This window comes from Patagioenas fasciata, chromosome 1, assembly GCF_037038585.1.
Source record: "Patagioenas fasciata isolate bPatFas1 chromosome 1, bPatFas1.hap1, whole genome shotgun sequence".
NCBI lineage: Eukaryota > Metazoa > Chordata > Aves > Columbiformes > Columbidae > Patagioenas > Patagioenas fasciata.
The window spans coordinates 166,172,058-166,460,415 of record NC_092520.1 but is presented as its reverse complement, the minus strand read 5'-3'; the positions used below and the strand labels follow the sequence as shown (position 1 = coordinate 166,460,415).

At 35.9% G+C, this 288,358-nt stretch overlaps 1 protein-coding gene and 1 long non-coding RNA gene across 3 annotated transcripts in view; both read left to right on the top strand.

Annotated features, from left to right (window-relative positions):
* Positions 1-48,166, top strand: part of LOC139827063 (uncharacterized) — a 184,418-nt gene extending 136,252 nt beyond the window's left edge. Inside the window, exon 3 of the long non-coding RNA XR_011737248.1 lies at positions 47,787-48,166. This is a non-coding gene — a long non-coding RNA (uncharacterized lncRNA). The remainder of the gene's footprint in view (positions 1-47,786) is intronic.
* Positions 48,167-102,468: 54,302 nt separating this feature from the next.
* MGAT4C (MGAT4 family member C) lies at positions 102,469-262,050 on the top strand. 2 transcript variants are annotated; one of them, XM_071799729.1, is made up of 5 exons: positions 102,469-102,620; positions 249,993-250,190; positions 253,494-253,649; positions 258,249-258,396; positions 260,265-262,050. In XM_071799729.1, the coding sequence occupies exons 3-5, from the start codon at positions 253,521-253,523 to the stop codon at positions 261,419-261,421; spliced, it is 1,434 nt and encodes a 477-aa protein (XP_071655830.1). In that variant the 5' UTR covers positions 102,469-102,620; positions 249,993-250,190; positions 253,494-253,520; the 3' UTR covers positions 261,422-262,050. The 2 variants fall into 2 exon arrangements, with proteins under 2 accessions (XP_071655830.1, XP_071655834.1); XM_071799733.1 differs by lacking the exon at positions 102,469-102,620 and adding an exon at positions 220,597-220,621.
* Positions 262,051-288,358: the final 26,308 nt, after the last annotated feature.

Here is a 288,358-nt window from a genome sequence, read left to right as displayed (position 1 = left end):
ATTGTCTCTGCATTAGAAGACTCAATTATGGTTGTGTATACATACAAGGAATTTTTTAATTAAGCATGGAGTGGATTTTAAAAGCTTTAATTGTAGTCAGGCCTGCAAATTTCACATCTTTGCTTGATGAATTTTTCTCTGGAGTTCAGAGTACCTAATTGTCTGCAAATAGTCTTACTCCTAATAATATATGGTAACTCCTTTAAAATTGTATATTCTCAAGCTGCTAATCTGTTTCAACTTCAAAGTACTTTTATTATGTAAGCATTTAAAGGGCATTGGACATGAGATTACATGTCTAAAACTATATTCCCTCTGATGGTCTGGTTTATAAAAATGTATGTCACTGGGTTGTTCAAGGAACATGTTAAGTAAATTTGCATGTTCATTTCCTGAGAATCCAGTTCTGGTGCAGGTTAAATAACTATGATAAAATGGTTATTCAGTAATTTATCGATGACACCAAATATTTGTGATTTTATTGTTGCTGAGAAACAACCCTTCATATTCCTCTTTTACAGCAGAACCTATCCTGTACTTTGGTTGCATATTTGTCTTTCTGCTAAAACTCATTAGTACATTTCCTTCCCATATTTCTTCAGCTTCTATGTGCAAATATGGCTGTCCCAGCTGACATTCTCTGAATGTAACCAATAATGTTGTATAAAACAGGTTGAACTGTGTCTAATTAGTAGGTATTAACATAACTAAACCCAAAATTTACTGTGCCACAAAACAAGTAGCCTTGTGAATTTTTTTTAGTTAGAAGAATCATAAAAAAATAAATTAAGAAATGAAAAATAGATTGGAAAGATTCTGAAAACTTTATAATGTAGAAATAATGTTAGGATAGAAAAGGCTACATGGGATAATTCTTCACTTAGCCAAAATCAGTACCTTGATTGAAAAATGACTGAATTCTATTAGACTTTTTGTAGACAAAGGTATGATTTCACAAAATGACAAAAGCAGTGTTCTCAGTGTCCTCCCTTAAGGAGTTATAACAGGATCAACACTCTATTAAATCCTGAAATCTAAGTAAAATCTCACTGAAACTAACAGTTCTGTATTTGATATTTTATCAGTAAAAATACCTAATAATATATTGCAAATACAGGGAAGATCATTTGTACTGTTTTCAGTTGCAAACACTCTTCAACACTTAATGAGATCAACAAGAACTGAGAAATTTATATAAGACCAAATTTGATTGTGATAACTTCATATAAGATTCAAATCTGCCTTATTTATTATGTATAAAATTCACATATCTCAATTTCTGAATAACATGTAATTTTTTTTAATGATTAAAAAATCTGTTAGTCTTTCTTTGTAGCAAGAACTTTCCCTTCCCTTCTCTTTTCTACTTCTATTTTTTTGCAAGTTGCCAATACACATTGTTGTATAAAGTTTTTATTGATCTCTGTTTCCATTTTAATTCAGTACTTCTCTTCCTCTCTTCCTTTCTCTGAGACCAGGCTGTTCAGAAGTAGTGTTTGGTGTGTTATGTTCTATTTCTCTATGTTCTATTTCTCTTTCCATACTTATACTGAGTACATTCTTTCAGTAAGGGTACAGCAGCAGAAATTGTTTTACAAAACATATATGGACTGCAATTATAAATTCAGTCATACTTTAGTAAATTGGAATGTGGCCTACATCTTCTGAAAGTCATAGTTCCTTAGTTTTTGCGATAACATTCGTAAATCTGGGCTGTTGGTTTTTTTGTTCCATTGTTTTAGAAGAGATAAACCTCTAATAGCAGCTTAACTGCAAATAAAGTATTGTATTTTCTTCTTTGATGTTATGATGCACCTAGGTATCCCGTATTTTTCCATCAGGTTGTTTTAGTTTTTTTTTTTTTGCTACAAAATATGCAGCTTGTGTGGACCAGCAAAGTATACTTCATATACAAAGCCAAAGATGTAGCATTAGTCTAACTGATATCTTAAAAAAAAAAAAATAAAAAAATACACACTTCCTACAAGTCTACAGCTTTTTCTGGTGTTACACATTTGTTGCCCTTCTTGTTCCAAAGGTAAATAACTTGCTTGTGAAGTTAGACAACACTTCTGCGGAGAGTTTTTGGATGTGTGCCGTGAACAAGCCAGAGCTTGAAGTGGCTGTGGTGCAGGCTAGGATCTGCACAGAAGATTTTTCCTGAAGACATCAAAGACAAAACAGAAGTAAACAGAGCGTGGTCTGCCCTCGACCCAGGCTGCAGGAGGGGCGCCGACATCGCTGTGCATGAACAGTTTGTGGACAGTACCCTGCAGCTAATCACCATAGTGGAGGGGAAGAGTGACTGCAAGTGTAACCAATCGTAGCCTGCGCTTGCCGCATGGCCTTTGGGCAAAGAGTATATAAGGGTGGTAAAAACGTGGTCTGGTGGACATTGATATTCAGTGTTGTTAAGAGTTCATTAAAGGGTATTGATGTTAAACTCACATGGAGCCAGATTCTTTACCCTTGCCGGTCCGCACGTCTGTACTCAAAGAGGCCTACAAAATTCTTCATTCTCCCCCACAGCTCATTTAAAATGAGATGTAAGAATTAGGGTACTGATTCTTTTTTGATTCTTTTTGTTTCACAGTTCTCTGCCCTGGAAAATGGGAGTGATACCTTGTATTGCAAAATCTTTAAATTACCTGAGTTAATCTGATGTCTTCACTTGATTCTGAAGTTTTTAAGCAAGAACAGTTAAGATGATAATATTTTTGCTGGTCCATAATTGTCTTTTACAAAATCTTTGTGTCTTTTATAAAGAATAAGGGATTATTTTTAATTCAAGTTTATCATTTTTAAGACAGTGAATACCAAATATTCGATACTGAAATGGTATATGAAGAGAATTGTTGCAATTTTATGATTCCATAAAGGAAAGAAAGATTAAATCTAGTTCTGATCTCAAATGAGCTTTTATGTGTCCTTTTGTCTCCCAATAGTAATTAGTGAAGCATTTCTATGTCTTATCATTCTCTTTCATTTTGAGTCATTTGAATATTTATTCAAATAATTCAGAGGAATTATTTTTCTCTTCCTTTCCCTATATTGTCCTTTGCCTTTCCCAGTTCTTCACTTTTTATTATTAAATTTGATGATAAAGCAAAACAAAACAAAACAAAACATGAAACAGTATTTATAATAGTTTGTTGTGTGTCTTAAATAGTAGTTTGATGCTGGGGTTAATTACAACTTTCTTTAAGATATGGAGCTGGGAAAAAAATATACAGCCTGTTATGATGTATGGCAGAATAAAAGAAGATCCACAGTTGTGTACGCACAATTTACTTCTTCCAGGACAGTGTACCCATTTATTTTCTCTTATAATGAGATTGTAAATTTCAACAGGGAAGGTTCTTTGTCGTAAATCTATCTAATACCTAGCAGCATATAGTCAAATTCTTAGAATATCTACCATAAAAGTAATAAGTATTGAAGACTTATTTAGAAATATTGCATTCTATTTGTCTCTCAGCATTTTCTTAACACAAACTAGCAAGAAACATTATAATACACAATATTTTCTTCCTTGTTATTACTCCCTGAATGATATAAATTCTCAAATGATGCATGTATACACCTTCCTGTACATGACACAGAAAGGACACACTGGAATACACGTTTTCATACTCAGGATTAAGGATAGGATTTACCATGTTAGTATGAAGACTCCCCTGAACATGGGAACACGGTCCTCTGAAGTACCTTTACTGTCATGATAAAATTTATGCATATACATTTTTCCTAGCAGTTCTTATCTACGTAACAACTGGACTTCAGACATGAGCAAATGTGAGCAATTGCAGTATTCATTCTCTGTACCAAGACAGAGAGCTTTTGTCTTTCATGTGACTTGGAAATCAATTTAAATCTCCCCAGATAAATGTCTGTATATGTATAACTTGGGTACTTAATTACTTCTAACCAAGAGGGAAATGCCTTTATCTCTCTGTCCTGTTCTGTTTACCAAAGAAGCATATCTAATTATTTTGGTCTGCCCTGAAGTGAACTAGTACGTGTTAGTGGTTGGCAGGGGTTTTATGAGTTCTTCAGCCAAAAGCATAATAGAAAAATGGAAGAAATAATCACCTTATTTACAACCTTAAGAAACAAAAATGTATTCTCCTTCCCACAGTGATTCTGTAAATTTTCCACAAGAAGTTAACGTTTATGTTTTTCAGAGTTTCCTATCTCAGAAGTACTCACCACTTCAAATTCAAAATGCTGGAGCATGGGTTCTTTGCGTATTTCAAACATGTCTTTCTTTAACTTGACTTTTGTTCACTCACTTTCTGAAAAACTGTGAAAATGAGAGTGTGTTTAATTTTGCAGTTTCTGTGAGATAACATGAAGCATTCTGTAATCTTCATTAATTTCACACAGCATTAGTATATATTAAATTTAAACGAAGTTAAAAAGTATTTTTAAATATGCTTCATATTTAGGACAAAAGTTTATAGTTACTGATTCATTAAGAGGTAGATTCAGGTCTTACTAGTAGATCCTGTTATTTCATCTTTATACCACAACTGTGTGGTGTTTCTTATATTGGGCTAGTTACCTTGTCCTACTGAGGCCATTTAGCTTTTCACTGTCCTTTTGCCACTCATTTGCTTGCAATTTACTTAGTACTTTGATTCTGTAGAGTTTTCTGTTGCATTACAACACACTTCCCATAGCATTCTGAAGTTCTGATTTCTGATTATTGTTTCAGTGCTAAAATAATGTTTTTTCAAATGAAAATACAGTTGTATTCACTGCCTTAACCTCTTATTTCTTTTTTTCTTAGTTCTATCTTTTCTTGCTGTGTTCTACTAGTTTGTTTTTGTCCTTTTTGTTGATCTGCTCCTATTTTTTTAATGACCGCCTGGAGAAAACAGTCAATGGATATTTGTGGCAGTTGCACATCCCCCTGAGATCCAGAGCCTTCAATAGGACAGTTGATGACTCCTTAGCACCTTTCGTGCTCTGTTGTGCTTGTCCCAATTTGCACATCTAGGATGATACCAAAGTGCTGACAATCACATCCTCCCCTACCCCAGGGCAGGGTGACTTCACCTCCGTCTGGCTGGTGGGGGTGGGGCAGGAGGGGTGGAACCCTCGGTCAATTGACAGGGTCCTCAACAAAAGAGGTCCTCAGAGAAGCTGAGAAGCTTCTGGGCCATGTTGTAGTGCCCACAGCCAGATCTGACCAGGCTATAAAGTGGGGTCCCCACCGAAGCCCCCCTTTTAGTGATCTTCTCGGAGAAGCGGGTCTATGAATTGGAACCCTCCCCTCAGACTGAGACGCCATCTGAGGAGAATTCCTAGGATTAAGAGCACCTCACCTTCTCCTGTGGTGAGTGGTTATTTACTGGATATATCCTTGAATGAGTCCTTGCCTAAATCAAGCAAGTATAAGCGCTCTCCTAAGCCAGGTGAGTGATTATTTCTTGTGGGTACCCTAGAGTGAGAGGCCTCTGGTTTTGTTTCTTGTGAGTATATGAGTCCACGTTGTGGATCCTCATTATTCTTACGGTGTTGTACCCCAACAATCTCCTCAACTGATATCTGAACCTGTGTTTTATGTTGCTGGAGTGCTAGATAATTGTATAAACCCTGTTTCTATTTGGTTTATTAGCTACACTTTTCCAGCTAGAATAAAGTCCGTTTTGGAACTTGTCGTCCACCTAAAATTGACTTTTGAGGTGCCTCCGTGACAAGATTATAGTCTTGTGTTATTTTTTACTATCTATGATAGTTGATTACAGACATAAACTGGGCTTTTGACTATCATTCCAGTAACAAACAATGAATATTTTTTGCTCCAAGTGTTTTCATCAATGAAAAAAAGTGACACAGTTTGAGAAAAAAGTGAACCATGGGAAGAACCAATTCTTACCCAAATTCTCAAGATAATTTTATAATTACTATTTTTGGGGTCTACAAGGTTGCGGGTTTTTTTTACTCTGGATAAGAATTGCAGCCTCAATTTAATATTAAATGTCACTTATTTTACTATTAATCCAAATAGGAAGTGTAAGGAATGGAATAGGATGTTTGGGAAATTTCAAGAAAGAACAGAGTTTGCTGGAATCATAAGGGACATAAATGCAGGGTACAAATAGAACCCAGGAAATCTGTGTAAAAAGCCAGCTATGATGGATTTTGCAGTATTACTTTTTGCTTTGAAATAATTTTGTTATTTCAAACTTATATGTAATCCAAATCTGAACAAAAATGTTCTTTTCACAGAGGTTGTGCAATCTTCTGTATATAAATTATGTTCTATCATGTTAGTAATTTTGCAAAATTGATCTGAAGTGTAAGAATTCAAAAAAACAGATGTATTTTTCTGTTTTAAATATAATATGCTTTCTCTTACTGCAGACTGCTGAACATCAGTCACAGGGTGAGGAAGACAAAAGATTCAGTATAGACCCCAAAAGTAAAGTAGAAATATCACAAGTTAGTTACTCAGTGATCTCAACTTCTACACAGTGAGGAAAACATTTTGGGAATTAAACAGGCTTTTAAAAACCGTATTTTCAATCATCAATGGTGTTTATTTTTTTCCAAAAATTAGATAGCTCTTTCAGATCTTAATTTAAGCTCAAACGTAAAGACATTAAAGAGTTTTTCAGTGCAGCACACCTCAACAAAAAGCCTAGCCTTCCCACTTCAAGGGAAGTACCAGTGACAAATGGTGCTTATGTCCAGATGATGAAATATGGTTAGTATGAATGTCATTCCCTGAGTGAAATTTAGAAGAGATTTTGTATTTTTTATTCCAAGTAGCTCGTGATGTAGCTATATCTCTATCCTACCTTTGAAAATATAGACAAAGTATTTCACTATAAAGAGTTGTTTACTCTAATTGAATAAATCATATATGTCATTGTCATCTTTGCATGTTTGAGGTAGAAGCTTGTTTTGTGTTAGTTTTATTATTATTTTTCCTCCCTTGATTATTTTTTTTTTTAGATATAATTTTAAAGTGGAAAAAACTCTATGTTTCACGATTTTACCTTGACTGAACTGGAGTATCTCAATGCAGGCATAAGAGTGCTGTTCAGAGGTTGAAAATATTTCTGTGCGCCCAGGTATCTATATAATTTGTATGGTACAGCTAAATGACTTACACTTCACTTTGAAAGCACAGCTGGATGTTGAGCTGCTGTGCACAACAATCCTGTTTTTTCTTTAAGACTGTGGTTAGACAAATTGACCAAGAGTTGAAAAATCTGTAAGTGCTCTTTAATCCAAGGGATTGAAATTTATATCTACTATTTCCAAAATGATCACCTCAACAATCAAGCCAGAAACTACTGATGTATTTTTTTATCAGATGAGGAGCTCAATGGGCAGGTGCAGCAGATTTTATATTTCAGTGCAAGCTTCTTGTTTCAGAGTGTTGCGGCAGGTTTGGTGCCAGTATCTGTTTTATCTATGCTTAGTAGTAGTAAAAAAAAAAAGAAAAAAAAGGTTTATGTTTTAAGTTCTAAGGGGGAGGAACCCCGTTATTCTCCAATTAAAAGCCACAACTCCCAGAAATTATTATTTTGTTAAAGTCACTCTGAATCTAATGCTACAAGATCCATTCATCCATAGACCTATTTTTTGGTTCCTATTTTTATGCCGTTGGTTGCATAATACAAAACGCAGAAGTATTATTGGGATTTCCCTTAAAAAGGGACACAAAACCTTATATCTCCTACATCCCCACTTGAATCCCTTCTCTATTGTATAAGCATAAATACGGATAGTCAAGTCCTATTTTTTTGTTTCCTTTCAGCCTTCTTACTCGCTTTTCTGGCTATAAAGCGTTGTTGAGAGGTAGATACCAAGCAGCCTTGTGTGAGAAGTCAACTAAAATTGCTGTATCTGTGAACATGTACTATTACAAAAAATATAGACACCTGGATAAGAATACTTGGGATTTACTTTGTTGGGTTTGTGACTTTTTTTTCTTTTATCCTTTTTTTTTTTTTTTCCCTTCCCTAGAGAAACATGCTAGTTTCTTCTATGAGGTGCCAAGTTTGTATGTTGGTTTGTTTTTCTTAGCGAGTTCACAACTGAATTCCATAAAAAATAGACAGGAAAAAAATGTGGGGGCAGTGTGCTTCTCAGACAGGGAGCAGAAGCTTGCAATAGGGACCAAGAGAGGAGCAAGAACACATTAAGGAGGAACTTTGTCCCAGCATTTCATAATGTGAAGCCATGCCTCAAGCAATAGAATACATTAGTGACTTCTTCTGAATCACTTTCTAATTTGGATACCTAAAATCCTCATAATTTTCACATAAGGGGAAAAAAAAAAGCTACTGAAGATCTGAAGATACTAAAGAGAATTTCCTGATACAGAAATATATTGCTCAAGTAGCTCAGGTATGTGTACCTAGCAATTAATTTCAATGCATCAGAAATTCTTTTTCTAGTAAAATTAGATTAAGCTTTTCACTCTCTGCTCTAAATACTTAGTCTGAATGCAAAAGAACATCATCACCTAATAGACTTAAGGAGTAAGCTGTAAATTACTTAAATATAACTATATGTCAGACTATCTTGGAATACAACTGAAGGTCTCTCCTGTTACATCAATTAGTCACAGGAAAATGTGTTTACACCCAAAGAAAGGACTGATTGAAAGACAACTTGATGTGGTCATAAAAGACTTAGTCACTTCACTGATCTTTTGATAAGAAATAAAAGTAGCTCTCCATCTCAATAATTTTCATCTTAACACGAAAGTATTTGAAAATTTAGCTTAAAACTACAATTACAGTATTTCTTGCGGGTTGGTTTGTTTGTTTGTTTATTTGTTTGGCTGATAACCACTTAACCGTATTCTTGATTCCTTTGTGAATCACCAGTGTTCCATCATCAGTCTCAGACTTCCCGTCAACAGTTTTCCCATGGGCCAACAAGAGGGCTTAAGACTGTAGAATCCTGGCAATCCTCTGTGATAACTTTATCATATCTGAAATTAAGTTAATATCACAGAATTTGCTGTGTCTTTTCTGCATAGAAAGGTGTTAGTTAATTAATTCAAGTTATTAACTAATCGGCCATTTTTCACAAAGCATATAATTTGAGACAGTAACATTGATGTGAAAGTGAAGATGGCAAAGTAATAAATGCACTCAACCTGAAAAAGGTTACACACAAGTCCCTAATTTGGTCAGTCTCAGGTCTTTCAGTTTTTTGTTCATTTGCTATTGCAAGAATGTTTTTTCTTAAAGTTAGGACTGTGTCTTTTCTTTATTAGACCTCTTGAGAATGACCAAAATAACATATACTGTCATAGCTCTCTAATTGTACATAAAAATCCTTCCTGTTTCCATGCATATGTTGGAGTGAAATTTCCAAAGACTTACAGTTTATGCTACTGATTTGCAGTAACTATAATCCAGGAAGTTCATTTTCACCAGGAAATATACCCTATGGTCCCAGACCACAACTATACTTGTAATATGTTGAGTATTCTGTGTATTCATAGTATCCATATTTTATGAAGTCTCTGAAATTTCTGTCCTTCCACATGACCACGTCTGTGATAAAATCTGCAAACCTGAGATTTTACTTTATTAGCTTTTATAACTCTTCTAATTTACATGTATGGATTTTTACTGAAAACACTAGATGGAATTTGAATGCCATCCTAGAGAATTATTTTTTTATAACCTTGCTATTTCCAGAAGATCAACAATAGCAATAGTATGTAGACAGTAGCTTTAAGGTTTTTTGATAGTCTTCCAGATGTATTACATAAATCTGTAACCAGTTCAGAGTACACTGAAGACAGCCTAATTGTGACACCCATAAATCACAGCCACAAGCATTCAGACTGAAAACAGCTGAGGTCAAGTGTATACAGTTTTTAATTCAAAGTGATTCCTGTGATTTTTTTAACATTTTTGATAACTTTGACAAATCCATATGATTTATACTTTAGGTAACGTCATTTAATTTTAACTTTGTAATTTAAGTTAGCGTTTTTATGACAAGTACCTAACAAGGCTATTTAAGATTTACAAACTTTCTACGTATACTTATATATTTATGTTTGATTGTAGAGTTTTGGTTTTCTCTGGTGTATTGGAAAAGATGGACACAGTATTTGTAGTTATAGGAAATATTAACAACTGGTTTAGGGACAGCGGAGCATAAAAGAAAGTGAATAAGAATCAGCAGGGGGAAAAAAGGGTAGAAAAACGTTTGCATTGTTGCATACTTGCACAGTTTAGGTGCATATATCCTAGTATGACTAATATTGACAAGCTTTTACTGCATGAGAAAGGTACCAGCAAAACCACGATATTGTATCTTAAATATTGAATGAATTGTATTTTCTAAACAGTGAGAGCAGTTGTGTGATGAGTGCTAAACTCACATTTACAACCAGTGAATCAGTACTTGGTTTTGGGTGCAACTTCATCTTATCAACCTTTTTTTTCCACAAAGCTGGAGGTGTTGATTTGGTTTTTGTTGCTGGTTTTGTTTTGTTTATTTTTGGGGGTTTTTAGTTTGTTGTGGTCTTTTGCTGTTATTGCTGTATTGGTTTAGTTTTATTTGTTTGATTTGGGTTTGTGGATTTTTTTTTTGATTGGTTTGGTTAGGTTTGTTATGGTTTGTTTATTTTTTCCTCTTTTACCAGTGTTATAATAGAGTTATGCTGCTTGCCAGATTTTCCAAATGAAAGGAAACCTAAGAAATATTTCTGGTATTGAGTTAATTCTGTGGTTATACATTCAGAGTCAGTCAGCTGCTTGAAAAAGCATATCATAGATGAAAAGCAACCACTCTTGGCTTTTTTACTGTATTTTTAAAGAACTTAGAGACTGTGATTGGCAGACCTACTTTGCTATTTCTAACTTTTCAAAGCTGGGTTTTTTTCAATATCCAATTTGGACTTTCTTTCAATTATTTTGGGACCTAATAAATATTCAAATAAATAATTGCATACATCTTCAGAAAGAATGACAAGGTGGAAATGAAAAAAAACACCAAACCTTTCTGCTTCCTTAGCAAAGTTTATACAGTGCAAATATATTTTGACTTTATCAGAGACATCATCATTCCTTTAGGGGTGGAGAAACTAGCAATTTTTTGACAGTTTCAACACAAGCAAGAGCCTCTAGAGTCTGAAATCTCTGTCCAGTATATCTGTGATAGAATAAATTAACATACAATTTTCTTTCTCTTTGAAGTTGTGGCAATATTTTAGCTAAATATGATTGAAAAGAACTTAAGTGTTACAAAGTGAGAAGCTGTTTATATTCTCTAGAGCATGACATAAAACTGTAAGTGCAGCAATTAGCCATGAAGATTTTTCTCCTTCTGTCAAGGTCACTTTCACATTCCATTAATAAAAACAGTAGATAAGTAACATAAAACTTTTTCTAAACAGCATTTTAGTCAAAGCAACTATGGCATTCAATGATCTCTTATTGCTGAAGCTGTTTGCAGGGGAAATCAGCCCCATTTTTTTGGTAGCACAATTATCTTTGTGGAAGAGTAATAAAAGCATTCAACACTGTACTTTGATGTTACCTAGTTCCATGTTAGTCCACGACATTTATGAATTAAACTGGAGATCTGTGCTAGTTGAAACTTTTCTGTATTGGGTGAACATGTGTAGAATTCCCTTCTTTCAGAGAAATATCTCACTTCCGAAATTCAATGGCAGCTGATTCCCATTTTGGAACTGGAACTTTTGTTGCAGAAAATTGTTGCCTGAAGATTTTATCTATGTCCTCAGCTTCAGAGCTTAGGACAGTCCATCCTTGGTTAGTAGATACATCTTCATGAATGTACAGCACACTTCAAATATTAGTTTCCCCTACAAACAATGGAGAATGGGGGTGCTTGGAGTTTATGGAGAGTGAAAATCACCTGTTTCCAGAGAAGAACATGATGTAACCCAGTGGTGACCTAAATTTATGACAACTTGAAACTCTTAGTGGGAATTTTTATATTAGAAAATTGCTTACTTTACATCCAAATTCAGCCTTCATCTTGTTGTAATTCAGCTTTAATATCACTTCTAAATTCAGCTCATAATCTAATTTTGCGTATTTTGATTTTTATTTCATTTGAGACGTTAAATCTTTGCAGGAAAAAACACTTAAATTTAACCCTCAAAAACCAAACTGTATTTCAAAATGAATTCCATGTATATTAAAAGTATTTTACAGGTAATATTCCTTTTCCTGTTCCTCTCCTTTCTTACTTTAAAAAAGATTGATTTAAAAAGGACCCTATTCTCAGAGCAATTACAGACAAGCCGTGCTTGACTTTCTCAAATAGCGGAAATTCATAAAGCTGAATTCAGTCCCCTGGGACTGACTTTTGTGTTTTGAAGGGTGGTATTAGTTATTCAAAAATTATTTAGAAAGACATTTTAAGAAGTATCTAGGAGCTTCAATACTGAAGATATTATTTTGAATATCCATAAAATTTATGGCTTTTATCTTTCCTTCTCATTTAAGCCCAGTTTCATTAGGAAAGGTTTATGCAATCACTTCTTCTATCTGTCATTCCCTTTTCCCTAATAATCCTTTACCTGCTGGCCAATTTAAACCACATTTGAAGTACAGAGCTCAAAACCAGTATATTGCGATTTTATAAAATTCACAAGTGGATGGAAAGAAAAGTATATACTATCGTGAGAGAAAAGCTACATTGGGAGCTCAAGAGTTACTAGTTCCTTCTGAACTGTCCCATTGTAGGATGTCTTGGGTTGGCTAGGACCTTGGTGACTTCTTGTCATTCCTGCCTGGGGGACAGGTGGGGAAAAGTACATAAAAGGAACCAGAAATAATCCTAAGGTAAACAAGGAGCAAATTGGTAAACTGAATATTTCACAAGCACAGGTGCCATAGGCAGAGGTGATGCACTGCTGTGGGGAAATCAACATAAAGCTCTGGGAAATTAGTTAGTTGAATTGTTCATTAAAAAAAAAATGTGACAAATCAAAGTTGTTTTTTAACTTTCCACTCTTGTAAGTAGTTTTGTGGAAACACTGAAAAAGGTATGATCCTTAGGAGCTGCTTAGAACTTGGTAAATGCTGGTAAATTCAGGAGTGACATGATTATATAAGTGTTCTGGTACAATAAACTGTTACACAAAGCCATTATCAAACTTTTATGCTTGTAAGTGAGAGGTCACTTGCTAGCTGAAATTAACATCTATTTCAGCACTGCATCTAGAACTTCAATCACACTAGATTTTTTAATTTTAAGAGTTGCCATAAATATTTACATGAACACAGATTTCCTACTTGAAAGACATTTTAAAATTTTGTACCACCCCTTGCATATCTGAGAATGTGTGGTTCTGAAGGCAGAAATGGATGAATGATGAATGCAGATATTAGGGTTCTAATTTTTACAATAAATGTCTAATGAAGTATACCTTTTGCATCCTTTACGGACATGTCTTTCTGTCTATCTGTCTTTCTCCAGCACATGCTGCGCTGTTGGAACCTTTGAAAAAAAATCCTAGAACTGCAAGTTGCTAATGAAGTATTTTTGTACATACCAAGTGCAGGGGACCTAGAGGTCAAAGTATGCTTGACATGCACCAGCACATAGCTATGATTTGATGCATATATTAGTATTAGTAAATACATTTAGGCAGAATCTAGTGTACAATCAAAGTCAAATCCATATGGGTTTAACATTTTTGAATTTCATAAAATCTCTTTTTGAGTTCATAAAATCTTGATAAGCATTTTTCCCCTTTTGACCATGTGGTGTTTTCATTGTGCTTGTTTGTTTTTCTGAACCCCCTTTTGTGTTCCCATAAGCAGCATTCCTAAATCATTTAAACAGGCTAAAACCCTTGCCAGTCTGTCTGACAACCACATGAGTTTTAAGATTCTTTCTAGGTTAACTGTCATTTGATGAAAATCAGGTTTTCTGAAGTAGCTTTAAATTGGGAACGAAAATCTTACAAAGATAGGATTTGTTTCAGGACTTTAGATCTAGCACCATAAAAAGACAATGGCTGGCAGAGGCATCTAGCTATTGTATTCAAGATGTCACATAGGCCAACCTTCTGCTTGAAGTAGTGCTAACTGAAATGGAAACACCTCAGGTGTTTCCCTGATGGTAGTTGAAATATAGGTTAGTATTAGATAAATAACTCTTTCTAGTTGCACAGCTTTAATTTAAGCTGAACACTAATGCTTCACTGTGATCCACAGTCATTTCCACCTTTATACCTTTTTACATCTTTATGGCTTTTATACTTCAATCATCAACATCGTTGTCAGGCAACAGATGTGATTTCCGAATTCTTTAAGGCATGTCCGTATTTACGTCCTAAATATCTCAGATCCACACAGTCATCTTCCATTTCTTTTTTCAATCTGCCATTTTCTCATCTTTGTAGTATACTGACAAAGATGAGGCTAAAATATGGTATTGGAAAGCATCTTCAAAATCATGGTGGTTATCAAGTGACATAAGATTTTCTTTGTCACAGTAAACTGATTGGTCTCTCAACACATATTGTGTTCCGAGGAAACACCAGCAACTCTTATCCACTTTATTTATCCAATTTCACTTGAAATTGTAGTTATTTCTTGAAAGAGATCTCTGTACCACCATAGATACATAGAAAAGTCTATCTCTGCTGATAGCCTCTGTAAAGATGTTTTATGGTCACGTATGTAATACTTACCCCTACTTTTGGGAAAGGGAATTATAATGGAAATTTTTTCTAGTAAAAGGCATAGGACATGGAACATATTTTTTAAGTGCACTAGCAATACATTTTATGTATCTCAAAAAGGTATTTTCTTAGTAAATAACTTACTCGATGTAAAGATATTTCAAAGGTGAGAAACCAGAGTTTACAGTTTCATAGAGTTTACAGATGGAGATGTGAAACTGCTGATACCTGTTTCTTTTCTGAATATGAATTAATGATAGGGTGAAAGTATCTATATGTACTCATATGATAAGATTGTATTACATGTAAGAGTGGTATTAATTTGTGTTTAGTGAATATAAGAGGTATATGTCAGCATTTAATTTTAGTTAAAGTTTTGATATTTCTAAGTTGGTTTTCATTTTTCTACTGACTGAGTTTACCTAAAAGAAAACAAAAATACCCCAACCAAACAAAAAAACCCAAAACAAAAAATAAGTTTTTTTTAGTTTAAAAGACTAAAATAATTATCTCTGTTTGCTTATATTTTCCCTATCCTCCTGTAGGTTCACTAGAAAAAATAAAACACTGTAAGAAACGAAAAATAAAAAAAGGCTAGAAAAACAGTCATTGCTGATGAAGCCTTTGCCATTCTTATATCTTGGTTATCTAGCATGAGGAGAACCTGGCTTCAGTTTTCCATTCTGTCAGAGAAAATATGAGTCTTTCACATGTTAAACATACAGTCTCTTCTCTGATCTCACATTTTCCTCCTGATCTCCCAGTTCAATAACAGTTACTTCTGTAGACCCTTGGAACAAATGAAATTAATTAAAAAAAAAATCTAGAGAAAATTATTGAAAGTTGCTAAGTTACCTAAGCTGCAGTGTTACAGAGTTCAATTTTCTTCAAAACTTATTTTACAGGTAATACCTTGGAGTCTTTGAGAGACAGTCAAGTTAAAAAATCCTAGCTATGCAGCAAAGTTCAGGGAATTTAGAAGTGATGATGTTTCCAGATTCTACTGTCAGTATGTTACTCTATTCCAGAATCTTGCCTATACATTGCCTTCAGATTTGGTAACTGATAGATGCAGCAGGGAAAGAACTACATTAAGTATCCAATTTTGACTGTGGCCGTGTACAAATGTTCTCAATTTTTTTTTTTTTCTGTATGCTTGCTTTCAGTTTTGTTTAAAATATAATATAGATGGAAAGAAGTGTTAACAATGCATAAAATAAATTAATACAGACTAGAGTATCAGACTAAAGAAGCAGTTAATTCTATTAAATTAATTGAGGATGATAGTGATTTTTTAATCCAATATAACTGTGTGGATGACATTTTATAGTTACCAAGAAAAAGTTAACAGAAATATCCTGTGAATTCTTTGTAACACTTCAGCTGTAACTGAAACATTCCTGGAAAAGCTTCTAAGCAATTGAATTAGTCCTTATTTTACAGGGCTGTGATTGAGTTTAATATTTTATTCAACATTCAAGTGTAAACTCCTATATAAAACCACTGCAAACTAGAATGACTTATTTACTGATAAAATTTAAAAATAATGAAATAAACACAAAAATGTTTAATTCAAATTTAGCTGAACTCTAATTCTATGATTATGTGAAAGGCAATTCTTAGAATCTACACCAAACAAACTCTTTTAAATGCATGCACAAAAAATCAGCTTTTAGTATTCAGTTGCTTCATTAATTTTGTGCGCTAGACAAGTTCAAATAATGTGGAGTTGTGTTGCTCTCTTGCTACTTTGGTGGGAGAGGTTTTTTTAAAAAATAATTAAGATAATTCTAAAATACACTGTTATCAATGATCAATGTTTTAAATATAGATTTTGAAACTACTTAAATTCATTAGCAGTTAGGCGCACAAATACTTTCTTTAGTACAGGATGAGCTTTAGTTTGCATAAGCAACTAAAACTTGAAAAGAATTGGTTGTTCAGGTATTATAAAATACTGAGACACTGCAACTGGACTCTTAGCAGTTGTCATTATTACCTTAAATGTTAACAGTCACAGATTATTAGTATCTTTCCTTTGAAGAAAATAAATAGGAAAATATCAGAAATAGCAATATATGCAACTGTGTACTTTTGGCCTAAAGGTCAATAAGGACATTCTTTCAACACGTTAACCAAATTAAATGTTCCTTATGCATAATATGAGCATGGTCTTATAATGTATGTTGCTCAGTATTTATGAGGCAAATAACACCTTGACATCGAGGATGGGTACAGAGCAAGAGTTTCAAAGTTTTTTAATCAAAGATTGTAGTATATATTATTCTCTAGGAAAACAAACCAGCTAGATGGGTCTCAGAATGAAAATGTTGTTGATAAATTAAAAAAAACAAACAAACAAGCAAAAAACAAACCACAAAAATAACCAGAAAAAAGCCTGGGTTAGTAGCATCTAGTTTCCATAAGCCAGGGCTGTCATTATGAACATTTACATTAAAGTTTTGAAAGCCTATTATATTCATATTGTGTGGGTCATGGTGATCAACTACATAAGCAACGTGTTAAAATATGTTTGGATCTTTCTGATTTCATGAAGACCTGTGCAAAATATTACAGCAATGATGAAATCTGCTTTTCCATTCTTATCGAGGGTTCTCTTCTCGTACGGTGATGGGAATTGCTTTCTCCCATCACGTTGAATGCTGTTTGCTATAGGACTACAGCAAATAACTCATCTGTTGTTTTAATTTATTTTATTAAATAGGGCACTTTGTTTACCTTGTTGAATACACGTGGAACATTATTTCTTTTTCTTCTACTGCTCTCTTCAGTTCTTAAAAGACCAAAATTCGTGTGTGACAATGAGGCTTACGTATATTAGTGAGGTGTACACAAGAGACAAACTGTCAAATTCTCTTACCCTTTTCACCTCTCCCTAGTAACTATATAACAATTTTAATCTCTATTGCTGTTAAGTGACTTAAGCTTACAATAAGAAATGCAGATAAGCAGATAAGGTATGCCATTGACTCTCCTTTCACTCTACTATCTTGTTTTGTGAAGACAACAAGTATGGAAATGCAAATGGTAATTTTTGGAAATACTTGTGGCAATTTAAAAGAAGGTCGCCTAACAAATTTTAGTAGTACTTACCCACTTTAGGTTATCAGTCTCACACCTCTGCAATGTATTTATCCCATGTATGCCATTTGTTGTTATTGCTGTGGTGGTGGGTCTTCACTATTAAAATATTTGTGAGAGTTGCATTTATTCTTTCTCAAAATCACCTTTGCTTTCATACTATTTTCCACCTCTTGTATGCAAACAAGTCTTTCATAATTAAAATTATCTTGATTCCATGGAAACTAATATTATCTAGTTGTGAAAATTATTGCATATATATGTAACCCACTAACCCTACTTTACAAAGTTTGTTGTATGTTTTGGCTTATATAGATGCTCTTCAATCCATTTTTCTGAAAATTTTTCTCCTGTAGACTAGCTCCTTTTCCTTCATATTTGTGAAGATATAGCAATTTGGAATAAATTCTGCAATGAAATGAAATTTAGAATGCTATATAAAAGCAGACATAAAAAATTATGATTTATAAACCAGGCTGAATTTTACAGCATTCATCAAGTGAAATTTTTAACAGTAAATTTAAGGCCTTTTCAGACCTTTTTTTTTGAGACCCATTTAATTAGTTACTGATGTCACACCTTTTTCTTTCTCTTTCACATTAGCTTCACAACAGAGAATAGGTCTTTGCAGCTCTTGCAAAATCATCAGTTGAGCATATATTATACCAGTGAGCCACGGAGTAGTTTTTTGAATTGCTAATGTGTTATTAAGTGTCAATATGATGAATTGTCTTTTGAAAGATGTGGCAATGTCATCTTTAGACAGATGCAAGGTTGTAGAGTGTATTGCACAACAGTATTTGCATAATGTTCTGCTATAAAATAGTACTTTAAATTCAAGCATTAAAAACATGGAGCATGAAAAGTTTTAAGGTTTAATAACGCTGGAATACATTCTGTGTGAGCATCTTAAATATTGTAATTATTGTATCTAATTGTTAAACTATATGTTTCAGATTATTCTTGACTCTGCAATATCTCCTGTGGCTGAGAAGTCTCAGTATTAATTACCAGCCAATCTGTTAATTGTATACATAGGATTTCTCAGTGGCAGGCAAAATTCATTCTCATTACTCGTTAACTAGGACGGTAACAAATGAGGTTGCAGTGCAGAAGGTTAGAGTATCATCAGCAGAAGGTGTTCCAAGTCTAGCCAACTGCATTAGGAAAACATCATATGTTCAGTGGCAACAATTGAGGCAAAGAAAACTATTTTTTTTCTGTGCTCAAGGATCTGTGACTACTGAGAAGGTGGGAATGTTCTAGTGTGTCTAAGCCTGCTCACTGGCAATCTGTCTGACAACACAGATTTCCACATCCTCATCAAAGTAGGAAGTCTTAATCTTGACAGAAGTTTGAAAGAAAATATGGGCAATAATATGGTGGGATTCAACAGCAGATAGTAAAGACATTATTTTAAAATATCCAGATATAAACTGTAGAGTACATAAGCTGTACAGCGTGCATAAGTGAAGGATGTCTGCCGCATAATCCTCCTAGATGAGGGGAAAACAAATTACATTAATACAACCAGGGAAAACATTGAATAAACTAAAAGGACATTAAGCTTACTGCAGACCTTAGTTCATGATCATCAAGTTCCAGCATCTTCCTAGGCAATGCAGATTTTCCCACAAAGAATCCAGCTGAAAGTCCTCCAGTTTTTTTATTCTCCAGTAATTGTTGAAGACTGGGTCTTGTACTCTAAGGGACACCTTTGAATATTTCCACTAGGCAGTCCATATAATATCAAGGATATATACTTTTCATTAGGAAACAGCAAACCAGTCATTTTCTAATGTCCTGTAAAGAAGAAAGAGTGCATTTTTTCAAGTAAAAATTTTGTAAATAATCTGGGATTAAGCGTTATCTTCCAGTCAAAACCAACAATCAGGCAAACAAAACCTGATAAAGTGAAGTAATTTCAAATAAATGAACTGAGGATATGTATAGTCAGACCAGTACTTTCTGTTCAGCCTCAAGACCATCAGATGTAAGAATACTCTCCTTCAAACCTTGTTGGATGATCTAGGAGACAGCTTTGTGGTGCAGCACTGATGCAGACGTGGGCATCTACATGTAGCTGGTTGTAACTGAATAGCAAGTATGTTCTTATTTACTGATCTCAATTATCTTTTTTGGTAAAATCCATGGAATAGCTTATTTGCTTTTATGTCCTAACTGGTTCATGTGTTTGTCTCTAAAATTAATTTTTCATGAATAATAAGACAATTGCAATTGTCATTATAGAGCTGTATTCCAGAGCTCTTGTTTGTTTGTTTTTTGGTGTTTCTTGTTTGTGTTTTTGTTTGGTTTTTTATTGTTGTTGCGGCTGGTGGTGGTAGTTTTTCTTTGTAGCTCCACTTGGGCTGTTTTCGAGGATTATAGAGGCATTTTTAGGAGGCATCAGTTACTGTGTCAGAAATTATGATCCTTTTTAGAGTATAGTCCAAGAGATTTTTTCACTTTGATTTTTACTACTTGAGATACTTCTTGGAAGACATAAAGAAACAGAGTGTAGTTTAATTGCACATGGTGGGGGGATGCGGGGGGAGGACAAGGCAGATGGAAGGTACAAAAAGGAGAAATAGAAAAGGGCATAAAATAAACTTTTCATTTCAGCTTTCATTATGAAAAATAATACTTAAATCTCCTACAGGAATGGCAAATAATATTATAAGTTTCAGTGGCTAAACGTCAGTTAAGACCATACAGCTGTATCAAAAAGTGTTTTAAGAAAAATTATGAAAAACCATTTGTATGAATAGTAGTTTAAGCCTCTTTATGATACAAGCAAGACACTAGTACTTTCTTGACAGTCCCTGATAAAGACTTGATATTTTAAATCAGCTTTTTATGCCACAGGTCCATCAATTTCCAAATGAAGTGTGAAATCTACATACTGTCTGTCTTTTACAGTATGAGTGTTTCACAGAAATAGTCATTTTTGGAGACTGCCACAAAATTGAAAAGACCAGTCTGGAAAACAATTAGTAATGTATGTGGACAGGTGATTAATTTTTTCTTGAAGTTAATTTATAGAGTACTTTCCCTATCCAAAAAAACTGTGAACAAGGTTCTGGATGGAGACCTTGCAGTAAGCATTTTACACTGGATCCTTTTAGCAAAAGCTTAATATATATGATTTGTGAAAGTCAACACCTCTGATAATTTTTCCATACAATGTCAAAACCCATAACACAAACATCTCTTACTCAGTGAAGTAAAGGGAAAAACGTGCACTACAAGAAGAGTAATCTGCAAGGTAGATTGTTTTTTCTGGGCACATCTACAAAATAAAAAAGAGGAAGATATTAAATTTCTTTTTCAACCAAGGTTTTTAAAAATTATTTTTAAATCAATCTGCACAATGTCATGACATTTGAATACTCTTCCAATTTAATAGAACACATATAGAAAGAACTGTAGTAAACATTCCTATGGACTATAATATTCATATGAAATATTTGGTTTTAGAATAGTAGATGTCTTATTATCCAATTTAAACTGTCTTTAAGAGAATTAAATTCAGAAGTCTGAATAAGAGTAAGATTAACTTTCATTTGCAATTAAAACAATACATTTGAGTCATCAGACGTTTTATGCCTCCCAGTGATTTACTCATTAGTGTACCTGGGAGCCATACATAGAAATGTGTCAATGTACAAGATGGCCTAATATAACTAAAAATCAGTGCTTTCTGATAAGGGCAAAGTATAGTATTAGGAGTTTATTTCTAGCTAAACTACCCATTATGCACAAACAAATTAGAATGAGAAAAAGAACAGTAATTTGACACTAAGAACAAGACAATGCAGTTGACATTGGGATGAGGTTTCTTTAATACTGTACTTGTTCACTGGGAAGTAACCTGGAACCTGTGATTACCAATACTACTGTAATTCTAGTGGCAATTGAATTGGACTTCTAGAATTTTTTGCAAGGAAGCTACTTCTGTTACTGACTGAAATACTTTGGTTTTGTAGATTGTGGTAACTATTGGTTGAACATTTTCTTGAAACACACATTTTCTCTGCATTGACAATAACAACAACAAAGACACTAATTAATAGTTAAATTATTTGCTCTTAATTTATTTACATCTGTTACTGTTTTAAGTCCATTCCACATGCGTGGGGGTTGGTTGGTTGGTTGGTTTTCAAATATATCTTATGAAAGAAATCCAGAGCTAAAATTGTCACATTTTGTAACACTCTGGATATTGGTCGAGCTATAAATGGGACTAACTGAAATTTGTATTCATGACTAATACAGTGGTTTCTTAGGAAATATGTGAAAAGACTTGAAGAAAACATAAAACTACAGTCTACTGTACAGTATCTCCTTTTTTACTTCAAAAAGCTCAATACACAAACCACGTCCTTATCAATAATCAGAATCAACCAAAAAAACTGAAAATGTCTGTGTATACACATACACATATACATGTGTACTTATGCACATATATAGAGGATTCTAATTAATCTGCTTAGGCTATGGTCTTTCATCTTTTGTCAATATAAAAATGTGAATGTTTGTTGCTTTTTCTTTTCATCCCATGAAGTTTGCTTTCACAATGAAAAACACATGTTAAACTTAGTTTCTTAAGTAAGGGAAATCCTAGGGAATAAAATATTGACATGAAAAGAAATATAAATACAGGAAATATTTTAATGTTAATTAAATTCTCACTTTCTAGCAGCAAAATAAAGATGTTTTGTCACGTAGTCTATTCCCCATATTGGTTGAGATAATACATAGCTGGAATAAAGATGTGAATAAGGAGTGAGTTTGTATACCTTTATTCTGAATAATGTATTGTTATTGGATTTTTTTCTGTGCAGAGCTGGACAGAATTAATTTGCTACTGGTCATATTTATCCATAGGATTCTGCAACAAATGAATTAATCATTATAATTATACAGTATTCTAGCCAGATATTTATTTAATCTGTATAGACCAGTATGTTTGGCAATCAAATAGACTGTTTTATCTCTTTTCCTTTTGATTATTCATGGTCTGTTGTTACTGAGAGTTTGTTTGCTGCATTTATGAAGCCAAACCTCTTCTGCAAAGAAAATTGTTTTATTTGTACACATCAGGTATTGTAGAGATATACTTTTTTTATTAGTTTAAACTGGGTGATGTTTCACATTTACATTAAGAAAATAATTTTGAATTCGTGTTTGGAATGTGAATGTAATGTAGGATTCAGTTAAGACCGATACTTAAATTCAGATATATACAACCACATATCCACACACAAGCTTCCCTGATAGCTAACATTACCAGTGGAGCCCAGAGAGCCCTGATGCCTGAGGCATAGTTCAGCTATCTAAACATGGTTTTCGTCAACCTAAAATGTGTCACACAGTCTCAGGCCGCCATGCCAGCACATCACGGTTTCTCCCATAAGCTCCATGTCACATCCACCAGCCTTGTGTGAGAAACCACTCAGTGCTGCAAGTGGTAATTGACATTTCTGTTTAGGTAATGGCATTCCATGTGTAATATCTAGACAGGTAAATCATTATCCTGCCTCTGCTAACTGCATTTTCTGGCTCTTCATTGACTATAATAGGAGATTAGACAGCAAGTTCATGTATGTATACCTAATATTAGTTTTCTTCATTTTGTAATGAATCACATTCAACCACCTGTCACATAACCTCTGGATGTAATCCCCATCCTTTATCAGCCCGGTCTCAGGTTATGTTTTATTATTAAATATTCTTCTTATCACTCTAAATCTCTTTAATTCCTTTCACTCCTACAGCTATAAAAAGTAAATTTTTATACAATAAGCAGGATGTTAAGAATAACTGGTGAACCAACTACACAGAATCAGAAAATTAACAAAACATATAATTCCAAATTATATATATGGACAATAATTATAACTGTTATCAGACAAGAATTTCAAATGTCAGTCAATAAATAATTAGAACACACATTTATTCGTTTTTGATGTTGATAATAATAAAAAAATAAGTACATTAGCAGTGCAATGGTTATGATGAAATTAAGATACTGATGATAGATCTTGTATTTTGGAATATTTCTAGATATTATAATAATATAACTTTTAACAAATTATACATTATGTAGAAGGAAGAAAAACACATTAAAAATATACACAAATATGAATTACATTGCTCCACTACCAGTACCCATACAATAGATTAAACGCAGTGTTTGAGAAAATATTTTATATGGGAAATATCTTCTTAAAGGTGCTAATTTTTGTCTGTCTGTCTGCCTTGTTATGAATTTGTATGTGTCAAATCTCTTGTTGCCCTCAAGGTTGTAGTCTCTAGACGGCTGTTACAGTACCTAATAACTGAAATGAAGCAGTTCTTTCACACATTTTTTTCTCTGCAACATGTTGAATTGCTGAACATATCTGTGTCACCTGCTTGCCTCAGCAGTATAAATGTTAAAAATGCTTTACTTGTGTACAATTCCCACTGCTATTTCTTATTACAGAAGTTAAAACTGAAATCAGTCTAAAAACACAAAACCTGATTCTAATTTTAAAGATACAGAAATACCAGATTTTCTGCAGTCTTTGTTCCATGCCACTGTTCAGTGCTTAAAAACCAGTGACATTATGTGCTATAGTTCATATTAATATTGAAAGAACAAATATATGTAAACATTCCCCATTAACATATGCTAAAACCTGTCTGTAATATCAGAACTGTATTGAAATATTTATGTAGATGTGAAAACTTTATTTGAATGACTCTCTAATCACTTGACTTCTAAGTATCTCTTCCTAATTACTGTTTTAAATTAACTGGCAGAAGAAAAAAGGTTCTGAAGAAAAACAGTTTTAAACTGAATCCTGAACTTTCACAAAATATGCACCTTATTCAGCTGTATACCTTTATTCTGAATAATGTATTGTTATTGGATTTTTTTCTGTGCAGATTCCCAATAAGAATCAGTCATCTAGTCTTTTTTTTTTTTTTTTTATATTGCCTGTTTTTAGCTTAAATATAAGTGTATCCATAAAAAGTTCATCCTCAAGACGACTCCAGTGTTACTGTAACTATTCCACAAGGAAGAATTTTATTTATTTTGGGTAGTCCCTCAAGTCTTTGAATTGAGTGAATGCTGTACTTGTGGATCTAAGAGCAGATTTTATAAATGCACATCCTATGGAAGACTTCTATTAGTTAAGACAGCTTTTTCCATCTGTATTGTCTCATTTACCTACAATTCTCATGACCATTCTCATCTCCTGGATTCTTCAGCATTATTTTTGTTTTGAAGATGAGCTTAGTTTCTCATTTCAGCTACTCAAGTGTCTCTCTAGGATTTGTCTCCTCCAGTCTCTCTAAAAGAAGAGAAATAAAAGCCTTCCTGAGCTCAAACAAGCTGTAACTATCATTGAATGTTTTGACAGATTTTGAAATGATTCCTAATAAAATGTAATTCAAACATCCTGTCCTTTCATCTCTTTGGTGCCCAGTTAGGTTCGAGCAATAATAATGTAATTTTTAACATTTACTATCTCATTGATGATCAAAGTATATTAGAAATAAAATATTATCATATGATGAAGCGCACACCCTACTGTGTGAAATTTCCAACATAAATTTCACCAGCATACTTTATAAGGATAAAATCAAAAGGCTAGGGAAAGTTTGAACAAATGAATATCACTGTGTCTGAGAAAAATGTGTTTATATTTTGTTTATATTTTATTCAGTGACTACTTAATACAAAATTCATACTAAGTTCAAGGAGACAGGACTTCTGTTTTTTTTTTATTTCCAATTCAAAATGCTCTTCATTTGCCACAGGTATATTATTCTCTTTTTTGCTCCCCAGCCTTGCTCATCTACAAAAATGACCCCATCTCACAAAAGCAGAGTGTCACAAATTTCCTACATTCTCTGGCATGAGGGGAACCAACACCACCTCATTTGTCTTACACTTAGTCACTTAGTAAGCAAAAGACTGTCCACCTGATTTTTTTTTTTTTTTTTTTTTTTTTTTTTTTTTGTTATGTAACGTATACCTGGTATAGATATATAGGCATTCTGGGTTTGGTCTCCAAAACATATATTTTCTACAGAAAGACAGATGGAGCAATCAACTATAAAAAGGGAGCACTTCCAGTTTGAACCCTGGGAAACTCCTAGGTAGAGCAGTAAGAATTCCATTAAATAGTGATGGAGGAAGAAAAGAAGTAAATACAACTTGCTACTTAGTGGAGTACATGCCATGTTTTCCTGATCTTCTCCTTTAGTTATGATGCTGAATCCAAGTCTTCAGCAGATGAAGAACTTTCCATGGAGTTTCAATGCATTATACATCTTATTTAACTAGACTAGACTAGACTAGACTAGACAGGAGAAGGAAAGGAGAACAATTAGAAGGGACCAACAATGGTCATCTAGTCCAATTGCCTGACCACTACAGGGCTGACTGAAAGTTAGAACGTGTTAAGGGTGTTTTCTAGTATCACTTTAGAGTAAAATGTACCCAAGGAAGTTTTGGTTATATTACTAAACCTTGCTTCAAGTCAGATACAAAAAGAAAAATGGAAGTAATAGAAAAACTTAGTGAAGGCTCCCTTTTTGATATTAGAAATGGAAAACAGTTATCTTCAGCTTGTTTAGAGCACCATGTCACAATGTATAACCCTGAGACATAAGTTACAGGAAATTTCACGAATTCTCCTATCCAGTGTTGAATGCAATGAAAATGAAATGAAAACTTTGTGTAGTGGTTTCTTTTTAAAGTAGTGATAATTTTATTAGTTGTTCAATAGCCCAAATGATGTCAAGCAATGAATTTAATAATGAGTCAAAAATATAATAATTCTTTGAGTACTCGATCTCAATTTTGGCTTTAAGGTTCTTGAAAATATAACTGCAAATGGTATCATTGCTTGATCTGGAGACTACTGTATTAGGATCTTCCAAAGTATCTATCTCAGCAATAGCTATGAGGAAAACCGAAAGACTGTGTCTGGGTTGCACAAAATTCAGGAAACTCCCCCTGGCATCTTAAGCATGGTGAATATTTATTATGGTTGTCATGTAGAAGACAGACAGGATCAGTATCAAAGAGCTTGCATTTTTCTATTAAGTACACTGCTGAACAAATTTTAAATTCACTCTATTTGTTACACTACAGAAAGTGTAGTGATGACTTTCTATAGCTTTAGTCTTCTCATCAAATAGCTATGTGAGAATGCAGGAATGAAGTATGTTAAAGTAGTTTATGGAACAAAGAATCAAACTGTGGAATGAAATACAAAATGACATCTGCTTTTACGGTAAACACTCTTCACACTTGGAGTGTGTATTAATCAGGGATGTTGTAGCACAACCAAGAAAACATAAAAGAGCAGATTTTTAGAGAAATTATTGTTACAGGATAGGTTTTTGAGCTTTATTGGAATGCCATTAAGCTCTATACACTTCTCTTAATGGTAATTCTATTTTGCTTTGTTAGAAATAACTCTTATTTATGAAGCGTATGTGGTACTTGTATAACACTAAGGAAATCCCTGTGTAAAAAGAACAATCACAGACCTGTTCTATAATAAGACAAAGAGAATGAAAACACAAGACAAAACTCTGTCATAAATTGGCTGTATACAGAATAAATGGTGATAGACCTAAATCCTTTATTCTTTACTGTTTGAACTGAAAGAAGCAAAATGCAATTTCATCCTCTTACATATAATGACTGGCGTTGTACCAAGAAAATTATCCATCTACCAATATAAATCGCTGAAGAAAGCATCATTTTTCAATCAAAATGTACAATTTAACTTTTTAAAATCCACCAGAAGTAAGTGACTGTGATTTCTTACCTTGGTTTATATGCAAGATCCATTACACAAACAAACAAACAAACAAAAAGACAGAACACCCCCCAAAAAAAAACAAAAAGAAAAAAGGGATCTTATGTTTAAGAACAACATAAAATCATATTAGCAAATACAGATTATTTTTTTTTCTGATACATTACTATGCAGCAATAGTTTAGTGAAAGAGAATACCAGTGACTGCCAGCCACTCCCCCTTCTTTTTCTGGATACATATACAGCAAAATCACAGGAAACTCATGTTTTACATGAGGAGATAAGTTGCCCAGAGACAACATCAGTGCCAATTTCTCTTCAGTATGTAGTATGTTTCCATAACTAGAATGCTATTTATCTTCATTAGACCTAAGTAATTTAGGTTGTCAAGTCTCTGGTGACCATTAGGTATCTGATAACCATGTATTTCTTGCTCAAACAGATGTATTTACAAGCAAAATAAAAATAGCATAAACTCTTTATTCCGTATTTCTGGATTATGGCATCATTAATACTGCAGTATTTCCTCCCTCTTCTTTGTTCCTTGTTCTGACTGGTATCCATTAAGTAAACTTTGCTAACAGAAAGTGAAGACCAAGACTTAATTATCAGCCTTCCTGTTAACAGTGGCATTGTTCTAACTGTGACTGTTTCAGCATAATCATGTCTCTTGCCTTTCAGTTAAAAATCCTTAAGATGCTTTTAGATGCTTTTTTTCCAGTATATCATCCAATAAGACTGACAAACTCATTAAAATCACTAAAGGCAGAACTGGAGCACTATGCACACAATTTTGCTCTATTTCACAGAATCACAGAATGTCAGGGATTGGAAGGGACCTTGAAAGATCATCTAGTCCAATCCCCCTGCTGGAGCAGGAACACCTAGATGAGGTTACACAGAAAGGCGTCCAGGCGGGTTTTGAATGTCTCCAGAGCAGAAGACTCCACAACCTCCCTGGGCAGCCTGTTCCAGTGCTTTGTCACCCTTACGGAGAAGAAGATTCTCCTCAAATTTAAGTGGAACCTTTTGTGTTCCAGTTTAAATCCATTACCCCTTGTCCTATCAATGGAGAAGAGCCTGGCTCCATCCTCGTGACACTCACCATTAATATATCTGTAAACATTAATAAGGTCACCCCTCAGTCTCCTCCAATCTAAAGAGACTCAGCTTCCTCAGCCTTTCCACATAAGGGAGATGCTCCACTCGCTTCATCATCTTTGTTGCCCTGTGCTGGACTCTCTCCAGCAGTTCCCTGTCCTTCATGAACTGAGGGGCCCAGAACTGGACACAATATTCCAGGTGTGGTCTCACCAGGGCAGAGCAGAGGGGAAGGAGAACCTCTCTCAACCTACTAACCACCTCCCTTCTAATACACCCCAGGATACCATTGGTCTTCCTGGCCACAAGGGCACAGTGCTGGCTCATGGTCATCCTGCTGTCCACCAGGACCCCCAGGTCCCTTTCCCCTACACTGCTCTCTAATAGGTCATTCCCCAACTTATACTGGAACCTGGGGTTGTTCCTACCCAGATGCAAGACTCTACACCTTCCCTTGTTATATTTCATTAAATTTTTCCCTGCCCAACTCTTCAGCCTCTCCAGGTCTCGCTGGATGGCAGCACAGCTTTCTGGCATGTCAACCACTCCTCCCAGCTTCATGTCATCAGCAAACTTGCTGATAGCACACTCTGTTCCCTCATCCGAATCATTGATGAATACATTGGATAATATAGGCCCCACTACTGACCCCTGAGGCACTCCACTAGATACAGGCCTCCAACTAGACTCTGCCCCATTGACCATGACTCTCTGGCTTCTACACTTCAGCCAGTTTGCAGTCCACCTCACTACTCGATCGTCCAGATCGCACTCCCTCAGTTCAGCTATAAAGATGTGTCAAATGCCTCACTCAAGTCAAGGTAGATCACGTCCACCGCTCTGCCATCATCCCTCTATCTTGTTATGTCCTCATAAAAGTCAATGAGGTTGGTCAAACACGACTTCCCCTTGGTGAAGCCATGTTGACTGCCCCTAATGACCCTCTTATCCTTGATATGCCTTGAGATGGCGCCAAGGGTAAGTTGTTCCATCAGATTCCCAGGGATGGAGGTGAGGCTGACCAGTCCATAGTTCCCCAGGTCCTCCTTCCTGCCCTTTTTGAAGACTGGAGTGACATTTGCTTTCCTCCAGTCCTCAGGCACCTTTCCCGTTTCCCAAGACTTGGCAAAGATGATGGAGAGAGGTCCAGCAATGACCTCAGCCAGCTCCCTCAGCAGCTGTGGGCGCATCCCATCTGGACCCATGGATTTATGGATGTCCAGATTGCCTAATTGCTCCCTAACCCAGTCCTCATCAACCGAGGCAAACTCCTCCATTGTCCTGACTTCCTCTGCGGCCTCAGGGGTACAAGGCTCCTCAGGACAGCCTCTGGTAGAGTAGACAGAGACAAAGAAGGCATTCAGTAACTCTGCCTTCTCAGTATCTTCTGTCACCAGGGCACCCACCTCATTCATCAGTGGGCCTACATTGCCTCTGGTGTTAATTTTATCTGCCATGTATTTGAAAAAGCTCTTTCTGTTGTCCTTGACCCCTCTCGCCAGGTTTAATTCTAAGGAGGTCTTAGCTTTCCTAGTTGCCTCCCTACACCCTCTGACCACAACCTTATATTCTCCCCAAGTGGCCAGCCCCTCCTTCAATGGTCTATAAACTCTCCTCTTCCACTTGAGCATACCCATCAGTTCCTTGTTTAATCATGCAGGTATCCTGGCTCTCTTCCTTGACTTCCTACGTGTCAGGATGCTCTGATCTTGTGCCCGGTAGAAACAGTCCCTGAACACTAACCAACTACCTTGGGCCCCTTTACCTTCAAGCAGCCTTGCCCATGGGATTTCCCCTAGCAATTGCCTGAAAAGGTCAAAGTTTGCCTTGCTGAAATCTAGGTTTGCAATTCTGCTTGCTATCCTGCTCCTGCCACATGAGATCCTGAACTCCACCATCTCATGGTCACTGCAACCAAGGCAGCCCTCAACCTTTACCACTTCAACCAGACCCTCCTTGTCAGTGAGTATGAGATCCAGCAGTGCACCTCTTCTAGTCGGCTCCTCCACCCTTTACATCAGAAAGCTATTGTCAATGCACTGGAGGAACCTCCTAGACTGTGGCTGGCTGGCTGGTTGAGGAGTCCTTCCAACAAACATCAGGGAAGTTAAAATCCCCCACCACAACCAGAACCTGTGGTTGTGAGGCTGCTCTCAGCTGTCTGTAGAAGGCCTCATCAACTTCCTCACCCTGATCTGGTGGCCTGTAATAGATGCCCACAACAGTATCACCCTTGCCAGCCTGCCTGTTAATTCTCACCCACAGACTCTCAACCCGCTCCTCATCCGTGCCTGGACAATACTCAATACATCGTAGTTGCTTTCTCACATAAAGAACAACTCCACCACCATGCCTGGCTGCTCTGTCTTCTGAAAAGGACATAGCCATCCATGACCACATTCCAGTCATGTGTGCTGTCCCCTTTTGCCCCTGTGAGATAAACCTTTCCCACGTATCACTGCTTGGACTGGTGTCTTGTAAAACCAGCCGTTATCAAAGAACCCAAAGCCCTGCCTGTAGCACCAGTCCTGTAGCCAGTTGTTTACAGGCTGAATTTTTCTATTCCCTCCCATATTATCACCCAAAACTGGAAGGAGGGAAGAGAAAATCACTTGAGCCCCAGACTCTTTTACCATTCGTCCCAAGGCCTTGAAATCTTTTTTCATTCCCCTCAGACTGTGGGATGCAGCTTCCTCTACATCTGTCTGGAAGATCAGCAGTGGGTAGTAGTCTGTTGGGTGCAACAGGTTGGGGAGTGTCATGGGGATGTCCCTGATCTGGGCTCCAGGTACTGCACACTTCCCTACAATGAGGGTCGACTCTGCAGATTGGGCCCTCCTACTACAATCACCTTTCTTTCTTTCTTTCTTTCTTTCTTTCGTTCTTTCGTTCTTTCGTTCTTTCGTTCTTTCTTTCGTTCTTGAGGTGTGGGGTCAACTGCCTCTTTCTATGTGACCTCGTAGGTGGGCCTTGCACCACATCCTCACCTACCTCCTCTTCAAGATCCAGGGCCTCAAACCTAGTACGGAGGGGTACCTGGGGAAGCAAAGCAGGCAGGGAGGGTGATTGATCACTGCCCCGAACTGGACCTAGCTTCCAACCCTCGTCATCTTTTCTGTCCCCTACCTCTGCCCAATAGTGACAGGGCAGAGGCTGTCTCAGGTCTTCTCCCTCTGCCCGACAGGGCAAGGGGTTCATCATCTTTTGGGGGTATCCCCATGGAGCCTCTCTGAGTGGGACGCCAGGGAGTTACTCCACCAGTCTATTTCCTTTTCACACTCCCTGATGGTCCTCAGCATCTCAATCTCCTCCTTAAGCTTTGCAACCATATAGAGCAGATCTTGCACCTGGTCACACCTCACACAGGTGGGATGCTGGCCATTGTCATCTGGTAGTAGCAGTCTCTGGTACTCCCTGCAGCTGGAGACCTGAATAGCCATGGTTCGGGGCAGACCGTCTGTCTGAGTTGCTACAGTCTTCTTCAGACAAGCTCTCTTTCTGGTTAATACCATGGTCGGCAACAGTATGAGACAGTGGCAATAGGTGAGAAAGTCTAACTAGCAAAAGGTGACAACCTCTACACCCTAGTGCACGAGTCACCACAACTGCTGCTGTAGCATAGTGTGGGTGCTACTCACCCGTGTCATAAGCCGATTGCCCCTTCCAGCTCCTGGTGGGCAGCGATGTGTCCCTGGCCTCCTGGAGGCTTTTTCAAGACCAGGGGCGGGGATGTGATCGCCCTTGCCACAGTAACGCTCACTCCACATCACACAAGGGCTGCCGGGAGCTTCTGGGTCTCTCAAGAACGAAAGTGCTGATTGAGAGAAAAAAAAAAAAGACTTCTCTGTACCTCAAAGATTTCACTTAATTGGGACCTGCCGAGCTGCCTCCGATCAGCTGATCTCAGGAACTGAGAAAAACAAAACCCAAACAGCAACAAAACCTCTGTAGATCTCTACAGGCCTATATATGACTATATAAAGATATGTCTATATATACACATATATCTATAAATATGTATGTATGTACATATGTATTTGTATAGATATACAAAACCCCTTGACATTTCTACCCAAACCTGTGCTACAGTTGCAGTATAGAAATCACCAACTATGTCACAGTCATCTTGTAATTATTTATTTATCTTCAAAAGAAAAAAGATATGTTCCTGTTCATAAGGTTTCTCAGGTGACACAGAGAATTGCATCTCTCATAAGATTTCAAAACATCCTTACATAAATATTTACATTTGAAGGTGTTTCTTATGGTGTTACTAATTATATCTAGCTTACCAAAGGTTAACACTATGCATTCTTAAGAGACAGTGTTTCTAACTACAACATATGCCAGAGGATATAGAGGTACTTGAATGGAAAGAGAAAAAACAGTTTATTCTTATTTAACCTGACTCTCTCACTCTTGTTGAATATGCTTGTGACAAAGAGAGACTTTGTATAAAAATGTCAATGCTAGGCGTTAAATGCTGTCAACATATGTCTGGAAATTAGGGGGTTTTTCTTCATCTTTTCCAGTGTGTAATATGAAGTATCAGAACAGATGAAACAGAAACAAATTGGAAGTTCTTTTCCTTTAAATAGCCTCATCAAAAAGCATATGCTATGCTTTTTGAACAGAACAGCATGGTTTGGGACTGTTGGAAACAAAAACGGGGGATTTGTGGACTCTATTTAGATTAAGTATATGTATTCTTTCTTTTTTTTTTTTTAAAGTTAGTCTACTATTATTATTTAATTTGTATATCTGATGTGACAGACAGTAGCTTATCTTCAACTGTATTTTTAAATTATAATACTATTCTACATTCTATAATTGTTAAAGAATGTTTAAGTATATGGAAATGTAATATATAAATTCAATTGGTTTTGAAGGGGAGCAGCAATTACAAAAAAAATATGACAAGGAGTCCAGAAAGAAGGAGAAAAAAAGAAGACTCAGTTTAGGGCACTGTGAGTTCATATCAGCTCCATGTTAAGACATATTAGCGTAGGTGTCTGCATGTGACATGAAATAATGGAGTTCAACATCCTGAAGGGAGTGACGAAAGCAAGTAGCAGGTGTAGCACCCTGAACTTCATCAGATTTGAGGTTATTCAGGGAACCGGTAGGTGAGAACTCATGAGGGACAGTTCTGAATGACAAAGGAGAGCAGCAAAGCTGTGAGGTCCTTAAGAACAGCATCCTTCAAGCACAAGAGAAGTTTATCGAGACACCTAGGAAAACAAGTCGGTAGATCAGGAAGCTGAACTGGCTAAGCAGTTCATATCAGAGGGTGAGCTGAATCCTGATGCTGTGATCCTGTGTGAGACATATATTTAAACCTCTGATAGATGGTAGAAATACATAGCACAATTCATTTATTTAAAACTAGACATCCTGGGTCATTTGAGTTTGCCAATATATCAAGTATATCTACACAGAACTAGCAGAACTTGTGCTTTCTGGAGTGGCAGCTGGTGGCCAGACAGGATACCACATGAATGCTACAGTCTATTTTGGGCAAGGGAATCAAGCACTTATTCAATGCAGTAAACAGAGACTGAAGAGTAGCTCAGTTTGTCTTGTAGCACATGCTCAGAATGGCATTCCATGTCCAAGTATAGATGGTCAATGTTCTTCGAAATGTCCTAATATTACACTTGGTGTCCAGTGTGTATATACGTTTTTGTAATACTACACTCGGTGTCCTGAAGGGTGCAGGAATCTTACTGAACCTCTGTCAGATGTATCAAATACCCTTATTATTATATCATCACGAGATGTCTGTTATGAGTCAATTCACTTGCAGCTTGTCACGGGAATCACTACATTAGTTCTGCTGACTAGATGTGTTAAGTATATATGGAACTTAGACACTACTTATATGTAGATTTCTACATGTAAATGTCTCAGTTTTGAACTGAAACACTGAATCCAGTCCAAGGATAAATATGTATTTTAATAACAAAGATAATTCTGACTTTGGAAATGAAATGCTATGCTTCTAATTAGCACGGTAACAAAGAGTCATCTGCAATAATGCAGTAATGGAAAGGCTGGATTTTTCTGTAAAGTAGATGGTGATATATTCATATTACACAATTGAAAGGTAATTTTGTGATAAATCAGGAAGAGACTGTTGGCATCTAACTAATGATTTTAAACATTATTGGTGATGTAAAGTTACCATAATTGCTGAGGTAAAGTTACTGTAAGATGGTTAATTAGGAAATGACTTGGAATTTCATAGTGAATTGTATTAACATACATTGTCCAAATGCCCCATTTTATATGGAGATGAATATTTTTTCAAAACTCATTTATGTTTAAAACTTTCAGGTAACTTAAATAATGAATTTGCTAAAATGCCAGTAAGAGTTGAAAACAATACATTTTCAAATCTAACATTTTGTTAGTGTAATGTTGCATGAAGAAATATTTTCAGGGTTCTCATTTTTTAACACTTTTTAATCCTGTCTTTGTTTTCTCCATACAACTTCACTTATAACAGCAATGCTACATTATTTATGGTTTATAGACATTTATAAGCATTTTATTTCAAAAGCAAACAATTCTAAACCAATTTTCTCTTACATTAAAGTATACAGACTTTAAGTAAGCTTGTTTTCATCTTTTCAGTGTTACAATAAATAAAGAGAAGAAGGATGTTGTTTTCTAGAATGAGTATCACCTAGAGCATACATGTATTTCATTAAAGGGAGATGTACAAATAAGAAAAATTGAAATATTAATTAAAGTTGTAAGTACTATGAATATATTTGGTTAAAAACTGTTCAGTAGATACAAGAACTGGGATTGATTTTTCCATTTATTTTAAAAAAAGGTGAGTTTCTACATACTTAGTGTTGTGAGCTCAGTGTTTTTCCAGTCAGTACTCAGTCTGTGTACAGTCACTCCAGCTTTGGGATGGATGTTTGTAGTACTTGATGAAGTAGAATGGTAGGATTAACTCTATTAATCTTTATGTAATGGATAGGTGTCCTTTATTCTAGTGATTAATCCTTTCTTTCATGACTGGAGAGAATCATTATGCTGATCTGGCAACTGTTAGCACATGCTGAACTTTTTATTGTTGTTAGTCAATTCTTATCTTAGATAAGCAGTTGATGGTTTCTATTACAAAGTCAGAATTGGAGGAGGATTAACTAAATGGATTTTCACTGCATCTCTCATTACTGTGGTTTTTTGTTCATGCATTATTTATAGAGATCAGAATATCCTTCCAAATTCTTAAATTGTAAATTAAAAACAAACAAACAAACAAAAAAAACCCAAACAGTAGTTAATCAGATTACAGAGTAATTACTGTTCCTAGGAAGACTATGATTCTAATTCCTGATTAAGTATGTGAATAGAAGAAATAGAATTTTTGTTCTAGTAACTTTGTATTGGCATGAGTAATAAGAGGCCACTGTTTGACATTAAAATTGGTAGTCTTTAGAAATTCCTTCATATTTACATGATTCATCTGTGAAAAGGTCAATAACAGGTTTTCACAAACATACAGTTTTTGTAGTATGAAAATCAGTAACCTTAGTCTGAGTTTTTCATTACTATGACTTCTGGTTGATTTAAAAACATTCAAGATACGAAGGGATCAATAAAGAGAGAGATTTACAATTTTCATTTGGAAATGGGATAATAGAAAGTCAGAGAGATATATAAACGATCTATAACATTTATATTAACCAGTGTGTAAGATTTAAAGCAACATACTTTAAATAAGACAACTACAGTAGCTAACATTCATGTAATTGCTGGCATCATTTTAAAGGCAAATAAGTAATATTAACAAAATCACATAGAATTTTTTTTCTTGATGCCTTTTCTGTTCATAATTTTGTCAAAATATAGGTGATATTCATGAACCAGGGAGTTTATATGCTTATTGACTGTAACACTGCTGAATGTAATATACTCATGGACTTGAGAAAAATTGTATATACTAAATAATATTTTTGCACATTATAATTAGAATTACAATATGGAATACAATAATATATGTGACCAGAATAGTCCCTTATTAGAGTTATTTATTTTACTCCTACATCTTAAAAATAATAAATGTAAGTAATTTTTTAAACTCAATTTCTACAGAAACAGTTATATTCTTACTTCCCACTGTGAATATGACCTTTAATCCATGAGACACTGGGTTCAATTTCCATGACCACATGTAGATATCTAGCAATGTCTTAAATCCTTTGACTGGTCTGATCTCAATTAGTTATTACAGAAGAACAAAAATCTTCCATGAATGTCATATGTACCAGCCTAACGTTAATGTGTTTGATAATTTAAGGTCCTTAAAACAGCATCTAAAATAATATGTGTTCAACTCTCTTGATTTCTTTTAAAAAAACTTTATGTATTAACTTAAAAATTCACATTAAGGCGGAAAATACCATTCATGACATTTTTCATCTTAGGAATTAAAGAAGAAAAGAATCTAAAACTAAAAAGAAAGCTAAGATAATTTGTGAGAGTATTGGAAAAAAATACTGCCAACAAATAGTGAAGAATGTTTCAAGGAGAAGTGTTGGATGCAGGAAAGGGATACAAAGTCCTGGTGAGATCAGGTAGAGAAGGGGTTCATTACATGAGCATATGGTTGGCACATCTGAAGGGGAAAACCCACAAAGGAATGGTGGGCATAAACTGGCTTACTTAAAACCTTTCCAGTAAAAACAATAGTCTTCAATATGAAATTGGTAAGTGTGACCCTTTTGCAGCCTGTAGATGTTATCTAGTTAATGGGACATGAGAAAATTCCTGTAGAAATAGAGAACAATGGTGCTGCATTTGGTTTTTCAAAACCAATGATGAATATCAATGTTTGTATTATAAACTGAAACATAAACTGTATTACTGTATGCTATGAGAACACAGAAAGCAATAATGAAATGTGGAGAAACTATAAAACAGGAACAATAATGGGAAAAAAAAAGCACTACCTAGTTGTTCAAAAACAGACAGGTGCAGCTGACTCTTCAGTTGAAAAAACAGAAGTTTCCTTGTTTCCTTTTTTGGATCCTTGTTGAGCATCATTGTCAGAGATGGAAGACAAAATGGCAGATGGGTAACCTGGAATTCAGTAAATAAGGCTGTAAAGTTATATGTTAAAGGTGAAAGCATCTGCTTCATCAAGGTCTTTCAACAATCAAGGACCAAAAGGGTATATTAAGTAAATGGGGCAGTGATAAATAAGAATACAAGGACACAACAAGCTATTAGACAACAGCAGGTAACAGAGACAATAGCAAAGACCAAAAGCCTCCAATTACTAATTGACAGATTATTACAAGGCCATTTGGACATCAGGTGGGTAGAGGGTCCATGCTAATATTTGAGCTCACCCACAAATGAGGGGTGCCAGTGAGATGAGTCTGTGTGTGCATGCGTTTATCTGCTAGTGAGCAGCAAGTTGGGATATCTGAAGTGTGGGGTACTCATGACCATGAAATCAGGATCTGGGTGAGAGTGTTAGACAGACAGGGCATCTGTGCTAGTACTGGAGGGATCCACAAACGTGTGTGTGTGCTTGTGAACCCAGGGAGTGGTGCATGCTTGTGTGCTTTCACTAGTGAGCTTCTGCTTCTGCCAGCTGAAGAGAAGAAGGGGATCTAGTTGCCTACACTTCCGTTTAGGTGGGTCCTGGTAGTGTTATAAGTTGCTGCTCTTTGAAGGCAGTGCTGTATCTGTATGTGGAGGCAGACGGGAGGGACAGAGAGAGTGAAAGAGTGCACGTGTGGTTGTGTGTGTAAACCAAAAAGTCACAACTAAAGGTATGTTAGAAAGGCGAACTTCAACTGAATGGAAAAGTTTCCTTACAACTGTGTTAACTCAGTCAAAGCATTTTGTCTCATTGCTATGTGTGCTTTCATCATAATATCCAAAGTTTATATTTGCAAAATTTTGTGTATGTTTGGGTTGACAGTCTTATCATATGCCATAGAAGGCCTATTGTTTTTTCCTCCACATTACACTGAAGGAACAACTATATTTTCACTTGTAGTATCTTGGTATCTCACTATATTTAATGCATGTTTCACTATGGCATTGCCATTCTGAAGCATTTTTCAAGTATTTTTTTATTTAAATTCTTCATCTTTTTCTATCACTGGTCATCTTTCTCTCTTGAAAACGGTTTTCCATAATTTGAAGATTTTCCAAAGTTGTCGTGCATTATTTTTGCAAGCTATATGTAATAATTCAATACCATATTGTAATAATAATCTACACTAAAGTCATTTATTAATAAATGTCTCAGGATGTTTGAAGTATGCAAAATTTGGCCTTGTGTTTGACAGTATATTTGATGTAGATTGGATGTCCAGAAATCTTTTTCTGTATCCACTACGTTCGCAAAATGAATTGGTTTGTGTGCAAAGATATTTTTAATGTTTTTGAAAAGTACAGCTGATTCAACATGAAAATGTTATTTTTCTTTCAATTTTGAAGATTACGAAGAGAGTTATATTCTATTTTAGGCTCAAAAATTCAGACATTTTGGAACTATATACTCTGTTAGCAAGCAGTTGTTCATTGTAGGCAGGCAACAACCTCTCTCTGTTGAAGAGAAGTAGCTCCTTGGCAAAACAGGTTGAAGACCAAATACTCTACCTCTCTCTGTTGACTAATGAGAGTCTAGGTACCTCATATTCCCATTCATATCTGCCTGGAGTTAATTAATGAGAGGCATTAAGCATAAGAGTTTGTCTGAAGAGGTGGTTTATCCCAGACTACAAAGTAAGGGTTTCCTGACTTAGAAAGCAGAAGCAGTTCTCAAAAACACTGACCAATATATCTTTTCAAATTACTTCAGAGCACAAGCACAGAAAGATTTAAGAAACTGCCCACTTCTTAAATTACTGTGGGTTCAAATGCACACTTCCTAGTTACTATAAACGTGTCCCAAGTTAATCTGGCGATTTTCTGGGGCAATTCCTGGAAAGGGAGTTAAGTATTCCTCAGGTTGAAGAGGGTTGGGAAGCTTAGCCCCTATTTCTTGGGGTATTGCAAAAGCAGAAAAAATACAGAAAGCAAACAAATGCCTACCCCAAATACTAGAAATCCTTCATCCATTCTTGTCTTAATGCCCTGTTTTGACCAAAATTTAAAAAAAAGTTTGCGTTGAGTTCCATACCTTCCAAGTCCATTAAATAGCAACTTTGAGGCCTGTATCTGAGTTTAGATACTTCCCCACCATTCTCAGAATCACATTAAGATTTAGGTGTTTCCTGGGTGTTTTTCGCTGTTAAGATCACTTCAGTTTTTGATTGTTTCATGCCTAAAAGTGAAAATAAGTTTGAGAACATTCTTTTAAATGGTATTTTGCCCAATTCATCTACTTATGACTCATCTGCTTGATAAAGCTGTACAAGTAGCTGTTTTTCTTGAATTTTTGAAGCTAGTTCTGCTGAAATCCATTAAATATTAGTTTGCTGACAGTTCTGGGGAAGAAGAGAAAAATACTGTATGTTTGTTTTATTTATTTGTGGTCTAAATATAAACTAACACATTGTAATTATTAGAAAATAAAAATGAAAAGCTATTCCAAATTTAAGAATAGGACAGATGCTTAGTTTTATTAATGGACAAAGCAAAATACTTGTGGTGCCTCTAAAAATATAAATATATTTTTAAGCTGAATATTTAAGTTAAACTTGTAAGATTTCTTTGTATCTATAAATACACAATTATTGACATTTTTCACTCTTACCTCTCCATATAGCTGGCGGAAATAATTTTCTCAGTAGTATTTCTAAAACTACATGCTGTTTTGGTGGTTGGAAATCTAAACAGAAAAGAGAGTACTGTACATGCACAGATAGTATATATATATAACCACACATAAGCCCCGTATTATAAAAATTTTCTTGCATTTTAGAGGTAAGCAACAAACAAACTATTTTTGAGATTCAGAAAAATGAAGTTTTGTTTCAAGTTTTATCATGATAGGGACAATTCCTTTCCTAATGTGTAAACTAGAAACAATGTTATTACCTATTTTGACAGAATTCAGTAAGAATTAATTAACTGGATTTTTGTGGAGAATTTGTTGCAAGGATAAGGCCTCCTAAAAGTCCTCACAGATGCAGCAGAAAGCACAAAGCATGACTATTTTCCCTTCAGGATACCAAGACTTATTGTAAGGATTGTGTTCAATGCAAAAATAGATCTTTAAATGTATTGGTGATGATGTAATGAAAGACACTTGTGGATCAGTTTTCACTCAACAACATTACAATTTTAAATTATGTTAAGATTTGTTAAACTTCATGAGTAATAAGTGAGGAGATCATTAGAGATAATAGTGGATAACGGATGCAGTGACACAAAATCTTTTTTTTTTTCTGTTTCTGATTAGGAAATACATAACAACCTTATTGATTCTTTTAATTTCTTTTGTATTTCAAAACCTATTTCAGAAAGACACCTGTGTATTATTTCACATGTTCAACGCACCTTTCATAGCAAAAATACATAAATGTACATAAAGTGGAATGTTGGTTATTGTTTAATCCACTTCTGAGATGTAGCCATCTTTGGAACAAAATGCAAAATATACTTAACTGTTCTACAGAGGAACGTAACAGAAGGTTTATAGGCAGGAACTGAAGTAAAGTAACCTTAAGAATTTAAATAGGATATGTTTTTTCAAGATATAATTTCTCTAAAAGAACTATAGGAATGACATATTCAAAAAGCATACGCTATCTTCATTATTTATGAGATTGCTCCTAATTTGTTACCAGAATGTCAATATTATGTGTTTTCTTGTTTTGCTGAGGTCAGAAACTTAAATTTAGTGAGAGGGAGTAATGTGTATCCACTTTCTTACAGAACTGCAGTTTTTTTCAGGAAAAAATAACTGTCTCACATTCAGCTAACTGCATATTTTTCTGAACTGATATAAAATACACATAGGTTTTTTCTTCTTACTGAATCACTACAGGAAGAAAATAGCTTGAGTTCAATAATCACTAGGTTTAGAGCTTTGTGGTTTTGGCTTTACCAACCAACAGTTTTTTAAAGTTACTGTCCTTATAAAACTCTTTGTCAATTAACAGGGAGTTAAAAGAAAAAAATACAAAGTCAAATAGAAAACTAATTTTTCTTCATTTTTTTAGTATCTGGCAATAAAACTTTGTATACTGCTCATCATGACACATTTCTTCATAAATAATGCACTGCTGACATTAAACTGAGTAATAGCAATGGTGGAGAGTAGGAGATACATCTCACTATTTGGATAAGTAAGTTTATTTTCAAGTTACTGCATTTAGTGTGTGGATTTTGGAGTTTTCCTATCTGATTGATTCATTATTTCTTTAATGTATCTGAGATAATTTATGTCCCTTTGTATTCACCTCATTCTAACCTTAAATGATCTATTTTTTCTGATGAGACAATGTTTAGTACATTGCTTTAAGGTCTTATGTTTTTGAGTATGCTTTGCCTATTCTCTCCAAATTTCATGATTTTGAGTCAGTATGTGTTGCCAGTATTTGAATATAGTTTTGAACTTCCATGCTGTTAGAAAATGAACAGAGTTGATAGCTTCTCTAGGGACTGACCTGCAGAGAAAAGTAGAGAAAAGTCATCTTGAGCGCATGTTCCTGGTAGTTTTCGCCATGCTTATATTTGACAGATGAATCTTCATTAGCATTTTAGTTTGGAGCAATAATGTACTCCTGAGACAATCCTCCTGATCCTTCTCATTTATTGTGATTGGTTTTGACTGCAATATGTATACGAACAAGATTCCTTTCAGATGAAAGCAAACTGGAAAATCCACTCCAGCTGAGCACCATGTGCTTTCTTATAGTGCAGACACAAGACTCCAAAATATAAAGTGGGGTTGTGCTACCAAGCACTTGTACTAAAAGAAGGTTTTAAAACACTGAGAACTCCCATTGTACTTGAAATGCTATATAAGAAGAAAAAACTAATTTCTGTTTTAACATATGCTATCAACAACCAGTCCTCAGGTTTTGCAGCTCATTCTTTTGTCTTCCACAGAGATTTTCTCTGGTCTTTATATAATTTCCTGTCCTCCTTGCCTTTTCCTTGGCTGCTGTATTTTGTTACTGAACCTCTTTCATTTTCTTTTTTTGCATTTTTCCTTGTTGCTTCTTTCTGTGCCAACTTCTCTCTGTTGGGCTCGCCAGAGGTTCAGTGGGGTTATATCTGTGGTCATGAGAAAAGAATGTTTCACATCAGTCCACTTCTGGTCTGATGGCCTCATCCTGCCTCAGCCCAGCTCCTTCCCCACAGTCCTCTACAGCCACCCCAGGGTTGTATCAGACACTGGTTCCCCTCATCGGGCCAGATCCTGACCCTCCACCTGTGGACTGGTGTCACAGCCTGACCTTGGTCCACGATGGTCCCTATGGGGCTGGGGCTGCCCCAGTGCCCCTGACTGCCCTGTTCCTGGCTGGGGAGGTGCGTGAGGCTCTGTCTGCCAGAACTTGCCCTGTTGCCAGCCCATGGGATCCCTCCATTTCTCCCAGCCCTCAGCCTGGAGGGAGCTATTGGCCGTTGTTTCACCTTAACCTTGATAGTTTAGTTCAGATGGTCAGCCTAACTCTAGCGCCATATACATCTTCCCATCCACGTGTGCATAATGTAGCTGTAGATCTTCATTGCCTTGACCTGCTAATTCACTTGTGAAAGTAGACTGAGAATCAGAAATGTATCTGAAAACTTCAGAAAGTATCCAATTCCTATTGTGCATAGTATTAAATAAGAGAATCACTGCAAAATCCTGCAAATTCGAGTGGGTACGTGTACACTATCATTTCCTGTGAGGTTACCAAAATGCATTGAGCAGTGGAGAACTCCCACTAACAGAGACTGGGAATTGCTGTAGACTGTCTACATTTTTAATAAATCTCTGTTATTTCAAATAGTCAAGATAAAGTATTTTTGAACAGTTATTTGGTTATTACAGCATTGCATCAAAGAAACTGTTTGGTTTTTTTTTACAGGTAAGCCTAAGGAAGTAATAGTGCTAACGATTATTAGGCTAATCACCCAACTGGTACCTTCAATAAGAAGTGATTTCTCTGTACTTTTCAAGACTATCAAGTTGGTTTTTTTTTTACATAGACTTAGACCGATGAGTCTGATTTATCTTTGAATCTTGATTTTAGAGAAAAAAAATGGCCTTTTTTTCCATTGACATAGTACTTCCTCTTAAATGTCTTTTTTAATCCTCTAATTTCCTTCCTTTCAACCCTATGAATATACATTGGGATTTTTTATCGTTTTGTTTGTTTTGAATTTTTATTTATGTTTTTCAAGTATACAGTCATGTTTTTCTTTTTAAAAGAAAGCTAAGGAAGAACCTAAGAAGAGCTAGGAAGCTAGGAAGAACCTAGGTATGAAATGCAGTTCTGTTAAGCAGAGGATTGCATGACTTCCCATAATACCTTAAATTCATCAAAGTCAGATTTCATCTTGGTTTATATATTGTTGTACATGTTTCATACAACCCTAATCTGAAATTAATTTTGAATAGTTAACAGAAAATGAAAAAACTGTGATAAAAGGTACTACACATTTGCAAAAATACCAGACTGAATCTTTATGATTGATGCTATTGCCACAAAGAGTTAAGGATTTGATAATTATAAAATGTTGCTGTTCCTCTAACCAATTGCTAGAAGGTATATATTTTATTACTCTGTCATCTTTAATTTATTTCACAAATTGTACTAGGGCTTCTGCAAATAAGGTCAATGTTTCACAGCAAAAATTAGTTCTTTAGATAATTCCGAGGGTTATTATATTTTTAATTTCATCCTATGAGACATGTTAAAAATCACCTTTTATGACCTGAAGAATTACCTCACTATATCTTTTTTTTTTGTCATTTTAATGATGATTATTCTTCAAGTCTTAATTTTGATTGAAATAATATTCCCCAAGTGAATTTTGAGTTTGCATTAGTCATTTTCTATTGTATGTATTACAATTAGTCATGCTTTCAGTATTCATCAGAAAAGCATAATATTGTAACCACTACCAACTATGCTTTTTCTTTAAAAAAAATTACTTTCTTTGCTTGCAATGACACTGCTATACAAATTGGAAATGCTTCTCTACTCTGCATAGTGCTCAACTAGAAAATTAAGATGTACATTCCCAGTTCTAGGTGTGTTTTCCATTCACTGGGACCAATGCTGAAGTTTGTGGGGGTTTTATTTGTTATAATTTTTATTTTACTCTTTCTTTGTGTGACTATATTTAAAAAGAAGAATAATTAACTGTAGCACTAATGTAAGATATCAGAAACAGTTGTCTTCAAGATGTGAGGAGTCCGGTTCTCCTTGTAGTTATGCTCAAGTTCATAATGAACAATTCAGTTGAAGTTGATGGAAAACATGTTGGCAATTTGAAAAACTAGGTTGAATATGCAGTTGTGGGTAATATGAAGGGAGAACTCCATGTAAATTCAGTGGAATTTTACCTTTAAAGTCGAATAAATGTTTTTGAAAATGGAATTTTCTTTACAGCAACTTGAACATTTTTATTTGAAAATCTTTCCCTAGTTTGGAAGTAATTGAAAACAAGATACTTCTGGCAGTCTCAGATGAGAGACACCATAGCTGGTATTAATATCTGAGGTAATTTAATGTTTATTACTAGCCGTTAAATCATAGTATACAGAAGATCAGATGTAAAGGAATAGAAGAATTTTGGTATATAAAATGAGAGAGAAATTATAAAAGCAGACAAAAGTTAGTTATGCAGTAAGAAGACAAACAAAGAGTCCATCTTTTTTGATAAAGTTCTTTAGACAGAAAGGGAAAATTACTTATATTTACCTTCTGAAGCATAATAATGCAAGTTTCTTAAATCTGACCTTAATTTCCTCTTCAATGAATAGTTTTGCTCTGTGTAAGAACTGTATGTGGTGATACGATTTAAATAAAAATGCCACACAGAGAGCGGAATGAGAGAAAAAAAGTTGAGAAAAGCAGTTCTTCAAACACCAAGGTGATTGAAGAAGGAAGGGGGAGAGGTGCCCCAGCCAGTTTCCCAGAGCTGAGATTCCCAGGCAGGCTATGAGAAAGGGTCATTGTAGTGCAGATATCCACACTGCAGCCAATGGTCTTTTCTGCCAAGTAGCAAATGATAGGATAAGAGGAAATGGCCTCAAGTTGTGTCAAGGAAGGTTCAGATTGGATATTAAGAAAAATTTATTCACAGAAAGGGTTATGAGACACTGGAATAGGCTGCCGAGGGAAGGGGTTGAGTCACCATCCTTGGAGGTGCTTAAAAGATGTGCAGATTAGGTTCTTAGGGACATGGTTTCGTGCTAGAGTTAGGTTATGGTTGGACTCGATGATACCTCTTCCAACCAAAATGATTCTATGAGGTTCTTAGGGACATGGTTTAGAAGGTGGGCTTGGCAATGCTAGGTTAATGGTTGGAATCAATGGCCTTAAAGGTCTTTTCCAACCAAAACAATTTTATGGTTCTATCATACTCTAGTTTTAATTGTCAATACATCAAATGAATTTTCCCCAAATGGAGTCTGTTTTGCCCATGTTGGTAATGGATGAGTAAGCTCCCTGTCTTTACCTCAACCCATGATCTTTCCATCTTATTTTCTCCTCACGTCCCACTGAGGAAGGGGAGTAAGAGGGCAACTGGGTGGTCATCTGGGAGCGATCTAAGGTCATCCCATCAAATAGCGGACCCAACCACTGAAGCTCAATGGGCCAGGTATATATGCAACTTCTGGTCAAAAGAAAAACTGTCTCACAGCAGGCAGTGCTAGTGGGGAAGGGTGACTTACACCTGTATTATCAGAAATGTAATTCTACCTTTAAAAGGCTGGCTGAATGTGTTATTTTCCTATTACGACCTTCGGCAGTAACTAAATTTTTAACTTTTTTTTGGGGTAAGCTTGAGAATGAGTGGAGCTGAGGAACCTCCTTATATAAATGCTTGAACTGAGATGAGATAACTTAGCTTACTGCAAGATGCATGCAGCAGTGACACTGCTCTGAGAATTCATTCTAATAAAGGTTTTCCTCACTCTAAACTGTGTGTCATAAGCACACTGAATTTAATTGGAAAAGTTCCAGTTCGTGTTTCTAAGTGTTCATTTCATCTTTCCATATCCATGTCTGTAGTGAAGCTGAGACTCTTGATGCTATAAATCAATCGTGCATTGATTCTTGAGCCAGTTAACTGAGAAGCTGATTTTTCAGCCAATGACCACAGTTGCGTATCTCTTTTTTATGTGCTGCAACCCAGGAAAATGTTTGTCCTGAAGTATGAGCTAAAGCTGTGTGTCACCTAGTCAAAGACATTAATTGAGCTACACTGAGCCACAAATAAGCTGAATAATAGTATTAAAAGTGAAAAGTGTCAATTTATCTGCAATTAAAAAATAAAGGTTATACTTGAAATATTTGTAAGCACATTTTATATTCTTTAAGCAATTTTATATCTAGGTTCATATGGCCAGTATAAGTAGATTACATATTTTTATGCATTTTGGGTTTTTAGGTACTTTTATAGTTGATCAACTTGCTGTTAATTGTTTTAAGAAATTCTCTGCCTGAAATTTTTCTGACACAAAATGGAACTTCTCTCCTTCCTTGATTTTTATTAATATATATTGTATTAGTATCTGTATGGGTAAGGACTAGATGGGAAAATAAGTCATATACAAACAAAGTGAGTCCACCACAACTATTCTGTCTTGAATCACAGATGTTAGTATACAAACTGGAAAATGAAAAGTGTTGGCACAGCTTCATATCTTTTTAAAACGATTGGTGTTTGAGCCTAACCATGTTTAATGGGCAACTTTGCTTTAGAATGTATTTTTGTAGAATGTGTTCATCATAATAATAGCCAGATATTGACAACAGACAGCCTTCTGTCTACTGTCAAAATCCTATCTGAATGCATATATACATAGAAACTATCTCACACTTTTAAAATTATTTTATTCATTGCACATACTGAATATGTATGTGTGTAAAGATTAACATTTGACAGACTAGGAAGCTAAGGTACTGTATTTGTCTTCTTTGTTTTAGCAGGAATTTGTACTGTGGATTTTCTAATCAGACACCAAACTCGTTCTTTGACTTGATAAGAGTACTACTGGACATTGGGAAAGGTAATTCAACTTCGCCTTATTGCTACCAGTAACTGTGGAAAATTAAAGTCACGAATTTCCCAGATTAAATTAATGTAAGCAAAAATCTTGTCTTTCCTATTGACATCTGTAGCATTGTAAACCATGTCTGTTAAAGGAAGCAAGAAGACAGCACATTTTCTGTTTATTTTTAATTTAGCATGATAATGATTTAGTCTTTAACAAAACACACATTTGTATATGCATTGAGTCTGATATAAGCTATATATTGTTTTATGGATATTTTAAATGAATGGTTTGTGATTGACAGGGTTGTTTTAAAAGACAGTCTACCTATTAGTATGCACATTTACAGTGGTACCCACCATAAATGAAACTTTCTTATATTTATATTGTAACTGATATTTTAAAATTTCTTAGTTTTATTATGTTTCAGAGAGTATGTAAAAGTTCTAAGTATTTTTTAAGTTTGTGGGTTTTTTGTTTGTTTGTTTGTTATTTTTTCCAAAAGCTGTAACAGTTATGATGATAAATTTGCTGAGATGTGGGCTCTCATCTCATTGTCTAGCACTCGATAAACTTCTCTGTGTTTGGCAGCTTCTCCCCATGAAACAGCCTCATTTTATAGCACTGTGGTTGTGTTCTTGACCTCTGCCATGGCTGCAACCCTGGGGCATTTGAGCTGTCAGATAAAAAAGTAGAAAGAGAAAGAGTGGGGTGAAAGTTGTAGAAGGCAAAAAGCTTTGTAATGTGCTGATGAATTTCCTGCCATCAGATAGTTTTCACTTCACCTCCTTTGCCGTCACATTTCCTTAAATAATAGGGAGACTATTCCCGCTAAGGGACAGTGGAGGCTGTTTGCCTAATGAGAATTTGCAGAAACAGCCTGCCATGTGTCTTTATCTTTTAAAGTGAGGTGAAACAAGCTTGCCTAGCCACAGATAAGTGGCTAAGAAGCAGTCTTATTCAGATATACCTGTCAACAATATATCTGGGGTTTTTTTGTATTCATATATACTGTTCTATGTGCAGTAGAGCATTAAACTGCTTTGCACTAGGAGCAGGTTACATTCAGGGGTTGTCATCACCGTGCTACGGGGTGGAACATGCTTGATTCATAGTTCCTATCACCGTTTTGGCAGCTGAAATCTTCATCTAATTACAGATTTTACACTAGATTTTTTTTTTTTTTTCCCCTGGGAAAGTTGATTATTATTTAATAGAATATAGATAATTACCATTCTGTGGCAAATTTATAGCTTCTAAAAGAGCAAAGGAATGGCTGCTGTTTGTTGTGTCAAGATTCATAATGAGTCTTTTAATTTCTGTTAGTAAAGATTTTTATTGTAATTACTGTATGTTAAAAACATTAAATTTCTTAGTTTGTCACTACATTCTCTTTTGGGAGTCAGAGGACAATGTTGTTGGACAACAGAGATGAATCTCAGGTTTATTTTTGTGGAGGTTTATTCAAGTATAAGACTGTCTCATAATCTTCCCGATTACCTGAACCTATATAAGCATACATTTTTAAAATAATGCATTTTTTCTAAAATTCTATTAACATGTTTGCAATGGATAAAGGACACATTAACTCAAACTATATTTTTGTTGGAACTTGATTTCTTTCTCCTAGTGCAGGAATTAGATAGATGTTTTGGTGTATTTTGCTGCCATTTCCCAACTTGGGATATTAGTGCAAAACAGGATATATAAACTATAACATAGAAGCAATATTTCTAGTATTTTTTTTTTTTTTAATTCACAGTATTTACAGCTGCAAAATATGTCCAGAAATCAATTCATTATTTTCAGTTGAGAAGTGGATGTTCTATACTGGAATGAAGCATAAACCAAATGCAACTACTTTCTTTCCACTTTACAAGAACAGCTTATTTTAGACTAAATGGAAAAAATTACACTGTGTGGATTAAAAATTATTCCTATCTCTCTATCCCCACCACTTCCACTACTAAATGATATTTTTATGATGCTAGTACTTACTAAGGCTTTATGAAAGACAGCGTATTTGGAAATTAAATTATCTTCAGCCTTGTGTTTAATAAGCAGTGGTGACAAATACAGTATATACATTTATAAGCATTTGTAGAGACATAATTCTTAAAATTCTTCTTACACTTAAAAACTCATAATTCTTCTTTTTCAAGAACACAAAACTAAAACTTAAAGTCTAGTTAAACACTATTGCAAGTCAATCATGAGCTTCAAATACCGAACAGGAAAGAACATAAAATGAAAACTCAACATTTTTCTTCCTATAGAAACAAAATATTCTGTGTGAGTTGACTTTTGAGCATGTAATGACAAAGATGTTAAACTTACTGAATACTAAAAAAATCTGTTCCTATTAATTCATAAAATATTTTTCCTCTTTTCATGAAAATATTTTAATAAAACATTCTTATGTACATTTTTAATTTGGGAAGTGTCACGTAAATGCCATAGGTGTTCTTTCAATGCTTCTGTCATTCATTTAATTTTTTTTTAAATTCTTAGTTAAATGTTCGTATCTTGGCTGTGTTCATTTCTAGGTAATGTATGGAAAGCAAAAGAAAATAAAGTGCAAGACAAAGTTAATCTGTTGTAACTATATTACTGCTTAAGGAATAAAAAAGTACATGATTTTCTTAGCTCTTTAGAACATGAGTAGTAGTTTGAGAAATTACAGGTTTGAAAGCTAGTTGTAGAAATTCATGCTTCACTGATAGATTTCCATTCTCTTCTTGTAGTCCATAAGCTGTCAGAAAGAAGATGCATTGTCTGGTAATTCCAGAGCAATACTTTATTTTCTTTATATTTTCTTTTTTTTTTTTTTAATTTTGTTAAGTCTGGTATTTTCATTTTTATTTAAAGTAGAGAAAGGTATAAACCTACTGCTGAATGAAGTAGAATTCCTCCTTTGTAATTTCATGTTTAAAAACAGATTTACTTTTGTCATTTCTGAAGTGCTCCTATTTTGTTGGCCTCTGGTGGCAAGTCCACGTATATCCTGCTGTAAAGCTTCCTCACTATTCTTTAACATACCTGGCTATGCTTTGTAAACATAAAAAAATACTGGTTTGCTTAAATGTGAAACCAAAATAGTCAGCCAATAAACAGTATTGAATATTTAAAGGCAAAAAAAAAAGTGTCACTGCTCTATCATAGCAGAATATAGCTAAAAAATTGTCATGTAATCTGTTGATATTTTGGTAGAAGCCTAAAGTAAATCCCTTGTCATGATAAGAGAAATGAGAGGCAATCTGAATACCCAAATGAGGTTTATTAACACATTTAGACTGAAACTCTCCTCCACGCTGACTGGAAAGAGAGGAACCAGTAGTCAGGATCTGTGATGAAACATTTTCTTCCATTCATACTTAAACATCCTGAGGTTACTTGTGGGGTTGCAATAATATGAAGGTCTTTGTATCTTCTTAGAGAAGTCATGTAGTCACAGGACAAAGATTTGCCATATAAATGTTTTCTACAAGTTGTTTGGTTGGTTGGTTGGTTTTTTTGGTTGGTTGGGTTTTTTTGTAGTTTTTTTTTTTTTTTTGATTGGTTGGTTCCTTCATTGTTTTTTTTTTGTTTGTTTTCTTGTGTTTGTTCTCAGTTGTTTTTTGTTTGGTTTTATAATCCACTTGCCATTGTAAAAATATAACTGAATATTGTAATTTCATTTTAGTAGAACTTGCAAGAATCTGTGGCTTTCTGAGAATCCAGTGGCATTCTTACTCACTGATGTAAACACTATGTCTGATTTACAAATATTCATCATTCTTTTGTAAAACTTTATATAGATTTTGGTTATCTGGAAATCTACAAGAATCTGATGAAAGGTTTTCTGAAAATCAGAAGTTTGTGCTTAATTTAAGATACTAAATTTATCGCACTTCAGTTCTCTCATTAGTTGTTCAGTTTTCTTCCTGTCCTATTTCCCCTCCTTTTTCTGTGCTATAACTGAATCAGATGTTTTTGTTTTTCGAAAAACAAAGAGACAAAAGATAAAGGTCATACTCACTAGCACTCATGGATGTGACAAACCTTTCTGCTATGGTCAGTGTATTGCTGACTTAATTCAGTAGTCTGTCAGAAATGTAGCAGTCTCTCATTAACAGTTTTATTCAGTTTTTGGCTTTTCTAGAACTGTGGCCATTGTTTTCTACTGTAAGAAAATCTTATTTATGGAACAGGACTCTCCTATCCCATATCAATTATATATAGACTAAGTGCTTTATGAGATTTATAGCTTAGCACCCCACAAGACTGATCCTTCAAGTGTAAAAGTACTGTTCCGGTAATACACAGGACATTATAAATATGAGAAAAGCAGAGACATTTCACCAGATCAATTCTTTCTTTAAATGCACAGTGACACTATTACACTGGCTAATTGGTTTGTGCAGCATTATTTCAGCATAAAATAACAGACATTAAACTTCTGTGAACTGTGACTTTTATATTGTCCTGTTAGCTGCAAATAAGATTGATGACCATAAAATACTTTTTCTGTAACAAGTATCACTGCTGTATCCTATAAGATATAATTACAAATTGACTATTTCAGCTCTATACAAAGCCTTGGAGACCAGGGTTTTAGCATGGCAATAAAGGCAACTTAAAAAAAAATTTCTCCCTTCCCTTTGATCTGAATATCAGGATTTGTATAGACAAAAATATGTTGTGCGAGTCAGTTTAACAGTTCTCTGAAGAATTCTGCATGTACCCAGTGGTTGTATATTGCATTGTCAGATGGGCATAAATCATGAGTCCAATAGGTAAAAGCTGGATTTTGTAAGCCATTGTTGGTTTGACATTTTATTCTCTATACCTGCCTAAATAAGGATTACTACATTCAGCATCTAAAAGCACATTGATCATATTTTTTTTATAAGCTTCCTGAAACTTGGGAGAAAATTAGAAAGTCTGAGCCTAAGGTGAAAACTGCAGAAAATGCCTGTGCCCGAATTCATTAATTATTAACTGCTACAGATATTCTTAATGCAAACAGCACAGTACAATGCACATCACTAGCTGACAGACCATGGATTTGTTGTAGACAGATAATAAAAATAAAGCCCAAAAGTTACACTTGCTGACTCTTAGAAGGGAACTTACATGTAGGAAAAAAAAAAAAAAAATCCAAGTCTAATGGACTACTTTGAATACCAGAATTATGTTTAATAATGTACATATATCTCAATGGAGTACTGTCTTCTGTATGACTTATGGCCATGAACTTGTCTTTAAAATACATAATTTAGTGACTACTTATTCTATGACTGCCTCTGAGTTGAGCTAATCTATTTATTTTCTATTGCAGTATGGTTAACAAAATTTCTTTTTATTAGTTTGAAGTTTACATTGTAAAAATAGTTTGAATCATATGTATAACTATAGTATAACATGTGGGTAAATTACTAAATGTGCCACTGTAAAAGCTACTTCATTCTGATACTTCTCTATGCCAATCTAACCTCAGAAATCTTCTTTTAGAAAACTCTTAAGATTTTTATAAAACTCCATCTCTTGTCTGAGACACTGGTTACATCTCAGAGTCCACAAGAGCTGAATTAAAACTGTAGTAAAGTCTATTAAATCAAACTGGAAATGTAACTTTCCTAACAAGTGCCATGTTAAACACGAGCAGGGTTTCACTGCTGTCACGTATTTCTATTGAAGGAAATTTTCACTCTTATTAGAAAGGAAGATGGAAAAAAAAGAGATATTTTGAACATTCACAAGATCTGTTAAAACATATCCTTTGATAAAATTAAACTTAACAGACCTGATACGAGCCCCAGAAATCATATGAAAGTAGTTTGGAATCAGGACAGGGGGGCTGGCTTTTAAGCACAGGAAGTACTTGAAAATTCTCTCTGCAGTTGAGAATGTGCAAATTAATTTCTCATCAGTGAGCATTCATGGTTGTGATGTTTGGAACAAGTATTAATAACTGTGGATCTGTTGGCTTCTTGTTTTAACCTTCTTATTACACCCCTCTCTCCATGTCTGAGAAGTCCAAAAGGGACAAAGTAATAAACACATTCCTTTCTAAACTCATATTATAGAAAGCTGGTTCATAGATGGGATACATAGTCTGATCGGTTTCTTTTTAAGGATGATATTTTCAATAATCTCAACATAAGCAATAGTGGTGGAATTTTTAAAATTTTCCAATGAAGTGTTCTCTATAGGAGACCAGATAGCATCAATTCCCTCGTAAATCGTTAAACATTTGAAAAAAAGCTCTTTTATTATTTCACAGGATAAGCAGAATTTTCAGTCTTTTTTAGTGCTTCTTGAAGTACATTTGCTAGTCATAATGCAAAGTAAGAGGAAAGATTAAGTTTTGTTGAAGTCTGTGGGAAATTTGTTTTTAATGTCATGATGTCTGAATTTCACCGTAAATGTTTACATTCACATTACAACTTAAATAAATAAATAAATAGATAGATAAATAAATAAGGTGAAAGCAAATTTGAGTTTAAGTTCCTTTTCCTTTTGACTCCACACACTCATCCTATGGAAGTATTTAGTAACTGACACTGCCAGTGCAATATGAGCTGAGATTTCTTTCTTTAGTTCAATTAAATTAAATAGTTGTAGATATGACAGAAAAATATCTTTGTGTTTTCACTTTGAATTTGGTACAGGGTATAAGGTTTTTCTTTTTTTTTTTTTTGTTTTAGAAACTGTGTAAATGTTTAGATTGGGCATCAGCCTCTCTAATATGGGAAGATCACCTGTTAAAGCTTATCCTAAAAGGGTAATAGTTCAGAAGCGTATGAAGACATAGTATCAAAGATTCTACTGGAAAGTTTTGTGTTTTAAAATATAGTAAAAATTGCATTTTCATTGCAGCTGTTGGTATTGTTTTCCCCTTTAATAGCAATTTGTACATTCTTGATGAACATGCAAGGAGGGATTTCCAAGAGAAATGTGATTTAAAATCAAGAAAATAATATTGCACATTAGGGTACTGCTTTTAAGATATATTCATTCGAAGCATAAAATAGGGTTTCCTGTAATAAGTAGTTTATAAATGTATTGCTTAGTCTTTTAAAGCAGACTATTCCAATATTTGAAATACTCATCAGGGAACAATTCTGCACTCATGGAATAAATGCCATAACAATCTTTTAGGTCTTTTTCTTCTTTCTTTTCTTAGATAACACGAGTCAATACTAGTTTATCTTTCTCAATTACACAGGCAAAGACATTTCAGGTGCGTAGGAATACTTTGAATGGAATCTCAGGAAACTGTGAAACTGAAGTTTGTCGCTTTTCTGCAAGTTTCAAGGAGAAAAAAAATTCACCCACTTCCCCAAATTTAAATTTCTCTCAGCACATCTGTGTTGAGTTTTGTGGTGTATGAGTTTCAGTGATGATCTTGAGTTGCATACCAGAATATATTTGCCAAGGCAATGTACACATTTATTCAAATTGCAAATAGTAACAAAAACAGGTTTTTGCACTCAGATTGTAACTGCAACACAGTAACTACTAAGGACTGTTAGCCAATTAACAATAGCTATAGCAAGATAAGTCCTTTGCACACATCTGCAGATAGAGCAATCCAAATTTCATGGTTTTCAGTTGATTAATTTTACTCGTACATAGGCCTATATAAAAAATGCAGCAGTTAAATGTTCTCTTTAGTTCAACAAACAATCAGACTGTGAAACATTCAAAAGAGCAATGGGCAAGATAAAAGACTTGACTGCCCCAACATCTTGTGTTAGACAGTGGGCAATTATGGATGCAAGAATAAATTAATACTTTACTCAGTTTAACCTCACAGCTTCTGACATCCTGTAGCTTAGGACTTTCTGAACTGGAGTTTGTCTCCACATCCTTGTGTTTGATACTACTTAATAACTGCAACAGCAGTTATGTTGGCACAGCATGTTGCCAATAAGTTTTACAAATCATTTGCAATTAATTTTACAATTCATAGGGCAAAAGCCCTACTTGCAGTTAAATTCAAGAATTCTTCCTAAATATTTTTTTAATTATTATTCTTAGGTTTTATGTTGTGTGAAATAGTGAACAACACTTTTTCTCACCTTATCTACATTATTCATGTCTCTCTATAATGCAAACATATATTTTCCTGCAATCATTTTTTTTTTCCCAAATGAATTATCCTAGATGATTTAATCTCTCCTCATATGCAAGTCTCTCATACTTCATTTTCACTTGTACTTTTTCCTTTGTGGAAAACTGAAATATGTTCAACATTCAAAATACATATGAATTAACACATTTATGAAGTATCATAGTAATGTTTTATGATTTTGTTTTGTATTTTTTTCCTCTTCTTCAGAACCTTACAATTATGACTACTTCTAAGAACCACTATTTTCATAAAATCAACTAAAATGTATCAAATGTTTTCCTAATGTGTTAGTCTAGAACCCGTTGTTATATGTATACGTATTAATATATACACTTGTCTGACTTTTTTCTATAATTTTTGCTTTATGCTGGTAATACTGACTTTCTCCTTTCATTTTATAGTCCAGTTACTTAGTGTCATAAAACACTTCTACAACTCTTTTCTGTCAACTTTAATTTTGACTATTCTGAATAACTTTAATATCATCCTGTATTATTTCATTGTTTAATGCCTTTTCCAGATATTCCATCTGTAAATTACTTAAAAATAAAGACTCCCTCACATGTCATCAAGGGATTTCTCCAGTAACCTTCCATTGTTAAAGTAACCATTTATTTCTGTTCTTGGTTTGTTGTTGTTTAACCAGCTGCTAACTGGTAGCACATGCTTAGCATGTTAGCTTTATAATATTTCTATTTCAATTAGGCAACTATATTACTTATTAGAAGAGCATCTACATAAATAGGTCTAAAATGTTATTCCAAAAATGTGTTTGTTGACACCTTTAACTTACATATCCACTCACTATATTAATAACTTGTAGACACAGTTACCATCTTTGCTTATCAAAATATATAAATACGTCACTATTTATCTAGATATTCCAGCAATTAAAAAAACTATTTCTGAGATAAATTTTACCTGTCTTGGGTGACAAAACAGTGAGCTAATGAATATGTTGTCAATTCCAAATTTCAAGGTCTTTCAAAGTGAGCCTCTTGTAAAGAGGAGTATGTCCTGGATTGTGTTGAGTGTGAAAGTAGTGTAATCCCCAAATATATTTTCACACCTGAAGTTTGCAAGTGACTAGAAATCAATTTCAAATAGAAATGAACCCATTTATTGTAGCTAGTTTTAAAATTATAAAAATGAAGGATTTTGCTTTCCACCTCCCTGATATAAGAAGCTTACAGTCAGTAAATACACTTGCACATATAACCAATAATTTCAGATTCAACCTTTTCAGTTCTTATTTAAGTAGGTGTTGGGGTTTTGTTTGTTTGTTTGTTTTGTTTTGTACATTGTAAATATTGTTTCCTAATTTATTAAAATCAGCTAAAAGCACATATCAGTGTTGTGCTTGGAGGTAACTTCATTTTTGGTATCATGTTTACACATTGACTTTATGATCCATAATTATAGATCATTAGTACAGTTTGCATATATGTATGTACGGTTCATGCAGGTGACAAAAAACATGATCCATTAAAAAGTTCATATAATGCTGTAGGAACCATAAAAGAAAACTTAGAAAAAATAATTCAAAAACATATATTCATTTGATAGTGTAAGCCCTGCATGAAAACTAAACTAATATTGAAAATCATTAGTATGCAAATTCTATACTATGCCTGTTGCCAAACCAGTGAAATACATAGTTTTGCCCTATCTGTCATCATCACTGATAACATTACCTTCTCCAGGGACTCATTTGCAGTACAGGCACTGCAGATATCTGTGTAGATTACTAAAATTAGCAACAGTATTTCTGACATGGAACATACTGCTTGACAATGCAAAATGCCACAAGGAATAATCCAGACAATACAGGGAGGAAGCATTACATTAATGTATGGATGATGTGAACTACTAACATATTTTAATCTATGTATTTTTAATAGCATGCTATAGGAACATTCTGTTTAAATATATAAATAAGGACAAATAGATTCTTTTGCTATTCCATCTAGTATGAAAATTGCCTGTTGATATAGGGTAATAAGCAAATACACTGAAGAGAGGAATCACACTGCGAGTTAGATGACGCTAGAATTCTGCGTTATTCTAACACATAGAATAACTGGTCTTATGTGCTTAACTGTATGTATCTGGTCTGTAAAAATCAATTTATTGTCCTGCTGCTGTGATTATGGATATAGGCATGGACTTCTATGCATCTTCTTCTCAGGCTGCTGCAAGTGTGGTCTTCTAAAAGTGACTGTGCTTGGCCACTATGTGTGCTCAAAGGAATTGTATTTCAGCATTGAGCCCAATGTGCCTGAAATCTTACTGACTGTGGACTGTGATCAAATGAACAGTGTAACTGAAAACACTCAAGTCTGCTGTGATGATTATGATTTGGTATCAGAGCCCTTCTTACTTAATAATAAACACCTTCCCTGGATAGTTGCTCTTCCCTAATCATTGTCTCTTGAATCCTTTTGCGTTTCCTAATTCTCACTACAGATGCAAATCAAATTTTTGATGTCTAAATTATTTTAGTATTGATATGCCTCCAACATACAGCAGTACTTACTATGGGAGGTACCAACAGTTGGCTTGGGGCTTCCCTTCTCATATTGATGCAGTCACAGAGGAAAGGCTCTCTGCAAGTGCTGGAGACTATTGTGCAGTTTGAAGAAAATCCTGAAGGTAGTTCCAACAGACAAGGTGGCTCTCCTCCTGCCAGTTTCTGCTACATGGGAACATTTGAAAAAAAAAAAAAATTGTGTGTTTTGTTTTGCTTGTTTGGTTTTTTTAATCAATGCGTGTGGTTTATAAGTTTAAACAAACTGTGGGTAGCATGACTAATTTTCTGACAGTTTAAGATAACATCATTCTTAAAAGTTTATTTTTTATTTTTCATTAATTCAAACCTTCATTCAAAACTGCTTTGTATGACTGAGTAGTGAACGATGAGTTCAGTTTCAACACCACCAACAACTAGCATCCCATTCTCTGTAACACCAGTTTTTAGGTGTCCAATCATTACTAATAATGAGTATGTTTCGTTACATGACAATGAATCCCGCATTATTATTGGTTGTATAAATAAAAATGTATTAATTGTGTATATAATTGTATTTTAAGCTAATTCTTCTTTTAAACTAATTCTTTACATGAATGCTTCAAGAGCTTGGCTTCTTACTATAAAGTAAATTACAATAATTCAAGCATCACTTGAAGATGTCTAGATTGTAATAAAAATTTCTGGTTCTGCCTATAACAGCTCACAGAGGTACTCACTAAGCATCAATGTCATTATCAGAGTTCAGTCATTTTAAAAATAAAAGAATAGAAGAATTAACAATTTTTGTGTTGTATGCCCTCATCCATCTATGTTAGATGGCAAGTTGTTACAGAATTTAAAAAACAGATGTTGTAGGTGACTGATGCCAATTCCAAAAATGTATTTTCTATGTCTTTTGCTTAGTATGAGACTTGTAGAAGTTTTACAAAGCCAAGTGAGATTGAAATGAAAAAGGGCAGTTAGTGCTAATGTTACTAAAAGTCATGGATATGTAAGTGGATATTCAGTGGGTATTTAGCATCATACTAAAATCTCCTGTCTGAAATAAGAATGGGTACTATAAATAATGAAGAAATAATCTCTATCTATAACATCTATAATCTCTCTAACCTTTACCTATAACCTCTATAACTTCTATCTATATATTAGCATATAAATATATCAAAACAACCTCCATCTAACCTCTGTATAAATATCCTCTGTCTATATATTTTTATTATAAATAATGAAGAAATAACCACTATCCTTCTAAAGGTTTCTCTCCTGTGTATTCATATTACAATTTTCTTTTCTACTTATTGCTCTAGAAACCATCCCCCTCAATCAAATGCTCACTCTTGATAGTGCACCCATAAAGCAAAGACATCTTAGTCTAAAAAAGTGGCAAAGCTCTGCTTCATTCACATCTTTGATGATACTACCATCCACTTAATTTTTCTCTCTCAAATCTTGCAGCACCATATACATATTGAAGATAAATTCAAAGTAGAATCACAGAGCAGAGGTCTCTGGGTATAGATGAGCGATTGCCTAAATCCACAGTCTGCTGGAGAGGGGAAGATAGAACAATTTAAGCTATGTTTTTGTACCCGACTCACAGGCATCTAGTGAGAAACAGACGGCAAATAGTATAGATGTCTGTCTATATAGCCCTACAATCAGGGCTATTACAGCAAGTTCCATATTTAGACTGGTCATTAGATGAAAGGGATAAAAATAAAAATCTTTGGATTCTTTAGTATTCTCACAAGCAATTTTTCTAAACTTTTGTATTTAGACAGTGAAGAAGGTTGCTGAGACAAGCAACAGTTTATTGAGGAAAGTTCTAGTTGCTATTTGCTTGAGAGGAACAGTGCTTTAGTAGAGAGCAGTCATTTTAGTATTGAGCTGCACATACTGTGTTTTAATGACCCTCCTTGGGTTTTGATTGTACTCAGTGATCACAGCTGAATTTCAGTGGCTGGAAGACACGATGGTGTTGCGAGTATTTGTAGTTTCTTCCTTAAAAGTAACCACATAAACCACTTGATGCTACATTTAGAGTATCTAAAAAATTATTCATTATTGGTTTGGATATCTCTCCTGGAAAAGGGAAAATAGAATGAGAGACAAAGTCTTTATCACAAAAATTTTGAACAAATCCTATCCAGTTCTGCAAATGCTTTTATTCTTGAAGTACTGTGATCTGCAAGATAACCAGAACCACCAGACGACCCAGGGTCTAATTTACGAATGAAAAAGTAAACTTTTCCCATTGTTTACTGTGAAATCTCACTCTTGCATTGAAACTTATAGCATGAATGTAGCTGACAGTACTGCACAGTGAAGCTGATCCAAGTATGAATGTTATTAGATCTGACATTAATTTTGATTCATGGTAATATCTATACATTCATATTTTTACTTTTATAGCCGCATGCAGTTCTATAGGAAGTAGTATCCTTATATCCCCTGAGAGGGAGTAAGGTTCCTCTATGTATGTTGTCCAAAGAAACAAAGGAAAATGATCTGTATGTTAGGGTTACATAATTTGTGGCAAAGGTGACATTTTTGGAAGGAACATGAATTAAAGAGGATGTGTGCACGTTTGCCATTTGGATTTTGTTTCTGCCTATTTTGAATGAATTGATATTTGGGTTCTTTGATAACGACTGGTTTTACAAGACATCAGTCCAAACAGTGATACATGGGAAAGGTTTATCTCACAGGGCTGAAAGGATGCTGGACAGGAATTAGCAGGGCTTTAAACTAGACTCGAAGGGTGATGGTGTTGCAGCTTGGCTTGCATCAGTAGGGCATCACTCTAGAGTTCATGAAGGCTGGGAGGCCTCCCATACCCCTGGGGTGAAATCGGTGTGCTCAGCTCGCTCTCTAAAATGCCTGTACACCAATGCGCGCAGCATGAGGAATAAGCATGAGGAGTTAGAAATCTGTGTTAGGGCAGGAGATTAAGACCTAGTGGCAATTACGGAGACATGGTGGGACAGCACACATGACTGGAATGTGGTCATGGATGGCTATGTCCTTTCCAGGAGACAGACCAGCCAGGCGTAGTGGTGGAGTTGCTCTTTATGTGAGAGAGCAACTACAATGTATTGAGTATTGTCCAGGCGCGGATGAGGAGTGAGTTGAGAGTCTATGGGTGAGAATTAAGGGGCAGGCTGGCAAGGGTGATACTATAGTGGGCATCTATTACAGGCCACCAGATCAGGGTGAGGAAGTTGATGATGCCTTCTACAGACAGCTGAGAGCAGCCTCACAGTCACAGGTTCTGGTTGTGGTGGGGGATTTTAACTTCCCTGATGTTTGCTGAAAGGACTCCTCAACTGGCCAGCCAACCACAGTCTAGGAGCTATGGCCTCCTTAGACTTAAACCTGTTGAGAGGGGGTCAAGGACAACAGAAAAGAGCTTTTTCAAATATGTGGTAGATAAAATTAACACCAGAGGCAATGTAGGCCCACTGATGAACGAGGTGGGTGCCCTGGTGACAGAACATACAGAGAAGGCAGAGTTACTGAATGCCTTCTTTGTCTCTGTCTACTCTACCAGAGGCTGTCCTGAGGAGCCTTGTACCCCTGAGGCCGCAGAGGAAGTCAGGACAACGGAGGAGTTTGCCTCAGTTGATGAGGACTGGGTTAGGGAGCAATTAGGCAATCTGGACATCCATAAATCCATGGGTCCAGATGGGATGCGCCCACAGCTGCTGAGGGAGCTGGCTGAGGTCATTGCTGGACCTCTCTCCATCATCTTTGCCAAGTCTTGGGAAACGGGAGAGGTGCCTGAGGACTGGAGGAAAGCAAATGTCACTCCAGTCTTCAAAAAGGGCAAGGAGGAGGACCTGGGGAACTATGGACTGGTCAGCCTCACCTCCATCCCTGGGAATCTGATGGAATGACTTATCCTTGGTGCCATCTCAAGGCATATCAAGGATAAGAGGGTCATTAGGGGCAGTCAGCATGGCTTCACCAAGGGGAAGTCATGTTTGACCAACCTCATTTACTTTTATGAGGACATAACAAGATGGATGGATGATGGCAAAGCAGTGGACGTGGTCTATCTTGACTTGAGTGAGGCATTTGACACAGTCTCCCACAGCATCCTTACAGGTAAACTGAGGGAAGTGCGGTCTGGATGATCGGGTAGTGAGGTGGACTGCAAACTGGCTGAAGTGTAGAAGCCAGAGAGTCATGGTCAATGGGGCAGAGTCTAGTTGGAGGCCTGTATCTAGTGGAGTGCCTCAAGGGTCAGTACTGGGGCCTATATTATTCAATGTATTCATCAATGATTAGGATGAGGGAACAGAGTGTACTATCAGCAAGTTTGCTGATGATACAAAGCTGGGAGGAGTGGCTGACACGCCAGAAGGCTGTGCTGCCATCCAGTGAGACATGGAGAGACTGGAGAGTTGTGCAGGGAAAAATTTAATGAAATGTATAACAAGGGAAAGTGTAGAGTCTTGCATCTGGGTAGGAACAAACCCAGGTTCCAGTATAAGTTGGGGAATGACCTATTGGACAGCAGTGTAGATGAAAGGGACCTGGGCATCCTGGTGTACAGCAGGATGACCATGAGCCAGCACTGTGCCCTTGTGGCCAAGAAGGCCAATGGCATCCTCAGGTGTATTAGAAGGGAGATGGTTAGTAGGTTGAGAGAGGTTCTCCTGCCCCTCTACTCTGCCCTGGTGAGACCACACCTGGAATATTGTGTCCAGTTCTGGGCCCCTCAGTTCAAGAAGGACCGGGAACTGCTGGAGAGAGTCCAGCACAGGGCAACAAAGATGATGAAGGGAGCAGAGCATCTCCCTTATGTGGAAAGGCTGAGGAAGCTGGGTCTCTTGGAGGAGACTGAGGGGTGACCTCATTAATGTTTACAGATCTATAAAGGGTGAGTATCACGAGGATGGAGCCAGGCTCTTCTTGGTGACAACCAATGGTAGGACAAGGGGTAATGGATTCAAACTGGAACACAAGATGTTCCACTTAAATTTGAGGAGAAACTTCTTCTCAGTGAGGGTGACAGAACACTGGAACAGACTGCCCAGGGGGGTTGTGGAGTCTCCTACTCTGGAGACATTCAAAACCCGCCTGGACGCCTTCCTGTGTAACCTCATCTAGGTGTTCCTGCTCCAGCAGGGGGATTGGACTAGATGATCTTTCGAGGTCCCTTCCAATCCCTAACGTTCTGTGATTCTGTGATCCTGTAGCTGCTTGGTAGTAGATTCTAGATGCAGCTACTATTACTTGTTGAGTAGGTGTTCACGTCTGAAATTACATTTTGCAATACTCTTTATGTCACCCCTACTTGTATTTATTTTCAGGTAACTGAACTGAACACATAGCTTCTTTTCAAATAGTGGTAATTCTAATCCATAGGTCAAAGGTATTTTTGTTGTGTTTTAAATATGTTCATGGCTCTCTCTAATTATTAACAGTAGCCTTCATCTATCTCCTTTACAAAACCAGTCAGCAACAGAAAAACAGAGTACAAGGAAAAAAGTGAGGGAATATTTTATAGTGAGCTATTAGAAAATACAAATGGAAAAAGGGAGCTAAAATTAAAATTACATTGACCATTACATTTAACAAAAATTCTGGGTGTATCAACCGTAAATGCACTAAGAAAACCTGAGAAAAATAAGCAAATCGTCAGCGTGGAAGACCTACTAAATCTGTTGTTTGTTATAATTTCTTAGGTCCTTCTCAGATCTCCTAGGTGTGTGCTATACTCATGTAAGCTTATATATATGTATAAGATCAGTTCATGATTAAGGACTGTGACTTACCTATACCTTGGAAATTATAAGTATTTATGTATATCACCCTGTCTCTCTCAGGCACTCTCTTTCACTTAAAGCCTTTTTCTAACCATGTTAGAATTGTAAAAAAAAAACTGAGAGAATCAGGTTTATCTTTTTCTCTCAGGTTAAGTTCCTTGGCAGACAAGGAGCCAGAGCTTGTCTCCATTAGTTAAATTAAGGATATTGATCATGACCTGAATGTAAATCTCTTAACTTTTCTCTGGGGATAACTTCCAAGTAGAATTAATGTTCTTTGGGCCTAGCTCACAAGAAATGAATAACTCTTCTTTTTGGAAACTCTACCTTTTAAGTGAGATGTTAGATATAATCCGCGGAGAACATACAGAGAGAGACACTGCTTACCAGCATGACTTAATAGAAGAGTTTTTATTACAAATGAAGTTTATAAAAATAATATTCTCAAATTTCATGGCTACACACTAGTTGATGTATTTTTAAAAGTGAAATGAATATTTCACAATATAGTAGCAAACAATCAAAGAGGATTATCAATTTTTGCTACTCTTTTGATATACTTTAAAAGTTGCCTCATTATCAGTACCAGTGCCTGACCTTAATGTCCTAGCCACCTGAATGCATTATACTGTGCCAGCAGATCCATATGTTCATTTAAATGACACCTTCCTTTTCAGTCTGTTAAGTAGTACTGGACATTCAGTTCAGGTTTGTGATACTATGTTGCCAAAACACATTTGCAAATTCTTTACAGATTTGACTGACGGGCCAGTTGCCTATGTCCTTTCAATCCTTGTTACTGGATCTGCTGGTGATCTTCTTGCTCCAGTCTTGGAAGAATAGATTTAAATTTTTCATCAGAAAACACTAACTTCTAAAATTCTTTTTCTACACTTGAAATTATTCTTATTCTATGAGATCCTTCTACTTCACATATTTCAAGTTATATAACTTATAATCTGTGAAGAAAACTTTTTTTTATATTCTCCCTTGTGTGTCATTATAGTTTATCCTGCCATGATCTTGTTTTGCTGTTTTCTACGTGCAGGATCAAAATGGTCAATAGCTTAATCTTCCTTTATCCCCCTAAACTCTGAAACTTTACCCTAAAGTACCTCTCTGTCATCAAGGAACCGGTTAAAGTTCTCCAAGGTCTTTTATCTGTTCTCCATATACAGGTTTATATAATTCTAAATTGAAACAACATATGTGCAGAACTTACACCAAATACCTAAAAATAGAAATAATTATATGCTTTAATGGGGTGCACATTTTAAACTTGGTGGATCCTAATCATAGTAAAATATTGGATTAGGTGACTTCTCCATGCATTTTTCCCATGTTTCCATATACTCTTTGGAATCTTGAAACAATCAGCTATTCTCCTGCATAATGAAGTGTTTGATAAATGACTGAGTATGGCAGAGATGACAGTCCTTACTCTATCAATAACTGGGTTCAGACTGGAACATTTAAATTTGAGAAGAAACTTCTTCTCAGTAAGGGATAACAGAACACTGGAACAGGCTGCCCAGGGCGGTTGTGGAGTCTCCTACTCTGAAGACATTCAAAACCCGCCTGGATGCCTTCCTGTGTAACCTCATCTAGGTGTTCCTGCTCCAGCAGGGGGATTGGACTAGATGATCTTTCGAGGTCCCTTCCAATCCGTAACATGATTCTGTGATTTTGTGATTATTAAAGAATCTTCTTTTCAGTAATAGATCCAACCCTGAAGCAAACTTTACTCTTTTTCAGAGCTTTACTACTCCTAGTCTTCAGATTAGCTACCCTCTTATTAAATAACATACTAACCTGACATTAACCCAGAATCCAGCAGGTTTCAAAGGGCCCATAACATTGGTTCCCATAGTCAAATCTATCTATGTGTAACCAAGATCAGATTCTGGTTATGTCAGTGTCAATACTGAGCACTTCCAATTTATAACATCTGTTTACTGATGTATACATAGCACAAATGTTTTCACCACTAAGAGATCAGGAGGATTAGCTGTTGATAAGCTGTACCAGTGCCAATTTCTGACTCTAAAGTTATATACTTTGTTTGCAAAATCCTCTAACCAGTTTATTGCAACTAATAAATAAGGAAGAATGTGAATGATGCTCCTTTTATAGCTAATAACTGAGTCAATCTTGCATGCTTTAATAAATAGCTCCAAATTTACTGCCTCTGACTGGAATTTTGAGTCAACATCAAGTCTTCATTCTTCCAAAATGACTAGTCCAAGAAGGTAGCTTGTGCTGCCTTTTCCATATAGGAAAAATAAACAATAAACAATTTTAAAAAAACTATCCCAGAACAACATCAAGCAAACCTTCTCTCATCTTCAATATTTGTCTCTCGCAAGAAGTCAGTTCCTTATTTGTTGTTATTGGATGCTGGGATACTACAAATGCTTGATTTCTACATCTATACTCTGTAGAGATGCTGAAAAGTCTTTTTGCCATATACCTGATTTTGTACATTCCTGCCTTTCTCTGTTTCAGATACACTGGTGAGGTTTTACACTCTATATTAGGTGAAGTATTAAATGCACAGTCTTATTAGATTAACAAATATTTGTGAGCACCACATAAAGAACACAATACCACATTATGACAAAATTGAGAAAGCAGTACTTTGCAATTTGCTGACTGCTATGCTCCTTTCCCTTAGTTTGCACTGTTTGTTTTCAAATGGGTTTCTCTGAGACTTCCAAAATAAGCAAGAAATTAAATACTCAGTATTTACCTACATTATTTTATTCTTTACATCACAAAACAATTATTACAATATAAATAATGTTTCATGAATATAATCAGCAAGCAATAAAACGTAATGTAATAATGTCATATTTCTGCATGAACTTATTTAAAATACTATGAAATATAAACTGTTTTAAACAGTTATATTATTTTATTAGAACTCAGTTGCTCTCCATATACTTTTGTGTGTTGTGTCCTTGTGCACATTGCCATGTTTGATTGGGTAGTAGATCTTTAGAGGACTATAGTAGGCATTGATTTTCTAAGGTGCTCATTGGAGTGATGTTTAACTTTCATAGCTCTTGAACATAATATTTAGCAAGTAAATACTGAAACATGTATGTAAGATATGCACTGTTATCAAGAAATAATTGGATATTTTTTTCCATTAGAAAACTGTCTTCTGACTTTTCATAAGAATCCATTTTAATTTCTTTTTACTTGTTTCAAGGCATTTATTGATAGACAATTTTTTTCTATTCTGAGATGTTTGAAAGGGTTAAGTCAACTGTTTGCTTAGAAATGCAAACTATGAAAACTGGTTCCAAGTTTTGAGAATGGAATGAAATTTTGACTCTATAATCCCTGAAGAAAGTAAATTGAAAGCCTTCAGAGATCCATATTCAGTGAGATATAGAGGATATAGATCACCAAGTGTTCTCTTAATACTACTTTTCACTGGAAAACTGATTGTACTGTTGATATGAAAAAACACGAATCTGTGAATTTCAAAAGCGAAGTAAGATACAATTTTTATGCTATTCAATAACATACATGATTATTTTTTACTGTCATAACAGAACAGTCTCTGCCAAGGAGGAATTTCCTTTTTTTTTCATTCACATGTTTTGAATATTCTATCTGTATATACCCTCCAACTGGAAAAAAGTCACGTGAAAAGACACAAAGACTAACAGATATGGCACTGAAGTAGTGATGGTAAAGGGCACATAGGTATCAAGCACACAGCAGTGCAGGTTTAAATGTTTGTAATTGGAGTAATAGTATTTCTTGTAAGTTTCCTTTGCATTAGAAAGAGTTAAATAAATAAATACATCTTATCATACAATACAATGAAATACAATATAATATATATTTGCAAAGTATTTTTTTCTCTCCTCTTTTCCTAGGTAATTCAGGAAATACATCTGCAGGGAAAGCTCAGACCAAGATGTGAACTCAGATGTAACAAAACCTAAACTAACTGTTTGAGAATACATGAACAAGAGATTTCTGAAGTCATTTTTGTTTTTCATAAGAATGAATTAAAATCAGGAAAGGATTAAATTCAAACTATAAGTAGGTTCTGGGTAGAATTATATATTGGCATAGCTAAATCTCTTTGCACACCATACAGACTGTATTCTCTTTCCCTGTGTAATGTAATGACTAGTGAATGAAGCTGTAGGTTTTTGAATCACTTTTTTCTTATTATCATCTGAATTTTTCATGGACATATGGAATTTAAAGTTAATTTTTATATATTCCACCTCAATGAAAGGGGAATCTACAACAGAGCTCAGTGAGAACAGGGTAAAAGTTCTTCAAATTCAATACTTTCAACAGCAGATTGTGTTTAACTTTATAAAACTGCATTATTCATTAACTTGAGGTGAATAATTCTTTTCTTAAAAAACTTTTGAATCTATTAAATATTTTCTTTTGTTTGTTTACTTATTTCTCAGACTACCTTGGAAATGTGGTACTGTCATGGAGAACAAGGGATCGAAATAGTTTCTCTAAGCTCTCCTGACATTAGGTTCTATGCATAAAAGTTATAGGGGAATTCTAATAACATCATTCAAGAGAACTTTGATTCATGCATCCTGAAAATTTTAGTCAGCAACCTGAAAAAAAAACTTTTAAAAAATCCTGTTTATTTCATTATTTGTATATTTATAAATATCTGAACGAGAAAGAGGATAAAAGATATTGCAGAAATCCAATCCAAATGTTTAATTTCTTTTTGTCTAACTTGCAATAACTGTTTCAAGAACATTTAATATTATCTGTTAAACACAATAAAGATACAGAAATAATATAATGGTGTTTAAATAGAATTTTGACAAGTAGTTAAAATTCTGTTAAAATAACTTTTTCCTGGGTTAGCATATTAATTTACTTCATGGTTGGCATTTGATGGTCTGTTACGCAAAATGTTATTCCAGTGATGTGTGAGGTACTGGAACAGTTTTTCCAGTAAGGATTAAAGACATTTTCACTAGGATTTTCAATTAATTGGGCATAAGAGATTGGACTTAATTTTAATTTCAATGGTGTGGTAATTTGTCAGCAAGTACTGTGAAAAAACCACAATAACAATGACAAAACAAAACCTTTGAATATTATGTCTAATATCATTTTCACAATACAAAATTATTGTGCAGACTGTTACATATTTAAAATCAGAATTAGTCCATGAAGCTGTTGCTTCTATTTGTTTAACTGCGTATGGAGAATTTTGCCATAGTAACATTTTTAAACGACAGAAACTTCAAAGGCAGTATAAATAATTGATTCTGTAGTCACTTACATTCTAGTCCAAGAACCAGCTTAAATCTTATCCTTTTGCTGTCCTCTGCATTATATATCTCTGTAAAGATGGCTTATAGCTGGCAGACAAGTTGTAATGTGTGTAATCGCTATTAACTCTAGTGAAACGGGAGAAATCCCAAATTAATTTAAATTTAAAATGAGAACTGGCAGTATAAGATAGATTTTTTCCATAACTTGTGTTCTATCTTAAAGTTTTAAAAACATTATAAAATTTCCTAAATAAGGAAGAGATAAAGGATTTCCATATTTATTAATTTGCTTGTGTATTTATTTGAAGAGAATAGAATCTTAGAATTGTTTTGGTTGGAAAAGACCTTTAAGATCATTGAGGCCAACATGTCCTTAAGAACCCCATCTGCCTCTCTTTTGAATACTTCAAGGGATGACTCAACCACATCCCTGGGCAGCCAGCCCAGCTATGATGGCTGCTGTTGCTACAGTTCACTAGATGTTGATGTTGTCATGAAAACATTGCTTCCAAAGTGTGTAATGAAGTTTAGTAAGAAAATGGTAAAAGTCAAATATGTCAGGACATTTAAATTAACCTAGATAGAAATGTGACAACTTACATAGAGAAATTCTTAGTTCTTAGAGAAATTAATTAATTGCCTGATGTCATATTCTAAGACTTTTCAAGTCTTTGTCAAATCACTTGTTGTAAGACTTTTTTCTCTGTTTCCCACAAGTGCCTTAAGTGTTAGAACTCTAAACATCTGTAAGTTGTTTCACTGTAAATTTTTAATATCATCCAAGAGAAAATGAGAAATTTGACCTCAGCTATTTAGCTTTGTCTATTTAATGTTAGAAATCTTACCTGATTTAAAATGTAATTCTGGTATAAAATTATGATCCACAATTAGGTAACTTATCTTCTGGGTCCCTTTCTTCTAGAGAATGGAAAAATGATCATCCAAAAGCGTAGGCAAATAGCTAGTGGGAAAGTATTTCTTAACGATTTGTCACTGAGTAGATGAACATATTTAGAAATCTTAAATACAGAATGGAGGGTAAACATAAGTTTTATGCCTTGAAGCTCTTCAAAAATAAGGATGAAAAGTTAGAAACGAAGCTCAAAATATTTGATCTTTGTTACTGAGAGTTAATTTTCATTGCTGAATTTAGATAATAGTCAGAAAACTCATGTCTTTGATCAAAGTACATAAGAACTGTAGGTGGAAAGTATCTTCAGAGAAAAAGTAAGTCATTCTAGGCCTCCTCCACTGCTGCAAATCTTGGCAAACGTTTCCTGAACTTTAGCACTTGCACTTACTACAGCAGGGGTAGCTGTCCATTAATACCAATTTTAATCTGTGTACTTTTTTGTATCACACATTCGATAAGTGAATAACTTGTGAAATATGCCTGTTATTTTACTTCCCACACACACAAAGTCAGCTGCATATTTTTGCTCTAGCACAGAATTAAATTCAGGAGATTTCTGTATTTATTTATTGTTATGATGACATATCTCCTGTGAAAACTTATCTGTTGAATTAGTTTAAGAATACATTTAAGAGGCATCGGCATACTACCTTTATTTGTTATTTTACTTTTTTTTTTTTTTAAATTCAGAATTATAAAACCACCTTGACCATGCTGTTGAAGTTGGGAGAATATGCAGTAAAGCACTAAAATAAGATGAAAATTTAAAAATAATTCATTGTTGGCCTTGTAATATTATATGAACTGGTAGGTAAAAAAAAAAAAAAAAAAGGCATTCCACTCTCACTCTTTATGAAGTAAAATCTCAGCATTTCTAATATAAGTGAGGTGGCCAAACCAGAACTACTGTGGGTTAAGGTGTTTCTCAGATGTCTGATTTGTCTTTTTAATTTGTATGAGCATCAATATATAGGGAAGCATACCATGGAAAAAGGCTAGCAAGACATATTGAACATGGGATCCCTGGAAAGAGTTCATTGTGCTAATGACCAGTGATTCTTGATAAAATGTTGTGCAGGGTAGCATATCAATGGCATCTGTTATAAGAAGAGGAGGTTTCTGGGATGGCCCATGAACATGTGTGAAAGGAATGTAGTTAAAAGATCCACTACTTGCAATAAGTTTGTGAAATGTTCAGTCACTTGCAGAATGATCAACTGTCAAATCGGTTTAGGTAACTAGGGGACTAGCCGTTTTCACTCCTAATGAGCAAAGATAATGTAGTATTACAGACTACCAGCTTCCAATGAACTGGGACTTCAGAATGACAGAACCACAGCAGAAGGATACTCTTCTTTAAGTTTGGTTTGCTTCAGTTATGCTTACTTACTTATTTTTACTTACTTATTTTTAAATTCATTTCATAATAGTGTGATTTCCACAGACACATTCCTCTTCACTAGAATAAATAACTCTTGAGAATAAAGCTACATTTTGTGATTTCAGACACAGTATCCCTTTATATGAATGTTTGATGTAGTTCCCATTTTCAAGAAAAAAGGTTCCATTTTGATTTCAAATTTATGAATATGAAAGAATGTTAATGTAAACATTAATATAACCTTAAATGTTAAATGTGAATAGGAGGGTTTTCTACCTTCTCAGTTTAACTCCCTTTCCTTCCCTCAGTGCTTTCCATTACACATTTTTTGCGTAATAAAAGTAATTCTCAGATTTCTAACTTAGATAAATATCAAAGTTTCTTTTCCTATGCTGAAAACTTGCTAAATACACTATTTTCTGTATATGCTACACAGAATGTTGCATCCCATTTTCAGGAAGAAATGAGAAAAACTGAGAGCTGCAGACCCTTGAACTTAAACTACATTGATTCCCTTGACTGAGCAAATAATTTGTGTAGCTGTGTCCTGTCTTGGCTTCATCCACCTGTAAAGTACAATGAACTCAGTACTGGATTGACAGTGCATTTGATAAAGAAATGTGAACATTCATCCCTGTTCAAACAGATTTCCATATCTTCATTTTTTCATACAATTATTAACTTAAAATAACAAATACACTGTATGTGTATGAAGTAGTGAACAAATTTTGCATCAGAGGAATACAACATCACCACAGAACTGAAAATTTACCTGAGGCATAAATATTTTTTCCCCTTTGGCTCTGTTTTGTTTATATGTGATTCAGCTGAGAGCACATAAAAGTCAGATGTATATTTTTATTTTACTATAAACAAAGTCAAATTAATTGCTTGAAGATGGACTAGCAGAATTTATTCCCATTTTAGTTCTAGTTCTGGTAGATATTTTGCTCTCACCCTCTATCCAAAAAGTATATTTTTAAGGGTTTTTTGCACCTTCGGCTTCATAGGATTGTCCTTGCTGTTAACATGATTTAGAAATGCTGCTGTTCTCTTGCCTCCTTTAAGTTAAAAAAGAAAACAAAGAAACAGATCCTAGTTCTGCAGCCATCAAAAGTGCAAACCTGTTGGCAGAGGTTCAGTCTGATTTGATGATTCAATTATTTAACCACTAATTAAAGCCCAGTTGCAGAACTTTCTTCTGCTCTTTTTTTCTCCTGTGTTTTATGTGATGCTGCAGCTGTTCAGGTTTGGACCCAGAATCTTAGAAAGCGGGAGATGCAGTCCTTGTTAGATCATTACTTTACTTAGGCCCATATTAAAAATCATAGGTCTACTCAGTGTATATTCTCTACAAGCAATGGCTACAAAAATATTTTTACTCTGAATTTTGAACATTAGAGAGATGCAGAATATTTATGTCAAAATGTTAGCCTCATCAAACAGATTTGAATTTCCAGTGAGTATTTATGTTTTCCAAAGCATTCCTCCAGTTTCTGGCTGAGAAGTAAAAACTGTGTAATGCAAATACAAAAGACTTACATTTCAGGGAATAATAGTAGTCTTTCTGATTTAGCTTAACTTTTTCTAAAATTTCCAAAGAATTCTTTCTGTAGGAATTGTCATTCCTGCTAAAACTAAAATAAGGTATGAAATTTGTTATTTCTTAATTATTTTCTGTCCATTGATTAAACTAATTCTAGAATCAAATTTTGTCGTTTCCAACAGTGACCTATGCACAATATAATTTAAGAATACTTTCAGCAAGAATTAGTAGAACCGTCAGTTCAGTTACCATTGCTTTCTTAAATGGAATTGAGATTAATACTCTAAAAGATGTGTAGAATATAATTTGTATCACAAGAGAGTTTTTCTGGCTGTTTTAAGAAGTGACAGATTTAGTTCCTGGATAAAATGTTTAGCAAGCTCCCAAGACACTCATAGTCAAAGCAATTCAGTCTGCATTCTTGTTGTGTTGCAAGTGGTCATTTCCCAGTGCTATCAACCAAGTGTCAGCAGTGACAGCTTTACAAACCATGAACTCCAGCGGAAAAGTGCAGTTACTTCATCACTGTACAGTTCAGAAAAGTCCAGAATTTCCGGATTCTCCATGTTTATCTCAAAGTATTGATGGAAACCTTGGCTGTTTTTTCTTTATCTTACCCTCTAAATATTTATTGTACTGCTCATTGCTTTACCAAGCATGTGCTGTGCTGTAACTGCTTGATACAAAGCATCCAGTAATCCTGGCTTAAGGTATTACCACCTTTTTTTCCATTTCCTGCCACTGCCATTTGTCATTCCTGCCTCCATAACCTGCCACATTTTGTTGTCAACAGCTACTGGTGGAGTCACTTGGTGAGTGGGAACAGCAAGCTGATTCAGGTTTTAAAATGAATAATTCCACCTCCTGTCAGCATTGCAAGAAGGGGATGGAATATTTTGAACTGATATTGCCACCAAACTCTTCATATTATAAAATAATCTCTTGACAGTAAAGATCCCAGGTTTTTTTGCCATTAAAAAATTGTATTTATTTGATCAAGGATGGTAGTGAGGAAAGCATGAAGAGACATTTTATTATTATTGTTATTACTATTATTATTAGCAAAGAAGCTGATCAAAGTAAAAGAAGCAATCATTGTACAAAAGTCAGTTGCAAACACCTTCGGCATTGCAAGTATGCCAGTAAAGAAAAAAAGTCAGCTGAAAAGATGCAGAAACAAGGATTCAGTGATACATTTCTGCATCACATATACTAAAGCTGCATGGCATTGAACTGGTACTGTAGTTTATGTAAATTGCTCGATTTGCAGCTAATTATTTGATTGCATACAAAGTGTGAATAATGGGAGATAGTATAAGCACACAAGGTTTTGATTTTCCCTGATAGGAACAGCAGCAGCCAACAATGGAAATCAGCTGTTTGCAAAAATCATATAGGAAAGATGGAAATACATTTGTGAATATGATAGTATCTGTACATTGTAGGATATATAAATCTTTGGTTTTGCTTGCTAATTCCATAATTACTTGGACAAAACAGAAAAGTCCAAATTCCATCACTAGAGGAAATCCTTTTCAAATGGAAAACTAGATAAATTAAATATAGGCATTACCATTATTATGAATGTATCTCATTTAAACCATGACAAAGAAGCTCTAAGAAATTTCTGAGTATAGCAATAACTGTATGATAAGGCAGTAAGCATTTTCCCTAAAGACAAGATATCCACAGACAGCTCTGACAGCACTGTAAATACAAGAGGAATTTATCCGCATGTCACATTAGGTACTGATAATGGGAGCCTCTTTTCAGTATTGTATTTATGTATTTCTCCAAACAGTTAGTTGAACTAATATCCAGTTTTAAGATCTAAAGGTGTTTGTATGTTAAAATGAAAGAATTCTCATTAATATTCACAGAAGAAAAGTAAAGAATGGCACATTTTCTATAAATGGTGAACTAATATTTACTATCACTCTGATTGCTGAATCAGTTTTAATCTCAGATATATTTGCATTCAATTTATTTTTTTTTTTTGTATTCACATGACTAAATTTTTAGAAGACCATCTCAAAGTTGGCTTAAACACAAAATTATGTGATTGAATGTAGATTCCACCAATTGAATGTAGAGCCACTGAATTCAGTAGTTGTTATAGACTATAAAGACATGGTTGGTTTTATGTAATATCTCTGATAGAATGTTACAAGATCGCATGCTGAATTTTTGTACTTTAAAAATAAATTGTCAGTGATATTTTTTTAAGGAACTTTTTTTCTCCTTGCTTGTTTTGTATCTATAAATCACTTCAAAGTTGAACACTCTGTATCTAGAAACCATTGTTATCCTTTAAATTCAAAATCCTGAATTCTTAATTAGAAAGAATTCAGTGCACTGTGACAGAACAAAAAATGTTTTCACCCGGTAGAAAGACTCTTTTTTCTTCCTAGAATGTTTCATAGTAACTGAAAAAGTCATATTAGATATAATCCCTTGCAGCAAATGCTTATCGTGTCTCATCTACAGGTTAGCTTTTTTTTCCTCTTGAGACCTTCAACATGACTTAATAAGAATGAAATCAGTTGATGAATACCAAATGCAATTTTGCTCAGGATTTTAAAACTGGGGAATAAGTCAGCTGACAATTTCTAGATTTTTTTTCATGAAACTGGGAAACATTTATTTTAGAACAGTGAAAGCCTGAGTGCAGTGGGGAGCAGAAGATGTACAAATTAAGATTTTGAAATATGTCTCAGGTTTTGACACATATCAATGTCTAGTCCATCTATGTAGCCCACAATCCATCTTTGACATCCTGTCCTATCACTTCTGGTTTTAATTTCATATCATCTTGGTCTCACTAGCTTTTCTGTTCTACTCTTCTCCTATATGATTTACTTCTGTTTCCTCCTGTTTTACTAAGCTAAGTAGTTACTGAAGGAATTCTGCTGTGATAGACCTCAGGATGACAAAGATACAGATCAAGTTTTTGTAAAGCATAGGAGAAAAAGTTATTCTGTTATTATAAAATGAGAAGAATTTCCTTTCAAATGAAGGAATAAATCTGAATATATAAAAATATATTAAATATACATAATTACATGTATTACATATGATATATAATATATATCCTAGTATAGTCCAGTCTAGTATAGTATATATTAAATATATTACATATTTAATATATTGAATCAGGTATAAAAGAAAAAGGAACTAAATAAGAATGACTGAAAATCTGTGCTGAGGAACTCAGCCTTGGAAATTGTGCAGAAATTGGAAGTGCAACTTGTGAGTAACACCTTTAGCAAAACCATGTGCTTCCTGAAAATGAATGAAAGAGTCATAGTTTTTGCTCCAAGAAATTTATCAAGATCTAATCATACTATAATTGACTTACTGAAATTACAAAGTAATTAATAACATCACTCAGGCTTCTGCTTAATATTTGTTCCCCTGAGGGAGTTGCTAGAGTGCTGAACTCTCATCTGGTTTAATTCTTTTTTTTTTCCCCAGCAATTTCTGAAGACAAAATTGTTCTGTGGAAGTCAGATACTGATATTACATGGACATTGCTTGCCTTGAAAAGCAATGGAAACCTTGTTTTTCATGCTGTTTGGTCATTTAATTTTGTACTACTATTTGCATATAAAATGAAAGTAAATTTCACTTTGGATGTGTCTACAATCTCTACCACTAATTTTAATCATAAACTTAACAGTACTTGAAGATGCCATTCAGGTGTAAGACTCAGTTATTATTTTTTCTCATATGCTTTATAGCAAAAATGCAGCTTGGTGGAAGATTTTAACACAAGTCAATTATGACATTTTATATTAACTAACTAAAGAATAAAGTTCTGAAGAAAGGGGAAACAAAATGAAAAGACCTTACACATTTAAAAGTCAATGTGGATAGAAGCCACTTTGCTGTTTCCCTAATATAGAATATGTTCACAGACTGCATGCCTAATTAGTCTTTGTAGTGACTGAGAATAGTTGTCAATGTAAGAATGTAGGTTGGCATTATTTTTAGGCTATAATGTGGTAAGAAAAGGTAAAGAGATTCACCTGGACTCTTTGGAACATTTTAGTTATTTGTGCTTGCTAAAATAAAGATGAAAATATTCATTGACTACTGGTAGATTTGAGATCTTACAAACATAATGCATCTCTCTGGTTACTCTTTATGCAGAAACTCAGAAAGTTTGGTGGACATGCTACATATAATGTGTTACTATTGGTGTAAAGACAGCAATATGTTATGTCCTCAGTGCTGCCCTGCTCTTCTGCTGATGTACCACTATGTATATGTAGCTATTTCTTTCTAAGTCTGTTAAAAACATGCATGTAAAAGATGCTTTCAAGACATGTAAGATTATTTCCATGTACACTGCAGGTCATTTGAAATCCTTGCATGTCATATTTAAAACGAAATCCTGTCATTGATTGTGGGAGTTCTGGTAGATAACAGTTGACTGTGAGTCAACAATGTGCCCTCATGGCCAAGAAGGCCAATGTTATTTTGGGGTGCATTAAGAAAAGTGTGACCAGCAGGTCGAGGAAGGTTCTCCTTCCCCTCTACTCTACCCTGGTGGGGCTGCATCTGGAGTACTGCATCCAGTTCTGGGCTCTCCAGTTTAAGAAGGACAAGGAATTACTGGAGAAAGCCAAGCAGAGAGCTGCAAAGATGATGAGGGGTCTGGAGCATCGTTCTTATGAGGAGAGATTGAGAGAGCTGGATCTGTTCAGCCTGGAGAAGAGAAGGCTGAGAGGGGATCTTATCAATGTTTATAAATATCTGAAAGGTGGATGTCAAGAGGATGGGACCAGACTCCTTTCAGTGGTGCCCAACAATAGATTGAGGGGCAATGAGCACAGACTGAAGCACAGGAGGTTCCATATGAATATGAGGAAAAACATCTTTACCTTGAGTGTGCCAGAGCACTGGAACAGTCTGCCTAGAGAGGTTGTGGAGTCTCCTCCAGAGACATTCAAAACTTGTCTGAATGCATTCCCGTGTGAGCTGCTTTAGGTGTACCTGCGTGAGTAGGTGGACTGGACTAGACGATCTCCAGAGGTTCCTTCCAGTCCTAAGCATTCTGTGATTAGTAATTGAACATGCATACCAGAATGTTTGCTTGATTATTTATTTAATATATAATCAATAACATAATAGCTAAGTCTTCTGTGATATAACCTCCTCCAAAGCGGGAGAGTGGTTATTCAAAAGAGCAAATATTTCTCTCAACTCTATAGAAACCAAAATTCATTTATGTTTTTTCACCTTTGTAATTCAAAGCTTGAAAGCTTTATATTCTTATTATTCTATGTACTTTATTTTTTACATAGCTTTGTGTTTGGAGGAAAAAAGTGTAACAAAATATACTACTAAGTAGGACAATCTGAAGATGAATTGGAGAAAAGCCTTCTAATGAACTGTGGGATGGAAATGTATGACTTCAAATATGCGCTATTTACTAAAAATATTTATAGTAAAAGTTTCTTATTTTTCACCATCAGTCTATTTCTGTGTTATATGTGTGTTCAGATGCGGTTTTTTTCAGCAAGCTAGGCTAGTGTTGGCAGACTCATCTATCAGTTTTATTTCTTTGCTTGACCACGAGTGCCATCCAGTAGGTGCATTCCATATAGGTACATGATGATCTCTTCATTTTGTTCTCTGTCAGGAGTTAAAATAAAACACCAAAGCTTTAACCTGCCTGTGGAAAACTTCACAGTGTTCAAATCAAAATGTTACTAAAATGTTTATGTGTGAATTTAAGTAAGCAGTTCTATTTTTAATCTTCATAGTTTCTGTCTGTTCATGTCTTCTGAAATATTACTATCTAAAATCGATAGCTATAGAATATTTTCTGAAAGTGTGGCTTATTGATGGTATTGCAAAAATAATACGGGTCATCTTCAGACTGCCTTTGTGCAGCCAAACTGTAAATGCCCACCAACAAACAGTTAATGGTACACATGCAGGTGACAATATTTACCTGCCAAGAAAGATAGGAGTAGAAATAGTTGACAGACTAATTACATCTCATATAGATATGGCTGTTACCTCAGATGCATTCTTACAAATGTATACATACAAACAGAAAAACACATTTCAATATAAGATTTATATCACGGTTGTTCCAGAAGATGAGGGTCAGACTTTTTTTTTAATTGTTTTTGCACTCTTCTGTTAGATTTAAGGGCATTTGGGATATCATTGGTTCTTAAAGCTCATAATCTTACAACTAGAAGACTTAGACTTACCTCTTTGGTTGTTTTTGATTGTTTATTTGGGAGGTGTTGGGTTTTGTTTGTGTTTTGGGTGGTGATGGGTTTTTTGTTCTGTTGTGGTTTTGTTTGTTTGCTTGTTTTTCCAGTACTCAGTTGTAAACACTCCTCTGGAATGTAAGTAGGTTGTTTACCCATGGATTATGTTTAACCAACTGTGCTTAAAATTCTGACCGTGCTTACCTTTGGAAATTTGCAAAAACACCACTGTAACTTTTTGTTGTAATCCTCCTGTAGCTCTCTCTTATATATGAGATTTGATTTATAGTTCTGACCAACATAGTTCAGCACTGTTAACGTTTTATGGTGAATGATTTAATGTAACTAATACATAATAATTTTATTCTCTCAAAATATTACCATGAATTTCCAGCCTAAAATTGCCAGGATGGCCAGTATAGGGGGTGTTGTCCACACAGTTGAAAACCAAAGCAAAACATTTCCTTGGATGTGGCCGCAAGAGTTTCTGCGTGCCCACAGAAGCAACCATAATGGAAAGGAAAATAGCCAGGTTTTCAGAAACTGCTGCTCAGTATACCAGATTTGTCTGTAAGTGACAGAAATATCTGTCAAGGGGTGAAGTCTAACTGAAATCCCCACTCAGGTGAGAATTAGATTACATCTGTCTAGTTGTAACTGACGAAATGTATCTTATGTGCTGAAAAACAAAGATTTAACATGTGAACTTCATAATGTAAGTGACATAAGGCAGCCTTTATTTTTCAGCAGCTCTAAGTGATTAGGTTATTCAGATATGCCCTGGAAAACCACAGGAGAACTGATGAACGCTTAATGACTTTACTTCCTTTTAGCAACTTTAGAGCGGGAGGCTAGAAGGTGATAGTCACTAAGAAGGCAAATGTTAATTGGCTTTATGTGTGGGGAAAGCCAGAGATGGGCCTGGCTATTACAGTGACTTACCAAAGCTTATGCCAGCGGCTTGAAATGCAGGCTGGAGGTAATGCATGCAGTACTGAGGTACAGTTCTCTTCACAGTAGCAAGGACTGGTTGTAATTTATAATTTATAATGTGCTTCTACAGGTACAAAAATCTGTTCCTCACCGTGAAAACAGTTTCTGAAATATCAGTGAAATACAGTAGTGATAACACTGATGTTGCAAAACAGTCCTGTGTTTCTAAAGGTAGATGTTTAGGCATGACAGCAGAAATTCCAGATCTGTGAGCCTTGAAATAGAAAGGCAAGCATGGGTTCATTAGGAAGATTCAGAGGGCCCCAGATCTATTGATATCCCTCAGTTAGATGAGAAATTCTAAGCTAAACTAAGCAGAATGAGGAAGTTTTGTCTTGTGGTTTACAGATCATGTGCAAAAGCCATATTTTTACAGGCACCTAAATGCTGTTTTAAAGAAACCACTCTAACAGTTGTTTAATGTTGTTTCATAGTATGAAATAATCTAATTTACATATAGATTAAAACTCTATTTATGGCATCTGTGATACTACAAACAAGAGTGGGAGGGTCACAATTCTTTATTGTATTTGTTCAGTACTGCTTCATTTGTGCTTACATTATAGTCCTATTAAATGTTGTCACTTTAACATACAGTATATGTCAAACATTTACTACCAAAATGACTTGACTTAATAAAAAAACTTATCAGTAGCCAAGTGTAAGGATTAATTACTTAATCTAAACATACTTCAAAACTTAAACAACTTGGAACGTCAGAGAGTTTATGGCAATTCTACTGCCTACTGGAGAAAAATAAGACATATGTTCTCTATTATAACAGCTTCTAAGTCATAGTGCCACAATACTAAAAACTGATATATAATGGGGTGCATACTTTGTTGATATATAAACAAAGTTATATATGAACTAGGAGTGCATTTAAATTGTATGAATTTTGTCCTAAAAAGGAAAATACAAAGAAGAATTTTGAAAGTTTAAGACTGCTGCATTTTTTTTTGTTTGTCTGTTTATAATAAACACTGAAAACTAAAGTTTTCAGCTGTTAATGTAATTACCTTTATATCCTGAAGACATTATTTTAAGTGAAATATTTCTGGAAACTTCATAAGATTGATGTATATGTGTCACACATTCATGTTGCTAGAAAATGAATGGCAGGAAATTACTAGCATGAATTGTTGGTAATTCTGGTTTGAATTCTTGCTGGAAATTCAACTGTTTAGTCCATTTTTATAGTTTATTATTTATCCATTTTATACATTTTTATTGTTATTTCTATAAAGAACTTTTGTCACATAATTACTTTTATATTTTATTTCTTTATCTCATTGTCCTATGTGTTCTAGACATTGTCTCTTAGAAATTCCATTCTGCATGGTTATTTTTTTTCTTCCATTTTCTCTGAAGTATATGTTTCATACCATTTTCAGGAATGATGCTGGAGAATGGAACTCTTAACCTCTGAATTTGGCTGACTTTGAGTCTTTAACTGGGCATACTTAATATGGAATTAACATAGCTTTTTGTATTTAATATAATATTTATAGTTATTCATCTATCAGTTCTCAAACTCCAATGTGTTAAACATTTTCATATTCCTTACAGATTTTGTAGATCATGTGAAACTCTCCCAAGTTTCCAGCAATCTCATTTAACTTTTGGTGCTTCATAGTATAGAAAAGAGAAAGCTGAAGAAATATCTGGAAAGAGAAGTATCTTATCTATTGTGTGTGAAATGAGAAAAAATAACTTTCGTTGCATGAACAGTACTAGTTAACTGGCCAGGCAGCAGGAGACAACTTTTCTTATGCAAAAGAACTAACATGGTTGTCCCACAGATGACCAAGATTCTGAGCAATGTTAGAGAAAAGAGAATACTGAATAAAGAAGTCTGTGAGAAGGTCGTCCACAGCATCATTTTATGTTTTGAACTTGATGGCCATGGAAGGAAAGGGGTGAGAAATCTGTTTTATCCCACTGTAAATAGATCTGTCTTTTCATTTCTCTTTTTTTTTTGTTTCTGTTTTTCTTCTTATCATTAACAACATTTTAATAAACATCCCACATAATAATAGAGGGGCTGAGCATGAGCAAAATTTAATAAATTTTGTGATGACCTCAAAGAAGTCTAGTAGGCGCATAATCAAGAAAACATTTGTGCTTCCTCCAGTTATCTAACACTTGAATTTGAAAATGATTACTATATTGGGTGAGTACTCACAAGGAAAAAAAATACATAAATACTTTGCTCTGGTCAATTGAAAAAAAGGTGGTTTTTTTTTTTGTCCTGATGTAGGTTCAGTTTCTATTAATACACAGTTTTCATTATCATCCTGATCATCTTTTTTTTCTTCTATTCTTTCAGTAGCAATTTTTTTTCTTCCTTCAGCTGTGAATATGGTAATATTTGTTCTCCTTTTGCATGTTTTTCTATGTCTCTAAATTAAGCGAATAAACTAGTATTTAGGAAGTGAACATAAGTCTATGAAGTTCAGGAGCAAAAGGGAGAATGGGATTGACCTAAATGGTCAACCTAGATAATGGGACGTGGACAAGTATGCAACGCTAGCTAGGACAGAGGCAGGTCCAGAAGTTAAACTGGATGGAAAACTTCAGCTGAGAGGGCTAGAAGTAAGACACCAAGTCTGAAAATGCCAAAGATGTACTGAGACAACTGAAAACAAACATTATGAGAAAAGTAGTATGTAATCATGCAGTCAAGGACCATATGACAATGTACATATAAAAGGCTACTGAAGTAAGGTTATACCAGCAGCTTTGATTTGTTTGAACTTCCAGCAAGTAAAATGTGTGTTTCCATTATGGTTTATTTCTTTAGTTAGTAATCACCATACTTGGCAGCGCTAAACTCAAATTTGGTTTCTTTTTTTTTTTTTTTTTAAGAAATTTTAGCATGTTATAATCTTATCCAGGTTGTTGTTGGTTCGTTGGTTGGTTGGTTGTGTGTTGTGATTTTGTTTTTTGTTTTTTTCCTTAGAAAATGCTGTCTATCTTCTTTCTTCATTTATTAGGAATTGCAGTTGTTTCGTGATGCCTTTTTGCCTATTAGGTCCCAAAAGTAAAATCTGTTCTATGAATTCTATAGTGCACTCTGACTTAACTTACTTTCTACTAACGTCTGGTCAAAAGAAAGCATGGAGGATCTGACAAATGATGCCAACTTTTCAATTCCATGAGGGAGTACCAAGTGGGTTCAGACTAAAGCAAGGTAGGGAAAAGCATCCATCTATCTCTAACAGGTTTAGACAGGGAGATGTAGAGCATGAAGAATATGTAGGTTCCTTAGAGTGATGACTAGCTGTCATCATGGTGATGTAAAAAGAAGCAAAAGAGTGCTTTAGAAGACATATGTTGCAATTTAGTTCAAGCTCTGATAATCTGGATTGAGCAGATTCCATTTCCTGAGAGAAGCTAATAATGGAGAGAAGAAAGAGAGAAAACTAAAAAGAAAATAAAAGAAGAAAAGAAAAAACAAACCAAAACAAAACACATCACACTTGTAAAACCCCTAGCTGGGCTGGGATCATAGAAAGGAAGGCAAAGACACTTTTCATCTTCCAAAGAGATCTAATTTTGATATTTACTAGATGATGTACTACTACCCAGAATAGCTCTTAGCAGTAGTTATGAAAGGCTCTGGAATCAAGGAAGTACCTTGACTGATGCTCCTGCCTATGAAGAACTTCAAAACAAACCTATTTCAATGAACGCCAAACGTAATATCCCACTAGAAATACAAACTGTCCTTTGCACAAACACAAAATGCAGAAATTCTAAGAATTTATGTTTTTCCTTATTAGTAGCTAAATTTGATATTAAGTTCAGTAACTATGAAGATGTTTGAGGAATTGCTTAATATGTTGAATTATTCCTATCCTGTGAGGAAAAATCACTGCCCAGCTAATGATAAAGACAAGCATAAGTTAAGAGAAGCCTGGGAGGTTCACCATCGTCTTTGTTCACGAGGAAAACTAATGTTACCAATGTATGTGCACATCCCCTGTCATCTTCATGAGATGGACTCCCTGGGTCCTTTGCCTTGCCACATCACATTTCTTTCAGAAAAGTATTTACCCATAGAGAGGGGGATGTTTTGTGACTAACTAATAAAATTGGAGGTAATCAGAAATGCCAGTATTAATGGATTGTAACAAAACATGTTCTTTATGAAGGGGAAGACTGATCTGCTATACCAAAGGGTTAAAAGAAACAGCTAATCAAGATGCAGACAGTACTGAGAAATGGACTGTTTCTTATCACTATCAATAAAAATGCAGCAGTTTGGACCTGGCTTAATAATTAACATGAGGAATCCTCAGAGACTGACTTGTCAGAAACAACATCTTTGGAGTAAACCAACAACTTGAAAAGCAGAGAGTCACCACTCAAGATGTATATACCCAAGAGTCTAAAAAAGCTTAACTGTGAAGTCTCCGAGCTAATAACGAAAAGATCCAGTCTCTCATTCTAAGCAGCAAAATGGCTTAGATGTTTGAACAGTAGAAATTTTAACTATGCATTGATAAAACATTTTAACTGTGCACAGAAACAGACAGAGTGGCTGAGGTTGGAAGGGACCTCTGGAGGTCATCTGGTCCAGCCCCACTGCTCAAGCAGGGTCACATAGACCCAGTTGCCCAGGACCATGCCCAGATGGCTTTTGAATATATCCAAGGATGGAGACTCCATAATCTCTCTGGGAAGCCTGTACCTGTGCCACCCTCACAGTAAAAGTATTTATTTTTTTCCATCAGATTCCATCTGAACATCAAATGGAATCTCTTGTGTTTCAGTTTGGGCCCATTGCCTTTTGTCCACTTATAATTAAGAGTTATACTATGTATTTTAGCTATAAATGCTGTAAATGTTACCTGGAAAATTTTAGACCAGTCAAATTTTTATGTCTGTACCTGACAACTGGCTGTTGGGAAATAATTACAAATAGAGTAGTAAAAGACATGGAACATGATGAAGTGATGGAACTTATCCAGTATGGTATCTATTAAGAAAAGCATCTCTCAGTTGTTGAAATGAACTGTAGCAGTCAATAGTGTAATGAATAAAATAAATTTGGAAATGTGATATAATTAGACTTAGAAAAGTTTGTTCACATGGTTTCATATAGAAGAACCTATTAAGAAAGCTAAGTATTCACGAATGGAGATGCACTAAAGCTACAGATATAACTATGTCCATAACAAACAAGGTGAAGAGGTTTTCAACAACAGCGATCCACTATAACTACTTCTGTGGATTATTAAGTTAAAAGAGCATATGTAGAAGCAATGGAAGGATTTTTATAAGTGTTGAATCATTGAGTGGATACAAATCTCTGATTCTGAGCAAATGTGTTGGCTGTAAGGCTGATCATGTATGTACCAGATAAAATAATGGTTTTCTTATTGTTTGAAGGCAATAATTTAATATTTGTCCAAGGACCATAAATTCTCAATTTCTTATTAACAAGTGGCATAAATAATATGATAAAATATCACCTACTGACTCAGAAAAATTCTGGTTCCCACATTCTTTGAATACAATAAATTGTATTTTCCTTTGGCAAAATATGATATTTATTTTTAGATTCTTAGTGTGAAGCAGTTGCAAACTCCTCCTTATCATCAATAACGAAATGAAGGTTGGGACATAAGTAAAGTTAATAATGTCTTACACACTGGATGGAAAAAATGTCATCTCTCTTTTGGGTGATGTGTAAATATAAGAAGCTCTTACAAATCATTTAAGAATTGCTGGAGATGGAGTCAGGCCAGAAAGAAAACAATAAGATGTCCAAACATAGAAAGTTTATTCAGTAAATTGAAATTCAAGCTTGAAAATTGAAAAGTTTGATTTTGATCTATCTCAAAGGGCACCTTTTAACTTTTTTATTTTTTAATAAAAGACAAGTTTTATTAAATGTTTATCTTAGAAACAGATTATTTGCATAATCTGTTTCTTGTTCCCCTTAGTCTTCTGATGCAATTACTACTTAAGGATGGGTTGAAAATACAGCATTATATATTTGAGAGACTTTATCCTAACATATTGCACTCAGGAAAGGCTGAAATATACTTTCAGCTACAGCAACTTAATGTACTCAGCAAGCATCTACTTCATGTGACCTTTCAGGGAAAATATATTCTGTGATTGCTAGTCATCCGAAGGGAAGAAAAAAAAATCAAATTCCTCAAAAATATTTCTTAACATTGCTCAACGACAATTTAAAACCCTGTTCACATTGCTATTTAAGGTGGTAAGTTAGTCCTGGATACCTAGAGCTTGCAAATGAATGGAGCATGATATGCTGTAAAAACAGGGTCAAACACGAACAGGCTGGAAGGATTCAAAGTCAGGTTGTACAGGGCAATCTAATGCAAGGTGTCCCTGCCTATGGCAGAGGGACTGGACTAGATGATCTTTAAAGGTCTTTTCTGACCCAAACCATTCTATGATTCTACGATTTCATCATTCAACAGCTCCTCTGAAGTATTTCTCCTGGTTCACTGCATTGCAGTGCAAAAGAATATCTGTGTGTGTAAAGTTTGATGAAATTCAGCTGACATTGAAACCGGAATTGTACTTTTACTTTGATCTGCTTTCCAAAGAAAATCCACATGGGTGAATTCCTTCTCCTTTTCAGCAGCTGTATCCACTGTCAGGTGAAATGTTTAGATGGCCTTGACAAAAATGTTAGTCATACAGGGATGACTCATAGTTTTGCTTACTGTTTATAAAGATGCTATGATGCTTGGATGAGCTTAGTCAAAACATTGTTTTGTGATGGTAGAAGAAAGTATCCGAGAGTATATAGAATAAGCGATAGGGGAAAAAAATGAGTGCTACATTACTGCCTGCTGTTGTATAACCTATAGTTCACATTTAGGACCTTATAGCACAGAGCCATGGAGCACAATGGTCTTCTGTGATCAAGGGATCAAGATTCCTATAAGAGGTTACAGTGAAATGCAATTGCTGTGGCACAGTCAGGGAGCATTGTTTGCCTTCTGGTCAATGCTGCTGCCAGGTAAAAGGATGATAGACACCAGGATTTCAAACTTTCATGACATCTTTCGGCAGATGTCTTCTGAAAACCGTGCTGTTTAAGTGCCATTGACCCTTGTTCTACCAAATATGGATAGTGTGAGAAAAGGTTATTTTGTCCTCCTTAATCCCTTCACAACTTTATATTCTTCCTCCACATACATAAAACATTTTACTTTGAAAAAGTGCTAATTTTCATCCCTTCATCGAAAAAGAGAACAAATAGCAATTCTGTATGTTCAATAGCATTCCAGAAAAACTACCATTTGAAATTTCTTAACAGAACTTTCCTCCTGGTGTTTGCACTGCACTCGAATTCAGAACTTTGACTCTACTTCAGGATTCATTTCTATGTCTAGTTCTCTAGTTACCTGAATTATTACTTTTAACTAAAAGATAACGTCCTGAGTTGTCATACTGCAGAGTGTTACACAATTTAGGTCTTTCCCTGCTTTAGATACTTGGCTGTACTACATTTCATAAAATAAATAATTACCTTAAGAATTCTTCTCCAACAACAGCTGGAGAAGGCAACGTGGCACAATACAGATGACAGTTTGGCTCTTAAATCTAGTTCAGAGGTAACTCTGGAGAAATATGAAGCTGTAATAACAGTGTAGTTACTGATACCAGGCAATAGTAGTGAGCCACTACTAAAATCAATAAATGAAAATGGAACAGGAATTAGATGGTTTTTGTTTGGATTAATATATAGAGTCAGATGCATTATCATATTGGTCTCATTCTGCAAAAGAAGTCTTTCCCCCAGAGAACATTATTGAAGAGCATAAAATTAAGAAAATTTGAGGAGAGTAATAAAAATGACAATCTTTAAAATATGAGAAATGTCAAACAAGCTATAAAATTAATAGAAATTCTCTTGAGTCTGCTGATAAAACCAGGCATTTGTACTGAAATCTGCCTCTTCAACTTGATCGATCTGAGACAAGTCTTAAAAGTCATGTTTATACAATAACATATCCTATTTTTTATTATAGTATTTAATTTTTTTTTCAGTAAATGTGGATGTGTAAATATTTACAGATGATGATTAGGTATTAGTATAGACATATATTCAAATGTCTGGCATTTCGGATGGTTCTTTGAGCTTTTGTGCCTTTCTGGTTTGTGTTTTCTTGTTGGTTTGGTTTGGTTACATTTTGAAATTAAGGATGCTAATGACATTTCTGAGATTTGCCCAGGAAAGGAATACTTTATTCCTCCCCAGCTGAGGACAAAGTATTAGATCTTGAAGATCAAAACCATGTTTTGGATTAAAAAAAAAAAAAGTTCTACATAACTGTTCACACAGTGCCAAACCGTGGTGCTGCAGTTAGCCTGACATGTTGCTTTCTTCCTTTTTTTTTTTTTAATTGTTTTGGTTTGATTTTTTTGTTTTGTTTATTTTTCTTTTTAAAATAGATCTGTGAGAGACAGTAAAACAAACTTTATTTTCTTGTAAGCCTCAGAATCTCTAAGCGTCATTAAAATGATAGGAGAAACCTTCAAGAAAAACATTACCAACTGCAGCTAATGAACAAATCTACTTGTTTAGGGTTTTTGCTCACAGCTTAGAAACTCCTGTTTATTCTCATTGTGCCCTGGCTTGTTTCAAATCCATTCCAAATAACCGTATCTCCAAACAAATTTTGATTGTTCTGCTGTTTTCACTCTAACCTCGTGACCTGTGGTAGCACTGCGTGCTTTTCCAGGAAACTTTAAAGTACTCTGTATGTCAAAGTCTGAATGCCAAACACACATGCCCACACAAATATTCACGGTTTATATCCTCAAGCTTTGACATTTTTTCTAGCCTATCAATACACTCCTGCAGCAATATGATTTCCTAATGATATCAAATTTCTGACTCACATTGATCATACTTCCTACTGCCCTTCATTACATCCTTGGAGATCAGTGCGCTCCTCTTAGACTACATTAGTCATTCATTACTAACGCCATAAAAGCCCTGAAGTCCTAGAACAGAAGAGTCTCTCCTTTTACCTTTCTGTTCCCTCACTATTAATAGATAACTCCCAGCTGCTATTTCATTTTTCTTCTGTGATGAAAGCTGTAACTACATGATTAAAATGGTGTGCAGTTCTAAAACTACTATCAATTATACTAATTAAGGTCAAATAGAATGGAACAGTACTCTTTGTGGAAAACAAAGTAGTCAATGTAAACCTCTATTAATTATAGGGCCTCATATGTACATATGACAGTTTCTACAGACCTTATTACTAATTTTTTCCAGGTAGTCTTTTATAATCACGTCTCTAAGGCTTAATTTGTTTTTTTTCTTCTGAGAACTAAACACTGATGGACATATTTTTTCTATCTCTCTTTTTATGAGAAAATATATTTTAATGGGTTTTGCTTATGTTCTGAGAAAGTTCAGTATGAATTTTCAACATTTGCCTTCCCTGCAGCTACATGGAAGCTAACAAGTTGAGCAGGACTTCACATAACTACGAGAAGCATGCTCTAGATAGATCTAAAATCAAGTTCTACAAGGGAAACTGAATATCACAGAATATGTTTCCTCTCAGCAACTGTCCCTCAGTGTTGTGTATCTGCAAGACACACTGTATGAAATTACACTTGTGGGAAAATCGCATATATATTCTACAAGAATTTTTGAAGGAAATGAAGATTCTGATTTCTGGTTTTGATCATGCAAACTGTTTGCATTCTGAGTAAGAAAGAAGCAGCTGAAATTCGGCTGGAGGAATTAAAAAACAAACAAACAAAACCCAACAACAACAACAAAACACCAAACAACCAACCCTCAAGTGTTTCAAATGATTTATTAAAAGAAATGGTAACATTTTCATCTCTTCACCGAAAGACCCTGTCTAAGCAATAACATCTTTCTTCATGTGCACTCATTGCTGAGCAAACAGTCATTCTGGTTAACTGGTAGGAAAATATTTTTCACTTTAAAGGATACTTGGAACTGGAACATGTTTCCTGTGTCAGTGTCGACACTGTTCAGTCCTGACCACCACACTGTATTGCTGTTTTTCTGGGTCTCTGGGAGTGATCTTCCTGAAGGCAGCTGACAGAAATTATCTGTCAGGGAGAGTCAGTATGCCCAGAAAATATCATCCTTGAAGATGTAAAATCTTGATGAACATCTTTGAATATGAGCTATGGTCAGTTCCAAGTCCAAACCAGCGTTTCACAACAGAAAGGAAGAAAATACCACATGGGAATCCTTTTTTTTTCTTAAGCTTTTGAAGTGTAATAATTGCCATATTATGAGTCTCTCTAACTAGTGCTTCAAGGTGTTGAATAATACATACAGAAAGGGAATGAGGGTGAGAAGTTTGAAAAAGCTGCTTGAGAGAATAAGGGATAATAGGCAGCACCAGTGACCCATTGCAACACATTGCAGGCAAAATGCTCTGTAGTTAAATTATTCAGACTAGATCAGTGTTGTAATTAAAAGTAGTTATTATTCTTCCCTGATTACTCTGTAAAAGAACTTTTCTTAATGAACAGGATAATTTCATTAAAATATTTTTAATGATCACAATTTTATAAATGTTTTACCTATCTTTAATGTATCTTCTAAATGACCTCAAATTAACCTACAAGGATATTTCACTTGTAAGAGGTGTTTTGGTAAGCAGTAAAAGCTGTAAAGTAAAATTTGACAGAGTCTCATTTGATCTTCAAAGACAGAGCTGAATTTATATAAAAAAGAGCTCCACCAGTTTCAGTGTACTGGAGATTCAGCCTCACATGACTTGAAGATAATAACTGACAGTTTATTATTGATTATGTATTCCCTATCAGCTTGAGGCAAAGCTCAATAAAATAATTGGGATTTTTTCCACTAGTTCGACAGATTTAAGATGAGGCCTTCATTTGGTAGGGTTTCTTTCTTACTTCTTTTTCACAATATCCATTTATCATGTAGAATTTTCTATTCTTTTCTAGTCAGGATTTTCTAGTTATTATTTCAAAAATGCAAATCTTAATCACAGTTTAGATTTCTATCATGTCACCAGTAACATTTTCTAGCTATTTCAGGAGGGTATCTTACAGACAGGGACCGCATGGCAACTTACAAGATGGTTAGCAAAGAGACCTTAGGGCTAGAGATTGGCCAAAGGTCCCAAATGGTATCTCAGAGATCTGAAATATGAATTAAGTGAACACTTCCATCAGCTCACAGAATAGAGACTTAGAATTTATCTGCAGTTTTCAGTGTATCCACAAAAGCTTTTTTATTTCAAGTGCTAAATTTAGTTTGTGTTAATCGTAACTGTGTCAAATGAATAAATGAAAAGGAAAAAAAAATGTATCAGTCTTATCAATAAGGACACTGCCAAGTGTTGTGAAGGTTGTTTATTTATACTTTTTTAAAGCCAATTTATATCAGCTTTGGAAGTTCATGGAAATCAGATGGTTTTGGTCATTTTTTGTTATTTTTTTTTCCCCCAGAGGGCTGTTGTTGGAGTGTACTTATCTAACAGTTGCACACAAACTGGGGAAAGTCTGTCATGACAAAACTCATTTGTATGCACAGTGATAAAATGAAGTCTATTTAAAGGCTTCTGTTGGACTCAGGTGATTCACAGACTTTGTTCTTACCTTTTGCCACAGGGATGAATTACAGACACACGGCAAATTTGATTGTGCATGAAGAGCATGTGGGAGAAAAGCTGTGTAGCTAGAGGCTTAGGGTGGACCTTAGTGAGACAAAACAGAAAAAAATGAAAAAATACAAAAAAATATAAAATTATTAAAAACCACAGAGACATATGGGATGGGAAGGGGACACTGAGGTGGAAGAAACTACTTACTAACAAATTAGACAGCAAATTAATGTTTAAAAGTAATATGTTTTTTAGCAGGTTACTGTTTTAGACCTTCACTGAAACCAAGGAATTATGGCAAGGAAATTGTAATAAAGAATTATCTTATTTAAATGAAAATGAAGATAAGTTGATTCAAAGAAACTGTTAAATTTATTGAAGAGACAAAGCTGGGTTCAGCAACTCAGGAAACAGAGAGCAAAAGCAGATATGAAGATTACTTTTTAAGTCAAAGATAACAAAGGTCATACAGGTTATTAATTTCAGAAAAGAAAAGATAAAATAGGATTGAAACTTAATTAATTTCATCCAAAGCAAACGAAATGGAATATATGGTTCATTAAGTTTGGTAAGGAAAATCAGACTAAATAATATTTATTTAATTTTGTAACTTCAAGTAACGCAGAAAATTTTAGAAGTGACTATTAACTGAAGCAAGGTTAGGTTATATCATAAGGTAGATTTTGGAATCCATTTTGAAATTTATTTAGATTAAAGCAAGCTAAGGAGGAAAACTTAAGTCTATGTTTTGTTTTAGTAGTGTAGGGGAAAAAGCCCAATAAATATGGAGCATGAAGGCATCTATATATGAAGTCAGCACAATCAATGACAATGCAGTGGTCTGTGTCCAGATTATATTTCAAGCATCTCTTCGACTGCGTTGTTTAAATAGGAGCAAAATGTGTGTCACCATTGCTTAACTAGCAAAGGTAAGATATAATTTCCCTAACAAGCAGAAAAGTCAGTAACCCGGCAATATGTAGGGGGCTGTATAAATTTTTTTGTGCCTAGGAAAGGTATGCTTTAAACAAACAAACGAAAAGCTATTTCATAAATCTAATTACAAGCAAGAGGAACACAATAGAGATAATATCGAAATAGTGGATTATATAATTTCATAGAACCAAAGAAAGCATTACAAATTTACAACTGCAGTGAGATATTGTGCTAATAGTTACTAATGTACGAAAATAACTCCTTGATGTGGCTTTTAGAAGTAAGTGACACGAAAGAAAAAACCATGTTGTTGTGTTGGTAATTCTCATGGATTTTCTTCTGAGGACGCTAAACTTCAATTTTATGCAGAAAGAATCAACAAACACTCTTCTCTAGATGTCCCAATGTTTGCATCAGTATGTAAAAATATAGGTTAACATTTGTTTCAAAAAAATCAAATAGAGACATACCACAATCTCAGCCTCAAACACTCACAACTGAAAAGTAAACGTATTATGGAGAAATCCCACCTCAGAAAGCACACATACTCTCACAGTCCTGTTGATGAAAATAACTATATTTTTCTGCCTTGGTGTATCTTAGGTAATCTGGAGACAATAAAACTTTTTATTGATTACCATTCTTCCTGTGTTTCATGTACAACTTCAAGATCTATATGTAATTTATGCTTACACTCTTTGGGATTATTTTAGTTTAGTTTTCAAGTATAAATCAAAAGTGGAAAGAAGCAAAATGTACATTCTTTACAGTGGGTCTTTTTTCAATTGCTATTTAGTTAGGTTGTGTATAGGACAGTAGTGCATGAAGTAACTGATCCTGACAGTATAATAAAGTGTGTTGATGTTCACCTTCTTCATTCCTTATGCCAGTCTACCAAATAAAATGATAAAGTGATACATTCTATTGAATTGACTAACAATATTTTATTTTTAAAAATTAAAAAAAAAAATGCTGAAGCAATACTTTCCTACTGCAAGCCTGTATAGGGACTACAGTTCACAGTTCCACTGTTTGTTAAGAGCTGGCTTCCCTGGACTATTTTCCCAACAGAGTAATGTAGATATTGTTGATGGTCCATGTTTAACTGATGCTTTGGGTAACCTGCTTGACCTGCAGACCTGGGATAAGGAGGATGCAGGTGTCCTGGAACTTCTGTGTTCAACTGTCCTTTCTCAGAAAGGAGACTTCAGTTACATTAACATGTTGATGTTTCAGATATGCTTGGACATCTCAAATAACATTAAACAACTCCTGTATTTAGAGAACTGCATCTCTCCATAGATGGCTAGTTTAAAGTGAGCTAAACTTACTTCTAAACTCCAGTGATTACATTGATTAGCTCTGCCTTGATTATAAAGTGAGATAATATACCTAGTTCACACATAGACACTTGAATTTGTGAGTGTTAATCTAACACTGAGTCCCATATATAGCAAAGCATTACCATTTTAAATCATCCAGGCAGATTTAAACCAAGAGAAATTTAATCTAGTAGGCTAATTGAAAATCCATCCCCCCCTCAAAATTCATCTGATTCTTTATCTTGTGCAGAATGGTTTGACCAGCTTTAATTACTACAACCATTCTAAAACCATTGTAAAACCATTCTAAGATGTTATCATTTTAATAGATTCTGCTAAATAAAGAAATTGTTAGTATTGTATCTCATATATAGTTTTGAACCTATGCGTAACTGTATATGTGCTTTACTGAATATTAATTTTAAAGAAGTTAACCCTTTAAGAGTACAAACAAATTGCACCTCCGTGTTATAACATTCAAAATATTATCTGTGCTGGCAGAAAATTTTGTCATAGTCATAGAATCATACAATGTCTTCTTCAAAGATCATCTAGTCATCCTCCCTGCCATGGGCCGTGACATCTTTCGATAGATCAAATCCCCATCCAACCTGACTTTGAACAGTTCAAATGAGGGGGCATCCACAAGTTCTCTGAGCAATCTGTTCCAGTCTCTCTCCACCCCCATAGTAAAGAATTTCTTCCTTATATCCAATCAAAATTGACTGTTTCTTTGTTTAAAATTATTGATCCTTGTCCTATCACTGTTAATGTCCTCTGGAATTAATTTTATTACGTAGTATTGAATACTTGTATTTTTTTTTGTTATTTTCTTTTAACTACTGCCTTCGGAAAGGGGACTTTTAAATATTCGTAACTGTATTTCATGACATACTATATGTATCATACACCGTACATAACTTTGTCTATTAACATAACAGTAATTCATTGTCACTTTAAAATCCATCTGTCCAACCACTAGCAGAAACACCTGACAGCAAGCTGTCCTTTCCTCTTCTGGTTCTCAAAGCAATGTCAAATGAAGATAGTGTCTTCAAGACTAAGTCACTTAATAGGTGATCCTTCTCCAGGAAGGATCTCTTGTTTTTTTACTCCCCGAGCATTCAATAAACACTGAAGATGACTACCCTGCCTAGTATCTTGTTTTTTTAAATTAATTTTTTTCTCTAGTTTCAGTGTGTACTGGTTTAACAATGTGATGGCTGTGTTAAATACTGCTATAAATGTTTTGGGAAGTGACATGGTTTTGTACACTATCATGCTAGCTGCAGAAACGAGCTCTTCATTTTACACTGGCTCAAAATCTCCTGACAAAACATCGAACACTGACATTATTTATTCTGAATAATTTCCTCTTTGATGAACTTTCAACTGAATGCTGAAAAAGTAATCTTATTAGGATGGCATTCAAGAACAAGTTTAATCCCTGTGTAAGTGAGGAAGGGTTGCACAACTGTGTGGACACTGATAGGTCATGTGATACATTTATCATGTAAAGTACGTCTGTCACAAGTTGGCTTTGATATCTCGTACCTTTAACATCCCCTGTAAATTTGCACCTGGCACACCCAAGAATAGAAATCTTGAGCTAAAGAGAAGGATGTTTGTATCATGTCTTGTAGTAATCATGAGAGGTGTTCTCAAAGGCTAATATTTCAGATTTGAACCTGCAAAAATTCCTCTTTCCCTTCACTGCAGTAGTGTCTGAAAATTCTACTCCAGGATGATCAACTATCTTGCACGTCAAGGTTTTGAAGTGAACACATAGCATTAAAAACCTATTTTCTGGTGGTTCTATTAATTTTTATCCCTGTGATACTTACTTTAGGCAAACTACACAACACAGAACTCACAGCTTCCAGTAATGCTTTTGATCTTTCTGTTTGGGCTAAAGCTTACACACAGAGATAGTGTTATAAAAATAGAAATCAGAAAAAAAAAACTGTGAAGTTTAGATTTTTAAATTTAGGATATGTTCTGACTCCTGTGTGGTAAGTGATTATGAGACTTTTATCTTATGTTTGTACTTACCAAATTATATTTTAACTTTTAAACTTTAAATGGCTTACATAGGTGTAAATAATGAAGTCATACACAACTAATAAATAAAGAATTTCCAAAGCAATTATGAAAACTAGGTGTTAAAGGGATGATTTACAAGAGTATGGAAAGATTATTTGGTCCCTATTTATGCAGAAACTTTGTGTTACTACAATGTTACCATTTTTATCTTAGATTTTTTTTTTCCTGAGATCTAAAAATTAAAGTTCTTTAGAGCTTGTGCATGAATATCATCAAGCTCAGAAATCAAAACCTGTAAAATGATTCTCAAAAGGTTCCAGACATGGAAAAATTGTAGCCATTCAAAAAGGAGATGCTTGCAAGCAGAGCTTTTTAGCCAAAGTACTGCAGAATGTGATCATCAGAGAGGCAGAAGATATTTCCATGTTTTCAAATGTCTTCATCCTCTTTTTAATCTTTCCAGCTGATACCTGCTTAATGCTCAAATGAAGGTCAGTCAGATGACACTTTTCCTGGTTTGTAACATGAGTTCAAACAGGTTCCGTTTTGAACAAACATGGTATTGCTCTTAGCTGAGCATACAGGACAGGCACTCCACTTCCTCTGTGTGGTAGGCCTGAGGCCCAGTGAGAACATCTCTGTGGTTCCACCCTCTTCTGTAATAAGATTCTGGTACACTCACAGCTAGCTCAGCAATCTCTGAATTTAGGCAGTAAGAAAGCTCAGTTTTAGATATGCGCAACTTAGAACTCAAGTCCCTTGTGAAAAAGAGATTTAACCTCCTGAATGATGTAGAAGTTTTTGAAAAGTTTTATCTTAAATTAAAACTTTTCTGGAGATTCTTATGTTCAGTGTTGCAAAAAAAGACTTAACGTTCATATCTCTTTTTTATTGAGAAAGTTGCAGATTCTCAATTCACATGTTTTTGCTGCAGCATTCAAAGGCATACAAAATTTCCTATATAAAACAAAAAATGTATTCATATAGACCCTCAGATGACAGACCAGAATACAAACAACAGTCAACTTAACCACTGTTAGGAAACTGTGATGTAGAACCTCCTCCCAGCACATGTAGGGAAAACTTGAAACTCTTTTTCACAGCTTCATTTATGGAATGGAAATGTAAGTTCATGACATTAATGTATTTTGACATTCTCCGCGGAAAGACCAGCACCTCTGTTAGGACAATTCTCTGACAAGACCAGTGGTGTGCTGTTACAGTGTGGCTATACGAACAAGTCACTATGGGATTGTAATTTGTAGTGAATCATCTGCTCTGAGATGATAACTGAGTTCAGACTCGTGTCATGCATTGGGCAGCTTGCCTTATCTTCACAGAAGCCTAAACTACCTCAAATTACCTTTATTCTTCTCTCATGTCACCTTTTTTCTTTAGACCCTTTTTGTCTCTTTCTCTTCTGCTGCACATCTCAACCAATGCTGATTTGACCTAGGTTACCAACCATGGTCTTGTCCTCTGAAATTTCGCATCCCAGAATTATGCTTTTCATCACGTAAAATGCTTTGAGAGCAGGTATGCACCCCTAAGCCATGAATCACTGCCTTGCTATGTTAACAAGTTACTGCCCGTTAGCTGATCCATGATAACTATTCCCTTATGCACTCCTGCCCCACACTACTTAGAAAAGAGTTTATCTCTTTTTCATGAAGAGTTAAGTCACATCAATCTGTTTTGAATTTTCTGTAGTCTACAAGCTCCTGTCCACAGGTTTATAATAATACATACAAAATTCTTGGTCAGTAGTAAATTTTAAGTAACTCGGAGTTGCTTACGCTTCTCTGAGAGACTGAAGATTCTACTCCAGAAGTGGCATCAAAGAGTACACACAAACAGTTACCCTGGGACAAATAATTTCCCTTGAAATCACCATCCCATGAGCAAATATTTTCCATGTTAAATTATGCATTGTTTTATTGAAGTTTCATTCTCATTTACTGTGTTTCATTGCCAATGTAAATGCTTTCACATTTTATATACCTCTGCCCCAAATGTGAAATTAAGACTCTTGTTAATAATTTCAGCTGTGAATGTTCCCCTTGGAAAAAGCTAGAACCGGTTACTTATATTTCTTTATGGTTTATTAATTTTATAAACAGTTATCCATTATATGTGGTTCATCCCTATATATAGATATCACAGCATTTTTTTAACGTTAGAAATAGAAGTATTTTCTAGATTTTAATAACATAAATAAACATTCTTGATGAGATGGAATGTTAAAGTAAAATATATAATTATCTGTGGAGGAAAACTGTTAACCTAAATTTACCTTTAGACATATAAGCATTTCCTTTACTATCAGGAGAACTTGTTATATATTTTAAACAGAATGTTAAAGGCTATGCTGTTTGATGGCCTAGAAATTGAAACATGAAAACATACAGGTCTGAACAAAGATTTCTTCAAAGGTTTAAAAATAAAGTTTTTGTGCATTTTAAAATGCCAACACTTCAGCAAAACTTCAGCGAATTTTACCTCAACATTGTGGTTAACTGATGCTTAACTATTGGGATTGTTTCGGGATTATATTGTTTTTAATTCTTCATGAGGCAGAAAAGCATATCTGCTATAAAATGAAAAAAAATGACCACGCTATAACTTTGAAGTTGAATATTGCAAAAAGTAGTGACCATGCAAACAGAGCTGCCATCTTGTGGATAAAAACATCCTAAGAGCAGGTGGCTCATGTTGCCAGAATGCAGAAGAAAAAAATGTTTATAATGGTTATCAGGTCTCCTGATGACATTCAGCTCATACACAGGATTATGAGACCTATAATTTTGAGCTTGCACATTCGATCTCTAAAACCTCTTGTCACCCGACTGAGTTCTAATTTCCTCCAAAATCTTTAGACCTAGTCCTTCCAATATTAATAATGTATAGGTTAAGCAACACTGAAGAACTGCTTGCGTTTTTCAATTAGTATCTAATGCCTAGCTATGTTTTGTAATATAAATTATTGGTTTAACCGTTAAATCGATGTGACAGAAATAATTGTCAAGTAATTAAATGCAAAAATTATCTAAGCTCACATGAAATAAATAATAATACACCTGAATTTTGCTTTGTTTGAGAACTAAAATATTCATTCTTATTAGATTCTTCAGCATTATTCATATATCAATTAATATTATGTTATAGAAAGAAATTATACAGTTAGTTACTGAAAAATGATTGGTCACTTTTCTTTCATTCTCTTGTTCATTCCTTCTTTTCTTTCTACAAGATTTGCATTTAAAACTATGATGCCAAAAAATATTACCAGCAACAGTACTCCCATTATCTGTGTCAGGCATGAGTTAACAAGCTTCAGATAAACAACTCATGGCACAATGATAGGAATACATTAATTGTGTTTTCCTGGATTACACACACCTGTCTTCAAGCTCTTATAACCTATTCTATGTTTATTTTATTTAAATGATTTTTCATTTAAAGAAATGACCTTATGACTTTTTTTTTTTTAATCGGCTTGCTACTAGTGCATATGTAAATACATGATTTAAGTCCTGTCATGTTTTTTTCTATTTGTAGTATAAATAATACTAAGTTCAAACTGGTTATAACCCATGTGTGACAGCATGTTGAAGTGTGAAAAACGCTGTGAGACTTGATTAGGATCATGGAACTGCTCTGTTATCTACAGCTGTTACCTTTGCTCACCCTGAATCACCAATGTCTTCCATGTTTTTACAAACACTGGTGATAGATAATATTTGCTCTTAAAACAAGAAGCATGTACAAACTGATAATTTATCACTAATATTCCTGAGTCATCCAATATTAAAACATTCAGTTAGCATATTTTACTGCAGAAAAACATACTTTTTTCTAAAGAAATCATGGGCCATTTACTAAAGAGTACCCTCCACTAAAATTTCAACCTAGCATTTGTACTACCCATTCTAAGTAAGTTTTCAACTAATATAAGTCACTACTTTATTCATAAAGAACAAGGTCTGTATATCACCATAGATAACATACTTTGCGAACTCTGAAGACTTTTAAAGCATACAGCACTGTCTACCAGGTCATCTGTGAGTGATACACTCTGTTAAGGCATAAAGTTTAGTCTATGTAAGAATAAAAAATACATAGAACTTTAATTCATCGTGGTAAAGTTAACTAGGTATGGGAAATCATGTGTTTTTCAGGCCAAATCAACCCACATAATCAAAATTTGTCAACAATGTGCCTGTTTGGTCTAAACCAGTTATAGCACTACATTTTCAGAAGAATGTAACTTCTACATATGATATATCTAAGAATATTTTATCTCCTCAATAATTCTTTTACTCATGACTCATATCTTTTTAGCAATCACTATGTCTTACCTTTATCATTAATCATATGAAAGCAAAGCTAGCATTCTGTTGTCCAAATTCATCTTTTCTGATCTGTAATTCAGTTTTGTCACTTTGCATGGCAATGAATCTTTTTTTATATACATTTCCATCTGAACTCCAATGTTTTCTAAGCAGAAATAAATGAACACAGGCTTTCATTTTGGCCTAAAGTATGTTTTGACTAATAGGTTAGCCTCCAGATCCCCACACGGAACTGCTGTTTATTAAGTCCCCAGAATTTAATCTCCTGAGTCTCTATAACTTTGTGAAAGAACCACAAGGAAATGGCAGAGTTGTTTATCAAGTTTGTTCTAGAAATCTTACGTTTCACGTCTTGTATGTTAAACTAAACTGTGTCTGATTATATTTTGTTTTTCCTGCTTGTTTGGCTTGGTGTGGTTAGCTCTTTGGTTTTGCCTTTTTTTTTCTCCCCCACAAAAACCAAACTAAGACGATTTTTTTTTTTTTCTTACTGTAAATAAATATTGAATCAGGTTCCTATCCCTTGAAAGAAAAAGATTAGTTTCCATGGATGGAAAAAAATGCTGATGTAGAATAAAAGATACAAATGCAACCTGTGCTAGATAAGATTTTTTGCATTTTTCCATAGCACAGTAGGAGTATTTGTCACTTAAAGGTAAGAGATCAAAATACTCATTTATGGAAAAAAGTAATTCTTTAAGCATGGTTTTGGACTCATTTAAAAGTTCACATGATTTATTATATTGCCTGTAATATAGTAAAATACTTAGTACCACTATATTTAGGACATCATACATTTGGCAGTGTGTTTCATGCCTCATTTACTACAGAATGTCTGGGCTGCTACTTAGCATACAAAGAATAAGTGTGCATGTATATTTGCGCATCTCTTTACTTTTGCTGTTAGTTTTAAATACTTGAAAAGACGCGGTAATTAACCTGTCATTGCAATAATGTAATATTCTTGAATTCACACCCTTTTCCAGTGTGCACCTTTATTAATCTCACGTCTTAAGAGAAGGCAAAGCCAAATCTTTTGAAAAGTGAATTCTTCAGGTGCTGCATGCATTAACCTTTCCTTTAATACCTCTTCTGTACAATATTTTGATGATTACTGTCATTTAGCAAACAGATTATGAAAATGCAGTTACCTGAGGGTCTTGTTTAATAATTTAGGCACATTAGTTTTTGATTTTTTTTTGTTTGTTTTTAAATTGCTATATTCAATGGCTAAGCAACAAGCATATGCCACTCCTGGTCCCCAAAGCAAGAGCCTCTTGTACTGTCTAATTTTTCCCAGGAAAACAATCAAGCAAATAAATAAATAGAGAAATAAATAAATAAATAAATGGGGGGGGGGTGGAGGGGGTGGAATACCCCGTGTGTTGCTATAATGATTAGAGAGACACATTTCAATTCGTGGCTGGCAGTTTAGGGTTAAGGTATGATTCCAGGTAAGGGAAGCCAATGAGCGCCGCCCGGTTGATGTGCCTGACATCATCGTGCCCGGGAGCTCCCAGCCCGGCCGGGGCAGCTCCAGCCCGGCCGCGGCAGCCGCGCCCGCCCCGCCGTGATGGATGTTTACGGCTCTTCCTTGAGAGCCAATTATCTCGCTTTTGTGTGAGGCCCAAGGATCGCTCGCTCTCCCTGCTCGCACACAGCGCTGCTGGATCGAGCTGAAGCAATTGTTTTCCCTCTGTCTGGTAAGAGTCTGGTCTGGCTTGCCTTCTCTTGCAGAATAAAGGTGGTGCACCTAACCTGGGAGGGGAATTGCTTGCATAGTTCAGAGGCTTAGACGTCTATAACATGTGAAGAGTAGCCTTTACTGACAAAAAGGAGATCCTTTAGAAATTGAATGTTTTAAAGGAAAAATAAGTCTGCGTCTGGCAAACTCTACTTTACAATATGGCAATAAATAGCCTGCATGTTTATGCCGCTTCTCAGGTGAACTAAAGAGTTATTAGGCTGACAAGACCATTGTACTGAAAAATAATTTAATACCTGTATTTTTCCTTTAACACTTGTATTTTTCTTTTGAAATCAAGCTCTTGTTGATGAACAATGAAATGAGGAGACTTCAGAAGAGGGAATTTAGTATTGTACCAACTTTAAAAAATGTTCTGGAATACTTTTGCAGATGTAAATCAAATACCATGAAGATTAATACCAAGATGTTCAAGTTTCCAGTTCTGGAATTATAGTTACTTTGTTCTACCAATTTCTATAATGTAAAGTGGTGAGAAACTGAGTGAAAGATTACAATTTTTCAATGTACAATATTCTGGTAGCAAACCACCCAACATATTTTTTTGTTGGTTTTTATGTTTTCTGTAACTCATATTAAAAATTGTATCATTCGGTAGCTATATGAGTGTATACAGAGAGGCTGAAGAAATATTTCTTTGACGTTGCTAGAAGCTTTGTAGTTTGCACAGAAGGAGGAGGGAGAGGGGAAGGATAGTGCATGTGTAACTTCCTAATTTTGCAACAGAATAAGTGCTTTGAGAGCTTCTGAAATGATGTGGATTTAAGAGATTAGAAGTGTCACTGGCACTGACAAATCAGATGCAATAAAGGCTTTAATTGACTGAAGGAGTTCAGGGGCTACTGTGTAAAGAATCAAATAACCAGTTTAACTATTCAAGTAGTGTACCTAATAGGAAATAATAATCAGTAGACTCCAGTTAATTTAAAAGCTTGATGACATTTATTTCACAGTGATTAGAATTCACTAAATACCTAGGCCACTTAACAACTTTTTGCATTTATGTCAGTAATCCATGATCGCACAATACAAAGTTTGAAGTAATGACATATGCAGTGAGTATTACAAACGCGTGTAAAATGGAGATCTATTGTCATTCAATCTAGCTATGACTAGGTCTGCTCTAATCACTATCAGAATAATGACACTTATTTTCAGCTCAGACACCACTTAAGACAATAGGGTTTCTCAGCTCTATTACTCTACTTTTTACTAGTCCAGTCTTGTCTATGCAGCTCCTGGTATTTACCATTTTAATTCAGCTCTGGATATTAATGTGCCCACAAAATCGCAAGCTACTGTTAAATACCAAACCTATAATATGGGTGGGGTTAGAACAATGTATTTTTTTGTTAAGCTGAAATGTTCATTATGGTTTGATGCCTTATTGCTAGCACAAGGCAGATGTTCTAGTTCAAAGGTGAGGTCACTATGGCCTGTAAGGGGGAGGAGTATTTGACATTTTCCTTCTTTACCTTTCTTGCTTAGATCATTATCAAACTTAACTAAAAGTTATCTTATGCCAGCCTTGCAGCTATGCATTTATTATTTTTTTTTTTATTGAAAAGTAAAAGTTTTTGAAGCTCTCCCTCATTTTTACACACCTACCCATTGCATAGGTCCTTGTAATTTGTCAATGCTTCATTACTAGTCTTCATGTCAGATCTCACAATATTTCAGTTCCTACTTGGTTTTGCCAAAATTCACATACAAACAAATTATCTGTTATACAGGATGATGGATATATGATAGATTTGATGCTGATTTGCTACACACTCACAATGTGGAGCAAAGCATTCAAGGGCTGTTTTAAATATATGAGTCCTTTTAAGTACTAATGTGCATTGCTTTCTCAGATAGTAATCATGGACCTAGGCAAGCCAAGGAAACTTAATGATATGATAATCCAAACAGATAGCAATCAACTTCTCGTAGGAAATAACGCTTTCTAGTTTAGTTTAATCTTCTGAAACAAATGGAAATAATTTCTGGAAGACCACTTTACAGGAAAAATATGGGTATTTATTTCAATAAAAATGAAGAAAACCATATCTCTTGGATAAAAATACTGTTAAAACCTTGTGTTTTTTCTTTAAAATAATAAAGATAACTATTATAATGCTATCATAGGAATTACATTTCCAGTTGACTATTGGTCTGGGGAAGAGTCCTTCCTGTCCAGAGCACACACTGTTAAGTTCATACTCCATCAGTGGCCCACTGTATTAAAGGAAGAGTTAGCATTAGGTTACTTGATGGTGAGAACAAGCCATTTCATTTTTCTGATTTTCTATGAATGAGTCAAATCATACATTTTCACAATTATATCAGGTAGCGACCCTTACAATGAAGATTTGAGTCATTCCTCCTACACAAGAAACTCACTTCTCTTGTCAGATAATTTGGAATGAAGTGACAATGTATTTAATATATCTTAAAGAAAATAAAACTTTCAGCCAAGTAGAAATATGATAATTACATCAATTGCTGAAAAGGTATCCAGATCACCAGTAAAAGTAATTGTTCTTCCTCTATAACTGGCAAAGGAAAATAAGCCCTAGAAAATACAAATTAAAGTACACTTTCTCCTGTATCTAGCTAATTTCAGTCAGGAAGGCTCCTCATATAATCTGTGGAGAGAGAGAGGCATCTCCAATAAAGAATTCATCTCATCTTTCAGATAATTATTTCAGATAGATGAGCTGAATCACTCTCTGGAGGGGTCAGATTCACTCTGTGTAGACAACCTACCTGAATACTTTTGATTATGTGTCTAACTTCCAGACTTTTAAATATGGTCTAATTAAGATCTTTAAGATTTGAGTTGCAGTGAATCCCACCAGTAACATAAATAACAAAAAAAAAAACCCAAACCGAAATAATTATACCCATTATTTTCTGCACGTTGGAGCCACAGTTATTTATTTCTGAAATAGATGGACTCTGGACTTCATTTCTGCAACAGCAGGACACTTGGCCGAAGACGCTGAGTTTCCACAGGTATCTTCTGGCAGTTGAAAAACATAGAGGCTTGGGAAACAAAGATTTACAGCTGGTAACGCGGTGAACCATGCTCTGTCATTTTCTTTCATTCAAGCATTACCTCCCATGCTTAAAGCTTTTCTTACTCCTATCCCTGACTGTTTATTTACCTGCTCCCAGAATCATTGGAGATTCAGCTATTGCTCATATATGTTGCATATTTTCAAAGTATTACTACTGTGCTAAATTTAATTTTCTTTTAGGGAGAAAAAAACCAGAGATAGTATTGATATTTTGCTTATTAACTATCAGAATCAATCTCTTAATAAACTCTGGATTTTAGGATCTCAAATTTCTTAGAGTGATACCTAACTGAGAAGTGTATGATGATAATGGATAAACAGAAGATGGAAGTGTGCTTTCAACAGAGAAAAATTAGAAAACAATGTGAAAATATTACTTTCCCCCTGTTCCCTGGTTTATAAATTTAACAAATAAATAATATATTGTGGTCAAATTTTCAAAGGGTAAGAAAACTTACTACTTCCTGAATTAAACATTATCTAAATAATCTGCTGCAATCTATCATAGAATAATATTACATTATCACTTGCAAATGGGAAGTATGGCTTTCACAGTTGCCAAGCTGTACTTACGCACATCTGATGGTCCCCATTAATTTTTAACAATCGTCCTGTCACCAGACCAGTGAGCTGTAGAAAATACTGTGGAGATGTCAAATTCCTTGATGATTGCAGTTAATGCTGCTGCCCCTCTGAATCAGCATGAAATGTAGACACTTTTATGACAGAATCTGCAATCTGGGATTTGATCATGCTATTTATAGTATTGCTAATGGTCTGTAGCACTGACAAGGGATGTGTTGAAGTCATTCTCTCAGTTATCCTTGTTTTCACTTGTAAAGGCGGAACAGACATCTGGACCCTACATATCAGTAATGAGACAGAAAATAACAGCACAAAGAGGTCATTACTTTCACTGGTGAAAGATTTTAATAATTTTTTGTTTTGTTTTGTTTAAATCTGGATTTTTGCTATATTCTCTCTGAGAAAAGGGGGTAAATTATTTTGATCTGGTTTCTAGGTGATCAGTTAAATTTACCTGGCAAACCAAAAGGAGGTTTAGTGACATCTCAATAAAATGAAGTTCAACTAAAAAGGAAACAGCTGTACATGATTTTTAAACAGTACAATTCAAGTAACCATAGAATCATAGAATCATTTTGGTTGGAAGACACCCTGAAGATTATCGAGTCCAGCCATTGACTTAACAGTGTCACTAAACCATGTCCCTAATACCTCATCTATGCATCTTTTAAACACTCTCAGGGATGGTGACTCAAACACTTCCCTGGGCCCCTCACTACAAGAAAGGCATTGAGATGCTGAAGGGAGTTCAGAGAAAGGCAATAAAGCTGGTGAGGGGTCTGGAGCACAAGTCTGATGAGAAGCGGCTGAGGGAACTATGGCTGTTTAGCCTGGAGAAAAGGTGGCTGAGGGGAAACCTTATCGCTGTCTACAACTACCTGAAATGAGGGTGTAGCATGAAGGGTGTCAGTCTCTTCTCCCAAGTAGCAAGTGATAGGACAAGAAGAAATGCCCTCAGGTTGTGCCAGGGGAGGTTTAGATTGGATATTAGGAAAACATTCTTCATGGAAAGTCTTGTTGGGCGTTGGAACAGGCTGCCCAGAAAAGTGGTGGAATCATGTGTTACTACATGAGCAAAATGCAATTTTAAATTTTTATTAAAATATTTTAGAATCATTGCCCTACTTCTGAAAAGGCATGGTTTACTTCCAAGTCCTCATTTTGCTTTCAGACCCAGTTGTTTAAATGTGTAGTGTCTGGTTTATTTTAACTGCTGAACCCCCTAAAAGATTATGTACTTAGAAAACCAATATTTGGGAAGAATTCTTCTTCAGTTAATAAAATCAGAATATTTAGAAGATTCCTTGATTTCTCTATCTCCCTGAAAGCGTATCTGAATCTTACCATGCCCAATATCTGCAAAATAATCATGAAGCGTATTTAGTGTGACTGTCCTTGTGACCACTGCTTCAACCAATGTGTAAAGAACAGTAGGAATTATAGCACCTTGCTTCATTGTCTCATCTTATAATTCTCATAGAAATGGGGGGGAACAGCAACAGCTAAGTATGATAATGATCCCTGGAAACAGTACTTGATTTCCTATGGGTTTCTGTCCCTTTATTAATCAACTTTTAAAGTGATTTATACTAAGATTTCTTGTTATCTCTCCACATGCTTGTAAAATTAAGCCGTTCTTCTCCCTGCATGACTAACAAGTACTGACTTGTGCCAACTAGTTAAAATCAAATACCTTCACTAGGATATCAGAGGAGCTGTGTTTTCTCACTGCCTCTCGTTTCACCTTCCTCCAACATAGAGTACAGGGATTAAGAGACGGGTTGCTCTCTTCTGCTCTAATAAGTGTGGATGGGTTTCTGTTAGGTGGAGATTTGTTATTGAACTAACCAGGCCCAAAGGAATTTCAAGGCCACCTAGGAAGGCTGAAAACAGGACCTGCTGTGGGGGTGAAGCAGTTCTACAATAATAGGGCCTCAACATGACGTAAATCAACAGACCTATCAGCAGTGAGACTCCAGCGTGTGGATAGCTCATGAACATAGATGATAGCCAATTAGTGAATGCATGATTGGAGCGTGGACGCATGGTCAGAGAATAGTTACATATATAAGGGGGCTTGTTTCTGTAATAAATGGTTTTGCGTGATTCACATTGGATTGGAATGCAGAGTCCTTTATTCATTCTAACAAATAGGCACTAGAGAATTGTCCCCAAGATACCTAACTTTGATGTCTACTACTACATTCAGAAGTTATTAGGTGGGGATGAAGAGTAAGCCTGTTTTCTCAAGAAAGCGAACAGTGGGATTGTGTTTAACTGTTTGGACACTAAATTTGTACCACTAGACCTCTGAGAACTTTAATCAGCGGAGGATATCACTGGAGAACAGATCTGTCCCCTTCCATGGGGGTGTTGGAAAGGAGCTGGAAATTTTCAGCTTTTAGAAAGGCAATATAGAATGAACCATGGAGGTAACACATTTCATGGACTCTGTGTTAGGAGGACACAGTCTGTAAAATATGTCCAGAAACTTGTTAAATATTTCATGTGCAATTATATCTCTAGTATATCTTATGAATTTTTACAGTTAGTTTTTCCTATACGCTTAGCTTGCATGAATATGATTTAGGAAGATATTGCAGTATCCTCTCTATCAAATAATTTTCTATGGGTGCTCAGAAGTAACAGTAATTCATTTAAACCTTCCCAGAAGAGGTAAAATTTTTGAAGGCAGTAATTCTCTAAAGAGATTAATTTCTTTGTTTGGTTTAACCAAAAATTACTAAAAGATAAATGTTTCCTTCCCAGTTGGGTAATTGTTTCTTCCTGCTGTCTGACAGAGACCTTTAGGTTGTGTCTAAATTGGAAGTAGACAAGAGAAAAAGCAGACCCAAATCCTCAGTGGGCTTGTTAACTTTCTTCCTGTGACAGAGAGAGGGGATATCAGTTTCTTGCACACTTGCAGTGAATTCCCTCCTGGATCTCAAAATGTTTCACACTGGGGCTGCAGGAGTGTCTCTGAGCTCCAGGATAGCTCCACTGAAATAAATGGTTAGACTGACTTTGCTAAGAGTTTTAGAAATAGAAGAGTCACAAAGGACTGTGACAGACAATTGTAATATCATTTATATGAATAACTATACTTAATCATACGGATAATAGGAGATGATTGACTAAGTCTTACCTGCTCTATGCTTCCAGATGCACTCAGAAACTAAAAATCTGTGCATTTTCAAGAAAGGATTGACCTTTTTTTTTTTTTTTAATTGTCACATATGGTATGCTATACAGTATGTTCCATGGACCGTACTACATTTGAGGTAAAAGGTTTTAAGCAGTTCCATTCCTGCAGTAAAAATAATGATGACAAGAATCTTAAACCATACATTCAGCACTTGAGTTCTAGACAATCCTCAGTCTTAAGGATTTGAAAGCTATATTTTGTCTTTACAGGATCATATCACAAACACTGACCAGCAGACGGGGAGATAGGGCTCTTCCCACACAGCCAGTTGAATCTAGGACACTGCAACCACAGGTACATGGGAATGTAGGCATGCTAGCTATGTAGGAAATCAAGTACCATTGTAGGTTTATAGTACTCTGATGAATGGCAAATGCTGTATTATTTTTTAATTTCATCCAGTAACTGTTTAATACAAAATATACAGAGAATTCAGAGAATTGGCTGTAGAGGCAGTTCAATTACGTTCCAAAGAACAAACTGCATAGCACATGCATTCCCTGGTGCACACCATAGGCTTTGTGTGTGCACTGTGACCATGTTCTCTTTTCACATTGAAATGGGAACCCCAGATCTCTGTACCCCCTGTTCCCCTCTGAAAGAAAAAAAGGATAGGTAATTGTTATTGTTAACTACTCACCTGTATTTCATGTGGTCGAATACTTAAACTTATTGCCTAAAATAAGCAGTCTTATGCACTGTGAGAAATATTACTCAGAAACCTCGTCTTTCTTTTAATTCTTTGGTGCCATTTTTAAAGTGTTCGTTTAAACACAAAAGGATGTTTTTAATAGTAAATTTGCATCAAATTCTCCTCCGCTATTCTGTCTTCCTTACCCGTATTTCTACTTCACTACTTACTCCTTAGATCTTAAAATCAATGAATAAATTTATTCTATGAAGGATGGAGAAAATGAAGACAATTTTAAGGTATTTGGTGTGGTGTCTTTCCCTTGGTAAAGATTTGTGATTACACTAATCATCTGCAGACTGGGACAGGGACAGCCTCTGGCACACAAGAAAGACCATTAGTTCTCAGACATTTGCTTAACTGACTGTTTTCAGAGAAAAGCCTGTAAGTCCTAGCTAAATGCAAAGATGTCCTAAAAGTTATTTGTCTCTTCAGAAAGATAAATTGGCTGGGGATATACTAATGGGGATGCTTTCTAAAGTGATCATATTTCTCTGTGGTCAGCTTTTTGAGTAAGAACAAATTGGTGTGTGGTGTATGAGGGAAAAGAGTAACTTTCCTTTTGCTTTACCCAGCCTCACCTTTTTTAAAGTTATAGGCCCTGAAAGGTAACACCCTGTGTCTGCAATACAAAACCACTTTTGCCTTCTGACTCATGGTGCTTTGGCCAATGTCAATGCACATGTTTCCTGAGTATCTGTGGCCCTGCATTCTTGTGGCCAAATTTTATCTGTTTAGAATCTCTGACTCTTCAGAATCATAGAGCTCAAATTTACTATTTTAACTCCTCATTGATCTCCTGTACAAGTTTTGTATTGATTAAAAGTCTATTTCAATCCCAGAAGGCAAATCATATCCCAGGTTGCACATAAAGGAGTGTGGCCAGCAGGTTAGGGGAGGCGATTCTGCCCCTCTACTGCACTCTGGTGAGACCCCACCTGGTATAATACATCATCCAGGTCTGGGGTCCCTGGAACAACAAAGACCTTGCTGTGGCCTTTCAATACTTAAAGAGGACTAATAAGAAAGATGCGGACAAACTTTTTTACCAAGATCTCTGGTGACAGGACATGGGTTACATTTTTAAACTGAAAGAGAAGACATTTAGATTGGACAAAATAATAAATTCTTTAAGGGTAGTGAGACACTAAACAGGTTGTCCAGAGAAGCTGTAGATGACCCATAATCCCTGGAAGTGTCCAAGGCCATTTTGCAGGGGGCTTTGATCAAGCTAATCTATTGGAAGATGTCTCTGCCTGTGGCACGGGTGTTGAATAAGGTGATCTTTAAAGATGCCTTCAACCCAAACCACTCTGTGATTCCATAATTCTGTTGAGTGTTTCTACCTTCATCAAGAAAATCTCAATGGATTAAAGATATAGACTCTGAGATTAATAGTTTTAAAATTGCATCTTTTAATGTGCCATCACGAGGACACACACAAATTAAAAAAAAAAAAAAAGAAAAAAGAAAAAGGCTCTTCTGTTAATTCCACGGTATTAACAAATTCTTGGAAGTATTTCTGCAAGATACTAAATTGGTTACAAAACATGGATTACAATGTTTACCTAGAACATTAACATAGCAGGAAAGACTGTGAAGAGATCCTCAGCACTGATGAGGTCACAGCTGGAGTACTGGCTCCAGTTCCAGGCTCCTCAGTACAAATGACACATGCACACACTGGAGAGAGTCCAATGAGGGGGCTCAAAAATGATTAAAAGAGCATCTCTCCTATGAGGACAAGCTGAGAGAGCTTGGACTGTTCAGCCTGGAGAAGGCTTGCTGGGGGTCTCACCAACATGCATAAATACCTTGGGGGAAGGCCCTTCTTTTCAGTGCTGCCCAGTGACAGGAAAGTGGGAAATGATAACAAAGCGCAACACAGAAGGTTCTGTCTGAATACCAGGAGAGACTTTTTTACTGTGAGGGTGACTGACTACTGGCACAGGCTGCCCAGGGAGATTGTGAACCTCCCTCCTTGGACATATTCTAAAGCCATCTGGACATGGTCCAGGGCAACCAGCTTCACGCAGCGCTGCCTGAGTAGTTGGACCTCTGGGAATCCCTTCCACCTGCAACCCTTCAGAACCACTGCTGCTTTTTGCTTTGGCCAAGGAAATTAAAAAAATAATAAAAACTCTTGAGAGTGAAGAACGCCTCAGAGTGATAGAATTTCCAGTCAGCTACATAGCTTCAAGCTCTGTGGTCTGCCTCTTGCAACTATACAAGATAATTAAATTTGTGAACAAAAAGATTTGGATCTAATAAGAATGGCTAGATGGATCAGTGGCAACATGGGAGAGGGGATCCTCTTTCCTTGATCATTTGGATAAGGGACATAACCAACACACCCAGTGCTTCTTTCATGACCTGGGTTCTCCAGTCTCTAGATTGGAGATTGCCTCGCCAAGGGACACACCTATATGCAGGCTAGAAGTGCTGCTTATTACTTACATTGACTAATTTAGTCAATGCAATTTTGGATTCAATGATACGCAACTGAACATTCTTGTGATCAGCAATTACTTAGAGCCTAGAAATTTGACAGATATCTGCTTCATTAAGAACTTGTGCTCTGATCTGCGCTGTGTAAGCCAAACCTTTGTCTTACGCAATGACAGAAAATCACTCACATTGGCACTTAAATGTACGGTTCACCTATCCTTTTTTCATTTTCTTCACATTTTCTAAAACCTCACTGCTTTGTAATGGAAATCGTCCATTAAAATATAGAAAACAATAAAAAAAAAGAAAATTACAATGTCTGGTAAAATATAATTTATTCTCTTAACAGCAACTCAAATGAAACATTAATGGCAAACTGTTAATACAAGATTGTATTTTTAATAATATAAAGATACTATGAATATAAGACCTGGACAGATCTTGCTTGAAATAACTTGTTGAAACAAAATGTAAAAATGATGCTGTTGTTGTTGCTCATTTTTTTTCATGCTGATCTGATTTGGTAAAGATTAGTGAGGTAATTCAGGCAGCCTTGGAAGAGTTCTGTTGATCTTGCTTTCCAGTGCTAGATCACACATATGACAGCTCTTCAGTGGTCTAATAAGGACCAACTTCAGTAATGTAGATATGTGTTCTTAAAACAGTGCACTGTCTACTTTTTGCAGCAGCAAGATTTGATAGGATTTATGAGATATTAGATGAAATCTTTAATTGACTTCCAATTTCATCACAAGTATCATTACAATATAGCTTCAGGTTTACAAAAATAATTTCTTCATCTGAAAATACCACCTATATAATGTCAATTTTTGTGCTAATGTGGATTTCCAACTGTGTAAAGCAGAAATGTAGATAAATTCAATTTAACATGCCCAGAGGCACAGACTTACATACTCTTTTCTGAAACTAATCAGTTATTCATTCATGAATCTCATTTTCCTCAGTCATCTCTACATACTTCACACTTCAACCTTTACATTGTCTAAGCTTTCAAAAGTCAGTATTCAGTTATGAACAACGAAAAACATTTAATTGGTATCTAAGATACCCCAAACAAACTATTTGTAGTTCATTTTCCCTCTCAAAGAGCACCTCTCTTTTTCATAGAGAATAAGTATTACTTGTCTGTTTTTTTATGACAAACACTCATTCCCTTCACCACCTCCTAATAATTTTTGAACATTTTACCTCTTTTAATAGATAAAACCAACGTTTAGATAAGAACACTTGTGAAAACTAATTGCAGAGACTAATTGCAGAGGCAGAGACTCTGAAAGGCAGGAAAACCGCCATCATTGTGCGTTGTCTGGCAGCAGCCAGCTGCCCAATTAGCACATGCAGGCTGGCTGGTGAGGTGATGTGCCTAAAGCTTCAGTCTCGTGGTTACTAATGATATCACAAGTGTCCACGTGGAGATGACTTAGGAAATAAAAGATACACATCTTTATATGTTCTGTGCAAAGGACATTTTTTCCTGTGGAGTCTTGCGGTGAAAATAGAGCTTTACCTCTGTTCTGACATGTTTCCACCAATCCATGATTAGCCTAAGCATATTTATTTTCACTTGTATTTCTTGACCAATGTTTTAATACTGCTCTTTCCTCAGTTCCTCCTTTCATTTCCTTCTAACTTTGCCCTTTACCACTTTATCTCCTAGTCAGTCATGTTTGTCCCTATTCATTCTCTCCTGTTTGGTGATCACATCTTTAAGTCATTTCAGTATTTCTCAACTTGCAGCATGTGGATCACAGGTGGTTCACAGGTGCCAGGAAGCAGTATATGAGATGCTGACTTGTTCTTTAATCAGACACATTCACATGCACAGATTCAAGTAAAGAAGCAAATCAGAGAAGATTATAAACATAGTTGCCAGTGTGCATTGTGTGTCATTTTTTGATGTTTGTTTTGTCTACGTAGAATTCCTGTTGAGGGTCCCATGTGACCTGCAATTACAGTCACTGTCTCGTTTTGTTTTGGTTTTTTTACCTTATGTGCTAGCACAGTTCTTCAGTACTCTAAATAAACATAGTCTGCACTCATACTGTTACAATCTAGATCATTCAGGGTAAATTTCTAATATTCCGTCTATGTTCCATCTACAAAAAAAAAAAAAAGATGTAATAGAACACAGACTCACTTGTGGATGCTGGTCCTATATTTTAAGCTGCTATGGCTCAAGTTTCGTCCTTGGATCAGAATTTTTCAATGAGATCTGCTCCATCTGATCCTTTTTTGTTTTGAAAAAATATTTAGTACTTTACTGCAGTTGTGTTATGGTCTTTGAAGGCTAAAAGAAATTAGGTATGTCTACGTAGTACTGTTCCTGCTGTGTGACAAGGTAACAAAAGCCATGTGGCTTTCTTAGTGCTGGGTAGTAATTTCAGCTACAGGGTAGTTATAACAGTCAAGACAACCTTCCCAACATGTGCATTTGGCTTTTGGGTTCAGCTGGTTCTCATCCTGCTCTCTTGCAATGCTGCAAGCAGAATGAGATTGTGTTCTCTTGCAGTGCAACCTGCTAGAGAGAATGTTTTGAGTAAGAAGATAACAGAGCAATATCATCTAGAACACGTGTTCTTCAGATTCTTCTATAACCTTTCCTTGTACTCCAAATTAACCTGGTTTGCTTGCAAACCATACGCTGGTTTGAGTGCTTTTCTCTTTTAGTTTGTAAGTATTGAGGTGTTATATATTCATAACATTGATTAAAGCATTCTGTGTAGCTTAAAAATAGAAAAACAAAGTTTTGTCTGTAATACGCTTACAACTGTGCCTTGTCCATGTACACCATGTTTGGTGTACAGATTAATACTTTATTAATGAAAGTTTCTCAAGGAAATAAATGATTGAAGTTTATTCAGAGATATTGCATATGTAATTCATACTTCCTTGGAAGACACACGCTTACATGATCTGTGATAATGTTCTTACAGTGGGAAATTACTGCATTTAGAGAATATACAAAATATAGTAAATAATTCTGAGCTTCTGCTTCTCTTTAAAGTAATCATAGTTATATTTGAAAATAAATAAAATTCAATGTTATAGTTGTGTAGAGACAAGATAACTGAAAAAATATAGCATTTCAGAAAGATGTTTGATCTATAAAGACAATGGTTAGAGTAACCTGAGTCAGTGATGCTGAGGTGTTCTGAGTAAAGCTCTGCCTCATTGACAGACTCCAAAAGAAGAACATAATCCTGTTGAGACAAACATCACATAATCTGGACATGTTTTCAGTCAGTTTTGTTGTTTTGTAGACCTGAAATTTGTTTTTTTCTTTTCTGAGATTAATTTTCTTATTTTAAAATTACATACCTTCAGTCCCATAAGTGCATCAAGACATAGAATTTTGTCAGTTAAAAGCTTCTTATCATGCTCTTTTTGTGACCTGGTTAAAAGTACTGGGACGACAAGGTATCTCTGCTTCTAAACTGATTCTGTTGTTGTGTGTTTTTTTCTCTGCATGTTAATATGTTGTCATGACATGTAATTGTTGATCTCTGTCCAGATAAATGTATCATTTACATTGTCCTTGCCAATAAGTTGTAATTTAAGTATGCAAAAAGGAAGGAGATGAGTACAGTAAATAGACAGACTTAATAGATGTATTTACTTTTTCATCATTATGAGTGGGTGCTCCATTTATGAGCAGGTTGTGTGGTGCAGTGTTATGAAATGCAGTGTAATATGAAAGTGAAACTCATCACAGAAGGGCTGAAATCTTCAATTTGCTAGGAGAAAATGTGTCATGCCAGATCCAACAGCCCGAGAGAGGTGAGGCTGCTGCTGCTCCATGTGCTATCTCTCAGCAACGATTTTCTCTGTAAAAATGAACTAAGGTAGTTCAGCTACACTGCACTAAACTAATCCTTGGATCTCAGGCAGCTGAACAGCTGGGAGGAAAATCACAGCTTTGCTTTGGATACAAGACCAGGTCACCAAAATGATGCTTACAAAATGGGAAATTATGAAGTTAGGAGTGAATTCTTGATTAATAAATTCAGCTTCTTCATATATTAAAAAACTGCAGATAGAATGGCAGATAGTGGAGATGCAGCAGCATCAAAAAATCAGTGCATGAAAGCAGATATCCAGCAAAAAACCCCAAACCCAAGATCCCGACCCAAGCAGTGAACTTAACTCACAGTATGTGGTATGACAGTACTGCTCAAATATGCGATGAATGTGTTCAGCTAAGGATGGGGTTATAATTTTCACTTTCTAAAGAAAAAACAGGTTCATGTGTCTACTTCTCAAGGGATGGTTTTGAACCCACAGAAGTACTCTTAAGTTACTTTTTAGCCACATATGAAATATTTCAGTATATATAGAAGTTTTAGTCCAATAATTATAAATAACCATGAAAGAAGGAGTGCCCTGGGCTGTGGATTTTTTCATGTAATGGTTACAAAGTCTGAAGTTTAGAACTGATTGAGAATACTACCACAAATTGAAAAATAAAAGGTTAATGTAGCATTTGTGGACAGATGAAGCGTATAGTAGATATTGGTAGTTAAATTAGCACATTTTGCCGTTGTTTAGGATAAGAATGTATCAGATGTAGGCGTGACAAAAGAATACTTTGGGTGCTGTGTCTCCTCCATGACCTGGGCTATTTTGGTAAGCATCCCATCAGTAGGTCCAGGGAGGTGAACTTTCCCCTCTCTGCGGCACTTGTGGGATCTTATCTGGAGGACCACGACCAGTACCAGACCAGAGGAAGTCCAGCAGAAAGTCACCTAGAAGATGGGTTGGAGAACCTGGCATACAAAGTTGAGAGATGCATCTGTTTGGCACTAAAAAGGGGAAGTCTCAGGTGAGGCTGTGTTGTTACCTGATCTACGTGATGGAGCCAGGCATCTCCCAGAGGGTTACAATGAAAGGGTGAGAGCCAACAGTGGGGAGAAGATGGAAAATGGGGAATACCAACTAGATGTAAGGAAAAAAAAAATATGAGGGTGATCACATGTTTGAAGAGGTTGTCCAGAGAGGCTGTAGAGTCTCTGTCCTTCTAGATCCTCCAAACACATGGCTGTGAGCAACTTGCTACATTTGACCTTTCTTTTCAGCCAGGTATTGGACCAAAGGACTGCTAGAAGTCGCTTACAACCAACATTATTCTGTGATTCTTTGATTCTAACTTTATAGCCGCTTTATATTAGTATATGTTAATATATACTCACTCACATATAAGAGTCTATAAATCTAGAGTTCTCCTGTTCTTCATTGTCTAAAAAAAATTCTGGCATCTAAGATTAATGCAGGAAACTTGAAAGAGACTTCTGTTATAGTAGTCACTCATTCAAAATTTGTGGGAATGCCAGAATATGACATTGCAGATCCTTTCTCGCTGCTGCTCCAAGCAAGCAGTCATAGAGGCTTCATGGCACAAAGAATTTTGCGCACATTTGACCTAATTGAATGTTGCCCATAATTCATACGTGGTAATACTTGTAACAGGATTGCATGGAACAAAGCACTCCCCTCCACCCCAGTACATATTTTGTTTACCCTCACTTTTGATTGGCAATAAACATCTATTCTGAATGTTAGTGAAATATTCAGTCTCTCTTCAACTTACAGCAAATTACTTGAATTTGAAAAATAAATCTGCCAAATTCTATCTAGGTCCAATAGTCAGAGATACTGATTTCTGTGAATTTCACATTATGGGTGCAAAATGTAATACTGCATTGGCATGTGATAATACTATTGCTGTCTTGAGACAACGATGGTTGTTATTGTAAACGGTCATTCTGTAACTAAAGAAGTTTCTTCATTGATTAGATAAGATTAAAATTTTTGCTTTCCTCAACTTTAACCTCTATATCAAGGCTAGCAGTATACAGCTGCCTTGATTTGATAATGGAATTTTAAACTCATCTCTAATTCATGAGGGTTGAAAAATATTTCAGGTAACCTCAAACCTCTCAAAATTCATTACTATAACATTTCCCAATTGGACTGAACTTTAAGATGTGTGTAACACATTGTAAATAGTGAAAGGAAATCTGATCTCCTGCACTCCACAGTGACTCTTAATGCAGCTGAAAATTTTGTGTGTATGAGCATAATTTGTCCAAGAGTCCCAGTGAATATGAACTGCAAACTTTTTTTTTTTAAGATTTAGGAACTGAGATATGAATAAAATATATTCAAATATAAAGAAATGGAATATACTTACATTTTTTTAAACATAATATAAAACTGAGTTACTCTTTTCTGATTTTTGAATGTTAAATTCATGATGTCAGCCAAATGAAGACAGAGTAGATATTCAATCAATGTAACAATATAACAGACACTATAAACTCTCTTTATTTGAATAACAACATTTCATCTGCTTATCACCACAATATGAAAATAAAACATAGAATTCAGCAGTTGGAGCAAAAGTCTATTTCCATCAAAAATTAACTACAGCACATATTAAAAGATTTTTTCTCTGTGAAAGGCACTTTTTCTATATACCAGAGAAGTTCAAGAACATCTTTCTCTGACCTTTTTCACAGATTAAATGCAGTGAAATAAATTGTGTTCTACAGGGTATTGACCACAAGTTGAAATTCTTGCATCAATGAATTTTCTGTTTAGCAGTATAGACTCTTATTGGAGTTGTAACAAATGCATTTCTGTTATATTTCTAACTTGTAAACTACTTTGAGATTAATAATAAATTCAAAATTTATGGGATGAAAAATATCCTAGTACAAATATACGGTAAAGATTTTCTTCTAAGGAGCTTTCAATTTAGAGTGTTGTTTTGAAATAAATTTAAATTCAGGTATATCAGTTAGAGGTTTTCCCTGAATGTGAACTATAGAAATGATTGCCTATACAGCTCATATAGCTAGTACCTCATTAACTAACATATTTGCATTGACAAACTAAATTTCAGGAGCTGGACTATTCCATTTTTATTATCTATGAAGTTATTTAATACAGAATTGAGCTTCGGGTATAGAAATCCTTTATGAGCTTCTTCCCCTTTGCTGAGTCTGCATCACTGTTGGTTTCCATATATTCTTACTGTCAGAAACAGCATATGAGAAAAAACAATGCCTCGCAAATTATTAAGGAAACTGTATTCTCTTTCACCATCTACACATACATATGGAAGAACCTTTTTTTTTTTTTCTTCTGTCTAACTCAACAATACAAGTAATATTAAGTTTGTTGTTCTGTTGCTAGGTAACAAAAATTGACACTAGGTGTTTTGGAAACATGGACATCATACTCATATCTGATAAACAGCAGAGAATGAATTTCTAGGGTGAAGGTTTGATACTGTGCAGAACTGACATTTCAAATTATAATGACTTTCATAACCACACCTATTTCTGTTAAGACATAAACATATAGCTGGAGAATAAAGATAATATGATAATTAATACTGTAAAAACTGTATAAAATTTAAAAATATCCTTAATATTTTGAAAACCAAAATTAGTAAATTTAATGAATTCAGTAAATCTAAAATGCACATCCAGAAGTCTCACTTGATTTGTCTCAAAACAATCATTCAAGGTAGGAATGTGTGAGTGACCTGTTGTAATAAAAGCACAACTGATACTGTTGGAAGGAGTGAGAATTTAGGTCAGAATATGGTTCACTTTTGTCTTAAAAAAAATCTTCTGTTTTTTTCTAAATCTTATAACAGAAGAAGAGAACTGTTAATTTAATAGATCAGAAGCGTTCTCAGATTCTACATGCTCAGTATCCTGTGTAGGAGCTGCATTAATGAAGAAAATTAATGAGGAAAAATGAAGGAATCTTCCATCTGTTTTTTGAGACAGAAAAACTGCACAGTTATTTGAATTGAGATTTTGGAAACTGTTTTTCAGAGTGTCATGCTTACAGAACCATTTTTGCAATAACTGTATAGGAGTCTATTGTTTTCTTGGAAGTAAAGGAACTATGGGACCCAACATCAACTTCCAGTAGCAACAGCCTTACTCAGGAGAGTTGGAGGTTCCACTCTAGTCTTAATTAGTGAAATAATCAACTATATCATTTGATAGTTAAGTGAACTTGGTGTGTCCTACTGAGGACTGAGTTTCTTTTTGTATAAGCTGTAGACAATTGTTTTATGTGAGTGTTCCAAGGACTAAATAAACACATGAAAAGTGTTCTGAAAGGTGTAGGACGAAAGTTCTATGTAGTAAACATTGATATTACTCTTTGACAGCATTACATACAAATCAACATCACAAAAGTGGGAGGTAGGAGTGAAAGTCTGCCTATGAAATTCTAGCTAAATTACTTTTGATAACTTGCTTTTCCAGAATGTCCAGAATGTTTTAAATTTTCTGCAGGATACACCAAGCCCAGATTTTCAAACCTTGACTTCAGTGTGTGGCATTTGTGAATTTAAGATTTACGTTTACCTAATACCTGTTAGGAAATGGTTTATGAGGTGATTTTTTGTGCTTTATTAAAACAAACAAACAAACAAAAACAAGCAACAAAAACCAAAACCAAACCAAACCAAAAAAAAAAAAAAAAAACAAACTCAAAACCCAGTGGAAATAAAAGAAAGATTTTGATGATAAACTGAAGCAAAAAAACTTTAATAAACCAGGTTTTAAATGAGTACTTTGAAAATAATTAAACATCAGAGATGTTATTTGTTATGAAATTATCTGACTTGTTGTTAGAGCTTGTGTGAGGGAAACACACCAACATAGATGATACCAGAGTGTTCAGGGGTGAGTTCTGGCGAAAGCCTCATGCAGTTAATGTGGAGGTGACGCAGTGGGACTTTCTCTGTATTCTAAATGGATCAGCCAAACGCATCGGAGGGACCACTGATTCTTTACAAACAAGCAGAAACCCACCCTTTCAGTCCTTGTTTTCATCAACACTTCCCTGTCTTTTATGCCTTTGAAGGGTATCTGCAACCTCTCAGTTCTTACCAGAGCCCTCTAGAGACCACAGAGTGAAGAAATATTATTTTCCTCCTGCATTTTCATAATATTAAGACAGCAGAGCTCCACTTTAGTGTGATTGCTGTCTTGACTAGCAGACCGTGTAGCTATTTTATTATTACCAAAAATCCTCACTCATTCAGACTAATGACTGAGAAACCCATTGTGAATTATTGAAATATGCAAGCTGGTCAAGAAACAAGGCTAACCCTCCTTTTCCCAAATACAAAGTGCACTTGATTCATTGATCTGTAACAAATGGTTTTAAACTGACTTTCATAATTTGAGAAAATGGAATGAAATTGCAGCAGACTGATAATGATTTTTCAAAAATCTCAGAAGGGAAAGAAACACTGTAAACAGGATGAGTACACGTGAATAAGACTGTGTGGATATTTGTTATAAACAGTGAAGTAGGCTCATACACCTCATTAAAAATTACAGCACAGGCTTGTAGCTGTAAAATTTACATTGCTCTGCTGTTATAATTTATTTCTTGTGTTGTGATAGCGCCCAGGAGTCCAGTGACAGACTCCAAATGAGCTTCGTTCTCTATAACACAGTACAAAAAGACACTCTCTGTCCCCATTTATTTCATTGTGAATTGATTAACAGGTTTCTACGTATTTATAAAAGTTTTAATGCAAAAGTAATTTTAATTATTTTTTATTATTACAATACGCTGGTAAGTTAAGGATGAAACATTTTGTTAGAATTAATGACAGCTAACTGTCACTCTATTGTGAAACCTCATGGGAACTGGAAAACAGCAGACATTTTTCAATACTAATTAGAAAAGAATCTTTCTCTCCAATTTCAGAATTAACCACTCATTTTCATCACTAGCTCATTTAGAACAGAATTGAAAAGAGAGATTTGTCAGTGCAATCATTATTACATGGCTGTTCATCCTCTACTCCAGTACTTGAAAAAACAAAACAACAAAACCAGGAAAAACTGCAGAGAATGTAATAAACTCACTCCAACATTTTCAGTTAACATACTTTTATTTCTACAGAATTGAACCAGAGAGACTCCAGGTAGACTCCTTCCCTGCTACAAAGAACATCTGAAGTCTCCAAATACCTTGAGTTCCTCCAATCACTCATTTGTTTTGTACATAAACAGCTTGTTACTTATAAACCTTCTTCAAAACAATCTCTTATCCAAAGCTGTGATGTTTTGTTTTGTTTTCTAACCATTTTCCATGTCACACACAGGAAAAGGCTGACTGGGTTAGGAAAATCATCTTCACTTTAGTCTCAGGTGGTTCACAGCTCTGTGTTTGTTGTTTCCTGAGGCTTCGGATTAACCTACAAGAAGTAGAAGTTGTTACTGATGTTGTTGTCTGCCCATCAAATTAAGAAATATGGAGTTCTGTTCTTCACTCCTGTGAGAAAATGGTCTTTTTGAATCTGGAGAGTCCTGAGTGCTAAGATATCTGACTCTTCTAAATATTGTTGCACATTTTCCTACTGACAGTTTTATCTTCATATAAAAGAACTCACAGCTGCATCCCTAAAAACTTGGAGTGCTTTCTACCCTTTAAAAATAATTATTTATTTAGATATGGTGCACACAATCTTTTGTCTGACTAAAACAAAACTGGACAATACAGACAACATTACCTTGAAATATTGTCAAAAATATTTCATGCTGCTATGTGTCACTTAACCATAAAGCCCTGATTCAAGTAAATACATATATAGATGTAAAATATACAGATTTCTTTACATATTTATGCACATAAAATTAGGTCAGATTCTAACTGTACATTAAACATTGAAAAAAAAAATTGAAAACATAGCCTAAATTTACTCAAAAAAATAAATAGAAAAAACCCCACATTTACCAGTGCTGTTTTATTTTATTTAATATGAGGAGAAAAGCAAAGCCAAATATAATTCTGAAGTTGCCCTTAATACTATTTTTTTAATAATTAATATTTTTCTGTTTTTCTGAGAACTACTTTGGTTTAATAAGATCACAAAAAATGTGGCCTTTTTTTGTGGCCCTGTACAATTCCTAGTGAACAAAAGAATAGAAAATCCAGTCATAAATCTCTCATTCTTAAAAAATAAAATTTAGTAGAATCAGGTAACAAATTGTTTGCTGAAAGGAAGAGTTAATGAAAGCAGGTTGCTCACAGCTGAGTTTTGAGTATCTGCAAGGATGGAGACCCCACAATGTCTCTGGGCAACCTCTCCAGGCAACCTCTTCCAGTGTGTGGTCATCTTATTTTTTGCCTTGTATCTACTTGGAATTCCCATCTTCCAGCTTGTGTCTCCATTATGTCCACCTCAGAAATGTCTAGCTTTGTCATCTGATCAGGTGGCAGTAAGGCAATGAGGCTTGCTCTGAAACTTCCCTCCTTTAAGCTGAGCAGATGCAGCTCTCAGCCTTCCATGCGAGATGCTCCAGGAAGGTTCACATCCATGGTCCTGCTGGTGGGGTGCTTGCCAAAAGAGCCCAGGTTGCAGGCAGCCACCTCCTCTGCTCCCTAGTGGCTCACCTTCTGCTTACTGTCCAACACACCTTTTTCTGCAAAGGTGACGTCTGTCAGCTTTCTAGATAGGTAGGTGGTCAAATAATTGCATGTATATATACATATATCTGTGGGTTTGTGTACATATTTACAGAGAGCTAAAGCTTGAAAACATTCTTCCTTTCTGGATGAAATCTGGATCTGCTGTTCTCCAAGTAGAAGTTTTGCTGATTCCAAATGAACTCAACAGCTTGAGCCTCACTGTCTATGTGATTGATTTATTATTTTTTTTAAACGTATAATTCAGCTGCATTATGTTTCCATTGTTTCCCAGCTTGTCCAAAGCACAAGAATCTAATTTATTTAGCCAGGATTATTTTCTACTTCTTCTCTAGATGAATTGAGAAATTAACCTATGTAAAAACTGCACTTAAAAGGGACTAATCATCCAAAATTTCCATACTGAAAATATATGCATTAACCTTGACAAAGTTTTCAGCTCACGGATGTCCGTAAAAAAATAAAATGAACATTTTTTTCCTCTACAAATTCTTTCTTTATTTTATGTACATCTACATACATGCCAAGAAACACACGTGCAATAATAACCCTATAAGTAAGAATCAGTTATTCATATAGCAACTCTCATACTTCAGTAAATATGCATATATACATATATTCAATAAATGCATCTATACATTACATGAGAATTTTATCTTTTTTTCAACAGAAAGCAGTATTTAAGAAAATACTAATTCAGCACAGAGAGTCAGTGAACTTTTATGCACTTTTCTAAGCACATTACCAATGCAGAGAAGTAGGTTATGTATTTTTTTAAATTTGTTTCATCCTTGGTTACTAACCTTTGTATTCAATTTCCTTTGTTGGTTGAAAATTGTCTTATTAATCCATTATGTCAGGAGCATAATTCCTTCCTTGTTCCTGTACAAATTATTCACAAAGAGAATAGATTAAAACGCTTCTGGGGGAAAGATCTGCTTTATAAGCAACCTAGATACCTAATATATTAGACCTAATTAACAAGGCTATCTAAAGCTTTGAAAATTTTAAGTTACATTATTGGATATGCTTTTGTTTCTTTAGAGGCGCTCAGTGTAGCAGAGGTGTTGGTGTCCTTTAACTGCAATGACTGTGTTCACTGAGCAAAAGCATTCAAGAAGGAGAGGAAATAATGTCTTCTGTAGTCAAATATCTTCACTTCACATAAAAAATAAGGAAAAAAAGTTGAAGTAGAAGGGCTGGGGAGGTAAGAATTTGATACAGGTCTATTTTCCAGTGAGGTCTTTTACTACAAATGTAACAAGAGTAATTACCATGTTCCTTTTTTCTTCATCTCTCACAGCTGCTGAGAGTGTGTCTGTTTGATCCAAGCTTTTGTTAGAGAAGATTCTAAGGCTATAATATGTCAAAGAGGGATGGATAAAGTGGCATGTTGATTCATGGTTAGTCCTTCTGTTATGAGTAAAAAAATATATATATTTCTGATCAAGAAAGTGAATTATTTTAGTAAGACACATTTACCTGACACCATCGGGCATTTACTGATTTTGCTTTAAATATTTTAACTTCTGCTTCTGAGAGCATTCTATGACATCTGGATTTATCTATCACTTTAAATGGGATTGATTTTGTCTTTCTGACCTGCTGTTTCCAAAACAGAGACTTCTCCCAAATCTTAAGATAAAAATATTCTACCCACTGGTGCTTTCTGTAATTTTTCCTTAATACATAGCTCTGCTCAGTGGGAGAACCTACAGGAAATTCTGGAGTTCAGGTTAACTTCTGAACCTAAACAATATGACATGGTAGAAATCCTATCTCATAATGAAACTCTAAGAAATAGTAAAATCTAACTTCATCTTGATAAAATTGAAACTAATTATTTTTAAGTTTTCTGTTTGGAATATAAATCAATAAACATAATTTAAGATAATTTAATCAACATATTTTTACTTTATTAGAATATTTTGGTTTGGTAGGTCATATCTTAAAACTATCTTATTATAAAAATATCCAATATTTCAGCTGATGGAAATAAATTATTCAGTCTTGTTCCATTCGACTGGTAAGAAATCAATGCAACCTTAAGAAGAAAAAATGGGTTTAGTTTATCAACATTTCATGAGCAAGAGAAAGAAACAATGATCTGTCAGAATATTTTCAAAAAGCTTTTGTAAAATACAGTTACTGGAAACATTACAAGACCCTTGTTCTGCCACACTCTCAAAAGGTCACTGTACTAAGCTGTCGATTAGCTTGTGATACCCAGGTTTCTGGATTTTACTCGACAAATGACAAAGGAGAGGGCAATTGTTTGCCTTTATGATACCCACAGATCACAGAATTCATTTGTATTTTAATTATTTATGAAAAATGCATTGCTTTGTTCTGAGTGAAAAGTAGTAAACCTTGACTTAGATCAGTGTGTGTAGAAGGAAAACTGTGCTCTACCATTGTGCGCATGCATAATTGCAAAATTATTTTAGGGACAATTCTGGCTTTTGTATGGTTAAAATGAACATTTTTGGTCTTCTGGGAAGAACTGAGAACAATCATGATGTACATGATGGAGTAGTCCACAGTGGTGCTGTTGTTATCCCATCATCCTTTGTAGAACATATAATGTTTTATGGTGCATTAACTGTGGGAAAAATTCTGAGTCCTCTGAAACTTTTGAAAATTATCAGTTTTCTTTGTGTTCTAACACATTCTGTTTGAGTCAGTACTTTCTCTAGAAAATATTTATCTCATATTTTTTGTACAAGTTCATTTAAAAAGGTCTATTGCATTTTGCTTAATATTTCATTAGTTCAGATAAAATTAGCCTCCTCCTCTTAAAAGGCTGAACTGATAGTCAAAGCCGGACTGGCTTTGGAACAGGAAACAGCTTTAATCCTGTCCCTCAACAGACATATAATAATTTTTAAAATAATCTAACAATTTTATTATGTATACTTTCATTTGTTGTTGGGTTTTTGTTTGTTTGTTGGGGGGTCGGAGTTGTTTTTGTTGTTGTTTTTGTTTTTTCTTTTAAATTGCAAACTCTAGGTTTGTGAAAAACAGGTAAGGGCTGGTGAGGTCCTTTCACCTAGGAGGATTGCTAGAGATCCTGAGAAAGTGTTCATAAGGAGAAGACCGATTTGCTCATTTACAGTGCACCTAAGGTGGTCAGACAAGGAAAAGGGGAGAAGTTTGACACCATCTCTGTATATTTGTACTTCTTCCTTTTAGTTGTTCAGTTTTGCTTTGGGATGTGATGGGAAAGAACAGATCGCCCACGTTACTGGTTGTTTAACATCACTGCCTGAACAAAGCTGACACATGCAGTGGCCAGTGGGTGCACAACAATGACATCATGCACATGCTGGATCCCAAGCCGTGGCAAGAATACTTTGCATGCCAAAGCTGCAGAGTAACTCAGGTGTGTGCTCAACCAAAAGGAAAATGATCTGCCCTTCTCCATTTTCCCCAGTGCAGACCTCTGCAAACACAAGTTCTAACCATTTGTGTGCCCACAAAACAGCACTTTATATCCCTCAAAAATAAAGAATAATAGGCTATATGGTTATCTTAGTGTATCAGCTCCCTAATGAGCTGAAGTAAAGGGCAAGTTGGCACAAAAGTGCAAGGACAAAACAGGCCAGGAATTAGAGTAGAAAATTGAAAGTAATATTTGTTTTCTTAAGTATCAAGGAAAAGAAATTCAGAAACAGCTTCTTAATATTAGCCTAGGAAAACAGTTGAACAAACGGATTTTTAAAACAAAGCTTGAAACATTTGTAACAGCAGTTGCACGTTGTAATTTTCTTGGATAATATAGATCTGGGCTTGATGAACTAAAAGGTCTCTTCACATCTTACATCACATAAATCAAATTAATTTCCATCCATTTTCTATTAAATTGACTATTAAATCAATACTGGAATACATAATTCTTCTGAAGCACATTTTAACTGGAAACCTTTGAAAGATTCCCCAGTGCACGTGATTTTGAATGACACACACTAACATTCCATTGCTAAAAGAGCAGGAAGGTCACAGTTAGAGATATTCATTCCTCCATGTTCATGTTTTTCTATGGGCTATTTAATCTTACCTTTTTCTTTTAATTGGAGATCAAATAAACATTTTTCCCACTTATGCTGGAAGAAGGCATGTAAACCTACGACAGACATTCTCACTTCTGATTTCAAATTAAGGAAAAATACCTTTTGTCTGTTGAAAATTAAGATTGTCATAACATTAAATATATGTGCTTTTCTAAAAATTCTTCTGTTAACGATGTAGGAGTCTTTCATTTTACACTACATTGTTAAATTATACTTTTTATAGGTAACAATAGTAGATAGGAAATTTTATTCAAATTTTCCTGAGTAGCACTGTAGCAATGTAACACAATGGATATTTTCTGACCTGTTTAACTTCGTAATCATTAAAATACTAATACTATGGATATATAAGTTTGCATATAAATTTTTCAAATATATTAATCCGTCATTAAAAATAACACACAGTCATTTATTTCTCCCCCATATCCAAACGCATCTCATGATCACTGCAAATGTAAGAAGCCACAGTTCACGTTTCCTTCACAGTGTCTTTGATAATTGCTGACAGCATTTCCATGTTGTCTGGGGACAGTTTCTTGGGGACTTGGTCCACAGAATCTGTTTGCCTAGTTTGACTTTGCTGACCTTAACAAGAATGAATTCCCTTAGCACTGCTGAATGCAAAAATACTGAGGCCTATCTAATCTGATTCAGTATGCAAACATGAACTTAAGATAATGTGACAGAACAATTATGTGACTTAAAAAGAAATAATAATCCATTATATAGGTCTTTTTATGAAGTCTCATGAATAAAATCTCAGTTATTTTCATAATAGCAGTCTAAACATGGAAAAATTTGGGCTTCTTACTCAGCCGCATCTTATAAAACCTGAAGTTGAATTTTGTAGGAATAGAAGTTTCACTAGTGCATTAGAATAGTAAAAGGTTCAGTATAAAAATTTAAAATATTTGTATTCTGTTGCTAAGTGAGTGTGAGTCACATTTACAAAGATATAAGCTTTTGTCTGTCTGGAGGAGGAGATTGTTGCTACAAAAAATTAATTTTAGACACCTTTATGAATATCACAGATCTCTATATGCTGCAAATTCTGATCTGATTATGGGCCAAGGTATTAAAGAAAAAGAACTATCAGAACTGTGCCTTAAGTTGAAAGACTTAAAGCGTTTAGACCTGAAAGTTACTTATAGACCTATCAACATATTTTTTTGTCTCTAGGGCTTGTTTGTATAGCCATGGGACAGCAAATTCTGCTGGTTCTGAAGTACTCAAATACAGATGCAGTGTCAAGATGTAGAGACAAAAGTAACGATAGTAAACATCACTACACAATGGAAAGATATCTTCATTTTAGAAATTACTATGGTACCTTCTTAGAACTGGAGTCAGCAGAATCAAATAGACTGAACATTCAGTACTCCTGTTTCATGGCCAGCAGGATACATAGACAGAGGAGGTAACAGTTTAAATACAAGGGATATAACAATATTTTTAATTTAACTTTTGCTGTTTCATGTAGTCTTTATCATTTGTAAAGTATAGAGTGTATTTTAAAATATTTTATATGCCTGTATTTTTATATGTAGAGTACTCCTCATTGTTTGTTCTCTCCTTCGGATGAAGAAATTTGATCTTCTTGTTTGATGTGATTTGCTTTACCCCCTCTTCTCATTCCAGAGAAAGCCTCTGCAAATTGAAAATCACATTAAGAATTAAGAGGTGTCAATTTGCTCCAGTGAATCTCCAAACATCTTTAATATACAACAAAAATATTAATGTGCACTGGGTTTTAAAATCAGCCAAAGTAACATCCAGAGTAGAATAACAATGTAAGAAAAGCTGGGAGCAGTCTGAACTGGACTATGTGCCAATATTGAAATTAAACTAAAATGCATAATTAATATTTTACCTAGCCCAGAAAGTACTTCCAAATAATTGAGGAAATTATTTAGATTCCAAGATTACTTAGGTTTTTTTTTTGGTTCAGAGAACAAGGTAAAATTTAATCCATATGATTTTACACACAGCATAATAACACCAGCCACTTCCATTTATGATGTCACTTCTAATATCTTTTGATTTGATGTGAAAGCACACGCACAAATACCTTACACCCCCACAGCAGTCTGCACTTCTTCTTTAGTGGGACCATCTGCAATAAATGTTATGCCCAAAAGGCAAGAACTACGGAGCCTTGTGTGCAGGCTCCATCTGGGGCTCCCACCTCAGCGAGGGATGGAACAGGTGACATGGAGGCAGCACAGAGCCCCGACTCACTGCAGGCCAGGGCAACATCAGTGCTTCTGTAACCCAGCTGATCCCTGTCGATTTAGATCAGTAATTCTAGATACCAGAAGGGCAAGACTATCAGAAAATCTCAAGCAGATTAAGAAGTATGTCCCACAGCTGCAGATGTATCTTCCCATTTAGTACAAACAGCTAGTAGTCTGGTGACCTAGCAGCTGAGAGAGAAGACAGATGGCGTATCATCCTGATAGACATTGCTGTCTATAGACAGTCATTTTGAACTCATTCAGAGATTAAACAGAGTCTTTCCCTGTTTTGCCAAAGACATATGCCTCTTCACAAAGGAGGCTGGGTGGGGAATTTTCCTTCTTCTGAGTAACAAACTTCAGCAATATTAACAAATTTTTTCCAAATATCTGAAGATGAAGGGTTGGTCTTTCAACTTAGGCAATTTAGAATCTGTGCAGCATTGACAGACAAAGAGTTTTGGCTTATTTCTTTAAGCCCTTCTGAATATTTTACCAGTGCTGTATAGTTCAAGTTTTATTTCAGTTTTGTATGTTCAATGATTTACTTAACAAAAAAAATCCATTAAGAAATATTTCCAAAGCAATATTTTTAACTGTGTTTTTTTCTCCCCAAAGTAATCTTTTTAAAACTCTTCACTTGAAGATTGAATTCTAATTATTAAATGTCTTTTGTTTTATGTTAAACAGGGAATTCATTAAATGCAGACAAATTCAAAAGTAATTCTGTTTACTTACCATCTTAAATTAGGTGTTTAATTTCATACAGATCTCAAATTAGCAAAGGGAACATATGTTTATTTAACCTTGTCACTACGTTGGGGACACATACTATTTATAAACATATGACAGCTTGGAAAACTTAATAGTTCTGACTCTCACATTACTCTCCAACAGATGTAGTAGCTATTTACTTACCAAACAGAGGTGCAGTAAAGATAAATTAGTTAATGTGGATACAGCACTTTGAAAACTTTGACCTTTATATGAATGTTAAATATTACTTGTTTGGGACTGCTGCCAAGATATTGTGTGCCATTGTTTTACTACTGGTTATATACTATATTCACATAACCAAAAATTTCATAAAACATATCCTTCCCCTTAAGCTCTATTATTTTGTAGCCTTTTTCCTTTTTTCCCAACCCTTCTTTCATTTGAGGATATTGTTGCAGTAATGACTATCCTAGCTTTGGAATGCTTCTGTAATAGAGACAGCTCGTCTAATCTCAATCAATCACTGATAGTTAATTTAGAGAGAAATCCGTATTAGTTCATAAAGAGTGGTAGCTGTTATAATTTAATATGTACCTTGAGATCACTTTCTGGGTAATTCTCTCTGCACTGCTTAAAGCCATTCAGTTTCTCATACTGTTCACACCAATGTCTTTTATGTGGCTGCTATTTTTACTTTCATGTGCTTACCTTATTTTAAAGGAAGTAGATCTCAGTACCTATTCCACTTTAAGTGACATTATTTTACACCTTCTTTCATCTCTTTTTGTTAAATAATGCTAAGTCAGTTCTTCACATTTTGAAAAACATCTGAAAATAGGTGTCAGGAGAGTAGCCAGCGTGAGTGGAAAGGGGTCTCACTTCCACATACTAAAAGAAAAATCTTTCCTTAATGAGGTTAGCAGAAAAAACTTCCAGTGATTTTAATACAGTTGTTTGACACCATCTCTGAACTTAGCATATTAGTTTCTAAGGAAGCTAATTCTCTTATTACCTTAAAAGTCATCTCATGTTTGAAACCATTCTGTTTCTTCCTCTTCAGCTTGGATGTTGTGTTAAAGACACTAAATAAGGAGACTTCTACCTTTCAGAATTTGTTATGAGAGTATCACAACACCCGTAGCGCACAATACTTCTAGTTATTCCTTCCTAAATACTGTTATAAATTATTTTACCTAGTAGAGACCTTCTACCTTGTTACTTCTATTTATATGTAATTGAGATATGTTAAATAGTTTACCTAGTTTCATCTTGGATGAAGTTTGTGTGATGAGATGAAAGTACCGGCTTAAAAATGCTGGGTTTCAGGTGTTACTTACACATGCATCTGAAAAACAACCAAACCTACAAGTTTTACTCATTGCAGCCTTATAAACTTCTGTAGTGTTTATGTAATCATGTTCATGTTTGGATGAATCAGTTCTTGACAGTGTCAGACACACAGGTTGTTCAGGTGCATTTTCATCTGTATTTTTCTGCAAATTAACCCCCAAATTTTTAATATATCCCACACCTCATAATCATTAACAGGAGAATGACTTGAAAGGTATTACTGATAGAAAACCATAAAGTTCAATTACTTCAATTATCTTTCTTTGGAACATTTTAAGAAGAGAACATTGTTGTGTTGGGTTCCTCCTCCCTCTTTAAAAATATAGTTAATATTTAAATTGCCTTTTCATTAAAGCAGCATAATTTCATTTAGGTGTTGAATGCCTGTATTAAGAAGAATTAATATAAAAGTGATCAAATTTGAACAATGGTGTTAATGTAAAAGATGAGCCATGCCAAGAAGATGTTGCAATACATAGCACTAAGTTTTTAACATTTCCTGTAACCATAAGTAGTATCTCAGTGAAAAGTCAGATATCCTAGCTGTGATATGAAATTTCATCATCATTAATCTTTGATTGCTACAATGAAAACAAGGTAAACTGAAGGAAAGGCTGTAAGGAACTTTGGTGTGTTCATGCTTTTTGTCTATAGCAGGTTCAGTTCAGCATCGTGCTTCCTGAGCATGAACTGAAATTTTGCTATGCAGTTGCTGTCTTTGCCTTCATGAGACGGTGTGGGCAAGTTTTCTGCCACTGTGGGTTTCAGACACCACTCCTCCTATTCTTCCTTCTGTTTCTGAGCTGTCTCATCCTTGATTTTCTCTTCAAAGGAGAAGACTGAGAGGAACACTTCTATTTTTCTCACTTGGGATGCAGCAGGAAAATTCTCAAATTTGTGGATGAACCATGGAAAGTTCTTCAGGTCAGGGTTAAATGTAGTGGAAAAGTCATGGTGATTGGGAGAAGAACTGACAACTAGTGGAACACTCTACATGAACAGGAAGTTTTGATAATCAAGAGGACAAGGAGGAACAGGGGTGGAAAACATTGCAGAAAACTAAGGAAAAGAAGAGAGGCCGACATATGACAATTTATTTGCAGGTCAGATTCTGCAATTCTTCACTTGTGTGCTTCCTGGGAACATTTAATGTAGGTAAATGATAGAGAAAGTTTGCATTTTCAACATAGAAATATGACTTCAATAAAGACTTTTGCATATAGGAATAAATTAATTATTCATAAATACATAGAATGTATATATTTAGACATTAATTTCTAAGTAAAAAATGTGAAGCAGTGATTGAGCTATTCAAAACAATTATTTAAGTCCTGATGATTTCAATTAGGTAAAAATTTTCACCTTCCATGATTTATTTTAAATTGCATTTTCATAGAAATCATATAGTCATAATGACAAACAGGTCTACAAAACTCCAAATTAAAAATAGGTACATCTTCTCTTCTTTGAAATATTTTTAAGAGGCAGGAAATATCTGACATTTCAAAAATTTCCAGACATTGGCAATAAATTTTCTCCATATTTATAATTGTAGATGAATGTAATTTGTACTCAGTTATTCCTTCTGTAATTGTGCTGTTTGGCCAGTTGTAGACACTATGAGACACTCTTTTAGGGGTGTGATTAAATGTTCTCAGTGTCATATAGCTAAACTTGTATGAGATGAACTAATACAGTAGTTGAGTGGAGACAGAGGCAATTCATGGATTCCCTAGCCAATGATGTAAAAGTCTTTAAACACTTGTCCATCAAGAAATACTGTTTCAATGGGAGAAAAAGTAGTATAATATAGTTGTTTGGTAGAAACAAAAGCTAAGCTCCTCTGCAAAAAATGGACTTCTGTACAGTAGCTGATGAAACTAAGATTAGATACCATCAACTAAGTAGAAGATTAAATAATGTCACGTCAAAGAAGGCATTTTAGCTGATCTTCAAGAATGTGATGTCAGTAGTTAAGCTAAACAGGATTTTTAGAGAAAATAAGCTTTTCTTCAGGTTAACCTGCTCATACATGCTATAATGTGTATTGATCACTTCACTGTGTATTGAAATACTCAGATATTTGAAACACATTTAGAAACCTCTGTTAAGTAACTGTCAGATTCTGCCTTTCTTGCTTGCAATTCTAAAGCAAAACTGTGTAACTTTATATTTGGATTATGTCAAGTTTACTATTGTTTCTGTACAACTGAGTATTTTTCCATGCTTGGACTGTTATCCTGCCCTACCAGTCCCTGCTATGAACTTATTCATTTTGTTTTCTATCTCAGTAACTCATTCAGAAATAATACAAGCTTAGTATACATAGTGGAATATGCATAAGGATTAGAATTTCCTCTTTTGTATGTTCTTAGGTAACTTATATTTTGCTCTTTTGCTTCTAAGATATGTTATGTAAGATACATAATGCATGAACTCCTTTAGAAACATATTCGCTTTCTTCTTGTGAATACAAAGTTCTGCTTTATGGTCTGTTTTGCCACTAATAATGCATATGAATGGTTATTTAGTATAAAGCTATTTATGGTTCTCATTTTGCATACCTTGCACTGTTAAATACTGGTGGTCATGTTGATTGAATACAATAATATTCATAATTATAATTTAGGTAATATATGACTGCTGCCATAATCAGACAGCTATCCTAATCCTTAAGTGTGAAAATCTATATAATTTTTCCTTCAAATTAAAGCCATTTATATTAAGCAAGGTTATTTTCTGTTCAGAAAATTGAAGACTATTTCATATAGCAAGTAATTCTTCACAGAAAGCTAACAACATTTTTCATAAGTAATTACTATGGTGGACTTTTTGTTTGCACCGTATCTAGCAGTTAACACAATAGGACCTTAATCTTGATGAGGACATAGGCTGTGATAACAATACAAATATTTAATCATGTTAATTAAGTGTAAAACGAGGGAGTCAAGAGTAAACTCGTGTAAGGAGCCTGTTAGATTGACTGAAGCATGACTCAGTTGAAAATATATCAAAGAGCTGTAAAACTGGAAGTTAAGAAATAGAAATATCTATTTGAGGTCAATGTTTTACTTTCAAATACTTAAATTTAAGTAATGTACCTCCAGTATAGTGAGGTATTAAACAGTTACAACTATTTAATATAGTAGGTACCTCATTAAAACAGTCTTAGTTCTGTAATATTTCACAGTAGGGAAGAATGTTGGCAAAATGTGACATCAGAAAGGACTGCTGAGAAACTGAAGGAAAGAGGAAAGAGAATATAATAGGAGTTGAAAAGCAGGCTTTTAACAAGAATATGCAGTCAGTTAATCCACAGAAAAATAAATGTAGTATAAATAAATCTAAAGGTTTCTTAGGAATGTGCAAAGGTTAGAAGTATTAGAGAAAAAGTAATAAATAAAGTAGATCCAATTAATTTTTACCTTCACAGTTCAAAAAATAAGTTTCAATATTTCACAAAGAGGAAAATTTTCACTTTGAGGTTTGCCAAAGGGTGGTAGTGAATGGGAATGTTACAGTTACCCTTGGACAAGGAATACTAAGGCATCTCAAATGGCATATACAGCTATTCTGAGACAAAATAATGAGCCTTTTTTCAATTAAGCTTAGGAAGTTATTTAGCTGAACAGGCACCAGGTGTCTACCGCTGTTTGAGCGGATTCTTTGTGAGGATGCATTGCTTTACTAACGAACAGTACAAATAAGTTGGGTTTCTAAGGGTGCCTGAGATGTTATGGACTATCTCTGTCCAACTGGCCTTTACCTCCCAGTCTAGAGGGACACACAATAGTCATTCATCCTGTCTGACAGCCCTTTGAAGACCTCTCAAATGCCTTAGGATATCTCAAAAGGCTGTCTCCAGGAGCTGTGTGAAGCCATAGATCACCTCTGAATATAAGGGGTGCCTGCGAAAGAACTCACATATACACAGTAAGCCTACACTGAAAGACGATAATTCTGAACTGCATCCCACTTCAGGCACCTAGATACCTACCTTTGAGCTAGATAGTTGTCTCACAGGTCCTTTGCCTAACCATGACAGCACAGCAGCACATGAGATGCCCTAGGCTATCTGGGACAGGCCTGACAGATTGGATGCCAAGTGTGTGGTCTTCTGAAGCGTGATGGAGGGTGATACTTCAATAATCCGTGTGGAGGCCAGGATATCAAACATCTGAACTCCCTTAATAGCTAAGTGAGAAAAATAGGCACTGCTTGAGAGTGATACATCAGATTCTAGTGGAGACATTTGAAATAGTCCAGATGTGCTATCTTCTCCAATAAAACTAAAGCAAGTCAGGAAAACTAAGTCCAACATGAGTATCTACACTGAGAACTTTGGTGAAATGATTCTCAATCCTCTTCGTGGACAATTTATTTTCAGAATGTCCACTTCACTTCCACTCTAGTGGACTAAAAACTGGCTGTGGGACAGCACACAAAGGAAACATTGCAGTGCATCATAATGGCAGAAAGCATTTCATATAGTACAAAACTGAATTACTTGTACGGCTGTTCTTTTAAACCTTCACTGTGGTCTAGAAGAAATGAGTAACACAGGAATAAACTCTGCAAATGTTACTTCATTAGGAGAAACAGCCTATTTCAGGATTTATCTGAAACCTTCTATCTTTGACACTCAAGTGATACGAAATAATTGTCCCTCAGGAGGCAAGCTAGAGGTAAATCATAGCAACTTTTTGCTGTGAAAGCTTGGCTTGTTAAAGCTGCAAAAGAAAAGGTGACAGAAAACCAAATTTTTGACTGGAAAGTTTTTTTTCTCTTTTCATAATAATGTTTCATGCAAATAAGGGTTATCTCTCACAGAGTTTCCAAACCTGCACTGATGAGACTAGTCAGCATTTTAAATTGCATATTGAATCATCTTCCAAGCCAATTATATGTGATGTGGTGATTTTGTTTTCATTTCAGATGACCTGGTCAGAACTAAAGAATAAAATTTCAATCAGTTTTGTTTTCAGACAAATAAATAACTGTGTTAAATTTAAACTACATCAAATATTAATAATTTCAAAAATAATGGTCAGGGCAAAAATATTGAGATTTCTGATTTGAAAAAATGTGTAAACTTGAAGAATACCTACACGAGCATCAGATCTTAGCTTATAGATTGAAACAAATGTTCTAAATATCAGCAAAAAAATCTGAGAAAAGGGCTGTCTTCAGCTAAATGTTAGTAACATTTGGACAGTTTATGTGTACTTACAGATATGTGTGTAAATATATGCGGAAGAAAATATAGTGGAGAATGATATTTTCATTTAAGCAGAAGACTTAAGGTCCTGTATACATTTCTAACAGAAATAATTTCATGTATTGATGTCAGCTTTGTGGCAATAATGGCCTACACAGTGGTGTTTGGGATATTTAAAGCAGTATTTTAATAATATCAGAAGTACTGAAAGATATATCTAATTACTAGTTGATGTTTAGATTGTGAACTTAGGCAAGTCTTATTTTTTTCATTTATATAAGAAATGCTTATTTCATTTCTAAAAATAACCCAAATTTTAAATTAAATTAATTTTAGTCTGATGCTTGATCTCCTAAATCTTTAAATATTTTTTATTTCCTGTTGCCCAGATTAAAAGTATTCCCCAGAAACACAATGTATTGCATAATCCCAGACTATACACATTAGTAATCGTATATAACTGTTTTGTCACTTTTTACAGAAGTAGCACGACTCCACCTATTCTGTGTTCATTCATGCTGAAAAGTATTCATAAACCCCTCCCTATTTCATGAGAGTCAATGTTGCTCATATCCAGGCTCCAAATAAAGATTTCAGATAGTTAATGATTCCATTCAAACAGATAGCAATAAGGCAGATTTAGTGACCTTTACAATTTCCAATTACAAAGCTGCCCATTCTTGCAGTGTTTTCATTTACTTTTCTTATTAATTCTTTGCATCTGTTCATTTGTCAATCAATTAAATCTACAATTGTTTCAGGCAATAAATTAACTGTAATGTCTAATGTCCCCTTGACACATATTTATTTGCTGAGCATAGACTAAACATTTAAACTGGCAGTCAAGATCCCTCATGAGTTTAACTGAAATGCTATTAACAACTCACCTTCTCCATCCTGTTTCCTCTCAATCAAATCCAAACCAGTAGCTACATTTACATTTCTTTAAACTTCTGTTTGAGTTGTAGCCAATGACCAAGACTACTTGAATCAGCACCAAATCTACCCTTAGAAATGTAGCTATCCAGAAATGATCCCAACCTATATAGCTTTTATGTCAGGTTTTTATATATTTAATGTTTGAGACTTATTTTTGTCTGGGAAAGGGAATAAAATGACAACTGAGGATTAATTTTCATCAGTTATGGTACCTGCAATACTAGTCTGATCTTCCTGCTTAGTTGTAGAGTGTTCTCTTTTCTTATGAAACACCAGCTGTGGGTGTGTGTGCATGGATTATTTGCCCTGCGAAATTCTGTGATGGTGTTTAGATCTCACTCCTTGCTAACATTATTTTTTTCTTTTTTTTTATGATTATATCACTGAATTTGGGTTCATTACAGGATCAAAGGTTTGACTAATTATTTGTTGCAATAATCTAAAAGAAATATAATCAAACCTCATATTTCAGAACAGGAGATAACTAACAGCTAAGTTTAGGAAGGAGTATCCCACCTGTTTGTTTAATTGACAAAGGTTATTCTTTGGTTCAGTAATTGAATAACCATGGGGAGTTTAGTAAAAGAGGATAATGGACAACTCTACCTGTATTGCTACATTATTTTGGCATTCAAGAACAGATCTTCAGCTGCTACTTTAATGTCACTCACTTTAGAGAGACTTTGTTACCCTCTAATTCTGAAAGAATATCTGGCCTAAATTTTATGATAATTTGATATCTTAAATTGTTTGTGTTTTTTGATTGTTTCAATAAAGTATAGATAAATATTTCTTATGAAGGGAGATAATAACTTCATTTATAAATATTCTGTGGTTTAAACAAGTTAAGTTTTTTAGTCCATCCAATAGAATTTATGTGACAATGCATTTTCATTTATAATGTTAGTTTTTTGCCTTTTTGTTTACTAGATCATGTAGGTTTTAGATAGATATGAAAATGATGACTTTGATTATCTAAAATGTGGTAATAACTGAGGAAAATCTAAAAAGATAACATTTTTGTTTGTTTGTTTGTTTGTTTGTTTTTATCTCAGTGTTTCTTTCTTAGATATTCTTTTTAATTCTTCTGTGCTTTCTTTGAGTGTTCTTTTACCATGGAACTTTCTTCCACATATGCTATTTTGGCTTTCTTATTTTGACGGTTCTTTTCCAAGTTGTAGCCATTGGAAACATGTTATTTCTGTTGTGTGGATTGGTTTCTGAGTTTCTAAAAGAGAAGTTCAGTGAAAATTGTAGTCTCTCTGACATGTTTGTTTAGTTGTTTGTTTTAAAGTTGTGATGGATTGATAACAAAATGAATTCAGAACAGAATGGGAGTGTGAAAAGGAAATCAACTGGTGGAGTAACTACCTGGCATGCCACTCAGAGAGGCTCCAGGGGGACACCCCCAAAAGGTGATGAACCCCTTGCCCTGTCAGGCAGAGGGAGAAGACCTGAGACAGCCTCTGCCCTGTTGCTGTCAGGCAGAGGTAGGGGACAGAAAAGATGATGAGGGTTGGAAGTTAGTTCCAGTTCGGGGCCATGGGCTACCCCCCTCCCTGCCTGCCTTGCTTCCCCAGGTGCCCCTCCGTAATAGGTTTGAGGCCCTGGATCTTGAAGAGGAGGTAGGTGAGGATGTGGTGCAAGGCCCACCTACATAGAAAGAGGCAGTTGACCACACACCTCAAAACTGCCTCAAATAAGAAAGAAAGAAGGGTAATTGTATTAAGTAATTCCCTTCTGAGTGGGATGGAGGGCCTGATCTGCAGAGTTGACCCTCATTGTAGGGAAGTGTGCAGTCTACCTGGAGCCTGGATCAGGCACATCACCAGGACGCTCCCCAGCCTGGTGCATCCAACGGACTACTACCCACTGCTGATCTTCCAGACAGATGTAGAGGAAGCTGCATCCCTCAGTCTGAGGGGAATGAAAAAAGATTTCAAGGCCTTGGGATGGATAGTAAAAGAGTCTGGGGCTCAAGTGATTTTCTCTTCCCTGCTTCCAGTTTTGGGGGATGATATCAGAGGGAATAGAAAAAATCAGTCTGTATTGGCTACAGGACTGATGCTACAGGCAGGGCTTTGGGTTCTTTGATAACGGCTGGTTTTACAAGACACCAGTCCAAACAGTGATATGTGGGAAAGGTTTATCTCACAGGGGCAAAAGGATGCTGGGACAGGAATTAGCAGGGCTTTAAGCTAGACTCGAAGGGGGATGGGGTTGTAGCTGGGCTTGCATCAGTAGGGCATCAGTCTAGAGTTAATGAAGGCTGGGAGGCCTCCCATACCCCTGGGGTGAAATCAGTGTGCTCAGCTCGCTCTCTGAAATGCCTGTACACCAATGCGCGCAGCATGGGGAATAAGCAGGAGGAGTTAGAAATCTGTGTTAGGGCAGGAGATTATGACCTAGTGGCAATTATGGAGACATGGTGGAACAGCTCACATGACTGGAATGTGGTCATGGATGGCTATGTCCTTTTCAGGAAAGACAGGCCAGCCAGGCATAGTGATGGAGTTGCTCTTTATGTGAGAGAGCAACTACGATGTATTGAGTATTGTCCAGGCATGGATGAGGAGCGGGTTGAGAGTCTGTGGGTGAGAATTAAGGGGGAGGCTGGCAAGGATGATACTATTGTGGGCATCTATTACAGGCCACCAGATCAGGGTGAGGAAGTTGATGAGACAGCTGAGAGCAGCCTCACAATCACAGGCCCTGGTTGTGGTGGGGGATTTTAACTTCCCTGATGTTTGTTGGAAGGACTACTCAGCCAGCCAGCCACAGTCTAGGAGGTTCCTCCAGTGCATTGACAATAACTTTCTGATGTAAAGGGTGGAGGAGCCGACTAGAAGAGGTGCACTGCTGGACCTCATCCTCACTAACAAGAAGGGTCTGCTTGAAGTGATAAAAAGGTCGAGGGCTGCCTTGGTTGCAGTGACCATGAGACGGTGGAGTTCAGCATCTCATGTGGCAGGAGCAGGATAGCAAGCAGAATTGCAACTCTGGATTTCAGCAGGGCAAACTTTGGCCTTTTCAGGCAATTGCTAGGGGAAATCCCATGGGCAAGGCTGCTTGAAGGTAAAGGTGCCCAAGATATTTGGTTAATGTTCAGGGACTGTTTCTACCGGGCACAAGATCAGAGCATCCCAACACGTAGGAAGTCAAGGAAGGGAGCCAAGAGAGCTGCATGATTAAACAAGCAACTGCTGGGTATGCTCAAGTGGAAGAGGAGAGTTTACAGATCATGGAAGGAGGGGCTGGCCACTTGGGGAGAATATAAGGTTGTGGTCAGAGGGTGTAGGGAGGCAACTAGGAAAGCTAAGGCCTCCTTAGAATTAAACCTGGCGAAAGGGGTCAAGGACAACAGGAAGAGCTTTTTCCAATACGTGGCAGATAAAACTACCACCAGAGGCAGTGTAGGCCCACTGATGAGCAAGGTGGATGCCCTGGTGACAGAAGATACAGAGAAGGCAGAGTTACTGAATGCCTTCTTTGTCTACTCTGCTGGAGGCTGTCCTGAGGAGTCCTGTACTGCTGAGGCCCCAGAGGAAGGCAGGAAAATGGAGGAGTTTGCCTCGGTTGATGAGGACTTGGTTAGGGAGCATTTAGGCAATCTGGACATCCATAAATCCATGGGTCCGGATGGGATGCATCCGCAAGTGCTGAGGGAGCTGGCTGAGGTCATTGCTGGACTGCTCTCCATCATCTTTGCCAAGTCTTGGGTAACAGGAGAGGTGCCTGAGGACTGGAGGAAAGCAAATGTCACTCCAGTCTTCTAAAAGGGCAAGGAGGACCTGCGTAACTATGGACCAGTCAGCCTCACTTCCAACCCTACTAAACTGATGGAATGACTTATTCTTGGTGCTATCTCAAGGCATATCAGGGATAACAGGATCATTAGGGTCAGTCAACATGGCTTCACCAGGGGGAAGTCGTGTTTGACCAATCTCATTGACTTTTATGAGGACATAACAAGATGGATGGATGATGGCAGAGCAGTGAATGTGGTCTACCTTGACTTGAGTAAGGCATTTGACACAGTCTCCCACAGCATCCTTACAGCTAAACTGAGGGAGTGCGGTCTGGATGGCCAGGTAGTGAGGCCAATGGTATCCTGAGGTGTATTAGAAGGGGGGTGGTTAGTAGGTCGAGAGAGGTTCTTCTTCCCCTCTACTCTGCCCTGGTGAGGCCATATCTGGAATATTGTGACCAGTTCTGGGCACCTCAGTTCAAGAAGGACAGGGAACTGCTGGAGAGAGTCCAGTGCAGAGCCACAAAGATGATGAAGGGAGTGGAGCATCTCCCGTATGAGGAAAGGTTGAGGGAGCTGGGGCTCTTTAGCTTGGAGAAGAGGAGACTGATGAATGACCTCATTAATGTTTACAGATATATAAAGGGTGAGTGTCACGAGGATGGAGCCAGGCTCTTCTCGGTGACAACCAATGATAGGACAAGGGGTAATGGGTTCAAATTGGAACACAAGAGGTTCCACTTAAATTTGAGAAGAAACTTCTTCTCAGTAACGGTAACAACACTGGGACAGGCTGCCCAAGGGGATTGTGGAGTGTCCTACTCTGGAGACATTCAAAACCTGCCTGGACACCTTCCTATGTAACCTCATGTAGGTGTTCCTGCTCCGGCAGGAGGACTGGACTAGATGATCTTTTGAGATCCCTTCCAATCCCTAACATTCTGTGATTCTGTGATTCTTTCCCCTTCCCTTCTCACCTACACCTCTGCCCCTGCCTATTCTATTCCCTTCCATTCCTGTCCTATTTTTGTGACTCTCAGAATAATTATTTATTCCTAAAATGTGAAGAGAAAGTTAGCATCATGCTGTAGACTCTCTGATATGGTCAAAATAAATCAATACACAGCGTAATTTTACATGAGATACAGATTGTTCTGTACAGGTATTTTCTGTATATAAATCCACATATCCAAATAAAATGTTCTTCAGGTAGTTTACTTTCATTAAGATGATGATGCTTTTCTACATGTTTGTGAATAAACACACTTTTTAAAAGATCAACTATCCCCTAGAGTGATTAGAGTAATTTCCAAATTACCTACATAGCAAGGATTTCGCACATGTTTTGCCTTTCTCTGCAAAGAAAGTGAAGAGTAGTGTTTTCCATTCCTAGGGGTTTTAAAATCTGTGGTTAGCAACTTATTTTGTATTTTACCCTTATGGCGTTGCAACATAGCCAGTTTACACTTCTTTTTTCCCTGTCCAGAGAGTTATTGCTCTGCTTGAGTGAATAGCATATAGTCATATCACTTCATATAATCATTTTACTAAATGGATTTAGTCTGGATGATGTGTGTTTCTCTTCAGGAAGTCCTTCTAGTTCATTTTTTGATGCAACAGAAAGCTGAAATGATGTATCTATTAGGAAATCTATGAATGTTTTAGAAACATATGTATATAAGAGGTTTCAGATCATAAAAGTACAGAAATGTGTAGTCAGGTGTCACAGATGCCTCTTTCTCTGTTATCATAGTGTGCCAGGAAATTATTTCTGAATCACTTTTGATCAAATTTTTACCAGTCAGATTTACTCCGTATCTTATATTAACCAAACTTTACCCCAGCACGGTTGCAATGCTTCAAAATGATATAGCTTCTTTAGCAAGGTTATCCTCCAGTCTTCCACACTTGATAACATTTTTCTGAAACTCAGCTATATTTTCTTCTGTCTTTAATTTACTGATGTGCAGATAACCGAACATTACCTTTGACAGTATCAATATTTAAAACCAAGGAGACAGCTTTATTCCAAGGTTTTGTGGCTACACAAATATTTTAAGCACCCTGAGCAACATGGCTGCTCATAGGATCCCAAACAATTGTGAGAGGCAGCAATCAGAACGTACAGTGACTACAGATGAAGGGTGACATTCTTTTTGCCCAGTATTGTTTTATACTTAATGAGAAAAAAAAACAAACTCTTCATCTTGATTTCGGTGGTCAACTTACCTCATGACAGAGGTCATACTCCATGCCACACACTACTCTTCTGTTACTGAATTTTAGGGACTAGAAAGCTATAAATATGACCCTGTAATAAATCTGTAGCTTTAGTTTCAGCATTGTTATAAAAGGACACTGTCACAGAGCATTCCAGGCACGTTTATTTTTTCCCAGCAGTGTGATTGAAAAGGATCACAATATATGTACCTACTGGGATTAACATTAGTGAAACAGATTTCCTGACATTAAAATTATTCCCTAGCTACTGAGGAATAAGGAAATTAAGGTGACAATCTCTGGAGGAAGGTTTTGAGAAATAAATTGGAAAACAAATTCATTGTTTGCAGCAAACAGGCATCTGTACTTTAGCTGCTAGCATTTTACTTTTTCCTCAACGTGGAAGTGAAATACTTTACAATGACTTTTTTTTTCCCTCTGATTCCTTTTAGGAAGATAATTTTCAGGTTGATAAGGAAAATGGGCTTTGGCAATGTCAATGCTAGACTGATAATAGTACTTTTTAAAAAGAAAAATGATAGAAAATTAAAAGAGAAAAGCTCAGAATACAGAATTTATTCCCTTAAACTCCTGTCGTTGTTTCTTTTTTTCTTGCTTAAGAAACAAAACACATAAGGAAATAGCAAATAAAAATTGTGGCTTCCACAGCATAGAAACAGATGTCTAATATCTGAGGGGTTTTTTGATGACCTCATATTCCTTAATCTGCATGAAAACTCAGTTTCTTAAGAGTTTTCAAAATACACCTCCAGAAGGACTTTCCATTTACTTTTATTTTGAACCATTAAGATAATAATGAAAAAACCTGTTTTTCTATTTAAAACCAAACCAAAACACAGAGCAAAACAACACAAATTATACAACTCAGTCCGGAACACCAAGGATTGCTAGCTCTTATCCATTCTGATATTTTACTCAGACTATGAGTTTCAGGGGACCTATGCATTTTACTTTTGCCCTGTTGCACAGACATATCAAAACATAATCACTGGAGAGAAAAAAAAAAAAAAAAAAAAGGAATACAGATTTGCACATATTGCAACCAGTCAGAAAATTAGTTCAGTGCTCAGATTCTAAATTGAAATCTGCCAATGAGAAGCTTTTTTACCTGCAGACACAACGCCAGGACTAATTTGGTCAAGGATCTTCCTAATTTTCTTTTTGTTTCCGGTCATTTTCGAGCTGGTCTTATCTTTCAGAGTTATAGTTGTGCTCAAAGTTTCATATCAGTTCAAAGTAGAAACAGGAACTATTACTTTTACCAGATAGGGTGATTCAAAATGCCAGTAGATGGTTTAGATAAGAGAACTCATGAGGTCTTCCTAGTGCCTGGGACTGGATTCCTTCTCTAATTACATCCCAGTTATATCCTGAAGAGATATGCAAGCAAGTATAAACTCCCTTCTTTTCTCAGTAGGTATCCTGTATAGAAAATATATGTGAATATCCACCTCAGACAGAAGCTCTACTTTGTTCCAAACAGGGTGAACTTCAGATGGTAGGTATAAATACTTTATTTTTGGCCATTGGTACACTCTGAAAAGAAATCACCTTGCTGGTTCTAACAGATTTTCTGCAGCTGATTCAGAAGATAGCACTGCATCTCATTCACTAAATTGCTTGTCCTATCATTTTTTAGACTTGATTAGTAATTTGCAGTGCTCGGTACTTACTATCTCAGCAGTATTTTCCAATTTGTCATTTTTACAGACAATCTTTGATTTATTATCTAGTATAAAATATCTTCACGTGTCGTGCTCATCATCTACTCTGATATGCACAAGGTGACAGTGAAAGTCAGTACAACTCACTTCCTGAGTATTTACTATGTAATTTCCCCTTCCACCTAATATTTAAGCTTTCTATGCAATATAGTATTCTTGATATTTAATATTTCCGTGCAAAATAATGTAATAATTGGTGCATTTCACAAGTAGCTACATGTCCTGCTGTAAAATATTGGTATTGTGTACATTTTAGTACAGTCAACGTGAAAATAAGTCCATATTTACATCAATGAATATAGAGTAAAACCTTGTCACTGGGTTGAAAATCTTTCTTGTTTTGTAAATAAGTGGTATCAGAATCATTATACATACTCTAGAGTCAAGATTGGCCTTTATATAAATACCTGTATATTTGCATGGAAGATATAGACTGGTTAGGTATGCAGGTTTTGTATGTATGTGTGCCATTAGACAATATGTTTATTTTTGACAAATTTTTCACAAAGATTTCAAAGATTTGCACAATATGAGTATGAGACTAAAAGTGAATTACTGGAAGCTGTGAGCAGAGAACTGTTTCATATCTGCCTTGTGTCCTCTGAGTTTTTCCTGGGCACCCACAGTGGGTCACTGGCACAGGAAAGATACTGGGCTAGACAAATTGAGTGAGATTTTATCATATGAGATAATAATTAAACCATTTATAGAAAACAGCCCAACAACACGTTACTTTTGCCCAAGGCAAGTATAGAAGTTTTCCAGATGAGTTTTCCTGAAACTTTTATTCTGTGTCTCTCCTTTTGTGAAGTCAGAAGAGAAAGCTGCATAAGAACAACAAAACAATTTGGAAATTTGAGGAGGGATGGGTAGACAAAATAAAATTAATACATTTAATATCTGTAAAGTTAAAAAAAAAAATGTCATAGAGTGGAAGGATCACACTACTTAGCTTTGTTTAGTGGAAGAAACAAGGAAATAGTTTTTTTTCAGAAAGAGACAAAAAGCCCTTGTGTACGTTTAATGTCAAGTTCTACATACAAGGCTGAAGAGAAAGTGTGATTTCAATTAAAGCAGAACTCCTGGTGTGCTTCAGCAATCTCTACAAACCTATCTATCATGCATAGTTTTTGTCAAGCTTTCACTTGTCTAGTTTTGATTGAGTTTTGACTGATTTATATACCTCTGCTTAAGGCTACCCTCTCTATCACGTTTCATGAACTGATGTGATGCTTTTATTCAGAGACAGAATAAATACACTCTCTCTCTCTTGTATGTTATTAGCATATTCTGGAAATATAATAAATGACATAACTATAGAACAGCGTGAACCTTTTTCACAAAATGTAAATTATGAATCTCTATCCATTGGACTAATCACAATGCATTAAACATCTTTCCTGATAAGCAGAAAAATTGCAGAGTGATATTCAAATAGATATGATTAACAGAATACCGAAAACTGGGGGGAGAAAAAAATATTTCTAAAGAGGCACTAATCACAGGGTTTTAAAAGAAATAATTTTCAGAGAGGATTAATTGCACCATAAAGTACACTTTCCTGATCATCAAAATAATTGTTTGTTAATGTGTGATCTGTTATTATCCTAAATAACAGGGTGTGAAAGCTATCAGGAAAGAGATGGTATATTTTATGATACTTCTGGATATAAACAGTATATAAACCACATTTTGGAGATGAAATCTTAGTAAATAAAAATGTTTTGCACAATTGTTACTGTATGTAGCTATTAAATTTGCCTTAGAGCCTGATTCTTTGAAAGTTCATTCAGGTAGTTGGAAGATTTTGTTCAGTCTCACTCTTTTAAGGAAGTATCATCCTTTGTATTTGCACTGTTTGAATTATTTTTCAATTAATTTGATGAGAGCACTGTTTAGTTATTTCACTATTAATACAAATTACACTGATACAAATTATAGCATTAAATGTTTATGATTCAGAGGCAGAAGGAACTTTTTTCATGTGTCAGTCTTAGAAAGCAGGAGACAAGTGACCCAGCATCACCCGCACTGACATATCCAGCCCCTCAGAAGCTCATAAAATGAATGTTTATGGCTCTTTCTGCAAGAATGCATCATTTTCCTCTCTAAGCTGTTAGAAGATCTCATGGTGTAGCTCTCATTGAGACTTCCCCCAGCAAAATTTGTCTGCGTATAAGTATGACCCCTGAGAACAATGTAGTATTACTTTCTTGAAGATTGCAATTTCCAATGATATTTGATGCTCAGAGATAGCTGGAAAAGCAGTAGTACAGACTCAGAAACAAGCTTGCTTGAAAGAAAAGGTATAAGTTTTTTAGTTTTTCTTTCAAGTCACATACAAAATTTGAACAGTAGATTAGTGTGAAAATTTACCAAGCAAACAATATGTAAAAATTTTTATCCTCAATGACCTCTAGAAATTACAGAAGAAATATGGGAATGGAATCTGATTATGGTGTTACATTTAGAGCGTAGAAGTTTTTACGTACTTTATTTTGTGTAATCAGTGAATTAAATGCACAAGCAAGTACTGGAATTCAGGAACTTCACTCCAGGATAAGTCTCTAACTTTTTCTTTCCAGCATAATGGACATGTCTATATCAGTATTTTAGTTTAGATTTGGAGTGAGCTTTAGAAGTGAATTCCATTATTTTCTCTGGTTTCTGGAAATCACCTCTGAAAAATCTCAGCCTGTACAGTAAATTATTTTCCCATTGAATTAAAAGCAATAGTGTGCTACCACGGCTTACAGTCTACAGGACCAAAGTAGAATTAGTCAGAAATAACCCTCCCTTCCCCACCACCACATCCTTCCTCAGATATGTGTATAATGGGGAAATTGTGTTCTCAGCCTCAAAGCAGTTGGATCCACAGACTCTTTCTAGGCCACATCAATTGCTAATGGAGCCAGCAGCACAGCTACTGCATGAAAAATGGAACACTGCTTATTGTTTCATTTGTAGACTGTTCTCTGTGAAAACAAAAGATAGATGAGGATTTGAACATGCTTTGACAGAGGAGGGCCTAAACCTGGGCTTACTGCTTCTCAAGTACTCCTTTACCATCAGCCTAATCTCACCAGGAATACAGTAACTTTTGAGGGGACACAGAGATAGAAAGCAGAGAGGGAACTGCATGCACAGAGAGCACCCTAAATACTCCAGAAGTGTTGTGCGCCTTTAAAATTAGGTTCTATCAGACTATAAGCTAAGTCAAGATATTTTCTGTATGAAGCTGGGAGTGAATTAGAGTAGACACAGAGTTGAAAGTGAGTCTTCTCTACTCTGCTGTCATCAGCCTACTGCTGATGATTGAAAAGAACATCCTTTAGCCCAGGCTCCTTCCTAGTCCAACATGTTTTCAATAGCTGTATAAATTGTGATTAATTTGACACAGTCCTTTCCAGATTCCTAAGAACAGTTTTTCTTAGTGTCAAGATATGTAGATCTATTTATGTTCCTTGAGCTTCTCAGAAGTCCCTTAGCCCCTGTGGTCATGTGGTCTCCCAGATCACCACCACCCACTCATACCTGTGTGTACTCTGCCTGTGTGACTCAGAGACCTGCACAGCAAGTGCCAGGAAAAGGCAAACAAATTGTCTTCCCCTCTGCACCAATAAGAAAAGAAAAGTGTAAAGAAAGGTAAACAAAAAAGTGTAAAGAACAGTAAAGAAAAATGTCATGCATTAACATGTGCAAAAGCAAGTCTATCTGCTGCCACACATCCCACATCTCTACTAACACTTTCAAGAAAGGGCTTCTCAAAATGAAACCACATTTTGACTTCGACTTTTCTGCAAGGACTGGTCTCCTGTAAGAGGCAGATTTTCTTCTGTCTTCTTGATTGATCTTCGCTGATCTTAGGGAAATGACAATAATTAATGAACCTTGAATTCAGATAAAGTTATGCCTGAAGTCATTACACCTATATATACGATCAATGTTAGGGTTGCAATTTGGACTATTATCCCCCTATTGTCAGGTGAAAACCGTACTGTGTTTTAAAAATCTATGTTCTTCTCTGAATGCCATCCTTCATGTAAACAGGTAGCATAGGCTAACAGTTTCCCTAAAATGCAAATCTTAAGCAGTCAAATGCACTTGCAAACCATTTCAGTTTTGAACTAACAGTAATTAGTAGAGGTCAAAAAAAAAAAAAAAGGAACAACTGTCCAGAAAACACCCTGTTTTTTAAAGTTGTGCTGAATGCGGCACACTCTTTGATCTGTTGCACATCCATATTTATGGCTCTTAATATGGCAGTTTTTGCTGTTTGAGGTTACAATCCAAAGCTCATGAAAGTTCAGTGAATTTTGAGTCAGACTTATTTACGCACAGTTGTAGGAATCTCAAGAGCCATTATCTTAGTATTTAGTGTTTCAGCTGTATCTCTGACCTAACTGACATATCAGAGTCAAATTCCAGTTTGTGCTCTGAATCAGATGGTTAGGAAATTCAAATATGTGTTTTCCTTTTCCTCAGTTTCTATCTTCTTTGCAACATCAGCTATTTTCTTTCAAATGTATTTTAACAATTATCTGAATTTGCCATGTAGAAATATCATGGCACTGCAGGCTACATTTCTAGAGCATGGTTTCAAGAAAAGCTGCAGGTGTAACATTAAAGTTAGATCCTGTGGATAAATGTATGTAGCCTCATGGAGGTCTACAGCTTCCTTACAAGGGGAGGAGGAAGGGTAGGCACCAAACTCTTTTCTCTGGTGACCAATGACAGAACCCGAGGGAATGGAAGGAAGATGTACCAGGGAGATTTAGGTTGGACATTAGGAAAAAGTTCTTCACCCAGAGGGTGGTGGAGCACTGGAACAGGCTCCCCATGGAGGTGTTACAGCCCCAAGCCTGACAGTGTTCAAGAAGAGACTGGACAACACCCTCAGACACATGGTGTGAACTGTGGGGTTGTCACATGCAGGGACAGAAATTGGACTTGGTGATCCTTGTGGGTTCCTTCCAACTCAGGACGTTCTGTGATTCTATGTAACCAGCAACTCTTCTGTTAAATATCGCAGTATAATATCTGTCTCATTTCTGTGATAAACAGTAGAACTTTTAATTGTAAGAAAACCCTGTCTTTCATGAATTTGCAATCTGGAGTTCGGTAGTCCATGGATAGTTACATCTGCTTTTACATGCAGAGTATTTAATGATATAAATCTACAGAAAAATAACTCAAAATATGTGGGATAACCCTCCAACTAAACTTTTAACAATGTGCTTCTATCCATCTTTTCTGCCTTCTGAAATTAAATAATGTATTTGGGTTTGTTTTAATTCTGCTTTTCTGAAACAGGCTACTAGGCCCTACAGACTTGCCTTTTCTAATTTCAGAGTTTATTCCTCCTTTCAGGGTTATTGTTTATATTAAGGAAATGTACAATAAAGAAAGTAATTTTGATGACCTTATGTATCAGAAAAATCATGTTGTTTTTTTTTTTTCATTTGATACATGAGTTTATTTTAAAATAAAGCTTAAAGATACTTCATGCTCTGAACTGTAAGGAACTTCAGTAACTTCAGTAACTAAATTTGTAGCTTCACAGTGTCATACATTTTTCTACTTTCCAAAGAGCATGTACTGCATATAAAATAAGAGAGATGTAGTGCGACTGATCTATTTTTAATATTACTGTTATAATATAATCTCTTGCAATCAATTGCCTCAAGAGATTATAAGTAGAAATAAGCTGGAAGTGATCTGTCTGCTGAATATATTTAGATCTGCTAAGGTAGTAGGTTGATATATTGATAAAGACATATTTAGGGTGGTTGTTTTCCAATTTTTAAATACTTTTTGCTAGTTTCCAACTGCAGTTGAGTTCAGAAAGTAGAGCTGTTCTACCAGAATTATTTGTTTTGTTATGGAAAGCATTAAGCGGGATTTCCAGACATATATTGGGCTAAGAAGATCAAGCATCATACCTTTTGACCAGTCAGAAGAATTCTCAAGATGAGTTAATGGAACCAAGGTTGAACATTATAAGCTTAAACTGCTGCTACTTTCCTTTTCTGCAGTAAGAAGAAGACAATGATATCTCATGTCTTCAAAATCCAAGCTTTTGAATCATGAGTAGAATATTGAAAACAAGAATCTGTTACACTTTCCCAAGAGAGAGGCATTTCATTATAATACATTACTTTGTATTGGTCTGATTTCTGATCTTGTGTTTTCAAGCCATAGGTAAAATTATTCCCTTGTTTTAAGCATTCCTTTGAGAACCACCCTTCGCATTTTGAGGAGTTCACTAAGAATTTTCTGGGAACACATTTCTGAAAGTGGGTAATGACATTAAATGAAGTAAAAATATTAAAAAACTAAATGCCGGGGCATGTGGAAGGGCTTGCTAAACCATGAGCCATAGACCATAGGGCATCTGTAAAAAACCATATTCATTATCTGGATGACTGATTTCACACTGTTTAGTCTTCTGTTGTGCTTGTTAGCATCTACTTGCATTGCCTTTTGGATAATCAAATTCATTTTACATGATACTGGAAGACTGTAGTGAAACTGGCTAATCTATACCAGAGCAACCTTTTCTTGCAGTGCTGAGATTGAGAATTGGTCATGTTCTGTATTTAATATAATTACAGAAGCTGTACTTAGAAAATATTTAATGTCTCTATGAATTAATAATAAATGATCTCTGATTTTTCATATTCAGAGGGTTTATGTACTGTAGACATGATAAATTTTATTAGAATGACAACACTGCGCTCTATTACATCTTTTTTTTTATGACGAAGCAAGATTGAAACCTTCTCTACCGCAATTATTTTATTTTTTTGAAAGCAAGCAGTTGATCAAGTACCATACATGCCTGGAATAAGAAACGCACATTCTGAAGATAACATTTACAATCATATTGTTACATGTATGTGGAAGCCTGGAAAAAAGAACCACAGCTGAAAAAGGGTCACTAGATGGGCAAGTAAAGCTGAACTCAGTTAAATGTAATTCATACACTTACCTAGAGGACTCAAATTCACATGGAACTCTCTTAAACAATTAATGAGAGAGATTTACAGTGGGTGCTTTTATTGGCATGGGAAACAGTCTAAACACTTGAAAAACTTATGAACAAACAAACACAACAACAAAAACACCCAAACCCCCCACAATAAACACTACCCAAAGTCATGATAGCTCTCCATTCTTAATTTTTCAGTTTCTCGTATTGTACTTGTCAGAGAATCAGAACGTTTGATCAAAACAGAATATGATGTAATAGCAGTCATGGAAGTTAAGCTGAGGCTTAGAAAAACACGTAATTTTCTAAACTAGAAACTATAGACTCCTTAAGAATTCTAAAAATCAGACATATCTGTTTCAGATTTTAGCCTACACAGTTTGTTTCATGCCCATATAATAAAGCGAGTAATCTTGCTATCACTATCGTTCTTATAAATGGTCTTTCATGCTTAGTGAAAAGCATTAGTTGCCTGCTCAGCCACTCTGATCTTCTCTTTTGCTTGATATTATCATTTACTTTTATCCTGGAATTGTCAAGTAAGTCACTGTTTTTCTGTAAAACTGCCTTTTTTTTTTTTTTTTTTTTTTTTTTTTAATAAAGGCAAAGGCATTCTTGGAATAATATTGCTACTTTATTACCATACTCTAAATCATCCTACTATGATGACATTAACAGTGGTTTCAAAAACCTATCTGTCCTAGTTTGTGTTTATCTGTATTCCCATCATTGTTGAAAATAAGCTTTCAAAATTGAAGAGACACAACTATAAAAATAACAAAGCAACACTTCTGAATACTATATCCAAAGTCTAAGAAGCAATTGTTAAGGTCTTGACACTCTGTTACATGGGGTGAACTAAAACTTTTAATATGAAAAACAATAAGGAGTAAGATTACTATAGGAATAAGATTACTTGGCAGTTGAGGAGTGACAGAATCTTAGTTCACAAAACCTAGCTGAAGCATTTTCTTGCATCTTCTCAAGAAAACCTGACAGTGTTTCCAACATCAAATGTAAAATAGGAATCTAACGGATTCTACTTTTTTAAGTTTTTCTCTATAAACTTCAGTAGTAGAACCTAAACATAAAAAAGTCAGATGAACTACAAGTAAATTTCGTTGCTTCAGTAAAATACCCTAATTGTAAGTAGATATGCAATAAATAAGAAGTTGTCAAGACTGCTCCGATCCTCAGTTTAAATTTCTTTCTAGTCAAAACATTGGAATAAATCTTCTTAAATAATATGGTATAAATTATGTGGGGTGTGTGTATGTGTATAAATCGAAGGCTTCAGGTAAATGAGAACTCCCATGAAGCTTTGTTTCATAGGAAGGAAATATAGATGAATGTTGAATTTACTTGTGTCATGTCGTATAGTTATGCTTAAGATCACTTCAACAAACTCAAATGAAATATTTAATTATATTTAGAAGTATAATTTCAGTCTAAAATAATGAAATAAGTTTTGACATTTATACAGATTTTTTTTCTTAAAAACATAATGCTTAATATTTGAGTTCTGAGTGTAGTTGAAAACAGATTTGGAAATATTGAAATCAGAATGAAATGTTAATTTTTAATAATTTTTGTTCTACTTGAGAGGATTTTAGTCACATAAAAATGAAAATGAGCACTTGCAGACTGACATAATAAATTGTATGAATAAGAAGAATATCGTATTTACTTTATAATGTATTCTTCCCCCCTGTTCTGCATACCTCTGGGAGTAACAAGCATCTGTTTTCCCTAGATTCTATGTGTGGTTGAAGAATGTCCTCAGTCACCTTGATTTATGCAAATCTTATCATGTTTACATGCTTGCAGAATACAGCAGTATTCTTCCTTAAAATATCGCATCTTTTAACTCTAAAAATAAAAGGATACCATTGCTTCTGTAAGCAAACTCTTGTATTTATATTGGTAATGGAAATAGTTTTGAAAGGAATCATTGCATTTTATTATAATTTAATCATATTGTTACAGTAATACAGAAAGTGCTTTGTGGTCTTAAATAACTTTTTAAGTGTCAACATCTATGTGCTTTTATACTGATACATTTGCAAACAATGTATATAGTGGTTTGAAATATATTTGTTTCAATGAAGGGAAATAGAATTGTATCAGGTATGGAAGAGACAAAGTTTATGATCTTAATTCTATCGCCAGAAGACATGGTTCACTTAAGGCCATGCTGGAGGAGAGAAGATGGTGTTGGAGCATCTCACTGTTAAGAAAAAGTAATTTCCTAGCTGGTAGGCCACCTAATTCCAATTTTGGGACCAACTGTAGATTTACTCTGTGCATGGCATCTTAGGTAGTGTCTAATAAGAGCTCTTATTCTGGTGATTCTATACCACTTCATTTCCTTGGAATATCTACATTTCCAGTCCAAACTGTAGGATGCAGAGGAGAAAAAAAATACCAAAACACACACACACAACTAAAAAACCCCACAAAAACCAAAACCAACCAACCAAACAAAACCATAATCACATTCATAAATTGTTTCTTTATTTATGTCCTCTTGTTGCTAAAGATGAAGTTATTCCTCTGATTTAAGAATTGCTCTAAAGCTAACTAACAGTGAAGGTTTTTACCAGTGTTCCCTGGTGAAAGCTCACCAGAGAGGAGACCTTCAGGGGAAGTCTGTGCTGAGGAGACAGGTAGGTCTGGAGTTGCTCCAGGAAGGGTTTTACATGTTGAGGGATTAAGGTTATGTGAAGAAAAAAAACACTGATACAACTTACCTGTTTAGCAACATCAAGAATAATGAGCCTAAGTGGCCTGATATAGTAGTATTTCTTCCCCACACACACTATGAGAGGCTGTTCTAATAATTAACACTGTCTTACTATCATTTAAACACGCCTAGTAGCAAAGTTGAACAATTGTATGAATGTAATTTTCTGCATTACATTAGCTTTCTGTGAACAGCATGGATTGTTCGTGTATTTTTTTCATTTTCAGTTACTAACATTGATCTTGAACCATCATTTTGTTCTAACACGGGTAGACCAAGATTAAAATCTAGGGATCTGTGTCACATTTCTTCCTTCTCATCTGTTAGATTAATTTACTAAGACCAGAATAATTACAGATGAAAGATATCATAAGATATCAAAGATTAGGAATGTGCCAGTTTATTGCAAATTTTTCTTCTCACAAACTCTTTTAACATGACATAAATAATGTGATATAATCCTGATAACTCATTCTGGGGGTTTGTTGTGTTATTTTTGTTTTGTTTTGATTTATTTTGTTAGTGGATGATCAGAAGAAGCGTTCATGTAAACACTTCAGCAGTGAAATCATAGAGTAACCTTTCATGCTTCCTGTATCTTAACTTGTTCAGTCTTTTTGGCTGTATCAGTGGACCTAGCATGAGTCTGTATTTTCGAAGGTGCTGAAAACACAAATGGTCCCTTAGCTCTTAATGGATTACCTGCACTGTATTTCCAAAAGGTGGTCAAGATGCAGGAGTTTCAGTCTGACCTCTACAAAATGAAGTATCTCAAAATCACTGCAATCCTCAAAACTTTGTCTTAAACTTCTCCAGTCAGCCAACATGACGTTATTTTTGCAGGTATTATTTTCTACATCTCTGTCATTTTGCCTTATGTTTTTTTCATCAAGACCAATTTGTTCCAGTTGTCTGATTTCTTTCAACACAGCAAATCTAACAAAAGCAAAAAAAAAAAAAAAAAAGAAAAAGGAAAAAGAAAATACACACTATTAAAACACGAAATAGGCAACTGCCTTCTGTGGTTCTTCAGGTCACTTATGTTTCCTACATATTTCATTTGCATACCACTTCAATAAGAAAAGAAAGATAAAGATTTGAAGTTTATATTTTCTTCTACCTATATGCTACCACACAAGGTGTTTGGTCCTGATCTTATAATGAACTTGTAGAATTATTTTGAATAGTTTCTTTCTGATTGTATGTGTTAAGTGGATTAGACAAGAACATAAATGTATTTATTTTGTTGATGTTCTGTGTTAGCCAATGACGATTAGCTTTGGAAGCAGCTGTAATGATATGAAAAGTAAAATACATTGACTTTTATAGGTCAGAAAATGCTGAAACACAGCTTTACATATAGGAAGCATCAGAAATCTTTCCTCACACCTTTTCAAGCAAGAAGGTAAAGAAATATTGTGATACACCTTTTCATTTTTCTAGATAAGATGGTGAAGTTATATATTGAATCATTGTTAGAACAGAGTTTAGATTACTGGTTGACACTTTGGATTTTTAGAGTTGAGATAATTCTGCTTTACATTTTCAAGTTTTCTTGAATAATGGAATTCTTACTTATTATTGGTTAGCCACAAGTGAAGATGATGTTTTATATTACTGTTTCCCATCTTCTAGCATGTTTTTTAAATTTAAACATTTAATTCCTCTTTCTATTAATATCTTAAGTATCATCTTAAGGTGGGTCTACTACTTGTGTTGTCATGGTTATTTTTTTCCATTGATCATAGAATATGGAACTGAGTTTTTCAGCATAATCAGAACAGTCAAATCAACAGCATCTTCTCCATATGTTTTCTTTCGACATGATCTTGAAAGAACTGTAGTTATCACACAGAGCTTTATGCTTTTTTTTTATCCTAAGCAAAAATATTAAATGAAAGCTATCTCACAACCTCTAAATTACTAACTTCATAATTTCCTTTCTTCCTGAGTATTTCTCTTATTGGTCTCTGGAAAGGTTTTTCATTCTCCTTAATAATTTACTGTTGCTTTCAGCAAGGTGATTTCCTTTTTTCCAACTTTTCTAAACTAATTTCCAGAAGATTTCCATTCTGTGCTAGGGAAGGAAATCTGGAGGTACTGGGATATCAGCTGAATGTTTTCCCCACCTTGCCTGCATTTCACAACACTGTTCTGAGCTACTTCAAAAAGAAAACCTTACCAGAGCCTGCTGCTAGAGCACCACATGAGCAGGAGTCTTAAGGGACAGCCCTTCTTCTCTCTGACATTTAGAGGCTGTACAACACCTGGCACTTATTGCTATAAGTATATGAGAAATTCTGTGGCTTACCACTAACAGTACTAGTCTTCTCTGGAGCCATCTGATCACAGGGATCAGACCTTGTCTGAATAACAAAAAAAAAGCGTGTGAAGAGCAGTTGTTTTATGTGTTATTTTTTTCTTTTCTATTTGCTGGTATTCATTAGAGCAGGAAGTAATACAATCATTGAATTACATCCTACTGTATATTTATGTTACAATATAACCTTTGCATTTGGAACATTAAGAATGGAGAAGGGGAGAAATGCAACTTCCTAGGTCTACAATAGCAGCAGAAGTAATTTAAATAATTCATTAAAATACAAATTTAAGGCAGTTATTCTTTAAAATATTTGTCTGTAGCTTGAGTTGGACTCAGTTTTGTGCAATTGTATAGTTATTTACTCTCACCTGTCAAAATACCCTTTTTCTTCATATTAATATTTCAAAGAAGTGCAACCTATTCCTGTGTTTAAAATGAAACATGCTCTTAAACATTTTGCTAGGCTGTGGTCAAATTAGTCAGCATGTTGCATTATTGAACACACATTAATCGAAAGTTTTTCACTGTCAAACTGACATCTGATGGTATAAAGAAAACACTTTGATGTGACTTTACATTAGGTCTAAAAAACAAATGCACAGAAATTAAAGAAATGAAATGGTGCTTACCTCTTCTGAAGTATCATTTACAGAAAAACTAGAAGTTTAGAAATAAAATGTTGATGAAAATAAATATTACCTCTGCTTCTTATTTTTAAAATTTTGGAGCACATAAAACCCAAATTAAAATGTAAGGAGGTATTCTTTATATGGAAAAAATAATTAAATTCGCTGATGTGTTGTTCATCTGAATGTGAGGCCTTATCATCTCATGATCCTTTTCTAACACATCAATACATTTCAAATAAAATATACATTTAACTCTTTAAACCTTATTAAAATTGCTAACAAGACATGAATCAATCAAGACATATCTTTGATGGACTTCAGTAGAAGCTTCCACTCAGAAATGAACTTTTGAAAACTAAGGTAATGGTAGAGTAGAAGCTGATCTTTAGCCTCTTCATTAGCATTTTTTCCTTTTTTCTAAGAAAATTCAAGAAAGGATAGAACAATGGGAATGACAGGGCCTTCAAAACAGTATAAAAATGCAAACATTGATTTTATTCAGATGAGGCCATTTGCATGCAAACTGGTCAGACTGCAGGCTTATCTAATTATTCTCTCAAGTCTGTGACTTGTCTCACTTTTACAAGTGCCATTAAATTTAGTAAGATAACTGCCTTCATTGTATATTAAACATGTGTGACCACTACATGGTTTCCACATGATGGTGAGTTGTTAACAAATATTTATCTTGTTATGTTCTAACACATTCTTCTTAATTTGCTCTTCTTGAAATAGGATATGTGACAACAAGTCATCGTCTGGAATTTTTTTAAAATTTCTTCTTAATATTTTCCTTCCTTCCTTTTCAGTATACTTCTTCAAATTGGACATTTAATTAACTATTAGTGTAGTCCTGTTTATCAGTAATATTTAATTGACAAATATTTTAAATAAAAATATTGTTTCATTCACACAAATTATATGCAGTTTTTACAGTAAGTCATCCTGCTTTTCAATAAATGAGATGCAGATTTTTTTTTACATCTCCCCATGTCAAAGTCATCTGGTCTTGCACAAGTTTCTTGTCTCGTTACCAGATGCAGATACCTTGTAGTTGACCTTTAAATTTTGACTTTGGAATCACTCACCAGACCAGAGATTCAAGACTTTCTGGTGACTAAGAGATGAAGGGAAAATCTGGACACTCAGAGGAAATCAAAGCTCTATCAGCTTTCCCATGCAGTCATGTCACGAATAGTGAAACAAAATATAACAGAATTTAAGAACAGAGGAGCCATACAGTCATGATATACAAGGTTTTCAGTTTCTCAAAACACTCTCAAGCCCTGTTGAGTCTGACGAAGACAGAAGGTAAAGGGGAAAGGTAGCAAAATAAAAGTGAAAAGAAAAACTAACTAAAAAGTATCTTGAAAATCCATGAGGCCATGATTTCCTCAGGCTGTCCATTGGGCTTGCTACAGGAATTTCCCTGTGAAATTGGACACAGCCGTCAAGGCAGAGTGTGTATCAGTAAAAAATGGAGTGGGAAGGGTGTGCACATGCTGAAGGCACATGCCCTCAAGTCCTAGGCAGCACTGAGCTTCGTTGATTGCTGGCAGTGGGTGGGGTGTAAAAAGAAAGAAAACACATACAGGTCATTTCATTTGTGGCAATGATTTACTCAGAGCTCTGGATGAACCAGGATGGAAATGAGACATCTTTCCCTATCCCTTCATAAATAGTAGCTGGGGCAGATTTGTGCTAGCTTTCTCTTGCAGGTGACAGCTCGGGCTCTTTATCAGGGCTGGCACAATACAGAGGTAGTTGTTTATTGAATCTCTATAGTCAAACTGAGTCCTCCATGCTGAGGGCAACAATGCTTAAATACCTAGACACATTTACCCTTTCAGGTAGAATAAGGCAACATCTTCCAAGGAAGGAACATTTTTTGTTTCTACTGCAGTTTGGAAGTACCTAACTGTTGGATACCAATGGCTAAGAACTGAGTGTGGAGTTGCTGACCAATGTGGTAGAGAAGTTTAATATTACGCTCCTTTTCTGTGCTAAAACATTTCCGTTGTTTCATATATCATCATGTAAGTACTGCTTGCTAGGAATGTCCAAGTGAAGTGGTTAATTTTTCTGAGATTCTTATGAGATACTTGAGATTGTTTAATGAGCATAAGATAATGTAACCTAACTTGCGTTATGCCTATTAATGCCTTAGATGCTGCCATTAACTAAATGTTAAAAGTTTGAAAAGTTCAAAAGTAAATCAAGATGATTTTTCAGACTTATTTCTACAGAGGAAATCAAGATATAAATGATAGTAAGGGAAGTAAAACAATAAGAGAGGTCCCAGTCATCATTTATATAAGGAAGCAGATTTATTGGAGTCAGGTACATAGTAGCAGATATTTGGACAGACTTTCAGATACACAAAGATTATATATAAAACGAGAGAGATCTTTATCTCAAGAGGATTAGCTAGTCAATTTTTTATTATCATTAAAATACTTTCTGCTAACAGTTTTCTCTGGGGAAATGTCCCTGGCATGTTCTAAGTTAATGAGAAAAGAAAGGTGATGCCATGGTTTGAGTGATTTTCTGGGACTTTTCCTGTATGCCTTCAGCTGTCCATTTTCTCACAATTTTTCTATGTGAATTTGTATAGCTTCCCTGTGCATCAAGTCCCATTTGTAAGAGGATATAGTTACACTTATAAGAGTAAATAAATAAATATACTACCTGTGCAACATATACTAAATGACAGATGTTCCTGATCTGATTGTCTATAAGTAATCATTGGCCTGTAGAAAGATACAATATGATCTCAAAGTAAAACAGTTTATATTTTTTACTGATTTCCTTATGATGATTTTTTTCGACCTTGCAGGTTAGAATGGGAATGGTTTCAACTACATTGCCAATTTTGCTAATAAACTCACATGTTAATAAGATATTGCTTGAAATGATGTTATTAGGAACTGATGGAAGTATATTCTTTCATTAGACTTTTATTCATTATACACTGCTGTATTTTACTTGTTAATAAAATAAGAAAATCCATTTCTAGAGGATAAAATGTAATGCTAATTTTTCATCATAATGCGTTAAATTCATATTAACTCAAATAAAAATATAAGTGAAAATGGTTACATAAATGTAATGCTAATTTCTGATTGTAATGAATATCTGAAATGCTAAAAATCACTAATGACATAAAATGCAGTAGTCTGATATAACAGTTTTAAGATCTTCCCCTCAAGTTTATTATCTGTGGTTATATCATCAAATGGCACTCTATATCAGCTTTTAATGAGTAATTTTACTAAAAATGCAATATCTTTCTTAGGTGGTTTCTCCTTCGTTCTGCTAGATCTGTGTTCTAAATTCCCCTTGGAGACCAAATTCAAAGAATTCCTTAAACTTACCCTACATAGAGATATATAGCTTTTTTGCATTTATGAATGTACATAGGTCTTTAGAGAATTGTTTCCTTAGGCTTATTAAATTAAAAATAATTCGTTAACTTGAAATCAGGTATTTTCCATGAGGATTATAATGTCATACTGTCAGTGTTAATAAAAAAATTGCAAATTTCTGATTTTTTTGTTTGTTTCATTCCTGATTCACATTTGTTCTGTCTCTTACTGAATTGGTTGTACTTATTTTGCAAGCCCTATTGATGTCATACCCCTTCCATTGAGTAAAACTGCTATCTGTTCTTTACATTATAGAAAATAACTTTCAGTCATTACACTTTTTTTTTTCGAAATATGTATGAATGAGAGTGTTTGTTTGTTTGTTTTTTTCATGTGCCCCCTCTTCCAATTCTCAATCCCTGGACAGTCTTTAAAACCTCTGTGTAAAATCACATTTTAAAATTTACTAATTCAAAATGTAAGTTTGTAAGATGCAAGAGATGAGGCTTTTATTTCTTCTTTTGAAATATTATTTCACAGGTTAATAAAAGTTTTACTTGTGTGTGGGTTTTATTTATAAACTTTTTTTTTTTCATCCTGTTACTCTGGTTGTGCATTAAGACATCTATTTACCGATAAACTTAACTATGCATATTTTACAGTTTATTATTTCCTTATTATCAGTAATAATTTTACCTATAATTTCAAAATAATGTTGTGGCTTTTTGAAGCAAATATATATTCAGTTTAAAGACATGTTTTGTCCTCAAAATCAGCAAATATCACAGATTGCCTCCTTTGTAATTTTCAGATGTTGCAACACCTTTGTCCAAATATATTTTTTCCTGACATTTAGGTCAGAGTCTTCAAGAAATACTCCAGGAAAACCGACATAAGCAACCTAAAGTGTCTGTGGTTCTGGAGTGCCCAAGTGGCTTGAAATGCAACTTGGTATCAACAGAATGTCCTCTGTGTTTGCTGACCTGGATGAAGAGCCCGCCCTGTGGCCTGTGGCTATGAATAAGCTCTGTATGCTAAGGGTGTATTCTTATACTTTATTTGAAGAAGTACAAAGTCCTCAGGTCCAGTGATAATAATTTTCATGTAGAAACCCAAATAGCTCTGGCAGAAAGACGGTGACAGATAAAGGGCCTCTTCTGGTGTGAATTACAATCACTTCACAGCAAAAGGTTTATGCCTTTCCTTTAATATCTCAAGTCTTGCAAGCCCTCTAAAAAGTCCATCTCTGAACTCCAATGTAAACTGGTGTGTGGGATTAGAAGACATAGAAAAAGTATAGGGAGTTGGAACGTGGAATATTTAAAGCATAAACAGAACTGAGACCCTGTCATGTGCCTTTGAAGCATTGCATACACATCACAGTCTCACAAGATACCTGGGATGTGAATCTTTAAAGTTAGTAAATTCACACTGTTTTACAGGAGATAAAAGGCTGTGAGACATGAAATAGGACATGATGAATGATACTCTATTATCAGCAGTTATTGGTTTTGACACTATCAGTGAAGAAATCCACTATCTAAGGATAACAGCAAAATGGTAATATATTGACCTTAAATGCTCCTTTTGGCAGAACAGAAAATAAAATATAAGATGTTTTATGAAGAGAAGTCGAAATACAAGGTATTTTATAAAGAGCATTAACAAATAACATGTAGTACCCCTGACTGAGGTGTACAAATAACTGTGGGTGGCTGCATTGTGAAAGTATTAAAGGCACTTGCATAGAAAACTGTTGTAATTAACAATACAAAGAAAGGAAGAAGAGACAAAATAATTAACTAAATATATACAAAGTTACAGCTGTAAACAGAAATGTATTTCATAAACTCATTGCTTATCAGCAATCCTAAATGTGGTAGCATAGTAGTTGTTATCAATCAGCTTAATCACGTATTTACTGATTCCTGATATTAGAGTGATATCAAGAACAACAGAAACCTCTGGTGATGTTTACACTCAGACCACTGACTTAGAAGATGACTCTTAAAAAAATATTTGCTGTGACAGAGAAGTAAGGCAACCAAATTAACTGTTGGTACAGTTCAGAACCTTTGTGAAAGTAATTATATGGACAGGAATATCAAGCTGAAAGTAAGGGTTTAGAAGAACTGTTATGTAGATTTCAGATACTGTTGATATCTTGTTTGACACATTAAGGCAAATATTGAACAGAGATATCAGAGACCACAAAAATGAAGAACAGAGATGATTTGAGGATACAATTCTACAGCTTCCTGTCTGTAAAATGAATTGCAAACTGCATGCTTTCAGAATCAGTCATGTCTTGAGGAATGTGAAAAAAAAAAAAAGAGAATGGTAAGACATCTCAGAAGACAATATTGTATGGTTTGGAGAAGAAAAAGAAGACAGAAAGAAATACAGGAGTCTTAATGTAAGGAATACACTCAAATATGAGTGAGTTTGCCAAAACCAAAAAGTACAAATCTTTAGTTGTAATTACAGAAACATAAGACAGATACAAATAAAAGCTTTGAGCTAACATTTTCAGCTGCTGATCTGATTAGGGAGCAGGGAGAAAAAAATTGAAGAATCTTAAAAGTTAATGAGAATGAAAAAGCTTAATATTTTACATCATTCTTAATGAATTATTTAGGGCAAGAAAGGATAAACCAACCTGAATGCTTTGCACATGAATTTTGTCTTTTGAAATCCTAAAAGAAAATATAAGGGATTTGAAGTTCTGAAAAAAATTGATGTAGAAACCACTGCAAGACATCTTGCCTCAGTGCAATCAATAGAATAATATTTTATATACACCTATCTTATAAAAATGGATAACGGGACCAAATTAGAATGATTTGTAATATGCAGTAATATGTTCAATACTGCCCACAGTAACTGACTGCTGCAGATGTCAACAATTTGCACACTTTAAATACTTTTGAGTACTATTTATTACTAAAAATTTAATAAGAAAGCAGGATTGCAGGGGAAATATTCTTATATAAGCATGCTACAATTAGATTGTTAGAATGTTATTGCATATAAGAAATGAGACCTCATCACTTACTAAGTAGAAAGCAAGACAAATGTATACTTCGTAAAATATCAAATAATTTCAAGAATACTGAAGCAATTTTTTTTGAAACAGCAGAGAAAAATGATACATGAAAGAGATCTAAGAAAGACTGCAGGAGCTCTTTGAAAAACTAAATATAACAAAGTAATGAAATGCCAGCAATGTGATTCAGCAGGACAAGCATTTAGAGTGACAAAAGTTAGACTAGTTAGGTTTTTAATTGAAGAACATTCTTGCAGTGTTCTCCCTCAGGGGAAGGGAGGACAGAAGAGAATGTGAATTCACAGAAGAGAGGGCACAATTGTGGCAGAAGCTGAGATGCCCCCAGAGCTTAACAACATCTAATAGAAAGATGCTTTCAGAATAAAGGACCAGGTTGGGTGCATGGAGCTTCTCTGTAGGATGGATGACAGACTGCTTGAGAGCTTGTGTGTCAGGATCAGAGGAGAAAAAATGGCAAGTCCTCTGACTGGGAAGGTATAACAGCTTCCAGTGACAGAGAACAGGACTGAGCAGGATGGACTGGTTGGTGAGCAGCTCTGCTGAAAAAGCCCTGGGGGTTGTGAAAGACAGCAAACCGAATATGAGCCAGCACTGTGTCCTGATAGTAAAGAAGGCCAGTGGCATCCTGGACTGGCTTGGTTATCTTCTTTTGATGAAGAATCATTGGATTTAATATATAAAACTATGTCCAGTTTTTGGACCCCCTTAATATAAGAAAGATATTGATGGACTGGAGTGCGTTCAGTGAAGGCACCAAGAGAGTCATCCAGATGGAGCACTTGACCTGGGAGGAGAAGCTGGGTGACTAAGGTTGGTTCAGAAGACTTTGAGAGGATGTAACAGTAACTGTCCATGCAGGTGGCTGCAAAAACAGAGCCTTCATAGTGGTGCATGGTGGGAGGACAGGAAGCAATGGGCATAAATGGAACAAGGAAGGCTCTGACTGGATGTAAGGAGAAACACTTTTCCTGCCAAGCAGTGGAACAGGTTGCACAGCGGGTTTGAGCAGTCCACATCCAACAGGATACAGTCCTAATCAGCTTGACCTGATCTCAGAGCTGACTCTTTGAACAGTAGTTTGGGCTTTGGAACTCCTGAGGTCCACTGCTGCCTGAATTATACTATGAATGATCTCTATATGTGAACTTTATTCTGTTTCCCTGTTGCTTCCCACATTTCTGAGGAAGAATCTCAGAGAGAAAATAGTAGCATTTCCAGGTAATCATTTAGCATAACTGGCAGCCAAGAGAGCCAACCATGCCCTGGAGTGCGTGAAGCACAGTATTTTCAGACGCTCAAGAGAGGCGGTTGTTCCCCTCTACTCTGCAGTGCTGCAGTCTCACCTGGAGCACTGTGTGCAGTTCTGGGTGTCATGGTAGAAAAAAGATACTAAGCTACTATAAAGTGTCCAGAAGGGTGCAACAAAGTTAGTGAAGGGTTTGGAGAGGAAGACATATGAGGAGCAGCTAAATTCACTTGGTTTCTTCAGCCTGGAGGAGACTAACAGGAGACCTCATCGCAGCCTACAGCTTCATCACAAGGGGAGGAGGAGGGGCAGGCACCAAACTCTTTTCTCTGGTGACCGACAGAACCTGAGGGAATGGAAGGAAGATGTGCTGGGGGAGGTTTAGGCTGGACGTCAGGAAGAGGTTCTTCACCCAGCGGGTGGTGGGGCACTGGAACAGACTCCCCAGGGAGGCAGTCATGGCCCCAAACCTGACAGTGTTCAAGAGACTGGACAACGCCCTCAGACACATGGTGTGAACTGTGGGGTTGTCATATGCAGGGACAGGAGTTGGACTCAATGATCATTGTGGGGCCCTTCCAACTCAGGACATTCTATGATTCTATGAAGGGAGGCATGAGTAGGGTTTAATTGGCCCACTTCTTTCTATTTCCTCACCCAGGGAGGGTGGAATGTGTGGAATGTGACATTATTTTAGTTCATTTTTTCCGATTTTGGTTAGTTGGTTGCTTGCTTGTGGGGGGGTTTATGTTGTTTTGTTTTGGGTTTTTTTAATAATTGTTGGTTTTGCTTCATTTTGATTTCAGCTGAAGCCACAAGTTACTTAGCAGGTCATTGAATACTGTTAATAGTCTAAAGAGTGAAACTCAGCTTTGACACTTGGTGAGGTTGAAAAGAGCTGAAGAGCAATTGGAGATACAAGAGTGAAGATAAGGGAAATAATTAAGAAAGGAAAATTGATAATGGATGGCCCATGGTATTAGAGTGAGACCCCAGATATGGAAAACTGGTTTTCCAAAGCCATAGAGATCAATAAAATTCAGAGCAAGGATGTGGTGAGAGATTTTGACTGTTAAAGGTATTAGGCTTAAGTGAACTTGGCTTCAGGCTGTTTATAATCAAGAACAATGTGCATATGCTGAAAACAGAAAACCATCTGATTGCAAATATGCATGTGCTCATGGACACAAACACACAAGCACATACACGGTAAATAATTCTGTAGCACGTTACAGAATGATTGGTTTCTGCATGCGTATTATATTTACAACCTTACTGTTGAAGTATTTTAGCACAAATTCTCTTGCCATGATGAAATATTTAGCTGGAGTGGTGGCACTTGGTATACATCACTGGAGTGGCAGCTATTAGTGTTATATAGTAGATCATCGATGTGACAGCTTTGAGAGGTTATGCAATATATAACCAGAATAGTCCCATTTAGTCATCAATATGGGTATTTACTGATATTAATAATGTAGTGGATTTAGTTTCACACACCAAACAGACATAATTCTGATTCTAACAGCAGTGAAATTCCTGTAAATAGTGTCACAGCAGCTTCTACCATGCAGTGACTTTTGTGATAAGAAATGACTTTCAGACTAGAGTCTATGTATACTGATTACCACCACTTATGCTACTATAGGAGTAAAATAAACAAATGCCAGCAGAAAAATCCTTATAAAATGAAACCAAATAAAACCTTAACAGAAACTGGGCAGTCATTTCATCAGCAGAGCAGTGTGGCAACAGTATCAATTATTCTATAAGCAAAAATGATCAGTGAGGGCAAAATGGACCGAAATGAAAGATAATAAACCATTGATGGTTGTGGAAATGGACATACAACATAGATGCTACACCTTCACTATCTAAACATGAAGTCATGAAAATAAGAGACTCCAACATCCAATCAAAGGACTGATAAAGAAACTAGATTAGGGAAAAGAATGCCAATTTTTTTCCTCAAAACTACATATGTTTTGTGGTATCTAGATTAAAACTGACCTTTTTTTTTAATCATATGTTTGCTTGTCTCAGTTATCACTGAAATTTAAACTTTAAAAGAGTCTGAGTATTCAGCAGTCCCACATTACAACTGCAGTGTCAAATCAGCACTGGATGGGAGAATATTTACTATGCAGTTTACCTCTGAAAAGGTGCATCAGGCTTAGAAAATCATATAGTCACAGAATTCCTTTAGTTGGAAGGGACCCATAAGGACCATCAAGGCTAACTCCTTGCTCCTTGTAGGACAACCTAAAATTAAATGTTCCGGAAAGACTAAGGAAACTGATAACATCAGAGCCTAGTTAGACTGAAGAAGGCTTCTAGATTCCCAAAAGAAAATAGCCTTTGCCCACTTAACCACAAATATATCCCCAAATACTTCCTGTGTTAGTGTTATTGCCCTCCCTAATCCATTATAAATTGCTCCTATCTTACTGTCTACATTATTTTTTCACTCTTGATTTAAAACATAATTCATAGATGTCACTGTAGAAATCAGCAGATTATGGAAACAAAAGCCAGGCAGCATTTACATGAGCAGTGACTGGAGTGGAGTCCAATAGCAAATCATGACAATGCATGATGAGCTTGCACTAGTTCAGCACCTCTCCAAAACGTCTAGTCTACAGACCTTCCAGGTAGTCCTCTGCCTTTTCCTCCTTAATGCCACTTTTACCACTGTATTTCAAGATATATCTGAAGGCAGAATTTTATTCAAATAGTTTTACGTGAAGGTTTTCACTGATTTCATTATATTTGTATCATACTCTAAAGACCTATATTTATCGGTTGGAGCTTAAAATTTTAAAACCAAGAAAATTTTTCAGCATTGAATGCAAATTTCCTTCTTCCTAGTAAACAAGTTTCCTAGTGAAGATGCTTCAGCATTTGTTCCTTACATTTGTGTATTTGTGGAATAGACAGACTAGATAGGCAGCCATTTCTGTTGTATTTGTGAAACCAGTACTGAATGTTCTGCTGTGTAATTCCTTTCTTGCCCTATTAACTGATGATTTTATTAAGTGACATATAGCAGTACGCTTATGTTGCATCCTGTACTGAAAATACAGTTTCCTGATAGCCAGCAATTTTCCATCTTTGATTTTACCCATAGTGACTGTCTGCAGATTGGTTGTTTACAGATTTGTGCCTTCAAATTTAAACTTTGCTTTCTGATAAACTATCATTGAAATGAGTTACAGAAAACATGCTTAAAAAAAGAATGAAAGATGACTGAAGAAAACACATTTAAAAGATCGCATGAATAATATTAGATGGTTTTGCATAATGTTTATGGAAATTTTTTCATGTCTTTCACGGAAATTTTTAACCTTCAGTAATATCTAGTTAGAAAGTAGAATTTTTGAAAGACATGTACAAACATTCTTTCCACGTATGCGTATGAATCTGACAAAATATGCAAACTTAAGCAATATGTATATTTATGCTAGCCTTGCTTGTCCTTCGTCAGTATGCTGAAAGAAAATCTGTATTTTAATATTTTTAATAAAATATAACAGAGATTCTTCTAATTAATCAGGAAAATTTCATGGTAAACTGTGTTTTTTAAATATTGTTCATATTAATAAATACATATATATATATATAAATATTCTTCATATTATCAGTTTGACTTGATAATAACCATAATGAAACAAATAAATAGATTCCAGATATGTAGATACACAGATCAGTTTAAATGAATTTAGGTTAAGAACTAAACAAAAAATTCCAAGAACAGTTGTTTAGTATAACAAAGTATGACTTTTAATCCTAGATATTTTTAAGAAATAAAGGTTAAAAGCCAGTGTGTTATTGTATTCCTGTGTCATTTTAAGCTTGTTGTTTGGTTTGTTTGGTTTTGGTTGTTTGAGGGTTTTTGTTAGGGGTTTTTTTGGTGGTTTTGTTGGTGATGGTTCTTTCTTGTGTGTTTTTTTTTCTTTTCCTAGAGAAGACATCTAATATATAAAAAATATTTTTATATCTAAAAAAATAATTATCGAACATATATTAAAATAGAAATACTTAGTTTTGTTTTAAATTTGTCTCAAACACACATACACACTGTGCTGCTTTTGGCTGGAACAGAGTTCATTTTCTTCGTAGTAGCTAATAGAGACCACTGTTTCAGATTTGTGCTGGAAACACTGTTGATAACACAGGGATGTTTTAGTTATTGCTGAACAGTGCTCACACAGAGTCAAGGCCTTTTCGGCCATTCACACAACCCCACTAGTGAGTAGGCTGGGTGTGCACTAGAAGTTGGGAGCAGACACAGCCAGGACAGCTGACCCCAGCTGACCAAAGGGATATTCCATACCAAAGATGTCATGATCACTATATAAGGTGGGGGAAGAAGAATGAAGCAGGGGCAGGTTTGTGTTCCCAAGTAACTGTTACACGTGATGTAGCTCGGCTTTCCTGGAGATGGCTGAACATCTGCCTGCTCATGGGAGGTAGTGAATGAATCCCTTGTTTTGCTTTGCTTGTGTGTGTGGCTTTTGTTTTACCTATTAAACTGTTTTTGTCTCAACCCACAGGTTTTCACACTTTCCTCTGTTCTCTCCACCATCCCACTCAAGTGGGGGAAGTGAGCAAACAGCTTCATGATGCTTAGTTGCCACCTCGGGTTGAACCATCACACACAGACACACTCAAAGCCTTGCTTTTCTTTTAATTGGTGCAGTTTATAATTTGTGATGATAATGCCCAATTTTGAAAATCTGTCCCTTGAGTTATTTTAACATAGACATCCTTTGACTAAGGCATTTGTGTATCTTCTGTTTATTATTTTAATAAATAAAATAATAAATGCTCGAAGACCATTGTGAGCAAAAGCAAGGAGTCTAGATAGGCAGGCAGATCTTTCTGAAATCTTGACTTTTACATACTCTTTCATATATTAGCAAAAAGGCAGAGAAAAATATTTAATTTCAAATAATTTGAAAATTAATATGAGTTTTTAAAAATGTTTATAATAAAAATTATGTCTTACCTGATGAGAAGTAAGACAAGATTAAATAAAACCAGTATGGATTTAGCGCTTTGAAACGGGGAGTTCTACTTAGTTTTTCAAACTCAGAGTTTGTTCTACAAAATGCAGAAAACCACAGATCTCAATCTGTCAACACTATGAGGAGGTCTCAGATAGCTCACCGAGTCTTAAAAGGTAAGAGACACCCATTTTTAAGGAGGTGAACCATGCCCAATTTCTCCACAGATGTGAATACAGCTTCCGTGTAATGACCTCCATGTAGATATCTGAATCTAAGCATCTTAATTTTGGGTAGAATCCTGAATATATTGAGAAGTCTAATATAATGTAGCAGATAACTATATAATATAAAATATTCTGTAATCTTTGGCTCACTGTTCAAACCCATAAATAGCTGATATAATAAAAAATGTATGTTACCTCCCATTAATTTGTTATAAAATACACTAATTCATTTCTGTCATTTAATTTTCTGATTCTGATTCTATTATCCTGCCAACAGCTGGCACTAAGATGTCTGCTCTGTTTAAATTTCACTCACATCCTCAAAAGTTACAAGTGGAATTTCTGTACTGATAGCTATAAACATTATAAAAATGCTGTGAGATACTTCAGTGTAAACTGGATGCTTCCTGGTTCTGGAGCACTCTTCTCTTAAGAAGAATCCACTTCAAAACCCTTCAAAGCTAATGCAAAGATTCCCGGTGGCTTCATTCAGCATTTGCTCAAACCCTCTTTCTGATACATCAAGAAGATAATATTGCAGGTGAAGAAAAAGAAAAGAAAAATCGTTGTGCTTAATGGAATGCAGCAATCATTGATACACAATTAGCTGCTTATTTCAACACCATTTCCCACCTACTTCATAGTGATGAATGGAGCCTTTGTTTTTGGAATATATTTGGTGATTTACAGAGTAATTAAACAAATACAGCTGAACAATTGGCTAGCTAATAAATCATGAAGTATACTTGATTTTACAGTTATTTTATGTTTTAATTACTGATGCTCATGTATTTTGTTGTAACATGATGCTTAAGCATTGTTAATTACTGTGTAAAAATAATGTAATTTTGTTGAGAGCTTAAATAGTACATACAATCAAAATAGCTCAAAATATAAGAATGCCTGTGTGTTATTTTGCTAGTTATCAAATTCTAGTTTAGTCTGCTCTTGTCTGGTCTATTTTTACTTTTCTTTCCTGTTCCCATCTCCACCCCACACTCACTCTCAGATATTTCCACCACTGTGTAGGTTTGACCTACCTTTCTTTCCAAATGACATACTACTCTTAACATTTATGAAAAATAATTCCTTTTCACATCTGTTCAATCACATATTACATACAGATCTGGTATTTGGGTCCTATGAAAACCTGCTTTCTTTGCACCCTTCTTTCCTGCTGATTATTGTTGCTTCCTTGGCTATGAGAGCTGCTCTCATCTGAATGTGTTAATCATTCATGAATAATGACATAAAAGCCTGGCAGTGCCTTAGAAGTGGAACCCTTTATTACACTTTTCTAACAGCCATTAATATCTATAGAACTCAGCAGTTTTCTGATTTTCTTTTGTGAAAGGACAAATCGTGACTATATGGCAAAATGGCATGGGGTCTGCAGCTATTACTACTTTCATTAATACAGCTGAAATGCAAGGAAACAGAACAAAAGATTTCATCTGTGCCTAATAGGGGAAATGTCTAGGTTTTCAAACACCTCTTATCTGCTGTCATTGAATTAATAAACACTAATTAGAGAAAAAGTCTAGTGTCACGAACTTGAGCATCTATTCCAAACAAAATGGTTCTATAATTCTATGATTTTTATGGATGAAAGAAAGCAAGGGTGCTTGTACATCAAATAATTTCCTTCATTGAAAATATCATTAGAATTATTTTTTCCATAATGAAAAAGATACCATTACTAATTATAACGACCCTAATTCTTCTGAATGCTTCTTCATAGAGCTGTAAGACGCCTGGTTACAGAAAACCTAAAAGATAAAATCTATACATGCTGAAATGCATGTTGGGTGGGGGCAGAGGGCTGAAAGCAAGGCTAGTGTTTCATGGCAATCTAACAGACTATTCAGAATACAAATGCATATTCCCAAAGTGACTTGGTAACTTTTGCTCTAAGGTTAGGTAGCATAGGTAGGAAGAAAAGTCAATGATCCAAATGTATTGTCTGAAAAAAACCCTCAATATATTTTATGTACTATGTATCCTTGTACTCCTTGACTCTACTCTGATTAATTCCCTGTAAACCTGTATTTAGTATGTATTTAGTATACAGTATCTGTGGTCTTTTTCTTATTAAATGTTGAGGAAATCTTAACGTTGTACTGGTTTTGGAAGACAATAAGTCAAAATTGCTACTGTGCAGGATCTGCTCAGCCTTGTTGGGGAGAACTCTGAAACTGCATTTAAGAACATGTAATTTGGTTCTTAAAATGACTTTCCAGAACAGTCTGGAAATTTACACAAATTTTCCCCAGTTACAACTGAATATTTACATAAAAACACAATAAAAACAGGCTCAGCACTGTGTCTTCATTCCAAGAAAAAAAAATATTATGTTCTGTCAGGCAGAGATTACAAATGCCAGAGAAAATAGTAACTCTTCGTAATATTTTGTTTTAATGGAGAAATGTTGGGACCTGGTTATTTTTGTAAAAGTACCACAGCACTTCTGCTTCACATTTTAATGTTGAGGTGATACGAAAATTGTCTCAAAATTGTTTCAGAACAAACAAGGTGTATATATATATATATGTATATATTTATATATATATAAAATATATATGAATGCTTGCTTCACAGTCAAGTTATACATGTACGTATATGTACACTTTCTAAAATCCTTTTCCTGTTCTTTTATAGGAAATTTGAAGGGAATAGAATTAATAAGCTTGTAGATACAGAGTAGATGTAGATATAATATTAGAAGATACGCAGATACAGTATTATGTAGATATCTATTGTATATTATATCTATTATATATATCTATTATATAGATATATTATGTAGAAGATATGTAGATATATAGTCTTAGAAGAGGTCAGAATGTAACATTAAAACTTTGGCATTTTTAAAAACTATTTAATGTTTCTTGATGCAGGGTGAGGGATGTGAAGCAATGTTATCCTGCTGATCTTATCCAATGCTTTATTGGCAGAGATTGTTGAAATGCAAAATGCAGTTTCTGTATCAGGGCCTATGTACATATATATGCATTATTCTAGACATAAAACTTTCCTAGAACTTAGAGAAAACATTATTATATATCCCACTTTGGGAAATCACTCACTTTAGATAAAAGCTCTGTTGGATATAGTGCACACCTGATCTGCCAGTATCAGGAGTTTTCCATCCAATCTCCAGATCTTGAGGTCCATCAGCCCATATATATCTTTCTGTGAGTTGATTCTTGTCTCTGGCTCATCAGCCAGTTATCAGCATTTCTTTATTCTGTTTTTAGATAGCTTGAACATATATAACTATAAAATCGCAGTAAGTAGTAAAGACAACCTTAATCATAATGCAACAAGAATCATCATAAATGGATGAACGTGATTATCTCCAAGTTTCAGCTGCAGCTGAATATGGCAGTGCAAGTTTATAAAACCTTGTGTTGGCTTGTTTGGGACAGTCAGCTACCACAAGTATGCGGTCCTCTGAAAAAGGTATGAAGGATGACAAAACTTGGATAGACACTTCTGTTTTTCTACCTTGTCAATCAAAGCTTATTTTCTTGCTGGATCTATAATTGCCACTGTCTTCTAAGATAAAGGCTTCCAAATGATAGTATACCTTTAAGGACAAAGTAATTAGCTGCTGATCAGCCATAGCTCACCATAATCTAGATACAAGCATTTATCTCATATAGAAATTTTTTACAGTCGTGAACACCTTCTATTATAGGACATTAACTTTCGCCATTCTCATTTGTCAAATTGCTTCAGACAGTAATTGAAAACATTTTTGATCTATACTGTACATTGCCATGAAGGCATTTTACTCTCTGGGATATTCAGTTGATCTTCATCAAGGTGTAAACCAGGATTTTCTTGTTTTTAAACATGAATCTTAGGTACTTTTTCCTAAAATGATCTGGAATTCTAAAGCTCTTTGGGTTTTTGATCAACTAACACTTAGTGCCTTGTGAGACAGACATGAATGATTACAAATCCTCAAAATCATAAGACGAGTCTGGAAAATTTGTGCAGCTGGCTAAAGGTATAGTGCCAGGGAACAGGATGTGAACCCTGCCCACAGGCAGTGCAGGTCTCGCGATCTTCAAATCCCAGATGATGACATATATGTACACAATCCAGTGGGTTTTTTTCAAGACTTTTATATAAAAATTCACTTAACACATCAGAAGGTACTCCCAACATATTTTTACATGAAAATGAGAAAACAAAAACCAAACAAACATACAACAACAAAAAAACAAAACACAATTTTTTTTTTTTTTTATTGTGTCAGAGTTCACAAGTATTCCTATAATGAAATGTATTTGGTGTAAAACAATATTTCCTTCATCACAGTTTTTGTCTACCTTGTTAGTGAGAGAAAGCTTTTTAAAATGTTGATTTACAGGTTTTTCCTGAAACTCAGATTCCAGAATCACAAAAAGATATTTTTACACTTGAGCTATATTTCTGAATATTACATGTACAGAAAAAAAGAAAATGCAAGTCGTATTTTGAATTCAAGTAATACCAGAAAGCTGATATCAGCTTCCATAAAAAGACATAAATATTATTTAAATTAGTGAATGTGGTAAAGAATGTGATAAAGAAATATGTATTCTTACTATATAGCTAGATTTGCATAGTGTTGTATCCGAGCCTGTCCATTCCACTGATGTCGTAGATAAGAAATCCGTAAAGCAGTGAGCTGTTTAGTGTGCTTGTGAAATTCACTGAATATATTATGTGCTCATATCAGTCACTGTATCATATTCTTAGAGATTTATTTTCCTTTTTTAGTTTGTTTAGGACTCCTGCAAGTCTGAAGAAAACGAATTGCGTTGTTTTGTACATAGTACGGTTCTAAAACAGGAGAATTCTCTTGTATTTGAATACCTTATGAAAAGGAAATGACAGACAAAAAACTTATCCAAGAACAGCTTTTCAGAGCAGTTTTGGTCCTATGCAACAAGTTAAAACAATGTTTTTTATTAAAGCAATGTACTCTTGGAATTGATTTTAATTCTTCCCATGCTGGCCATTTAAGAGATGTGACCTTTAGTCATTTCTGCCAGAAAACAAATCAATACATAGGTACTCTCCAGACAGCTTAGGCTTGCAGGCAGGTGACCAGAAGAGCTTGTCCAGAAATGATACAAAGGTTCCTAGTAGTCAATACAACTGCCTTCCGGGCAAGAGTACTAACATGCCGGGAGGCAAGTCAAAATATAGAGACAAAAGCCTATAAACTTCTAAATTCAAAGTATTGATGTTCTAGCAAGAATTTAGTTCAGAATGCATCAAGTGAGAGAATATATCTAAAGCAAAGGTGTACCACATAACTTCTTTGTGGCTTAAAAAGTCAGTAGACTAGTCCTCTGATGTTGTATATAATACATATAAGGACATCAATGCACATCCATAGCACTGTCAGTAATTGAAAACAATTTAAATTCCTGTTCAAATCTCAAAATATTAAAGAAAACAGCAAAAATACATTATTAAGAAAGGCTGACACATATGCTTTACAAAGTATTGGAATATGTGATATAAGCTCTACAAAACAAAATTCTAAAAGTAACATAACAACCTATCAAGTTACTGGATCTCATTATTCCGGCAATTTTCCTTGCACCTTTTCTCTACTGTGCTGTGGGCAGGGTGGGTGGAAAGAGGAAGGAAGTTAATAAACACTTTAGAAGGGCTGTTATATTCTGCTTCTATCACCTGTAAAGATGATTGCTGTCAAATAAAGTAATGGACCTTGGTAACCCTGCATTGCTGTAAGCCATTATGTAGAAGAAAGGTAAATATTTTAAACACTTAAGATAAATATCTAAATATATTTCCAATATACTTTTAATTTATAGCTAGTAGTAGCTGAACTGTTTTAGGGGCTTGTTTTGTTTTTAAATCATTGTTTTCCAAACAGCAATCCTTCATTTTGTATATAATTTTTTTCTATAGAAATAAATGATATGTATTTATATCCCCTGTCAGGCATCTTACCTTGAAAAATATAATGTAATTTAAAGTATGTCACTTCAGGAGAAGCCACATGGGAGGCACATAAAAGCAACTAGTATTTTCCTCAAGCAGCAAAAGTACAGAGATTTTACAATATCTCAGTTTCCCATAGCAACCCACTTGTTGACCTACTTTAAGAAATTTTTATCCATTTGTACCTGTTTTTTGATTTACAGAACTAAACAATGAAATAAAATAATCATTACTGAGACCCAGCTGAAATTTTATTCCAAAAAGGATTGGCTGAATACAGAAACACAGAATATTTTTGTATAAACCATATTTCATTTTTTTTTTTGTTAGACATTTGTGTGTGCGTATAAACATGTAAGGACCATATAAATGTAATAAAAATCTATATTGGCTTATGTTGCTTAACGTCCCAAATATTAGGCATTGCTCTTCGGTGGAGGAACTTAACCATCTATAGCAGAAGCAATCCTGTTTCTACACTGGATCTGAATGAGTGTCATTGTCAGTGACTCTCTGTCTGATTAAACACTTAAATATTCACAAGTTAAACTCTCTTAGAATTTAGTAACATATTAAGCAGGCTCTGTGAAAAAGACCAGACCTTTTCTTTGCATTAGTGTGTACAGCTATTTCTTCCTCTCCACTGGAGAAGGAAGAGTTTGTGGTTAGTTAATATCAGAAATCTGGTGGCTCTTAAAATTTTCTATGCACCAAATGAGTACCAAAATCAACTCATACATAAAATCATGCATTTTCCAGTTTTAACTATATACAGTTCTTGATTCAGGTAATTTTCCAGGAACCTTGCTTACTACTCTCCAAACACTCTCCTTTTAGAATTTTCTTTATTTCATTCCTAGGTAGTTTAGAGGTAGAAAGATAGCTTTTCAAAAACCTTTTTTTCAGTTTTAGGAACATAACTGGTAAAAATGTGAAAATGCAATCAAGGAACACATTTGTCTCCCGATTGGTATACAGGAAGGTCATCCATGAGCTACTGAAATCATCTTTCCATACACTTGCCAGTATGCAAGGTCAGATAATAGTGATGCTGCTTCTTTTTAATATCAACAGGTTACATTTAAGGATCCTCTCCTGATGTCAGGATATCTAAAAGCAGATGGGAGTTCTGGGGTTACCTGTTGGATTTTTTAGAGAGTTTTTTTTGGTTTTTGGTTTTTTTTTTTTGGTGGTTGGTTGTTTGTTTTTTAAAGTGGTCATTTAATTTTCCTCTTTATATGTTGAGATTACAATGCTTTCTGATACCATTCTGTGAAGGTTTAAGGTAAGGTGGCAATAAACTGTGGTAGACGCTCCCTGTTACCTCCTCCCACCACTCCCTTCCTTTAAATCGGAAAGATGATAGGAAAGATAAGGAGGAAGGAAGAGAGACTTAGACTTCAAGTTGGAAGGTTTTAAAGGCTTTTACTAATGCTACTAATAAATAGAGAATACATATACAAAAAATACAAAACCAATCTTGAGTGGTCGATGTGTAGTTGGCATCACTCCAGCAGCAGTGGAGCGGGGTGTGCGGAGCTGGCGGCTCCAGCAGGTGCAGGACAGGCTCCCGGAAGTCATGGGTGGGACTTCGCAGCAAGCCAGAAACTGGTTGCAGGGATTACAGGGCCTGAGGCCTATAGATCACAGGCAGGCAGACAGGGTCCTCTCTAAACACTGGCCATGGTCGAAGAGAGCTTGACCCTCCTGATCACCCTCTTATATAGGGGGTATGACGATTATTGGATGGAATACTTAATTGATCAATTTAAGTCACCTGTTCCATCCACCCCTCCTCAAACATGCCCCTCTCCCAACAGAACATGGGAAAACTTATCAGTCTTTCTTGGCTATCATAGTAATAAATCTAAACATGAGCTTCTTCAGCATTCTGTTGGTCTCTTACCAGCACCAAGTACAGCATCCAAGGAAAAATGTGCAGCCACCTAGAAGAACTTAGCTGAAAGAAAAATCACTAAAAGAGAACAGGTCTTGTTTTTAACAAAACCAGGACACATTCTTAATTTCTGAATATCTGTTAAATAAAGCTTCACATTCAGAATAGCAGAGAAAATAATGTAATCAGGTGGAGAGAAGTACATTTTAAAATGTGGTTCACTGTATCTTGATGTGAGGAAGACTTCTATTAAATGTCTGAAACATGAAAAATTTTAGGAGGAGAAAAGCATTTTGGATATGAGAACATAAAATAGCTGCCTCCACTCATTGGCCTTTGGATATTTCAAAAAAATCGTTACTGGTACATTTTGTGTGACCATATATTTTTCTGTTCTGTTCCATAAGAACATAATGAGTGGATAGTCTTACAGAGCTTGTAGTATTTGTTCTGTCCCTATTAAAATAAATTTTTCTGAAATTCTTTCATCCTTAAATCATGCTAGAAGCAGTGCAATGAATAGTTTTCTTGGATTGCCTGGTATTTGTGGTCTCAATGACGCCAGACAGCAGCTATAGTGATAAAAAGTGAACCAAGCTTTTATAAAACCCAGCACTAAAAGTTTAGTTAAGTTGGCTAAATTTCTGCAGGGTGCTTACTGTATCTCAGAAAGGTTCATCTAGCTTGAGTAGAGTTATAGCTGCATGTTATGTTGGCAGATAAGGGTAGTGTCAGCTTTCAGAAATGCTTGAATAAAAATACTGAATAACAGAGAGTTCAGCAACCAAATACTCAGAATTCATGATATCATGTTTGATATGAAATCACACTGTATTTTCAATGATAAGTCTACTTACAGTCCGCATATGTTGATAATTAGTAAGAGCATTTGAGATATGCTCAATTTTCTATTTTAATTTAAAAAAAAACTTGTCTCCCTCAATATTTTTCTTACTTTTCTATTGTTAAATGATGATTTATATGTTTAGTTTATATACTTTACTCTTTGCTGATATTTATCCAAATGAGCAATTAGAAAGTTCATATTTAAATTTTGGTTGTATTTGGCAAATAGGACTTCAGCTTCTACACTGTTAAGATTGTTGAAGAACCGTATAGGTTTCCAAATTCTTTAGACATTGATGACCCAATTTAATACCCAGAAAATTTCCAAGGATGTAATTTAGAAATTTGATGGATGTTTGTCTACATCTTTGTGTCTTTCAAAAACTAACTATAAGACATTTATGTTATTAAGTATCCAGACAGACCCATTAACAGTGTTTTTGATAATTCTTGTAAGTCTACCAGTAGATTATAAAGTTTTTTTACACCCTGCGAGAGTGGAGAAGACATGACCATAAGTGTAATGGAAATAGACATTCATGTCCCTTCTCCACACAGTCTTATATTGGATTAAGGATTTTTCCATCAATATAGCTGTCAAACTAAAATGAGAATTTTAATTTGCCTTTCATTAAGAACTGTGTACCTATTTGGTTCATTATAGTGTTACTTTCCAAATGTTCTTCATTGATTTTTTTTTTTATTGCAACTGCAGTTTGTCTGATTTTTCAAGCAGATCAAGACTCTAATATTTACCCACTAGAACTAAACTTTATGTCAAGGAAATTAATCCCTTGGTAGTTCAATTGTAAGTAAACGTGATATTGCCATGATAGTTCTTGAAGAGGTATATTGCAAACTCCAAAAGCAACTGTTCCTTATAGATAAAAAGCTGATCTTTAGTGCAAGCTGAAGAAGAAATATTCTGCTCACTTTGTATATCCACATCAAAAACTCAGCCATTAGAGCTGCAGCACATTTTCCCCAAATGCAGACTCTACACTAGAATCAGTTTGTTTTTATCTGTCTTGTTAGCAACTGTACTGTCAGATATTTTCCTTGTTTCTTGACAAATAACTGTGGGGGCATCTACACTCTGTAATCAGGAAACTGGTAAGAAATTGACGGTACTACAGCATCCCAGGAATCAAATGAGTAAAGTTGGTAAAGATATAGTTTATTAATATTTAATTAATTTCATTTTCTTGGTTACAATTAAAAAAAACCCAAACCAAAAAACCAAACCAAATAACCAAACAAAAAAGTTAAAGCACCAGTAAGGAAAGAAACTTAGTTTTGAAATAAATGTTGTGTCTGTAAAAGAAGCAATAATCTCCTGTGTATCAAAGCAGAATAAATTCTGGTAATAGGAAACAAGCTCTGGTACCATTTCTTCCTCTGATAAAAAAGGGATTTGTTGCAGACCATGGCATTTTGTAATACAAGTTGTGTTACAAACAGGGCTGAGCTGGCTGAATACCACAGAAGACCAGTTTCCAGAAACTTCTAGGATCAACAGATCTTAGTATTAAAACATTACTATGGAGGAAAGCTGTTTAAAAAAAGAAAAAAAAAATATTATAATAATTCCCAAGTGGAAACTGGAGTTTCTACGATACTTTTTTTTTTTAATGATAAATTATAAATGTGCATACTAATACATATATGCATACATACATACATAGGAATGTTCTATGAAAATATCTTTTCTATATTAATTTTAGGTTTTTTCAAACTTGAACTGGACAAAACCAGTTTCAACTGAGAAGAGTTTCAATGGATTCAGTTGAACAAAACACTGAACAGCTTCTTACTATCACTAGAATGCCATTTGAGAATGTTGTCTTTTATGGGGCAGGTTTCTCTGACTTGTGTACCTAGTAACAACACTGAAAATAGTACGGTAGTGAAAATATTCATCTTTCTGTTTTTCAATATAATCAATATACACAGAAAATTTGTCCTATAAGTAATGTCAATGTTACAAAGTAAAATAATACATTGCTACAGAAAAAAGGAAAAAAAAAAAGTTTATTTAAAGGAGAGCATGGTAAGACAATTCAATATGATTTTGTAAACGTGAGGGGTTTTGTAGTTTCCGAGACCTTTATTTTTAGTTGAATTTTTTTATATCAATTTACAGAAAAGGACAAAGATTTCACGATATAAACTCTAAATTTCATAATTATTTTATTTCCACAAATATATTTTCCTTCCTTATTTCTTTGCCAATTAAGTATTTGTCATAAGAATGCCCATATTGCATATGAGACGTCTAGAATATCTTCTTTTTATAATCTACAATCCAGCATTCATATTATCACCACCTTATCTTTTAAAAAATATGTCACTTGGCCAAATTTACTTGCAGATCTACACATCCAGAATATGGACAGTTAAGTGAATGAAACCTAATGGGTTTATCTCTTCAGTTTCTGTTTGCCATACCATCATGCAGTATTGTAAACAGAGCTTCTGAAACTTTCCTCCAGGTTCTCAGTGAAAGCAGCAGAAAACAGAAGTAGTAAGATGGATGTATGTGCAGAGTGGTGAGAAAAAATATGTTTGTATAGTTTCTAGCCCTCATGAAAGTCCTTTATACCGTCAAGGTGTTTATCGTTAGGTTAAGAAATAACAAAAGATAAAATAAATAAAAAATTAAGAGAAAAACTTTTCTGAAAAGCTGCACTTCAAATATAGTTGATATTTGTGGAGAAAGAGGTTTCAAAGCAAATAAGGAACTTTAAATTTTAGGATGCATTTCTCCATTTTTCTGCAATATTCTCTAAAGTTACATGATATGAACTACCAAACTTCATAATGTAAAAAAATGCTGAAACATTTTAGTAGCTTCTGCACGTTGTATGCAAATTACTACTTTCCAATAAATAGGCATTTTAAAATATAATTGGTATTCTGGAGCTATAATATGCAATCTGTGTTACTGCTGTTATGTATTCACATCATAGATATGAGCTCTAGAGAAACAATTACAATATATGCTGCAAATGCATATTAAAACGCAAATTACATTAAGGCCTATGCTTTAAAAGGAGACATAACCCAGGCTTTAATTTTGCACCTGCAGTCATTGCCAGAATCAACAGTGTGGACACATAATTGCAAACCAAATGATTGCGTGTAACTCTTGAGATAGTTAATTTTCCGGTTCAGTCATCCAGTTACATATTTAAATGTTGTAATTTGTGTCAACAATTATTGATGCCTATAAGATTTGTGTTACAAAATTTATTTTGCTTTTACAAATTGGGGCTTAATATCCATGCACTTTATTGTCTTCAGGTACCTTATTGATTGAGGGAAAGAGGGGTATTTGTAATAATAGGAAAATAATTTTTTTTTTAAATCCAATTATACATTTTTGGTGAAATTTCCAGTTACTGTAATTTGTATCACATCTAGACAAGCTGAAAAATATAGTTTTTAATATACAATACATGTTTGAGGGCAGAGGGGCCAATGTGGGTTACAGCTACTTACAGGGTTCCTTTCCTCCAAATTTCCAAAATGTTAAAATTTTCTTAGACTTTACTCGCTAATCTTCTTAGATATCTGAAGCTGGTTTGCTTCTATCAGCCCTTTGGCTGTGAGAATGTTGTTCCCGCAGACCAGCTGAAGTGTGTTGAAGGTGGTCATTTCTGTGCTGTACACACAAAAACCTAAGCCATTGACAGGCAACCGCTTATATCCCTTACTCTAAGACAGTTTTGTCAAGAACCTACACAAAATCTTGAAATACTATCTTAAATTCAGTGGAGATTAGGAAAAAAAAAATGTTCTGGAACGTAACAAAGTACTGTTTTTTAGTGAAATTGGCTCTGTTAGAAAAAATCCCTCCAAAACTTCTCACACGCATGCTACCTGACCTTTGACTTGCCTCATGTAATATTTTTTATATACTTGTGAAGTTCATATTTGAGAAGGTAAAAGAATACCCATATAATCCATCATAGTAATGCTTTTTAGCCATTGATGGGTGGGGTAACTACATTTGGAAAACGATGGGTTAAATTGAATGTAGTTTTGTTGGGTCTTCCGCAAGACTATTTATATAAATGAAACACATTACCTTTGAGAAGAATGTTTGACTATGTGTTTGCTAGTTTTGAGTAACTAACAAACCATAGCTCAGCTACAGAAACATGAATATAAAACCTTTAGGAGATAAACTAAAGCGTTTCTTCTGTAATTATGTAACTATGATTCTGTTGTATACAGAGGGATGGTAGCTTGCCACAGCTCATTGGTTCACCTTCTAAAATAAGCTTCTGAGATCTTTATGTTTTAAATTCCTTATTACATTTATATATGGTTTTCTGATTTGAACCATGGAAATTATTAATATTCTGAGTATTCAAAATCTTTAGTTTGTTTCATATTAAAAACAATCAAGCACCAAAAAAAACCCCCAACACTTAAACCGCCTACTCAGTCAGTCCCGTCCTCAGAATAGAATTCAAAACTGGGGATGACAGCAAAGCACTGCCAGTGCAGATTAGCTGAGGTCACATCCATGTGTTTACAGACTATATGCATCATAAATGCAATATAGTAATCAGAGAACTGTGCATGGCTATGGAGTTTGCATATTATCCAGTATAAAAAAAATTTATAACACTTGAAAAGGGTTAGGAAAAATGATGGCTAAATTATTGTCATTATTCAGGGTAGGATTTATCTTACAGATTAAGATACCAGTGGGTATCTAGTTATCTAGTCAATATTGTCAATGTTGCAAATAGATTGTCAAAAGCTGTTTAGCTGCTCAGCCACCCAAACACAGGACTGAATTTCCCAGAGGCATCTGTTGTCATTGTAAACACTGAGAGATATGCTTTTAGGCTTCACTTACCTCTTCATTTCAAAAGGAAGACTCTCGGTAGGTTATATGTTATATATATTATATATTTTATGCTACATTTATATATCCACCTTAGATGTCCCAAAGTGTCAAAAATGGCATTAAATACTTACACTCTGGAATACCACCTTAAGTTTCTATGTTACAGAAGCCTGAACTGCTCCTTAACCTCCACTGACTATACTGAATAATCATGTGAGTCAGTTCCCCACATTAAGGCACCTTGTTTCATTTCAGATTCTCCAGGTTATCTGAGATAACCTCATTGACACAAATATAAATCAGAACCTATAGGAGAGCAGAATCCTAGTGGTATGGTTTATGGAAAGGTACTTGAAGGAATTTCAACTGACAATGGATATCTACACACAGACACCTTCATCTGCAAACAGAATCTTCTCTCAGTTTTATGGGTTCCAAAAGGAGTACACTTTAGTTATTTATTTATTTTTAATGTGAATTTGTATGGAATTCCTGTAGCTGAGGTGAAAGCAGCAGTGCTTGTAGAGATATCTGAAAAGGAGGAGGGCAGCCTGGTGAAGATAAAGGTCTGGATCTTTAGCGGATGTAGATACATGTAGCTCTGGTGCCTTCAATAGAGATACATTGATTTACATCATACAAGGAGCTGACTGAGCTATAACACAAGCACTTGATATTGTGTGAGGTCTGTATTTTGTGATGCTAACAAGGCAACCTGTCAAATGGCAAAACCATTCATCCGTAAAGCTCAAGACGGAAAAAAGCCTTTTAAATTGTCTTTTGTTTTAAGATTTTAACAGTACTTGCATACAAAGCTGTATTTCTTTAATCTTTCATTATTGTAAAATACGGTATTTCTTGGAAGGACCTGCCTCAAAAATATTTGAAACTCACTAATTCTTAAAAATGTAAAAAATTAAAATGCAGTGATTTCAGTTATTAAAATACTGGTTTTTAGAAAGCAACATGTTCATGTTTTACTATTTAAGAGAGGAAAAAATATCTCATTTTGTAATTAGGTGGTGTTGACTTTTTGATAGTTACAGGCAATATCTTGATAACTCTCTGTTTATGGTTATATCAGTATTTACTGTTAATATGGCAGCTCTGTTTGTTCAGCTTTCAATTATTTAAAAAACAATCTCAGTAAAAATTAGTTCATAGAAGATCTGAAGTGCATCCGTTTGCTTTTTTTTTTGTGATGACTTTTTTATATGGCCCTGAATGCATTATTTACTTGTTTCCTTTATAGAAAATCTATGAGTACAAATAAAGAAGTGATTATTGTAGGTTTACTTTGTTTCCATATACACTTGTGCAGGTATGAAAAATAAGTGTCTGAGATGGATGCACATTTTTTTTTCTTCAAAAGAAAAAGCTCACATTTCTGTACTCTTTTTGAAGAAAGGTTTTGTGTACTTGACAAAGCCACTGTGTATGGTTCAGACTAGTGACCTGAATCATTAAACACTGTCAAAAAGGAGCAATATTGTTCTAGTGACATCAATCAAATGGTAATGCTCTTTGACATTATTCCTAAGGGACTCTGAAAACTATAGCAGAGAGCTATGGGATGATTTATTATTACACATGAAATACTGAGCAGAATTTTTGAGTGGGCAAAGGGATTAAATGGTACACAAACACAAATCTTATTTTAAAAACATAATAGTTTTATTTATATTTTATTTATATATATATATATAAGTGTTGCAGATTAGAATTTCATTGTTTCCTGTAGAAACTGGATGGAATCATATAATAAAATCTTGCAATTTTGATCCAGGCTCTGGTATCAGGAAACACTAACGAATTAGACCGTAGTTTAACCCTCACAGTAAAGGTCAGTAATTAAAATCATTAGAGATTTCTAACTCACATACACTCAGGACAGGAATACTTTTTACCTATAATTAATAAAAATATTAAATACATTCTCAAGATATGCTCCGATTTTTGCTCTGTGCCAAGGATATATTTGGTGCCACTTGTGTACAAAGTCAGAGATAGCAGTAAAAGCATCTTCCAATTTTTCCAACCTTTCCAACTTTTCAGCTCAGTCCAGTGCTGAGATAGTTTCTGACTAATTTATACTAACTCAAAGACTACTTAGACCTTGCCTTTCTTCACTTCTGGCATTTTTTTCCAGAAACAACTAGAAGCAGCATGTCATGAAAAAATGTTCAATATCTTTTTAGAGCTCCAGAGAGCTCCCTCTTCATTCTAGGAAGTCCTAGTGCACCCGAAGGCCATTTTGCTGACAGTTTCTCACTTAATTTAAGCAAGTGGACTAGGAGCTGAACCCAGTACATTTTTTTATATGAGAATAACTTCAAATTATGAAGAAGTTTGATCAATAATTTAATGAATATTTCAGCTCTCCAAATATAATTTTTGGCTATGATTTGCCAGCTTTTTTTTTTTTTTTTTCTGGTAGATGGAGTATAACTTAGGTTTATGACACCTATCTGTATTTGTAATTGAAAACCTGGCTGTCACAGAAAATGATGTGTCAGGAGATAGTTCGATTTATTTTCTGTTTTAAATGAAATAAAACTTCACTTTACGGGGTGAGATAGAGTCTAAAAGTATTCTGGTTTTCCTATACTGGAATTTCACCATTAGTGGAATAATAAAAAGAGGCTGACGAAGATAAATGCATAGAATGGCATCATAAAATGGTTAGAAAAGCATATAACATTACAACTTGAACCAATTTTAGTACTTCCTTGGTTAAATCTATTAACTACTGATTAATTTTGCTGACTTCATGAAGCTGAGGTTTTTTAGGAATGATCTAGTTATCCAGAGTTTGGATAAAAAGAACAAGACTTAGTGCTAAACAGTTTATTAAAATTAAACAGGAGTAGGATTTGGTGTCATTTTATACCAAATTTACAATAAATTGGATGAATGCAAGCATCTGTAGAGGGAACAATTAAAATATATTAAAAAACAAACAAACAAAAAGCATGAGGAAAGAAGCCTCAAGTATCTGTAGTTGAAGTGTTTAATAAGCGACTACTTTAAAATAAGATATCTCACATGATCAAAATGTCTACCTACAGGCTTTCCACAAAATCCTTTTTTCTTCACTGCAACTGAAACCGTATGCACTGCCATAAAGTGAAAGCAAATGTAACTCCCTATGAAAGTTTAAAAGAAAAATTACAATGCCTATAAAATGAATTCTTGTCTATAATAAATGGTCTCTTATTCACAGAATAATGTGTATTCTGATTCATGACTAAAGAGCTCAACAGAAGTTACAGCTTTGTTGTGTCTGAAATTTTTATAGAAAGGAATATTTGTGGAGAACTCACATTTTAAAAAGTTAATAACAGCATACAAAATGAATGGCAATACACACCTAGGCCCAGGCATCTAGCATTGCCATTCGGCGATAATTATGTAAATATTCAATAGATAATTTGTTTTCCATTTGTCTGTGCTTTTTACTGAATTGTATATATTTTTTTTTTGTATGATAGTAGGTTATTAGTGTGAGTATGGTAGCTCTGGGAAAGTTCAAGCAGAGTCACCTTTAAAAAGAAAAGCTATGAGTCATGTCTTTTTTATGTGCTTTCACAAAAGAAGGTTAAAATGCTTTAGGGAATATTCTTCTCCTTTGTATGAGCATGAATAATTCCCATTAGCCATTCTGGCAGTGCAATATATGCACAGAAAAAGGAATGGACCTTTTCTGGTTAATTTTCCTCAAAAATATCAAGCAGGGGATTCTTTGTCTACTCCTTGGAAGAGTTACTACTTAGGCTGGATCAGTTCTAGCATAGATGAACACAGTAACATTGGTAAACAGATTAAAAAGAGGAAGTATTCTGAATTTTTTTGTATACAAATTTTAAAAAGCTCATTGTACTTTGAGTCCTACGCAATGGAGTGGTATGACACTCTGATTAGCCAAAATAACATATTGAGAAATCATTTTGTAATATATCACGAGTAGAACTGAGTGAAAAACTATTTTACTAAATTATGTCAAAGTGTTAAAAGTGAGAGGAGAAAATTCAAAGATATTGAAAGGGAGGGCTCTTTTTCTAACCCTCAGACCCAATTTGGCCATTGCCTGAAAGAAAACTTGTGTGGTCCTTGGTAAAATATTACTGTGAAGCAATGTAAAGAAAGTAATATTTTAATTTTTGCTTTCATGAAATTTACCATTTGAATAATAAATTTGGAAATAAGTGCCTATATTCCATTTGTATTCATTCAAAGATAAAATCTGTCAATTTTATCAAACAGTGTAAATACGAGGAGTTATCAGCTGGTTTTATATGAAATTTATTTACATTAAATGAAAGGCACTACCTTTACTAACTTTACTGTGGTTTTCACTTCAGTTGTCATGACTCAGATCTCCGACTTGAATTTATATGCTTAATTTGGTTTTTTTGTCCCATCTGGGCTTTCTTGATACTAGGTCTATATGTGCAGGAGTAAATTGGCTTATTTTTTTCCAAAGCACCCTGGGTTTGCTGTACAATGAAGTGGTAGAAAAGCGTGAAGAGTCAAAACCTGCTACAACTCTTCCTGTTTGCCTCTGCTGACAGATTTTTTTTTTTCCTGAGGTAGTCCAGAAAGAATGTTCCTTGTAGGTGTGCTTCAAAATAAGTATAAATCAGACTGTTCGATATGTGCTGCAATTTTCTGTTTGGTTTAAGGCTACCTTTGAAAACGAAGGCAACTTTTACTGAACTATAATGTTTATGATGAAAATACGAATCCTGTTACAAATTCACTTGAATATCCTAAGGAAAATAAAATCAGTAAATCGACTTGCTTAGTTTATTTCTTTTCCTGACCTCTGAAAGAATCCAAGTTACTTTTTTGATGCTTCTATTTGTGCCTTGAGGGTTTCCTAATAAAGAAAAAAGGCAAATCTGGTTGATCATGAATTGTATCCAAAAGACTGTGGAGAGGCAGTAGTAATCCACTTTCAGAAAATATTGCCACTAGTTGTGTAATGAATGAACTTGCATTTATGCCATTGATGGTAGGGGTAATCCAACAAAGCAGCCTCCTTTTTCTCTGATTTCATTTTTATATGAAAAAATATAAAGAAAGATAAGGACATGGTGCCACTGAGAAAAAGAAACTATGAGAAATTTCACTTAGTGCGAATGTGGAACTGTATTTACTTACACATTGCAGTTTTTAATGTTGTGTGCAGTTTTAATGGAGTGTGCAATTGTACAGGAATTATGGAGAAAAGTTAAAGCTGATGAAATTTAATTGGACAAAACTATTAAAACCACCTAACAATAGGTCAAAATTAGCATATTTTGTATCTGGAGGAAGGCAAGTTAACATGCATGGCATTCTGGAAGAAGTCACAACTTGACAGGTAGTAAACCATAGACTAAACTCAGGAAGAAAAGAAAATCCCATCTAGAATTGCATGCTTTACAATGCAGATTTATTACAGATTGCCTATTAAGCATCTTCGTTTGATAGCTTGTATCAAAAAGGAAAAAAAGTCTTTTAGGAACCTAATCATATTTGCTTTGTTCAAATGACACTTCCTTTGACTTCAGTGTCTAGGAATATAACCAATGAAAAACCCCACTGTCTGGTTTATTTGTGTTGCTGTATGCTAGCAAAATATACAATTAAACTGGACTTCGTATCTACCTCTTAGTCTGCACCACCGAACAATTTGGTTCAAATACATTAGCAAAGAGTTGTTTCAAAACAAACAATAGAAGGTTACTACTTAGAAGTATGGACATGTGAATGTCAATGCAAACATAATTACAAATGGAGGATGGCTTCAAACTGACCCTTCAAAGGTTCACTGTTGCTCCTACCTAATATCAGTTGTCACGGTTGTTGAACATGCTCTCTAATCTTGATGGAGATTTTTAATTAAATTGCCTAAGACAGGAATTAGCTCTACATTAAAAATATATGTGTAATGTAAAGCTGGTTTATGATCTCTTATCCAGGCAGGTGTGAAGTAACTTCCTTTTGCTCTGAATAAATAAGAGTCTAGAAGATGATTCTCAGGGTACTCTGAATAAGGTAGATCAGACAATCCATGATTTGGGACTGAAGGAGTCTTACTCTAGATCTCAAACTAGATTCAGGGGCTGTAGCAACTTCTGTGTATAGGAATGAAACCTTTATTTCATCAGGGTTTAAATTTGATATTCTGTTGCCATTTAACAGAGTAATTCTCTCAGTAATTCCACGTATTTCAAGCAGACTACTTCCGGTCACCATTACAATACAGATATTTTTCTGTTACAGTCTTTTCCATATGCACCTCTTTTTGTACCCTTTCCGGTTAGCTTTGTATCAGATCAATAATGAGATGACCGGTACTCCTAAGGAAGGAACATGAAACAATTATTTTAAACAGTTTGGACAAAAAGTGCATCAACAGAGCCCTGTAGAGCTGAACACAGATCACAAAGAGATCTACATTATCTGTATGAATAATGAGAATACAAGATTCAAAGGAGAATACGCCTTACAGGTAGACTGAGAAGTATCGACAACAGATAGCATAATAAGAATTTTAAGAAAGACAGGTTGGAGAGTTGGGCAGGGAAGAATTTAATGAAATATAACAAGGGCAAGTGTAGAGTCCTGCATCTGGGCAGGAACAACCCCAAGTTCCAGTATAAGTTGGGGAATGACCTATTAGAGAGCAGCATAAGTGAAAGGGACCTGGGGGTCCTGGTGTACAGCAGGATGACCATGAGCCAGCACTGTGCCCTTGTGGCCAAGAAGGCCAGTGGCATCCTGGGGTGTATTAGAAGGGGATGGTTAGTAGGTTGAGAGATGTTCTGCCCCTCTACTCTGTCCTGGTGAGACTGCATCTGGAATATTGTGTCCAGTTCTGGGCCCCTCAGTTCAAGAAGAACAGGGAACTGCTGGAGAGAGTCCAGCGCAGGGCAACAAAGATGATTAAGGGAGTGGAGCATCTCCCTTATGAGGAAAGGTTGAGAGAGCTGTGTCTCTTTAGATTGGAGAAGAGGAGACTGAGGGGTGACCTCATTAATGTTTATAAACGTATAAAGGTTGAGTGTCACAAGGATGGATACAGGCTCTTCTTGGTGACAACCAATGATAAGACAAGGGGCAATGGGTATAAACTGGAACACAGGAGGTTTCTTTTACATTTGAGAAGAAACTTCTTCATGGTGAGGGTAACGGAGCACTGGAACAGGTTGCCCAGGGAGGTTGTGGAGCCTCCTTCTCTGGAGACATTAAAAATCCGACTGGACACATTCCTGTGTAACCTCGTCTAGGTGTTCCTGCTCTGGCAGGTGGATTGGACTAGATGATCTTCTGAGGTCCCTTCCAATCCCTAACATTCTGTGATTCTGTAAACGTATGTGGTGGGTTAACCCTGGCTAATAACCAAATGCTTGTCTATCCGCTCACCCACTTCTTCTCTTCAGAGGGACAAGAGGAGAAAATATAATACTACAGAAAAGCTGATAGAACCAGATGAAGGCAGAGAGAGATTGTTTATCAAGTATTATAATAGGAAAAACAAAACAAAACAACACAACAAACTCAACTTGGGGAAAATTAATTTAACTTATTGCCAATTAAAATAGATTTCAGTAGTGAGAAACAAGAAGAAGAGGTTCCGGCCACCATCCCATTGCCAGCACCTTGGCACCTGCACCCAGAGCAACATGTGGTAAAAGTTGAACACCTATAAAAATGATGGGACTGAGAAAGACTATTGTGCCCAAAACAGGGTTCTGTACCTGGTGTGCAATTAAGCCAAATTTTAGCACACAGAGATAAGATATTGTTTATGACAGAGTTGTGCAAGTCTGGATGCTGGAATAAAGCCAGCACACCAGAAAGGAAAGTTACAGCCATTATATACAATATTTTATTAATACTGAGGGCTATTTTAAAGACCCAATAGGTAACACATTTGCATATTGGTTACATAATCATTTTAGTGTATAATGAGCAACATTCAGCTAAAGGACACTATCCAACAGTCTCAAGATATGTGTTAAAGCAAGAATCAACTAATTGAGAGACTCCAAAATATCTAAAGCTACAAGGTCAGTAGTCTCTGTAGTTTCCGATTAGGTGTTTTCAAAGTCACTCTTATCCTCGTTAGAGGAGCAGACTGGCCTAAAACTGAAAGAATTTAAGTATCTTTAGGTTACCAACTGCCGACAGGATTAATTATTTTAAGTGGTAATGACTACATAGCGATGAAGCTTACAGGCAGATTTGAAACAAAAAATAAGACATCCCTCTTAAGGGAATTTTTATGATCAGTGTAATAAAAAGGAAAACAGTGAGAACTGTTTTACATATGAGGCAAACGAGGCAATTGAAGGCTAAAAAGTGTTTGTAGTTGTTTTTAAATCAATTAAAGGTACATCTCTAGGTGCTACAAAATAAGTGCATTTCTTCATGAGCCCAGATAGAAACTAATGTCACAAACACAATGAAGATAAAATAAAGGAGAGAGAAAACACAAAACTTTTGACCAAGCAAATCAATACACTAATTTTCAGTTCTGCAAAGCATTCTTGGTTTTCATACTGACTCACTCCATATATTTGTTTTCTTTAATCTTGGGAGAAATTATATTTTATTAACTGCAGATAAATACCTAGGACATATTCTCCAGTATATTTTGTAATTATGATAGCTGTGAGGATGACAGAAATAGAAAGCACCCCTTCATAGTAAAACTGATAGGAATATTTAGTTTCCCTACTTCTGGAGGAAAAAAAAAAAATAGGAATATTAGGCCTAATGATTTTGGATTTACACAACTCCTGATTTGAAAAGATTAGGGTGAGACTTGAAATGTTTCTATCTTTTCTGCAGAAAATAACCCTGTATGGAAGTCTCAGAAGTGTTTCTGGCAGCTGCTGAAGAGGAAAGACTGGTCAGGTTGAGTCCGCAGTTGGACCTATTGTGACAACGGCCTTCTTATGTTTTAGGCCAGTCAGTTCTGTTAGACTCATTCAGTCACTGTGTTATTGATCAGACACAGCTGTGATCTAATTTTATATTTCTATCTAAATATTGGTATTGCTGATTGTTCTGAATCCTGATTTTTTTGATCGAATGTCACTCCATTAAATTATCTGGAGTTTCTGAATTAAGCAGTTAAAGCCAGTTTATTCAACAGCATTTTTTACTGTGCTAAGTGGCACCCCTCGTACACACACCCTCAGCAAAATTTTTGGGATAGATTGTTTCATTTAACACAAAAAGAAATATCTATTTTTGCTTTCCTAATAATTGTCATGCATTGGCTTTGCAGGAACACTTTTCCAAATAGCTAAAGATAAAGCCTATTTTATTTTGTTGTTTCTGGATAACAGGTGACCATTGTCCAAGTCTGCATAGATTGCATGAGCCATTTAAGGTTTAACATTTTTCTTGAGCTATTGCTTGCCACAGTCTGTATATTAGGAATGAGGAAATATAGTAAAAAACCCCAAAATTTTCTTTTGTTATTTTCTGCACTAGTAAATCAAATTAGATTGTATCATAAGGTCTACCACAGGACAGAATATATAGGGACATTGAGTATTGGCTCTGGAGGAAAAGGCTTAAGGAAAGTAGTAGACCTATGTCTAATGTGAATTTTCCACCTAAACCAGCTCAGAAACAAACAAACAAATAAACAAACCACAAACCACAACGAAACCAAAACCTCCATTCTTATTGTAAATATTACTTGATAGGAATCACACAATGTAGTTTCGGGTTTTACATGCCATTGGTTAGGCAATTTCAATCAACAAAGCTTATACTTTGAAAGAAAAAGGTTTTCCACAGGAATAGATTATTGTTGTGATCAGCAGTGATTCATTCCTGAGGCATGGCTTCTGTCCCTTCTCTATTGTCCCTCAGGTTTCTATCAGAATCAAGTAATTTCAAACCCCACAGCAGAAATTGATTAAGAGATGGTGCAAATACAATGTTTTTGCTCAGTATATCCTCAAACATTTGATGGTTGGTAGTGGTGATTTCTGGGTTTGCATTTAACTTATTTTTTTGGTATTTAAAATGTCTAACAAGTATGGCGTATTACTAACAAGATATGCTTGGAATATTGATCTTAATAATTGCAGTCCTTAGCTCTGTATAATTACAGTGCTTAGCTGTTGTCTTCTCAATATGCTTGAAAGGCCATCTAACACATGCTCCTGCCTGGCCTGAGGTCAAATTCAGCTTGTACATCATTTTTATTTCTCTCTTTGCCTTTTTGCTGTAAAGAAAAAGAAATAGCTGCTCAAGTGATACTTTCTTCTGCATTTTTTCAAAGCCCGAGAGAAAGTCAATCTGCCACTGGGGAAATATGGTTGTTCTACCAAGGGGTTAGCAGGCATTAACTGAGAAAGAGATGAACAGCAACCATCACCAGGGGGGCATTTCTCAGCACATGGGGGAATGACAAGCAAGAAAAGTGTTCCGAATCAGAACTGAGGACATGGATTAATTATTTAGAGATGACATTGCTAGGCAAAGATTTTGTAGGCCCTGTATAGGCAATTATTTAAATACTATAATCTTGTAGTCAGGTGGCTTTTTCATACTCTCTTCTAAGACCATATAATTTCTACATGGACACACTCAAATTATAAAAGTGAGGTGGTCTATGCTACCCTAATATTGTTGTAGGTGTCATTCTGGTTTCTTAGTATTTAGATAATTTATTGTTTATAACTACTTCTATGCTGTACCTGGTGTGCATCACATAATAAAATTCTATAATATTTAGGTATCATTATGCATGTAGACAGATTGCATGTATAGAGAAGATGCATGAATAGTTATGACTAACATTCTACTCTGGGTTGATTAGCTTTTGTTGTACAGTGTGTTAACAAACAGAAGAGTAAATTAATTAGTTATATGTTTGTGGAATACAAAGAAAATATGCGTGTTACAGTGTCACTGGAAATAATGTTTTCTGTATCAGAAGATTGATTTCTATGAAAAAAGGAAAGGCCTATAATAAATATAAGACTTATCCAACAGTAATCATAGAGTAAGACAAGGAGGACATTCATTCTACAGCAAATATTTGTCAACGGTATCTGATTCATCCTCCATGGAAAGCAAATGCTTTTGAGAATCCCCTGTGATCCACATGTAAACTGCCAGCCTCCCAGTTCCCATTGCCATCAGTTATATTCTTCTGCATCTCAGGATCAAGTCTAGTGGTAGTAGCTTCAAAGACCTTTTATACTGTGGGGAAAAAAGGAAAAAAAAAAAAAGTAACAAGGTTAGCTCATTTCAAATAAACTTTCAAGAAATGAACCCAATTAACCTACCTGCAGTATGTTTCATATTAATTTCCAAGTCCTTTCAGTGAAACTTGTTACTGGTTTAAAATTCTATATCCATTAGGGAATAATTAAAAAGTGCTGAGGTTTGCTTCATAATATGTCTTAAATTCCTATTAAAATTACCATTTAAATACTTCCTCAGCTACTTCTTACATAAAAAAAATCTGAATTAAGTGTATGGAAAAAGAAAAAATAAAATACTGTATTTTTTTCTGAATCGTTTTTTGTTCTTCATTACCCATGGACATTAATGGAGTTTTAATTTGTTGCTACACCAAAGTTTTACACTTCATTAAATCTCTGTGCCAATAATTACAGGCCTTATTGATTTCCTGTCTTTTTAGGTATTCAAGAATTCTTCAGGGCTTGTCTCCCCCTGGATTGTTTTTCTCACATCAAGATGCCACTGTTAATCTTTCAAGAGAGGTTGAAAGCATTTAAGCTTTCTGTAATACATTCTCATCTTCTTTACCATGTTACAATTAATTGGGTAAACTGACAAGACATTTTTCATTTATTGAATCGTACAGAAGTTCATATGACGATTCTTCTATAGGAAAAGATTTTTTAAAATCTCAGTGGTCTCACAAAGTGCAACACAGTACATTTGCAGCATAGAGATTTAGCTTTTACATTAATTCAGACAAAAAAAAATAGGCAGATAAGGATTGTACATCATCAATGTTCAAAACCAAGGAAAGGAGTTAAGAAGTTGAAACAGAATGCAGGTAGATAATAGTTGCCTAAATCACAGAATGTTAGGGATTGGAAGGGACCTCTTGGGCCCCTCTGTTCAAGGACAGGGAACTGCTGGAGAGAGTCCAGTGCAACAAAGATGATTAAGGGAGTGGAGCATCTCCCTTACGAGGAAACCCTGAGGGAGCTGGGTCTCTTTAGCTTGGAGGAGACTGAGGGGTGACCTTATTAATGTTTACAAATATATAAAGGGTGAGTGTCATGAGGATTGAGCCAGGCTCTTCTTGGTGACAACCAGTGGTAGGACAGGGAATAATGGGTTCAAACTGGAACACAAGATGTTCCACTTAAATTTGAGAAGAAATTTCTTCTCAGTAAGGGTGGCAGAACACTGGAACAGGCTGCCCAGGGGGGTTGTGGAGACAAAACACTGTTTACTTTTAGTTTGTTGGTTACCAAATCAATGTGTCTAAACTCCCCAGGCATGCCTGATTTGACCTGAAAGCTTCATAGAAGTGCAATTCCATACTCTGTGTAGGTCTAGAGCAGACCAAACCCTAACGTACTGGAAACTAAACTAGGCTACCGTATGTGAGATCCATAAACTTTGCAGAACAGAGCTGTTTCTTCTGAAGAACTACAAGTTCTTGCAACATATTGGCAGAAGAACAACAGTAACAGAGTTGTAGCAAGTAATATTTTGTCCTCCAAAGGTTTTTAAGGTTTTTGGAATGTTATTTTGTCAGGTTAAGGTTATGGGATAATTTTCCACCTCTCCTGCTGAATCTGTGTGATAAGCAGTGCAACATATATAGACTAGGGGAAAAAAAATAATAAACCAACAAATAACAAGTAGTCTCATCTCTGGCCAGACAGTTCGAACCATCAGCTGTGAGAAATGAGTCCAGTGTTTGCGTGTGGATTCCTTTCAGAGTGATTTTAATGCCTCATTTCTGTTATTATGGCATGTTAAAACACTCCCTCAAACAGTCTACTGCAAGGGTAAGAGTTGCCTCTCAATTAAGAGAAAATTACACCCAGGCCTCACATTTAGTGTGCAAGTGCTTTAACCGCTAAACTATCACACAAAACAAAACTAGTGGTGGCACACACTCTTCATCCTTTAGGTTCATGTGGATTTACTGAGTCATTCTAATTAGGCAGCTCTTCTCAGGAGAAGATTGAATCTCAAGTAAAGGGGATTTAATATGGCTAAACTCAGGTTTGTTCTTAGAAAATCATGTCAGTTTTCAATGCTAATTCAAACTGCAGTTTTGTACATTACCCTCAGACAACTCTTCCAGAAGAAATCCATAGGCAATCAGCATGCCAACATTTATCTGGATCACCCTCTTGCTTTAATGTGGCAGTTTAAATACGAAGAAGTCACATTCATTATTGTTTTTATCTAGACTTAGGTTTTTTACTGTATTTAAAACCTTAGAATCACAGAATCATTCTGTCTGGAAGAGAGCTTAGAAGGTCTAGAGCAACCACAAGGTCTCTATACCAACCCACTGCTCAGAAAAGGGTGATTCCTGAGATCAGATTAGGACCTTACCAATTCAGACCTGGAAAATCAAGGAACATGAAACTTAAAGACCTAGGTAGGTGAGTATATCTTTACTTCTTTTCCACAGATTCACTGGCAAACAAATTTTATTGTTCTTTGTTTAGTCAAAACCCTAAATCACCATGGATTTTGCCTAGTAAGAGATGAATGGTTGAAGAATCTGACTTAAATGTAATAATCAAACATATTGAAAGGTTTCCTTACTCTAAGATTGGTTAATTACAATTTTGCGAAACTGAAAATAATTAACTGACTTTTTAAAGGTTTATGTAATATTTCTAAAGGCTGATGTCATCTATAATGGACTCCTAGCTGTCTTGTTTAATTTTTTTCTGTATAGTTCTTCATCAGTAACATGCTAAGTTTATTGCGTGGTTTTGGTATGAATTACTTTTGCGCATGTTTTTGTATATGTGTGTAACTCAGAAAGATACCTTGCTGCAAATGTAGTTTTTAATCTAAAGTTCTAAAGTTCTGAAGTATATAAATTTGAACTGTAAGTAAATATTTAGCAAAATTATTGAAGACCGAAGACTCTTAGATCTGGCCTTCTTAACATAAATCTTCACACTCAGTGTTCATGATCATTACTATTTGAACAGAAGTCTCCTTACCTAAACACTTTCACATCCATCCATTCTTGACCATAAGGTATTCCAAACCCTAGGCTATCATAAAATCTCATCTGTCTTTTCTTGCTTATATAATACTCCTGTCAGTGGTTAACCAGATTCTTCTGTATTTTTTTTTCTTTATTAAACAATTCCAGAAATAATTGCACCCTGATGCATTCTTGCACTCTAATGCAGCAGGAATGTTCCTTAGATGCAGCATTTCTAGTTTGTGGTTGGACTCCATGTCAACAAACCCTTGAGAAGAGAATAATTTTGCTGTGCAATGTATATTTATCTAATTCATTCACACAGCTATTAAAAAGAAATTCCCATTCTAGATAAATTAGAAATAACATTAATAAGAACACAAATCTTTCTGGGTGTTAGTATTAAGAATTAACCTGTTTATTTAGTCTTCAAACCAAGTGGATGTTGAGCCCTACATAACAGAGAAATACATGTTGAGACATTGTTTTATTTTCCTATAGGTAAATATGGAAATAATGTCTCAATATTTTTTCCTAATAAAGTCTCAGACATCAGAATGAGACAGACTGATCTATGATTCCCTAGGCATTCCTTTTCCTCCCTTTATTAAAGGCAGATTCTGTTTCTTTCCTTCACCTTATTTCAGTGCTTCTTTCTGATCTTTCCAGTCTCTGTGAGACCTCAGGATAAAACCAAAATATAAAGATAGGTTGGACTTTATTTCAGAATTCATGATAAAAGTGTTATCAGATCTTTGTTTTTGAAAAAAAAAAAAAGAGAGAATTGGTTTTAATCTGTTCTTTCCTTCTTCTGGTATTTATTCATTTATTTATTTATTTATTTATTTATTTTAAAAAAAAGTGTGTGTGTGTGTATTTGTGTGTGTGTTGACTATCTGGCCATAACCTTTCTTCTGTAAAAAACAAAGGAAAAAAAGCTACCACTTGAATGCTCTCCCTCCCTGTCAAGTAGTGGAACTAGACTTCCTTTTTCTCTTCTCTTAGTATCTACTGTGTTATCGTCTCTTACCTTTATGTTTTTCAATATTCTCAGAGAACTGTAATTCTTTTCTGTCTTTAACCTTTGTGATTCGATCCTTGCATACTTGCCCTATTTCTTTACACTCACCTTTAGTAACAGATCATTGCTTCTACTTTGTGAATGACCTTTTTGATTTCAATGTAACGAAATTGCTCCTGAAGCAGTCAAATACACGTCTTCTTATGCTTTACTTTTACTAGTGGACTGAATTCTTTATCTATTGTGTATAGAGGACTTTTTAATGAATGTCAGCTTACTGTATTCCCTTTTGCTACCTAATTGTTTTCCTAAGAGAAATTAAATATGACTTATTGAGATCAGCTTTTAAAAGTTTTTTTTTTCCTTTCCAACCCTATTTCTTACTAAATACTTTCACAAAAATTATTTCAATATTCAGGTTTTCAGGTTCTTCTAGTTTTCAGTCAGAAAAAAAAAAATATCAGTTTAGCTGAATATTATCTCTTTATATATTTCTTCCACTCACTGAACTGAAATGTTAAACTGGAAAGAATTTCTCATGTAACTGAATTCAATCTATTGCAGTTGAGAAGCCTTACAATTGTTCTTTTAAACTGATTCATCTCAGTCTTAAATAGGTTTGGCTTTAATCCTTTAGCTGATATGAGGAACCTCACCTTCTTTTAATTTACAACCTGTGTTTATTATATGCAGGTAATTCTTGTACCATCTTTATTCTTTCTTATACTTATTTCTTGTCCTTCATCTTGTCTCCCTCTTCCCTTAAAAAGTTATCATCAACATATTTTGAGAATATACTGAGCTGTATGTTTACTGTATTGTATACTTCAAAAAGATGATTTAGAGATTTTAAACGCTATTATATATTGTCTTTCCACTGTTAATTGTTTTCCCACATCCTTCTTGTTTTCTTTTTCTGTTTTGTTTTATTTTTCTTCACCTTCTCCACAAGCATTCAGCAGGTCATCTCATGTTCATCTGAACTCAGAATAATCATTTACATTCTTGGTATGTAGTGTTGTGTTTTCACCTTTTTTCCTAATGGGAGGGCTGCATATATCTCAATAATATTTTTGTGTTTTCTGAGATCTATCTTTATTCCAGTTAAACTTCCAAAATTCATAGTCTTCATTTGTGTCATATTGTATCTCTAGCAGCAGAGTTGAATCAACAAGAAGACAGAATTCAAGTTTGAATTTATTTAAAACTAAGTTCCCATTGGTAAGGAAGTTTGAGATCTGGGTTTTGGCAATACTTGAATCTTTTGCTAGAGTTAGAGTCAGCTTCTGGTCATTAAAGCCAGAGTAAGTCAATGTGCATTTGTTCCAGATTTGCATCAGTGTTGCTGTAATCAAATGCTGTCTTATAGAATTTAGTTGCTAACAACTGGAGAGCTTTTTAGGGTCATTTCAGATAAAGATTTTCCAACTGTCTGACAGTCATGATGGAAAATACTTCTACAGCATTCATTTTGTGCATTTAATGTATATGACTGGAATTAATATAGGATAAATATTAACTTATTAGTTTACATAACTGCAGTCACTATAGGGATAAAAATCTCTGTATAACATTAAGCACTAAATGAAGCAGATGAAAGAACTACTTAATATTACATTAAAAAAAAAAAGACAAATAGCAAGGTAGTTAATTAAATTTTAATTCAACTGTCTTAGCATTAAAGTTGTACCTGTGGGAAGTTTTCTTTAGCATCTCAGTTGGAAAAAAGCAACCAAGTAAATTGCCAGCACAGAACAAACAAACAAATAAATAAATACTGGACAGTATGCCATTATTTTGTCTCCTAAAATCTGAAAATCACTCTAAACTGCTCAAGCAAAAAGCATTTAATGTGCATACTCAACTTTGAGTTTCTAAATGTAATTTACCATTCTGCTTTTTGGAAAAAAAAGTTCAGCAGAGTCAGAATCAAACATGAGAGGTTTTCCAGACAATACTTGCACCTTTGCATAATATGTTATTAAAAATATTATATTTTTCTGAATGACTTCTAGAAAATTGTGGTTTTTTTAATGTACATGGTTTCCTTGCAGCTAATGTTTCTGGCAAATCCAAGGAAAGAAAAGAGTGAATAAAATTTAGTCTGAACTTACAGTTTCCTTGTTGAGACATAATAACTACGTAAGAATGTATCCTCTTTTTTAGTCAAATGTGAGTCCACATTCCCTCATATTCAGAGCTCCAGATCAGTTCAGAGTGAGGAAGGATTGTCAGGGCCATAAGGTCAGTTCCAGTCTTCTTTCAGGTGTACTGCCTTGATCAGACCTAAGCAAAGCCAGCTGTGCTACAGCCCAATAAATCAGCATACATTTTTGGTTTAGAACTTCCAGAGAACAACATGGAGTCTTGTACTGAACATAAATGGCAGGGCTTGGGCAGTGGAGACTGAGAGGACTGAGCACAATGTGTGGCAAGAAAAAAGGGAGTTGAGACAGTTTATATCACCTTCATTTCTCAATACATGTCAGTAATTAAAAGCTAATGGTAATTGACCATAAATTAAATGAAGTGAAATTTCCCAAATCCAGACCTTCTTACCAGTCATAAAGCTGGCTGATTAAGCCAAATCAAAAAAATGAATGGACAAAAGCAAGGTCATGAGACTTGGCATGCTTGAGCCTGGCCATACTGTTCTCTGGTAGTGTAGCTAGAGCTCTAGTATTCTATAGTTGTGCCACATAAGTAATCAGAGAAAAGCCTAATCATTGATTAGTAGTCATGCAAATATTCAGTGGTGCTTGTTCTGAGTGGTTATCAAAGACAAAATTGTAACAAAACTCTTAGAAAAACTGCAGTGTTTGCTCGCATTTGAGGGAAGCACAGCATGAGCTTTAATACTAGGCTCCACAGTGGTAAAGAATGAATTTTCTGTCCTGCTTCTATGAGCAGCTGTGGTGCTGTTCATTAACTCTTACATGACATTAATACCAGCTAATGACAGTAATGTTAGCACTGGTAGGTTCCTAGATGCTGAGATGTAATCATATCAGCATTTAATAACACCAGTTCAGTGGTCCATTACATGGGCATACACAGATGTGGTTATTATTTCAGTTGAATTTAAGGCATGTTCCAAGTATCTTAAGAATGATAAAAATAAGTTTAATGCAATCTTCAGGAATGAAATATTTCTAAACCACTTACTACAGCTCTTGAAAAATTATTTTTTTTTAAATTTGGTGTTTATTTAATGTTGAGATGTATGAAAAGTAAGAAAAATATTAAGAGATCCTGATCATTTTCATTGACTCCTGATTTTATTGGCAACTGTACGTGCTCAGCATCAAGAATTTAAATTAAGGCTGTTGATTGTCTTCATACATTTAATTTTGAATGGATGTACTGAGTTGAAACTAAACCATATTATGGTTAATTTTTCACGAGCTGGTTGGTCTGGGCTAATGTTCTGCAGAGCCCTTTATTGTTTTGCTGCTAGTTCTAATTCAAGCTAGATGGCTAAACTTCATTGCTAACCAATAAGTCTTTTTTACAAAATCAAATAAAATTGTGGTCCTATCCTAACTTCTGGTAAGGCATTTCCAAATGGGGTACTATCAAAACAGAAGCAACGATTGAGCAGATGAAGCAACCATGCTACTTCATTAACTCTGTAGTTTGCTCCTGTTTCATGACTGCAACGAATGTGCATTACACTTTAGAAAAACATGCTCGTTTTTCTTTGTGGGAATCACTTAGCCTTCCTATCTGCAGCAGAACATGCCAGCTTCTTGTCTACCAATTATGGAATTAAGGAGCAGCCCAGTGTTCCCTCAGGATAAACAGAAACTAAGTAACTTGTGACTACATCAGTATCATACTGGTCATGTCCCAGGGGCCAAGTTGAGAGTGAACAGGCAGAGACAGTTGAGGTATTTCCTAATTTTTGACTGCTTGACTTTCAGCACTAGTACTGATATTTTAATGCAGTTTTCTTTGCAATAGTAAGAAATTGGATTAGTTTACTTGTCTGTGTGTCTATTAGTTGTCCTTTAGAAGCAGAGAATCTAATCAAAACAGGAGAAGTACCTTTATTTGTTTTTCCTCTTGCTTTTCTTTCTCAAGTGCTTCAGCATTCTTGTTTCTTTTATAGGTTTGTCAGTCATTTTCTTCAGAGTTATTTACCTTGCTTGTATTCAAAATTTAGATGTCTTTTTTTTTTTTTTTGTCAGTACTTGTCCACTCCTTCTTTTTAATTCCAAGTATAGATCATAATTATGTAGTGCCTTATCTTTTATTTCTTTCCCTAAGTACTGAATATCCAGTTGAGGTCATTGATCAAATCAGAATTATTGCACATGCCAAGGTCACATTCCAATCTTTATTTCAGGTATTCTTTTAATTTTCACTGAGTGTTTTACTGAAGTCTGTTTATTGTGCTATTACAGTTTTCTCGGATTAAATTTCCCTACTTCTTCTATATATACTGCTATGTAAAGTGAATAATACTAAAGCCACAGTAACTTGAAAAAAGGAAAATAATACAACATATATTTTAATATAGGTTTATGTGGTAAAAGGCATCATGTATTTCTAAAAGTGATATAACTATATATACATATTGTACCTATATGTATGTGTATATACATATGCATACATTTATGGCTCACTGCTAAACCGAAAATATTCACAATCTGATTAAATACTACCTAAACCTTTTCATTACTGTATTGTATCATATTTTAAAAGAACAAACTGATATTTAGTATGCCTAATACTTCCTGTTGCAGATGATTCTCACAAACTTTTCTTTGTGCAATTGACAAAATTTGATTTTTGTGTTTGACAAGTGACAAGTGACATATCTTCTGGATGCAGTGCTTTCATTTTCCTTTTTAACACTCTGTTCAGATTTAGTGCAGTTTCTGTAATATTAAAAAGAACATTTTTCCCCTTTCTCACCAATATTCCTTCGTGACTCCCTGCCAGAATCACTGAGTGTTCCAATATGAAGCTAGAGTCTTGCCAGACCATAGAGACACAGTGCAGGTTCACAGAGAAGAAACATTTCTTGCCCCAAGGCCTCTGTGTGAAGAGGAGATAGAAACAAACCCTTCTTGTCTAATAGAACCCCATGGAGCTTAATTCCTCCCAGCCTATAGGATGCTGGCAGATTGAAAAACATTTTAGATTTCTTGCTTTCAAAACAACTTTCAGACATCATGCACATGAGAGGTTATCAGACTTTAGTGATGGAGGTGAAGGGAATAAGGACAGTAAAGCCTGGATCAATACAGGACTTCAAAACTCTCTCTGTCATGTAAAAATTAGCTAGGCAGTGCAGTCTGTGTTATAGGGCAAGGTTTCAACAAATGTAGTACTTAGGAGGAAAAAAAAAAAAAGCTTTAAAAATAAGAAGATTTTGTTTGTAATTCTATGCCTTGATTCAGTAGGCTAGCTAGAATAGCCCAAGGAAATAATACCAGCACAAACAAATGGATTTACAGCACAGTCTCTGTATCTATCTTAGAGGCATTTTGTTTTATATTCTACTGACATAATATACAGTAAATGTTTCTGTGAGTCATATTGATTGTTTTCACAAACTAGACTATTTAGGATGATGGTCCAATATTTTATTTACAGATGGTGGTAGCTGAAGTATGGAAGGCTCTTCTACCTTATTGGTAGTTTCTCACTGAGATTTTTAAAAGCTTTTTTATTTCGATGCTCTTTGTTGAATTACATTAATATTTCATAAGAAAGACAAAACGTACAGAGGAGTCTGATAGTAATGCTGGTCTCCAAAGCTACTGAAAGGAGCACAGTTGCTTAAAATGTTCTTGGTAAGAAGTTTGGACAATCGTGTATTGAGGTTTTGTGTTATGGATTATTTACTCATTTCTTCTGATATGTTTTTTTTTTTATAATAGACTGAATTCTTATATCCATTCACAAAAAAACTTAAGAGCTTCTGACACAGGATATTTCTCATAAAATGTTAACTTTGAAAGCACTGAAAACTGAGAGTTTAACTTCCATTCAGTCTTCCATTTTTTTCCAAGTACTAAGTGTGCATACACACATATAATGCATATCCATATGTAATGTATATATTTATATGCATAATGTATGGCACATGTACATATTTAAGTGCACCAAAATTAAATTTCAAAATAAATTAAAAATACAATTTTTCTTTAAATAAAGTAAAAAAAAAAAAAAGAAAAACAGATTATTTTACTTAAAAAAAAAAAAGCAACAGTCTTGTCTATCTAGCGTATGTCAGTTTGATTATGGCCTGTTACTGTCCCCTGAAATTCCAAAGAATAGTGACTATTTCTTTTTCTATAGACACAAGATTCTATAAACTTGAAAATCCAGTTCTTCACGCAGTCACATGTGCCTGAAAGGACTGTTAAGGGCTTCTTTAGAGTGACAAAATATTGTCACTAAATTACTTCTGAGGACCTGGGTTACACTCAGAGATACTGCTGAGTGCCTGAGGGTTACAGTAAGAGTCTGCCTCCCCTAGCTGCTGTGACCCATCAGAGATTCTACATGGTGATAACTGAAACTCTCCAAGGAAAGGATATAACAAAGACAAAAGGCTCAGCTTTTGGAGGTGGTGATGGGTGAAGAAGGATTTTTTTTCTGAAGTTGTACCTGTAAGTGTTGTTTCCAGCTTTATTTGTTTGTGTTACTTTATTACGAAATTTGAGGTGAAACTGCCTTCCTGGTAACATCTGAGAGGTTTCTCTAATAAATCCATCCAGAGATATAATGTACTGACTGGTGCCTGTGATCTCCCCTGTTTCCTTTTGAGGAAGTTTACATTCTGTGAACTTTTTCTCTGTAGTTCTAAGTTTTCCATAAGAAAGAGAACTATTTTCTGACCCACAGTGAAAGGAGGAACGTGGAGTAGTTTGTGGACTTTTTTGAATATAATGCCTGCTATACAGCTGTAAAACATCAGGTCAACAACCTACTTGGTTCATTTAAAACCTCGATTACCCTGAAGCTGGAAAGCAGAGTAAAATGTCTTGACCAGGCTGACACAGGTAGTCTGTAGGCAATAATTGTTGAATTCAGTTTTCATAAGACTAGTATAACCTCTGATATTTTGCTACTTTGCTATTGAAAGATTGCCTAACTAATGAAAATATTCATTTTTTAAGAGTCAAATACATTTTGCTTAATGTAAACACATAAGAGTTTTTCGAAGGATATATAAAAATGACTGAGAAACTGATCAATAACCCTTCAAATTATTACTGTTTAAGACTAGAAAATTTTAGGTTGTGTTAACATATTTTCTATCAGTCATTTAGCTTTTGAATTTAAGAGTTCAACTGAAGCAGATGGTAGTCCACTGTATAGTCTTAATATGAAGCTTTGTGGTGCACATAAAAGCATTTGCAGAAAAATATGTTTCAGTGATCTTTCACTAACAATGAGATAGCGTTTCAATTAAAATTTCTATCAACCATAGCATTGCTTTCATTAGTTTTCTGAATTTAATAATGCATTTCTGAAATTATTCCACAATGGTAGTGAGTTCCATCTATAATCAGTAAGCGTTTAGCATTTGACTTTCTAAATATATAAATATACATACATTTCCTAGGAATTAGTGAAAAGCTGTTAGGTCATTATGCTGTTCACTGGAAGGCATTTGGGAACTGTAAGACTCTACATGGCTCTCAAGTGAAATATCTGCAAAGATAATACATTGTTGTGTAGGCTGCTTAAAAATTGGTATAAATTAGCACTTTAATATTTGACCTAATATGAATCAGTACAATATAAACTATGTGTGAACAGTGTAGATCAGGATTAATGGATTTTCCAAGCTTGTTCAAAATTAAATTTGAAAGTACTCTGAAAGAATACTTTAGTGAAAATCTTCAGAGCTTGGGTCTGCACTGTGGAACTGAGTTCTAGTCGTAGGATGCAGGTGTATGTTGACACACAGGGATACCATCTCTCTGTCCCTCTAAGACCTACTTTTCAAGGGTGAGAAATGCATATTTGTAGGCCAGAAATACATTTGGGTCACACTTTAACAACTCTTCATATCTGGACAAGAAAGGCAATATTGCAGTAGGTTGCACTGTGGCTCTACATAAGTGGGGCAAATTACTGATCATCAGGACCAGGGGCATTCCCGAACTGCAAGAAACTACTTCGACTCTGTGTACCAAAGTAAGAAAGTAAATAAAGGTAAACAAAGTAGGAAAGATAAATCTAGCTGGCATATCACCAGATTCCTCATTTAGAAATTTCCATGCTAACAAGCTAGTCTGATTTCCTAAATAAACAAATATGCCACAAGAGCTTTATAAAAAAAGCCACTGATTTTAAAGGCTAAAAATGATGGCATAATTGCTATAGCCCTGTGAATGGTTCTTTTCATACTCTTAAAAAATGGAAGGTTAATCAATTTTTGTTCTAATGAATCGAACATTTATGAACCACATTAGTTGTTTTTTCCCTCAAAACCACTTCTTCATTCAGAATCTTGATAGATATAATCATCTATATGTCCCCGTAACCAAAAGAAAGAATTTTAATATAAAGTATATTTTTTTATACTCCAAATTGCTCTTGTACTGTCTTTTGAAACTCTTTCAATTTTTAATAGTCTTCTCGAGTTATGTCTACCTGAAAGTCATTAGTCTTTCCATTAAGGATACTACATTGTATGTAACTCTACCTGACTTCTCACTGGATGCCTCCCTCAATGCACTTGTATTTATACAATGATTTTATTCTTTCACATAACATAGTCAGGTGTGATTCTGTAACATCTCTACAAGAGTTCAGGTTTGACTGTCTTTCAACCTCCCTTTAGCTTCCTGGTTTTCCACCTCTCAAACCCTCATGTTCTTTCTCGTTAATATGATCTGCACACATTATTTCAAAACATATGGTATGCATTTGCCAGTCTTAAAAAGATACAAATGTTTACTATTTAAACAACAGAGCTAAAAGTTATTTCCATTTTCTCTTCTTCCTTCCACTAATCCAATAGTTACTCTAAGACAAACACCATCAAAAAGAGGACGAATGTCTTGAGACTGAAAGAAATAAAAAGAAATCTTTATTTAGTAATATAGATCTCACACTTAACTTGTTGGCAAATTTCACAGTCCCTTTTACATATACTGTAAAAATAAAAATTAACAAATATAACTATAACTATAACTATAACTATAACTATAACTATAAATATAGATATAGATATAAATATAAATATAAATATTATAAAATGGCAAGTCACAAGAGGCAGTTTTAGCTTAACTGTTGATTCCCTTGTTTAATACGTACTCAGAAAAATGTAATGCTTCAAAAATGTCTTAAATCAATATACTTCTTCCTGGATACCACAATAATTATTTTTTCTTACTCCAGCATGAAGCATACATTTGCCTTGAAAGGATAGTTTTCCACAAGTAGTCTGTGAACTGCAGAATGAATCAGAATATGAATCATGGAGCAACATATGCCAACTCTTGCTCATGTTAGTAGCCCTTATTCAAAAAGTCTTGCTGACCTCAGTGAGATTCATGACAAACTTATGCATTAGTGATGTCAGAAGGACTGATCTGTAGACATTCCTGGAGCACCAGCTTTCTCTGTTGCTTGTCCCAGTGACAGCTTTTCTAATATGCCCGCAGACCTGGAGTCATTTACGGCTCCAGTTGCGGTCTTTCTTTTCCTGACACTGAGATAGCAGTGGCAGTGTCCTTCAGGGTAGCGGTGAGAGTCTGTGTTGACTTCTGCAGCAGTGACCTCAGTAGTGGTCCTTTAAGGAGGAGTCTCAGAGGTGAAGACTTCCCTACCAACGTCCTACCTGGGACAAAAACGTAAGTTTCGTTATGTTGGTTGTGGTGAGGATTGGATGCTGAGTTAACATAGAGACAGAAGCGTCTTGGGCTGTGTGTGATCCTGTGCCCTGGGCAGGTGACCTGCATGCCCCATGCCTCTTTCACTGCCTGTAGCTCACAGTCTAACCTCCAAGTCCATGGCTGTGCACAGCAGGAGCTGGCTGGTGATTACCTGTTCCATCACATCCCAACAGCTCTTATCCTGCCTGGTGTTCAGGTATTATTCCAGAAGGACAGAGGTATCCTGCAAATCCTGAATAGTACCCTACTGTTCCTAGTTATGTCTTTTGGAGCATATTGAGTACAGATTTGTTCTGCTTATTGTGGTGCATGATGTGCCTAAAAGCACATAGATCAGGGTAATAGTCTGTCCCATGCTCCAGAGGAGACTTCTGCTCCTGGGTTCCAGCATTGAGCAACATAGTGGAGTGCCCTCGTGCACCAGGATGCAGAGAGCTTTGGCAATGGGGCAGCCTGGCAAAGAGAGTGTTTAAAAAGTGCCTCCATAAGACACGAGTATGAAGTTTAGTTTCAGATTTGAGGTCCCACGTGCCATAATTCTAGGTCCTGTCATCCATCCACTGACATCCAGACAGGATGATATCCAGGGGGAAGGAAGGGCCATGCTGCCTAACATCTGAAGATTTAGCTTCTGTAGCATATCGAGATAACTGACACGTAGTTATTGTTTGCATCCTTATAAACATGAGAGAGAAATAAAAACAGCTGGACTGAGTTGCCAGGCCAACTAGAGGACCATGTATCAGTGGACCTGCTGCTGAGGCAACCCTATCTCCTCTGGCAGTGTCTGGGTGCACAAAGGAGTAGGGGTGACTCAGGATTATGCCTGGAGTGGCAGGGTTCTCTGCTGCAAGAGGTTTAGACTGGATGGAGTCATATAAAGCCGCTTTCCTGTGCTGAGAGACATAAAGAATGTTAGAGAAGATGATAAACATTTTACTCTTGCTAGAATGCTTAAAGGTGGACTCCCCAGTGTTCTTTCCTCATGCTGAGTGCTGGTGTAGTGTGAGGTGTTGGGTATGCAGGGTTCTGAAGGCAAGAAAAGAGCAGACTGAAGCTGCTGAGCTTAACAGGGAAATGCATGCTCTGATAGTGTGTGTTTTTGTGTGTATACATGCGCCTGTTAATGTAGAGCTATCAGGACAAGTCTTGGCTGTAGGTATATCTTTTTCATATCTTTTGGAAGGGAAAAAGGCAGGAGAGACAGGGCTCCTGGTACCTTTCCCAGGGAAGGAGACTGTCAGAGTGTGAAGACTGACAAAATACTCAAGAAACCAAGAATCATAGAATCATTTAGGTTGGAAAAAACCCTAAAGATAGAGTCCAGTCATTAATCTAACATTACCAAGTCCACCAATAAACTATATTCCTAAGTATCAGGTCTACCTGTCTCTTAAACACAGCCTGGAACTGTGACTCAACCGTTTCCCTGGGCAGCCTGTTCCAGTGAAGAATTTCTTCCTAATATCCAATCTAAACATCCCCTAGTGTAACTTGAGGCTATTTCCTCTCATACTATCACTTTTTACTTAGGAAAAGAGAGTGACCGCCCCCTCACTAAAACCTCCTTTCAAGTAGTTGTAGAGAATGGTAAGGTCTCTCCTCAGCCTCCTTTCTTCCAGGCTAAACAACCACAGTTCTCTCTGCTGCTCCTCATAAAACTTGTTATCTAGACTCTTCACCAGCTTTGTTGCCCTTCTCTGAACTCTCTCCGGCACCTCAATGTCTTTCTTGCAATGAGGGGCCCAAAACTGAACACAGTGTTTGAGGTTCAGCCTCACCAGCACTGAGTACAGGATGACAATCACTTCCCTAGTCCTGCTTCCCACACTGTTTTTGATAATGCACATGGATGCAAAGAACCACATCTGTCCTCTGTAGAAGCAACGCAGAGCTTCCCTGGCGTTTCTGAAGCTGGAGGTGAAAGAGACTTCTGGAAGGGCTCCCATGGCCTTGACCTGTGCCTGCAAAACTGAGAAGAGGTGACTGCCCTGTGTGGACACAAGTTTTACAGCTTTCACCAGGCTGTACAGTGCCTATGCTACTTGCCATCTCATCACATCGCTGCATTTCTCCTGTATTGTGCTGTATACTCTGTGCTTTGTCTGCAGATCTCTTCTACCTTTTCTGTGCTAAGAGTCCAGCTTTGCAGTGTGAACATATGAATCAACAATTCACCATGTAACACAGGACTATGTACCAGTTCCACAGAGCACAACTGGCAGATGTACCTGATGCAAAGCCTTCAACTGAGCCAGTCCAGCAAAGTGGAGCTCTGCTGACCAAAGTGTACTTCAGTGTGTTCCTTGCTGGTGACTGAGATACTTCTCCATCTTCTCTCTTATTTGAAGTACCTGAGAGGGAAACGTCACTGAGAGACTAGTAGTAAAACACTATTCAAAATGTCTGATATTCCATTAGAGGTCCAATGGCAGGTGTATTTGAGCTAGGTTGGTATCTATTTAAGGATTGTGGAGTGTGGATAAGAGATTTTTTTAGAGTTTAAGTTAATTGCCTATAAATATAGACATTCAGAAAAATGCTGTGGATCTTCCTATCGATCAATTTTATTTGAAGCCTAATCAACCATTAAAGGGTAGTGCATCAGTAGCCAGCAACAAGTTTACATTTTGCAGAATGCATTCTTTTCTCAAGTGATTCCCTAAAGGACCAGCTGGTTCAGGCAACAAAAAATTACGTTCATTTGAATGCATTCATAGTTCAAGAGTTTAACCAAATGTAGTGCAAGAGAACACAAATAATACATTTCTTATTAAGCTGCTTTACTTTCCTTCTGGAGTGATAATGTAAAAATGATGCGTTGCTCATTTTCTCATAAAAGTCCATTGTCAAAGGAGCCCTATTTATAAGTGAAGGAATTTTAGTCAAACAGGGCTAAGGATTATAAGAAACTCTTTTATGATCTCTGAAAACCAAGATCGCTTTAAAGCTCTATTATAAACTTTTTTTTGGCTCTCTTTCAACCATAACTACAACCGGTAAGCTTTCAACACATATTCTAGAGGTTGATGAAATATTAAAAAGGAAGTCATTAGTCTTTTATATGAGTTGTACTTTATTCTTAGTATGTCCTCATGTGGTTATACATTTCTAACAATCTACTGAAGTCAATAAATTGAAAGAGCACTTTCAGTTTTTAGAAGTTCAGTTCTAAAGTCTTTATAAACTATTACTGTAAAGGTTTTGGTCTATTTCAACTGAATATCATAATTATACCATAAATACACAACTAAGTAAAGCATAGAATTAAATCATTTGCATAACGTCACCATTTAAGCACGAGTATGTTTAAAATTCTAACATAAATAAAGCTGTTCCTATTCTATCAATAGTACTTCTAAATAGTACTTCTAATTTTTATTTGCCTGTCTTTTTTTTCTCACAAAATTATTTTCACTTCTATGAATATATAAATATAAATAAATAAATAAAACATAGAAGTAATATGTAAACAAAGGAATCTAAACTTTAAGCACTATTATTCAGTAAAGGGCTTTCAGTGACATTTTGTCAATATAAATATACTGGATATTATCGCTTCCATTGATCTGAGAGCTTTTCTTTAAGAACCCAGCTGAAAATATTACAATACCTTTACAGTAACCATTTAATGAAAAATAGTTTCAGCTATTCATTAACATGAATCTGTCTTCAGGTATCTAAATATCATAAGTACTGAGTTGTATCTGAATTATTCTGCACTTTTTTGTGTCATGTTAAATTATTTTTAAGATTAATTACTATAATGTCTGAATAGATATCTGTAATACTATTGTATAGGGAAAGTATACAACTATGTAATGGTGCAATGTGCAACTAGTCTGCCATTAAATGTTTAACATAAACATCCTAGTCTGCACAGTATGTATTTCTTCTGTGCTTGATACAAATTTTCCTTTATTTCCTCTAGTGGTAAGCTAGCAGAGAAAAGCATTTTTTTACACTTTACTTACCATGAATTGACAGACAATTTTCAGTTACTTGAGAGATACAGTCAGAAACTCTCATGAAATTCTAAAACATCTCAGTTGGTAAAAATGTTGCTGTGTTTAATGCATCTTCATTTTATAATTTTGCTGCAAAGTGATCACCATGGACAGTGCACATTAGGAAGAAAATAAACAGTAAATATCTAGGAGTTAAAGAGAATAACTAAAGCTCAATGATTTTAAACACTACATTTTTACATATATATATATATATATATATATATATATATATATAACTTGGCAGCGAGGCTGGTTTCTGATTAAAATTGATACTACTTTTACACTCTATCTATAACAGAAGATAAATTTGATAACTTTATAACATCACTGTGTCCTTGTGGCCAAGAAGGTCAATGACATCCTGGGATATATTAGAAGGGAGGTGGTTAGTAGGTCGAGAGAGGTTCTCCCTCCCCTCTACTCTGCCCTGGTGAGACCGCACCTGGAATATTGTGACCAGTTCTGGGCCCCTCAGTTCAAGAAGGACAGGGAACTGCTGGAGAGAGTCCAGCGCAGGACAACAAAGATGATGAAGGGAGTGGAGCATCCCCCTTATGAGGAAAGGCTGAGGGAGCTGGGTCTCTTTAGCTTGGAGAAGAGGAGACTGAGGAATTACCTCATTAATGTTTATAAACATATAAAGAGTGAGTGTCACAAGGATGGAGCCAGGCTCTTCTCAGTGACAACAATGGTACGACAAGGGGTAATGGGTTCAAATTGGAACACAAGAGGTTTCACTTAAATTTGGGAAGAAACTTCTTCTCAGTAACGTAACAGAACACTGGAACAGGCTGCCCAGGGGGGTTGTGGATTCTCCTTCTCTGGAGACATTCAAAACCCGCCTGGACACCTTCCTGTGTAACCTCATCTAGGTTTTCCTGCTCTGGCAGGGGAATTGGACTCGATGATCTTCTGAGGTCCCTTCCAATCCCTGACATTCTGTGATCCTGTGAACATTTGTGCACTAAGGTAACAAAGACTGGTACTTGCAATGATGTTTGCTATTTAATAGTGGATCAGTACTTATCAACTCATAATTTTCTTACTCTTCTACTCCCAGCCATAGTGGAGCATTGTTAGTGGTCATAGTGTTAGTGGAATAAAAAATTAAAAAAAAAAAAAAAAAAAAAAAAAAATCCTGTCATTCACCTCCATTCTATTAACTTTAAATTTTAACTTTAAATTTCCTTCTCCTTTCTCTCTTTCTTCCCTCTGCCGTTCTTTTCTGTATATACCGGTATTTGGGATACTGAAAAATTTGTTATACGCCGTATTAATCCATTGGATGCATGTAACTTTCCATGAGTGTAAACTAAGATTTTGTCGTTCTCTTGCCCTTTTTACAGCATGTATGATAAAGATGTTATAATACATCTCATTTACTATTTAATAAAAGCTAATTACAACTCTGTAGTATTTGCAGATTTCTACTTGATACAATTCTATTTTGAAATAGTTTCAAATTTGGGGAAGACATTACATTTGTGAGCGGAGTGAGAAGAAAAGTCTGTTATTGGACCAACTTGTTTCTAAATGGCTTCCACTGGCCATGCAGACTGTCTCCCAGCACAACCTGTCATGTTACGAGTCACTTATTTAAGTAGCTTTATGGCACTGCAGTACACTATAACTGTTCACCTTTTTCTCATCATTGAATTTGAGCCAAAAATATTTGAAATTTTTATTCAGCTTATGAAAGGATTGTTTTTTGAAAATGTTTGGCACTGCAGATTGTGGGTTTGAGTTTGCAGGTTATTCTGCTTTCCAACACCCCCTCGACCCACACCTTACTGCCACTTCTGACATTTATCACTTCTCCTGCATCAGTAAATGAGAGAGCATTTTATTCCAGAAACCTAGTTACATTCTTCTGAATGATAGATATATCAACTTGTTTACATTTCTGCTGAAACTGAGAAAAACAAAAAAAGAGTGGCTCACTTTGAACAGATGTATGAAAGCCTTCTTTACTAATTGAATGCAGTACGCAGTAAAAATTACTAGAAATTGATGTTTCAAAAGGAAGAGTATGGATGATTGAAAAGATTAAATGGCCTTTGACAGACACTGACCATTAAGGAGGAAAGACGCCCTTCTGTAATATAAAAGCAGTGGCTCAGTAAAACTTTAGAATACCAAATAATAGCATTCAACAGGAAAAAAGAGGCAATGAAGACAGGTGTTAAAGACAGGTCTTTGGGAAAGAACGGAAGATACAGCTAAGGTTATTAAAAACTCCAATTTACTCCAAGTTTAGCTTTTAATGTCTTACTAAATTCTAATGGGAAATATTTCACATGCTTGCATTAGCAAGCCTTTATTTATTCACAGTCAAGAAAAGAATATTACTTAAAATTATGTTATGGATCAGTGTTGAAGTCCAGAAAAATTAGATTTCATGTTAAATTAGTTCTTTAAATCATTCAGGTAAGGCATGAAATGCTACAACCTATTTTGCAGACATGAAAACATCTTTATTGCTGTGAAAAACAAGCAAAGCCTGTATCAGCTGCCAAATTCAAAAACTGAGGAGAAGGACCTGAGGGTGTTGGTTGCTGAGAAGTTCAAGATAACCTGACAATGTGCCTTTGCAGCCCAGGAAAACAACTGTATCCTGGACTGCATCAAAAGAAGCATGACCAGCAGATCAAGGGAGGTGATTCTCCCCCTCTGCTCTTGTGAGACCCCACCTGGAGTACTGAGTCCAGCTCTGGAGCCCCTAACATAAGAAGGACATGGACCTGTTGGAGAGGGTCCAGAGGAGGGCCACCAAGTTGATCAGAGGGCTGGAGCACCTCTCCTATTAGGACAGGCGAAAAGAGTTGGGGTCATCCAGCCTGGAGAAGACTCCAGAGACACTTCACAGCAGCTTTCCAGTACCTAAAGAGAGCCTACAAGAAAGCTACAGAGAGACCTTTTACAAGGGCATGTAGTGATGGAAAAAAAGGGTGTAAACTGAAAGAGAGTAGATTTACATTAGATAGAAGGAAGAAATTCTTCATGCAGGTGGTGAGGTACTGGAGCAGGCTGCCCAGAGAAGTTGTGGATGCCCCATCCCTGGAAATTTTCAAGGACAGGTTGGATGGGGCTTTGAGCAACCTGGTCTAGTGGAAGTGTCCCTGCCCATGGCTGAGGGGTGTGAAACTAGGTGATCTTTAAGGTCCCTTCCAATCCAAACCATTCTATGGGTCTATGATTCTGTTTCTATATATTTTATATAGATATATTCTATAATATATTTATTTCTTTATTTTATTTTCCTGGACCTAAAGAGATTCATAGATTTCACTAGATGAATTAAATTTAACACCTTTAGGAATAAGTTTATAAATTTTGCTGTTATCTCTGAAGAATGCCCCCCTATTTACAGTTTAGAAACTCCCTTTGCTAAAAGAGAGGAGTCTATGTACAAACGGTCCCTTCCAACCTCGTCATTCTCCCCTTAAATCCTCAGGAAACTCTGGTGGTTCACTCTGGGCAACAAGATCAGTGACTGTGTAGCACAAAGACAGGCTGGCTTGGCACAGTGTCCCTCACATCTAGCAGAGCTTTGCTATAGAAATGATGTAGGTTCAATGAACGGACTTCAGAGCAGCTGGCAGTGTTCATTTCTGGCAGACGACTAGAGGAAACGTGTGCCATGTGAAAGGCTCTTGCTAGATTTCAAGGTATTAAAGGATAAGCACTAGAAGAATGTGGCAAAGGGACAGGCTTGTCAATCATGCATGATGACTACTAGAAAAAGAAAAATCTCCTTGATAAGTATTATAAAGATTATAAAGAACTTTGATGCGAATGCCCTTCCAGTAAAGTTCTAGAAGAATATGAGAATCTGCCCATCATAATATATTGCCCTTTGTACAAAGAAATCTGGGGACAATATTTTATGGTTCGGTAACATGAAAATCTAAGCTATTCGAAAAAGTAATTTATGAGTAATTTCCAGGTACTATTCTGAGTTACTTTTTTCCAGTAGCTTATATGCATCAGAGAAATAATCAGCAACAACTTTGATCTGTAACTAGCAAGAAATTATGAAACACACACACACAAACACGCACACACACACAAAAGACTTAGACTGAAGTACAGTTCCTGAGATGGCAGAAAGATATTATTTCAGTGGACAATGGCAGTTTGCACAAATCAAGGATCTTTCAGCCTTCTCCAAAATAAAGTGAGACAGTATAATTTTGGGCAATCCACTCTTTGATAAGCTTGATTTGTGTTCTTCTTTTTCCTCTATCACAAGCAGAAACTCCTCAGTAAGAAGTCACTTATTTCTGAGATGTGTCAGGAGCTAGAATTGTTATTATCCTATGTGGATACTACTGTGATATTGTGGAAGCAAAAGAACATATAAAAGTTAGACAACAATCCTAAGATACATATTTTAATTATTCTTTAGTGACTAGAGTTCGATTGCTGCAGGGGTTGGGTTTTTTTTTTTCAGCGTTTCTTTTTTTCTCATATGCACATGCATAGCCTCATAATAAACTGCTGGAGATGAGGCTATTACTAGCCGACACTGCAAGAGTGTTTACCTCCTTAAAATGTTTAGCTCTGAGATGATTCTCATAGCTTTCATTGCCAACAGCCTGAGGAGGCATCTAATTTAGACAAGATTTCTGCATTTCCAAATTATACTTTGATTTATTTTTTTTTTTCCTGCTGGCAGTGTGACATGGTCTCTTTTGTATTATTATTATTATTATTATTATTATTATTATTATTATTATTATTATTATCTCTTTTTATAGCTGTGTTAGGGTCCCCACAGTCTAAGCAAATATGCTGTTGACCATAGTTTATGTCTACAATAATAAAAGAATTTATTATTTCAGCAATTTTCTTTGCTATTTGTATGGTTTTCTATCCTGTCTACTCAGGCTTCATTTTGTTTTGAAGACCAAAGGGTACTTTACTATGCAGATGAATCACAGAAGCAATCTATCTGTCTACTCAAATTTTGTATTTAACAGGTAACACCACTAAGGATTTTATGGCAAAGGACAGGCTGATTCATTTCTGTTAGTGCTGCATCTCTATGCTAAGTTCATGCCAACACAGGAAAGTTATAATACTATAATTTTAGGTGAGACTATAATTTCTCATTTCAGCATAGGAATTTTTTTTTGTTTCATTTTACCAGCATATTTATAATGGTGTTAATGACTAGAAAAAAAAGCTGGTAAAATTTTCCTGGATTAAGAGGTTAACAGTTTTTGAAAGGTACTGAGCCCTTTCCACACCTGTAGCAAGACCTGTTGCTCCCAAACCAAATCCCAATGTCCTTCCCCTCTCCTATGTTATTCTTCACTTTACACTGCTCCTTATCACAGCTTTTTCCTCTAGAGTTGGTAGAACAGCTTCTAGGACAATAAGAAACATGCTGTTGTATTCATAATGTGACACTTACTGTAGCACTCTCGCCTTTATGTAGTTGTTTAATAATGCTTTTGGAATTAGGATCATCTGACCTACTTTTGATGAAAACATTACTGATTTGTTGGAGTTTCACAGTCAGATTTTCAGCTGGCTTTATTCATTTAAATAAGGCATGTAAATTAGAAGCCTACTTTTCCTAAGACTGCAAAGTGATAGCACACTTAAGACTGTGATTTACCTTCCTTCTGTCTTCTCCTTTCCACTTCTTGTTTCTTCCGAGGTGTGACTTTCAAACTACTTCTGAGGATGTGAAATGAGGATGTAGTTTTAAATGAACATTGGTAATACTGAGTATTAATTACTAGATTCTAAACTATAGATGACTGTATATTATTTGTATTATTTTAATCGTATTACAGATAATAGAGTATCTTTCCCATTGGAGTAAACTGCTAGTAATTACCACGGTAACTCCTTATAAATTTACTGAGATTTAAAAAGTGTATTTTAATTTCTTGTCTTTCAGTTTCTGGCTTGAATCTTCAAATGGTAAGGAATTCTGCTAGGAGAATTTTCATGTCTGTTTTATGAGCTGTTGTGAGATGACTTTGCACTGACGTTTTCAGTTCCTGCATCTGGTGGCACAAATTAAATGTTGTAAGTGGTTTTATTAATTTTTTTATTTTTCACATTTAATTTTCATGTTGAATGTTAGGTAACATAATGGTAGTTTCCGCTCTGTGCCAGTGTCTGAGATTAGAGCCTGAGAGTTTCAGATTATACACATGGGAAAGAAAAATCCACAGCAAGGGCATTGTAACACTGGAATGGGCTATCCAATAAGGCTGTGGAATGCCCTTGGAGGTTTTCAAGCCTTGGCTAGACAAAGTTACAGCTGGCCTTTTCTAGTGTTGGACATAACCTCATTTTGAGTAGGAATTGACTTATTTGAACTCCACAGACATCCCTCCCAACTAGCATTTCTATCATACTGTGATACTGTTGTGGCTTAGTAAAACAGAAAAAAGAGTCAGCTGCCATCACAATGACTGTATATTAGAATAAGCATCCTGGAGAATCACAGCCTTTAGACTTCATGATTTCCAGGAACTGCTCCGTATGGCACCAATGTACTGTGCTAAAAACAGATGATGAGAAAGTTGATCAAGCCTAATATGTAGGTGATAGAGTAGAGGGAGAGAGATATCACAAACCTGATAAGGAATTGCACCACTGCTTGCTCTGGGACATATGCAAATTACATAGTTCTGTCCTTGTGACCTGAGTCACTGCCTAGCTAGGACAAACAAGGAACTTGGTCTAGGAATTGTTCAGGTGGTCTCTGAATCTCGTATATCACTGTATTGCCATCAAAGAGTGATTCATGGTCAACCTTCTATAACTAGCATGTGTTATTTGGATTATAACTGATATACCTGTATTTTTTTCTATGTAAATTCACTGCTTCCTCTTTGCCATAGGCAAATGCATTATTCCATCTATACCTCAACATAGCTAATAGAATTACTACAGAGCACAGCACAATGCTTCTGTTCTTGTATTTTCACATATTAATGCAAGCAGATTCACCAGCACAACTATGTAAACTATATGGTCTCCTTGAGTGTCTTTACAGTAGTAAATGCTCCTTGATGCATTATTGAGATTCATCAATGAATGCAGGAAAAGAATAACTTTATTTTTATATTTTCTCTAATGCTGGTAAGTCAAAAGTGTTGATAGGTTAAGCCTGAAATAATAACTGAATCCTACAGTAGTCTTCAGCAAAGAAATGGATGATACTTCTATAAAGTAGAATGATACATTGTACTTTATAGAATGACTGTATAAAATGAAGTGGTTAGGTAGAGATTAAAAAAAAAAAAAAACTCGTACAAAGAGCATTCATTATATTTTTCTCTTAATGGGAATGCCGTCACATGATAATGCTATATCTGCTATTCAGATGAAACATTCCAAGCAGGAATCAGTGTTTCAGGTAACAATGAGCAAACTCAATACTTTGTTGTGACATCTCTATTGTAGTTTTTATTTTAGCTCCTTTTTGATACAGACAAATTCGGATACTGTGCCCTGCCTGCTTAAGTGAAAGATACCTTTTTCTTCAGATTAGGCAGATCAGTGAGGGCCATAAAATATTAATGATGAAGCTTGGGCAATTAAATGTGTCTGTGACTACAGGTTTATCTTGTTGGCAGAGCTTTCTCAGTCTAACCTATTTCTTTTGTGTGATCTCCATCAGAAACGATACACTGTAAAAAATACTATGTTCAGATTAAAATATATGTATTTTTTCAGACCAGATAAAGGGTCTGAATTTTTTATTTAATGATCCGAGTTTATTTAACAGCTTTATAAATTTTACAACAGATTTGTTGTTCAAAGCAGAGCTGTTTGCCAGTATGTAATTTTTTTTTTAATTTCTCCTGCTGTCACACTACTATGCAAAAAGCTGTTCCACACATGGAATTAGAAGAATGGATAGAAGAAAGGAGAAAGAAAATGATAGCTTCATTTGTAATCTTGTGACACAATCGTGAAAAGATATTTAACCAGCTAGATGCCATGGTGGTTACAATGCATGCTGCAGGAGAAGCAGGAAGAAGTCTTTTATTTTTTGACTAGTGCCTGTTATTTGGAGATTGAAGGGGAAAGGGAAGTGATTATGCCCTCTTCCTTTCCAACACTTTTTTTGTTTTGTTTTGTTTAGCTGCTGTTAACATGGGTTAGTTAAATAGAAGCAACTCTTGGGCTGAAGAGGCAGACATAATTTTCAAATTAATGTTAACCCATGCAAGTAGATTTTAATGAATTATCCAGATAGCAACATGCATAGAAATGGATATCCTCACTCTGTAATAAATACTGAAAGAAATTACGTAAGAACAGGTCATGCTAAAAGCCCATGAAGGACCATGGGCTCTGTTAGTAGTCTGTGACAATGTGGATTTTTACATCCTTGATAAATCAATTGTATAGCACTGGGAAGATTTTGCATTTTTTATCTCCTACTTGAATCACGCTTCTTGCAAGGCATTCATTATTTCCATGTTATTTTCTTTACTGTTGTGATGGAATTTTATCAAGCTGCTTAAAATAAAATTTGGAGAAGGTGGTTCTGCTTGTCTAGACCCCTCAAAAATTGCGCTATGTCTCTAAAGGCAGGAGTGATCTCACCTAATTTTAGTCTTGCAAAATAGGAATAAATGGAGGGAGAGTTTGCCTATTCAGAGTGTCCTTCTTAAATAGTTATCTTCGCGTGGCTTTAATTACTTTATAATGATCATTTATGTAAGTAGCTTAGATTACATGACTAGCACTTAGGTGACTAAAACCATAGGATGAATTCTTTCCTAATGATTGAAAACATTGCTGTTTCTGCTGACATTACTGTCAGCCAGCTTCAGGGTACTGCCTTCATGCCTCCAAGTGTGGGAGATAGTGACACAGAAGTTCATTCTTGGTTTTATACCTTGTCCAGACCTGATAATACATTGGTAACTCTAGTATGGTTTTGATTATCCTATTAAAAACATCTCCCATCAAAATTCCTTGTGAAATTTATACTTCCAACAACAATGAGGACTTGAATCTCATGATCTTCCAGTCCCAGACTCCCCTAAATTTGTTATCCACTGTTGTCTCCTTTCTATCAATTTCTATGGATCCTTGGAAACCAGCAATTTGACAGTCAGTCCTCCAGACTCTGAGGTATACCCAGGAGGCTCCAACGATGATGCAGTTTCTGGGCTCCACACACATTTTTTCTTTTTGTCAGTAGCTTCCTACATGCTGATGCTGGTTCACTGAGAATATTGCCAAGAGTCAGAAGGAGTGAGGAGTTTCAGGTGGGACATAAGCAAGACAGTCTAGTGCACTACTGGAAATCCCATTCTTGTGGAGAACAACATTTTTTCTCAAAATGTTGGAAAAGAAATGTAAGCTTCGAGGAGACTTGATACTTTGTAAAACAAACCATTAGATTCCTCTTGAGGTGAACAGAAATCCTATTGTACTGCAGAGGTCTGTCCTGTGCCCAGTTTGCTTCACAGGTCTGAGCTGAGGTGACAGAGGTGGATGAAAATACTAGCCATGCTGTCTAATGGGTCTCATCCCCATCAATCTCTCATTTTTTCACTTCTTTTTTGTCTATATATATAGAAAAATTTTAAAAATAAATAAATAAAGGACCTTTATTTTACTCCTAAGTAAAATGAAACACCAAGCTATATGTTTCAAAATCATAAGAAGAATCAAGCAGTTTACGATGTCATGTTGATGTTTTGCAGCGTTAAATCACACATTGCTCGGATTTTCTAATTACCATTATACTGCATGGAGGAAGCCTTTCAGTAATTAACCTTTCAATTAATCAAAGTACATTTTCTGCTTCTCTTCATCTTCAATCTATTCTATGTTTTTCCTTCCTTTATTTTTCATCTTCTGCTTTGTGCTCTACATCTTGCCTTTGAAATAATAAGATCAAGTCCCTGATTCACAGCTATCAAAATTTTGAGCTACACTGTAAGATGACATACAGAGTAGGGTAAAGCTTATTTTGATTCTAATAATTCTGAATTAAAATACCACTTTTATTATGATAGAAAAAATAACTCCTGTGACCCGTTTTTCTTGGCTAAAATCATGTAAACTCATAAAAATGTTCTGCTTTTCATTCAACCTCAAATGTTATTCACTTTAGAAATGGAGATCTCTTTCTGTAGAAAGGAACATAATTGTTCCTTATATATACAATAGAACTTCATCAAACTGAAAACTGAGCTCACTTATCACCTGCGGATTTTATCTTCATTTGCCACAATGTTCCCACTTCTTAATCTGCATTTCTTAGACAGCAGTTTTTGTCATTTTATTCTGTAAAAACACAGAGCCATTTATAAACAAACTACAGTACAAATACATGGCTTACAAGTCAACATATGCAAATATGAAAGTATAGATTATTTTATGAGGTTTCCCAAGAATGCAGAAGAGACTGGTCAGGTGAACAACCTCAGAAATAATTGTCTGTTTTATAAAGTAATAAAAAGTGGAAACTGATAAATAAATGTAGTTTTTTAGAGCAAAGAATAATATAGACATTTTTTTTCCTCTTGTATCCACTTAAGCAAATAAAGTATTTCAATTCAACTACATGGTAGAGGCTAAAAACTGAACAGTCAGCCTACATGGTCTGCTAGTTTACCTGGTGCTCAATATCTTTGTTGAATTAATTAATTGTTACTTTGTGTGTGCATATTCACATATTTTTTTTCTTACACTCATACATACTCTTAGAAAAGCCTACAAACGAACTTGTAGAGAGTGAGTATCCCTTTGAGAAACAACATTGACCTACATCTAAGGGTCACAATACTGAAGGATTTACCAATGTGCAATTTTCAATGCATATTTTTCCCATTCAAAGAACTTGCTTATGTTATTTAGAAATTTTGTCTGAAAAACAGTGGTCAACTTTAACATGGAGACCATAATTAACAAAGTTTATGGGTCACAGTGGGACATGTGCCTCCCAGTTTACTTCTCAGCAAGAGAAAACATGGTTTTAGTTTGTTGTCAATAAGAAGCAGCTGAAATCAGCGCCAAGCCACCAGCTTCTCTTTTCGGAACAAAGTTATCCATTAGGTTGCGGTTTTAGAAATACAGAAGTGTCACGGGTTAAGATTGCGGGGTGACAATCAAACCCTGGCAGATGTATTGTTAACCTCCTCTTCCCTCCCACTTCCCCCTTTTGCCCCTCCCTCTCCCCCCTTCCCACTCAGGACAGGCGATCGGGAGAGAAAGAAGGACAGAGAGAAGAGAGTTGGAAAAATTAAAGATGTTTTACTAATGCTACTAATAAGAATAGAGAAAATAATACAAAATATACAAAACCAATCTTGTAATTCTCAGCAACTGCAGAGCCAGCACCCAAAGTCCTGGATTAGACTCTGTAGCCAACTGGAGCTGGATTCAGTCTCTCACTAGGCCTCAGTTCGTAGGGACGACCAGCAAGGTCCTCTCCTAATGTCAGCCATGAGGAAAAAAAGGGAAAAAGGGCAAAGGGCCGAGATCCTCGTGATCTCCCACTTTTATATGAAGTATTCACGTGAATGGAATGTTATACACCGTTGGTCAGTCTCTCGATCACCAGTTTCTCGTTGCCCCTCTCGCGAGATGTCCATCCGTGCTTATCAATAAGTTTGCATTCCATTGCTAGGTTTAACCAAAACGTGTCGGGTTCTCCAGGAAAATGCAGCTAATATGAAGGCTTTAGCTGACAGGCAAAAATTCACTAAAAGAGAAACTTGTTTTTTAACAAAACCAAGACATTCCACCCCTTATAATATGACATTCACTGAATACTTAAACCTTATCAATACAATCAATACAATCTAATTAATCACTACTACTATATATATATATATATATATACACACATATGTACATATATACACAGGAGTAATTAATCAGTGGACCATCCTTTGAAAAGTTCATTAAGTTCATTTTGTCACAACAGTCTCCCAGGGCAGGAAAAATGGTACAAGTGCATCTCATGACCACTGTTTGTGAGTTAAGGACACCAACTTCGAAGAAGGTGTCGGGTGCCACTTGAAGAAGCTAGCTCTAGTTTCATCACCATTGTCTTGATCTGAAAGACACTTATTAAACATTGTTAGTGCGGCAATTCACATCATACAGTTCAGCATTGCATATTTTCACCTAAAATCAAATCCCCTTGAGGTACACACCGAACTTCTCCATCCTTAAGCATCACCCACCAGGTGCTGCCAGGTCCCTGGGCAAAAACAATCCCACGAATAGGTTTGCCTTTGCCTGAGGCAGGAGTAACCCAGACTGCCTTTCCTAACATATTTTTCATGTGTGCTACAGGGACTTTATCTCCTTCTACAGTCCGTAGAATTTCTGATTGGGCAGGCCCGGCTCGATTGGTTGATCCCCTAGTGTTGACCAACCAAGTGGCTTTTGCTAAATGTGAATCCCAGTTTTTAAAGGTTCCACCACCAAGTGCCTTTAGTGTAGTTTTTAACAAACCATTGTACCTTTCAATTTTCCCAGAGGCTAGTGCATGATATGGAATATGATATACCCACTCAATACCATGTTCTTTGGCCCAATTGTCTATAATACTGTTTTTGAAATGAGTACCATTGTCTGATTCAATTCTTTCTGGCGTACCGTGCCGCCAAAGGACTTGCTTCTCAAGGCCCAGGATAGTATTTCGGGCTGTAGCATGAGGTACGGCATATGTTTCCAACCATCCAGTGGTTGCTTCCACCATTGTAAGTACATAACACTTACCTTGACGTGTATGTGGAAGTGTGATATAATCAATCTGCCAAGCTTCTCCATACTTATACTTTAACCATCGCCCCCCATACCATACAGGTTTTAACCGTTTTGCTTGTTTGATTTCGGCGCAAGTTTCACATTCATGAATAACAGTGTCCATAGTTAAATCCACCCCTCGATCACGAGCCCATTTGTATGTTGCATCTCTACCTTGATGCCCTGAAGCATCATGGGCCCACCGAGCTAGGAAAAGTTCACCTTTATGTTGCCAGTCCAAGTCCACCTCAGATACTTTAATCTTAGCAGCTTGATCTGCTTGTTGGTTGTTTAGATGTTCCTCGGTGGCTCGACTTTTAGGCACATGAGCATCTACATGACGAACTTTCACAGGCAGGCTCTCTAGCCGAGCAGCAACGTCTTGCCACAGTGTGGCAGCCCAAATGGGTTTACCTCTGTGCTGCCAGTTGCTTTTCTTCCATTGCTGTAGCCACCCCCACAAGGCATTTGCTACCATCCATGAGTCAGTATAGAGATAAAGTATTGGCCACTTCTCTCGTTCAGCAATGTCCAAAGCCAGCTGGATGGCTTTCACTTCTGCAAACTGACTGGATTCACCTTGTCCTTCAGTGGCTTCTGTAACTTGTCGTGTGGGACTCCACACAGCAGCTTTCCACCTTCGATGTTTTCCTACAAGACGACAGGATCCATCTGTGAACAGTGCATACTGCTTATCAGTCTCTGAAAGCGTATTATATGGTGGTGCTTCTTCAGCACGTTTTACTTCCTCCTCATCTGGAGACATCCCAAAGTCTTTGCTTTCTGGCCAGTCTGTAATAACTTCTAATATCCCTGGACGGTTGGGACTTCCAATTCGAGCTCGTTGCGTGATCAGTGCAATCCATTTACTCCATGTAACTTCGGTTGCATGATGTGGAGAGGGAACCGTCCCTTTGAACATCCAGCTCAGCACCAGCAGTCGAGGTGCCAGGAGGAGCTGTGCTTCAGTGCCGATCACTTCTGAAGCAGCTCGAACTCCTTCATATGCTGCTAGTATCTCCTTTTCAGTTGGAGTATAGTTGGCCTCAGATCCTTTGTATCCTCGACTCCAAAAACCTAAGGGTCGACCTCGGGTTTCTCCTGGTGCTTTCTGCCAGAGGCTCCAGGTAAGTCCATATCTCCGGCTGCGGTGTAGAGCACATTTTTAACATCTAGTCCAGTTCGGACTGGTCCAAGGGCCACCGCATGAGTTATCTCATGCTTAATTTGTTCAAAGGCTTGTCGTTGTTCAGGGCCCCACTCAAATTGGTTCTTTTTACGAGTCACTCGATAGAGAGGGCTCACAATGTGGCTGTAGTCAGGAATATGCATTCTCCAAAAACCTACAACGCCCAAGAAAGTCTGTGTCTCCTTTTTATTAGTAGGTGGAGACATTGCTGCAATTTTGTTGATCACATCCATTGGGATCTGACGACGGCCATCTTGCCATTTTATTCCTAAAAACTGGATCTCTCGTGCAGGTCCCTTGACCTTGCTTCGTTTTATGGCAAAACCAGCATCCAAAAGAATGTGAATTATTCTCTCACCTTTCTCGAAGACTTCTTTTGCTGTGTCGCCCCATACAATGATGCCATCAATATATTGCAAGTGTTCTGGAGCTTCACCTTGCTCCAGCGTGGTTTGGATCAGTCCATGGCAGATGGTAGGACTGTGTTTCCACCCCTGGGGCAAGCGATTCCATGTATACTGGATGCCCCTCCAGGTGAAAGCAAACTGCGGCCTGCACTCTACTGCTACAGGAGTAGAGAAAAATGCATTAGCAATGTCAATTGTAGCATACCACTTGGCTGCCTTTGACTCCAGTTCAAATTGCAGCTCTAGCATGTCAGGCACAGCAGCACTCAGTGGTGGTGTAACTTCATTCAGGCCACGATAGTCTACAGTTAGTCTCCACTCGTCGCTAGACTTACGCACTGGCCAGATTGGGATGTTAAAAGGTGAGCGAGTCTTACTGATCACACCCTGGCTTTCCAATTGACGGATCAGCTTCTGGATAGGAATCAAAGAGTCTCGATTGGTGCGATATTGCCGGCGATGCACCGTCGTGGTAGCAATTGGCACCTGCTGATCGTCAACCATCAGCAGTCCTACAACAGAAGGGTCATCTGAAAGACCAGGCAAATCAGACAGCTGTTCAATTTTCTCAGTGTCCACAGCTGCTATACCAAATGCCCACCTATACCATTTTGGGTCCTTAAAATACCCTCTCCTGAGGTAGTCTATACCAAGGATGCACGGAGCATCTGGACCAGTCACAATGGGATGCTTTTGCCAGTTTTTTCCAGTTAGGCTCATTTCAGCCTCTACAACAGTCAGTTCCTGGGATCCCCCAGTCACTCCAACAATATTGATGGATTGCGTTCCTTTATAATTAGAAGGAATTATTGTGCACTGAGCACCAGTGTCCACTAAAGCTTTGTACTCCTGGGGTTGTGTTGTACCAGGCCATAGTATTTGTACAGTCCAATAAACTGTTATCCCTTTCCTCCACCTGGTTGGAGGCAGGGCACCTCTAATTCCTGTTTTGCACAGTCTCTGGGTGTGAATTAGAGGTTCCTTCAAGAGCATCAGAATCTCTTCTGCTCCTTTTGTGAACTGGAGCAGCCACCTTCCTAGGAGTTTTTCCTTTTATCTCACGTACTCATTCTTGAAGTTCTGAGGTAGGCCTTCCATGCCACTTATTCATGTTTTCTCCCTGCTCATGTAGGAAGAACCACAGTGAACCTCTTTTTGTGGGCTGTCTCTGCCCTCTCTCTCAAGATTGGAAACGCCTTCTCCTAACAGCTGAAACATAGGTTTGTGCAGGTCGTGAACGGTACGAGTCTTCTCTGAGCTCTTTGATTTCTTGTAACAGCTTTTAAAACCGGTCATCAGATTTTTCACACAGTTTCTCCACAGCGGAGACACAAGCCCGTAGAGAACCAGCAAGGCTGTCCTCAAAGTACCGGAGCTGCTCAATCACTTCATTAATTTCTTGTATACCTCTAGCTGACCAGACCATTCCTGCCAATGACTTAGCATATGCAGGTGGTGCACTTTGTACAAATCTGCGCCACATAGATTTTGTACAATTGATTCTATCTGGGTCTGTCCCCTCTTGGCTGTTTGGTCCTAGATAGATGATCTCTCGCACAGCTAATTCTCTCAGGAACTGGATACCTCTCTCCATAGTATTCCATTTCCCTAACTTGGATATACAATCTTCCTTGTAGGGAAATCTGACTTTCATAGCTGCCAGGAGTCGGGTCCAGAGAGAAGCGGCATTAGACTCTCTTGAAATTGCCCTATCAATGGTGGAATCTTTTGACAGAGATCCCAACTGCCTGGCTTCACCACCTTCTAATTCAATTGTTTCTGCCCCATTGTCCCAGCATCGCAGCAGCCAGGTTAAAATATTCTCGCCTTCACGACGACTGAAGTCTTTTCGCAGATCTCTCAGCTCACCTGGAGAAAAGGACCGAGTGGTGGTCACTTCATCTCCACCCTGTCCTGATGATGCCTCTTGGGTTGATGTTGGCCCTGTGCCATCACCTGCTGCACGGGTAGTCTTTCTAGTGACTTTCTTACAACCAGCAGCTGATGCTGATATGGGTTCACCATCATTTGATTCATTTTCAGAGTCTGAATGACTGTCACAGTGATTGCTGTGGTTACAGCAGCAACAGTGCCCAGTGTGTGAAGACGGGGGGGCTGCCTTGTTAGCCTTTGAGGCTGGAGAAGTAACGTTATCTGCAGCGACCTTGGCAGAGGAGCTCTGCGTAGGAGCTGTAGCTTCAGCCTGTGAAGCCGCGGTTGGGGGGGCAGTGGCTGCAGCAGCAGCTTTGGCTGTTTTGCCTTTTCTCGAGTGGCTAGGAGTGCTTTTTGCTAAAGCTTCCAAAGACGCACTGCAAATCTCAGGACTAAGAAGAGACGCAAACCTCCTATTGAACCTCATTTCTCTTAACAGTAACACAAACTGACACACATTCAGCAAACCAGATAACACCATCACAGTTCTATCAAAGCTCCAAGGATATTCAAAGTTCTCTAAAACATTTGCAAACTATCCTAGCGAAAACACGAAAGTATTGTTAGTCAGCCTTTCTAAAGATTCACTTGACCAATTAGCAAATATAGAGCCATTCTGCTCTTTCATCTCTCCCAGAGGTTTTTCAAGGTAGAGCAGAAGCGAATAGAAATTCATTAGCGGCTGCAGTATAATGAAATAAACCAGTGCCATACCACACAGTATCATCATGACCGCTGTCCAGTTTCTTGTTGTTATATAATGAATACTTCGATTTAGAAAGAAACACCAACACAGATATGGGATCAGCGAGCACAATGTAGAAAATAACTGATACAACTTTTGCCATAACATCTTTAAGTCAATGTAATTCACTTTGCCTTAATACCACTAAATAATATCTGAAGCAAACAGACGCGCGAGTATCACAACTCTATGAGTTGGCACCGTGCCAAGAAAATTGAAAGGTACGTCAGAGCAGTAGAAAAGCCAAAAATCTCCAAATTTACCCCTTTCTCTTGCCCCACGTTGGGCGCCAATTATCTGTCAAGGGTTAAGATTGCGGGGTGACAATCAAACCCTGGCAGATGTATTGTTAACCTCCTCTCCCCGCCACTTCCCCCTCTTGCCCCTCCCTCTCCCCCCTTCCCACTCAGGACAGGCGATCGGGAGGGAAAGAAGGACAGAGAGAAGAGAGTTGGAAAAGTTAAAGATGTTTTACTAATGCTACTAATAAGAATAGAGAAAATAATACAAAATATACAAAACCAATCTTGTAAGTCTCAGCAACTGCAGAGCCAGCACCCAAAGTCCTGGATTAGACTCTGTAGCCAACCGGAGCTGGATTCAGTCTCTCACTAGGCCTCAGTTCGCAGGGACGACCAGCAAGGTCCTCTCCTAATGTCAGCCATGAGGAAAAAAAGGGAAAAAGGGCAAAGGGCCGAGATCCTCGTGATCTCCCACTTTTATATGAAGTATTCACGTGAATGGAATGTTATACACCGTTGGTCAGTCTCTCGATCACCAGTTTCTCGTTGCCCCTCTCGCGAGATGTCCATCCGTGCTTATCAATAAGTTTGCATTCCATTGCTAGGTTTAACCAAAACATGTGTCGGGTTCTCCAGGAAAATGCAGCTAATATGAAGGCTTTAGCTGACAGGCAAAAATTCACTAAAAGAGAAACTTGTTTTTTAACAAAACCAAGACAAAAAGAAATAATGAATTTACTTTCAGCAGTGAAAGATTGAAATTGTAGTGCTGAAAAACACAGTACAGGAAGATTCAAACAAGAAAAAAAAAGCCTCAGCTTGAAATATCGAAGAAAAGTTTTCCCAAACTTATTTTTCCCAATGCTATTTCCAAATCCTATTTTCTATCTTTAATAATGTCTTCAGGACCGATACAAACCGTATGAAGATTACTGCAGATGTTCACACAAATCCACTTTTTGTATACATTTATTTCAGTTAGACTTACACTTTCTCATGTTGTTTTTTGTGAATATTCTTTTGACTAAATTTAACAGATCCAGCACTATGCAAAATATGAATTTTAGAATTCAAACTGCATCAAAAATGTAAAGATACCTATCTGCAGGACAAAGAAACATTTTGTAACATCTCTGCAAAATTATAATGAACAGTAAAGAAATAAAAAGTCTTTTCAGGGAACAATTTTAATCAAGTCAAAGACTGGAAATAAAAATAATTACAAATACCTTAAAATACCTGAATTAATAATTTATTATATCTCTTCTACAAATAAACAAACTAAAATCTAAAAATAGGCTAAATGTGTTAGATAAATTATTCATTACAAATTATTTTCACAGCCATAGTTAGGAAGCAATTCATTTGCTGGTTCTACATGTGCTTAAATTTGATCTGTCCTGTCATGAATAACCCCCTTTCTTCTAGACTAGTTTACACCTTTTCTTCAGATATTTATATTCAGCAGTGTAAAATATTAAAGTACGAGCCGATATGAAGCAGAAACATAGGTGCCCCATATTTTAATTTCACAGACTGCTATTGTGTGTTTATTTAGCAGAGAAGTGTGAATTAAACTAGTGTTATATTCAAATATAGCTGAATAGCTTGTTGCTGCCTAATTAAAACATCCTGTGAATAACTATTTCAGGAATATGTTAACCATACGTCTTTTGGTGGAATATTTCAGAGTGAATGACATTTTTTCCTAATTTTTTAAAAAATAGCAACAGTAGCTAACATAGTCTTAGTACAATGAGATATCTGGAAAAGTATTGTCACAGAATTATAGAATCACAGAATGGTTTGAGATGGAGGGGACCTTGAAGACCACTTAGTTCCACCCACTGCCATAAGTGGAACCATGCAAACCTCATGAGGTTCAACAAGGTCAAGTACAAGGTCCTGCACAGGGATCAGGGCAACCCCCAGTGTCAATACAGGCTGGGGAATGAAGGGATTGAGAGCAGCCCTGCAGAGAAGGGCTTGGACGTACCAGTAGACAAAAAATTGGACGTGAGCTGGCAATGTGCACTTGCAGCCCAGAAAGCCAACTGTACCCTGAACTGCATCAAAAGGAGCATGGCCAGTAGGTCGAAGGAGGTGATTCTGCCCCTCTACTCCTCTCTGGTGAGACCCAACCTGGAGTACTGAGTCCAGCTCTGAAGCCTTCAGTACAGGAAATACATAGACCTGTTGGAGAGAGTGAGAGAAGGGCCACCAAGAGCATCAGAGGAATGGAACAGCTCTCCTATGAGGATAGACTGAGAGAGTTGGGGTTATTCAGCCTGGAGAAGAGAAGGCTCTGGGAAAACCTTGTTGAAGCCTTTCAGTATTTAAAAGGGGCCTATAAGGAAGATAGGGAGAGACATTTTAGCAGGACTTGTTGCGATAGGACAAGAGGTAATGGCTTTAAGCTAAAGGAGGGTAGATTCAGGCTAGACATGAGGAAGAAATTTTTTACAGTGAGGGTAATAAAACACTGGCACAGATTGCCCAGATAAGTGATAGATTCCCCATCCCTGGAGACATGCAAGGCCAGGCTAGACAGGGCTCTTAGCAACTTGATCTAGTTGAAGATGTCCCTGCTCATTGTAGGGGTTGGACTAGATGACCTTTAAAGGTCCCTTCCAAGCCAAACCATTCTATGATTCTGATTCTATGGTTCTATAAACCATGTAACTATAAGTCTGATTGCTTTTCTGTGTCAAGAAAATGACTTTAAAAACCTACTAGGATGGTTGTATTCAAATGTAAGGAGAATCACTGCTAACAGACCCACAAAGGTGCTGTAGTGCTGCATGATCAAAAGAAACTTGCAAATAACATCCCTGAAAATATACTTACTGATGTGATGCACTGATCTCCAAACATTAGCTATGAAATCATGAGAGTCAAATGAAGAGATGTAAGGAGATTAAGCTTGTCAATAGAGACAATAATTTTATCTATTAGTTTAATTATGCCATACAATGAGCAAATGAAGTATAATCCAATAAAGATTATAGGAAATTTATGTGCAAAAATGATACAAAATGCAATGAAATATGATTATGCTGGTACAGAAAAAATGTAAAAATCATATTAAAAGAAGAATTCAAAAGTAATGACATTTTTAAAAAAACACTAATAAGAAATTAATATAATAAAGAAATTTACTTAGGTGAACTCATTAAGTTTCAAAAAGATCTTGGACAACTGCAGGTGGGAACATGTGCCTGAGCAGACATCCAAGACAGAGGAATGTAATCTCTACAATAACATCTCTTTATTATACTAATAATATAAAATATATTATTCTACACAATGTAATAAGATCATAGTGTATCGTTTGGTCATAATTCAAAAAGCTTAAAAAACACATTTACAGGTGACTTGGCGATCAAATTGTTTCTTTTTAAGGTTTGTTTGTGAAAAATTATACCCCTTTCTGTTTTGTACATTCCTTATGACCTGATAATCTTAATTAAGATTCTGTTCAAATGCTGGGTCTGAACAAGGAGGAGGGAGGTTTTCTGGCTGTCCTTCCTAGCTGGCCGCATCAGGTAAACATCCTTTCGGAAGGAGGATGTCTTTGATCTTTTTCTGAGAACAGCTGAGCATACTCATGTGGGAGAAGGGCCTACAAGAAAGCTGAGGTGGTGGAAGGAGAGACAGACACAGATAACAAGGATGCCACAGCACTGATTGGGACCAGATGCATAGACTGGGCTTGGAGATGATGAGGGAGATTTTTTTTTTTTCCTGGAAAACAAAGTGGTTGCTCAAAGTCTGTTGCAGGCAGGAAACTACTAAATGTTGCTAATCTGAGAGATCTCACAGATGCAGAGGGTCTGTGTGTGTTTTTTACCAAACTCTTTTACTTCTAGTTTGTCTTGTTTTGGGCTTCTTTGCTAAAAATGTAACTGGTTTCGATTTATCTTCTAACAAATTTAGCTGTAAGTGTTTAGAAACACCTTGGATTCTCTGGTATGAGCAGGTCTTAAAGTTTCATCCCAGCATGTTATGAAGGAGGTGAGTGGTAGCCTAGTTGTCTGTACTGCTCCCAGTGTAAACACTGGCTGAAGGTGGCAGTGAGGTGTGATTTTTTTTTTAAATTAGCTCAAGGGATTTCACTACACTAATTCTTTCAAAATACCTTCAAAACATGAGCTTGGGAACTTAAATTTTTCATTTTATTAGTCACCAAAAGTCATTGCTTTAATGGTGATGCTGAATTTATTATATATTACCTACTTTTTGCTAATTAGTACACTCTACATATGGTAATTACTTGTCCATCCATCCTAGAGGACATCAGTAAGTATTACCTCTGCCTTGCTATTAGTCTTACTACAGGTACTAGGTTTCAAAATAGTTGATTAGTGTGAGTTAAATACAGTCCCCAAACCACATACAGTTAAAGTTTGCTATTTGTTTTGCTCTCTTAGAACCACTTTCATTTCCAGTAGCTTGACTTTTTGATCATGAGCAGAATAAGCAAAATACATTTTTTATGGTTTCTTTACATTTACTTAGACTTTCATATTTGCAACAGCATTGCTAGTAGTTCCTAGTTCATTGTACTCCGGTTCTTAAAATCTCATTCTGCAGGCTAAGCTTTATGTTAGTTAAACATTAGTTTCCAGGAAAGGTGTTATTAGATAGAAAGTTAGATAGACAGTTAGATAGAAATGTTGGGTGTGCGCTATATTTAATAGATTTGGAAGATATACTTCCATACAGATTTTGTGGGTAGAAAAAATTGAAGTACATTTTGAATATCTAGTACTGTATACTGCCTCAATTTTATACAGCTCTATATGGTCCATGATCCCTCCACAGTTATATACAAGTCTGAAGTTTTATATATGACCATCCTGAGTAGAATATGCTTAATTTATTACACATAATTGTACATGCACACAAGTATGAATTTCATTCATCCTATGACAACTGCCTTTGAAACATTTTTCCCTTGGTTTGCAGAACACTACTGCTGAAAGTTATTTTAAATAGTCACAACTAGACAATCCGAGTTTATATCTTTTTTTACTTATATGAAAATTACAGATTGTAAGAAATAATATTTTCCTTCCTGACATACTACCTAAAACATGCTGAGATATATTTATATCCATAACCAATAACACATTCATTTTACTGCTTAACTAAGCAATACAAATGCACAACATTTAAAGAATAACTTACCATGCTGAATTCAATAATATTTTAGAAATTAGTCTCACTATTGTGCCTGTTGATACATGTTCTGTTCTTGGACTATCTCTCTCACCATTAAAAAATTGAGAATGTGGAAACGGTCGTTGAACCAAAACAAAATGGAAGGATCTAACTGTTTAAATAATTTGCATTTTTTGCCCCTCTTTATAAGTCACTGGACACTGTAAGCCAATATATAAACACGAACTAAATTCTCACGTAGTTTAAAAGAAACAACTGATGATAAAAGAGCACTATGTAATACTGAGCTATAGAACCTCAAATATTCATTGGAAAAAAAAAGGCCAAACCAAAGAAAAAATACAGATAATGTATAACCTGTGCTTTATTTCTAATAATCTTTGTTTCTGTAGATATACTAATGAAAAATAGCTAGGCTGTTTACTGTACACAGACTTGTTGGAAACTTTCAAGGCCAGGCTCGATGGGGCTCTGAGCAACCTGATCTAGTCGAAGATGTCCATGCTCTTTGCAGGGGGGTTGGACTAGATGACCTTTAAAGGTCTCTTCCAACCCAAAGTATTCTGATTCTAACAAACAAACAACAATGTTAACATAGTTAAAGGAAATCCCAGAAATTTGTAATTTAATTTTAAATTTTTAAATTTTAATTTTAAAGAATAGACATACATGCAGAGTAACAATTAGATACTATGTCAAACTGAGAGCTGATGGCACCTATAACTATAGCTACATTCTGACTTTTGGTTTCATGCACTGGAAATCACCAGGAAGAACAGAAAGCAATTGTAGTGTTTTCCTTGTCATCTCACAGCTCTTCTCGGAGTATCTCTCTCCAAAATCCATGGTAAAAGATTAAAATGACACAACCACAAATATGTAAAAATTCTGCCAGCAGAGATTTCTAAGGAGGTTCTTCTACATAATATAAACCCCCCTCACTATTGTATTTACTTCCATCAAACAGTGACAACTAACAAAGCCAGAAGTGTGTAGCTTTGTCCTCCTTACTTATTCTTTACACTAAGGATTTATTAAAATTAACAGTCATTAACTTAGAATGGAAGAAGCCTAATATCTGTCTGATTTTCCAGTTGTATGCAATTCAGTCATTTTTCTCTCATTTACTACAGTTCTATGCCTGAGTCACTTAGTGAGTCACAGTGTGCTCACTTGCCTGTATTTGCAGATATCGTTATTCCCACTTCCCTCATCCACGTGAGCAAGAGCCAGTCATGAAATTTGGTTACTAAATATTTACAGTTCAAAGATACTGATCATCAACAATACTGTGAGCACTTTCTTTTCCAAGGACATTGTGTCTGCGCCTGATGAGGATGTGTCCATGGCCTCTAGAGCTTCCATTGAAAAGTATATTCTCACACTTCACACTTTCTCAAGCTTTCAGCTATGCATGAGTTGTTCTTCCTCTGAATATCTGCAGACATCATGGCTCAGACCACCACCTCTTACTATGCTGTGTCCCACCTGACACAAGCACAGCTTTTGGAAACCTGATAGCATTGTGTGCCTACATGTGTGTTTCCTTCTGCAATTATTGAGTCACTGTTTGCTTTGTGCACTGAAATATTGAACACATTTCTGCTTAGCTGGATTTTGTTCACACATCTAGGATTTTAGGGTTTTTTTGTTGTTGTTCGAGAGGTTTTTGTGGTTTTGTTGTTGTGGGGTGGTGTTGTTGTTGTTGCAGGGTTTTTTGGTGGTTTTGTTTTGTTTGGTTGGTTGATTGGTTTTTTTTTGCCCGCACTGCTTCTTGCCACAGTTAGGTTTTCAAATAGGTTTTGATGTTACAAAAGTTTGAAGAACATTCTAGGAAACACAACTGATAAAGCTGTCTACTGATAGACTATTGGGCAGTAGTAGTGGCAGAACACTTCTGTTTATTCTACCTATCTTTAATTATCTAAAAGTTAGGGATCTAGACTAATTTATCTATGTAAGTTATTTCTACAACCATTAAATGAAGAGGAAACTGCTTTGAAGGAGCATTCATTCACCTTTTAATACTGCTATCAAGGCAATTTTAATGATTAACCTCTGCCAACTGTTACTCAGTACATATTACAGTATAGGGAACCTAAATCAGCTAGTTTAGATAAGACAGCTAAAGTCAATTGAAATAAACCTGAAGATGTGTTATTCTATACATAGAGAAGATAACATGTCCTGGAAGAGAAAGTGAGACGTTTAAACTTACATAACGTGTCAAAGGGTGAGGAGTTAGTCTCAGTCTAAATGCAGGTGTGATCTGATAAAGAAGGAAGATACATTAACCCGTAGTAATAGAGGGGTTAAAACCCTCTTAATACCACATTTTTACCTGCCTGAACACCATTACACCTCTACAGGGAAAAGAGAGATGAACTGGCTACATTACTTTAAGCTTTCCTTTTCTGAGTGACAGATATACAGAGGATGATACAGAATTTCTGTCACAGAGGCATTTTACAGTAAGTTTCCAAAAGTACTGGGTTTCATTAGAACACAGCTCACATTTCTGCTGCAGAAAGATTGCTGAGGTCCCTGGCACATTCATTGGACCTTTGCTGACCTAGGAGCTAAAGGCAGTATTCGGGATAATTTGTCAACAATTTGAAATCCTAGCAGCAAACAATACAAGCTCGTGAGTTTCACTGATGAGAATGCTAAGTTCAGCAACTAGAATTACATTAGAAGAACCTTTGGAAAAACCTCTAAATTTGTACTAATTTTTACATACGTCTTAGGTTCTGAAATAACATAAGAAAAAGAGCGTTGATTTCCAATATTCCGCTAGGCTGGTATTCTTAGGACCATAAAGAAGTGTTGGTGAACTGGTAACTTTTTTTTTTTTTAAACTCAGTTCCTATTTTTTTTCCAAAGAAATACAACCTTTTTGAAATTCTCTACTATGTTATTGTTATTCTCTGCCATTTCCAAATGCTATACAACAGTTTCTAGAAAATGTCTTACTGATGTAGCAAAAAAAGTCTGTATGATATTCTACACACTAACTAACTGTTACCATACTATGCTCCTAAGTGAGATAGACAGAAGTCAACTGAAGACTCAGTGGTCTTCAAACAAGTCCTGGAGTCCACAGCTTGAAAAAGAATAGAATAGAAAGAATGGAAAAATTCCCATACTGGAAAATTCTTCTCAGGTAAAATGATAATTGCTGCCAACTTGTCATCTGCTACTGGAAACATTTTGGATCACATCCTCAAGAGTTTTCGTATTGCTGACTACCAGTGTTTGTATGATACTGAAGATGTAAGATTTAAAAACTGAAACAAATTCTTTCCATTGCACAGGTGTGGGTTTTTTTCATCCTAACACACTTTAAAAAAAAAATATTAAAAATGTGCTGTGCCAGGTTTTTTGACAATGTGGAGATCAGACCATGATATCTGTCTATCCTGACATTTATCCACAGCCAAGAAACCAATACAGTAACTAAAATGTATCAATTTCTTAATGTAATAACATTCTTTTGCTACGAATGATCTATTCACTCTTATCAGAACCCTTCATTAGAAAAACATTACCAGGAAAATGTTGCTCAACTGCCTCCCCAATCTGGCTGCATTAGGCAAAGCATTGCCAGCAAGTCAAGGGTAGATTTTCAAATCCTTGTGAGGTTAAATTATGCAAAAGTTCATCATGTGATTATTTTTTTCTGTTCTTCTAACATTAGAAACATGGAATTCATTCCACTTACCACACTATGACTCTTTTCCTATTGGCTTCTGTTTAACTATGATCTGCTCATACTAACCTCGATTTGAGGGAGAAAAAAAAAAAAGGAAATATAACCTTTAATAATTGACTTTAAGCTCATTGAAATCAGTTGGACAGCTTACTTCATCTTCTGAAACAAAATAAGCTCTAATATAAACATTTTCACCTTACCCCATGCTATTATAATATTTTCTTTAATAAGATTGATAGGGTTTTTCTTTTTTTTTCTTTTTTTCCTAAGTGTAAATCAAAATTCTCCAAATTCCCTTGACCTCTTTCCATGGAATCCATATAGCATGTTCAAATCCAAAGAATATTTGGTCCCTTTCATATTTTCACTCATTGCTTTTTATACTGTGCAGAAAAAAAATGAAATAGGCTGATTTAATTCCTTCCATGATACCCCATGGAGGTAAATACTCAACTGAACCTCAGAGGTTCAGTAAAATCATAAGGCTATCCCATAAGTTTTGGATGCGGTAGATAACACAATTCATTTGTTCTTTCCTGGGATTTCATGCATCTCAGTAGTACTACAGATGCCAAGTTTCTCCTCTGATGTACATGTTAACAGTAAGGAACTCAGATCTATTAGAAAGCGAGTTTATAAGGATATCAATTTTATTTGCGGTTTGCTGTGTTTGTTTGAGGTTTTTTTCCTTTATTGGGCAGACTCCAATCCATTAAAAATATATATTTTTTCTGCAAAGCTGCAAATGTATCAGTGGCCTAAACTGGTGCTTCTGTAAGACAATGCTTCATTTGATCTCTTTATTGTCATAGTGATTAACTGAGGAAATCAGTAAACAAAACAACTTTCCTGCACTTATTCCTACATTTGGGGTTTGATTTTAGCACATATACTACTTTGGCTTAGATAGAACTTTTAAAAGATACCACAGTACTAACAAAGGAGGTGAAAAAGTATGTCTAAGGACTTAGTGGTTTTGTGCATTTGCTTAGATCCAAATTACTAGGCAGCTGTGCACGTAAGGAAAATCAGCATTTCTGAATTCATTTTATTATATCCACATTCAGTAAGATTTTTTTCTTTAATTTGGCTTAGAATTTTGTAGCTCCAGAGAATGAAGAAATATTGTTAATTCCTCCTTTTTCTACATATCTTGCAATGACTTTTTTGATTGTATTTACCATAGTGGTTGCTAAGTTTGGGGTTCTCTAGTAATTGGAAGCCTATAGCACATTATTTTTTCATCTGTCTGGTGAAATCACTACTGGTCCTCTAGATGTGGTTGCCAAATATTGAAACAGATAACATTAATGTCACCTCATTTTAGCTATGTAAAAGCTGAGGTTCTTACTCTTATGCTCTTGCTCTCTCATTAGTGGGAATAAATGAATTCATCTTGCTAGTTTTAAAAGTTTAGAAAATGTATGTTGCCCTCTGGAAGTTTCTATAACTACATGTCGACTACAGAAAAACTCCAGAATCTAGTCTAAATAAGAATCTAACACTGAGAAGGATAGAACAAAATCAGACATTTTTGCACTTTTGAAGGCTAGCAAGATCCTAGCAAACTTTATAGAAACCATTTTGATGAGCTAACATGCTGTATTTGCCATATTCTTAACTTTAAAAAAAGTAAAATTAGTCCTCGAAATGCCATGTATCTTTGAGAAAATCAGAGATCACACTACTACCCTATTTAAGCTTTTTTTCTTTTGAGTTAGCTGGCATCCAGTGTTAACCACAATATGAACTATCCAGTGTTTATTCCAGAAGCTACTAAGAATGCACCATAAACTTCCCTATCTCCGGGTAACGTCACATAAGTCTAAAATCCTCAGTGGGAATGAACCACCTCAAGAAAACTCACAAAACTTTGAGCCAAAATACATCACCACACAGAGGACAATGCAGACGCACCTAGTGTTGAGGTACCCGATGCCTTTACTCCAGTGTAACACCTCAAAACTGCTTTTGGAAGAAGCAGCTGAGATTAAAGATTCTGGTCGAAAACATAAGCTTTCCAAGTTTTTTGGTGAATGCTAATTGCTTAACAAAAGGTACCATCTTACTTTGAGGAGTTAGGAGAATTAGGGTGGATGATGTATACAGTAGATGTAGGCTGAAGAGCCTATATGCATCTTTAACTCACAGCACCTGGCAAGGTCAGAATCTCAGTTCAGTTACTGCACTGAAACGAAACAGCTCTCTGCCTTACTGTTCTACCATATGGAGAATTTATTCCTCCTAGAATCAGATGCTTCATTTGAATGTGTTGAATGAACTGAGTTTCTGACCTTGCCAGGTACTGTGGGTGAGTCAAAGACACAGATCAACCGTAGATTACTTCGCCCATTAGCACAACTTGAGGGCACAGGCCCACTGTGTCTGTTAAGCCCTTTAATGGGTATCTCTTTCAACTTTCAAATATCCTGCAGTAAAGTTATTAGGATCCTACTGTGGGGTATCCAGGTAATAGCCTGTCCTCTGTGTGTTGTACTGTGATGAATTTATTGAGTGGAAACTCCAGCAGCAGCAAAACTGTGTTCTGGATAAAGCCGGGGGGAAAGCAGCAGAAGCTGATGCCTGGAGTCAGAAAACTGGCTTGTGAGATGCAGAAAGGGAGTTGTCTTGGGACAGAAAACCAAGCTGAAGTTTTTTAACAGAGTATAACTTGCATCAGTCTGCTGCAAGAAAGATGTGCCAGATGTCACAAGTGAGGATGATCTAGGATCTGACCTAGTGTTATTCTTAGAATTAGGATATTTTTGTGCTCTGGAAAGGTGTAGATCCATGCTAGAGGTTCACACTTTGGAGCTAGAGACAGTGACTAATTGTTTATATGTTATCCCTAAGAAGGCGGCAAAAGAGACAAATTACTAAGAGAAAATATTAATGGAATTTTTACCTTTTGTCATCTGTATCTGAGTTGGCCATCTCAGACTAGTTTTGTAGCCAGTGAAGAGAAATAGACATTTTTAGGGCACAATTCATTTGATATTTTTTAGACAGTGACTTTTTAGTGAGATGAATCACAGTGAACAAATACTTATTTTTCTGCATTGGCTATAAATGCAGCCTAAGTGTGACTAGCTCAGACATTCACACCATAGATGTCTCTGGTTGAGTACATGTCATTGCAAGAAGACAATGAAAAACAACTCCAGTGTGTTCTCAAACAATGGGAGATACATCCAACAGACATATATCTTGAAACTCTGTAATGGAGGAGTGGACTGAAAGTGTCACCTCGTGAATTAGGACTTTGAGCATTAGTCAACAAAGCTGTTATGTGCTCCTCTGTTGTAGTCTTCCCTGAGAGCCTTGTTTGAAAAGATTCCATGTCTCTTGTCATTAAGGGTCACTAAATTTATAATTTGTTAGAAAATCATAGTGTATTGGAGATTTTAGGAGCATTTACAGTTGTGTTTCTTATCGTTATTCATATCATTCATGTCACTCCTATCTAACTAACAGACAGTTTCCCCAAGTTCTCTGTAATATTACTAGCAGCAAGAAACCTCTCCAAATGTGATTCAGAGTAACATTGCAAGTCTGGGCAAAGTGGTACACATGCCATCATATAAGACTCATCATAAAACTCCTCTCTGGATTTCAGACCTACAAAACAGTGGAAAAAGTCATTTAAGCCTTTGTTGGTCAACATGTTTGTCATATGCTTAAGAAACTTTCTTTACCACACCTGACAGATTTGCCATATCATGCAGCCATTTTGGTGATAGTTTTTCTTTAGGTTTTGTGTTTGTTTCTTTGGTTGGTTGGTTGGTTGGTTGGTTGGTTGGTTGGTTGGTTGGTTGGTTGGTTGGTTGGTTGGTTTGGGGCGGGGGGCAGGGATTGAGGAGTGTTTTGCTTAGATAACAAATTTATCTCTGGCACAACCTAACAGATACTACCAAACATACTGATAGTAAACAGATAAATTGAAGCAGGAAGAAAAATGAGATAAGCATCTCCTAAAAGAACTGGAAACTAATCAGCTACAAGACAGAGGTAGTAATCCCTTCTCCTTCCCTACTATACATTCTAATAATGGTGCAAGAGTTTAATGAAATGAGGCTCCAGCTGCTCACTGGATAGCAGAAATTTCCATGGAGAGATGTATTCAGAAGTCTGCAGGCTTTGGAGAGGTGTTCCCTACACAAATAGAACTAGTTTTACTTGACAAATCACAGAGATAGAGGATAGCATGGCCCTGCTCAGTGAAAGCAGCTTTAGTCTGTGTGGTCTGACATGACTCATGTTCATGTTGCAGATTTTACAGTACCTCTGTAACCATCTCCATTAGTTATACAGTCAACATCAATTAATATAATAGATCAAGGCTAGACTAGTCCATAAATAACAAAGTCCACTGAACGGCAAAAGTAATTTTAATTCTTTCTTGATAAAAACCAAATAAATGCAACTAAGGCTAGAGTTTCTGAATCCATTAATAGCTTCAGAGATATTGGTAGATTTCTGCTAGTAAACCTGGCTTTAGAATCAGAGCAAAAGATGACATATTTTAGATGTATCTTGTCCACACCAAATTGCTGCTACTGAGAATAAATTATCATAGCAGTATATTTTGCATGTGAAAACATTTGAAGTTCAGCACACAAAACAATTTTTAAAAAAGACAACAAATGTAGCATTTTATAAAGAATTCTTTTTATCTTATAGAATCCTGTGCATTAAAACTTATTGATGTTTACTGGTTTCTTTTTACAAAAAAAAAAAAAAAAAGGCAAGCCAGTTGTTGGTCCCACCCACCCATACATGGTTTTCTAAACCTTCTCTATAGAATGAGTTATTTTATTGATCAGGAAGCTGTTGTCTGGATGCTCAGTGGAAAGCCTAAATGAAACACTTATCTTAGAAAAAGATTAGTAATATGGCCTGCAAAAAAAAAAAAAAATATCACATTTAATCACCTAATCTATTTTATGTTACTTCTTAGAGGTATCATGAACTTCACAGACATATGGTTTTGTGCAAATAATGAATTACATGGCAGAATCTCATCAGTGTGAGAGTTGCTCTATAAGAGTTAGCCAACTTTCTAAATAGACTTTTCCTCTTTCCTCAAACCTAGTCTAACTAGAAGGTAAAGAACCCAGCATTGCCACTTGTAAAAAAAAAAAAAAAAAGAAAAAAGAAAAAAGAAAAAATTTAAAAAAAAAATTAAAAAAAAAATTTGAAGTTACCCAATAAAAAATAATTGCTTTTTGATCTTGTCAGGATATCCCAAATGTACATTATTATCTAAGCTCTGTGAAACAATATGTAAGGATGACATGTTAAAACATCTTTCAATACCTGACATAAGTCCATTATATAACACACAAATAGTATATCCTCAGATGTGCTTATTTATCACAAAAAATGTTACTTGTTCTCCATCAAATGAAACCTTTCAGGGTTGTGTACCTTTGGTAATGCCACCTTCTAACAAGCCACAAACACTGTGAAGCAAGAAGAGGATAGAGAAGGATTATACAACTCAGTGGCTAGCACGACGTTTTGCGTTAAGGTTGCATCGAGTGATTGGTCTACGTTAGTCATACACATATGCAACTTCATGGAGGCTCTATTTTTCTCTCCATATCAGGTTTACAAATGACTAAATGATTGTAGATGACACAAAACTAGGAAGAGTAGCTGATATGCCGCAGGGTTGTGCCACAATCCAAAAGGGACCTCAACGGGCTCAAGAAACAGGCTGACAAGAACTTTGTGAATGTCAACAAGGGGAAGTTCAAAGTCCTGCATCAGTAACAACCCCATGCACAAATATATGCTGGGGGCCACTCAACAGGAAAGCAGCTTAGCAGAAAAGGCCTGGTGGTTGTGGTGGACATGAAGTTGAAGAAGAGTCAGCAATGTACCATTGCAGCAAAGAAGGCTGTGGAAAAATAGTGGAAGATTGGTGAGGAGGATTGTAAACATGTCCAAGTGACTTGCAGCTGGGTTGTCAAAAAACACATATGTGATACTAATTGTTGTTTAGCCTTGTGTGTTTGACAAGCAGAACATCTGTGTTTAGATAACATAGACCTGTGATAGACTATTGAACACACTTGACATTCTGGCCCTGCTGTGAGAAGGATAAAAACACAGTGGTAAACTACGCCTTTGCGAATACCTGATCCAGACATGAAGACAGCAGGTGTGGTGATTCTGTAGCATGGACTGAGCTCTGTAGTGCCTGCATCCCGACTTGTGTGCCTCTGCCTGGGTATTGCGTCAGGGCTTCCCTAATTGGTGAGGTAACAAAAATAAATTTAGTTGTTGCATTTAATCCATTGTTTTGTGGTTGCTCTTGCACCCCGTCTGTTGTGGCTCACGGTAAGGCAAATGGTATCCTAGGCTGCATCAAAGTACTGCCAGCAGGTCAAGAACGGTGATCTTTCTCCTGTACTCAGCACTGGTGAGATCGTAACTAGAGTTCTGTATTCAATTCTGGGCTCTCCAGTACAAGAAAGACATGGACTTATTGGAGAGAGTCCAACAAAAGGCCACAAGGATGATTAAGCACCTCTTACATGAGGAAAGCCTGAGACATATGGGACTGTTCAGGCTGGAGAAGACAAGGCTTGAGGGGAATCTCATCAGTGTATATGAAGGGAAGGTGCGAAGCCAGTGGTGCTCAGTGAAAGCACCAGAGTCAATGGGCACAACTGAAATACAGGAGGTTCTGTCTGAACATCAGAAAACATTTTTTTACTCTAGTGGAGACAAAGCACTACAACAGGCTGCCCAGAGCAGTTGCGGAGTCTCCCTCCTTGGAGATATTCAAAAGCTGCCTGGACACAATCTTGGGCACCTGGCTCCTAGTGACTCTACTTGAACAGAGGGGTTGGACCAGACAACTTCCAGAGGTCCCTTCCAACCTCAACCATTCTGACACAGCCTAAACCCCCACTCCACTATCTCTATAAAGCTTCTCTCTGGATGTTACTGTGAGATGTCTCTTCCCTCTTCATGCCCATCCTGGATTATTTTCCCCTCTGCTTTTCCTCTGTGGAACAGAACTTCAGGGCTATGTCAGATTTCTTTGTCATTTTTTCTTGCCTTTCCACATGCCATTAACTCATTGTCTGTATAATTTTTCTAAAATGCATCTTTTACACTACAACTTACTTGATAAAATATATCCAGTGGTATACACAGCCACCCACTCAGTGATGGATTAGATAGTGCTTTACTGTCTAAGTCAATACATCTTCACACTTCTTAGTAATCTCTTCCCTTTGATTAGACTTGACTCCTCCACACCACAAGAAATACGTTACATTTTGCTCAGAGTACTATGGCCAAAGTAAACTTTGTGGCTCCACTTTATGTCACTCTGAAGCTGTCAGACATTAAAGACACTATATCCTTCAATATCCACATAGAATTTAAGCTCTTTACTTTGCTGTGTTGTTTAGTAACTTGCTTCAGCTGAAGCATCTGTTTCCTCCCAAACTCAGCCCTTTTCCAAAACTGTTGGGGTCTGTATTTAACTGTATGCTGCATCAGTATTTGAAATAATCTCTCACTTTCTGTAGATCAAGGAACAATATGCCTTTCAGATCCTTTTTTAAAACCCACTTATTTGCCCATCCTTTTATCAATGTTAATTTTGAGTAATCTGTCTACTTATATACCTCTTTTTTAACTTTCTATGTAGAGAATATAAATATCAGAAGACATAATAATCTTTAAATTGTTTATTTTGAACATCTGGAGTTGTACAATACTAAGCTATCAAAAAAAAATACTTATTATCAGTTTGAAACTCTACTGTCTGGATTTGTTAGTTGCATTCTGAATTAATCCTTCCTTTCCCTCAGACCAGTTTTTTCTTCCCTGCTGCCAGTGACAGCGAACATCCTCCCTGTCAGCCTTAAACATTTTATATGTACTTTCAGGCTTTCAGTAAGACAGAGAGTGAATCTTGCTATAAGTCTATCTGAGCCCCATGGAACAGCCTATTATAGTTCTCCAGTTCACTACTAACCATAGCTCAAATGTATATCACAACTTAGGTTTCTTTTTTTGTTTTCACTGGGGTTTTGTTTGTTTGGTTGGTTTTTTTTTTCCTTATCTTGTGTAAGAAGACAATGACACATACAAAATTTAATAATAACAATGCAAATATTTTTTATTTATTTTTTTTATTATTATTTTCCATGAAAATATTTCCTTTGCCGTTTTGTAAAGAGGACTGAATGCAGTTCTTGAGGTATCATGTGCAGCCTTCAAAAAGAAAAGCTGAAAAAAAATTAGACAAGCATTAACAAGTGCAAGTAAAGTAATTTAGTTACACAATGGTGGAATGGCTTGCCACAAGGCTGAGGAACGAAATATCTGCTTCTGAGTGTCTTACTCAGATCAGGGACTTCAATAAAGTTCACAAGGGATTTAATAATCCAATCACTGTTTTTTGTGTGTTAGCTATGATTTTTGTTGATATAACAAAGAAACAAATGTGATAGTGGATCTATTGTACCTTCTGGAATACAGGCTCTGCAGTAACAGGCAAAGCTACATGCCTGATTTGGAAATATTAAAGTACAAAAATACTGCAGTTGCCATTTCTGACAGCTATCAGTTCGACTTTTCTTGAGATGCTGGGGCACAGCACTCAAGTAGACCATAATATAATATAATATAATATAAAAATGACATTTTTGCTCCATCTCTGTGCACCTGTAGATAGAAACAGATTCACTGTATGGGTTAGGTAAAGCTAAGTCATTAAGTTGGGTTGGCATACTTAAGGGTAAAGGAATACCACAGGACCTTTGTATGTATCTGTTCGAGAAGCTAATATATCAGGAAAGTAAACAATAATCTCTGAAAGCAGGACAAAGCACAAATCCCTAGTATTGTCAGAAAGCAGTGGAGATTTAGAGAGGACTGAATTGGAAATGGTTCACCACAGTGAGTGTGCATATATGTGGTCTGAATAAACTATTACAGAGCAGGCAAAAAAACCATTTTCCTCTGAGAAAGAGGAAAATAAGGACAAAATCTTGCTTGTCTCATTTTTTCCTCTTGGAAAGAGCTACATTGACATCAACTTTGCAATAAGTTTTAAAATCTTAACAGTTTTAAATATTTTAATTTATTTTTGTTTTGCTTTTTTTCAAGGGCTTGGACTATTAAGAACAGACTCAATAGAATGTTATTTGCGATTTGTTTTTTAAAACAATTTTTAAAATTTTTCTGAGTGTCGCAAATTCAGCAAGAAAAAAACATCACGTTACCATGTGAAAATCAGTCTTGGCCTTTACACAGCTTTCACACATTTGCAAAGCCTATAAAGAAAAGCTTCTTCACACTGTAAAGGTATGTCGTTGCATTTTTTACCTCATTGTCTTTTCATTGCTGTATCATTTTTGAAAGTCAAAAGAATTATAGTTTCATATTACTTTGTAAAACTGCACATGCATATGTGATAATAGCACATACATGTACACAGTGGCCTGGGGTCTTAAGAGTTCTCTCTGAAGAAACTGAGGAAAATAGTTTGTCTCATTTAGAAAGGAAAAGATTTATAATTCAAGCATGTTTATTAATTATTACATTTTACTGCTTAATGTCAGCTTTATGAAACAAGTTTCATTTATACCATCCTGATAGCTACTTAATTGTGCATGAGTAATGAGTGCATAAAATGTTCAAGCAAAGCTGTGACTTAAGAATTTAATTACGAATTGAAGCCTTATTTTCAATATCGAAGTCTCTGTTTTGAGTATCAGTGAATATTCTGCTCAAATGGTCTTACAGAACATCGTGGCCTCAGTGTGGGAAATTCTGAGACTATTTTTCAAAAGATGAATGACATCACCTGCAAAAAATGTAAAATTTACCTTTTGTCCTCGCAAATTTCACTTGAGCAGTGTTTCAGAATGATGTGTTAGAGATTGGAAACAGAGCTGCAAAAAGCAGCAGTTCTAGGAAGATGTAAGGAATTCTATATGTGTTTATGTATGAGTCTGTGCATGTTTTTAACTAAAGGCTTATAGTATGTCAAATAGTACTTTCAGATGAACTGACAGGAAGGAATAGGTTTAGGAGGGGGTTGAAGGCTGTCAAGTGTGTGTCCGCACTGCCATCTGGTGTCAGCGATGGCGACAGCGCCTTCTCCGTGGCACAGAGTCGATAACGGGTCGCACCTTAGTTGGGGCGTCCTTCGGTTCCTTCAGATGGTATGGACCCACCAATAGGTTTTATGAAGAAAGAAACCGGACTGGGATGGGATTCGCTTTTAACTGTTTCACGGACTCTGTAAAGCTGGAATGTTGTAATTACTTCGTGTGAAACCAACACAAGAAATGCAACTGTTTTCCTCTGAGTGGTGGCCGCATTTGGCTCTCCTCTTTCCACAAATCAGCTTTAGTAATGATAGTCCCATGTTCCTCCAGTCTCATATCTGCAATTCTTTCAATTTCTGTTCCTAATCCAACATAATGATCCAATGAAAATTGTAATGGGGAAAAACTGATATGTTGTAATATAACCAGCAAACATAATTGTATATCCTCTTCCTCACCCTTAGGGATTCAAGTCAGACTGCTCAGAGCAAAGATGAGGGAACTGTGCAATACTAGAGTCCATTCAGCAAATATTGTACATACAGCCATTCTGTGACTGAAAAAAAAAAAAAAAAAAATTTATTCCTAAGTTTTTCAAACAAATAATTCAATATTTGCAACTGTAATGCACCTCTACATCTGAAGCTGTCAAGTGACTGCGAGTACTCCAATGAAGACTCCTTGAATTTTCAACAGTCAGTCTAGTTTACACCATTGTCTGAGAAGTGTCAGTAGTTAATCTATCCAATTATCTGCTGATAAGATTTTAAAACAGTGCATTGCTCCGAAAATCAGTAACTATACTGTGAGGGGAAAAAAAAAAAAAAAAAAAAAAAAAAAAAGAAGATATAAAGAAATAAAAAAAGAGAAAATGAAATCCAAACTGTATGTGTAACATGGTCTTTTCTAAAATTGGGATAATCTTTCATTTCCACAACAACCTGTTGGAACCCACAGACACCCAGCAACCAACGTGCTGTCACAGGTTGGGGGATAGGAGTTTGGAAATTCATGGCTCTGTCAGCTCCTTCCTGATATTTGTTTTCATTAGATATTAAGATAAAGGAAATAATTGCTGTGACTTAAGAAATAGCTACACAGGGCTTTTTCAGATTCAGGATAGTCAACCCATTGTAATTCAGTCCACCCTCAAATAAATAGGGACAGAAATCTATATTGTTATTAATTTTTTTTCTTTGTGAAACATGTAAGTTGTTCTTATTGTCAACATAGTGATTTTTAAATCATTTTGACTGTCCATTTACTGCAGTTCATTTTTAATCTATATGGACAAAATCTTGCAGTTAAATGTTTTTGTTACTAACACTTGATGTATTTACCTCCTTGTTCTCTAGTCTAATGGACTCATATTTTATGCTGTTAGATATAATTAATCAGTTTGGCAAAGCAAATATAGCTTTAATCTTGCACTTGGAAGGTTCTTTGTTATTGAGGCAGAAAATTTTCTATATGACATGATAAATCTTTTATGGAGCTCCTAATTTGGCCCATTTTGTGTCAATTTAGATGTTCATCACTTTCAAAAATGAAGGAATCTAAATGCGGGATTTAACCACTGCACATGCATTGATATTTACTGCTTTACATAGGCTAGATTTAAACTCACCATTTGTACATTACTTCTATATATTAAATTAGATAGAAAAATCAGACATTGTTATGGACAACAGCCAAAATACATGCAGTACTACATTACTACATAGACTAATGCTTTTGATTTGGTAGTCAAGAACAGCATTCACCTTGTTTTAAATAGTAAAATGACTGAACCGAATATGTAACGTTGTGATACGACTAGACAATCGTCTTTCTTGATCTCAACTACTGAATGGCTTTCTGATCCTCTGTGCCACCCTTCTTTGTCTGATTCATCTAGTTGGGGCAGTGAGGATTTCCCAATACTCTGCTTAGATCTGTCTGGTCTAAGGTAGACATTCACCTTTCTTCTTCTGGAGAAAATGATACCTCTGGTGAAAGGTTTTCCATCTAGTACAGAGGCTAAGGGATGCTGTACAGTCTTGCTACTGTCTTCACACTGCAAGTAAGGTACCTCATTTGTGCCTGGCAGTTCTGGTATCCAGAATTCTCCTATTTTCAATGATACTGAGTCATGCAACAGCTTCTCCCTTGCCTCTTGGCCTGAGTTGTCTTTGGAAGGAGACATGAATACACAGGGAAACAATGCACAAAATCATCCCTTACCATCAAATTGGGATCTGACAGCCATACACGGGAAACTAAACTACTGATGTGCTCCTGCCACAGTGACACCATAATTCCAGCCTAAAATGAGTAGGACAAAGTGTTCTTTTTTTATTTTCTGACAAAAGGAAAAAAAAAAAAAGGAATCTTATATTATAGTTAAGATTGTGTATTAAATTTGAAGATGACAATGATTAAATGAAATTAATTCCACCTTAAAGGATATAGTCTATGCATGTCTGAAGTGATTTGATACACCTGAAGATAAATTGTGTTGCTATCATGTTTATCAGATAAGGAGTTCTTGTAATATTGTGGTTTTCTTTCACAGGTGACACTGCTATATGCCTTTCTTCACATGAGACACAGATTGAAATATTTTGATAAAATGAGATGCTTGCGGAAACGATCAGCAGTGTCATTCTTAGGAGTCCTTGTAATTTGCTTGCTGTTCATGAACTTGTACATTGAAGATGGTTATGTTTTGGTAAGTTTCTTAGATGGAAGCAATGATCCTGGAACAACAGAACAGGACATATCCCTAGTGAAGCAGTAAAGTTCATAATTCCTGCAATTTCTCCTATTAGTGTATCATTAACAGTGAAGTATCCTCAAAATGTGTCCTTTATGATGAAGCCACACTGCACACAGGGTGTGTCAGTAAGACCCTAATGCTGTTTTTCACAGAAGTAAATGTGTCATTGTTTATTTGAGGTATGGGAGATAATGAACATAGCAAAACATGAGATATCTCTATCAGGTATCTTCCTTGGAGTCAAAACATGCTCTATATTTTCGATACTTCTGGCATTGCCTCAGTTTTAACATTGAAAATTGCCTAGATGTGAAACAGTCATGCGAGCTAGGACCTTCTTTTTCAGTCCACACTGCAGATCTCTTCTGTGAACATGGTATTAAACAATATTACAGAAATACCATTATAGAAGAGAAATTACATTAATTCAATACATTTTAAACTTCTTGCATAAACAATCTCTTTTCAGTGCTTTTATTTTGTGTTTCTTCTCATTTTCTGTGCCTCAAAATTGAGTCTGGCAGGTTCAGTGCTACAGCATCAACAATTAGACATAAACGGTACCTAGTGTAGGTTTGTGATTGTGAAAAAAGATTTATGGAAAAATTTGTGTTAGGAATTTCAACAAGTAAACTACTGGCAATGGGATCTGAGGATAACTCTACAATTTAAATGTAACCTATGGGTGTCTCAGTCCCAAATGCCAAGTAAGTCCTGAAGACTTGATTCATGGATTTAATTACCAGTTCTTTGGATGTTGGGCTGGGCCCAGTAAAAGAATATGGTAGCTTAATAACTGGAGCTTGCAAATAGTAAAATGACTAAATCAGATATGTAACATTGTGATATGAATAGACAGTCCTCCTCCTTGAACTGGAACTACCGAGTGACTTTCTGATCCTCTGTGCCACCCTTTGTCTGGTTTGTTGACCTGGGACAGTATGGGCTTTCCAGTATTCTGAAAGGTGAAGTCCAGTCTCAATAGGATCTGAAAAGAAAGATCATAGTATGAAAAAACTGCAATACACAAATAGCAAAATCCTTACATTAATTTATTGGAATCATAGATAACTTGCTAGTGATTTTAATTTAAAATATTTTACTTTTTACTTGTAACAATATTGTAAATATTTATGTTACTGAAACTATGCTAGCAGTTTTTAAACTATTGAAATGATAACCCATACTTCTAGCATATTACTCCATTATAGACATATTGCTTTCTCTAACAGTATTTACACGAAGTTTTTGCACTATGTTTTACTTTTTCATAATTTCTTGGTTGTGATCAGACTGGACCTGGTTTATCACATTATTTTTTTTTACAGTGATATTTTCCCTGATGCTTCTTCTCCATTCACTAATTGCTTCAATGTCCCCCAGATGTTTCTGAAAGTGCTTTTATTATCACTGCTAATGGTGTTCCTCTTCGTTTGTTTCTGAAATCTTTTCCCATCCTATTTGCCAGCTCCCCAGATGGCTCCATGTTTTATTCTTAATTTGCTCTTTTTTTCCCCATTTTTAAAAAATTCACTCTCTTTCACTGCTCCTCTCATCACAGTTCTGGCATGTTTGCATTCGTGTAGCTCCTAGCCAAGTCTCTTGGCAAGTCTCCTGACAGTTCTCCCAGATCTCTTGATACCTTTATGGTTCATCAAGCGTTTCTCAAATGTGTTAGGCTGTTGACTTTTTAGTTTATATGTTTATTTATTTTTATTTTCAACTTTCCTGACCATGTCTGCCAGCTCTGTTAACTTGTCTGGTGTGTTTGCTGAGGTAAAAAGATTAGCAGTTTCAGTGTTGGGGGTAAGGAGAAATACACCTGAGGATAACTTTCAAGGACAGCAGGCTAACCAGTTCGCCTCAGGGAATGGGAATCTCAAAGTCCTCTGAGCCTTGAAGGCCCTCTGACTGTCCAATTGTAGCAAGTCTCCTGCTGGAGTATCTCCTGAAGGTAGCTGATGGAAGGAGACAGCTGATCCTGAGTTTATTTTCTCAGTCTCAGGCAGCAATTGAGACTGGGACGTGAGGCTGGCGTCTCTTTCAGCAGATCTAAGATGAGATGACTATTTTTTTTCCGGGACGTTAGAATATCACAGTGAGATTCCTTGTGGCAAATCTTAAGAAGGGAGAGGAGAACTTTTTGCTCAGAGACTTACATGTCTGAAGAATCCCTTCACTGTTTTCTGCAGTGTGTTTGCTGTGGAAATGGAAATTAAGAACCAACCTGGGAAAATTGCTTAAGAACATTTGATAAAAATGTGCAGCGCAGATGCAAGTGTGTCAGCAGAGTAGTTTGAGGTGCTTCATCTGCAGTGTGTGAACCACATCTGATCAAGTATTTTTAAGACATACTGAATTAAAATAACCAGATATCACAACATATGCAGTGATTTTCTATACATATTCTGAGTTGTAGTGAAATATGCCTTCTGAACTCTTCTATGAATATTAATCATTGTTTGGGGCATTATGAAAACAATAGCACTATTGTTTTATAGCTGACAGAACAACTTCAGCAGCCCAGAATATGTCTGTAAAGATTTGAGAACTTCTGGCACTTCTTCCCATGGCATTCACAGGAACTTCCCAAGATCCAGAAAACACTGGACTGAAAATTAGAGGTTGATTAACAAACAAAAGCCAGAGCCATCACAGAAAAAAATTAGAGAAGACAGCTAAACAGAGCTAATCAGGCTCTTCAGCTTTACAGATCTCTGCATAGTAGTCAGAAGTAGAAGAACCAGAATTTAGATTTGTGGAAAAATACATAGTGTAGTTTTGCTTTTCATTTAACAAAGAAACAAAACCAACAATATTAATAATAATATTAATAATATTAATACTAATATTAATAATATTGTTAATAATAATAAGAAGAAAAATAATAAGAAGAAAAAGTTTAGCCACAGAAGGCATTTCTTAAGGAGAAAAGGAAAGGAACAATTTTGTGGTGAGTTCAAATGTTTTGCTTGTTAAGAGCAAAACATTTTGTCCTGACACTATTTCTAAACATTTTTGAACTTTTCATGTTTCAGCAAAATGGCTTTCCATTCCAAAAGCTTCTTATGAAACGAAGAATTTTGGTACTCCATTCTGTAACCAATGACACATGATGTTTTGACATTAAAGAAAGGCTTAGTTTAAAAAAAGGAAAGTTTTTGGACCAGCTCATTTTTTTGTTCCATTCAAGAGCTTTCAAGAAAATCTCCTAAAGTTTTGGAGCATTCTCTTGCTAGCCCACTGGGTTACATTTTAATCTGGAATCTGATCAACACAAACCTTCCTTTCATAACTTATGAGCAAATGCAAAGTAGCATAGCAGCACTAGAAAGAAATTACTGGAGAGACACTGCAGACCAAGAGAGAGTAACAGTGCAGGTAGATGCCCCTGGTTGTCCACCAAAGATCCTTACTAAGCTCAGAAATTGATTATTTAGTACTTCTGTGAAATAATAATAATGAACTTGAAATGAACCTGGGCTTGGTTTACAGAAATATTTGTTTGTGCTATAAAATACATCTTTGACACATTTTTGAACATTGGTGCCATTAAATATGAAAGCTGTTTACTGTTTCTGTGGTTGTTCTTGTTAGCTGCAGTGCTATTGCTTCACAGTGCTCCCATTTAATGACAGATCAGGAAGTTTCTAGTGTGTTAACATACTGTATATATCAGAAGAAATTAACTCATTCATATACTGTCCTGTCATCAGACTACAATCAAGCACTGTAAATTAAATAAGCATTCCTACCTTTAAATTCAGTCTCATGACACTACAACTTGTTAGATATTTTCCCATTTCTTAAGACCTGAGGGAATAAGGTTTCCCTGAGACCAAACAGAGCTTATACATAGGGCTTTGCTGATGAAGCAGCTCCTTCCCTTGTGTGACTTTACTCAAGAAGCCTTTTGGAAGAAGAAGACAGGAGAAGGAGGCTGGAATGGGAGGCATGCTGATAAATATGCTTTTTTTTCTATGCCATCAAACACCATGCAGAGAAAGCTTTGGCAGTCTGGACAATCACATGTGATTCGTATCACAAACCCAAGTTGGGGCCTATCAGAAAAACAGCAAAATGAGCCAAATTCCAGGATCTAGTTTCATCTTTCTGTTGCAACAGTTTTGGTGGGATTTTTTTTTAGTCACTGAAAACATTTTCAAAAAATGTCCCCCCCTTGTCCATCAATTAAAATTTTCTCATCTGTTGCTGACTGATGTCTTCTTATCCCTATTTTGAATACCACAGCAATTTTGGTAATAATTTTGTGTTTGCAACCTTTCCAGAGCTTTTGACCAAAATATTTTCTTTTCCTGTTACTGTAATCTGAAGGGTTATGGTAGAATTTCTGTAGCCAAAAATGTATGATATTCAGTAATGGGTTTTGAAAAAAATGAGGTGACATCTACATGCTCTCATGAAAGCTGACACTGAGAAATGTTATTCTTGGAAACCTGCCTTTCCATGTTTCCTCTCTGGCTAGAATTCACAAATGTGTTTCTCTCTGTCTCTCTCCCTCTCCTACTATTTTTGTCTTCTCACTAATAGGAAGGGGACAAGCAATTAATCAGAGAAACAGCCACGCACCAGCTCAACTCAGAGCGCTATGTTCACACTTTTAAAGATTTGTCTAATTTCTCAGGATCTATAAACATTTCCTATCGCTACCTAGCTGGCACGCCTTTGCTGAGGAAAAGTAAGTAACTGTAATCTGAATGTTATGAAATGAGGTAATTTAAAAATAGGTGAAATCCATATAGTTCATGTGGTATTTCTAGGCAAGAGGGGGTGAGTTAAGCAGTGATGATTTCAGAGAATTAGTGGGACAGCAAACTCCCTCTGTGCAGCAGTTCCTGGACAGCTGCTAGTTCATCCCTAGCAGTGACTGCCCCACAACCTGGTTACCTTCTGAACAAACGCCCGACTTGTAGTCATCCTCCAGGCAGACCCTGGATGTTCTGTCCAAGCATATTTTTGTGGATTTCCCCCCAGACCAGAAGGAGGTTATTTAGAAAGCAGGAACAAGGCACGTGCTGGTGGTGCTTTGTAACCACCTTCTGGGACCATAATATCAGCCTCTCTACAACCAGCAAATCCAGTCTAAAGTATGGTTGCAATTGCGTAGATATTCCCTTTGGGTCCCCTGTTCTGCCAGTCCAGCAGCTCTGAATGGATGTCCTTGTTGCTTTAGCTGTCATAATGAGGGAGGTGAATTGTGCTATTATGGGGACAGTAAAAAAGGATTCTTCTTGCAAACATCTGTAGATAGCCTATCTAGTTATCCTGACTTCAGGCAGGGTTCAAGACTTCCATCTCAAAGTGAAATATGGCCATAGCTAGCTTTTAGACAGGTGTTCTTTGGCTTCCAAATCAATCATTTGACCAAAATAAACAGGGCTCAGAAGTCCAAGTAGAGAAGGTAAAATAAAATCATCTGTGACTTGTTGATCTCCATAGAAAGCTATAAAGTAAAGTTTGTTCAAATTAGGTTTGAGAAATTTGGAGTTCTGTAGGCAGCACGAATGGCTTCTGGGGGTTGTAATTCACTGTACAACTGCATGTTGAGCAGACTTAAGCCTTGAGGGAAAATCTGAATCACGTTGTCAGAGCAGTCTTTCACAAACCACAATATTTTAAGAAAGCTGGACTAGGTTCAACTAGAGTACGCTCTGTCAGTTATAAAGTCTTAACTTTTTTACATCACAAGTTAGAAAAATAGAGATATATTAGCAAATATCTGAAAAAAAAAAAAATATTTGGACTGCTGGTAAAAATGCAATTGCAATGGCTCCAAAACAGCATAGTTGAAAATTCTTCCCTTATAATTAAGATGCATCTCTTCCTACAAGGATGCAACAGCATTACAAATCATTTATACAAGCACAGGTATGCAGTAGTAAGTTCTTTTCTACTGTAAAATAATATGTAAATTACATCTTGCGGGAGTGACTTCCCTGTAAAATGCTCAATGAGTCCTGAAAGAAAGTTAGAAGAAGAAGTATTAGCAAGAAAATATTAGACAAAATCAGTTAAAAATGAACACACAGAAAAAATAATCCTTGCCACATCCATGAAACTGTAAAGTTATGCATAACTGTAATTAGTCTTGTACAGTGCTTAAAATGATGAAAGTTTAGCTGTATTTTTGTGCTGCATTTCATAGTTCCTTGCTTTAAAAATATTGTGTGAATCATCTCATAATCCCCTTTCTTTTAGCAGATCTTACAGCCTTATCATTGTCTATGTGGTTTCCTCTACCCGGTGTATATGCGCACATTGCTTTGGCTTTTGTCCACTACATGCCATTCCTTGCAGTTAACAAATGAATGTTTAATGCAATTGTCTCCATGTGTCCATTTGCTTGCAACACGATTCTTTTTTTCATGAAAAGGTAATGAACGTCCTTTGTTGCATGCAGCTTAATAAGTTCTCATACCAAATTTCTCAATCTTCACCATTCAAAAGGTTTATTTAATATAAACACAGCTCTGGAAGATAGCTTTGTGACAAAATGGTTTCTAATGTCAAACATTCAGTTTTTGTTTGAATTGTCTTTTTGTACAGGGTATCTTACAATTGGGCTATCCTCTGTGAAACGGAAAAAGGGGAACTACTTGCTTGAGACCATTAAGTCCATATTCGAGCAGTCAAGTTATGAGGAACTCAAAGAAATTGCAGTGGTAGTGCAGCTGGCAGATTTTGATTCAGTCTGGTGTGAAGGGATAGTCCAGGATATTTCACAGAAATTTGCACATCATATAATTGCGGGCAGATTAATAGTTATCCATGTCCCTGAGGAGTATTATCCTGTACTGGATGGTCTCAAGAGAAATTACAATGACCCAGAGGACCGTGTGAAGTTTCGATCCAAACAAAATGTAGATTATGCTTTCCTTCTCAACTTTTGTGCTAATCTCTCTGACTACTATGTAATGCTAGAAGATGATGTTCGCTGCTCAAAAAATTTTTTGACTGCCGTTAAGAAAGTTATTACCTCACGAGAAGGATCCTATTGGGTGACTTTGGAATTCTCCAAACTGGGGTACATTGGCAAGCTTTATCATTCCCATGACCTCCCACGCCTGGCCCATTTTTTGTTGATGTTCTACCAAGAAATGCCTTGCGATTGGCTGCTCATACACTTTCGTGGGCTGTTAGCTCAAAAAGAAGTGATACGTTTTAAGCCATCTCTGTTCCAACACATGGGATACTATTCGTCCTACAAAGGAGCCGAAAACAAGCTAAAGGATGATGATTTTGAAGAGGAATCATTTGATATCCCAGACAACCCACCTGCAAACTTGCACACCAACATGAATGTATTTGAAAACTACGAGGCAAGCAAGGCTTACAGCAGCATTGATGAGTATTTCTGGGGCAAAGCTCCTTCTACTGGAGACTTCTATGGGATTGTATTTGAAAAACCCATTAAAATAAGTAAGATTAAAGTTGTCACTGGAACTGAAGACCGGCAAAATGACATTTTGCATCATGGGGCCCTGGAAGTAGGAGAAAAGATTGTAGGGAGTAAAAAAGGGAGACAATGTACTACTTACTTGAGACTAGGGGAATTCAAAAATGGGAATTTTGAAATAACAAATCTAGAGCACAAAGTTTTATTTGATATTAACTGCATGAGAATACTTGTTACCAAAAGCCAAAAAGAATGGCTGATCATTAGGAGCATAAGCGTCTGGACTTCTCAAACACCAAATCAATAAAACAAAGCCACCTGAGAAGGTACAGGGTGAATACAATCACCTGGGTCACAACTGGTGCCATTCCCCAGAAAATCTGACATTTCCAACTCTTCACTAGAGACACAGAAAATCTGTGGAAATCACAAATCAAGCAAAGCAATTTATTTTTTACTAGTTTGGCCAGGCAATATACGAACACTTCTTTGTTGAAAATTTTGAATTTTATAGGAAATGTGAAGTTCTCAAAACTCACTTGAGATCTTGAACTGCTTTTTTATTATAATTTCTCTGTAAAAGAGATCTTTCTGGACTAAACAGAACAAAACAAAGCAACACATCCAATAATTACCAAAAGGTTTAAAGCTATGACCAGTACGTTGTGAAAATGAATTGGTTTGAGCCTTATGCACATATAAATTTAAAATGTTACGGTAGTATGCATTTGTACAATAGTTGGTGATGTGTTTCTTTTAAAGACAGATGTGACAAGGAAATCTGTCCTGAAACTGACAGTTTCATTCTGAGCACTGTAAGAAAATAGTGTGGCTAATCACTGCAACTTCTTTTCAGAAGGGAATGTATGTAAAATTATAAATCTGACATGACAACTATGTAAAAAATAGATAATTGCATCTGTTATTCTGTGCCAACAGATATCCTTTGTTCTTTTTCCTGGGTCCTTTCACTGAAATGAGCACTACTTGGTTTCTGTATTACTTAGGGGACCATTTTACACTCCTTGTTAAAAAAAAAAGCCTCGCTTTAAGCAAGCATTCTGCTCGAGTACAGATGTTGCTATCAAATCCAAGCACCTCAAGGGCAACATTGTTCCTTTAGACAGGCGTCTTCACATATCTCAGCTGCAACATTTTCTAACCCTTCCAGATATGCGAAACTCCCCGTGAGAAATTTACACACAGCTGGATACTGCAACACACTTTCCAAGGACTGTTAGGCCTTCCACATCTACCTGTCCAGTACATGTATGATACAAACATAAAGTGTACTGAGTTACTCAATTGGAGGTGACTGTAATCACCAGGTTTTCCTGTATCATTTCTAGCCAACAGAGCAGATGCAAAATGAAAAATCTTGATTCAATGAAAAATTAATAATTTCTACATTTTTTAAAAGTTTTTAAATTAGTTTTCTAATTCTAATCATGTTAGTTTTGTAGACAACTTCCCACTGCCTCTGGTTATTCCCTGTAAGCTTATTTTGTCTGGCTTCAGCCAATGAGCAGAAAAGTCTCCATGACTTCAATGTCAGTTCTGGGTTTTTAGTCCATCACACAAGGAGGTTGTATAGCTATATGGTTTATGCTGTATGCATACATATGGATTAACAGAATCTATGGTGGGGGTCCCTCTAAGAAATTCTCCAGACTGTTTCTGTAGACACACTAAGAAGTCAATGAGAATCAAGCACAATGCAGATAAGCACTGTATTGTCAGTTTCATGAATACTGTGATTATCATCTAATTGCATATATGAGTTTTAGTTAAATCTAGAAGGCAAGGATTACATGTCAAGAATGCCTGCACTGACAAAGAGTGAGCTAACTACTGTTCTCAGTACATCCAAAGGTAACATTTCAGAAGGGCAAATTATTCAAAGATCTACATGAAACAGTAATACAATTGCTCTTCATGGTTCATAAATCCTGACATCCCCCAATACAGAGGTAAAGTACATTTAAAAGTGTATCTTCTAATATATGCTTCTACATAGTTTAGAAAAGCATCTTCTTCTCAAAGAAAGTCTTTGTTTCTTTTTTTCCTAATGCACACCTAAATCTCTATTCTTCATATACCTGTCTTTGTTAAAAGAGATTAAAAGCAATTTTCAATCTGAAAAGGAAAACAACACAATATTTTAAAATGAAAAATACATGTTAACCTCAAACGGTTATAAATACTTATGAATGACTTCCTTTTTACCAGTGATCTTCCACAATTATCAAATCATTAGTTGATAATTAGACATCAGTGAAAATCAGTCTTTTTAAATGAACTGTCATTCTTCTCTTTTTCCTTTCCTTTATTATTAACTAGTAGTGCTAAAACAAACATAACTAGGTTAACCAGGAACGTTACCAGTCTGAGAAAGTCAAACTAACAAATGCCAAGTGAATGTCCTCAAAGTAAGCTCCCTTGGGAGTGGATAGTGGCATGTGCTGGGAATGAGAGGCATGTACCACTCTTCTTGTTGAATTGAAGTTCATTTGGAAAAATATCAACTGGCAATACGTTTATTCCAGAGAGGCAAGAATGTGTTTCTATAGGTTAGTGTTTTGAGCACTCACCTTAGTGCCTGAGTTCAAGCTCCTCCTTCACAGAATGCATATTTTATCCAACTACTTCACATGAAAAAAGCTATCAGATTTTGAAAACAGAACTTAAGTCCATGAAATCAATAACTGTTTTTACAGAGATTTCAGAAAGATACATTTGAAGATATGTTTTTTTTCTTCATGTGGTAAGAAAAGTAATTACCTTCTGAAAGTGAAATATTTAATCAGATTTGTATATGTTCAGTAATATTTCTCAACGTTTGTATTTATTTTTTTTTTTACTGATGAAGCAAAAGGTTAGCAGTGCCACAAAGCTCTGTTCATTGATGTATACAGTTGGTTCTGTTGGTGTGTATTTCTTGGGTTCATTTGTGGACTGAACATCAGTATTTTCATACTGAAATGTCAATGCTAAAAATATTACACCGTGGTCTGCACACTGATGGATCTATTCATCACTAACATACATGTATTGTTCCTGCTGTCATTGTTTGGGATTCATCATTTTATAATGTCCCTGGGTCATTTTGGTTTTAACTAAAAGCCAGTTTGTCTTCTATCTTTCTTCACACAGTATAATTGCGCTGACATAGGGAATCCTTGGAAAGTAAAATACTGCTCACTGTGATTTGATAAAAGAACTGAGTCCTTACTTTAGTGCAGAATAAACAAACCCAGAAGACAGTAATTTTCAGGCAAAACAGTTTTAGCATATTTACTATATGTACTATGATAAAGATTATTCACTAGGGTGCTATATGAATGTGCTATTTTTTAATCAATGTTCTAACATGATGCTCTGTTTTACTCTCTGTTTATTATTCTCTTGTGTTAGATACTAATGGTTTTGCTTTTATAAAGGGAAATCCAGAACTTATTCATTATTGAATTATTAGAAGTTAAATAAACAGCAAACTAAAACAGCTTAGAAAACATTTAAACATCTCATCTTGGAAAACTATTAAAAAAACCCCAACATGATTAACCATCTTAAAAACTGCAGATGCAACCAGCTTTCATTGTGAAGCATTTGAGACATTCTGATGGAGATGATAATTCTTACTACTCTCATGTTAAATTTGCAGTTCTGTTAAGCTACATTTCAATAAGTTTTAAATTATGAGTAGTGATGCAGATCACATATCATGAGCTCAAGCAGTGTCATATCCTCAAATGGTACAGTGTAATGTTTTGCAAAGCATGGGTAGAAAATGCATATGTATTATAATGAAAACAAATGAAGTGATTTTGATGTCATATTCTATGTACAAAGACAAATGAACTGAAGTGTCTTCACCATTCCATCAGCTTCTCAGATAAAGAAAAATAAGGTGCTTAATCCTTGTTCTTCTCTCCTTAGTCCTTGGAGATGAAAACTATGAAATTTCTACTCCCCTCGTTGGAAGCAGGATTGACTTACATAACATAAAGGACTGAAAGCATTGATTTTGGTTTGGTTTTGTTCGTTTTTTTTTAATATATAAACAAAAATTTGTCTTCTGCATTTTAGCTTTAGCCATCCTGGAAGGCTGAAATGAAAACAGTCTTCAAACAGATGTATTTTGATATCTCTGGATGGTATTTTCCAAGTTCTTGCCTCTTTTACTAGTTTTGTCACAACAAATAACCTTCTGTGTCACTTGGGCATTCATGGCCTTCAGCAGCACAGTGAGGCATGCAGGTTAAGATGAGATTGCTGCTTCTGCTGTAAATAGAGAGAGAGAGGAGCACATCCAGCGTCATCTCAGCCTACAGTGGTTGTTGAAGATCTGTGCTAGGGAATTTCTGGAATACATGCCAGAGTCTCTGCTTTGACATACCAAGGCTGAAGAAACTTCCTTAACAATCTGTTTCTCTCTGCTGACTATGATGGGAGGTTATGCAGGTGGTTTTGCCTGAATGGTCGTTTCCGAGATAATTAGAGATACAGGAGATTTGTTTCTTTTGCATGATTGCATATAATAGATATAAATCTAGATTTAAAAATGTATGATACATATAAACCTTTACAGATAATTTCCTATCAGCAGCACCAGTTTTTACAGCAGAGATGTTCAGTATCTTCTTCATAAATAATATCTTGCAATCTCAATGAAAATAATTTGTTCAGCTTTAAAATTAATATGAATCTCCACTTTGAATCTAAAACATTATTACATGATAGTTTAACAATTAAATTAAGTACAGAAAAAGATTAATTGCAATAACATTTCCATAGTAGTAATTTGTTATTAAATTGGCATAACATTGAATTGGCATCTGGGCAGATACTAGGCTGTTTTTCAGCCACATTTCTAGATATTTTTCAACTGCCATACTACCTACTAAAAATTCTCAAATAAAATAACACTTTGTCCTGACAGTTGTAAAAAGGCTCTTTAGATTCCATGTAGAACTTGAAAGTACTTTAAGTTATATTGCTAATTGAACCCTTTGCCGGGCTTATGTGAGAGTTTCACATGTAATGAATAAACCTGAACATCAAAAGCTGATGCTCATTTCCCCTGTTCAGCTGGTTAAATAGCTGCCTTCTCTCTTCCTTGCTATTTACTATTAACATCAGTTTTGCTTTTGCCAGTTCAGGAAAACCTGCCTGGCAGCCATGGAAATCTCAGGCTGTATATTCTCCATTTCAAAGATACTCTGTTTGTACTTATGGAATGTTCCCATTTCTTAACAGATGTGGATCATTTTTTGAAAACCAGCACAAGCACCGCTGTTCAGTTTCTTGGTTTCTTGGGCTCTCTCTTGGTGTTGAGTGTATTTTCTTCCTTGATAGTTGCATTGTGCAAAGACAGTAAAAGAGACATTACCAGGAAAAAAATAACTGCTATGCAAAAGACCTACTTTAAATTTTTAAAACCTAAAGTTCAAAAGTTTCTTTGTGAACAGGTTTCATCTATCCTGAGCAATTTAAGCAGAAAATATGAAAATACCATGATGACAAGAAAAGGCTAAATAAATATGTGTGTATTTCTGCTGTATGATTACACTGAAATTCATCTAAAGGTTGTTGTTTGCCAGAGTATCATCATTATATTAACCCTTTTACAGCAAAAGGGAGCCTGTGATGGCCCCTTGAACTGCTCTTTTTTTCCGTCTCAATAAAAATAGTAGATTCAGCTTTCAAAAACATTGCCTTGGGCATGCACACTGATGTGGTACACAAAGAACAATATTGGCCGTCTGTCCAGCCTGCTGTACTGCAGCATTGGAATACTTAAGTCTGCCAGAGTGGGGGTGGAAATGTAACAAGGAGCAGTTATGATCCTTGTTACAATACCTGCAATATTTTTGGAAATAAATTTAAGATATGAAAAGACCCTTTGGCTTAATGGCCTTCTCTTTAACCACAGTACTATTCAGTTTTCTTTTAACTGTAGATACCAGATTTTCATTTGTTTAAATTGGACCAGAAATGCATATAACCCCAGAGGAAAAAACATACATTAAAGGAAATTGTATACTTTGCTTTCTCAAATGTATATTCATCTTGTTCTGATAACCTGGATTTAGAGCTCCTGTTCAAACTGAAGTCTAGAGCTGCGATTTAAAATGTTCTGGCTTTTTTTCTTAGTATACCTTGCGTCACTAAGAGCAGAGATCATAAGTTAAACCCTTACACCACCATTTCCTGCTGCTAAAAGTCCCTTGCTTTGTGCTGATGCCACTTGGGATATTCATGTTCATCTGCAACTTTAGAGTCTATTCTACTTTCACGTTACACCCACCAGCACACAGGTTTTCCCTCCTTCTGTCTTTGATTCCAATACTGAAGAAATTAACATCTTGAGTAAATACCACCAAACCACTTTCACCTCTTTTCAGGGAACTGAGACTTTTACTGTCATTTATTTTTCAGAATTCCTTCATTTGGCCATTGCTCACTAGATTTGTATGCCACATCTGGTGAGAAGCAGGGAGAAGAGTTAATTCCTTTTCTTGCCATATAATCTAAGGGTGCAATATTTGATTGTGTCAAAATTTTATGCATACCTTTTTACCTCTGTAAAAATACTGTAAACTGATTTTATTAATGGCTCCTGCAAATGGTTTCTGGCAGCAGTCTGGTTTTGCATTTGCACTGTGAACCATGTTTCTCTCCTCCACAGGACTGAATAATGTCTTTCAAGGAAGAAAAAAAAATATCCTGGAACAGGTCTTCTTTCTAGTTGTTGTATGCTGCCTTTCAAAGATGTGATTTCTCCTATGTGCTTCTTCCCTTCTCTCCCTCAAAAGTCTATACTAAAATCATAATGTTGTCCTTCTTCTTCCTGATGCCGCAATGCATTCCCATCTGCACACTAGTATTTTTCGTTTGGAAACGGACAGTTTTAGTTTAGGCAGAAACTCTTATATTTGGGGAATAAATGACACAATACAGCCAGCAAATTTGTTCAAATGTCCTTTCTTTTTTAGGCATTCAAAATAATACAAGCAATATATTCCATCAAAAATGATAAAATGTTTGCTCAACCATGTTTGAGTTAACTGCTTCTCACATAAAATGTCAGGTAAAGCTTTTTAGGTGTGTGCATATGCACGCGTAAGTGTATTAATAAAAAATTGCAAAAACCCCACATCTATAGCTGACTTCTCACCAAAGGCTTTAAGCTCTCTGACTAAGGAGAGAAACTATTTTTTGATCAAAGCAGTGTGTCAGAAATAATTTTGACATTAACTTTTCTACAGTTAATCACTCTTCTGATACTAAGCCAATTCCATAGAACATAATCTCTTAGGTAATATCTCTTGACAAGTTGTTGCATGTATTTTGTAAACAGATGTTACTTTTCCTGAATATTGACTATAATTAATACATTTACCTTAACCATAAACTACTGATAAAATATTTTTGTTGTCTTTCAACATGAATGCTTGCCTTTTCTCTTTTAAACTGAGGAAATTTATTTTTTCTTTCCAATAGCTTTAGTATAAACATTCTAGAACAAGGGATTAGGAGCCATGTGTGTATTCTGGTATGAAACTGAATTCTACCCTTGTAATTATAGCATATTTGAGAAAACAGATTTAAGCCTTAAGAGTATATTTAGGCATTTATCTGTTCCAGGAATTTTTGAGGAAAAAAAAATGCACAACTAGGACCATATTACTTGAAAAATTCCCTTGGCCAAAGTTTCATCTGCCAGCAGTAAGGCATCACGTTTCTCCAGTTCTGCTTCATGAAACTCAGTGTCTTTGTTTCATATATTTCTGTCACCTTCACACAATTAAGTCAGATCCCCATCAGGTTTGTATGCATTTAGCTCAATGAACTTTTATCTTTTTATGCTTTTTAAAGATTGAACAGCTATCTTCCACTGTCTCATTGTTTTGATAATTAGTGGCTAGTAGCTATTTTTATTTGTTTATTTGCATAGAGATAAATTTCCTGAGGAGTGGAGGAGGGAAAAAATTGTTCTATTTCTACATCACCTATTTCTGTCATTACCTTCTTCATATCCAGAATTTGCTACTCCCTTGTTCTCTGCAGGCACACACTTCCAAAGTGAAGAAAACCCACAAAACAAATAAACAGAAAGACACTGTAAGCAATAGGTTTCTGGTACGGAGGAGGGCAGGAGAGAGAGAATTAGAAGGTGTCTTAAACATTTCAAGTTTGATACAAATAAAGCTAAAGAACATTTTCTCCTGCTGCCCTGCCTTTTCACTGTGACATTTCTTCCATACCATATGCCTCTGTGGATATGTGATCTAAAGCTCACCACATTTAGTGGGAACTTTTCTGTTAACTTCACATTACTTTGCTATGTCACTTCAGCTACTAATCTTCTGTCATATAAGCCAGGTTGCTTTCTGGTCAAACTGCACGATCCTGTGTAGATGTACCCTTTAGCTACCTACATGGTTTTAAATCTTGGATAAATTACTGAGCCAGCAAACATTTATGCAGATGTTTAAGTTAGAGAGGTGTCTGCTTCTGCTGAGACTGGGTACTGAAGCCAAACTTGGCATGCTCTGTCACCTAAAAGACTCATTGGGCTTGTGTTAGAGCACGATAGACTCACATGCAGGCAGTCGACAGCTATAGTGGTTTAAAACCTCACCACTTGCCAGCTTTTGTCTTATTCCCCTCACTTTGCACAAAGTTACAGCCCCACCCATGGAGATGGTGGAAGAGAAGAGCTCTGCAAAGTCACTGCTCAATGCAGCACCTATTCTGACAGGTTGGGGACCCGCAGTGCCGGCAACATTGCCTCATGCTGCCTTTTGCTCCTGCCCCACCAGGCAGTAGTGGTCGGCAGAGAGCTGGTTGCACAGAACCTTCAGCTGGCCCTTAAAACAGGTCTGTTTTTTCACATTTCCTTCCCTACATGGAACAATCCTTTGTGCTTTTATTTGTGGACCTGTCACGTTTTCATGCAATGTGATTTTGAATAACAAAGTAATAAAAATATTGAAGAAAAGAAAAAACAAGACAAAAAAAAAGATTTTAATACTAAAGTTTACCAAATTAGTCATTAAGTGTAAGTCACATCCAGTAAAATTAAGAGACATTCCTCTTCTTTTCCATTGAATTTAGCTTTTTTTTTTCTCTCTCACATTTCTTATTTTCAGAGGCAACTAAAACTAAAAAGCAACAGCAAACCTTTTCCACCCTTACTTCACAGTTTGCAAAGATTTAGAACTTTTTAATATTTACCCACATGGAAACATCTACCATCTGGTGAACGTACTTTGGTCAGATGCTCTGATCCCAGTAGTCAAGATGTCTTGGAAAAATTCCTAGTTCTTAAAATAAAAAAGAAAAAACATCTTTCTCTGTGCCAGGGTAGTTTGTTGGCCAGATGCTTATCTGAATTACCCTGGTGCAAATAACTACCTCAAACTTTAGTTGGAAAAAAACAAACAAAAAGCTATACCCATTTTTTTTCCTTCTTTTTTTAAAAATATGTCTTCAATTTAATGCTGTCACTATTATAAATAAACCAAGATGACTAAAATAGCCTCAAAAGCCTTTTAGGGGGAACAGGATCTTTAGTTTAACTCACAGTAATAAACTAGAGTCTTAAATTCTCATCTCACAAAAGCAAGTGCTGAAGTACATTTCCCAAGAATTTGAACCTTCGAATCTCAGGAACTTGGAAAAGAGCCTCTTTCCTCCTTCGTCATCTCAGTATGCGCTATAGAAAAGCACCTTTCTTCGAAATCAGTCTTTATTGCAAAGGATAAAGTTCATAATTTCATAGATGGGGTGTACATCTACTAGGACTCTTATGAGATCTTCCCCTGCTTGTCCCACACTTCTAAAATGCTGCACTCAGTAGCTTAACTGCCTTCACTGCACTTGTGTTAATATAGTCAGTTTTCAGGTCTCTGTCTTTAATGACAGCAACATTTCACAATCAGAAATTATTTCTGTTCTCCCTGTTTGCTTCAGTTCACTGAAGTTTTCAGACAAAAATGTGAGAGACACAAAGAAACAATTAGGAAAAATGTTTATAGCCTTCAGGAGAATTGCTCATTTTTTATCCCTTTTGTTGGAAAACAGATCTTTTCTCCCATATGGCACCTCAGAACAGAGTTTTTGGCACTCAGACTGCTATTTACAACATGTTCCTAAGTGCTAAAGCACCTTATTTTTTTTTTCCTCCAGCTGCTTTTTTAAGTTTTTTGTTGTGTATAAGTAATCACTGTTTGCTACAAAAGGTGGTTTGTTTTTTTTTTTTGTGGGGTCTGTTTGTGAGAAACATTTAATGTGGTTAAATGAGCTTGTATTTTCTTTTTTAATACTACAAAAGAAAGGATACAGAAAAAAGAGGAGCTAAATTGCCAAAGCACTGTTATTGAAAGTTGTTTTTCCTTTGGAATACTCTACCATGCATTGCTAGTGAGCATGCAGGTTGGCACACTGGATTACATCTAAACAGGCAAAACTGAGAAATTACTTCAGCTTAAACTATTCATCAAGTGTGAAGGTGGCAATTCCACAGCTGCTGAGGAGGAATCAGATGTAAGAAGGGGACAATCATTAACAAAGCAAAGGATGACTCAGATGTTTACAGTGCTCCCAAAATATTATATAATTTTAAATATTTCAAAATTAATCCAAAGACCACTGAAATTAAAAGGAGTCTATGCCTTCATTTCAAGAGGTCTTTGGTCACAACCAAATTTGGAAATTGTGTCTAATCATTAAACTAGTCTTAGCACTTTGAGACAACTAGTCTCCCACTTTGAGATTATAGCCATGAAAAGAAAACAACAACAACAACAACAACAAACAAAACAACAACAACAAATAAAAATAAAAAAAATTAAAAAAAACCCAACCATAGTTGATATTGATTTTTTTTTTTTAAGAAATTCTATTCAGAGTTATACAAAATTTAATTTAAATCAGTTACCACAATATCCTTTAAGCTGAAAATAGGGTTTTGTGGTCCTGCCCGGCTTCTGTTCCTGTCTTTCCACCACCTACCTGCACTGTGCTGGTACAAGTACCCAGTGAGTCAGATAGTGAATCAAAGAGAGGAATAAAATACGGATTATAAACAAACAACAATGGTACAAGTACCCAGTGAGTCAGATAGTGAATCAAAGAGAGGAATAAAATATGGATTATAAACAAACAACAAATAAAAACTTTGTTGCTAGTTCAGTTACCATTTGGCCATATTTGCTCTTGTTCTGGCATAGCTGAGGGATTGGAGCCAATGTGATTCAGCTAGATGGAAAGCAGACACTGTGTAGTTAATAACTAAGTAGTTGTCTGTAGCCCCTGAGATATTTATAATCCCTTTCCTTTAGTGTCTGTATTAACACATATACTAATCATCTCAAATCTAAAGACGTAAAAACCATAAATCAAGAGAGAGAAAGAAAACAGTGTTAATCCCAGCAGATGAAATAAAGCAGAGAAATACCAAGACTTACCAAGACCATAAAGCAAAACTATCACAGCCACCAGCTGAGCCAAATTCTCTATGTCTTCTCATTGTTCAGCTGCAAATATTTTGGTTTGATTTTTCATCTTCTTTGGACCTTTTTAAATTTACCTAAAATGCAATACCCCCAAAATAGTCATGGTCTGTTAAGTTATCTATTTTAAAAAACAGTTCCTTAAATTTCATGCGTATCTTCTGCTACATTTTTGCTAACTACTGTTATACACAAGCATTTTCCACACTGCAAAATCATACTGATTTCAGAACTTCAGTTTGGCATACATAAATTAGGACTTATTTGAATACCAGATATGGATTTTAAGCCTCCATAGCCAGAGAGGTGAATGCTGTTACTAGCAGATGCGTAAAGACAGCTGAGTATAGCTCAGGAGCTTTATGAATGTGTTAAGACAACTAAAACCAGAAAATCTAAGAATTTACTGAATCACAGAATGTTAGTGATTGCAAGGGATCTCAAAAGATCATCTAGTCCAATCCCCCTGCCAGAGCAGGAACACCTAGATGAGGTTACACAGGAATGTGTCCAGGTGTGTTTTGAATGCCTCCAGAGTAGGAGACTCCACAACCTCCCCAGTCAGCCTGTTGCAGTGTCCTGTTACCCTCACTGAGCAGAAGTTTATTCTCATATTTAAGTGGAACCTCCTGTGTTCCGGTTTGTACCCATTGTCCCTTATCATTGGTTGTCACTGAGAAGAGCCTGGCTCCATCCTTGTGACATTCACCCTTTACATATTTAAAAATATTAATGAGGTCACCCCTCAGTCTCCTCCAAGCTAAAGAGACTCAGCACTCTCAGCCTTTGCTCATAAGGCAGATGCTCCACTCCCTTCATCATCTTCGTGGCTTTGCACTGGACTTTCTCCAGTAGTTTCCTGTCCTTCTTGAATTGAGGGGCCAAGAACTGGACACAGTATTCCAGTTGTGGTCTCACCAGGGCAGAGCAGAAGGGGAGGAGAATCTCTCTTGACCTACTAACCACCCCAGGATGCCATTGCCCTTCTTGGCCACAAGGGCACAGTGCTGGCTCATGGTCATCCTGCTGTCCACCAGGACCTCCAGGTCCCTTTCCCCTACACCGCTCTCCAACAGGTTGTTCCCCAACTTATACTGGAACCTGGGGTTGCTCCTGCCCAGATGTAAGACTCTACACTTTCCCTTGTTATATTTCATTAATTTTTTCCCTGCCCAACTCTCCAACCTGTCCAGGTCTCGCTGGATGGGAGCACAACCTTCTGGCCTGTCAGCCACTCCTCCCAGCTTGGTGTCATCAACAAACTTGCTGGTAGTGCACTCTATTCCCTCATCCAAGTCGTTGATGAAGATATTGAATAGTACTGATCCCAGTACCAACCGTTGAGGCACTCCACTAGATACAGGCCTCCAACTAGACTCCGCCCCATTGAACACGACTCTCTGGTTTCTTTCCTTCAGGCATTTCAGAGTCCACCTCACTACCTGATCATCCAGTCCATACTTCTTCAGTTTAGGTGTGAGGATGCTGTGGGAGACTGTGTCAAATGCTTTACTGAAATCAAGGTAGACCACATTCACTGCTTTGCCATCATCTATCCACTTGGTTATGTCCTCATAAAAGGTCATGAGGTTGGTTAAGCATGACTTCCCCCTGGTGAAGCCAAGTTGACTGCTCCTAATGCATAACTGCCTCTTATGCATGATATGCCTTGAGATGACACCAAGGATAAGTCATTACATCACCTTTCCAGGGTTGGAGGTGAGGCTGACCAGTCTATAGTCACCCAGGTCCTCCTTCTTGCCCTTTTTGAAGACTGGAGTGACATTTGCTTTCCTCCAGTCCTCAGGCACCTCTCCCATTTCCCAAAACTTGGCAAAGATGATAGAGAGTGGTCCAGCAATGACTTCAGTCAGCTCCCTCAGCACCTGTGGGTGTATCCCATCTGGACCTGTGGATTTATGGATGTCCAGATTGCTTAATTGGCCCCTAACCCAGTCCTCATCAACTGAGGCAAACTCCTCCATTGTTCTGACTTCCTCTGGCGCCTCAGGGGTACAGGGCTCCTCAGAACAGCCTCCGACAGTGTAGACAGAGACAAAGAAGCCATTCAGTAACTCTGTCTTCTCTGTATCTTCTGTCACCAGGGAACCCATCTCGTTCATCAGTGGACCTACATTGCCTCTAGCGTTAGTTTTATCTGCCCTGTATTTGATGAAGCTCTTTCTGTTGTACTTGACCCTTCTTGCAATGTTTAATTCTAAGGAGGCCTTAGCTTTCCTAGTTGCCTCCCTACATCCTCTGACAACAGCCTTATATTCTTCCCAAGTGGCCGTCCCCTCCTTCCATGATCTATAAACTCTCCTCTTCCACTTGAGCATACCCAGCAGTTGCTTGTTTAACCATGCAGGTCTCCTGGCTCTCTTCCTTGACTCCCTACATGTCGGGATGCTCTGATCTTGAGTTTGGAAGGAACAGTGCCTGAATGCTAACTAACTATCTTGGGCCCCTTTACCTTCAAGTACCCTTGCCCATGAGATTTCCCCTAGCAATTGCTTGAAAAGGTCAAAGTTTGCCCTGCTGAAGTCCAGGGCTGCAATTCTGCTTGGTATTCTGTTCCTGTCACATGAGATCCTGAACTTCACCATCTCATGGTCGCTGCAGCCAAGGCAGCCCTCGACCTTTACTGCTTCAATCAGACCCTCCTTGTTAGTGAGGATGAGGTCCATCAGTGCTCCTCTTCTAGTTGGCTCATCCACCATTTGCATCAGGAAGTTATCATCCATGCACTGGAGGAACCTCCTGGACTGTGCCTGGCTGGCCAAGTAGTTCTTCCAGCAAACATCAGGGAAGTTAAAATCCCCCACAACAACCAGGGACTGTAGTTGCGAGGCTGCTTTCAGCTGCCTGTAGAAGGCATCAACTTCCTTATCCTGATCTGCCGGCCTGTAATAGACTCCGACAACAGTATCACCCCTGCCAGCCTGCCCCTTAATTCTCACCCAGATTCTATTTAAAAAAAAATTCTTCCAATGAGGGCTTATAAGTCTATCAGGAATTTTCCAAAATTCACAAGCACATGCATATTTTTGACACATATTAAAGGCACAAACGTAAATAAATGTACATGGCATGTCATTAATAACTGTTGATAGAGCAGGTGAGGTTGCAGAGAACAGGCTGAGACACTACTGCAGGACCTTGAAGTTGTCAAAGTTTCTATGTTTAGATATCTACATTCAGCACATCCCACATTTCCCAGTACTGTGTGAAGGTTTCTGCTTTGGCCAAGACACTCAAGTGTGTGAGCAGAAGGCAATTGTAGAGGCAGACTTCATTGCCAGTAAACAAGTTTCATAGTGGGAGGATGCAAAGTCATGCTAGTGTGGAAGGAATGGTGGGGGGGGAAAAAAAAGAAGGGTTTTTTTTGGCATTTTTATAAACCTAGGAATAGAAAACAGAAGACTAATTTAATTAAGTCTTGTACAGTTTTCTCATGTAATTTCCAAAATTGCTTGATTTTTTCAAGACTGAAAAGAACATTTGGAATTGCACAGTTTTTTTTAATAACTCCAAGTGTCTGTTTGCAAAATGAACAGGAGTTTTCAGCTTTAAAAATAATGATATCACAAAAACTGTGTTACAGGATGGCAGAGAGATTGTAAGGCTGAAAAGCATAAAACTACATCAATCCTTTCCATTTCATAGAGGCCTGTACACAAAAGTTACGACCTTTAGTAAAGCAATTTAAAAAAAAAAAAAAAATACAAGGGTGGGAAAAAAAACTTCTAGTGCAGCCAAGCCGATTGGGAGGCAAGTAGAGACTGGGACATGCTGGAGAGCCATAGCATAGACCAGTATCAGATGCATTCAGGAAGGCAGGAGAGAACAGAGAAAATAGAACTGAAGAATGCAAACTGATAAAATTTACACTCACATGAATAATTTTTGCTCTCACTTAAAGAAGCTAACAATTTAGACAAAATTATACTTCCTATTTGCTTTGGCTGGTTGGTTGATTTTGATTGGTGTTTGGTTTGGTTGGTTTGGGTTTGTTTTTTGGTTTTGGTTGATTGGTTTTTTTTTTTTTTTTTTTTTTTGGTAATGCTGAATAGAGAATAACGAAGTTTAATGGGATCTATGAAGTTAGGTTTGGAGACAACAAATCTCTACTAGCACTATATGCACATTTTCAGTGTGAAGGCTGGGTTCTGATCTATTAATATGTGCATCTTGAAAGGCCTAAAGCTGAGTTTGGTTCAGAAGATATTTTCAAATAAACCCAGTTAATACAAGTGTTATCAGCCTACTCAATTTCCTTGATTATACAGTCTTGGTTTTTAGTTAAGATTTCTTTTTTTTAATTTCTATTTCAGATTACTGTAAAATATCAGAGGTGGTCTACTCACCATATCTCACATTTGCAATTCTGCTTATTCTAAATTAAAAATTAAGAATATCAAGTGGAAGAAAGTAGAAAAATAACCTAACCTTCCAGCATTTTCAAATTAATTTAACTTGCTTCTGGTCAATAAACAAGGAAAGTTTCTAATTGTTCTTGGACAGGATTCATCTTCATGAGTATTAATGTTCAGTGCCATTTTAGATAGCTGGTATTGGAGACATCTGAAACCAGGTTTTATCAGTAGAGTATGAGATTTTGGGTAATAAATGGCCTTCAGAAGTGTCAGCTGGTGGCTAAGTATTACTATGACCTTTTATGATAAAAAAAAAAAAAAAAAAAAATTAAATATTAAAGCAACCTATGACTGAGGCACCTGGTTTCAAATAACCAGTGTAGGAGTATCTAGTAGAGAGAGATGCTGTCTCCAGAGCTACTCATTGCATGGTAGGTTAATTGCCAAAAGGAGATGGCAACTTCCCGGGATACTTCTTTCACAAGAGGCTATAATGGGACCTAAATGACCAGCTTAGACAAGGCTTCCAGTTTTGAGCGGACTAACTGACACACATTCAGTGGTTTTGTCTGTTAATTCAATTTCACCCCACACCTCCACCCCGAACAGTACTCAAACTGATGTTTTATACTGAATACACTTGTCTCTATACTTAAAAAAGAACAATACTTACTGCCAATTTACTGTTTTACTAGTTTTAATTCAGTGTACAAAAACTTGAGGATCAGTTTGAAAGGCTGCCCATTCTACTGTAATATCTTGTGCCTGGCTTCTATTTCACAGATACTGAGGTTTCGGTCTAACCCTTTCCATGTGTATATCTGCAAAGAACAGTACATTGACTAATTAATATTCTATGTTATTAAATTCACTTTTCTTCAGAACTTCCTTCCATGTTCTAAGATTTGTCTAAAATAATAAAGAAGCTTGTCCCAGTTGGAAAAAAAAAAAAAAAGAAAGAAAAAAAAAGAAAAAAAAGTTGTCATGTGCTCACAAATTTCACAAATTAAGCATAAAGTTTTTAAACATCTTTTAGCTTTATTGAGTTAATGATACTCACTAGTAGTACAATCTGTTGGTCAGAGGTTTATGTACTTTGTGTGAATATCAAGTTGCTGAATGCATAAAAACTTGATTCTTGGCACAGAAAACTATTGAGTCTAATTCCAGCGATAAGAACTTGTCAATAACAAAATCTGACCCTTTGCCTTTTCACGGTTCACATACAGCTGCCTTCCCCAAACCCTCATTAGCCTTGCCCAGAACTCTTTAAAGAGTTTGTAATGGATTCTTCAGTGGCTAACAGGGAGGGAAAATATTCATGATTTTGAGTTAACGGTCAGTTTTTCAGCATCCCCCTCCCCCCCCGCCTCGTTTGTTATTTGGAATAATGGCACCACCTACTGGCCATACGGGGGTTTTTGTGACATCTGAAAAAATATCCTTTTACTTCCGTTCAGTGCCACTTGTTTCTTCCCTGTGGATTAAAACACCCTAATTTCATACTTTTCCTGTCATTTCATACTGTTCTGGTCGTGTGAGTTTGAACAATGTTCTTTTTACTTTAAATATGTGTATTGATAAAGGCCAAAGAATTGAGATAAACATTATGCAGGAGGTCACTGTTCTTGCTTTAGCTTATAGTTTTATTTATTCAGGTAATCATTCATATATGAATGAACAGCTTGACTTCTCCAGTATTAGGCAGGAAATGTCTCCAAAACTGTATACATAGGAATGTGAAGAAGTGCTTTAAGGACAACAAAGGTACAACAGGGTACAACAAAGTCTTCCTGCTCATTATTTTCATCTCAGGTGTCCAACCCCATCCCACACAGTTTCTGCCTCTGCAGCAGTAGGGCATGCCCAAACTCTTCCTCTTCAGCCTTCATTTTCCAACAGTGTGTGAAGCAGAGAAGAAGGAAGGAACAGGTGGAGCTTCATTTAGGATTAGCAAAGGCCCACAGAAAGACTATAAAGTCCTGTAGATGCCAGGAAGGATGTGATCTAGCTTGGGTCAGGAGAAACTCAGCCATCACTCTTCTCTTTCCTCACCCAACATACACTACTCACTCCTTAAATTCAGCTACATGAAATACCGCTGCCCCTTTCCAGCCTCACTTTTAAGGCCACATTTCCCAAAGTTCCCATTTACATACCTTTGTTCTGCCTACATAGTAAAAACAAGTCCCATGGACTCTGCAGCCACTACATTCATACCCAAAGGCCCAGCCTCCCTTCCTTGCCACCAGCCTACTGATGCCATTCTCCTGGACTCATTCCAACTTCCCACTGCCGTACCTGCCTCTTCCCACTTCATGCCATCCATTCCCCCCAGATCACTGCCATTTCTCACAGATTTGAATTTCTCTGTGAGAAAATCTGGAATTAGCTCCAATATGAGCCTGAAATATTTCATACATGGAAATATGGAAAATCAAGGAGTATTTTAAATGATATTTCTATAGTATATTACAGAGGAAAATTACTGCATGCTAAGGGTGGTATTTAATCTAGTGAATAAATGTATAATAAACAAATAGCTACAAATCAACACCTGACAAATTCTAACTTGCACTGTTTATTTCTCATCAGTTAGGGTGATTAGACTTCAGAAGAGATGATCAAAGGTGGCAGTGAGACCATTTGTCTTATTGAAGTCTTCATATGGGGACCAGAAGATTAGCTTTAGCCTTGACTAAATTCTTTTGTCTCCTTTGTAGAGAAAAGCAGAATCAGTGATTTGATGTTTCATTCTTCACATATTAATTATGATTCTCTGAACACCATCAACTGACAAAAAATGTCTGACCACCAATTTAGACATCTGGATTGCAAACCTCAGACCTTTGCCTACTAGAAGTTTAAAAAGCAAAGAATATATTGAGAAGCATAATGTTGACAGGAAAATAGCATCAATTTTGTACACTGCCACTGAAATATATAATGCAGGATCTGTTTTTCTAAACATGGGGCTCATTTCAGGCTGCCATACTTGCAGACAGATAGGACAAAGCTAAAAGGACCTATGGAATTGGTTTCGGAAGATAAGAAAGACTGTGGCTATACAGACCAGGAAACAGATAGTTAAAAGATGTGACATCAACTAGTAAAATAATTTTTTGTAGCCTTTAGTCAAGTCATACAACCAACTAGAAAGTCCAGAATTTTGGCAGAATTATGATGTTTGTAGGGGTTTTTTTTCCAATAAAATTGGTAGACTGCTAGGTGTGTTTACTAACTTTGTCACCTTAAGCAAGGCAAAAATGAACCATTGGCAAAAAACAGGACAAATAAAATCACTTTATTTGCAGTGAAAAAAGAGATGGCATTTCCTTCAAGCAAAGAACAGAATTGAAGATTTAATATTTTTCTTGAATAATTTTTGTTGCCTTGAAGGCTGTGTATGAAACTGCTTTTGGTGCTATATGTAGTCCATATGTTTTAAAAAGTCATATCCAACCATAATGTGTTGTGCTGGGCCTGGCAGGGATAGAGTTGACTTTCTTCATAGCAGCTCATACGGTGTTGTGGTTTAGATTGGTGACCAAAACAATACTGATAATGCACTGATGTTGTAGCTGTTACAGAATAGTGTCCGCAGAGCACCAAGGCCTTCTTTGTTTCTCATTCTCTCCTGCCACTGAACAGATTGGGGGTACACAATAGGTACAAAGGGGACCCAAACAGACAGATGACCCAAACTAACCAGAGATATTCCATGTCATATAACATCATGGTCAGAAATAAAAAAGGAAAAGTCGGGGGTGAACTGTCATTTGTTGAGAAACTGATTGGGTAGTGGTCTACTGGTGGGAGGTGGTGAGTGATTGCATCACTTGTTTTCTTTTCTTTCTTCTTCCACTTACCCTTCCCTTATTAAACTTCCATAAATTTTTATCTCATCCCCCAGGTTTTCTTGCTTTTACTCTTCCTTTCCTCTTCCATCATCTCTCTGAAGGGGGAAATGAGTGAGCGGCTGTGGGGTGTTTAGCTGCCTACCAGCATTAAACCACAACACATAGAGAGAACAGAAATAGCCATACAATTTTTAAATGCTATTTTGAGCCATACACAAATCTCTTAGAAGAAAGTAATTTTCTGAAGAAACAATCAGCTGCCCAGCAATACAACAGAACTTTTAGGTAATCGAGCAATGTAAGATAGCCATGTTACATTAGTTTTAAAAAGGAAACAGAAGGACTTATAAAAAGAAGACTGTTTGTCCAAAAAAAAACCCCTTAAGAGTTGATAACAATGATCCTATTTTTCATTATCTAAAGATTAATATAATTACGGGTTGAAAACAAAAATTAAAGCCACCTTGTTAAAAATATCCAAAAAGTATACATAACAAGACAAAATTAACTCTTGAAAATCATTGCCATGTGATTGAAAAGGAACAGGCAGTTGCTTACAAAACTGGCAATACTAGGTATAACAAAGCTGTTCAGTATTGTTGTGAGCAAGACAGATGGATTCCTTGCTTTCATAAATATCTTCGGCATTAAAATGGTACAATCTTCTGAGTCATTTTAGGTGCATTTTCCACTGGATATAAGTTTCCCCTTTTCTCTTCAGCAATATAGCTTAAACCTGATCCTCTGTTAGCAGTGGATTTGGAGCCCCCACCCCACATGCTTAGGTGCACTGTGAAAAGTATACCTGCTGTATATAGTATAATTGAATTATTTTAGGCTTTTGTTTTAAAATTTAATTTAATTTAAAACAAATAAATAAATAAGAATACTTTTAATCTATATGAGATACTGATTTTACAGAAACATAGGCCTAACTTGTTAGAAGCTACATTTGAACATGTTGGATTTTGGTGGGTAGGAGGAAAGTCAGATTCTAAGTCTGGATATTGAACCAGATTTAACAACTAACTTCTATTCTTGCAAAAAGATGTACCCAGAAACAGTTAATTTTGAAGCAGGTATCTGCACATGCTGGGTACAGCCATGAATTGTGTCATTTTGATGCTGTTTTGCCTGGAGAAAAGGAAGCCGAGGGGAGACCTTATTGCTGTCTACAACTATATGAAAGGAGATTGTAGCAAGGAGGATGTTGGTCTCTTCTCCCAAGTAGCAAGTGAAAGGACAAGAGGAAATGGCCTCAAGTTGCACCAGAGTAAGTTTAGATTCGATATTAGAAAAAAATTCTTAGTGGAAAGGGTTGTCAGGCATTGGAACAGGCTGCCCAGGGAAGTGGTTGAGTCACCATCTCTGAAGGTGTTTAAAAGACATCTTGACGAGATTCTTAGGGACATGGTTTAGTGCTAGAGTCAGGTTATAGTTGGACTTGATGATCCTGAGGGTCTCTTCCAACCAAAATAATTCTATGATTCTATGATCCTGAGCATAGACTTACTCAAAAATAACAAGAAAAAGAAACAGATCCCAGCCCACCTTGTACACAAGGCGGCCTTTGTGAATGTCTGCCATGTTCAACATTTGCCTTGTGTCACTGTTTGGATCTCTTCCTCCCTGCCACAGAGGGAGGGGAACTGCAGCTTTACACCATCAAGGGGCCTCTCCTGCCAGCAGTACTCTCTCTGGCTTTCTAGAGACCAGAGGGGATTCTTCTGTCAAGTGCAAGTTGTTACAAAGCAAATGCCACAGTTTTATCCACAACATCCAATTTGGTCTGGTTAAAATGTTGTAACAAAACCTTTTCCCATCACAAAATGCCTTCTGGACTTGGCACACTCCTGTGCACTGGCTGATCTTGCCAAAACTCCAGCAGAAACTGGCAGGCAAGCTGACCACTTGGCTGTGACTATGTCACCTAGTTCAGGGAGACTTAATTCTCCTGGGAGTACTTTGCTGGCTTGCTGGTGCCCGAGACTGCATAAGGTGCCTAGCTATAAGCCTATTTAGGTCTCTCTGCATGCAATTCCTCAACATCTAGTGGTATCAGATCTCAGTTCCCCAAATAATTGGTTGGTGGACATTTAGCTTGGGAAATCAGCAGCTACCAAAAAACAAAAAAAGACACTGAGGTTCTGCCCAGGGCAGAATATTTGGTTCTACAATAAAATAAACATCAGCATAACCATTTGGCTATTTTTTCCCAAGATTTTTTCAGTTGGGCATGTGATGGGGAGGGTTGTTTGTTTGTTTGTTTGTTTTTTAATGGATATGTGTATTCACAGTATGTAACAATGTTTGTTGATGACAACATAGAAAGTACATGCTGGCAACAGAGAGAGCACAAATGCTATCAGTATATATCACAGACTCTGGTAACACGTGAATTTTCAGTGCAGTGCAAAATTTAGGTTACCTCACAAAGTGCATGTGCAATGTGGCCAAATATTTTTTTCCTGAGATTTTAACCAAACTAGGAAGGAAAAAAATACCCTAATAGCAGTAAGAAAGTTGTCTTGCCACCAATTTTTTTTTTTTAAGAGAAAGAAATAAAATTCTACTAATACCTAGATTATACAGCAATAGCCTATAGTCTATATCTTGCTTGATATTTAGTAAAATATCTTGAAGTATCTTATATCACCATGTGCCAAATTCTATCTTGTCTTACAGAGCAGATATATTAAGAAATATTGAACCGTGTATTAAGCGTAAAGAACATTCTTCAGTCCCTTAAAAATAAATCCCTTAAAATTAAATAACTGAAGTATATAAGCTGAATAGAGCAATGTGGAAATAGCACGTGTTTTTAAGTGATTCAGTACACTAAAGCCTTAAGGGCCTATTGAATTCAATTAGTACTAGCAAACCAAAGCTTCCCAATTAGAAGACATGTTAACTGCGCAAAAGTTTTGTCTTTCTCTTTACTTCCACCAGGTGGCGATATATTGCAAAAAAAACCATGTTCGTGAAGACCATTTTTCTGCTTATTTTATAAAACGCAAGGAAAATTCTTCATTAGTAAAGTGACTTTCCTTCTAGTCTGTTCCTTATTCTTTCAGATATCAGATAGCTTTATTTTCAACAGATTGAGTAGGAGAGAGGAGACAATCAGAAGGGCTTTTAAAAATATGTTTATGGCAAAAGGCAAACAAGAAATAACTTTGGTCTGTTACTTGATGAACATGGTCACCTAATAAACAGGGACACAGGCAAAGCTGAGACATTTAATGCTTTCTTCACCTCGATTTTCAACACTGAAGATGGACTCGGGAGCCCCCATAGCCCTGGGTTAGAAAACCATGGCTGTGTGAACAAGACTCTCAATCAATCTGAAACTTATATGGGATTTGCTACTCCAGCTAGATCCCCACAAGTCCATGGGGTCTGATGGGATTCATCCTAGAGTGCTTAAAGAGCTGGCTGATGTCATAATAAGACCTCTTTCTGTGATTTTTCAATGCTCTTGGGAATCTGGAGACATCCCAGTAAACTGGAAGCTGGAAAAGTTGTACCAATCTACAAGAAGGGCAACAGGGATAATCCTGGGAACTACAGGCCTGTCAGTCTCACTTCTGCCCTGGCAAAATTGTGGGGAAAATTATTATGAGAGTTTTTGAAAAACACCTGAACGACAACACAGTCATTGGTCCCAGTAAGCATGGATTCATGAGGGGAAAGTCCTGCGTGACCAACTTAATTTATTTCTATGACAAGATTACCCACCTAGTTGACCAAGAGAAGCCTGCCAATGTGAACTTTCTGGATTTCAGTAAAGCCTTTGATACTGTCTCCCACAGTATCCTCCTGGACAAGATGTCCAGCACACAGTTGGATAAACACACAATTCAGTGGGTGAGCAATTGGCTGATAGGCCAGGCTCAATGAGTTCTAGTAAATAGGGTTATGTCGGGCTGATGACCAATCACTACTGGGGTTCCATAGGGATCCATCTTAGGGATAGCATTCCTCAATGTCTTCATAAATGACTTGGACACAAGAATTGATGGAATGGTGAGTAAGTTTGCAGATTACGGAAAATTTGGAGGACCTGTTGACTCTCGAGGGCAGAGAAGCCCTGCAGAGGGGTCTAGACAAATTAGAGAACTGGGCAATCATCAACTGCATGAAGTTCAACAAGGGCAAGTGATGGCTTTTGCACCTCGGACATGACAACCCCGTCTGTACATACAGACTGGGAGATGAGATGCTGGAAAGCAGCTCTGTGGAGAAGGCTCTGGGGGTTCTGGTCAATGGCAAGTTGAACAGGAGCCAACAGTGTGCCCTGGCAACCAAGAGGGCAACTGTGTCCTGGGGTGCATCAAGCACAGCATTGCCAGCTGGACCAGGGAGGTGATGGTCCCACTCTGCTCTGCACGAGTACGGCCTCATCTGGAGCACTGTGTCAGTTCTGGGAGCCACAGGGTAAGAAGGATATAAAGCTACTGGAGAGTGTCCAGAAGAGAGCTACAAAGCTGGTGAAGGGTTTGGAAGGGAAACCGTATGAGGAGCAGATAAAGTCACTTGGTTTGTTCAGCCTGGAGGAGACTGAGGGGAGACCTTGTTGCTCCCTACGGCTTCATCACAAGGGGAGGCGGAAGGGCAGGAGCTGATCTCTTCTCTCTGGTGACCAATGACAGAACTCAAGGGAATGGCAGGAAGATGTGCCAGGGGAGGTTTAAGTTGGACATTAGGAAAAGGTTCTTCACCCAAAAGGTGGTGAAACACTGGAACAGGCTCCTCAAGGAGGTGATCATGGCCTCAAGCCTGTCAGTATTCAAGAAGAGACTAGACAACACCCTCAGACACATGGTGTGAATTTTGGGGTTGTCCTATGCAGGGACAGGAGCTGGACTTAATGATCCTTGTGGGTCCCTTCCAACTCAGGACATTCTATGATTCTATGAGTTATTCATAGTTATTATTTTTAATCAAATATTTGAATATATTTTTATCCCACTTCAGCAGTGATTCCTAACTACACTGTTTTAATTTGTTTCTTCTTATCAGAGTTAGTAGTTTCATTTTGCTCTCTGTCTCACCTGTAATACTGGTACCTTTCTGGTGGACTAAGTAGAAGGTCCTTGGCACTCCAAAGCAAGTACTTAAACCATATTTCAATAGCATGATATAATTCCTGCTCTGACATCAGCTCAAGGAAGACTTAACTTTGGCTGAAAGGTGAGCCTTGCCTTAAAGATAGGCTTTGGCTTCAATGCAGGAAGATTCCTGCCGATTCTGGAAGAATTACCCCAGATAAGAAGTAAGCATGTGCATAAAGGCCCATCAGCATCGCCAGCATCTTCTAGAACAGAGTAACTTCATAGGAACCTCTTACAGGGTATGGGCTTTTCCTTGCAAGAACGATGAGTATTGACTGCAGAAGGTGACGTGACTTGGGATGATTCAAATTTTCTCCTACACTTTGTCCCCAAGTGTTTAGGTACTGAATTAGGATCTCTACATAGAGATATTTAAGTGCCTACAAGTAAAAAAAAAAAGTGCAGAAGTGGTCCCACTTAAAAACTTTGTGTTTTCATCTGAGAATACAATTATTTTATTCTATTGGGAGATTTATTTCATCATCTAAGCTGAATGGAAGATATATGTGACTGGTTTTAACAAATGAAAACTTAAAAGGTAAAATATAATGCTGTTGTCTACACTTTATTCACTGTATCTCTCCAGGCAATGCCTTGATATGCATTCTCAAGGAAAAAAAAGGGTCCAATTTACTAATCCTTAAGTTCCAGAGGCTGAGCTTGGGGCCCCTGGGAATATGACACTTAGCACAAGTCCTGACACTCCACCCTAAGCTGTAGGGATGTGAAAAGTAGGCTTCAAGCCTGGAGCAGGACTGTTTTCTAATTATCCTCTGTTCATGTGAAAGTCTAAGAAGCTAACCATAATTAAAACAGATATTCTACCCTTTGGTCCCAAACATGAAGCAGCCCAAACTCCCAGCTCTGTCATTCATTTGCCAAGTTATTCTCTGCCAAGTTGACTGCTGCCTCCTCAGCTACTTACTCACCAGTAACATGGATGATATGACCACCTATCATGAATGCCAGCTCATCATTCAGTCTCTGTACCCTGGGCTACAAAGTGGCTGTTGTGACATGGGTGCATGCTGAACTGGCAGCATCCTCTACAAAAGCTCCTTGTATTGACAGTAATCTCCTCAAGTCCATAGTAGGAACTAACCTACCTCACCCAAAAAAATGTGATGAAGGGAAAATGTATGTTTTTGCCTGCTAAAATGGAAAGTGTTCACTGTGGGTTGCGAAACTGATGGAGCACAAGTCATGGAAAATTTATGTAATTTACTCACAGCTTTATTTACACCTGAAAATGGGCCTGAAATGTTGTTAAAGCAGTGAATATGATCAAAAATCTACCGATAATATTCAAGTGGCATATTATGGATTGCATGCTACCTGAGGTTGCAGGTACTCACACTGAAAAAGTTTTGGGGAAAAAAGCAGTACGCAAACGTACCATTTTCTAAAAGACAATGTTAATTAATGTGGTACAAATCGGGCATGCAGATCTATTAGCAGGCATACGAAAACTGATCTCTTATTTTACAACAGGTCAAATAGTGTCTGGTTGCAACACTAACTTCTAAGACACTGTTGCTTACTCAGTTCCTATAAACAAGGTAAAGAGCATTCTGCTTACAGTCCTTATCTCTTACTTTCATCCTTGTTTTCTCCTTCTGCCCATAATGTTCAGCTCATCACTACCTCCCTTTTTGTTAAAGATTTAAAGAAAGAGCACACATCTGCTAACAATATATTCAAAAATTTTAGAATACAGATGCAACTTTTGTAGCTTCAGTCTCCAGTTCTAAAATTGAATAAAATAATGAACTTTTTATTAATAGTGTATCAAACCTGATAAAAAAAATCATCACAAACACTTTTCAAAGGAAAATTGTGATTGCGAGCCCAAAACTTTGATAAAATATTTCTTGCTAGCAACAGAATTACAAATCTGAAATTGATCTCTTTTAGATTCAGGATTTACCCGGAAACAATGGATAATCTGTAAAATGAAAAATAAAGCAATACTTATGCCACTGATAGCTAAGGTAAGTTATAGAAGGGTGAGTAGTCTGTTTGCACAGATAAATTATGCTTCAGCACATTTACAAACACTTATTGAATCAAGACCTAAATATTGCAATATTCTATCACACACTGTAAGTCAGCCTCCCTTGTAAAGAATGTTTTCAAGCTTTTCTGTCATTTTTTCAGTGTCAAAAATTTCAAAACTGTCACATGTAAATAAGCTGGCTCTTAATTTCACTGTGGCTATCGTAGTTTTGCAGAACACATCCTTTAAAAAAACCCACAATCTTTAATCATTTCTAACACTCTTCATTTCTTTTCAGCTGTCCTTATGTAAATTGTCTTTGAGGCTTTCTTTAGCTACAGATACATAACACGCTCATAGCCACGTGTTAATATTT

Coding starts and splice junctions, on each gene's coding strand:
- MGAT4C (XM_071799729.1), top strand. CDS start 253,521: ATGAGACACAGATTGAAATATTTTGATAAAATGAGATGCTTGCGGAAA. Junction 253,650..258,248: donor TTGAAGATGGTTATGTTTTG/GTAAGTTTCTTA, acceptor TCTCACTAATAG/GAAGGGGACAAGCAATTAAT. Junction 258,397..260,264: donor CACGCCTTTGCTGAGGAAAA/GTAAGTAACTGT, acceptor CTTTTTGTACAG/GGTATCTTACAATTGGGCTA.